Consider the following 239850-nt stretch of genomic DNA (forward strand, 5'->3'; position numbering starts at 1 on the left):
TGGTCTGACAAATCAACTCAGCTTTGGTCAGAGAAATCGACTCGATTATGCTTGGACAAACTGACTCAGCTATGTTCTCATGAGTCAACTCTGCCAAGATCTTATGAATCACTACAGCTACAGACTGAAAAATTGATTTGGCTATAGTCTCAAGAAACAACTCATCTACAGTCTGATGAACTGACTCGCCAAACGATACTTTGATAAATTGCCTGTGCTGTTGTTTAACAAATCATCTCGGCTTTTTTTCTGATGAATCAACTCAGCTGTCATCTCGTAAATCGACTCGGATATGGTCTGACAAATCAACTCAGTTTTGTCAGAGGGATCGAATCAGTTATGGTTGGACAAACTGACTCAGCTATGTTCTGATGAGTCGACTCTGCCAAGAACTTTTGAATCAACTCAGCTATGGACTGAGGAAACTGACTATGGTCTGACAAATCAACTCAATTTTGTTAAGAGGACTTGACTTGGTTATGCTTGCACAAACTGACTCAGCTATGTTCTCACTAATCGACTTTGCCAAGATCTTACGAATCAACTCCGGTATGGACTGAGCAAACTGACTCGGGTATGGTCTGACAAATCAACTCAGTTTTGTCAGAGGGATCGAATCAGTTATGGTTGGACAAACTGACTCAGCTATTTTCTGATGAGCCGACTCTGCCAAGATCTTATGAATCGACTCAGCTATGGACTGAGAAATTGTTTTGGCTATAGTCTCAAGAAACAACTCATCTACAGTTTGATGAATTGATTCACCAAATCTCATCTCATCTCATTATCTCTAGCTGCTTTATCCTGTTCTACAGGGTCACAGCCTGTAGAACAGGTCAGCCTATCCCAGCTGACTACGGGTGAAAGGCGGGGTACACCCTGGACAAGTCGCCAGGTCATCACAGGGCAACACATAGACACAAACAACCATTCACACTCACATTCACACCTACGGTCAATTTAGAGTCACCAGTTAACCTAACCTACATGTCTTCGGACTGTGGGGGAAACCGGAGCACCCGGAGGAAACCCACGCGGACACGGGGAGAACATGCAAACTCTGCACAGAAAGGCCCACGCCGGCCACGGGGCTCAAACCCGGACCTTCTTGCTGTGAGGCGACAGTGCTAACCACTACACCACCGTGCCGCCACTCACCAAATGATAGTTTGATAAATTGCTTGTGCTCCTGTTTAATGAATCATCTCAACTATTTTCTGACGAATCAACTCAGCTGTCATGTAACAAATCGACTCAGATATGGTCTACCAAATCAACTCAGCTTTGGTCAGAGGGATCGAATCAGTTATGGCTGGACAAACTGATTCAGCGCCAAGAACTTATGAATCGACTCAGCTGCAGACTGAGAAATTGATTTGGCTATTGTCTCAAGAAACAACTCGTCTACAGTCTGATGAATTGACTCACCAAATGATAGTTTAATAAATTGCCCGCGCTATTGTTTAACGAATCATCTCGGCTTTTTTTCTGAGGAATCAACTCGGATATGGTCTGCCAAATCAACTCAGCTTTGGTCAGAGGGATCGAATCAGTTATGGTTGGACAAACTGATTCAGCTATGTTCTCATGAATCGACTCAGCTACAGACTGAGAAACTGACTTAGCTTTGTCTCAGGAAACAACTCACCTATGGCCTACCTATAGAACATGTTTAATACTGAACTGACTCGGCTATTATTTCATGAATTGACTCTCGAGACGTCTGCTAATTTCTGACTAGATATAGTTAATAATTGATTCTACTTTGATTTTCCTTTTGTGAGCTAAAACACCAGCTCCAACACCTTTACACACACACACACTTGCTCTTTAAAAACCTTTGGACACAGTTTGTCTGGTTCACTGATTGACAGCAGCACAAGAGGATCATTATCAGGGCCCGGCCGTGTTCATTCGCTCTGGAGGGTTTGGGTGGCGGCCTACCGGGTTTGATCTGGCGATTACACACTCTGATTGGCAGGTGAATGGACTTTCTAATCGGATTGAACGCTTTGGGGAAGAGTATTGTGTGGAATGAAAAGAGGAACAGCTACATTTACAAACACAATACACACACGTCGGCTTACATGCCTTCGCACACGTATACACACCGATATCTCACACGTGGCGCATTATTTCATTTCATTTCATACAATAGTTACAGAGAATGGAGGCTGAGCATTGTTATTATTATTATTATTATTGAGCTAAAATGGAAATAATTTTGTTACATTTTGAAATATTCTGTTTCTTCATCTACATGCTGCGTAAAGAGAGCTGGAACCTCAGACAGCGTTCAAGGTGACTGTCAGTGCTGGTCAGTACAGAACGCTCCTGTCCCTGCCATCTCTGGCATTACATTACACACTGCCGCTGTGGCAGCTTGCCAAGCCAATATGGCTTTTTATTTTTCCTCTGTTCATGTGGCTTTGTGCCAGCAGTGGTGTGATTGGGCTTGAAGAGAAAACTGAAGTACATGAGATGACCTCCATGTGTCTCCTTTCCTCATTACACCTCTCTCTCTCTCTCTCTGGTAGTGTTCAAAAGGACTAAAATCAGGCTCTCTCACTTTTCCCCATGCCCCAAATCCCGGATAATTATCTTTCTTTTTCCAGATGCCTGGATATCCCATCCGTCATCACGCTGTCTGATATCACACGCTCGAAATTGCCAAATAAATAAAAATAATTCATAGCTAATCAAATCAGTCCGGTTCCAAAATCTGAATAAACCCCCAAAAATCACGACCATCACCAAATATACTGGAATATTTCCGACCTAATACCATTCAATACGTTTGTAGTGTAGCAGTCGAGCTTACATTTAAACGCCCTTGACTTACTTAGTAATATTACGCATATCATTATAGATAAAGAATAAAGCTAGGAGAAATGGAAATATTTTTGTTTCATTTCATTTCCTTTTATTCATGTGCATTTAGCTCAGCTACAATACCTTATTTATATTTTTACGCCGTTTTACCTGTTTATTCACTACTCTACCTAATTAGACTATTTACTGTTTGCGTAAAAATTACAATTTTTGATTGACAAATGAGTGTAATGTATGCAAAACATTATCGTAATAATATCTACACCTCAGCATTGATGAATTCTCTAGTTATGAAGTCGTTTCCATAGTAACGGCTCATGCACAGGTACTTATACTGCAGACACATAACACAATCGAAAACTAATAATAATAGCAATACTCCACGCTTAAGAGAACATGTTAATGCATCAATCTGATATTTGATGGCTTTTGCGACCGTTCGTACGAACGAACGAACAAACGAACAACGTCCGTGTACCACTACAGGGAACCCGATTGTAAATGCAAAGCAATGTATCTCAAACACTGGACGACCAAACAATGAAATTTGCATCTTTATTTCCATAAGATAGACAGGTTTTTATCCAGAGCTTATTTTTCATTTGCTTTTTAAAAAATAACTTGGGATTATTTACTAACACGTTTTACAGAAAATATTCATGATCGTTTCAGATAAAACGAGTTAAAAACATTTTATTAGTCCACTCGCTTGTTGGACAGTTGACAGTTTGTGTCATGTACAGGCGATAGACAGATGAGAGTGCAGGAAGAGTTTTATTGAAAACACGCTCACAAATCCAACAGATCCAAAACGGAGACAAAGGCAGAGTCGAGCAAGATCAACCGTGAGCTACTGCTCACTTGCGTATCCCCCCGCTCTCGCTTATATCAGAATGCAAGCGATTGAAGGAATAGGACAGTTATTATAAATGTTGACTTCAACAAAATAATGAACCCTGAAACAACTAAGTAAAGAGCCGTGTCTCTCCCCAGGGATTTCAAACAGCATCCTGGTAAACTGCCATTATGAAATACCATTTTGCTTCTTGAAATAGTGTCAAAATCCACACTGTGTGTTTCGTAAATACATTCAATCGGTAAACAGGAAGTCGATGTGCGACAGACTTGAAAACGGTACACACGGTATAGAACCCCAAGCTGAAGCTCAGTACCAAATATCAAGCAGTTGTGAGTTGTAGTTGCTGAGAAAAGTGTTACGAAATTTTGTAACTCCTGCTATATGTTTTGTAAATACATTAAGTCAGTAAACAGGAAGTCGATGTGCGACAGACCTGAAAATGGTACACACGGTATAGAACCCCAAGTTGAAGCTCAGTACCAAATATCAAGCAGTTGTGATTTGTAGTTGCTGAGAAAAATGTACGAAAATTTTGTAAATCCATGCTATATGTTTTGTAAATACATTAAGTCAGTAAACAGGAAGTCGATGTGGGACAGACCTGAAAATGGAGTACATGGTATAGAACCCCAAGCTAAAGCTCAGTACCAAATATCAAACAGGTGTGATTTGTAGTTGCTGAGAAAAGTGTTACGAAATTTTGTAACTCCTGCTATATGTTTTGTAAATACATTAAGTCAGTAAACAGGAAGTCGATGTGCGACAGACCTGAAAATGGTACACACGGTATAGAACCCCAAGCTGAAGCTCAGTACCAAATATGAAGCAGTTGTGATTTGTAGTTGCTGAGAAAAGTGTTACGATAATTTTGTAAATCCATGCTATATGTTTCATAAATACATTCAGTCGGTAAACAGGAAGTCGATGTGGGACAGACCTGAAAATGAAGTATATGGTATAGAACTCCAAGCTGAGGCTCGGTACCAAATATCAAGCAGTTGTGATTTGTAGTTGCTGAGAAAAATGTACGAAAATTTTGTAAATCCACGTTATATGTTTTGTAAATACATTAAGTCAGTAAACAGGAAGTCGATGTGGGACAGACCTGAAAATGGAGTACATGGTATAGAACCCCAAGCTAAAGCTCAGTACCAAATATCAAGCAGTTGTGATTTGTAGTTGCTGAGAAAAGTGTTACGAAATTTTGTAACTCCTGCTATATGTTTTGTAAATACATTAAGTCAATAAACAGGAAGTCGATGTGCGACAGACCTGAAAATGGTACACACGGTATAGAACCCCAAGCTGAAGCTCGGTACCAAATATCAAGCAGTTGTGATTTGTAGTTGCTGAGAAAAATGTACGAAAATTTTGTAAATCCACGCTATATGTTTCGTAAATACATTCAGTCGGTAAACAGAAGGTATAATAATAATAAAGTAATTAAAAGCAAACTGCTATGCTGTGGCATAAGAAGCAGAAAAGAAACAACTAAACCTGTAACTGTAACTGATTATTTTCCTATTACAGCACATCCTGAAATGTTTTCTTAACTGAAAATTGTATTTTTTTAATTGATAATTGGCGGCACGGTGGTGTAGTGGTTAGCACTGTCGCCTCATAGCAAGAAGGTTCTGGGTTCGGCGTAGTGCCTGACGAGGGCCTTTCTGTGTGGAGTTTGCATGTTCTCCCCGTGTCTGCATGGGTTTCCTCCGGTTTCCCTCACAGTCCAAAGACATGCAGGTTATAAAAGGACGTTTAATTTAATACGGAGCTTTGACATCACGCTGCATTCATTCATTTCACAATTCTGACTGTCCGGTGCAGACGGAGTCCTCAAGGATTCTTCATGAGGACACTTTTTTAGTCCTACGTAACTCTGTAAAATGATGGTACTTGTGTTATGGAACACACATGGAAAAGTGGAGCATGGGAAATCCAGCGAGAAGATGCTCCGCTGCCGAGATAACGAGACACAACAAATGGCAGAATTCCTCAACATACGGATCGAGGTTTAAGCCTGGGAGGTCTTCAAAGTGCTCCCTGTTTTTCTGCCATATGGTACCACTAATTGCTGTATTATTATTATTATTCCCCCCCTCCTAACAACCCGCCACTGTTTGGGTGGAAAACGGTGAAAAAGTGGGACATGGCCGTTTCCATCCTGGAGCTCATTTTGAATAGAAGAGGGAAAGAAAAAGAAAGAAAGAAAGAAAGAAAGAAAGAAAGAAAGAAAGAAAGAAAGAAAGAAAGAAAGAAAGAAATGTTTATTGAGATAAATGCAAATGAAATCATGAGGTCTTGTTCATTAAAATCGACCCAGAGACACATAATGCACACGCAGTGCCAAGTGTGTAAAGCTTAAAAAAATAATCATAAGTGAAAATAGACTGGTGGGAAATCATCACGGCCGAGGAAAATGAGTGTGCATACTGTATCTCAGACATAATGAGAAAAATGCAGACAGAATGATTAGAAATGTAGCAAATAAGCGTGTGTGTGTGGATGTGGGTGTGTGCTGGGGGTGGAGATGTGCACACGAGAGACAGGTGTTCATTAGCAAGAGTTTTCAGACGTACAACAGTGCATTTGAATGTATTTGGAAGGGACTGAATGTGGGCAGTGATCAGGCTTTATTGAGTATTTTTACGCACATTATTCACACACGCACACACAAATGCTAATCTGTCCAGATCAAAGAAGTGGCACAAAATCAGTCAGATTCACACGTCAAATCTTTCCACCTAAAAGAAGACAAAAAAATTAAATAAATGTTGATTTGTCGCAAGGGCGGCACGGTGGTGTAGTGGTTAGCGCTGTCGCCTCACAGCAAGAAGGTCCGGGTTCGAGCCCCGGGGCCGGCGAGGGCCTTTCTGTGTGGAGTTTGCATGTTCTCTCCGTGTCCGCGTGGGTTTCCTCCGGGTGCTCTGGTTTCCCCCACAGTCCAAAGACATGCAGGTTAGGTTAACTGGTGACTCTAAATTGACCGTAGGTGTGAATGTGAGTGTGAATGGTTGTCTGTGTCTATGTGTCAGCCCTGTGATGACCTGGCGACTTGTCCAGGGTGTACCCCGCCTTTCGCCCGTAGTCAGCTGGGATAGGCTCCAGCTTGCCTGCGACCCTGTAGAACAGGATAAAGCGGCTACAGATAATGAGATGAGATGAGACATTTAAATCACCAGTTCAGCAGCCTGAATACCACAGCATGGTACATTATCTATGTATGAATCCAAATCCGGGCCCGTTACATAATAGTTCTCTTGAAAGTAGGAGAAGATTCCTGGAAACTGAAAAGTAGGGACTCGAGATTAGTCCAACATTAGCATGTCATATTTTTTTCCACAAAAATATGATTTACATGACCTTAAAGCAGGCTTGTAGTACTTGAGTCCAGGACTCGGACTCGGGTCCGACTCGTGCCCTAATTTTAAGGACTCGTGACTCGACTTGGACTTGAGCGCTGATGATTCGAACTCATAAATTGGAGACGAGGACTCGGATTGTTCCTTTATTTTTTGTAACATGCCATAATAATTTCGCATCAGGCTTTCGTCTAAACAGGGGAACAGGGGCGCTGCGCCCTCTTACTCTCGGCGTGCGCCCCCTTACCGACTCCGTGAAAACATCCCAGCAACACTACGTGACAATGTGTCTGATCATCAAATACGTTATAATTGCTCCAAAAATATTCCAATCATAGTAGATACACCGCCAGATGGTGCAAAAACAATCCGAATTGGCGTTTTCCAGACTGAGGCGCCATGTTGTTTAGTTGTTTACTTGTCGCGGCTGCTCTCGCGAGATTTGACATGGGTTACATACAAGGTCAGCTGACTTGTAGAGCGAGATTTCTTGAGACTGAATGACCTTTCACCCACCGGCGCGGGAGCTTTTGACAGAAGTAGTTCGCGAGTTGTTTTTGTTGACAATTGGGCATTTAAAGATGTCATCCCGCGGCACGAAATGGAAGAAAGCCAAAGACTGTCCAGAGCAGAAGAAGATTACTTCTTTCTTTTTCAATGTTGACAGACAATTTGTTACAATTTCCCTCTCAGATAGCCTCAGAATGTCCCATTGGAGCATTTTTCAAAGGCTTTGCACGGCGGGGGGGGACAACCGGCACCATCCCCCCTCCACGCTTCGCTCCCTCACCATGGTGAGCGCCCTCATACTAAATTTTTCTAGAAAAAAACCTGCGCATGATATTTATATCTACCTTAATTTATGGACGAATTTCGTGCAAGCGTGTCACACATGTGCGCCTTGGCATGTGCATCAGATAGACTCTCGGGCTGCGCTTCAGACAGCGCACGCGCCAAGCAGACTCTCGCGCACGCCGTAAACGACTCGCACCTGCACAGGATTAAGTCGCAATCAGAGCGCTGAGATAAAAACTGTGAAAACACACTTACTTTGCGAAGTATTGAGTTGCGTTGCTGATACATTACCGAGCCTTAATTCCTTGTTTGGTTTCCTGATCCCTTATTTCCTGTTTCTCGTCTTTGATTCTGCTGAGTCTACGATAGCCTGTTTGTACCTCGCTCGACCTATCGCCTGTTTCACCGTTTTACGATTTTACCTGCCGTTCTGGATTGTTTACCGTCTTCACTTTTATTAATAAACACACCTTCTGCACTTACATCCGTCTCGCAACCATCTCTGACAGAATACTTCACGCTCCCTGATAAAGAGAAGCACATTCACCTGTTCAGGAACAAACTGATGTTAATGGCACTGAAACAAGCAGCCACCGTCAAATGGTGCGGGTGGAGTCTTGTTCTCGGACTTGACTCAAATTTTTTTTTTTAATGACTTGGACTTGAACACTGGGGACTCGAGACTGGATTCGGACTCGAGGTTTAGTGACTCGACTACAACACTGCCTTAAAGCGATTAAGCAGGAAATTTTGAAATTACGGGGTTATGAAATGCCATCATTATACATTAAGCGGACTTTAGCTTGAAAAAAAACCACATTAAAGTTGTAACATCAGTCTGTTGGGCCATTGAACCATTTCCCTGGGCGCGGCAGTACCGGATTAGCCAGATACATTGGATGGATGTATTAGGAGACGAAAACAAGGGTGATGTAGGATTCTGCACGCCTTCCTCATTCCGTCCTGGATCCGAGACGTTTGGTCAAGTAGCTTCATGAAGTAAAGCGAGAAAACTTTACTCCTGGAAAAAGAAGAAAATTGTGCAGAGAGCATTTTATAGAAGATTGTGGATTTTTGGAGGACTTGGATGAAAAAGAAATCACTAGGAAGAAGCAAGACACGAGGCAGAAATGACAAGTGAAACCAGATGCCATCCCTTTTTTGTTTCACCACCAAACACCGACAGCATACCGCTGCGTCACGCATCAAACAGATAGAAGATAAGCAGGTTAATATGTTTTTAAAAATAAACTAGCCACTACTTTACAACCCCGATTCCAAAAAAGTTGGGACAAAGTACAAATTGTAAATAAAAATGGAATGCAATAATTTATAAAACTCAAAAACTGATATTGTATTCACAATAGAACATAGACAACATATCAAATGTCGAAAGTGAGACATTTTGAAATTTCATGACAGCAACACATCTCAAAGTTGGGACAGGGGCAATAAGAGGCTGGAAAAGTTAAAGGTACAAAAAAGGAACAGCTGGAGGACCAAACTGCAACTCATTAGGTCAACTGGCAATAGGTCATTAACATGACTGGGTATAAAAAGAGCATCTTGGAGTGGCAGCGGCTCTCAGAAGTAAAGATGGGAAGAGGATCACCAATCCCCCTAATTCTGCGCCGATAAATAGTGGAGCAATATCAGAAAGGAGTTCGACAGAGTAAAATTGCAAAGAGTTTGAACATATCATCATCTACAGTGCATAATATCATCAAAAGATTCAGAGAATCTGGAAGAATCCCTGTGCGTAAGGGTCAAGGCCGGAAAACCATACTGGGTGCCCGTGATCTTCGGGCCCTTAGATGGCACTGCATCACATACAGGCATGCTTCTGTATTGGAAATCACAAAATGGGCTCAGGAATATTTCCAGAGAACATTATCTGTGAACACAATTCACCGTGCCATCCGCCGTTGCCAGCTAAAACTCTATAGTTCAAAGAAGAAGCCGTATCTAAACACGATCCAGAAGCGCAGACGTCTTCTCTGGGCCAAGGCTCATTTAAAATGGACTGTGGCAAAGTGGAAAACTGTTCTGTGGTCAGACGAATCAAAATGTGAAGTTCTTTATGGAAATCAGGGACGCCGTGTCATTCGGACTAAAGAGGAGAAGGACGACCCAAGTTGTTATCAGCGCTCAGTTCAGAAGCCTGCATCTCTGATGGTATGGGGTTGCATTAGTGCGTGTGGCATGGGCAGCTTACACATCTGGAAAGACACCATCAATGCTGAAAGGTCTATCCAGGTTCTAGAGCAACATATGCTCCCATCCAGACGACGTCTCTTTCAGGGAAGACCTTGCATTTTCCAACATGACAATGCCAAATCACATACTGCATCAATTACAGCATCATGGCTGCGTAGAAGAAGGGTCTGGGTACTGAACTGGCCAGCCTGCAGTCCAGATCTTTCACCCATAGAAAACATTTGGTGCATCATAAAATGGAAGATACGACAAAAAAGACCTAAGACAGTTGAGCAACTAGAATCCTACATCAGACAAGAATGGGTTAACATTCCTATCCCTAAACTTGAGCAACTTGTCTCCTCAGTCCCCAGACGTTTACAGACTGTTGTAAAGAGAAAAGGGGATGTCTCACAGTGGGAAACACGGCCTTGTCCCAACTTTTTTGAGATGTGTTGTTGTCATGAAATTTAAAAATCACCTAATTTTTCTCTTTAAATGATACATTTTCTCAGTTTAAACATTTGATATGTCATCTATGTTCTATTCTGAATAAAATATGGAATTTTGAAACTTCCACATCATTGCATTCCGTTTTTATTTACAATTTGTACTTTGTCCCAACTTTTTTGGAATCAGGGTTGTATTTTGATTCCTTTTCTCATCCTGCATTGCCACAATTTTTTGTACAGAAATGCAAACAAATTGACCGAGAAGTCACGCTAGACCATAATATTATACTGTAGTCTAGTATAGCATGCACTTGTACACCTCCGCTGTGCTTTCGGAAAATGACATCACGCACGATTGAGTTATGGTGGCCGACTTTTAGCTCAGTTTGTTTATTTGCGAGATATTTTCTTTAAAATGTGAACAGCTTAGGCTACGGTCACACTACAGCTCGCGATGGGTTATCGATGAAAATGAGGCGTTTTGGTGGTGATGTGTACTTCGTACGTAAAAGTTGTGGCAAACACTTGACAAAGACCAGGCGTTTTTCCTTGGAGGCATGTTTGAGGGTTTTTTACGTACCGGTGTCTGGGAGGAGAATGATCGTAGATGCCTCGCTCAATAGATTTCAACAATGCGTGACATCAGCACCAACCAATCAGCAACAATCTCAAATGCGTCATCTAACCGTCGTCAAACATCTGCTGAATATTCATGAACCCTTCGCCAAACCAGTTATGAACCTCGGTGAAGGATCGCCAAACGTAAATGCACTTTTCAGGTCTCGGTGAAGGGTAGGCTGCGCCTCGCCGCTCTGTCTCTGAGGCCCCCATGAGCATCGGGGAGATGAATTCAGGACAAATATATCTCAAGAACCTCGGTGAAGGTTCTCCGAGCTTTGGGAAGTATTCCCAAACCCATCTGCGAGAATTCACCGCTTAGTTTGCCGACGAAAACATCGCCACCAAATTTCAATACAAGCACTGTATTGAGACACACCAAAGAACAACTCGCGAAGCTTGGAGAACATTCGCCGTACATCGTATGCTATCAATTTTTCATCGCCAAGTATTCACAAATTAAACCCATCATGAGCTGCAGGGCCTTACAGGGAAAACTACTACTACTGATCACAAAACACTGCTGGACAGAATGTGTACAGCTTCAAGAATGGTGTCACACACCGTTAACAAAGCAGAAGGTGCCAATACTTTAATCTCAATGGAAATTATGTTTTATAGAGTACAGAACACAGTGCATACATTTTAGAAATCTATATAAGAAATAAGACACTTGTGGGCGATGTGGAGCGAAATCGCAGTCACGACCCTGAAGTCCTGTGTTTTTGCGTGTTTATAGTTACTTTTAATGTTAAATTAATATGACAAAAATGCAGCTTGTCAAAAAATAAAAAACAAAGCACACTACTATGAAGAGTTTCATTTTTTCCAGTTTAATGATTTATTAAAGGGCTACACACACACACACACACAGAGTATAAAGCAGTGGCGGCTGGTAGTCTTTCAAACAGGGGAGGCTGGTCGTTTACGATATTTCCAGATTTTAAAAGAAAAAACACATCAGTTTTGCCCATACTCTTGCCTCTGATCTGGCTGATTGTTGGCAGCGTCACAAACTGTGAAATAACAGGTTCTTTTGGCCCATTAGCCTACTGTCCAATATACATGATGGTGGTGTTGGGGGGGAGGTATTTTAACATTTCATATTTTAAAATTGTGGCATGTTGTTTAAAAATTGACCTCGGCTGTGTTTTTGTTTAAAAATGTTTTCCAAATTGTAGCTGTGTTTAATTCATATCCAGAAAAACATATGTTCCAATATAATATACTCAGCATAAACATTTTAAATAGATTCTATATTTTTGGTCCATCCATGACATGTTACTAAAGTAGCCTATTTACTGTTGTTGATGTGGGTCACTTGCTGTTAGCCAATTCACTTTCTCGTACCAGGAGAGCTGAAAGGAACGAGTATTATTCCCTACCTTTTTCACCAAGTCAATTTGAGGCGTTGGTCTACCCTGCTCTTTAATTTTAATTTTTTCCTTGAAAGGAAGACTGGCAAATGGCTTCGCCAAAAATTAAATCAGTAATGCTTGGCATCCGTGCGCAGCTTTCTTGCTAGCTGACTAGCCCCCTCAAGTTCAAGTTCAGTCACTCAAATAAACGACATTTCTGGAACTAAGATAGCAAATTTAACAACACTATATTTACACTTTATTTACAATGAAAATATATACAAACTAAAAAAGCTGGTAGAAACCATATGTAATGAATGAAATCGAAATGTAAGCTGATCTCTTACAATACACCACAGCACTTGCGAATCCGCATGGGACTGAACTGATGTTGCCAGATACTGCTGACGTTATCCAGCCCAAAATATGTTCAAAACCCCCCAAAATGCACTTAAAACCGCCCAATTGGGCGGGAAACCGCCCAATCTGGCAACACTGAACCGCTGCCTGTCTATAGTTGAAACGAGCTGTCAATCAAAGAAAATATCCGGCCGCTTTCACCAATCACCAGTCTCCTCGTGGAAACTGCCATGTCCCTCCCACTGTGAGGCTCGGAGTCCGTGGGCGGGCATTTTCGCAGTATTTGTCCAATAACCGTCTTGCATTTTGAGATTGAAAAGCGCATCGCTCCCAAATGCCATTGAAGTCCACTGAGGCTGGGAGTCCGGTGGGCGGGCGTTTTCGCAGTATTTGTCCAATAACCATCTTGCATTTTGAGATTGAAAAGCGCAGAGCTCCCAATCCACTGAGGCTGGGCTGCATCGCGCTGTCACGAGGGGGAAAAACTCACGCACACATTAGGCGAACTGGGGAAAGTTATAACGGAATGATTTCGCACTGTAGTTGGGTTGAGCACATATATTTCTATGATTCTGGATCTGAAATAGCAATGTTATAAGGTCGGCTATAACATAAGCCTAGCGCAATTCATCCTACACGATGTTCGTCATTTTTAGAGGAGGCTGAGCCTCCCTCGTTGTCTTAGAGCAATCGCCCGTGGTATAAAGCTTGTCCCAATTCAATCAAACCCACAAACACTGACACATACGAGGTTAATGATGTGTTTAACTGCAGGTCGTAACTCGGAATTTTCCAACCTCCAACTAGGAAAAATCAAAGATGGAGTTTTCTACTCAGGAAGGTAAGGAAAGGGGTTTCTCAACCTTGAGTGCAGCACACTACATTTCTCTCATGTTTCTCTTTCTCTCCCTCACTCATCTCTCTCTCACTCTCATGTTTCTCTCTTGTCTCTCTCATGTCTCTCTCTCATATCTCATGCCTCTCCCTCTCTCTCGCATCTCTCTCTCATCTCTCATGCCTCTCTCTCTCGTATCTTTCTCTCATTTCCATATCTCTCGTGTCTCTCTCTCTGTCATGTCTCTGTCTCTCTCTCTCTCTCATCTCTCTCCCTTGTGTGTCTCTCTCCGTCATGTCTCTCTCTCGTCTCCATATCCCTTGTCTCTCTCTCCTGTGTCTCTCTGTCATCTCTCTCTCGTGCATCTCTCTGTCATGTCTCTCTCGTCTCCATATCTTGTCTCTTTCTCTCTCTCTCGTCTCCCTCTCTCTCTCATGTCTCTCTCCCTTGTGTGTCTCTCTCAATCATGTCTCTCGCTCATCTCTCTCTCTCATATCTCATGCCTTTCCCCCTCTCTCGCATCTCTCTCATGCCTCTCTCTCTCTCTCGTGTCCTTTCTCTTGTGTGTCTCTCTCTATCATGTCTCTCTCTCGTCTCCATATCTCATGTCTCTCACTCATCGCTCTCTCTTGTCTCCCTCTCTGTCATCTCTCTCTCGTCTCTCTCTCGTGTGTCTCTCTCGTCTCTCTAACATGTCTCTCTCTCATCTCTCTCTCTCTCTCATGTCTCTCTCTCATCTCTATATCTCTTGTCTCTCTCTCATCTCTCTCCCTTGTGTGTCTCTCTCATCTCCATATCCCTTGTCTCTCTCTCCTGTGTCTCTCTCTCTCATATCTCTCTCGTGCGTCTCTCTGTCATGTCTCTCTCGTCTCCATATCTCTTGTGTCTCTATCTCTCTCTCATGTCTCGGTCATGTCTCTCTCGTCTCCATATCTCGTCTCTTTCTCTCTCTCACTCTCATGTCTCTCTCCCTTGTGCGTCTCCCTCTCATGTCTCTCTCTCCTGTGTGTGTGTCTCTCTCATCTCTCTTGTGTCTCTCTCTGTCATCTCTCTCTCTTGTGCGTCTCTCTGTCATGTCTCTCCCTCTCTCTACTCTCTCATATCTCTCTTTGGATTACACATTTATAATCATATTTGACCATTGAGTTTATTTTCATTAGCTAACTAATATTAGCTTCCTATCTTGTTGATAAAGTTTTAAAGTACATGTCCATGTTTTGTCCCATGTTGTTGCTGTAACATGTGACTGTTGCAAACAGTTGACAATTCTCAGAACGCAACATGAAGCCTTTTCCAGCCGTACCGATGTCCATTCGCCTCCGTCCCGCGCACGAGACGCCGTCAGTCTGTGAACATGCCACGCTGGTTTCCATGGGGACCGACGCTCACACCTTCAGTATGTTAATTACACACTAACACTTTTCATCAAGAAATGATGATAAGCCTTGATGGAGGAAGAATGCAAATTGGGTCAGGACCGCAACGAGAGCGGTTTAATGTTTATGTGGGGCAGAAGACATAAGAAAGCTTCATTTATTTAAAGAAAAAAAAACAAGGTGTAATCAAGGAAAAAGTGCTGTTTTTTTTTATTAAAAAATAGTCTTTGTGAAAGAAAAAGGAAGAAAGACAAGGAAGAGGTAGGTGGGGGCTGTGACTAACTATAACACACACAATCCATTATTTCCATCATTATTTATCCATTGTGGTGATAATTGCTGTTACATTGTTGCTGAGATGAATGAGAGCGTTCATATTCTCTGTAATTAAAATGAGTTCCTGCTCAGACACGATGAAGACAAAAGCAAAAATAATGGAGATGTTTTCAGGAGGGAGTGTAATGACAGCAGCTCCGTGATTAGCGATGATTTTCTGAATGTTCTTGCTGTAACGTGTGAAGGTTCATTTTTGTCATTGTTGTTGTCGCTATCATATAAAAATATAGTCGATGCCACACTGAATGCATCCATCCGGAAAAGTATTGGAAAAAGACAACGATACGGAATCACTTTATAGTGAAAACACGTTTATCTTATTTTTAAAGACAGAACTACTGCTAGTGAGATGCAGAATTCTCGATTCTGATTGGTGCTCATTAATTCACAGGTTTATATTAACGCATACATTCTAGCACGTTCCATTTCTATCATAACAAATTACACAGGGGCTTGTGTTTAAAAAAAAAAAAGAATAACTTACTATATAAATCATTGATATGGTGAAATTTTATGGAAGGAGTCGCCAGTGTCAACACTTTGTCAACAACAGTCAGAGGGAAAGCTGTAACTTTACGTTTTCCGCCACAGGAAAGTCTTCAAATTCTCTGTAACATGACAAGCCGAGTTTTTAATTTTATTAACTTCAAGAGAGAGAAAAAAGGAAGATCAACGACCGTCTATAGCTGCTGTAACGCTAAGTGAGAACAAGAACCAATGTGTTTTGCAGACTTTCAACAATAAATTAACTATAAACCAAAATAATAAATAGCTATGGCTAGCTAGAGGTCATTATATGTCCCTTAAGCTTAAGTTACATTACTTTGTCAATTTGCGATAATAATAACTATTTAGTGTTAGCTACCTATAAACCAAAATAATAAATAGCTATGGCTAGCTAGAGGTCAAGAAGTGTCATTTAACTCTTTACCCCTTAATGACGACCCCGTGTATATCCCATAATGACGACATATGACGCCTTGTCTAAAACCTTGTCTTTAGACTTTTTTTCTTGTAAATATGTTCTAAGGGTGAACAGTATATACATATACAAGGGTGGCTGTAGCAACTGCTTTAAGGGGTAAAGAGTTAAGCTTTCGCTAAAGTTATGTTACTTTGTCAATTTACAATAATAATAACTATTTAGTTTTAGCTAGCTATAAACCAAAATAATAAATAGCTATGGCTAGCTAGAGGTCAAGAAGTGTCATTTAAGCTTTAGCTAACATTATGTTACTTTGTCAATTTATGATAATAATAACTATTTAGTGTTAGCTAGCTATCAATCAAAATAATAAATAGCTATGGCTAGCTAGAGATCATTAGATGTCACTTAAACTTAAGTTACATTACTTTGTCAATTTACGATAATAATAACTATTTAGTGTTCGCTAGCTATAAACAAAAATAATAAACAGCTATGGTTAGCTAGAGGTCAACAAGTGTCATTTAAGCTTTAGCTAAAGGTATGTTATGTTGTCAATTTACGATAATAATAGCTATTTACTGTTAGCTAGCTATAAACCAAAATAATAAATAGCTATGGCTAACTGGAGGTCAATAAGTGTCATTGAAGCTTTAAATAAAGTATAACTAGGTATAAACCAAAATAATAAATAGCTACGAATAGCTAGAGGTCAATAAGTGTCACTTTAGTTCAAGTTATGTTACTGTGGCAGCAGGGGCGTGGCCAAGCATCGGTTTGTGAATGGAGGGCAGGGCCAGGGAAGGTGACTGGCAAAGTCAGTACGCCTGTTGTCAATTAATGTTGCATCTGTGTGTGTTTTGCAGTGAGGATGGAAGGTAGAAAAGGAGGGAAAGAGCGACGAGAGAAGATATCTCCCGACCTGAACACATGTCTGTGTGTTGTGTGCATGTGTGACTGATCAAGTCGAGCAAAAGCTGAAAAGCAAAAGTGAAGAGAATTACAATAAAGTCCGTGTTAACATCATTTCCCTTCAGTATTCCACCCACATCAGGGGCTTATTACAGTTACTTTGTCAATTTACGATAATAATAGCTATTTAGTGTTAGCTAGCTAAAACTGAAATAATAAATAGCTATGGCTAGCTAGAGGTCACGGTCACTTCAGCTTTAGCTAAAGTTACGTTACTTTGTCAGTTTGCAAGAATAATGACTATTTGGTTTTAGCTAGCTATAAACCAAAATAATAAATAGCTATGGCTAGCTAGAGGTCATTATGCGTCACTTAAGCTTTAGCTAAAGATATATTACTTTGTCAATTTACAATAATAATAGCTATTTACTGTTAGCTAGCTATAAACCAAAATAATAAATAGCTATGGCTAGCTAGAGGTCGCCAAGTTTCACTTAAGCTTTAGCTAAAGCTATGTTGATTTGTCAATTTACAATAATAGCTATTTAATGTTAGCTAGCTAAGCCAAAATAATAAATAGCTATGGCTAGCTAGAGGTCACTAAGTTTCACTTAAGCTTTAGCTAATGTTACTTTGTCAATTTACGATGATTATGTAAATATATTTAAATACATTTTTTTGCACAAATGTGAAACATTTTGCTTTTATGTAATTCTAGTTTAATATTATCCTCAGTCATTCCTGTAAATTAGAAGGAATAACACACTTAGAGGCATGCTGTTATAGGAAAACGATCAATGATGGGATGCTATAATGCAGAGTTACTGGTGTTATTTTTGTATAACAGAACATCCTGAAGTGTTTTATTCTCCTTGTACAACACTGATTTGAAAATATTTACAATTTTTTTTAATCAAAGAGCAAAATGTCACACATTTGATCCAGTTATAGATGTGTTTAACGTTGTGAATTATCCTTGAGGCAAGTTAGTTCCCGTTCTCACTTGCAGCGGACATAAAAGTGCAGCTTGACATTTACAGTTCAGCGATAATAAACCCCTCTGGTGTTTGTCAACAGAAAGAGACAAGCGTGCAACCTGGTTGCAAAATGACCCGAGTTGCCGAGCAACCTGATGCTACTTGGTTATAATCTGACTGAATAATTCATCAAGAATTTTATTTAGGAGTCGGATTGACGTAAGCTAAAAGTCATCCACTCATTATTATGGATTAGGATAAAAATACAGGGAGTGCTATTCAGCGGAAATAATTTCAGCTGATGTAACTCGAGAAGATCCTTACGTCCTGGCGTCCTGTTGGTGGATCAGTGATGCTAAGCTGCTAAGCGGTGGTCTATTCAGTTCAAGTTTATTTGTATAGTGCTTTTAACAATGGACATTGCCACAAATCAGCTTTACAGAAATATATAGATTTTAAACGTTAATTCATTCCTAGCCTCCAATGACCAAACATACTCTATATACGCATCTCATAGATAGGAGATTTATATTAGAGAGAAACCAAAGGTGCACAAGTCTCACGATGGTTAGAAGTTTCAATATGGGATGTTTCACGCTTATGTTTTACAACTACGCAGATGTTGTGGCCTTATTTAGCGAGCGAGTTATCTAGCTTTAAATGTCCATTATTATAGGCGACTCCTCAGTAAGAACATAGCGTTGATATTTAGTGTTAGCTAGCTAGTTTCTTGATGTAGATTTCAGGCGAGGTTTTTTTTTTTTTAAATAAAATATAAATTCGGCGTGTTAGCTAGCTATCAAAGTTAGCCTGTTGAACGTAGGCTAGGGAACAGGGTTGGAAATTAACCTTTTTGTCTGCCTACCACTGTAGCTGGTGGATTCCAAAATATAGCTAGCTAACACTAAATATAGCTAGCTAACAATAGCCATACCAGCCACTGTTTTTTTTTTTTTACCAGCCACTTTCTTGTTTTAACTAAAAGTGTGTAAATGTATGTGAAAAATTATATGGTAAGAGCTACAATATATAAGCACGATTATTTAGGTAAATAGGCTAAGTTAAATATTTACACTTTAAGAAAATATGGACATATTTTGCTCTCTCTCTCTCTCTCTCGTGTGCAAGCGCACCAGTGTTGTAGTCGAGTCACTAAACCTCGAGTCCGAGTCCCCAGTGTTCAAGTCCGAGAACAAGACTCCACCCGCACCATTTGACGGTGGCTGTTGCTGCCTTTATGTGAAAGCGTCTCTGTTACTGTGTCGGACTAACGTTCCTGCTCGACTGCCCCGTTTTAGTTAACATGCTACAGATAAAAAGCTGAGCGATGAACAAGCAAGCCCCGCCCACTATCAACAGCGCAAATAACATGAGAGAGGGTTAACACTAGCTAGTTCATCACTCAGCAAGCAAGCCCCACCCACTATCAACAGAGCAATGAACATAGCGTGTCACTTCCTTCTCTGGGTGGAGTCTCGCCAAATGACGATTGAAGTTCGAGGTTGCCCCCGTCGTCTCCTCGATAGTTCTTCTACATATGGAACACATCGCAGTGCATTTTTTCCCACTGCACAAGAAGTCTGTATAAGCAAAGCGGACAATCCTAGAGGCGTTCTCTCCAGGCATTTTAGCACCATTAATGTTCGTTTGTTCCTCAACAGGTGAATGTGCATTCTCTGGCACAAAATTAACGTAGATATAAATACCTTATGCTAAATGATTATGGCATGTTTACAAAAGATAAAGGAAAAAAAAATCAGAGTCCTTGTCTCCAATTTACGAGTCCGAATGCAGTTATCGTACGAGTCCGAGTCATCAGTGCTCAAGTCCAAGTCATGTCACGAGTCCTTGAAATTAGAGCACGAGTGGGACTCGAGTACGACAAGCCTGGCGCATGCACACACTAAACTGAGCACTGATGGAAGTTATGTTTGATGAGTTGGACAGATTAAAAAATAATAATAAAACATTCACGGGACTCCCCGTTGATGGCTTTTCATTCAAAAAAATGTTTTTTGACCTTCGGGTCTGTGGCCTGTGTCTCCAGGGAGGTTTTCTGTGCAGCCCTCCTAACCCCTACGATGTAACATTTTTTGTTGTTTGCTGTAATGCTAGCCTCAGCTGCTTGACCTGAGCTAATTCTCTTTAGCCGTCAATCAGTAATTAGCTTTCTATGCTCAAGTTAACACTAGTTAGTGCTCTATGCTCAAGTTTAGCGCTAGTTAGCGTTTTATGCTCAAATTTAGCGCTAGTTAGCGTTTTATGCTCAAGTTTAGCACTAGTTAGCGTTTTATGCTCAAGCTTAGCGCTAGTTAGCGTTTTATGCTCAAGCTTAGCGCTAGTTAGCGTTTTATGCTCAATTTGCCACATTGAATCCGAGTCTTCTTGTTTGACTCGGACACTTTAATGAGGAGATTGTGTTTAACGAGGACACAATCTCCTCATTAAAATGTGTCTGAGTGGAACAAGTAGACTCACGATTCAATCTGTGTTGTGGATTGTCACAAATAGTTCTGTTACAATTATTTCTTTTCATATGCTACTTTTGTTTACCCACCACTGTGGCTGGTAGATTGAGCAAATTCACCCACCACTATGCAAAATCACCTGCATTTGATGGGCCAAAGTCAAGTCAAAATCCTGCTCACGCCAGAATCTGGTCTTCCCAGGCAGTTTCCTGTCCCAGTACTAACCAGCTCTTTGAAGCATATGGGTGTGGCGCCAATCTCTGCTTCAATAGCCCTCGAGAACCTCTCACCAATACAGCTAGGGTTACAGTGGGGGGCTAGTTCTCTGGTAACTGCAAGAGTTTGGCTTCCCCATTCGCATCTGTATTGCAGCGTGCCTTGCCAGACGGTAGTACGGTAGGTACCATTTTTATGATGGTCCTTGGTATGACCCGACCATGAGTAGAACTCGTGATTTCCTGGTTGAGAAGCGGACACGCTAACCACTAGGCCAACTCATGGTGCATTTGGCGGGTAGTGGGTGCTAATTTCCACGACCTACCCTAGCTTTAAATTCATACTTAGTTCATTGATATAATAGTTAGCTATGTACCTGAGACTAAACGGGCGCTGCAAAGACGGAGCTCCTCGGACCAATTATCCCTCCCAATTTCCCACAAACATGACCGTGTTTTCTTGGCTTGGGAAGATGTTTGATTTGATAGTAGATGAGGTCAAAACAAATGTGTTTATGAAGAATTTTCTGATTCCGACACCCAGCAGCACAAGATAATATTTTAGAAAACAAATTCTTGCTTGCTGTTAAAAATCACTGTAGTCTTAAGCCACATTAGCTGCTCTCGCTAGCCGCTAGCTGTATCCGCCATTTTAGAAAGATGCAGATTCAGTTGTACATCAATGCAAGCCAATGGAGAAATAGAGGTATGGTTGGAATCCATTCCTTTCCCCAAGGTACAGTCTACACTAATGTACCCACTAGGGCTTATTATTGGACCTCAGGGTAACTATTGGCCCTTTTCCAGTACCCTTTTTCAGCCCGACACGGCTTGCGTTTCGACTACCTCAGAGCAGCACGACTCGGCTCGCTTCAGCCTTACTTAGCACCCAAAACTCGCACGGTTTTGGAGTAGGGCTGAAGCAAGCCAAACCGAGCCGAGTGGGGCTAGGGGCGTGAGGAGACACTCCCCTGTGCACTGATTGGTGAAGAGGAGTGTCCTCACATGCCCACACACACCCCGCGAGCACGCTGGGATCTGTAAACACCGTAAACCCAGAAGAAGAATTACGAATTACGAGAATTATGAAGCCTTATGCACCTCGCCTCATCTATACGCTCTTGCCAGTATCTGTTGGCGTTGTCGGTAACAACAAGCCACAGCACCAAGACCAGCAACACTAACGACTCCATGTTTATTGTTTACTATCCGGGTCGTGAGACTACCGCTTAAAAGGTCACTGATGTCACTGTTTGCACCGCCTAACGACATCACGTGACGTCCACCCACTTTCGCTAACTCCACCCAATGTGTCCACCCACTTCCAGCCAGCACGGTTCAGCACGGTTGTAGTCGAAATGCAACTCCAACAGCCCCAATCAGCTCGACTCAGCCCAACTCAGCACGGCACGGCTCAGCCCGACACAGCCACGTTGGTAGTGGAAAAGCGGCATATGTGTACCTTTGTAGGGCCAAAAAGGTACATACGGTTGTGGTCAGAAGTTTACATCCAGTGACATGAATGTCATCTTGGATATGAATGTGATGGCAATATTTGGGCTTTCAGTAATTTCTTTGAACTGTTCTTTTTCTGTGGCAGAATGGTTGTACAGCATACAGCTTTAAAAAAAAACCACTAGAATTTGGCGCACAAGTTTTAATTTTCTTTTGGTTTTCTGAAATCAACACAGGGTCAAAATTATACATACAGGGTCAAAAATATACACACAGCACACCTAATATTTGGGTAAAATGTCTCTTCGCAAGATTCACCATGACCAAACATTTTTCTTTACCATGAACAAGCTTCTGGCAGAATTCTGGTTGGATATTTCACGACTCTTCATGGTAGAATTGGTAGAGTTCAATTAAATTTGTTTTTTTTCTTGGCATGGCCTCAACTTATAAGCCCGGTCCATATATTTTCAATAGGGTTGAAGTCAGGACTTGTTTTAAGCTTAATGTTTGTCTGCTTTATCCTCCACAACCAGCTCTGATGCGTGTTTGGGTTTATTGTCCTGTTGTAACTCCCAAGTCGTGTTTAAGTTTCTGATGGTTTATGTTGAAGAATTCTGAGGTCGTCCTCCTTCTTCATTATTCCATCCACTTTGTGCAATGAACCAGTTCCACTGGCAGCAAAACAGCCCCAGAGCATGATGATCCTACCACCACCGCCAGCTGGTACAGTGCCCCTCTGTACATGGTGGTCATTGTGGCCAAACGACTCAATCTTTGTCTCATCTGACCACACAGCTTGCCTCCGGAAGGCTTTTTCTTTGTCCGTGTGGTCAGCTTCAAACTTTAGTTAAGCTTGAAGGTGTCAATTTTGGAGGAGGGGGTTATTTCTTGAATAGCAGCCTCTTGGTCCACGGTGATCTGAACTGTAGACAGTGATCCATCAGCTTCCAGTTCATGGCAGGGCTGTGCCATGGTGGTTCCCAGGTTGTTCCTGACTATTCAAACCAATTTCCTTTCAGCTGAGGGTGACAGTTTGGGTTTTCTTGAAGCAAAGTGGCTTGGCAAAGTAACTACACCTCACAATAACTTGCATACAATTGTTTGAACTGATCTTGAAATTTGCAGTTGTTTAGAAATGGCTCCAAGAGACATTCTGGGGTTGGGTACAGTACATCTGCGATCCTCTTTCTCAGATCTGCACTGAGCTCCTTGGACTTTCCCATTGGTCAATCCAATGAGTGCTGTAAACAAACCCTTTTTATGAAGGAACAGAGAAGCTACCAGCTGGAGTCAATCATGATCACTAACAGGAAGTTAAGAGACCTCGGCCTTGGCAAGATAAGAGGCATTTTGGAAGTTTCAGCTTCTCTGAATTAATAATCTAAGTGAGTATATGTAAAATTTTGACCCTGAAATTTTGATTTCAGAAAACCCCAAAAAAATTTAAACTTGTGCACTAAATTCTAGTGTTTTTTTTAATTAAAGCTGTATGCTGTACAATCATTCTGCCACAGAAAAAGAACAGTTCAAAGAAATTACTGAAAGCCCAAATATTGCCATGACGTTCATATCCAAGATGACATTCACGTCGCTGTATGTAAACTTCTGACCACAACTGTATATATATGTTTCCAAGTTGTATATAAAGGGTACAAATAACTACCTTCAAGGGTATTGATCCAGTGACAAGCCGTTGTACTGCTAAAGATACAATAATGCACTTTATTTTCTGAGTGTGTACCCGGATGCCAACGTAAATAGATGAGTTGTAGGTTCTCCATTTAGTTTCAGTTTTAAGCAACAGCTCAACGATGATGTACTGTATTTTAAAGATAACGCTGTAACTTTTACGATTTTTATCCTGATTTTTTTGTGTGTCTAGTTTGATGAATATATCTTTATACAGTGGTGCTTGAAAGTTTGTGAACCCTTTAGAATTTCCTATATTTCTGCATAAATATGACCTAAAACATCATCATATTTTCACACAAGTCCTAAAAGTAGATAAAGAGAACCCAGTTAAACAAATGGGACAAAATATTATACTTGGTCACTTATTTATTGAGGAAAATGATCCAATATTACATATCTGTGAGTGGCAAAAGTATGTGAACCTCTAGGATTAACAGTTAATTTGAAGGTAAAATTAGAGTCAGGTGTTTTCAATCAATGGGATGACAAGCAGGTGTGAGTGGGCACCCTGTTTTATTTAAAGAACAGAGATCTATCAAAGTCTGATCTTCATAACACATGTTTGTGGAAGTGTATCATGGCACGAACAAAGGAGATTTCTGAGGACCTCAGAAAAAGCGTTGTTGATGCTCATCAGGCTGGAAAAGGTTACAAAACCATCTCTAAAGAGTTTGGACTCCACCAATCCACAGTCAGACAGATTGTGTACAAATGGAGGATATTCAAGACCATTGTTGCCCTCCCCAGGAGTGGTCGACCAACAAAGATCACTCCATGAGCAAGGTGTGTAATAGTCGGCGAGGTCACAAAGGACCCCAAGGTAACTTCTAAGCAACTGAAGACCTCTCTCACATTAACATTAGCCAATGTTCATGAGTCCACCATCAGGAAAACACTGAACAACAATGGTGTGCATGGCAGGGTTGCAAGGAGAAAGCCACTGCTCTCCAAAAAGAACATTGCTGCTCATCTGCAGTTTGCTAAAGATCACGTGGACAAGCCAGAAGGCTATTGGAAAATGTTTTGTGGACAAATGAGATCAAAATAGAACTTTTTGGTTTCAATGAGAAGCGTTATGTTTGGAGAAAGGAAAGCACTGCATTCCAACATAAGAACCTTATCCCTTCTGTGAAACATGGTGGTGGTAGTATCATGGTTTGGGCCTGTTTTGCTGCATCTGGACCAGGACGGCTTGCCATCATTGATGGAACAATGAATTCTGAATTATACCAGCGAATTCTAAAGGAAAATATCAGGACATCTGTCCATGAACTGAATCTCAAGAGAAGGTGGGTCATGCAGCAAGACAGCAACCCTAAGCATACAAGTCGTTCTACCAAAGAATGGTTAAAAAAGAATAAAGTTAATGTTTTGGAATGACCAAGTCAAAGTCCTGACCTTAATCCAATGGAAATGTTGTGGAAGGACCTGAAGCGAGCAGTTCATGTGAGGAAACCCACCAACATCCCAGAGTTGAAGCTGTTCTGTACGGAGGAACGGGCTAAAATTCCTCCAAGCCGGTGTGCAGGACTGATCAACAGTTACCGCAAACGTTTAGTTGCAGTTATTGCTGCACAAGGGGGTCACACCAGATACTGAAAGCAAAGGTTCACATACTTTTGCCACTCACAGATATGTAATATTGGATCATTTTCCTCAATAAATAAATGACCAAGTATAATATTTTTGTCTCATTTGTTTAACTGGGTTCTCTTGATCTACTTTTAGGACTTGTGTGAAAATCCGATGATGTTTTAGGTCATATTTATGCAGAAATATAGAAAATTCTAAAGGGTTCACAAACTGTCAAGCACCACTGTATATATATATAAAAAAAAAGCACGATGATCATCATGTCCTTATTTGGCTCCTGCTCAAGGAGGCATTTCGTCTTCGCAGAGTCAGCTCTTCAGCAGATTAGACACACGTGACGCTTAACCCGTCCCTCTTCATCCCTCCTTCACTTTCGCTCTGCGATATTCCTGAACTCGGAATCCTCTCTCGTTCTCGTTTCAACCCTTATTATTCCTCAACCTTCAATGCCGCCTTTAATCATATCTCCTTTTTTTTTCGACAATCTCCGTGACCTTTCCTCCAATCGTCTTTGTCGATAAATCCGTTTTGGCGTATGGAAATGACTGAATGAAACGCTGACGAGTCTGAAATGATAAAGCGCTTACCAGTAGAATGCGCCGACCTTGTGATCTGTCCGTGTAAAATTTAAAAACACACACATCGTTGTCTTCCTATCCTTCCAAGGACGTTGTATTCACACAAACTGCAGTGCTACTCCTCAAATCTAACCCTAACCTCAATGGCTCTCAGATGTTTGTTTGTTTGGTTGGTTTTTTTTAAAATCTGAAGCTACACTTTAAATAATTCTTCCTTGTAGGGACCAGTAAACTGGCCCCGAATGGTCAAAACGATCAATTTTTCACAGTAATAAAGAAATAAGGAAAATCTTGAAGGACAAAAGTGCGGTGTGAAGCAGCACTGACCCAGAAAGAAATGCATCTCCATGCAACAGTGTCAAAAATAAATAAATAAATAAATTTAAAAAAAATTCCGTATAACGTGTGTGCAACGTGCATTTATTAATCTCCCATAAATAATCTCACCCTGGACTTCCCATGTTGCAAATCTGGGGAATAAAAATCTCTACTCGGAGATGAATATTGTGAGGTTCATTGAAAAGCCCTGCGCTAGGCGACGTCATGTTAATGCATCGTGTGAGGTCATGAGCGAATACGCTATCATCATTACAACATGACGGCCGCCTCGTGAACTGTATCGACGCGTCTGTGCGTTTTAATGTAACTCGTGTACAAAACGATATTCATGACAAACCTGGTGCACTTAATGGCTTATACATGGAACTTAAATCTGTGAGTGTGATCCTATTCATTCGTGCTGTGTCATGCTAGAGCGCGGTGCCGAGGTCACCTTAAGAGAACGCGTGCATCATCAGCACCTACCCTGCAGCCTCTGCATCACGCTGGCGATGTCCCTGGCTGAGCGTCCATACTGATGGGCAGATGCCATCCTGTGCCAGGCAGGGACTCCGTCTCTGTCTCCGTCTCTGATCAGCGATCACCTGAAGAGCGTGTTCGTAAGGAAGGACATTTGCTGGGACGAAATAACAAAAAACATTGACGCGCTCGGTTCTGTCTGTTCCGTCCTCTGAAGTTGTGCTTATAGCTTCAGCAGACTGCAGCCTCTCTGCACTCTCTCCACACACACACACACACACACACACACACACACACACACACACACACACACACACACACCCAGAAGGGTATTATTTGTAATCACTGCCACCTGGTGTCCAATCAGAGCACAGCTCAGCTCACACACACACTCTCGTGTAAATACATGCACAAAAACACGAGTATATTTTACAATTAAAGCTAGACGGCCTTTCGATTTCTGAAAATCCGTGAAATTTAGTTCCGTCTGAAATGTCGTCGTTGTGATATATGTTTATTTCGCAAACATCTCACAAAATATCAGGCCGTTCTGGTCTGTGGCTGGGAAGTTATTTAATTTGAGGGGATTCAAGCAAATAATGTGCATGAAATCGCTCGCTTTGCGCAGTCAAGCAGACAGAGGAAGTCCGTGTGTGTGTGTGTGTGTGTGTGTGTAGGTTTACCTTTACATCATTCTGTCACTAAACAAACAGCTGATCACACCAAGGTGCTCGCTAACCGCCGATATTTATTAGTTTGGTCCTGCGTTTCCTTTCTTTCATATAGAACATAACGTCTTTTCTTCTCGTTACTGTAGTCAGTCTTTTTCACGTTTCATTCGCACACTCACGTCCGCCATTTTTCTCTCCCGTTTCAAATTTATATCCCACAATGCCTTGTGCGAACAGGGAAAGCCCACCATGGTGATCATGGTGAAGCAGGAAAAAATAGCGGAGAATTTAAGGCCACATGGCCCTAAATTCATTAATGGCTCTATTTTAAAAAAACAATATAATTGGAAGTCTATGATTCGAATTCGGTACCTTTCGGTCCACTAAACAAAAATAATTCGGTGTCGGGGAAAATTTTTTTAATAACCTAAGCCGGTATAGCTTTAAGGAATAACACATTCCGTGTCATGCAGTTTTCGGAAACTCATCAATGATCTGACGAAGCAGAGTTACTGTTACAAATCCCGACGTTGATGATTTTCCCATAACAACACTCCCTGCAGTGTTCTTCCTTTTATAGAAGAGTAATCTATCGATACTATCGATTATTATTTATTCATTCGTTCAAGATTGACACGTCATACTTTTTATCCGTTTAGAGTTACTTTTAATATTGTGGCCTGACCATGAAACGAGGCTCACTTACATTATAGCAGCTATTATTATTAAAAAGTATTGCTGTTAATTATTGATTACTGACGGAATTTATTGAATAATGTATTAATTATTACATTTATATAAACTGTTTATTTAATATTAATTTTTTCTGGCATTTAAAGCTACACACTTCTTTTAAATCTGAACAAGGCACATTAAAACATTGCTGATTTAAGTTATAAATTTACTGTTAATTTATTATTAATTAATTACATTTATTTGCAGTAAACATTTTTTCTGGTTTTTTTTTTTAATTAATACAATTTTTTCTCTGTTTATTTAAAACAATCAGTTATAAAGTTAAAAAAGCAAGACAAATTTAAAAAAAAAAAAAAGACCCATCAGTAAATCAATATTATAAAATTATTAGCTTTTAGAAGAAGATTTTACGGCTTCTTTCTTTATTAGTGTCAAAATTTATTCTTAAAACAATTCTTGGTTTGTTTCCGGATTCATGATTAAACTTATAAAATTATTTGACACAAATGGGATGATTGATCACACCGCACGATCCCGACTTCCTCAGGAATTCTCACCGTGCAGCGTTTTGTAACATCGATACTGCAAAGGCCGTCCATTATGCCAATGAATAACTGATATGAATGGTTATAATGATTTATAAGTGATATCCAGTGCAACATTTCTTCAACCTTAAATTCAGCTAAAATGCATGCAGAATGACGTTTGCTTGAAGCCCAGAGGGAATTCAGTGTGATTTATCAGTAGCTCTGCGCTAACGCTCGCATCACGTTATGGCACACAGGCGCAAAAGGGAGGGACTACGGACAGTGTGAAAAGAAAAAAAAAAGGAAAGAGGAAAAAGAAAAACGCTCCACTGCACCTCCTTCGAGTCAGACTGCTGACTTCGCCGCTTTCTCTCAGCAATGTGACCTCTAACGTGAACGTTCGCTGTGGATGCAGGGTTTCTACTGCAGAGAGGCGAAAAGGCAGATACCGAGGGTACATCATCATCATCTGAATCTTATCTCCGCACGCACACAGAGTCCTATTCACTAAACCAAAGCACTGAGAAAGAACCATCATCAGCATAATGCTGAAAAGCTCATTAGACTCCTGACGTGCAGCACCACACACACGCATGCACGCACGCACTCCACAGCGAGTGTGTGTGCAATGCAGCATAACCACCCTTTCAGCTCACTTCATACCATTTCATTTGTATTCTGGTAGCTCAGCGTACAAAACGTATTGCTTGTGCACCTCATTTACGCAGACGGATCAGAACCTCGGTTCTCAGAGTGGGGGGTTTCGGCTCGCCGATTAGTTTTCTATGACGGCACCTCTGACACTAGTGCGGCTTCAAATCACAGCTTCAACGCCCTTGTCCTAATACCGTCGTTTCCATAGTAACAGAAATTACTGGTCAATGTCCGCTGGTCCGGTCTTATTTCCCACACTGGAGAGAGAGAGAGAGAGAGAGAGGCGGCTACAATTATCGACATCTTAACAATCTTTTGGCCGTTACAAAAGTAGAAAAGACTTTCAATACGTAAATTGTGCATGAATAATTACTCAAACTTCCACTGGGAGGACAAAAAAAAAAAAAGCTGATTCCCAATTACTTAGCGTATCAGATCACGTGACACCGTTCCACAATTATCGACACCTTTGGCCACAGTTATCGACACCGTTCCATAATTAGACACCCAGATGATTTGATTATTTAAAAAAATACTAATAAAAATAATCAGTATGTGGTATTAAGTTAACAAAACATAGTTTTTATTTAAATTTGTTTTCCATAGGCTGATATTTAGTCCAAAATATATTTTATATAAATATATGGATGTCGGGCCCTGTGATGACCTGGCGACTTGTCCAGGGTGTACCCCGCCTTTCGCCCGTAGTCAGCTGGGATAGGCTCCAGCTTGCCTGCGACCCTGTAGAACAGGATAAAGCGGCTAGAGATAATGAGATGAGCTGAGCCGAGATGAGATATGGATGTCGGTGTTTACGTACCGTAAATGAGGAAGTAATTTTAATGTTTGTAAACAAATGAACTGATAATGTTTAACCTGCGTCAGAAAATCTTTGTTCCGCTTTCTCAGTATTTTCGTAGATCACATTTTGTTCATCATTCGTTGTTGTTTGTATTAATTTCTAGTTTTGTCGTTTACCAATAAATGTCAACAGGAAATCGACACTGTAACCGCATGAACATCCAGGTCAAAGGTCGTATGTCATTCCTCGAACCCAAATATAAAATGTCTCCTGATATTGTAATATATGGTAGATATTTACCCAGCCTCAATACCAGGCATTGCCCGAATGCCTGATTTGCCCAACGAAGATGTTCAGGAAGAAATATTTTAGCGAGTTAGGCCTGTTCGGGCACACCTACTGTATGATCGGCTTCTTTAAGCGCAAAAATGATTTTCGAGCGAGTACGTTACAAAAAACAAGACGTATTAACCAGCATCCTCGCCTCCCCTGTGATCATCATTTTGATTTTTTCTTCCCGATTTGTAATGGCGATTCTGACTGGCTCGATTCAGGTGTGCGTGCACATTTGTGTGCGTGTTCTTAAAGTGGTGCATATAGTGTTTACCATCCCCCTATCAAGTAGCATCTGTCACTGAGGATTCTCAGCAGTCAAAAGAATCAAAAGTGACTGGAGATCACTCGCTCGCACACACACACGACACAGAGCGTGCGCGTACACAGAGAGAGAAAGAGAGGTTTGTGGGTAATTCTATGGACCTGCTGGAAGAGAAGAGCAGGGAGGATTGGGAATTGAGCGCCAGTCGTTTGCTTACACCCGATACCAAAACTTGTAGCGTCCAAGCAACTATCGCAAAGACGCGTACAAAAAGCCCAGAAACTCCTAATTACCCGGGCAAAAACGATCCAGGATTTATCTTGTAGTGTCCTGATCCCCAGATCTTTAACCCAGCCACTTATAAAAAGTCATACGCCTCCATGCTCTTCCAGGTTTTCATCTGTGTGTCCATGTAGAACGATGTCTGCAGCACCAGGTAGTCTGAGACATCGGGGAAAAAAATCGACGGATGGATAATTTTCCAACTCGTAATGAATGAATCACTTTAATTAAACATGATAAGTTGATCAGCAGGGCTGGTGGGGTCACGCATGTACAGATACAAATAATTACAACTACAGAAGACTAAAAACATACACAATCTTTTGAAAAAAAAATCCGTCGATTACTTGTTAATTATCTTCACATTAAGTTAATTAATAGTGTGCATAACAATTATCTTTGTAAGCAGTTACAGCGACAATAGGATCAAATTTTATTCTAATATCAGATTTAGGTGGTAAATTTTTATTTAATAGGAAAAATCCTTCTTTGTTAGCGTGTAAGGATCTAATCCCATTGAGTGGTTTCTAGATCCACTTCTTTTGCGTGTACTTCTTGGTTTTAATAACCTGCTTATTTGCTGAACACAAACATGGCAATAAGTTCTTGTGTTAATGGACCAGACTCCACTTTTGGATCATTAATCCCTTTTGACTTTTAATATTTTATTTCTACTATTGTTTAATTCTTATTATTTTCTTTTAATTCTTTTAATTCTTTTAATTATTTTAGAATAAAGATAAAATTATTTTATGTAATTTTATTTCTCTATTGTTTACTGTTTTTGTTTTTACTTCTGTAAAGCACATTGAACTGCCATTGTGTATGAAATGTGCTCTATAAATAAACTTGCCTTGCCTTGCCTTTGACTGAGAACATCCTGTGTACATGGTTTGGCTTTTGGCACATTAATACAGTTTTAAATATAATACCTACAGTCTAAAAATTAGTTTTTACTGCATTTATTTAAATTCCCGTCTGTAACAGGGAGTGATGTCGCATCCCATTAATACACTTTACAATAGATTACAGTGGGGCAAAAAAGTATTTAGTCAGTCACCAATTGTGCAAGTTCACTCACTTAAAAAAGATGAGAGAGGCCTGTAATTTTCATCATAGGTACACTTCAGCTATGAGAGACAAAATGAGAAAAAAAATCCAGAAAATCACATTGTCTGATTTTTAAAGAATTTATTTGCAAATTATGGTGGAAAATAAGTATTTGGTCAATAACAAAAGTTCATCTCAATACTTTGTTATATACCCTTTGTTGGCAATGACAGAGGTCAAACGTTTTCTGTAAGTCTTCACAAGGTTTTCACACACTGTTGCTGGTATTTTGGCCCATTCCTCCATGCAGATCTCCTCTAGAGCAGTGATGTTTTGGGGCTGTCACTGGGCAACACGGACTTTCAACTCCCTCCAAAGATTTTCTATGGGGTTGAGATCTGGAGACTGGCTAGGCCACTCCAGGACCTTGAAATGCTTCTTACGAAGCCACTCCGTTGCCCGGGCGGTGTGTTTGGGATCATTGTCATGCTGAAAGACCCAGCCACGTTTCATCTTCAATGCCCTTGCTGATGGAAGGAGGTTTTCACTCAAAATCTCACGATATATGGCCTCATTCATTCTTTCCTTTACACGGATCAGTCGTCCTGGTCCCTTTGCAGAAAAACAGCCCCAAAGCATGATGTTTCCACCCCCATGCTTCACAGTAGGTATGGTGTTCTTTGGATGCAACTCAGCATTCTTTCTCCTCCAAACACGACAAGATGAGTTTTTACCAAAAAGTTCTATTTTGGTTTCATCTGACCATATGACATTCTCCCAATCCTCTTCTGGATCATCCAAATGCTCTCTAGCAAACTTCAGACGGGCCTGGACACGTACTGGCTTAAGCAGGGGGACACGTCTGGCACTGCAGGATTTGAGTCCCTGGCGGCGTAGTGTGTTACTGATGGTAGCCTTTGTTACTTTGGTCCCAGCTCTCTGCAGGTCATTCACTAGGTCCCCCCGTGTGGTTCTGGGATTTTTGTTCACCCTTCTTGTGATCATTTTGACCCCACGGGGTGAGATCTTGCGTGGAGCCCCAGATCGAGGGAGATTATCAGTGGTCTTGTATGTCTTCCATTTTCTAATAATTGCTCCCACAGTTGATTTCTTCACACCAAGCTGCTTACCTATTGCAGATTCAGTCTTCCCAGCCTGGTGCAGGTCTACAATTTTGTTTCTGGTGTTCTTTGACAGCTCTTTGGTCTTGGCCATAGTGGAGTTTGGAGTGTGACTGTTTGAGGTTGTGGACAGGTGTCTTTTATACTGATAACGAGTTCAAACAGGTGCCATTAATACAGGTAACGAGTGGAGGACAGAGGAGCCTCTTAAAGAAGTTGTTACAGGTCTGTGAGAGCCAGAAATCTTGTTTGTTTGTAGGTGACCAAATACTTATTTTACCAAAGAATTTACCAATTAATTCATTAAAAATCCTACAATGTGATTTCCTGGATTCTTTCCCCTCATTCTGTCTCTCATAGTTGAAGTGTACCTATGATGAAAATTACAGGCCTCTCTCATCTTAAGTGGGAGAACTTGCACAATTGGTGGCTGACTAAATACTTTTTTGCCCCACTGTATTAAATTCTAATAGAACAGATGAGCCAAAATAATTAGGGATCTTTTTTAATGGACTTCGACTCGTTACAAGTATGAAAAGGTTGAGAAGCCCTGCTCTACAGGGCCTAGTGGACAGAGGGTCAGCGTGAACGGTGCCCACAATTTGCAGAGGCTGGACAGGAAGCTGATGTAGATGAAGAGGACAGGTTGTTTAATTTCCTCCTAAATGCAACGACAAACTGAATGATAAGACACTACTGCAGTACAGACTCCTGTTTTATAATGTTCTTAGTTTTATAATTCATCTTTGCAATATTACTGGTCATTCTTAGGCAAAACAAAGTGTTTTGTGTCCTAAACTTGATATAAAAAGACGTATTATGTACTCGTACCGTACGTAAGTCTTAAATATATGATATTGATTTATGTTTCATTTTTTCAGGGCTTGTATTGTTCTTCTGTTGCAGAAATAAATCTCATCTCATCTCATCTCATTATCTCTAGCCGCTTTATCCTTCTACAGGGTCGCAGGCAAGCTGGAGCCTATCCCAGCTGACTACGGGCGAAAGGCGGGGTACACCCTGGACAAGTCGCCAGGTCATCACAGGGCTGACACATAGACACAGACAACCATTCACACTCACATTCACACCTACGGTCAATTTAGAGTCACCAGTTAACCTAACCTGCATGTCTTTGGACTGTGGGGGAAACCGGAGCACCCGGAGGAAACCCACGCGGACACGGGGAGAACATGCAAACTCCGCACAGAAAGGCCCTCGCCGGCCACGGGGCTCGAACCCGGACCTTCTTGCTGTGAGGCGACAGCGCTAACCACTACACCACCGTGCCGCCCCACAGAAATAAATGTTTTTTTTAATTAAAAAAAAACATGTACTTTTGTCTAAATAACTCAAATACTGTACAACTGTAGAAAACATATCAGTATTACCTTCAACCATGTACTTGAAAACTTGCCAAAATACCGCAAAATTTTAGGGCAAAAGGAAATTCAAGGGGGGCAAAAAATTTTTGAGGCCAAAAAGGTGTCAAAAGTTAACGTTGAGGCCTGTTTACAACAAACTGGAAAAAAAAATTCTGAATGGAATCGAAAAATCTGAATATTTCAAGCGTGTAATTTTTTATATGCTCGGAATTTAATTCTGCTCTAATTCTATTTATTGCAATACTCTATAAACATTCCATTCTGTTATGAATCAGAAAAAAAATTATAATAAAATCACAGCACTTTTATTTTTCAAAGTACTTCATTGTTCTACTTCAACAATGTTACACAAAGATCGATCCATAACAGTTGTAAATGTCCCTTAATCCCACAGGGTGTCGATAATGGTGGACACCGTTAGTGGAAAGTGATCACTATCATCGACACCTCACGTGAGTGACTTCTCAAATGCGCGTTTAGATACAAAATGGCGGCTGTCGAATGAAAGAATGAGAAACAAAGTAGGTTTGGACGAGGAGATCATGAAATATCGGTGAATTTGATCAGTAAAAACATGTCCATGATCTTTCCACCATGCTCACCTGCGATGATAACGTCCGGGCTTTCCGAAAAATTGCTGATCGTGCTGAAAAAAATTCCATCTCAGGTAACGAGCTGTGTCATCAGACGACAAGATCAAAGGGCGAGGCGGGTCTTCCTGTTGATTAAATAACCAATAATAACTGTAGGAACTGAAACTCAAGTTCATAAAATTATTTTATTTGTAAATCTGAAAAGGTGTCGATAATTGTAGCCGCCGCTCTATATATAACTTGATTACATTTCAAAGTATCAGCCTTGCTTTCCTTTTACTTGTGTATGTTAATTTTTTTTACAGATTTTTACACATTATCTACACCTTCACTTGTCCAGACACTAGTACCCCAGGATACAAGTGATCAAAGTAGAGAAATTGATGATGATGATGATGATGATGTGAAAATGGATGGAGTTTGTGTTGATTTAATTTTTTCCAGACCATCACTTTAAAGCAAAAATCATAACAGCCCCAAAAGCAAATGTAAAACAGGCTTAGTGAAACATGCAGAGAGAGAATCCTCTCTATTACAGGATGATATGATTGTCATCGTCATTGTTGTTGCACTCATAAGAAAACAATCCGTGGTTAAATCCACTAAATTCGTCAAATCTGTCAGAGATGATATCAGTCCCGGTTATTTGTTCCACTTCTAGGACATGATGAATTATTCTGTAACAGTGCCATCTACTGTTCAGAACAAACATCAGGAGAAAAAGGACCTGGCATTCCATCCATCCATCCATCCATTATCTGTAACCGCTTATCCTGTACAGAGTCGAGGGCGAGCTGGAGCCTATCCCAGCTGACTACGGGCGAAAGGCGGGGTACACCCTGGACAAGTCACCAGGTCATCACAGGGCTGACACATAGACACAGACAACCATTCACACTCACATTCACACCTACGGTCAATTTAGAGTCACCAGTTAACCTAACCTGCATGTCTTTGGACTGTGGGGGAAACCGGAGCACCCGGAGGAAACCCACGCAGACACGGGGAGAACATGCAAACTCCACACAGAAAGGCCCTCGCCAGCCGCTGGGCTCAAACCCAGAACCTTCTTGCTGTGAGGCGACAGTGCTAACCACTACACCACCATGCCACCTGACGTGGCATTCAACAAGGGATATTCTTTAGGAGTTTGTTAATGAGACTGTCAATGACAGCGTCGCTCACTCCGGCCCCGTCCAGTCCAGAAGGAATGATCTAAAGTGGGCCACCTTGCACAATAAATGCTGCAAGCTATATACACAAATATACTTATTATATATATATATATATATATATATATATATATATATATAGCCGCTTTATCCTGTTCTACAGGGTCGCAGGCAAGCTGGAGCCTATCCCAGCTGACTACGGGCGAAAGGCAGGGTACACCCTAGACAAGTCGCCAGGTCATCACAGGGCTGACACATAGACACAGACAACCATTCACACTCACATTCACACCTACGGTCAATTTAGAGTCACCAGTTAACCTAACCTGCATGTCTTTGGACTGTGGGGGAAACCGGAGCACCCGGAGGAAACCCACGCGGACACGGGGAGAACATGCAAACTCTGCACAGAAAGGCCCTCGCCGGCCACGGGGCTCGAACCCGGACCTTCTTGCTGTGAGGCGACAGCGCTAACCACTACACCACCGTGCCACCCCCCTTTCGTATGAAACCCCTAAATAAGAGCTGGTCCAACCAATTCACTTCATAACTCACATAATTAGTTGATTAAGATTCACCTGTGTGGAATCAAAGTGTCACATGATCTGTCACATGATGTCTGTATAAATCAACCTGTTCTGGAAGGACCCTGACTCTGCAACACGACTAAGCAAGCAACATGAAAACCAAGGAGCCTCTAAACAGGTCAGAGACAAAGTTGTGGAGAAGTATAGATCAGGGTTGGGTTATAAAAAATATCTCAAATTTTGAATATCCCACGTAGCACCATTAAATCCATTATAGCAAAATGGAAAGAATATGGCACCACTACAAACCTGACAAGAGAAGACCCCACCCACCAAAACTCACAGACCGGGCAAGGAGGGCATTAATCAGAGATGCAACAAAGACACCAAAGATAACACTGAAGGAGCTGCAAAGATCCACAGCGGAGATGGGAGTATCTGTCCATAGCCATATACTCCACAGAGTGGGCGGGGCTTTATGGAAGAGTGGCCAGAAAAAATTAATTGCTTAAGAAACATGTTTGGAGTTTGCCCAACAGCATGTGGTAAACTCCCCAAACACATGGAAGAAGATTCTCTGGTCAAATGAAACAAAAATTGAACTTTTTGGCCATCATGGGAAACGCCATGTGTGGCGCTAACCTAACACCTTGAGAACACCATTCCTACAGTGAAGCATGGTGGTGGCAGTATCATGCTGTGGGGATATTTTTCATCTGCAGGGACAGGAAAGCTGGTCAAGACTGAAGGAAAGATGGATGGCACTAAATACAGGGCAATTCTGGAGGAAAACCTGTTTGAGTCAGCCAGAGGTTTGAGACTGGGACGAAGGTTCACGGTTCAGCAGGACAATGACCCTAAACATACTGCTAAAGCTACACTGGAGTGTTTTTTTTTAACATTCAAATGTCTTGGAATGGCCTAATCAAAGCCCAGACCTTAATCCAATTGAGAATCTGTGGCATAACTTGAAGATTGCTGTAGACCAACGCAACCCATCTAACTTGAAGGAGTTGGAGCAGTTTTGCCTTGAGGAACGGGCAAAAATCCCAGTGGCTAGATGTGCTAAGCTAATAGAGACAGACATATCCCAAGAGACTTACAGCTGGACTTGTAGCAAAAGGTGGCTCTATAAAGTATTGACTGGGGGGGATACTTATGCACACTCCAGATTTCTGGTTTTTCATCTTAACACCATGTTTGTGTCACAATAAAAAAAAAAAGTGCACCTTTAAAGTTGTCGGCATGTTGTGTAAATCAAATGGTGCTAACCCTCCAAAAATCCATTTTAATTCCAGCTTGTAATGCAACAAAACAGGACAAAAACCAAGGGGGATGAATACTTTTGCAAGGCACTGTATAGAAGCTATAGCCACCCTAGGAATACCGACCTATTTGCCAGAAAGAATCCAAAATGGTGAGGAATTGACCGAGAAGAAGCGATTTTTGTTGAACTGCTCATTAAGGCTTAATTAGTCCATAACTTCAATACTAATTGTAATTAAGCAAATCTGGGTAGAAGTTATATGCACTCTAGGTACCCCTACCTTCATGCCAGAGAGAATCAAAATTGGTGAAGAATTGGAGGGAGAAGAAGCGATTTGTGTGGAAACTGATCGTTAGGGATTGATTAATTCCATATCTTCATTATTAATTGCAATTATGCGAATTTGGGTAGAAGCTACAGTACATGCACTCCAGGCAGACCTAACTCCTGTTAACAATCTAGCGTCTAGATAGTTGGACCGACTAACTTCAAATTCTCAGGGTAGGTGGGCAATGGTCCGTAGATTACCTGATTAAATTTTGGGGGTAATCGGGTCAAGGTGAAGGTCAAGGTCACCTTAACCTTTTGGTCAAAATAACATTTTCCATTATAACTCAAAAACGGTTGCTGATAGACAGATGTTTACTATTATGAGCATATAGGAACTCCCATATGGCCTTTCATTTGGCACCATGATCTTTGACCTTGAGTGACCTTGAAAGGTCAAACCTCGAGGTCAGGAATTTTCAAAGGGCTGGAACTTGAAAGCGGTTGATGGTAGACATCTCATCTCATCTCATTATCTCTAGCCGCTTTATCCTTCTACAGGGTCGCAGGCAAGCTGGAGCCTATCCCAGCTGACTACGGGCGAAAGGCGGGGTACACCCTGGACAAGTCGCCAGGTCATCACAGGGCTGACACATAGACACAGACAACCATTCACACTCACATTCACACCTACGGTCAATTTAGAGTCACCAGTTAACCTAACCTGCATGTCTTTGGACTGTGGGGGAAACCGGAGCACCCGGAGGAAACCCACGCGGACACGGGGAGAACATGCAAACTCCGCACAGAAAGGCCCTCGCCGGCCCCGGGGCTCGAACCCAGGACCTTCTTGCTGTGAGGCGACAGCGCTAACCACTACACCACCGTGCCGCCCGATGGTAGACATATTTACCATTATCAACTTATAGGAAGTGCCATGTGGGCTTGCATTTGGCACCATGACCTTTGACCTTGAATGGTCTAACTGAAGGTCATGGGTTTTCAAAAGCCTATAACTTTAAAATGGTTCATGATAGCCAGATGTTTACCCTTATCAACATATAAGAAGTCCCATATGGGCTTTCAGTTGCCGCCATGACCTTTGACCTGGAATGACTCCAAAATGTCAAATTCAAGGTCATGGATTTTCATAGGACTATAACCTGAAAGATGACGAATGAGAAATATTACCATTATCAACATATAGGTATAAAATAAGTGCGCTGCCGGGTGAGGTTTGTTTTGCCTGGGGACACTTGTTCTAGCAGATTTTAGCAGCGAGAAACAGTCACTCTCTCACTAGCAGCTTCTCTTTTTTTCCCCCTCTCTTAAAATTAACAAGACAGGAAAAACGACTAAAATTTAAAGTTACAACTTTAAGCTGTACAGCTGACTGTTCCAAAGCTCTAACACTGGAGATTCCTTCCGTGAGCATTTTCTGATGAAAAAGTCCACGTTTTTGTGAGTAAAGTTTCATCAAAAAGATGAAAAACAAAATGCAGATTGTCATATAATTAGCGGGAGGTGGAAACGTTTTCCCAGGCTTACAAATTCACACAGATTAAACCAGCGCAATCCGATTAGGCCTTTCAAGAGATGAATATTATATGGTTTGTCCGTCCCTCTGGGTTACATGTCGATCCTGAGACTGAGGCCCTGTTTACATTATTTCGAATCAGCGGATCATCAGATTAACGTTTTTAAAACGATTCGCGTACACACACAAAATTTCTGTGCCCGCAACAAAACCGTTCCCCGTGCACACAGCAACGCCAATACATGGATACGCTAATCACATGACTAATTAGACGGCACGTCACATGATCCCGGTGCATATCGAGCATGCGCAAGTCACTCACCACTTGCAAGTGGAAGGATGTCGTTGTAAAAAATGAAGTATGCCAGTCTGTTATCGGCGGTACTGGTACTACAATGACGCCTTTTTTACACCGTGTATGGCCTTCGTGTTTATGCTAGAAGGATCTAACAGTGTTCGGTACACTCTTCACCTCGCAGAACGGCCATTTTTTGCGATTACAACAAGACTATTTAGTGCTACGGTAACCAACACACTTCGTGTATTGCTCATTCACTTAATGACTTCCTCAACACACTTCCTGTATTGCTCATTCACATGACCAACGTGGCATGACCAACGCCAGCGAATCAGGAAGGTGGATGTCACAGTGACGTTGTCCAATGACGACGTCAGCTAGAGCTCAGCACTGCGTATCCTCGTTCCTCAATGTTTACACAGCACCAGATCAGATACGTACTGGGTTGAATACGTGGGCCCTGGCGGATTCAAACTGTTCCACCTGTGGAGTCGTTTTCCGGCGTTTTAATGTGCACGGACAGTGTATCTGCAACGAAAACGGTACGGATACGGTCTAATGTAAACACCACCTGAGATCCTGACCTCTTCTGCTCCTCAGACCTGCCTGATCCATCCTGATGCCCTACTTCTGGCTGGAGTCTCATCACATCGCTCCTGTGAAGGACGGCCCCATATGGACAGCCGAAAGTCGCACTTGGAAGACGCTCTGGACTCTTACAGGAATGCTTTCATGTCTGAGGACTTCAGCTGACTTGCTAACTTTAGGACTGCAGTTGTCATGAACAGTTTTGCACTCAAGTTTCCATCAATGAACAGTTTATAACTTCAACAAAACAGACTTAATTTTCAAACTATTATGAATTTCCTGGTTACACAGTTATACTTTGTGACTACTGTATATAGGATACGGTTATAGAAGTGAGTTATTTATAAATCACGCTATCTGTCATCACCCAAATGAGGATGGGTTCCCCTTTGAGTCTGGTTCCTCTTGAGGTTTCTTCCTCATGTCGTCGGAGGGAGTTTTTCCTCGCCAGGTTTACTCATCAGGGCACGTTTAAAGCCTTTAATTTTCTGTAAAGCTGCTTTGCGACAATGTCTGGTGTTAAAAGCGCTATAGAAATAAACTAGACTTGATTTCTGTTATGTCATGACATTCCTTGACTCCCTTAAGAACCAACCAAATCCAAATTGTGTCTCCATTTGTTTACATGCAGCTACATGATCATGCTTTTTTCAGCGTCACACACAAAGCCCCAGCATGACTCCTTCACATCACCACACAAGACAACAATGAGAGGAAACATCAGCAGAGCTCACATTCATCCCCATCCACCCAATCCTGCACTCCGTCCCAAATCACCACGCTCTCCACTACACCAAGTCGCCCACTCTAAAGCTTCTAATCACACGACTCAACTGTAAAAGTAGGCACTCGGTTTGAGACAAAGCCTTCTGCTTTGTGCTGGATCTTATCACTGTTTGCACTGCGAGTTAGGCCGGTGTTTTCGGGATAACCCAGGATAGCTCTGGCGTCTTCTGTGGAAAAACTGAACCACAATGAGGGATCCTCTCTCGTATGTTGTTTCCAAAAACGTCTGCCTGTCCAGACTGTGGTCATACATGGAAAGTAGATTAAAAGCGGTCATCTTATTGTTTTTATTCATTTCTTTCCATCTTTCTCTTCTGAATGATGGGTTTTCCTTTCATATGGACGATTTATAAGACAATCTGACCTGATTTTGACCCTATTCGTGTTCCATCACACTGAAGGATATGATTATAGCGCATAGTTTCCTCTGTGAGGAAATAATCTTTTCATTAGTGATGAAGGAATGAAGCACAGGAAAACCGGACGACGTAAAAACTTCAGGGTTGACACCGTTTCTCCATGATTAAACCTCGGATGAGCAGGAAATGATCGCAATTACACAGCTCAGCTCAGCTCACGTGTTGGCTCGGCTCGAACCCTCCGCCCTACAGGAACCCTGGAGCGAGGAGATAAGGAGAGGGGCGATGCTAATTTTACACAGGAAAAGCAGGAAATGTGACAGTTTCCTTCAAACAGTGTGAGGCAGTCAGGCTGGCCTTGGAGGGGATCCTGTGGAATACAGGGAGGAGGAAAGAAAAAAAAGAGAGCGAGAGAGAAAGCAGTGAGTGGAGTGGAGTGAAGGAGGAATGTACTAGAGGCTAGAGGAGTGAAAGAGCTGAAGGACCAGAGTGAATGTGCATTTCAGCTCCCTTCTCCTCGCTCAGTCCGGACGGAGCGATGGCTGATAACAGCACTCATCCCATCCTGGAAATACTTCAGTCCTTCAGCACGAGTAAGACTCTCTTTCTGTATCTCAGCATATTTCTCTCTGTTTTTAAGTACGAAAGAGTTCCTGGGAACTGTTTTGAGTCGATACGGAAAATCAAAGCGCTGGGAATTTTACTCCATGACTGAGCTCAGGTATTTTTCCATTCACAGCTCCTTTATCTTGTGAGCAGAGTGAAACTGGTATTAGTCCTTTTCTAAACACGTAATAGATTTTTTTTTTAATGGAAATATTTTAGATTTTTCCATCAGTCAGGGCCTGGAGCCATTGTCGAACTGTTGAAGCAAAAGTTTGTGCACCCTCACTTCAAAATAAAGTCATTTTCATGCGTAGATGTTTCATCTACGTACCATTTTGTCATTATCCTCGACAAGCGAGACGCTTAGAAATACTACCGGTGTTATTAGCGAATTGATTAATTATTCTGAATAAAACTGAACTTTATTTGCCTCGAAGAACTTTTTCACGTTTCCTGTTTGGTTTGGACTTTTTTTTAAAAATCTTTTAAGCAGATTTATTTATTTATTTATAGATCGCAGGGTATAAATGAAGATAGAATGGAAAAGAAAAACAACAACAACAGAAAGTACTTTCAGATCATTTTTCCAAAACAGGAAAATAAGAAGAAAGTTCTGGCACCCAGTGTAGCTAAATGTAGCTCCAAGTCCAGAAAATTTCACATTAAAGACTTTTTAAAATCGTAGTTTAAACCCTGCATACTATGTTCTTCTATTCTATATCCTGGTGATTAATTAAATGCAATTAATTTAACAGAAATTGATAAGAAAAAAGAATAATTTGTAATCATATTGAAGTGTAATCTGCTATATCGTAGTGTTGTTTTTAGCAAATATTGGACTGTCTTCTTGGCCAGAGCTCGCTTGTACAAGAGATTTTTCTCTTAAGTGTGGCTACTCTGGTTAAATAAAAGCCAAATAACCAACCAACCAACCAGCCAAACAAACAAACCTTCACTTCAAAAACCAGAATAAATGACTTTTTTTTTAATGTTCTGCCATAAAATTTTCAACTCCGCTCCCTGCCAGTAGAAATAATGCTAAAATTCACAAAACTCCATGTAACACCATGACTCCTCATTTCAGGATCATTTATGTGCTCTGGCTTCCAACATAATGAGGAACAAAATTGCCTTGCCGCCACATAATCCTCATTAGCCATCTGAAAGCTGGGTTACTATATCTGCCTGAGCCAAACAGCTCTTCTGAACACTTCAGCAGAGCAGAACGGCACAGCATGACTCCTAACTGCTTGTACTGAAACATCGGAAAGGCAGTGAAAGAAAAAAATTAGAATCCTCAGAATTTTTCTTTCTTGTGTCGAGAGAAAAAAAAGTGTTTTCTTTTTTCACTGTCGCCTCTGGCTTGTTCATTAGGGATCACGTTGCGAGTCGGCCGAGTTGACTTGCTGTGAAATGGAATACGATAGTGTTGGTAATAAATATATTCCGAGATGAATAGTCCTAATTGTAATATCACGTTATTCCTAACAAAATAGCTTCCACACTTATTATAACTACAGCAGCTGATGAAACAGCACTTGATCCAGCACGTCCTCGTATTCTGCATTTCTGTCAGGTGTCGATGGTCATCCAAATTGTATTATTCTATCCACATTCACTGGATATGAGCAATCGTGTGCTCTGATAGACTAGTACTAGAGTAGCCAATCAACTCGTATATCATGAGTAGAGAAAAACAAAATGGCGGTGCGTGTCGCTGAACCAACCGAGGATGAAATAAAAACTCTACTCGAAAACAAAACCCCAACAAGTGTCCCCACGCAAAACAAACCTCGCCCGCCAGCACTTATTTTATACCTATATGCTGATAATAGTAATATTTCTCAATCGTCAGCTGTCAGGTTATAGTCCTATGAAAATCCATGACCTTGAGTTTGACATTTCAAAGTCATTCAAGGTCAAAGGTCATGGCGGCAACGGAAAGCCCGTATGGGACTTCTTATATGTTGATAAATGGTAAACATCCGGATATCATGAACCATTTTAAAGTTATAGCCCTTTGAAAACCCATGACCTTCAGTTTGACCTTTCAAGGTCACTCAAGGTCAAAGATCATGGTGCCAGATGAAAGCCCATATGGCACTTCCTATAAGTTGATAATGGTAAATATCTGTCTACCATCAACCGTTTAAGTTACAGCCCTCGGAAAATCTGTGACCTTGAGGTTTGACCTTTCAAGGTCACAGATCATGGTGCCAAATGAAAGGCCATATGGGAGTTCCTATACGCTCATAATAGTAAACATCTGTCTATCGGCAACCGTTTTTGAGTTATAATGGAAAATATGTTATTTTGACCGAAAGGTTGACCTTTCCGGTGACCTTGACCCGAACAAACAAACTGATTACAATACCTCACCCTGCTTACTCCATCATGGGCGAGGTAAAATTATGTATTTAAAAGAAACAGAAATAGCTGAAAGAATACAGTTTTTTGTTAATTTGCGTGAGCGCAAATTATTACTTTTTTTTCAAATCGCTTATAACTGTCAATTTTCATGATTTTTTCAAATCAGCTTTTTTTTTTTTTTGTTCAGGGCGGCAAGGCGCAACTTTTCCTCACTGAGTGTCATTCTCAATCTCTTACCGTTCCGGATCTATAGGGTACTGTCACACCTGCGTGCACTGGCTGACGCCGCGAACTGATTCACACGCGCGTGCGGCTAATGACTCACACCGGCACTGGATTAAGGCACAATCAGCGCGCGTATATAAGGACGCTAAAGGATTCCACTCAATCTCGTCGTACATAGCTTATAGCCAATCAGCTCATGTACGACTCAATTTCGTGGAATAACTGTTAAATGTCGATGTTGGTTATACATTATCTTATTATCTCTAGCCGCTTTATCCTGTTCTACAGGGTCGCAGGCAAGCTGGAGTCTATCCCAGCTGACTACGGGCGAAAGGCGGGGTACACCCTGGACAAGTCGCCAGGTCATCACAGGGCTGACACAGACACAGACAACCATTCACACTCACATTCACACCTACGGTCAATTTAGAGTCACCAGTTAACCTAACCTGCATGTCTTTGGACTGTGGTGGAAACCGGAGCACCCGGAGGAAACCCACGGGGACACGGGGAGAACATGCAAACTCCGCACAGAAAAGCCCTCGCCGGCCACGGGGCTCGAACCCGGACCTTCTTGCTGTGAGGCGACAGCGCTAACCACTACACCACTGTGCCGCCCGTTGGTTATACAGTGCTGTGCAAAACCTTATTACTTTTTTCATACAAGCTTTGTTCTAGATTTTTATTTCATGACTTCTACGTTATCGAGCCAACAACACAAACATTTTCAAGTTCCAAACGTTCGGGTTTTTTTCCAGCAAAAAATTAAATGTTAAAGGGGAAAGAAAAAAAAGTTTGTATCTAAGCAGTATATTCCATAAGAGGGCACTTTCTTTTCAGATTAAAAAAAGAAAACGTAATGAAGGCAGCTGGGTTTTGGTGCAAAACGAAGAAGTGAGTGTAACAGTCAAAGTGTCCAGAAGAACTGTGGCTGGTTCTGGAAGATGCTCAGTAAAACCTAAAGCTCATTTCCGCATTAATTGGACCTGAGACTTTTTTTTTTTTTTTTAAACCAAACGGTCGTCTCACACCAAATATTGACTTTGTTACCTCGCCCGTGACGGAGTAAGTGGGGCGAGGTATTGTAATCAGTGCGGTTTGTTCAGGGTAGGTGGGCAATGGTCCGTAGATTACCTGATTAAATTTGGGGGGTAATCGGGTCAAGATCACTGGAAGGGTCAACCTTTCAATCAAAATAATATATTTTCCATTATAACTCAAAAACGGTTGCCGATAGACAAATGTTTATTATTATTAGCACATAGGAACTTCCATATGGCCTTTCATTTGGCACCATGATCTTTGACCTTGAGTGATCCTGAAAGGTCAAACTCAAGGTCATGGATTTTCAAAGGGCTGTAACTTGAAAGCGTTTGATGGTAGACAGATATTTACCATTATCAACTTATAGGAAGTGCCATATGGGCTTTCATTTGGCACCGTGATCTTTGACTTTAAAGGTCAAACTGAAGGTCATGGGTTTTCAAAGGGCTATAACTTTAAAATGGCTCATGATATCCAGATGTTTACCCTTACCAACATCTAAGACGTCCCATATGGGCTTTCAGTTGCCGCCATGACCTTTGAAATGTCAAACTCAAGGTCATGGATTTTCATCAACGTAAAATAAGTGCTGCCGGGCGAGGTTTGTTTCATGTTTCATTTATTATGGCTTCCTTCTTACAGTATTTTTTTTAATGTTGAAACATTTCATTATGGCGGCGTGGTGGTGTAGTGGTTAGCGCTGTCGCCTCACAGCAAGAAGGTCCGGGTTTGAGCCCCGTGGCCGGCGAGGGCCTTTCTGTGCGGAGTTTGCATGTTTTCCCCATGTCCATGTGGGTTTCCTCCGGGTGCTCCGGTTTCCCCCACAGTCCAAAGACATGCAGGTTAGGTTAACTGGTGACTCTAAATTGACCGTAGGTGTGAATGTGAGTGTGAATGGTTGTCAGTGTCTATGTGTCAGCCCTGTGATGACCTGGCGACTTGTCCAGGGTGTACCCCGCCTTTCGCCTGTAGTCAGCTGGGATAGGCTCCAGCTTGCCTGCGACCCTGTAGAACAGGATAAAGCGGCTAGAGATAATGAGATGAGATGAGACATTTCATTATTTTTTTTATCATGCCAGCTTGAGACAAGTTAATAAAATAAGACCAGTGTATTTGGTAACATGATGCGCTTTGTCAAAAAAAAAACATGCTCATGGTTTGAAGGATAAGCTGACCAAGCACTCAACCACAACACTCATGGCTTACGTTACATCTTGGTCATCATTTTACCGTTACAGATCTGGTTCTTGTGATCTCTCATTTGATGTTCTCCACATGGAGAAAATTTTTTGCAGATTTTAAAAGGATGATACTGATCATATTGATTCATTAATTATTATTATGTTTAGTTATGGGGGCGGCACGGTGGTGTAGTGGTTAGCGCTGTCGCCTCACAGCAAGAAGGTCCGGGTTCGAGCCCCGTGGCCGGCGAGGGCCTTTCTGTGCGGAGTTTGCATGTTTTCCCCATGTCCGTGTGGGTTTCCTCCGGGTGCTCCGGTTTCCCCCACAGTCCAAAGACATGCAGGTTAGGTTAACTGGTGACTCTAAATTGACTGTACCGGTAGATGTGAATGTGAGTGTGAATGGTTGTCTGTGTCTATGTGTCAGCCCTGTGATGACCTGGCGACTTGTCCAGGGTGTACCCCGCCTTTCGCCCGTAGTCAGCTGGGATAGGCTCCAGCTTGCCTGCGACCCTGTAGAACAGGATAAAGCGGCTACAGATAATGAGATGAGATGTTTAGTTATTTAATATTGGCCTCAGATGACATGCTGTAGCTTTTTTTTGTGTATGTGTATACACATCACACTTTCAACTGCCAATATCGCACAAGAAAAGTCTGAACATCTGTATGAAAAGATACTCATTTTATTTTGCATTTCAGGAGACGTGATTCTTGCGTTCTGTCTGTCCATGGTGGTGGGACTCCTGCTGGGTGCTTTGGTGTACGTGGTGCTCACCTGGATGGCGCGTCGTCGTGCGTCTGCCACCATCACCCGCATGCCATCGTCGCGCTCTTCAGGCCGCCCGTCGTCCCCTCGCACTCGCCCTGTCTTCAGCCGCCAGAGCAGTGCCTATGACCGGCGCAGCAACAACAGCCTAGCCAGCGCCGCCTTCTCCTTCCATCGGCAGACCTCGTCTTCACCCATTGATCACACCGACCTGCTGGGTCGCAAGGACAGCTTCAGGGCCTCCACCTTCCACCCACTGATCCAGTGCAGTCAAATCGCCCGCGACGCCGAGGAAGGAAACCACGGCACCCTGACCAGCAGCCCTGGAGCCACTAACACCACAACCAATTCCATGGTCACGCCACCGAGGCCCAGATCCAGACCCAGACCGGACTCCTTCTGGGGCAACAACAGTCTGAGAGGGTTCAATGTCACACAGACGCCTCCACCGGCGTATGACAGCATCATACGGGCTTATCAGGAGACCTGCACTTGAGGGATGAGGATAAAATGCTCCCTTGTGGAGGAGGAAGTTCATAGACTCGATGATATGAATTGGGAGCAGCTTTACAAAGCACAGTCTGCAAAACAAAATTTAAATTTTTTGTTACTGTCTTTGAGATAGACATACAGAGAGAACTGTTGTATGAAATGATTACTGGCACTTAAACTGGACATGTCACTGTTCCAGAACGTCAATCACACTCACTAGCAGACTGTATCATGAGTGTCATGACTGAACGCTGAAGACTCAGCACGCATGGAGTCATCGTGATAATAAAACTGTCCTTTTACAGTACTGTTTGCATTATTAATAAAAAACTGATTTCGACATGACTGTGTATTTTGATTTCATGCTTAGCTATTGATAATTAAAGGAAATTTAATCCATGTTAAATGATTTGCATATTAATCTTTATAATTAACACATCAAAGATTTAAACATCTTTCACTGACACGCTAGTCTGTTTTCACTTCAAGTTAACCCTTTCCTACATTACCCACAATGCCATTCCACCTGCTCACAAAGGTCCAGTAGTTGCATTTAACTCTTGCTTCATCTTCACCAAAAGAAAGTGATGCAGCGGCACTTTAGTCCTTATTCGCTCCACCTTTCTCTCCTCATCATCTATACACTCTGCTCAAACAGATCAGCTTCCAAAGCTTCAATTTTAATGCTAATTCCACCATCAAGGCTATCACTCTCGTCATCTCGTACCTCTGCGGCACATTCTGGGACAGCACGTCCAGCGTTTGCACCAATGTCTGCGCTACATCCATGCTGGATTTCTCGTTAATATGAATTTTAATGAGCGTCATTAAAAATGGTGAGGAAGAAAATAAGCTCTGGGTCTTTTGATTTTTTGGAGCTAGCAGTGTATCCTGACTGTTGTTACTTATGTTTGAGATCGTTGGAATGTATTTTTCCCAATAAACATCACTGTAACTGCACTGATGAACAAATAGGCACCAAAATCACTAAACACATCGCATGTATTTCAATACTAGAAGGCACTCTGTAGAATAGAGTGCATTCTGCCACCAAGCCACATATCTTCAACATCAAAATCAAAATCACTTGAACCTAGGATAATACTAAAGCTGGAAACCAAACTTTATCCAAATCCGTTCACTACTTTTTGAGTTACGCTGGGAACAGATTAAAAAAAAATCATGGATCCACGTACATATCCGGATTTGCATCAAAATCTAATCAATTGTTCCTTCGCCCGTGGCTCACCTTTCCTCCAAATTTCTTCAAAATTTGTTCACTACTTTTTGAGTTACATTGGGAACAGACAGACAAACAAACAAACAAACGAAGGTGGAAACATGACCTCCGCCATGACAAAGTTGGCGGAGATAATAATAACTAGAAGGGCACTCCGTAGAGTGCATACCTCCACCAAGCCACATATTATTAACATCAAAATCAAATCATTTGAACCTAAGATAATCCTAAACCTGTCCACCAAATTCCATCCAAATCTGTTCACTACTTTTTGAGTTACACTGGGAACAGACAAACAAACAAAGGTGAAAACATAATCTCCAACAAATTTGGCGTTAATAATAACTAGAAGGGCGCTCAGTAGAGTAGAGTGCATGCCTCCGCTAAGCCACATATTATCAACATCAAAATCACTTGAACCTGGGATAATACTAAAGCTGGACACCAAATTTCATCCAAATCCATTCACTACTTTTTGAGTTACGCTGGAAACAGACAAACAAAAAAATCCTGGAAAAATCGACATACCTATCCAAATTTGCATCAAAATCTAAACGATTGTTCCTTGCCCCATGGCCCACCTTTCCTCCAAATTTCATCAGAATCTGTTCACTACTTTTTGAGTTATGTTGGGAACAAACAAATGAAGGCGAAAACATAACCTACTAGAACAAAGTTGGTGGAGATAATAATAACTAGAAGGGCACTCAGTAGAGTAGAGTGTGTACCTCCATCAAGCCACATATTATCAACATCAAAATCAAATCACTTGAACCTAGGATAATACTAAAGCTGGACACCAAATTTCATCCAAATCCATTCACTACTTTTTGAGTTATTTTGGAAACAAACAAAAAAAATCCTGGATCTGCATACATATCTGGATTTATGTCAAAATCTAACAACTTGTTTCTTGGCCCATGGCTCACCTTTCCTCAAAATTTTATCAAAATGCATTCACTACTTTTTGAGTTACATTGAGAACAAACAAACAAACAAACAAACGGAGGTGAAAACAACCACCTCTAACAAAGCTGACGAAGGTAAAAACAGCCTTAACATCACTGTTTACAAACCAACAGCTGGTTGTGCAGCAGATTTGCAAGAATGTTTTAAGATGAATGTATCACCTTTACGGTTTACTGTGTATCATGGTAGAAACGGGATTCACTATCCTTTCTCTAATACTTGATGCATTTTGTCCTGGTTTCTCATTTTTAACATAAATTTCATATCAAGGGTTTACAAGAGTTGTTTCCTGGTGAAAGCAGCCATTTGGGGCCTCCAGGCCACTAGGGGGCGACATAAGAATTCATGTTTAGTTTGATATTCTGGTGCAAAGAGATGATGAGCTCATGGGTGTTACTAAGCTGTTACAGGGTCTCCCTTGAGGTCTGTAGTTTGAGACGTATGACTTGCGTGGGTGAGGAGATACTGGGCGAGTCATTCAGCTTGTTGGTTCCTGGTTTTAGCCGATTTCTTAGTAGCTAGTATCAGAGAAACAAGCACAATGATGTGTCTCAACAGCTTGTCAATCAAATAAACCATTCCACTAGTCCGTGGTGAACCCAGCACATGATTGAAGTGTATTCATACTTGCAACATTTTTGGGAGGGACGATGTTAAAAGCGCACTGCTTCCATCCTGATACTGACCTGATGTTCCTCGCTGCACTGCCTGGATTTCCCTTTTCTCTGAGGAAGGCATTCTTTAATGCATCTGACCTCATGTATAGTGACCTGCAACAGCTGCAATGTGACATCATTACCAAATTTGTGATGAAGCACAAACGTCTTTCTATTTTGCACATTCGGCCTTTTTTTTATTACACAAAGAACTGAAACTTTCACTAGAAATATAGAAAAATAATCCACACAAGGGTGGTGCGATAGGGTCTGAAGTTTGTTATTCTTCTTGTACCACAGTGATTCACCAAGGATTGCAAGTTTTAATTGACCAAATGTCAGTTTTTGACCATTTACTGGTACATTTAACGTTGTGGAATATCCATGAGATAATTAATGACCTATGGTCATGAGCTTTGGGTAATGACAGAAAGAACAAGATCGCGGATACAAGCGGCTGAAATGAGTTTCCTTCGCAGGGTGGCTGGGCGCTCCCTTAGAGATAGGGTGAGAAGCACAGTCACTCGGGAGGAGCTCGGAGTAGAGCCGCTGCTCCTCCACATCGAGAGGAACCAGCTGAGGTGGCTCGGGCATCTTTTTCGGATGCCTCCTGGACGCCTCCCTGGGGAGGTGTTCCAGGCATGTCCCCCCGGGAGGAGGCCCCGGGGAAGACCCAGGACACGCTGGAGGGACTATGTCTCTCGGCTGGCCTGGGAACGCCTCGGTGTTCTTCCCGAGGAGCTGGCCGAGGTGTCTGGGGAAAGGGAAGTTTGGGCTTCCATGCTTAGACTGCTGCCTCCGCGACCCGGCCCCGGATAAGCGGAAGAAGACGAGACGAGATAATTAATGAAATGGTGACAGTGGAACACTTCCCTCAGATATGCCAGTTAGTTACGAAAAAAAAGGCCTCTTTATCAAGCTGGACAAAAGAAATGACACCGTTTAAATAGAGTACGGGTCGGTCTGTCACGTACAGCTGCAAGCCATAAACAAACATCTCAGCTGATGGAAGATTGAGCACTCGCTTATTACATCCCCAATTCCGAAAAAGTTGGAACACTGTGTCAAACAAATTTAAAAAAAAAAACAGAATGCTGTGATAGCAAGAAGGTCCTGGGTTCGAGCCCCGGGGCCAGCGAGGGCCTTTCTGTGTGGAGTTTGCATGTTCTCCCTGTGTCCGCGTGGGTTTCCTCCGGGTGCTCCGGTTTCCCCCACAGTCCAAAGACATGCAGGTTAGGTTAACTGGTGACTGTAAATTGAGCGTAGGTGTGAATGTGAGTGTGAATGGTTGTCTGTGTCTATGTGTCAGCCCTGTGATGACCTGGCGACTTGTCCAGGGTGTACCCCGCCTTTTGCCCGTAGTCAGCTGGGATAGGCTCCAGCTTGCCTGCGACCCTGTAGAAGGATAAAGCGGCTAGAGATAATGAGATGAGTGAGAATGATGTGATTTGCAAATCATGGAAAGCCTATATTTAATTGTAAATAGTACAAAGACAACATACTGTATCAAATGCTGAAACTGAGAAATTTTTTTGTTTTTTGAAAAAAATATATATGCTCATTTTGAATTTGATGTCAGGACCATATTTCAGAAAAGTTGGGACAGGGACAACAAAAGACTGAAAAAGTTGTGTCATGCTAAAAAAAAACCTAATTAGGTTAATTGGCAACAGGTCAGTAACATGATTGGGTATTTTAAAAAAAAACATCCCAGAGAGGCGGAGTCTCTCAGAAGTAAAGATGGGGAGGGGTTCACTGCTCTGTGAAAGACTGCGTGGGCAAACAGTGCAACAATTTAAGAATAGCGTTCCCCATGAGCGGCACGGTGGTGTAGTGGTTAGTGCTGTCGCCTCACAGCAAGAAGGTCCGGGTTCGAGCCCCGTGGCCGGCGAGGGCCTTTCTGTGTGGAGTTTGCATGTTCTCCCCGTGTCCGCGTGGGTGTGCTCCGGTTTCCACCACAGTCCAAAGACATGCAGGTTAGGTTAACTGGTGACTCTAAATTGACCGTAGGTGTGAATGTGAGTGTGAATGGTTGTCTGTGTCTATGTGTCAGCCCTGTGATGACCTGGCGACTTGTCCAGGGTGTACCCCGCCTTTTGCCTGTAGTCAGCTGGGATAGGCTCCAGCTTGCCTGCGACCCTGTAGAACAGGATAAAGCGGCTAGAGATAATGAGATGAGATGAGAGACGTTCCCCATTGTAAAACTGCAAAGAATTTGTGGATCACATCATCTATGGTCCATAATATCATTAAAAGATTCAGAGAATCTGGAGAAATCTCTGTATGCAAGTGACAAGGCTGAAAACTGACATTGGATGCCTGTGATCTTCAGGCCCTCAGGAGGCATTAAAAGCAGACAAGTGTCTGTAGTGGAAATCGCTGTAAGGGCTCAGGAACACTTCAGAAAACCATCGTCTGTGAAAACACCTCATTACTGCATCCACAAATGCAAGTTAAAACCAGATATAAACAATATCCAGAAACACCACCACCTTCTCTGGGCCCGAGCTCTTTTACAATGGATTGAGGCGAAGTGGAAAAGTATCCTGAGGTCTGACACTGACAGTCTTGTGTTTAAGTCTAGGCTGAAAACATATCTGTTTAGTCAAGCCTTTTGTTAATGGTGTTTATGAGATAAAGGAGTAGATCTGGAGGGTCCTCAGACATAGAGTGTTTTGGTAAACTGGGATGTATGGATGCTGTCAGTCCCCACTCGCTTGCTCACTCGAGTTTGTTGACAATGTAGTGGCTGGCTGCTTTATATTCTGAGGCTCCCTCATGCCTGTGTTACCTTCTGGCTCTCCCCTTTTAGTTATGCTGTCATAGTTAGTTGCCAGAGTCCCTGCTTGTACTCAGCGCAATATGTATACTGTTCCTACTTATTCAGGTGACACTGGGCATACCTAACAACCTGTGTTTTCTCCCCCCCCGATCTGTCCCTCTGAGTTACATGTCGGTCCTGGGATCAAGATGCTGACCTCTTCTGCTCCTCGGACCTGCCTGATCCATCCTGGTGCCCTGTGTCTGGTTGGAGTCTCATCGCATTGCTCCTGTGGAGGACGGCCCCATGTGGACAGTTGGGGGGCGCGCCTGGAGGACGCTCTGGACTCTTGCAGTGGTCCTTTTGTGGCTGGGGACTGCAGTTGACTTGCTGACTTTAGGACTGCAGTTGTCGTGAACAGTTTTGCGCTCGGGTTTCCGTCGGTGGAGGATTTATAGCATCAATGAAGCTGACTTTGTTAGGACTGTTAATGTTATAGTCATGTTGTCTGTTGTTGCCCGGATGGGGATGGGTTCCCTTTTGAGTCTGGCTCCTCTCAAGGTTTCTTCCTCATGTCGTCTGAGGGAGTTTTTCCTTGCCACCGTTGCCACAGGCGTGCTCGTTGGGGATAGATTAGGGATAAAATTAGCTCATATTTTAAGTTGTTCAAATTCTGTAAAGCTGCTTTGCAGCAATGTTTTTTGTTAAAAGCACTATACAAATAAACTTGACTTGACAAATCAAAATTAGAAATTCTTTTTAGAAATCATAGACACCACGTCCTCCAGGCTAAAGAGGAGAGGGACCCTCCGGCTTGTTATCAGTGCACAGTTCAAAAGCCAGCATCTGTGATGGTATGAGGGGGCATTAGTGCATGGGTACCTTGTACATCTGGGAAGGCATCATTTGCTGAATTATATATATATATATATATATATATATATATATATATATATATATATATATATATATATATATATATATATATATATATACACGTTTCAGAGCAATATGCTGCCATCCAGACATCTTTTTCAGAGAAGGCCTTCCTTCTTTCAGCAAGACAATACCAAACCACTTTCTGCACATATTAAAACTGCATGGCTCCATTGTAAATGAGTTGGGGTGCTAAACTGGCCTGCCTGCAGTCCAGACCTGTCTCCCATTTAAAATATTTGGCGCATTATGAAGCGCAAAATGTGACAAAGAAGACCTCAAACTGTTGAGCAACTGAAACTGTATATCAGGCAAGAATGAGACAACAGTTCTCTTTCAGAACTATAGCAATTGGTCTCGTCAGTTCCCAAACATTTACAGAGTTTTGTTAAAAATAGAGGTGATGCAACACAGTGGTAAACAACGCCCCTGTCACAACTTTTCTGAAACGTGTTGCTTAGATCAAATTCAAAATGAGCTTTTTTTTTTTCAAAAAACAATAAAATTTCTCAGCTTCAACATTTGATATGTTGTTGTTGTACTATTTTCAATGAAATATAGGGTTTCCATGATTTCCAACTCATTGCATTATGTTTTTTGTTTACTGTTTACACAGTGTCCCAACTTTTTTGGAATTGGGGTTGTAATAATAATAATAATAATAATAATAAGTTTGATTGTTCTTTTATTTCACGTTACTTTCTAATAATATAAGGTTTTTAATCTAAATTCATATACGCATATTTATTCTTGTTTTCAAATAATTTGTGCATGAAATAATGGATTAAACACAGAAAGCTACAGGGGCTTGAGTGACATATAGTGTAATGTTCACTTTTTGCACATATTTTTGCTGAAAACAAATCCAAAATAGGCGACAATATAACTATTCACATCTAGTAACTGGAGAATTAATAAAATATATCTACTGAAGACTGAATACTGGTCTCTTGCAGCTAAAGGTGTTGTTCATTGTTTCTCATTTGCACTATTCCGCACTACCTCATCTTAACAGCTGCTAGTTTGTTTATACTGCTTATTTCATGTTTACCTGCTATACCTCAAGTGCCCTTGACTGTTTGGTTATTTGAACCAATTTATGTGTTTAGTCAGCACGGTGGTGTAGTGGTTAGCGCTGTCGCCTCACAGCAAGAAGGTCCGGGTTCGAGCCCCGTGGCCGGCGAGGGCCTTTCTGTGTGGAGTTTGCATGTTCTCCCCGTGTCCGCGTGGGTTTCCTCCGGGTGCTCCGGTTTCCCCCACAGTCCAAAGACATGCAGGTTAGGTTAACTGGTGACTCTAAATTGACCGTAGGTGTGAGTGTGAATGGTTGTCTGTGTCTATGTGTCGGCCCTGTGATGACCTGGCGACTTGTCCAGGGTGTACCCCGCCTTTCGCCCGTAGTCAGCTGAGATAGGCTCCAGCTTGCCTGCGACTCTGTAGAACAGGATAAAGCGGCTAGAGATAATGAGATGAGATGAGTGTTTAGTCTACGTCTAGTTCATATCTAGAGTGTTTATACTGTTTATATTGTCTGTTTGAGTGTTTAGTCTGTGTAGTTCTTATCTAGTGTTTACACTGTTTATATTGTCTGAGTGTTTAGGCAAGGCAAGGCAAGTTTATTTGTATAGCGCATTTCATACACACAGGCAATTCAATGTGCTTCACAAAAAATAAAAGCATAAGAACAGTAACAAAGAATTAAAGTAAAAGTGAAATCATTAAAATCCAAAATTAAAAAGAAATTAAAATAAAGAATTAAAGTAAAATCTCATCTCATCTCATTATCTGTAGCCGCTTTATCCTGTTCTACAGGGTCGCAGGCAAGCTGGAGCCTATCCCAGCTGACTACGGGCGAAAGGCGGGGTACACCCTGGACAAGTCGCCAGGTCATCACAGGGCTGACACATAGACACAGACAACCATTCACACTCACATTCACACCTACGCTCAATTTAGAGTCACCAGTTAACCTAACCTGCATGTCTTTGGACTGTGGGGGAAACCGGAGCACCCAGAGGAAACCCACGCGGACACAGGGAGAACATGCAAACTCCACACAGAAAGGCCCTCGCCGGCCACGGGGCTCGAACCCGGACCTTCTTGCTGTGAGGCGACAGCGCTAACCACTACACCACCGTGCTGCCTAAAATAAATTATGTTAAAGGAAATTAATTACACTTTAGGTAAAAATTAATCAAGTGAAAGCATCTGAAAATAGCTTTGTCTTGAGCCTGGATTTAAAACTAACAACAGTAGGAGCATTTTTGATCTCATCTGGAAGTTGGTTCCAAAGCTTAGCAGCATAGCAACTAAAGGCTGCTTCACCACACTTCGTTTTGACAGCTGGTATTACTAGCAAGTTTTTCTCCTGTGATCTTAGAGACCTAGTTGGTGCATATAATTGAAACATATCCAGTAGGTAGCTGGGTCCCATCCCATTTAATGTTTTAAATAGAAGAAGTAATGCCTTAAAGTCAATTCTATAGCTCACTGGGAGCCAGTGCAGAGACCTTAGGATTGGAGTGATATGGACTACCCTTTTTGTTCTTGTAAGAACCCTTGCTGCTGCATTTTGGATTAGTTGAAGCTCTTTGATGGTCTTTTTTGGAAGACCTGTGAAAAGGCTATTGCAGTAATCAACCCTACTGGAGATGAAAGCATGAATAAGTTTTTCTAGATCATGCTTTGACATGAGACCCCTGAGTTTAGAAATGTTTTTTAGGTGATAGAATGCAGACTTTTTTTACCACTTTCATATGACTGTTGAAGTTAAGTTCGCTGTCAATAAGGACACCAAGGTTTTTGACAGTATCCTTTGCTTTAAGCCCCTTAGTTTCAAGAACAGTGGCAATCCTAAGCCTTTCCTCCTTTTTGCCAAATATAATTGCTTCAGTTTTATCTGCATTCAGATGAAGAAAATTGTGAGACATCCATTTGTTAATTTGGTCAATGCATCTATGAAGAGACTCAAGAGGGGCATAGTCATTAGGTGACATAGCTAAGTAAAGCTGAGTGTCATCTTCATAGCTATGGAAGTTTATTAAGTTATTCTTAATAATATGTCCAAGTGGGAGCATATAAAGGTTGAATAGTAATGGTCCCAGGATTGAGCCCTGGGGAACCCCACAGTTCAAGGACACGGGTGATGAACTGTGGCCTCCAATGGCCACATAAAAAAATCTTTGTTGTAGGTAAGATTTTAACCAGTTGATTACTATACCAGTAAATCCAACCCAATGCTCCAGTCGATGTAACAGTATGAAATGATCTACCGTGTCAAATGCAGCACTTAAGTCTAAAAGCACCAAGACTGATGTTTTACCAGCATCAGAATTAAGACGTAGGTCATTCATGACTTTAGTAAGAGCTGTTTCAGTGCTATGATCGGCACGAAAACCTGACTGAAACTTATCAAAACATCCGTTTGATGTCAGGAAGGCAGTTAATTGATTAAAAAAATTTTTTCAATTATTTTACCAACGAATGGCAAATTGGATATGGGCCTGTAGTTGTTGAGTACTGAGACATCCAGGTTATTCTTTTTCAGTAGGGGTTTTACAACCGCTTTTTTCAGAGATGAAGGAAACATGCCAGTTCGTAAGGAGGTGTTGATAATCTGAAGTACCTCGTCTGATATTAGGTGAAGAACAGATTTGAAAAAGACTGTAGGTAAAATGTCCAGTTCAGATGTAGAGGAGCTGAGACTTTGTACTGTTTTTCTCAGAGTCTCAACATCAATTAAACTAAATGTTGACATTATATTATTACGACCCCCTCTCTCTTTATCCAATGGTTCCAGATTTTGAAGTGTTTGCACCTGTGTGGCTATATTCATACGTATTTTATCAATCTTTCCTTTGAAAAAGATGCAAAGTCATTGCATGTATTAACTGAGAGAAATTCAGAAGGCATTTGTCTTGATGGGTTTGTTAGCTTTTCAACTGTAGAAAATAGCACACGGGCATTGTTGATATTCCTATTAATAATGTCAGCAAAAAAAGACTGTCTTGCTTTAGAAATTTCTAAGTTGTATAGTAGAGTGGGGGAAAAAGCCCCCGTGGGGTAATACGCCCCCGGCCTGTTTTACCCAAAATAACCACCAGATGGCGCAAAGTCACATTTCTATTGTTGATATGGACTGGCTTGACAATGGGGATATACAAATATCCACTGTGGATCGCATATCAGCAACGCAAATTTCATGGTAAGTGATATAATTTTCAGATATCAGTAACACTGTATTTAGATAGCTGCTATTTCGTCAGATATCACAGCTGTGTATGTGGTATGAGTAGACAAGTCAGTACGTTAAAAAAAATACATTAGGTATAAAAAGTTGAATCACATTTTGAAAGTAAGACCCTTTTTTGTAAAAGTGTAGTCTGTGGGGTAAAACGCCCCCTTAATGGCGGGGTAAATGGCCCCCAGGGGGCATCGTTTCCTTTTATCATAATTACTGTATTTCATACATTTCTGAATAGCAGATACATAGTTTTTAATAACATCTCGCTTACCTGGTTGAGTAAAGCAAGTAATTTGAACTTAATATTAAAAAAAATTCATATTAGCATTATTTATTGATGCACTTGTTCTTTGTTAATTCATGTTTAATCCACACAAAATTATATTGAAATTAAAATGCGAAATATAATAAAATAATGCATCTATTCATTAATTCAGGGATATTTTCTTGTTTCTTTCACATTATAGGCTTAAGTAAACACTTTTGCTATCCAAACAGCTTTTTTTGAGTGAGGGGGCCTATTGCCCCACCTCAGGGGGCCTTTTACCCCACTGGGGGGGTAAAAGGCCCCCTTGGCACAATGTTTGTTTTTGTTAAAAAAAAAAAATTAAGTATTAACTTTAGGCAAACTTTAGGTGGCATTATTGTTCATGTCACTGTTGTCAGAAACTACGATAAAACTAAACACATGGTTCATTTCAACTTGGAGAAAAACTGAATTTTCCTTAATGGGGGCTTTTCCCCCCACTCTACTCTATTTACATAACATCCCTTTGTAGATTTGATAATGAATCTGGAGTTTAGATTTATGCCATTTTCTTTCAGACTTTCTACATTCCCTCTTTAACATTTTAACTGCTGGATTTAATTTCCAGGGTGCTTTTCCTTTGTCTATGACTCTTTTGGTTTTTAACCTTCATCCTACCAAGTGGGGTCCATCTGGACCCCGCACCTATATGTTTGTTTGCCATTTTAAAAATATGTGACATACTGCCTCACCGTTTTATGAATTTGTCGGAATTTATGTCTTAATTAAAACACTAAAGCACCGGAAGATCAGCTTTTTGCATTGTGAAGGTACAATTAATTTGTTACTGGGGTCCAACCGGACCCCAGAGTAAAGTTTATCTGTCTTTCATTTTATAATTGAATAGCACACTGAAAGTTAACTTCTTTTATTTCTTTTATGTTCCATAATGAAACTACGGGGCGGCACGGTGGTGTAGTGGTTAGCGCTGTTGCCTCACAGCAAGAAGGTCCTGGGTTCGAGCCCCGGGGCCGGCGAGGGCCTTTCTGTGCGGAGTTTGCATGTTCTCCCCGTGTCCGCGTGGGTTTCCTCCGGGTGCTCCGGTTTCCCCCACAGTCCAAAGACATGCAGGTTAGGTTAACTGGTGACTCTAAATTGACCGTAGGTGTGAATGTGAGTGTGAATGGTTGTCTGTGTCTATGTGTCAGCCCTGTGATGACCTGGCGACTTGTCCAGGGTGTACCCCGCCTTTCGCCCGTAGTCAGCTGGGATAGGCTCCAGCTTGCCTGCGACCCTGTAGAAGGATAAAGCGGCTAGAGATAATGTGATGTGTGATGTGATGAAACTACCAAGGCATTCCTTCTTGGGGTCCGTGTGGACCCCACTGCTGCAATAAGCACAGGCTGCAAAACAAAAGCCCTAAATTATTTTACAATTACTTTTTTGTTTTAAATTCTGTAAGAAAAGACCTAAGTTGTAATCCAGAATGTTTTACAGCTGCATGAGCTGCAAAAATCGTGTATATAATGCCAATTTTTTTTGTGGCGCTATAATTTGCTACATGTATGCTAGTTATTGCAATATTATTGCAATGTTATTGCATTTATAATACATCATTGATATTCAGCCATAGTGGATTTTGTTCTTAATAAAGTTATGTCTGTTTGCTGCATTGAATTGGTTCTTACTGCATTGGTTTCAAGGTATTCCCTCCTGGGGCCCATACGGACCCCGCCTGGTAGTTTGTGTATGTAAAATTGGCTGGTAGGATGAAGGTTAAGTGTGTTCTTTATGCCTTGGGCCCTTTAGTGTATTGCTGTTATTAATACAAGATGTTCTGAACAAAACTTATCTGGTGATTTTGTCTTTATAAGCTTTAATTTTAAGGAAAAGTATTGGGGTCCAAACGGACCCCACATGGTAAGATTAAGGTGTAAAATAGCATGGTAGGATGAGGGTTAAAGGAGCAATAGCATCCATAATATGATTCATTCTTGAATTAAAAATTTCCATTAGATCATCTGCACAATCTAAAGATTGACATGGGAGTTCTGAGAGTTCCTGCTCAAAAAGAGCTGCTGTGCCATTGGTAATTACCCTCTTTTTTACAGTCACAGACTTGTTTTGAAAGTTGTTTAGTCTATGTTTTGTTCTTATCTAGTGTTTTTATACTGTTTATTTATCTCATCTCATCTCATCTCATTATCTCTAGCCGCTTTATCCTGTTCTACAGGGTCGCAGGCAAGCTGGAGCCTATCCCAGCTGACTACGGGCGAAAGGCGGGGTACACCCTGGACAAGTCGCCAGGTCATCACAGGGCTGACACATAGACACAGACAACCATTCACACTCACATTCACACCTACGCTCAATTTAGAGTCACCAGTTAACCTAACCTGCATGTCTTTAGACTGTGGGGGAAACCGGAGCACCCGGAGGAAACCCACGCGGACACGGGGAGAACATGCAAACTCCACACAGAAAGGCCCTCGCCGGCCCCAGGGCTCGAACCCAGGACCTTCTTGCTGTGAGGCGACAGCGCTAACTACTACACCACCGTGCCGCCCCTGTTTATTTATACTGTTTATATTGTTTGAGTGTTTAGTCTATGTCTAGTTCCTATCTAGAGTGTTTATACTGTTTATATATATATTTTTTCAATTATTCTATTTATTTATTGCATTGCCTGTTTGCACCGTGGCTCAGAGAGGACTGATATTTCATCTGTGCTGTATTGACTTGAAAAACATGGTGAAAACCACAAGATGGCGCCGGACTAGTGGAATATTCTCGAAAATACGTCAAACACTCGACTCCATTTCAAGGTCGCATCATACTCGAGGCTTTACGGTATTTGTGGAGTTCAAATGTCGGACGCTTCCTGTTTATTTTTTGGTTTTGTCTGCAACTGTCTTAAATGGGGGCTGGGAAGAGATTTCCCCATTTGCAATAAACTATTCCTAGTTTTCATAATTCTATAAAACAAGGTAAATTATGATTTTTTATTTTATATGGCGGTATTGTAGATAACTCTAACCCAGTGTTGCTAACGTTAACGCAGTAACAGTGATGTGACATGACTGGCTATAACTGTGAAGTTTTTGCAATATATATGCATAATATTTTATATAACTTTAGTGTTACTTGATAAACATATATTAACAGTTTTATCAGTCAGCTATTAAACAGGACACCGTCATGAGGTCATATTATTTCTTGCAAGCTTGAGGTCGAATATCAAAATCCTCCTTGTTTTATGTAAAGTGCACTTGAAGCCGTTACGTCATTCCGTATATTAGTGCCCTACATAGGGAGGAAGGCGCCATTTTGAATTTGTGTGAACAGAATGCATTGACAGGGTTAAAGGTCGGAGGTGAAACGTAGAATATCAACTTTATTGTCTAGAAGAACGACCCAAAAAGCGAATTCAGTCTTCCTGGTGTCTGATTTGCAGCCTAAAATTGAATAAAACGGTTAAAATATACTGTTTTGCCCAATTTCCGAAGATTCGTTTACATCTCACTTATGCGCACTTTCACCGCCAGGGGGCGTCGTCGTGACGTCATTTAAGCCAAACAGACTGGGAGCAGCTGTTTACCTGCGAACCACGTGTACGGACTTTGGTCGTGAGAGGTTGTGTAAAATGTCTGAAAGCGATAGTGATTTTGAAGTAGGAACTCTCCAAACTGAATATCGAGAGGTGAAACCGTATATGTATGACCCTATGGCCGTTGCGAAGCAATCGGTGAACGTGGCTCATTGGTTTAACCGTGCAGCCTCGGAATCGAACAGCGACTTGGCCGACTCTGATCGCGGTGACCCCGGACCTCAACAAGACTCACGCCCAAACGATTTATCCTGCTAGTTATGATAAATTCCTGCTTTCGTCGTAATACTAAATAAGAGCCCTTTTGAAGAATAATTAAACCGCCTCCCTAGTGGATATAGGGAACGATTACTGGACAGCGCGCCGGTAGGCCACATTAGCCTGCCATCCGCGGCATTATACTATTTATAGCCGACTCTAAGCGAGGAAATATCCCTTTGTCTCATTTCCACAGTGATTGTACAGGATCCGTCAGGATTCTTGACTTGTCAATTGCAAGCAAAAGTAAAAATGTTTCCCTCCAATCTTCTCCTTTTTGCTTGAGCATTGCTGCTCCGTTTCTTCTTTGCAGGGCTCGACATTAGCACTTGCCCGATGGCCCGGCGGTGTTTTTTACGTCTTTCGGGCCACTAAATTTGGCCAAACAGTGGCCCGGGCGGGCCAGTACGTTTTCGCTACAAATTTTATTACTCATATTTTACCCAGAATTGTGAAGAAATTGTTCGTAAAATGCACCTTTTCGATATGAGGTCCACCATCTTTGTTTTCGTCACGCTCCGCGGCAGGAGTGTGTCATCTTCGGAGATGTTCGGCGCTGTTCGGAAGAGTCATTTTGGCGGGAAAATAGCATCTTGTAGACGAAGACGGTTGCGGCAAGGAGACCATCAGAACGGTGAAATTCAAATAGAAATATGTTCAAACTCCACGCTCCCCAGCCTGGCCAAGGCCAGGTAAACAGTTTAAATACGATCGTGCATAAATTAACTATCGGGTGTTAACGAACGGCTTCATTTTGAACTCGGCAGCCAATCAGAGTGCGTGACGTCACGCTCAGTTTACAACTTGCCAAATCGTAAAACAGCATTTCAACACGCGTTTTAGCTTCAGATGGTGTAAAATCGTTCAGACTTTGTATATTAATATCAAAATTTCAGGATATACTACCAAGAAATATGAATACACGTGTATCAACTTTTAGTGATTAAAGAATGAAGTATAAATGTTGGTTGCTATGACTGAAATAAAAGAACAGATAAAATAATGTGGTAAATTAGATCTGATCCCATATATTATATTATTCAAATATCCAAAGATGATGATAATCTGTCAAAATAGCCAAACTCGGTCTACATTAGTTTATTACAACAAATAACAACTATTCTGACCCTCTCTGGTACAACCAGACCATGCTAAACCCAGTATACCCCCCCAGTTGCTAGGCTATCTGCTGTTGCCATGGCAACGGTTTATGCAAATGAGCTGAATTTGCAAAAATTTACTACTAGTTCCCCCAAGGACATATCCTGAAAATTTGGTGTTTATATCTTCTCTTATTAAAAAAATACAACATGGCTCACCTGAGCATACCTGTTAATTAGCTAATTAATAGGTAATTAGGGTTATAAATCACCCCCGAGCAGGTAAGGTTTTGCAAAAATCTCACTAGATTATTCCCCAAAGTCCACCCTTTCAGGAAATGTATGGTTTGTCAATGATTCTCATGATATTTTATTAATTAAGAAATAAAACTTCTTCATGGGCAATAAAAATGCCCATTTAAATCCAGCATGATAAGGGTTAGTGTGCCACCCTCACCTTTCATCCACACTTGGGACTGGCCTGTGTGTGCCTTGTGGCTATTATATAAAGGTGCATTTAAAAAGTTAATTGTACCTCTATTTCTATTAGAATATCTACCTTGGTGAGAATTCAATATCTACAATGTTGAGAATATATGAGCCAAAGTTGAAACCATGACAAAAAAGGAAAATATGTCTCCATCACACAGGGTGGGTTACAGGCAAAGCTTATTCTATAAACAAGTTAGTTGCATGGTGAGGCAAAACTTAGCTTATTCTAAAACTTATACAAACAAAAATGTAAAACAGTAATCAACAGCATGTGTTAAACGAACAGAGAACAAGAACAAAGGAAATTTTTAAATGTAACTAAGAAATTGATAGAACAAGAAATGCAAACAATAAAATATCAATGTGAACAAACAATAAAGATATAATAATGTTAGCAAAATATGAATAATCTTATTTTCATTAATTTCATCTTAAAATGCAGCAGAATGCACGAATATGAATTGAAAAATCAAAATTTTCTGGAGGAGGGCCCCCGGACCCCCCCTTTGTGCAAGCACCTGCGGTGCTTGCAGTGGCTGTGGTTCGGGTACTGCGCGCATTCGGGCCACCACATTTTCCATTTGGGCCAGTAACTTTTCAATTCCACTGGGCCACCAGTGGTAAATGCTTAATGTCTAGGCCTGCTTTGACTGCTTGATTTTGTTTCACGCGCACAATCCACTCTCTCCGCCTCGTCTCCTCTCCCGGAAAAAGCCAACCCTCTCACTCCGCCTCTTCTCCTCTTTCGGAAAAAGCTAACCCTCTCGCTCTGCCTCTTCTCCTCTTTCAGAAAAAGCCAACCCTCTCGCTCTGCCTCTTCTCCTCTTTCGGAAAAAGCTAACCCTCTCACTCTGCCTCTTCTCCTCTTTCGGAAAAAGCTAACCCTCTCGCTCCGCCTCTTCTCCTCTTTTGGAAAAAGCCAACCCTCTCTCTCTGCCTCTTCTCTTTTGGAAAAAGCCAACCCTCTCGCTCTGCCTCTTCTCCTCTTTCGGAAAAAGCTAACCCTCTCGCTCTGCCTCTTCTCCTCTTTTGGAAAAAGCCAACCCTCTCGCTCCGCCTGTTCTCCTCTTTCGGAAAAAGCCAACCCTCTCGCTCTGCCTCTTCTCCTCTTTTGGAAAAAGCCAACCCTCTTGCTCCGCCTCTTCTCCTTTTTCGGAAAAAGCCAACCCACTCGCTCTGCCTCTTCTCCTTTTTCGGAAAAAGCCAACCCACTCGCTCAGCCTCTTCTCCTTTTTCGGAAAAAGCCAACCCACTCGCTCTGCCTCTTCTCTTTCGGAAAAAGCCAACCCACTCGCTCCGCCTCTTCTCCTCTTTCGGAAAAAGCCAACCCACTCGCTCCGCCTCTTTTCCTCTTTCGGAAAAAGCCAACCCACTCGCTCCGCCTCTTCTCCTCTTTCGGAAAAAGCCAACCCACTCGCTCCGCCTCTTCTCCTCTTTCGGAAAAAGCCAACCCACTCGCTCCGCCTCTTCTCCTCTTTCGGAAAAAGCCAACCCACTCGCTCCGCCTCTTCTCCTCTTTCGGAAAAAGCCAACCCACTCGCTCCGCCTCTTCTCCTTTTTCGGAAAAAGCCAACCCTCTCGCTCCGCCTCTTCTCCTTTTTCGGAAAAAGCCAACCCACTCACTCCGCCTCTTCTCTTTCGGAAAAAGCCAACCCACTCGCTCCGCCTCTTCTCCTTTTTCGGAAAAAGCCAACCCACTCGCTCCGCCTCTTCTCCTTTTTTGGAAAAAGCCAACCCACTCGCTCTGCCTCTTCTCCTTTTTCGGAAAAAGGAGAAAACTTCTTCCTGACCCGGTCCCGTTGTTACAGTTCACTGCACAACAATAAGGCATGGGGTTTCTTTGGAAATTCCTGAACGCACGTCTGCACTCAAGCCGAACGGCAACGTAAGTAAACGGAAGTGGACTCAACTCAAGCGGTTTGTTTGTCTTAAATGACGTCATGTGCCGAGTGATCACAAAAATAGCCGAACAGAAATTTGCTGCGATCCGCGCTAACTTATTTTAATTATTACTTATTAACAATACTTCTTGGGACCAGAAGAAAATCACAGAGGGTTTTTTAACATATAAAGTTTCAAATGTGCATAAAATTAAAACTGTTGCCTATGAGCTTTAAATAGCTCTAGCTAGGTTATTCAGGAAATCTGTTTCTTTTAGATATTCTGTAAGCTTTTTATGATTAATCCAGAACTTTTAATTTCATAATATTGACATTAAAATAATAAATTAACTAGATTTGCATTTCCTGAAGGAAATACTAGTGCTTGCAAATCAATCAATCAATCAATCAATCAATCAATCAATCAATCAATCAATCAATCAATCAATCCGAAGTGAGGGATTAGAAAGTTTAAAAGATATGAATGCAGACACACAGAGGCAGAGAAAAAGAGTGAGACTTTACTTAGCAAAAGTACTTTCCTCGATATATAATGATCAGGACTGATAGATTTCTCAGACTGATTTATTGATTGACACAGTGGTGCTTGAAAGTTTGTGAACCCTTTAGAATTTTCTATATTTCTGCATAAATATGACCTAAAACATTGTCAGATTTTCACACAAGTCATAAAAGTAGATAAAGAGAACCCAGTTAAACAAATGAGACAAAAATATTATACTTGGTCATTTATTTATTGAGGAAAATGATCCAGTATTACATATCTGTGAGTGGCAAAAGTATGTGAACCTCTAGGATTAGCAGTTAATTTGAAGGTGAAATTAGAGTCAGGTGTTTTCAATCAATGGGATGACAATCAGGTGTGAGTGGGCACCCTGTTTTATTTAAAGAACAGGGATCTATCAAAGTCTGATCTTCACAACACGTTTGTGGAAGTGTATCATGGCACGAACAAAGGAGATTTCTGAGGACCTCAGGAAAAGCGTTGTTGATGCTCATCAGGCTGGAAAAGGTTTTAAAACCATCTCTAAAGAGTTTGGACTCCACCAATCCACAGTCAGACAGATGGTGTACAAATGGAGGAAATTCAAGACCATTGTTACCCTCCCCAGGAGTGGTCGACCAACAGAGATCACTCCAAGAGCAAGGCGTGTAATAGTCGGCGAGGTCACAAAGGACCCCAGGGTAACTTCTAAGCAACTGAAGGCCTCTCTCACATTGGCTAATGTTCATGAGTCCACCATCAGGAGAACACTGAACAACAATGGTGTGCATGGCAGGGTTGCAAGGAGAAAGCCACTGCTCTCCAAAAAGAACATTGCTGCTCATCTGCAGTTTGTTAAAGATCATGTGGACAAGCCAGAAGGCTATTGGAAAAATGTTTTGTGGACGGATGAGACCAAAATAGAACTTTTTCTGGCATGCCCTAGATGTACTATGGGAATTGTTCTTGTTCTATCACTTCTCCAGTATGGTACAGCCTTAAAATATGTAACACCTGTTTAAATACTGGGAGACAATAAAACATGCACTGGGTCATTTGTTGCCATTTTGAGTTCAAGTGCCACGTCCATAACGCTGGAATTGCTCTTTTGCTGCGTCTGGGCCAGGACGGCTTGCCATCATTGCTGGAACAATGAATTCTGAATTATACCAGCGAATTCTAAAGGAAAATGTCAGGACATCTGTCCATGAACTGAATCTCAAGAGAAGGTGGGTCATGCAGCAAGACAACGACCCTAAGCACACAAGTCGTTCTACCAAAGAATGGTTAAAGAAGAATAAAGTTAATGTTTTGGAATGGCCAAGTCAAAGTCCTGACCTTAATCCAATGGAAATGTTGTGGAAGGACCTGAAGCGAGCAGTTCATGTGAGGAAACCCACCAACATCCCAGAGTTGAAGCTGTTCTGTACGGAGGAACGGGCTAAAATTCCTCCAAGCCGGTGTGCAGGACTGATCAACAGTTACCGCAAACGTTTAGTTGCAGTTATTGCTGCACAAGGGGGTCACACCAGATACTGAAAGCAAAGGTTCACGTACTTTTGCCACTCACAGATATGTAATATTGGATCATTTTCCTCAATAAATAAATAAATGACCAAGTGTAATATTTTTGTCTCATTTGTTTAACTGGGTTCTCTTTATCTACTTTTAGGACTTGTGTGAAAATCTGATGATGTTTTAAGTCATATTTATGCAGAAATATAGAAAATTCTAAAGGGTTCACAAACTTTCAAGCACCACTGTAACCGAGGCTTACAAAAACAACTAGGTATGCAAATAGAGTAAAGTATTAATATGTTAAACATTAAGTGGTAATCCCAGCTTATTAAAGACAGAGAAATTAATAAAAATAGATAAGTAGTGTGAGAGAGAGAGAGAGAGAGAGGGATTATACACAGTTTAGACACCAAAAAGGTTCACGAAGTGATAGACGTTGAAGAAAGATGGATTAGATATTTAGATAGGCCGGGGGGGCATTAGGCCCCACGCTTTTTTTGTTTGTTTTAAAAGAAAATGACATAAAAAAGGCAACTTTATTCACAGTGTAACAGAACAAACTCATAATTACAAATTAACTGGCATCAAATCCAATGATAAAAGTGCAATTGTTCTCCAACAAGTCAATATTTTTATTTTTTTTAAACAGTCGAGCCGATTCCCCACAGGTGTGGTGCGATAAGCTGCCCGGAAGAGAGTCCAAAGCTGTGTCCGAAATCGCTCACTCATTCACTACTCGCTATCTAGGGAATTCTATATAGAACACTATATAGTGAGCTCATTGGTAAAATGGAAGGAAAAAAAAACATTTTTAGACACTACTCCACCACGCCGGTATTTACGTCGTTACTGTCGCGCAATTAAAACATGCCAGATCAGTCGGCTGGTGGATTTTCAAAATAATACACGCGTATTTTTGTAATAAATCCATATTATACTGAGCGCATTTCCCACATTAATCAATACAAAGTCCCTGCAGCTTTCAGTTCTTTTAGATCAAGGCTGAATCCTTTCTTTCTTCTTTGCCGCAAATTTGAGACTTTTGATTAATTCCTCGCTCTGCACTTTAACTCTTGTATTTTATCTGTTTTTTTCTATTTCAGCTTATTTTCTATTCTCTTACTATTTTTAATTGTACTTGAATGTGCGTTTATAATGTTTCTTCTTCCGTCTGTTCGCCCCAAAACACTACAGTATTATTGCCATTTTTGCACCACGACTTATAAATTTGTCTCGTGCCTGTTGTCGTAAGGAAAAACAAACCACTGCTATAGTCAATCTCCTTATGAAACAGCTTTTATAGATTTTTTTTCAGCATGACCGCAATGCATGATGGGATATATTGCTTGGTTAGTGACCATCGGTTGTACACTACTTTTCACGGTGCATTGTGGGATACTTTGAGTGCACCATGTAGGGTGTAATCCAGTGGCGGCTGGTAGTCTTTCAAACGGGGAGGCTGGTCGGTTACGATATTTCCAGATTTTAAAAGAAAAAACACATCAGTTTTGCTCATACTCTTGCCTCTGATCTGGCTGATTGTTGGCAGGGTCACAAACTGTGAAATAACAGGTTCTTTTGGCCCCTTAGCCTACTGTCCAATATACATGATGGTGGTGTTGGGGGTGTATATTTTAACATTTTATATTTTAAAATTGTGGCATGTTGTTTAAAAATTTATCACTATTGAAAGCAGCTCTTTGTCAGGAACCTCAGCAGTAACAGCAGAGTGTTCTGGAATAGGCACAAGCACTGACCTTGGGGAGCCAAACATAGAGCTGGGTGCCACAGATTTCATTCAATGACACTTTCCCTATATTTTACTTATTTTGACTAAGAAATGTTTTATTGACAATTTTGATAACCCTTCACTTTTAATCCAGGTCTGTAGTGTGAAATGTTCTCGGCTGTGTTTTTGTTTAAAAATGTTTTCCAAATTGTTGCTGTGTTTAATTCATATCCAGAAAAATATATATTCCAATATAATATACTCAGCATAAACATTTTAAATAGATTCTATATTTTTGGTCCATCCATGACATATTACTAAAGGGCAATTCCATGTAAATGTCAACCTCACCATGCAAAAATAAAGCAACATGTAATACATCAAAACCACTCCCAGAGATATCACCTAGGCCTGTATTTTACAGATGGGAATAAGTTGAACCAATTTGTAACCAACCTAATATGTCACTGTCAGTCTTTCTTTCTTATAATGTAAAACCCAAGCTAAAATCAACTTTGATCATGTACAATTCTATATTATTGCCACAAGCCACAGAAATGTATGCTAAAATCCACAAAACAGCAAAACAATAGCCATCCTAAATATTATTTAAGAACTTTGATAGTTTAGCTGATATTTAGAGTTTTTCAAAGGGTTATGGTGGTTAAATTGCTGATTTTCTAAACATATGCCATGTCTATTTCAGACGCGTCACATCCATAACGGAATTTCGTCACATCCATAACGCTGACTTTTCCTTCCGAAACTCTGCATGAAATACAAAATATTTTAAACAAAGATTTTTTTAATATTCACCTTGGACCCCTCTATCAAATGGATATCTCCATTTCGACATTAGGTTTACAATTTCACAGAGTTTGATAAAAATGTACAGTCACCCAAGAAAAGTGATACTTTTTCTGTCACATCCATAACGCATCTTTTATTGGCATTTTCTGGCATGCCCTAGATGTACTATGGGAATTGTTCTTGTTCTATCACTTCTCCAGTATGGTACAGCCTTAAAATATGCAACACCTGTTTAAATACTGGGAGACAATAAAACATGCACTGGGTCATTTGTTGCCATTTTGAGTTCAAGCATCACGTCCATAACGCTGGAATTGCTCTAAAGTAGCCTATTTACTGTTGTTGATGTGGGTCACTTGCTGTTAGCCAATTCACTTTCTCGTACCAGGAGAGCTGAAAGGAACGAGTATTATTCCCTACCTTTTTCACCAAGTCAATTTGAGGCGTTGGTCTACCCTGCTCTTTAATTTTAATTTTTTCCTCGAAAGGAAGACTGGCAAATGGCTTCGCCAAAAATTAAATCAGCAATGCTTGGCATCCGTGCGCAGCTTTCTTGCTAGCTGACTAGCACCCTCAAGTTCAAGTTCAGTCACTCAAATAAACAAAATTTCCGGAACTAAGATAGCAAACTTGACAACACTATATTTACACTTTATTTACAATGAAAATATATACAAACTAAAAAAGCTGGTAGAAACCGTATGTAATGAATGAAATCGAAATGTAAGCTGATCTCTTACAATACACCACAGCACTTGCGAATCCGCATGGGACTGAACTGAAATTCACCGCTGCCTGTCTATATTTGAAACAAGCTGTCAATCAAAGAAAATATCCGGCCGCTTTCACCAATCACCAGTCTCCTCGCGGAAAGCTTTGCCATGTCCCTCCCACTGTGAGGCTGGGAGTCCGTGGGCAGACGTTTTCGCACTATTTGTCCAATAACCGTCTTGCATTTTGAGATTGACAAGCGCATAGCTCCCAAATGCCATTGAAGTCCACTGAGGCTGGGCTGCATCGCGCTGTCACGAGGGGGAAAAACTCACGCACACATTAGGCGAACTGGGGAAAGTTATAACGGAATGATTTCGCACTGTAGTGGGTTGAGCACATATATTTCTATGATTCTGGATCTGAAATAGCAGTGTTATAACTTACAACATTGCTATTTCAGATCCAGAATTTTTAGAGGAGGCTGAGCCTCCCTCGTTGTCTTAGAGCAATCGCCCGTGGTGTAATCATTCTTACTATACATTCGAATAGCACTACAAAATGGTGACCTCGCTATATAGTCCACTATATAGTGAGTAGTGAGTGATTTCGGACATGGGACAAGTTTCAATTTCTGTTTCATGTTAATGTTTACAGTTATCACGCATTCCCATTGGATCCTGAGTAATCTGCAGTAACGTCTGATACGCTGGTGATAAATTCCATGCGTTTTCAGTGGAGTGGGGTCTAATACCCCATAGGGCCTAATATGCCCCCCCTTTGCCATAGATAGATAGATAGATAGATAGATAGATAGATAGATAGATAGATAGATAGATAGATAGATAGATAGATAGATAGATAGTGAAAGAGAGAGGGGTTATATACAGTTTGGACACAAGGAAGTTGAGAGAGATTGGGAAGTTGAAGATATTAAAAGAATAAAGATATGAAGAGAAACAAAAATGCAGAAAGAGAGAGAAATGAAATACATGAAGTTAATGTATTAACATGGATGGATGGATGAATGAGGAGAGAGAGAGAAATGAAATCGATGAAGTTAGATATTAACAGGGATGGATGGATGAATGAGGAGAGAGAAAAAGATCGATAAATGAAATAGATGAAGTTAGATATTAACATGGATGGATGGATGGATGGATAGATGGATGAATGAATAAGGAGAGAGAGAAATGAAACAGATGAAGTGAGATATTAACATGGATGGATGGATGAGTGAGGAGAGTGATAAATGAAATAGATGAAGTGAGATATTAACATAGATAGATGGATGGATGGATGAATGAGGAGAGAGAGAGACAGATAAATGAAACAGATGAAGTTAGATATTAACATGGATGGATGAATAAGGAGAGAGAGAGAAATGAAATAGATGAAGTGAGATATTTAGATGGATGGATGGATGAATGAAGAGAGAGAGAGACAGATAAATGAAACAGATGAAGTTAGATATTAACATGGATGGATGGATGGATGAATGAGGAGAGAGAGAGAAATGAAATAGATGAAGTGAGATATTAACATGGATGGATGGATAGATGGATGAATGAATAAGGAGAGAGAGAAATGAAACAGATGAAGTGAGATATTTACATGGATGGATGGATGAATGAGGAGAGAGAGAAATGAAATAGATGAAGTTAGATATTAACATGGATGGATGGATGAATGAGGAGAGAGAAATGAAATAGATGAAGTGAGATATTAACATGGATGGATAGATGGATGAATGAATGAGTAGAGAGAGAGAGAGAGAGAGAGAGAGAAATGAAACAGATGAAGTTAGAGATTAACATGGATGGATGAGGAGAGAGAGAGAGAAGAGCACAGCAGTAGCCAGATTTCCATTGCAGTATTGTTCAAAGTAGAAGTGATCCCCTCCCGTGATAACTCCTCCAGAACGCTCTTTTTCCAGAACGGCAGCGTTTCCGCTTGTTCTTCATGTCACGTGAAAATGTGGGAAAACGTGTTTGAAGACCCATTTTGTGAAATACTGCTTTATTGAATCGTCTGATAAAGCAAACTAGCTCACATGAGGATAAAAACTTTTTTGTGAGTTATTTGAGAGTTTTTTCTTTTTTAAATCCACGTTTTCCCATTACTCGTTTTTTTTAGTTTCAAATTTAATTTCAAATTGTTCAGTAAGCAGGTTAATGGAAACACAGATAGTGACCGCTGACTCGAAAATTGATTATTATAGAATGTTAGTCATGATCACACCATTCACTCATTTCAATGGGAATTGTTTTTTTTTTTTTTTAACTAGAGCGGCGGCTACAATTATTGACACCTGTTAGAACCTGTGTCTGTCTCAGTTCAGATGCGTTGACGTAAGAGCGCTCTGGAGCAGGGTTAAAACAAACCACACGAGTTAAATCAATCTGGTTTATTCAAGCACTGCTCAACGATACACAGAGAGAGCAGGGTTTATATACATCAGAAGCTTGCGTGACAAGATAAGTAAGGGGCTCGGGGGCACAAGGTCAACTCGCCAGATAAGGAGTCGTTTTTTATTATACATGAAAGAGCAGACCATACACCCCCTAGAACAGGAGGAACCAGGAATGTGGTTTCAGCGAAACTAGAAGGTACAGAGAAAATAAAAGAGTATGTTCTCGCGATTATGCACGTTTACCAGGGTGTGAAAGGGTCATAAAGCTCAGGACAGCTATGCACGAGAACACACACAATCTTACAATCCCCTCTTTTATACTTTGTTTACAGAGTATAACTACAGTTTAGACTCTAACGTATTGACAGACATAACAAGACTGATTAGTATGTTGTTTAGCAGTCCAATTGGCAAATCGCCAAAAAACGTTGTCCTCGTGGCTGGCTTGAGCGGGATTCCCTGAACCTGTTAAGCATCAACAATATAGATTTCTATTACATTGGAGCCTTCTTTATTCGACTGGCATGAATCCACTGTGGAAAAAGGTCAGTTAGTACAGCCGTTCGAGTTACAGCGAGCACATCCGTGGGTTCACTGTAGGGCGGTTCCTCCAAAGGAGCGCCTAATTTCGCAAATTTCTTTACCAACACTTTATCCCCTACCTCAAAGGGGTGAGTGGGTGCCTCAGGAATGGGAGGCTTTTTGGAATTTAGTCTCGTCCAGTACTCATCCAACACCCGCATGAGACCCACGGCGTACTCACTGAGATGTACATCAAGATCACTCGTTCCTATAGCCTGCATACCTCTGCGCCAGGGTGTAGGAAAAGGCCGGCCCATCACGAGCTCGTACGGAGACAGGTTGTCGAGGGCCACTTGAGCGGTCATTCGCATGTCAGCGAGGACTAAGGGTAAAATTTGTACCCAGTTTTTAGTGCCGGTTTCTTGCATTGCCTTGCGCAGCTTACCCTTGATTGTTCTATTTGCGCGCTCCACAATGCCGGAGGATTGTGGATGGTACGGGATGTGGAATCGCCAAAGGATTTTTAGGTCCTTACATAGTTCTTGGGTCACCTTAGAGGTGAACGGCGTCCCTTTGTCAGAGTCTATCCCTACCGGGAGGCCATAACGCGGAATGATTTCTTGCGTCAATTTGTTTACCGCCGTGCGAGCGTCTTCTTTCCCGCAAGGGAAAGCCTCCACCCATCGTGAAAATTTGTCGACCATGACCAAGAGATACTTAAAGGGGCCCTGTTTTGGCATGTGAGTAAAGTCAATCTGCCATTCCTGGAACGGCGTGTCAGGTATGGGAAGGTGCTGATGTACCGCGCCTGGTTTAGATGGATTATTCTGGGCGCACGTTAAACATCTGTCTAGAATGTGATGTACATCGGTGTGTATTTTGTCGATGCAAAATATTTTGGATAAATCCTCCACTACCCCCCTTCGTCCGCGGTGAGTGGGACCATGAAACTCGCGGACGAGAAATGGAGTGCAATGTCTAGGTAAACAAAGGCGGCCCTGAGCATCGATCCGAACGCCGTCAGACGGCTGCGCGCCGCATGAGTCCCAGAAATGGTTGTCTGAGGCCGAAGCGGAGGCCTGGAGGGAGATCAAGTCAATGTCCGGAAGAACGGCACTAATCATACGGCTGGATGAGACCAGGGAGAGAGTAAGCGAAGGCGGAAAAACACCGGAGGCAGCCGCGGCTTTGGCAATGCGATCGGCGAGAGAGTTTCCCCTGATCTCAAAAGAGTCCCCAATACAATGAGCACGAGTCTTAACAATGGCTAAAGAGCGCGGGAGAAGACAGGCGGTGATTAAATCAGTAACAAGCGAAGAATGAGAAATGGGCTTACCGTCTGCAGTGGTGAACCCACGCGAAGCCCAAATCCGACCAAAGTCGTGAGCAACGCCGAAAGCGTAACGTGAATCAGTGTAGATAGTGACGTCTGTGTCCTGGGCAATAACACATGCACGGGTTAGAGCGTATAGTTCGGCAGCCTGAGCCGAGGAGAAAGGAAGAGAAAAAGCTTCAACAGTTTCATCAGGAAGGCGGCACACAGAATAACCACACACGAAAACGCCGTCAGAGGGGCGTGAGCACGAGCCGTCCACAAACAGCGAATCACCTGAAAGTAACGGGGTGGAGCGTAAGTCGGGGCGGATACTTGTCTCAAAAAGAATGCTAGAAATGCAGTCGTGTGTTTCAGAAGGAAGAAAATCATCCTGTGAATTGAGGAGGCGCTGAAGCGCGTGCGCGAGAGAATCAAAGGAGGAGGAGGGCTTAACAGTAAGGTTTTCGGTGGCCAAAAGAATAGACTCGTATCCAGAGCGACGCTGCGCAGATAAATGCTGGGTACTGAGGTTCTTTAAAACGTGCACTACATCATGTGAGGTGTGGAGAACGAGCGGGTGAGACAAAACCAGCCGTTCAGCGTCCGTGACCATGACAGCACATGCAGCCACCGCCCTGAGGCAAGCAGGGAGACCCTGTGCCACAGAATCAAGAGTTTTAGAGAGGAACGCACAAGGCCGCATACCCCCCCCGTGCTCCTGCGCCAAAACCCCAGACGCAGTTCCCTGCTGGTTGCACACATATAAATGAAACGGCAAACGGTAATTCGGAAGTCCGAGAGCAGGGGCCGAGCATAAAGCCTGTTTCAAGGCCCTGAAGGCCGTCAGCATCTCATCAGACCACACCAGGGGCTGAGTCAAAGGGTCCGAGTGCAGAATTGCAGAGCGCAGACACTTGTCATAGGTGGAACAGTCAGGAATCCACTGGCGGCAGTAATTGATAAGTCCCAGAAAAGCCATGAGGGCGTGTTTGGTGGCAGGCACCTGAGTGTCTAGGATGACCTGCACACGCTCGGGGCTGAGCCTGCGGGAGCCCTGGGAGAGATCGTGACCCAGATATCGAACAGTGGGGAGGCAGAACTGAAGCTTAGTTCGTGAGACCTTGAAACCTTCTTGCGCCAGAAGAGAGAGGAGAGCGAGTGTGGCTTTAGCGCAAAGGTCCTCGTCCTCCGCCGTTACCAGAAGATCATCCGCGTATTGGAGCACGGAGGAGCCCGAGGGGAGGCACAAACCGGCCAAGGCGTCCCTCACTACGGCTGTAAAAACCGCGGGGGAATCGACATATCCTTGGGGTAACCTGGTCCATGTGTACTGCTTTCCCCTGTGCGTAAAAGCGAACAGGGGCTGCGTGTCGTGGCCCACAGGGACGCTGAAAAAGGCAGAACAGAGGTCAATCACAGAGAAAAACGCATGTTCACACGGAATCGAGGCCATAAGAGAGGGAACGTCTGGAACTAATGGGGCGACTGGGATAATTAACTCATTAATCTTACGCAAGTCCTGGGTGAAACGCCACGTGCCGTTGGGCTTCTGCACCGGATTCACTGGGGTGTTATAAGGGCTGACACAGGGAACAACCACACCTTGCTCTAGGAGAGAACACAGAACATCATCAATGCCAGACAGTTTAGCTGGGGAAAGGGGGTACTGTTTTACATATACTGGCGAAGAGTGTTTAATGACCGCCTCGTAAGGGGTACAGTTAACAAAGCCCACCTCGTCCTTATGTTCCGCCCAAAGAGAAGCTGGGAGATCAGAAAGAGAGGGTGTGAGGCAGGTAACGGCACAAGCAGCATTGAGAAGGTTATGGGGGAGAGAAAGAGAGGTGAGGGCAAGAGCAGCCGACGAGGTTTCGTCTGGTATGTCAACAACCATGTGTGAGCCACTAAAAGAAATAGAGAGCCCTAGGAGGCTCATGAGGTCCCGTCCAAGCAGGTTAAAAGGGCAATCAGGCATGCAAACAAAGGAGTGAGAAAACTTCAGTAAAGGATCAAGGGCACAAGTAACAGAAAGGGGGGGCGTGCAACTGGAATGGAAAGGAACCCCTTCTATTCCCACAGAGCTTACAGACCGTGTAGATAAAGGACCCGCATATTCCCTCCCCACTGAGGACATGGTAGCCCCGGTGTCGAGTAAAAAAGGATATTCAGTCCCTGCCAGGCATAAAACAATAGTGGGAAGATCTTCGTTAAGAGGGGAGCTGAATAAAAGATTTAACATAGCAACGGTCGGGGTTTCATCGCTCTGAGGGCAGCCCTATGGGCGGGCAGGATCTCTCTGCCCTGTGGGGCTTGAACCGGCGCGCATGACGGGTTTCTCGCGTTCCTGCTCATCTCGCTGTTTCGCATGACATTCTCTTATCCAGTGCCCCTCTTTTCCACAATAGTGGCACTTTCCATTTCTCCTCCCTCCCCCGCCGCGCGGTCCCGTTCGGCGACCCCTCTCCTGTCGTCCCTCCGCTCGTCCGCCCGGCACGACGGATAAACATGCTTTATTCGTTTTACAGTCTAAGAGACCATCGCTCTCCAACGTGCGCACCCGCTCCCCGGCCTGACGGAGGACCAGATTATTCCGGTCACTCCAGTGATGTTTTAATACGCTCTGTATTTCGGGGCGACAATTAGACAGAAAGGTGGACAAGAACATTGGGTTCGGGTTTGCCAAATCAAGTTCAAGACCTCCCAAATGTTGCCAAACTTCCCCAAAGCGCTTCCAAAAGCCGACGTCAGCTCAGAACGCTCCTGTTTGCAATTAGTGACCTGTGACAGGTCTCTATTTGCTTGTTTTAAGGCGAGCAGGTATCGCGTCAATTGCTCACGAAGCTGCTGCAGTGCGTTCGGCGTGTCCTTCCAAAAGAAGGTAGACACGGTGCGCCGACGCGGGCGACCGTCATCCCCTTCATACTCTTCCTTAATATTTTCAGCTTGATCATTGACGGGGGCGAGAACCTGAACGTTTTCTAACAGGGCTGTCTCATCATATGCGCCTCCTAATTTATTTTGCAGAATAAACCGGTAATCAGCTCCCGTAAGCTGACAGTTACGAGAAACATTAATTAACTGATCAACGAAGAGCAGAGGCTTGTCGGGTGACGGAAGAAGTGAGATGATGTCCTTAAGAGCCGACGGGGACGGAGGAGTTATATCAATACCACTGCGCTTTGCAACCCATACACAAGCAGCGTTTTGTGGCGGATAAGGACGCGAGCCGGCGTCTGGACCCACACCATCGGGATTATCCCAATCGTCATCATCAGTGTCATCATCGGTATCGTCACTACTTTCTTCGTCTTTGCCGTTCTTGGCTGATGCAGGCGCACCCTTTATCCCTCCGGGACGCTGCCCTCTGTCAACCGTGGGGGGGGGGGGGGGCACGCAGACACAGCAGCCAGGGACGGATAAATTTTAGGAATCGTTTTTGCAGCTGACGGCGATTTACCAGTAATTTTTCCAGCCTTACTATAAGGTGGAGGTTTACTATCTAACGAGGCTGGAGGAGCAGAATGAGATTTGGATTTTCCTAGCGCCGCCTCCTCCGTTTCCTTGGTGACGGGTGCAGCCCGAGGCTTCGGGATGGATTTCAGGACTGAACGGGGAGTATAAGCCTGTTTAAAATTATCCCAAATCTTCTTCATATCATACCATTTGGCATATCCTTCCCGCATATACGGGCGATCCCATCCGGGGTCCCCTAATCCCTCATAAATCATGCGATGGGCCGATGCAAGATAACCAGGATCGAATGTACCTCGGCGAGGATATGAAGGAATTTGAGGGTTGGCCTCGGTCCAACCTGCCAAATTATCGAGCCAAGGAGAAACATAATAAGCGAAACCGCACCTAGTCATCCATTCGGCCGGGGTTTCCCCTGGCGCAGGCTTAGGGAACGAGCTTCCCATCGTACAATGACAACAAACGGATCTGAAGAGGAACAGACAACAAATATAGTACAAATTTGTATAGCGCGCTCTTCCTGGACTCGAACCAGGGAAAACTGTCCTCCGTAGGACACTACGAAACTACTGCCAACCAGGTAGTCAATCAAACATGTCTTACCTGATTGAGAGTATCACGTCGGGGTCACCAAATTGTTAGAACCTGTGTCTGTCTCAGTTCAGATGCGTTGACGTAAGAGCGCTCTGGAGCAGGGTTAAAACAAACCACACGAGTTAAATCAATCTGGTTTATTCAAGCACTGCTCAACGATACACAGAGAGAGCAGGGTTTATATACATCAGAAGCTTGCGTGACAAGATAAGTAAGGGGCTCGGGGGCACAAGGTCAACTCGCCAGATAAGGAGTCGTTTTTTATTATACATGAAAGAGCAGACCATACACCCCCTAGAACAGGAGGAACCAGGAATGTGGTTTCAGCGAAACTAGAAGGTACAGAGAAAATAAAAGAGTATGTTCTCGCGATTATGCACGTTTACCAGGGTGTGAAAGGGTCATAAAGCTCAGGACAGCTATGCACGAGAACACACACAATCTTACAACACCTTATCGAGCTTTTATTTGTTGCAAAAGTAAAGACTTTCAGTACGTAAATTGTACAAGAATAATTACTCAAACTTCCACTGGAATTAAAAATGAATTGATTCCTGATTACTTAGCGTATCAGATCACGTGACACCGTTCCACAATTATCGACACCCAGATGATTATTTACTTAAAAAATAATCATCGGTATGTGGTATTAAGTTAACAAAACATAGTTTTTATTTGAAATTAGTTTTCTTTTATATAAATATCTGGATGTCGGTGTTTATGTAAATGAGGAAGTAATTCTAATGTTCGTAAACAAATGAACTGATAATGTTTAACCTGCGTCAGAAAATCTTTGTTCCGCTTTCTCAGTATTTTCGTAGATCACATTTTGTTCATCATTCGTCGTTGTTTGTATTAATTTCTAGTTTTGTCGTTTACCAATAAATGTCAACAGGAAATCGACACTGTAACCGCATGAACATCCAGGTCAAAGGTCGCATATCATTCCTCGAACCCAAATATAAAATGTCTCCTGATATTGTAATATGTGGTAGAGATTTACAACAAACTGTAGGAAAATTTTTTTTTTAATTTTCTGAATGGAATCGAAAAATCTGAATATTTCAAGCGTGTCATTTTTTTATATGCTTGGAATTTAATTCTGCTCTAATTCTATTTATTGCAGTCGGATTCCAAACACTCTATAAACATTCCATTCTGTTATGAATCAGAAAAAAAATATTATAAATCACATCACTTTTATGTTTTTAAAGGACTTCATTGTTCTACTTCAGCAATGTTACACAAAGATCGATCCATAACAGTTGTAAATGTCCCTTAATCCTACAGGGTGTCGATAATGGTGGACACCGTTAGTGGAAAGCGATCACTATTATCGACACCTCACGTGAGTGACTTCTCAAACGCACGTTTAGATACAAAATAGCGGCTGTCGAATGAAAAAATAAGAAACAAAGTAGGTTTGGACAAGGAGATCATGAAATATCGGTGAATTTGATCAGTAAAAACATGTCCGTGATCTTTCCACCATGCTCACCTGCGATGATAACGTCCGGGCTTTCCGAAAAATTGCTGATCGTGCTGAAAAAAAAATCCATCTTGGGTAACTTGCTGTATAATAACTGTTGGAACTGAAACTCACCTACTGTAAAAAAAAATTTCTTTAATATCTTACAAAAGAGTAAAGTGGGGAGAAAAAACCGGAACTGACGTAGCTTAAGTGGTATTTACGCAACAAAGTTTCTACGTTAAGCACTTTTTTCAGGAATTATTCACAGAAAATCAGTTAATAAGAAGAAGCCAAAGAAGAATGATACTGCACAGGGCTTTGTTTCACGAGCACTGTAATAAGCTACACAGGCTGACAAGGACATCCATGTACCTCCAGGGCAAATTTGTGTTTATCGCAGAGTGCACCTTTAACTGAAGAACCAAGACAGAGATGGTGGGTGATGTTTTCTTCTCCATCACTGTGCAGATGTCAGTCACTGCCTCGCGCCTGATCCTGTGTCGGAGGCTGAGCTCGACAGGTCCGGGACTGAAGAAGGTCATCCCATGGAAAGACTTTCGTATGTCTTCTTGTACTCTACTGAGGTTTATAATCATTCTTTATTGTTACAGCCGGAGGGAAAAAAAAAAAAAAGCATGAACTTATTTAAAATCTGCTCAGAGGATACGAAAGAGGTTGGGAGCGTAACCTCAGTAGAGCATTCTGTACCTCTGTGCAACTTTACTTCATTACAGTGCAGTATATATTTCTATTTACTATCCTATCCACATTCATTGGATATGAGCAATCGTGCGCTCTGATTGGCTCCTCTACTACTAGGATATCACCTCATATACTTATCGTGAGTAGAGAAAAACAAAATGGCGGGACGTGTTGCTGAACCAACCAAGGATGAAATAAAAAACTACTCGGTGGGGGAGCAACAAAATATGGAATGAAAGTATTTGATGGTAAGAATTAATCTTTTTTTTTAAGGAGAACTGAAGTCATTTTAAAACTTGCTTTATTTCTTAATTAGCGTGTTATTCAATGACGTTTTCGGTTTTAGTAACCTTATATCGTGACTCTTATTGGCAACTAATTGCAATTAAATATTATACTTATCGGCCTGTTTGGTTTTTAACCGTGTTGAATTTAGTTCGTTTGGTCCACGGCAGGCGTCGCTTATCCGCGCGATCTTCACGAGACTTGTGCGAGACTTCGAAACGTGAAGAAGTGTCAGCCAGGTGTCAGTGCCGCCATTTTGAAAACTGTTTTCCAAACGAAGTATTGCACAAAAACGAGTTTAAATGACGATTACTGCCTACTTTTTTCTAACTTTCCTGATCGCTATCAAAACAAACGAAACTTCCGGCTTGATTACGTCAGCGTTCGAAAGAGGGCACGCGCGTCTTTTGACAACGTCGGGAGATGTCGGTGATTTTGATTTCCGCTGTACGTTTTACTTCCGTCCTACGATGTCTCGCACAGGTCCCGACGAATCTCGTTTACGGCCGTTGCTTTGACATATGGATTGATATATTACAGAGCGTATTTCAAACACTCATAACTTGCTATAGCAGCGACAGAATGGCGATCAAAAATGCATTCCGATATTTAATAAAATGAGAAATAGAATTTTGATGATAAAAAAATTTGCCTTCAGTTCTCCTTTAAATTTATTTTTCAAGAATTATTATTATTATTGCATTTTTCACAAATTGCTCCTGTCATTTCGCCAGTTTGTTTACATTCTAAGCGGAAATGATTTTGTCGGACGTTTTGTATAAAGTTTTTACTTATCGAATTTGCAAGAAGTAAAAATAAAAATGCTGTTTCTCAAAATCCAGTGAATGTGGATAGAATAAAACAGTTATTCCACTCAATCTGGTCGTACATGGATTATAGCCGCGATCAGCTCATGTACGACTCGATTTTGTGTAATAATTGTTAGTTATACAGTGTATACATACATGCTAACCCCTACGGATTTCCCGTATTCCCTACGGATTTTGGCATTTTAAAAATGGTACGGGTGTAGTGGTATTCAACTACGGATTTTTCTACATTTTCACCTTAAAATTATTTTGATCTATTACCATCAAAAAAATCGTCATGAAATACGAAAATGCATGGGAGCCGCCATTTTCTACATTTAGAATTACTCAACCGGTACTTCCGCTAGTACCAACAAGCCATTCCGAATGTCTGAGCATGCGCAATTGTGATTTTCCTGCACACCGAGCGGGAAATAACAGCGCACGTAGCGTAACAATAGACAGGTCAAGATGTCGGCACCACCGAAGAAAAAACTCAAAACATCTAAAACTGGAGGTCGCTTTCTTCCTGAATGGACAGAAACATTCAGTGGAATAATTATCGCTTCCAAAATGGGTGCCGAGTATGTCAACTGCACAATTTGTTGTAGAGACGTGAAAGTGTTTGCCTCTGGAATTTACTCCTGCAGACCAAGATGAACAGTGACTTATGCTGCAAATTAGAGATAACCCATGAACATGTAAAGTTGGGTAGAAGTGCAACATGTTCATACAATCAGGAACATTGCTGAACAATGTGCCAAGTGAACCCCAAATTATTGGATTATGTGAGAAGAGACACTAAATTTTGTTGAACTGATACAGGGTTAAGAAAACACTGACTGTTGTTTAATTGAGTGTTAACAGTACATATGGATGTACAGAAATAAACCAGTGCATATATTAGGTAAGATCTGATACATTTTTATTATGCATGAAATATTATTATGGATTTGGTATGGAAATTATGGATTTCTTTACCAGGGAGTACAGGTGAGAGCCGTGAGGGGTTGACATGCATGTGTATATTGTGTATAGTGCAGAGATATTTAACAGTTATTCCACAAAATCGAGTCGTACAGGAGCTGATCGCGGCTATAATCCATGTACGGTACGACCAGATTGAGTGGAATAACTGTTTTATTCTATTCACATTCACTGGATTTTGAGAAACGGCGCGTTTTTATTTTTTGCAAATTCGATACATTAAAACTTTATACAAAATGTCCGCCAAAATAATTTCCGCTTAGAATGTAAACAAACTGGCGAAATGACAGGAGCAATTTGTGAAAAATGCAATAATAATAATTCTTGAAAAAAAAATACGTTCTTACTGTCAAATACTTTCATTCCATATTTTGTTGCTTTTTTTTTGTATATTTTTGGGGTTTTGTTTTTGAGTAGAGTTTTTATTTCGTCCTCGGTTGGTTCAGCAACACGTGCCACCATTTTGTTTTTCTTTACTCACGGTAGGTATATGAGCTGATATCCTCGTAGTAGAGTAGCCAATCAGAGCGCTCGATTGCTTGTATCCAGTGAATATGGATAGAAAAATATATTTATATATATTCTGTATGTTGTGTATATTCTGCAGAGCATTCTATCATGACTTTTTTCTTTATTCTTATTTTTTATTCTATTTATTACTTTTTTTTTTAACTACTCCCTCCTCCAAAATATCTTCATGACTACGGAGCTTTGCAATAAGCATTTCGTTGCGTGTCGTACTGTGTATGTGACAAAAAAATTTGAATTTGATGTTTCTTTGGTGTCTTTATTTTGTTCTAAGTGCATACAAGCTTTTGTATGCAACCGTAACTTCTGTGTGACTCATGTGGATCGTGTTATGTTATTCCTTCCTTTCTTTCTTTCTTTCTTTCTTTCTTTCTTTCTTGCTTGCTTGCAGGGAAAATGGCAAAAGTAACCGGTGCCATCGTACTGGGGTAGGTTACATCGTACTTTCTACTCTTTTTTTTTTTTTTTTTAAATTATTAATCTGATGTTTTAAATCTTATGGATCAAAGATGAGACGTGCCTTTTTTTTTTAAGTTTATTTTTATAGATATCCAAAGGCTGTTTGTGTATACAGGAAATGATTAGTATGCATGACAGTAAATATTACATGACCACATATATGACGCAAAGGTGTTTCAGGGAAAATGCACTAGTGCATCTCAAAAAATTAGAATACCATGAAAAAGTTCCTTTTTTCATAATTTAATTCAAAAAGGTAAACTTTCATATATTCTATATTCATGACATGTAAAGTGAAATATTTAAAGCCTTTTTTGTTTTAATTTTGATGATTATGGCTTATAGCTCATGAAAATCAGAAATCCAGTATCTCAAATTATTAGAATATTCCCTAAGATCAATCAAAAAAAGGATTTACAATACAGAAATGTCTAACTTCTGAAGAGTATATTCATTTATACACTCAGTGCTTGGTTGGGGCTCCTTTACCATGAATTACTGTATCAATGCGGTGTGGCATGGAGGTGATCAGTCTGTGGCACTGCTGAGGTGTTATTGAAGCCCAGGTTGCTTTGATAGTGGCCTTCAGCGTATCTGTATTTTTGGGTCGGTGTTTCTCATCTTCCTCTTGACAATACCCCATAGATTCTCTATGGGGTTCAGGTCAGGCAAGTTGGCTGGCCAATCAAACACAGTAATATCATGGTCAGCAAACCATTTGGTAGTAGTTTTGGCACTGTGGGTAGGTGCTAAGTCCTGCTGGAAAAGGAAATCAGCATCTCCAAAAAACCCGTCAGCAGATGGAAGCATGAAGTACTCTAAAATCTCCTGGTAGATGGCTGTGTTGACTTTGGACTTGATAAAATACAGTGGACCAACACCAGCAGATGACATGGCACCCCAAATCATCACAGACTGTGGAAACTTCACACTGGGCTTCAAACACCTTGGATTCTGTGCCTCTCCACTCTTCCTCCAGACTCTAGAACCGTGATTCCCAAATGAAATGCAAAATGTACTTTCATCTGAAAAGAGGACTTTGGACCACTGAGCAACAGTCCATTTCTTTCTCTCCTTAGCCCACATAAGACACTTCTGACATTGTCTCTGGCTCAGGAGTAGCTTGATATTAGGAATGCGAAAGTTGTATCCCCTTTCTTGAAGATGTCTGTTCGTGATGGGTCTTGATACACTGACACACCAGCCTCAGTCCACTCCTTGTGAAGCTCTCCCAAGTTCTTGAATCGACTTTTCTTGACAATCCTCTCAAGACTGCGGCCATCCCTGTTGCTTGTGCACCTTTTCCAGCCACCCTTTTCAGCAATGACCTTTTGTGGCTTACCCTCCTTGTGGAGGGCATCAGTGATCATCTTCTGGACAACAGTCAAGTCAGCAGTCTTCCCCATGATTGTGGTTGTGTGTACTGAACTAGACCGAGAGATACACTGTGTTCATACTGTTTTACTCAAACTCGAAATGAAATATTCTAATATTTTGAGATGGTTTTTTTATGTTTTTGTACTGTATGCCATACTGATTAAAATTAAAATAGAAAAATGCTTGAAACATTTTAGTTTGTGTAATGAGTCTGTAATATATAACATTTTCACTTTCTTTATTAACTGATGGAAAATATTGAACTTTTTCACAATATTCTAATTTTTTGAGATGCACTAGTATATTAAAGCTAGACGGCCTTTCGAGTTCAGAAAATCGGTGAAATTTAGTTCCGTGTGAAATGTGGTCATTGTGAAATCTGTTTATTTCTGTAATATCTCACAAAATATCAGGCCATTCTGTTCTGTGGCTGGGAAGTGATTTAATTTGAGGGGATTAAAGCAAATAATGTGCATGAAATCGCTCTTCATGCAGTCAAGCAGACAGAGGAAATCCGTGTGTGTGCGCATGCGCAGGTTTACCTTTGAGCATGCACTGACCGTTCCATCATTCTTTCGCTAACCGAACAGCTGATCACACTGAGGTGCTCGCTGAGCGCCAATATTTATTAGTTTGGTCCTGCGTTTTCTTTCCTTCGTATATAACGTAATGTCTTTTCTTCTCGCGTTCCGTTACTGTAGTCAGTCTTTCACGTTTCATTCGCATCCTCCATTTTTCTCTCCTGTTTCAAATTTGTATCCCACAATGCCTTGCGCGAACGGGGAAAGCCCACCATGTCATGCATGATGATGTATCTTGTATTGGGTCATGGTGAAGCAGGAAAAAATAGCGGAGAATTTAAGGCCACATGGCCCTAAATACATAAATTATTTTTAAATAGAACAGTTATTTAAATAAAATAAAATTGGAAGTCTGTGATTTGAATTCAGCTTTCGGTCCACTAAACAAAAATAACTAGGTGTCGGGGAAAATTCTTTTTATGACCTACACTTGAAAAATCTGAAAGGCAGTCTACCTTTAAGTGAGAATTTTTTTTTTAATTCTCTCTCTCTCTCTCTCGCTCTCTCTCTCCTCTCTTTCTCTCTCTCCCTCCCTCCCCCCCCCTCTCTCTTCCTCTCTCTCTCTTCCTCTCTCCCTCCCCAAGTTTGAAGACTGATGATGTAGTATCTTATATTGAGTCATGATGAAGCAGGAAAAAATAGCGGAGAGTTTAGGACCGCGTGGCCCTAAATTCATTAATTGTTCAATTTTAAAAAAAAAAATGTAAAAAATAAAATAAAATTGGAAGTCTCTGATTCGAATTCAGCTTTCGGTCCACGAAACAAAAATAACTGGGTGTCGGGGAAAATTCTTTTTATGACCTACACTTGAAAAATCTGAAAGGCAGTCTACCTTTAAGTGAGAATTTTTTTTTTTTAATTCTCTCTCTTTTTCTTTCTCTCTCCCCCTCTCTCTTTCTGTCTCTCTCTCTCTCCCTCTCTCTCTGTCTCTCTCTCTTCTTCCCTCTCTCTCTCTCTCTCTCTCTCTCTCTCTCTCTCTCTCTTCCTCTCTCCCTCCCTAAGTTTGAAGACTGATGATGTAGTATCTTATATTGAGTCATGATAAAGCAGGAAAAAATAGCGGAAGGTTTAGGACCACATGGCCCTAAATTCAGTAATTGTTCAATTTAAACAATTTTTTTAAAATAAAATAAAATTAGAAGTCTGTGATTTCGAATTCAGCTTTCGGTCCACTAAACAAAAATAACTGGGTGTCGGGGAAAATTCTTTTTATGACCTACACTTGAAAAATCTGAAAGGCAGTCTACCTTTAAGTGAGAATTTTTTTTTAATTCTCTCTCTCTTTTTCTTTCTCTCTCACTCCCTCCCTCCCTCCCTCTCTCTCCCTCCCTCTCTCTCTCTTCCTTCCTCTCTCCCTCCCTAAGTTTGAAGACTGATGATGTAGTATCTTATATTGGGTCATGATAAAGCAGGAAAAAATAGCGGAGAGTTTAGGACCACGTGGCCCTAAATTCATTAATTGTTCAATTTAAAAAAATGTTTAAAAATAAAATAAAATTGGAAGTCTGTGATTTCGAATTCAGCTTTCGGCCCACTAAACAAAAATAACTGGGTGTCGGGGAAAATTCTTTTTGTGACCTACACTTGAAAAATCTGAAAGGCAGTCTAGCTTTAAGTGAGAATTTGTTAAAAATGAATGAAATGAATACTAAACCTACATCAGGTGAAATATAATTGAAATGTTATGTTGTGGTAATACAGGGTTTGAGCACAGGTCTTAAAAATGGAATGGAAAAGAAATCATTTCTAGATCTGAATATTAAATATTTAAATAATATTGGCTGGCGTTGAGTGGTATATCAGAGATATTCCATTCAGCTAGCGTGATACTGAACGAATCGAAGACAAGTAGCTTAATGGAATATATCTGATAGGCCACGAGAAAAAGTCAGACGATATTATTATAATGCATACACATTTGATGGAACAATTATAGATTTTACAAAAAGTTCAGAACAGGGCGGTAACTTACCAATACTGAATGCTGATTCTGATCGAATGTAATTCAATGTTCTGTCGATCCAATGTACTGTACAAAGTCAAAGTTCTAACAATAAAAATGGTACAAGTCCAAAAAGCCTGAACAACAACCCAACTTGTATACACGCTATATCCAGGTTACAGTTCAAGTCCACAGTTACTTTTGATCGTAGTTAATTGTTCCACTGCAGTTGTTCAAAACAAAATGGCTTTGCTGAGTGAAGTCCACGAGTGAAGTCCTCCTTGTAAAAGTCTCCTTCACTTTTCCCCACCTCCAAGTAAAACGTTGACGACATTTCCACTATTGCTCTCTTTTCCAGTTTTTCGATGTCCGTTGGTCTGTTTTTCTCTTGTATATATGCGTGAAGAATATCCAGTGAAGGTTTGGTAGCCTTTCAGGTGTTCAGCACGTCTTACTCTTTAAATCTTTGGTTTTTAATGAAGCAAACGTCATGACCATGTTTGTGTACAAACTGTCAGTCACTCACTAGTGCAGAAGTTTTACATCTCCAGAGTGTCTCTTTTCCAGTTTTTCCATATGTGGAAGATTAAATGTGTGAAGAATAGCCAGTGAAGGTTTGGTAGCCTTTCAGGTGTTCAGCGCGTCTTTCTCTTTCAAAATTCTCTCAAAATCTTCCGCTTTTAATGACGCAAACATTGCGGCCATGTTTGTGTACAAACTGTCACTCACTAGTGCAGAATCTTTATATAATTTTACAGCTCCGATGTGTCTCTTTTCCAGTTTTTTGATGTCCGTTGGTTTGTTTTTCTCTTGTAAATATGCGTGAAGAATATATAACGAAGTTTTGGGAGCCTTTTGGGTGTTCAGCGCTTCTTTAGTTTCAGTTTTCAGTTTATTTATTCAGTGCTTAAACCGAGCACTGGATCATCTGTTCCCTGGCCGACAAAGAAATGATTGTGCGCGACGGAAAAGTTTTGTCATTGGATCTTCGCATGAGCTCCGATGTGTGACATCGTGCTGTCTTGACAACGTGCAATATTATAGCGATATTGCATGCTCATTCTCCATTGGGGAGAGCGGCGTAATACATGGAGGATAAGCGATATGATAACAATTTTGCATGCCATCAGTAAACCCGCTAGAAGGGAACAGAATACGTGTTTTTATTCCATGGGAAAAGTGGCTTGTATGTATAATAATTTCCATTATATAGACTCAAGATGCCATGTTTTGTTGTGTTTTTTTTTTTTTTTTAAATGTTAATGCAACCTCACTGATTCAATAACCTTTATATGTTATCGACAAAGTTCCGTTTGGTGTCTTTTCGCTTCATGTCACAGAGCAACACTGTGTCTTTTCACAGCGGCTGTGTTTTCATCACATACGAGGTGGCGACGCTGACCCAGGCGTTCACCGTTGACACTCGGGCGATTCTCCAAGAGAAACAGAAGTCTTATATCTACCTAACCCCCCTCACTAAGGTAGAACAGGAGAGCCTTAGCACCAGTACGTTCCTGCTTTTATCACCATCGTAACATGTTCACTGATAACCTTACTGTACATTTCACACTGACTCCTAAAGCAAAGGATCATGTCCCATCTGTTCATATTCTTTTATAGGTTCAGAAACGCATGCGTCAATGAGTAACGCTACAATTTTGTTGTTGCGTTTTTGTTTTTTTTTTGTACAGATCTTACCTATAAAGCCAGAAAGGAGCTTCATAAAGCAGCGAGAAAACTTATTGAAATTTCATCACGAGTGCTTCAAAGGCCCCTGGATGGTAAGGAGCTTATGTCATGTCATGTCATGTCATGTCAATGCCTGCAATGAAAATGAGTGAATATAATATCTAAAAAGAAAAACACAATAATATTTGTCTAGTTTTATGCTAAGGTCACACACAGCCGGTTGATCTGAGAGTACCGTGGCTGTTCCGGCAGATTTTGGAGGTTGTGTAAATTTGGGCGGAGTCAATATGCAAATGAAGCCACAGTAGCCGGCACGGTGGTGTAGTGGTTAGCGCTGTCGCCTCACAGCAAGAAGGGCCTGGGTTCGAGCCCCGGGGCCGGCGAGGGCCTTTCTGTGCGGAGTTTGCATGTTCTCCCCATGTCCGCGTGGGTTTCCTCCGGGTGCTCCGGTTTCCCCCACAGTCCAAAGACATGCAGGTTAGGTTAACTGGTGACTCTAAATTGACCGTAGGTGTGAATGGTTGTCTGTGTCTATGTGTCAGCCCTGTAATGACCTGGCAACTTGTCCAGGGTGTACCCCGCCTTTCGCCCATAGTCAGCTGGGATAGACTCCAGCTCGCCTGCGACCCTGTAGAAGGATAAAGCGGCTAGAGATAATGAGATGAGATGAGATGAGATGAGAAGCCACAGTAGCCATGACGGAAGACGCCGGTAAAACCAACAGTGGAGGCGATGTATAGTGATGTACGGCTGCACTGTGTACGGTTTTCACAGCTGCACTACAGCAAAAATACAAAATAAGCCACGCCCCCTAGGCAAACATTTCACTTTTTTCAGATTGTCGTTCCGTGAACATTTTGAGCTCGATGATTGCGACGGAATGCTACGGTAAGCCTCACGGATTAATTCATCTGGCATTCAACCCACGTCGATTTTCAACACGACAAAACTTTCCAGGGATGGAAGCCACGCCCTTGTGGTTGTCAAGGTAGCTCCGTGGCTCTCACATATTCCAATGGAAGGGCCCGGAACTTGTGTTGGTTGACCCCTGGACGGCTAAAAATCATCTACCTTGAAATGATTCCAGCTACGTGAGACCTTAGCTTTAGTAATATTTAAATCCACTGCAACTCCGCTATAACCAACTCCTTGTTGGACGTCCAAATAGTTCGTAATACTGAAATCGACCCACTTGTCACATCAAACACTCCCTCTTACGTTAAACAAGACCAACTGTATTTATTTAATTTATATTTACGTTTAATTCACTTGCATATTTACGAAGTAAAGAAAATAAGTCACTCCGAAGTAAAAGAAATAAGTCACACTCTCTGTCGTTTGCTTGCCGCATCGCATTTCTTTTCAGCCCGTCATCTTGATTGCAGTTATGGATGAAGTCTTAGGCCTCAGTCTCTTTCTCTTTTGCATTAAAAGTTGAAATTTAATTTTTCAGGATGCCGTATTCTTTCGACAAATTCATTGCTTTCTCACCATGCTTTAGACAGTCCAGGATATGAAGTTTGTCTTCAGCAGTGTTACGTCCATGTGCAGTAGCAGCATGCCTTGAACTGCTACTCACATGCACTTGCACAGCACCATTAGGACTAATTACCATGCACCTGTTCCAGATTCGAGCGCAATCACAGCGTGCGCTTATAAGGACTCTGACTACACACAGACTTGTACACGGCGTCTCACATTACCAAGCCTTTTGTTTTGTAGCATTGTATTGATGTTCTGGTTTCCGAATGTTTTGTATTTTGCCCTTTGATGCCACCGTTGATCTCCTGTCTGTGTCTCGCCTGACCACTGCCTGTTTCTCAACTCTGATTTTTGATCACTGGATGGGCGTGCCAGCCTATTTTTAAATAAAACTCTTCCAGCGATTACATCTGTAGCAGTGACAACAATGTTTACGGAGTAAAGACTTGAGTAAAACTGCTTTTAGCTCAGAAAATAAAGTCCTTTTAAGGGATTTTTTTGAAGTCCGTGATCACCATTCTCGATAATTGTTTGCGATCGACACCTAAGCGAGACTCGCTAAGCCTTTGTTTTATGGTGTTAAGATGTATCGTTAACTCGACTGTGGACTTGATGACTTATTGTTCGTCTCTGGGAAAGAGACGCGCATGGCTCAGTGATGTGTTTTTTTGGTTTTTTTGAAGACTTCGACTCATTGTCTGTCTTTAAAGTAGGGTTGCACCGAATCCAAGATTCGGTTTCGGATTCGGCCGAATCTTGGCCTTTTTAAAGGGGTTCGGTTTCGGCCGAACCCTAGAGCGCCAACCGAACCGAATCCTACGTGCGGTGCACGTGCATGCGATTACGTCGTCAATGTTCAGGAGAAGATGGCCTCCATTGTGCTTGCGACGAACTGTTCCTCAACAACACCGAGTGTGAGCCAGTCACACCAAGCGCTGAAACAGAGGTCAGCGCTTTTTGGTGGAAGGCCAATCATTAGCGGTTTCCACTGCTGTCAAAAACGGCAAAGGTTTACCTCTGTGCACCACCAACATCTGTGCCCAGTGAAAGACTGTTCAGCACCGCTGGAGAGATCCGTTCTCACACTCGCAACCGGCTGTCACCTATTAATGCTGAGCGTCTTGTGTTTCTAAAAGGAAACGTTCATTTTCTGTGAATGCTAGCTATAGAACTAGGTTGTTAATAAAATAGGCTACGTGGAGACATGTTGGAGTTTTTTGTGCTACACTTTGTTTAATGTATCTAATTAAGCCTACAGTTGTAAGTGCTTGAAATTGAAGTGAAATAGCCTATAGACCCCTTCGCATGTTTGTAAACAAACCGACCGTTGCCAGGATGCGCGCGCAGCCTGGACCCAGAAACAATGGCGCTGCCCATAGACCGGCATTATGAGCTGTCAGATTATGCCAAACAATTGTCGTTACAAGATCGAGAATGCTACATAAATAAGTTAACTCTAACAAGTGGACATCGCCTACCGGATCCGTATTTAATTTAAGAATGGACGGACGATGTTAGTAAGTTCCCTGGTATACAATGGCCAGATATATACTCGTACCTTATTGACCAGACTTCAGTGTACACCCACGAAAAACTTCGTGCCTACAAGTCTTTAGACGCATAGGATTGTTATGTGCGGGCATGTACAACCTGATTAACAATGGGACATTCATATTCATTTTGTTTTAATCAAATTATGCCAGTGATGTGACGGCAATGTGGCTTTAGCTACAACAGCAAATACCAACACTAAACAGCAATTTGCAGGAGGTGATGGCATGAAAGGAATGATAGTGTAAAGAGTGCAGCTAAGAGAAATCAGAGCTGCGTAAAAAGCGAGAGGCAGAGAGCAGAAATGAAACTGAACGGGGCGGGAGCTAGGTTAGAGCAGTCAACGTAAGTTGGCATTTAGAGTGAGGGCACACAATTTTACCTTTCCATCCTTGCTTTAAAATTGTGATTTTCGGCATACACAAATAATGATGGCACAAAATCTGGACTGCTTGAGTCAAGCGAGACCTCTCCGACAAACACAATTGCATGCAAAGCCAAGTTAACATGCTAACAATATTCATTACATTGTGCAACTATGACCCAGCTAATCAGACAAACGTTACCAAAGTATTTTGCTACATCAGTAAACGAAGACTAGAAAGAATAAAAAAGAAAGATTTAATAAATAGCCTGATCTTACCTGTGATGAAGTGGGCGCTGCAAACCCGCGCATTTTTGATGGTGCTTTCATCCCAGCCTACACGTTTGATGGCTTGTAGTCATAGACGTCGGCGATTTTTTTTGGAATGGGTGAGATCCTGCTGGAATTCTGTACATTTTAACCCCATCACTGCTACGATTCTGACACCCAACAACACAACAACTAGCACACATGCAAACTCCTCACCTTTCGGCGAAATTCACCGTTTTGGTCCCAAAATGGGTCACTTGTGTGAATCGTGTAGATCCAAAGAGTTGTTTTTTTTTTTTGGGGGGGGGTAGGCAGGCTACAACGTTATTGTTCCCAAACATTTCACTTACAAGGTTACAGCCAATCGAGATAAACAGTTACTTCCACAGATTCAGACCGCAAAGTCACCTTTTTATAGAGAGATCTGGCAACCTCATCTCGCGACTGGATCTGAATATACCAATGGAACAGTTTCCAGTGCGCTTGGGGGTGAATAACCATGGGCGGATCTACCGGGGTGGCATAGGGTGGCAAATGCCACCCTAAAAGCCTTGCCACCCCAGTTGGCAGCGACAAATTCAAAGAAAAATTACGGCCAATTTGACATTTACGTGCGCGAATTTCCAATGTCCGACTGCGGCGAATGCAGCATGAGATAACGCCAGAGATTGGTTGTTTTGGAAAATTGAGAGGCGCGAAGCGAGGGAGCCAGGAGTCACGAGGAAAGGAGACACGGGAGGAAAGAGGTAAAAGCTGATTAACTATCTATCAAGAAATGAAATTATAATGAATGAACAGTGCTAGCATAGTTGCGATGCTGATTTTGAGAGGATAAAAATCAGGTTGGAGAACGTTATTTAGCTAACTAATACATGTAAGGCCAAAAAAAAAAAGTTGTTCAGGTTGTGTAAAATGGCGGTTGTCTTGCCTGTGAGCAGTGCATCCTGTGAACGAAGTTTTTCATCTCTCAGGCTCATAAAGACTTATTAGCGGTCGACTATGACAGAAAAGAGACTATCAAGTTTGGCTGTACTCAGCATTGAATCAAAGCGCACAAAAGCATTAGATCTTGATAAATTTGTGAAGCGTTTTGCTGAGCAACATGGAAATCGCCGCATTCAGCTGTTGTAGGCATGACAAGTTCATGTTATGCTCACTGGTGAGCCTTTACAAAGCGTGAGGAAAAAAAACTATAAAATGTGACACTGGTGTAAATGGTTTAAATCATGCTGAACTTGAAGCAGTGTTGTTATTGTTTTTTAGTGTCTGTTCTTTTGCATATACAGTATAAAACTGTCCAGAAACGGTATAGACCTCATCTGAGAATGTGTGTTCTTCGTGAACAATAAAGGCATGAGATTAAGTTTGTCTGTATGAGTTTGTAAATGGCAGCCCGTGCCCTTTTGTAGTGTGTACATACTATTTGTCGTCAAACTGTGATAACTGTGATTAAATTCAGTATATCGTCTGTAATACGTTGCCACCCCTCAAAAATTCCTGCCCCCCTCTTGCCACCCCATAAATATTTTTCTAGATCCGCCCCTGACTGTGTTGTACACAGGGGTGAAAATTAACTTCACAAAATATCAAACTTTACCGGCCACTGACAAATAAATGGTACAATTTACCGGCCACTCAACAGTAACTTAAGACATGTTCATGGAAAGTTATTTTGTACTGTATTAAATTCAAGATGTCACTGGTTGCAATTTTTTTTGTAACGTCTTGTCTTCTTCCGCTTATCCGCTTATGCGGTCGCGGAGGCAGCAGTCTAAGGATGGAAGCCCAAACTTCCCTTTCCCCAGACACCTCGGCCAGCTCCTCAGGAAGAACACCGAGGTGTTCCCAGGCCAGCCGAGAGACATAGTCCCTCCAGCGTGTCCTGGGTCTTCCCCGGGGCCTCTTCCCGGGGGGACATGCCTGGAATACCTCCCCAGGGAGGCGTCCAGGAGGCATCCGAAAAAGATGCCCGAGCCACCTCAGCTGGTTCCTCTCGATGTGGAGGAGCAGCGGCTCTACTCCGAGCTCCTCCCGAGTGACTGTGCTTCTCACCCTATCTCTAAGGGAGCGCCCAGCCACCCTGCGAAGGAAACTCATTTCAGCCGCTTGTATCCGCGATCTTGTTCTTTCGATCATTACCCAAAGCTCATGACCATAGGTGAGAGTCGGAACGTAGATCGACCGGTAAATCGAGAGCTTCGCCTTTTGGCTCAGCTCCTTCTTCACCACGACGGACCGGTAAAGCGACCGCATCACTGCGGAGGCTGCACCGATCCGCCTGTCGATCTCGCGCTCCATCCTTCCCTCACTCGTGAACAAGATCCCGAGATACTTAAACTCCTCCACTTGAGGCAGGACTTCTCCACCAACCTGGAGAGGGCAAGCCACCCTTTTCCGGTCGAGAACCATGGCCTCGGACTTGGAGGTGCTGATTCTCATCCCAGCCGCTTCACACTCGACTGCAAACCGCCCCTGTACTTTTGCGCGCGTGCCGTGTGTCCGTGCACCCTTCTCACCTTTTTCACCCCGACCAGTTTGCACGCCTGAACTAGGCATCGCTGAGTCTTTTTTGAGTCCAGGCTGCGCGCGCAATTTCCTCTTGCGTATGAAAGACGTTTACTGCGAAGGGGTCTATAATTTATGTTCCATGAGTGTAAGCATTAAACATGATCAAGATCCCCAGTAAGTTTTTTTTTTTTTTTCTTTCCCCCTGAGGAAAACAGATTCAGCATTAAATATCACCTTTTTGTTTGAAAATTAAGTCGGCTTACATGTATGCAAGAGTTAAAATGTAAATGTGCTATGTTTTGCTGCATTCTATCTGCAGAGATTTTTTTTTTTTTTACTTTTTATTTTTTGTTCAACAAAGAGCACTTTAGCAATGGCTCACTCAGTGCGTTTACATGCACATAGAGAGAATCGAATTTCTGCCGTTGCTGGACTGAAATCGAAGTTCAAAATGCCATATATACACCTTAATTCGGCTGAAATTGAACCGAACTTGATTTCTCGGAATCGAGCTACACGACCTAGATTATGCGATTTCTGCCGAGCTACTTAGTGCATGTATACCCTATTGAGCTACGTATTCGAGCTACTTACTTCAGCACTGCCCCTTCCGGAAGTGACGAGTGACGAGACCACAAGGGAAACACAACAGCCTCGGTCGGCATGACAACGAATCATGACAACGGCATGAATCTTTTCTTTTTGTGGCATTGTTTGCACTGTTAAAATTTAGCTCACTTACTGTATCACCAAATACATCTGTACAGCTGTTGCATAGCTGTGAATTGTGTACATAAACAAGTCATTGTATTTGTGTGTGTGTGTGTATATATACACACACAAATATATGTCCAACATCTGAAGAATGTCAATAAAAACAAAACAATTGAACTTTTTGTGTGTTTATTAAGACATAAGTTAAATTGTAAGCAAAAAAAATATTTTTTTGTAAGCAAAAAATGGACTTTAGAAAAATATTATTGTGCAAAATAAGTTGTCTTACAAAACAGTGGTCTGCGCCGGATAGTTTGTAGCCATACAGTCTGTTAGAGCAAGCCTAACAGCTTGAACACGGAACTGCCAGTGTTGCCAGATTGGGGGGTTTTAAGTGCATTTTAGCGGATTTGAACATGTTTTGGGCTGGAATACGTCAGCAGTATCTAGCAACACTATAGCTCTTCTTCATGACGACAACCGGAAGTGTACCAACACGATGGGGCGTGTAGCGCCACGTGTGGCTCGGGTGCACAATGCACCTTGCACAATAGCCCGATTTCACTTGTGCATGTAGGATTGGATTTCTCTGGCACCCCTGCTGGGACCCTTTGCTCGATTACCGACAGTAGCTCGATTTGGACGTGCATGTAAACGTACTGACTGTTACTGACAGGCCTTATTCTTTTAGCAATAATGTCACTTTTTGCTCGTTTTCTTTGTTCTTTATAATGGACAGTATACTACAGCCTGTACACTGAATGACTTCAAGCTGAAAATGTCAGTGGTGTTCTCTAAGTGTGACTATTCAAATACAAAATAGTGGCAGAAGTTATTGCCTATGTTTTTACAGTTTAAAATAAAATAATAAAATATTCCTTCTGGATAAAGTATCTCTATCTTACTGTTAAGAAAAGGAAATGTGCAATGTTTTTCACTGCATTATAATGTACTAGCTGATGTTCGGAATAGGATTCGGTATTCGGTTTCAGCCGAATCTTAAGCAGTGGATTCGGTATTCGGCCGAACCTTAAAAATCAGGATTCGGTACATCCCTACTTTAAAAGCGGTGGACACAGACTTGGTTCGTTATAGCGCAGCGGCAGTGTAGTTGTTTTTCAAACACTAATTCCTTTTACATATTAACACCATACAATTACGTGACAGCATCCCTGGAGAGAAGAACAGCAGCACCGAGTCTCCTGTAATGTTTAACAAATTTGGAGACACTTGTAAAGGACACTCCATATTTTCTGTTCTTAGGTTTGTACTTGTGGACTTTGATGTGTGTTTTGATCCAGAAACTTGTTTTTTTTTAATCCTACTGAAAGCTTTATTTCTGTCTGAACCTCCTGACAGAGGCAACCTGGAGGATATGTTTGGCTGAAATATCTTGGTCCTTGGCATTCATACTTTGTAGAATAAGGCAGACTTTTTTTTTTTATTTTTGTTCCTGTGTGTGTGTGTGTGTGTGTGTGTGTGTGTGTGTGTGTTAGAACGCCTAAGCCATCTGGATGCAGATCCTCATGAGTTGGCCCTGTGGATGTTACTGAAGAGAACCCGCTCCGCCAGTCGGCCAGAGCGCCTGCAGGGCATCCAGGACTTGGCACACGGACGCTGGCAAGGTGGGAGAGAAAACAGAAACGTGTGATGAAATGTACCACAAGCTCTTAACTCACCATTCACTGCATGTGTAGCATATGTGACGACCACAGACAGTAAATCTCAACGTGTTTCCTGCACTGAACTCACTTAAAATGGATGTCTGGGGTATTTTATAAACATATTTATTATATAGACATGAGTGGTTTACTGGGAAATATATTTTTCATACGAAATATTAACACAGTGACATGCATTTAAATAATATTGGCTGGCATTGAGTGGTCCATCAGATACTGAACGAGTCGAAGATGAGTAGCTGAATGGAATATATCTGATAGACTATGAAAAAAGCCAGCCAATTATTATTATTATTATTATTATTGTTATAATACATTCCTTTCAGGTGTTCAACGCGTCTTTCTCTTTCAAAATTCTCCCAAAATCTTCCGTATTTAACGAAGCAAACCTGGCGGCCATGTTTGTTTACAAATTGTCACAGTCGCTCGCTAGCACAGACGTTTTACATCTCCGACATGTGACTTCATGCTGTCTTGACAACCTGTGCAGTATCGTAAACCATATTCAACGCTCATTCTCTATTGGGTAGAGTGACGTAATACACGTAGCATTGTTCTCCCCAGAGTGCTTTTGCGTGTCGGGGACTATATGCTTTAATTTCATGCCGACATGCTATTTTTTTGCTCTGACTCTCGCTGAAAAATCACCTTGCGATGTTTGGGGCATATTTTGAAGGAAAACAGTGGTTTGAGCCAGTTTACTGCCATGATGCACTCAGGCAGACCGGAAATATGATGCTGCACTAGTACCATGACGTTTCAGCGTGCGGGTGAGATCATGGTTTATGGTTTTTGCGTGGTGGGTATACAGCTCTATGTTTCAATCATGCCGAAAAGTGGTGCGAATGATGCTCAGCGCCCTATAGATTCATATTTTCGACAGCTAAATGAAAGTAGGACAGAAGAGCCAGAAAGAGAAGAGAAGAGGAAAGAAGTGAAACCGAAGTTTGAAGTATTAAGTAGGCCTAAGTATAAAGGTGCTATTCAAGATTGTCGAATGTACATTCACCACTCAAAGATAAACTTCATATCTTTGCACAACCGTGTAATATCCTCTATTTATTGTCACACACTTTCATAAAGATTCACTCACATTCAGTAAGTGCTTTATCCTGGTGCTTTATCCTGGTCAGGGTCCCAGTGGATCCGGAGTCTGTTCCTGGAACACTGGGCATGAGATGGGAATAGAGCCAGTTTCGGATGCTGGACAATCACACAGCACCATGTGATGGAGTTCTAAGCAAATAAACATGACTAACTAACTAACTAACTAACTAACTAACTAACTAACTAACTAACTAACTAACTAACAATCAATTAATAATCTTTATTTAAACATAAGTTCATTGCTCTTTGCTATTCATTCAGTACGTTTTTAAATAAAGTTATGTAACATTCTTGCATATTTTACAGTAATGCACTGTAAATAAATAAACAAACAAATAAAGCCACTTCTGCGACTTTAAAATGAATTCAGTGGTCAAGAAATCTTGAGAATGCTTTCATTGTGATCAGCTTTTATCATCAGGACATTTCAGAGCGTTTTTTTTTTCCCCTCAGTACAGAGAAACACATCAGTTTTTGTCTGTGGTAAAAAATTCTAAATAATTAAACAGAATTTCTCTCTCTCTCTCTCCTCCTCCTCCTCCTCCTCTTCCCTCTCTCTCACTCCCTCTCTCTCTTTCTCTCTCCCACTCCCTCCCTCTCCTCTCTCTCTCCTTTCCTGTCTCTCCCACTCCCTCCCTCTCCTCTCTCTCTCCTTCCCTCTCTCTCCCACTCCCTCCCTCCCTCTCTGTCTTTCTCTCTCTCTCCCCCCCTTCTCTCTCCCTCCCCTCCTCCTCTTCCCACTCCCTCCCTCTCCTCTCTCTCTCTTTCCCTCTCTCTCTCCCTCTCCTTCCCTCTCTCCCACTCTCTCTCTCCTACTCCCTCTCTCTCCTCCCCTCCCACTCCCTCCCTCTCTCTCTCTCCTTCCCCCTTCTCTCTCCCCTTCTCCCTCTCTCCCCCTCTCTCTCCCTCCCCCTCCCTCCCCTTCTCTCTCTCTCTCTCTCTCTCTCTCCCCGTCTCCTCCCCTCTCTCCTTCCCCCTTCCCCCTCCTCTCCCACTCCCTCTCTCTCCCTCCCTCTCCCTCTCCCTCTCCCTCCCTCTCTCGCTGTCCCTCCCTCTCTCTCTCTCCCCATCTCCTCCCCTCCCTCTACTTCTCTCTCCTTCCCCCTCCTCTCCCACTCCCTCTCTCTCCCTCCCTCTCCCTCTCCCTCTCTCTCCTTCCTCCTTCTCTCTCCCCCTCCCTCCTTCTCTTCTTCCCTCTCTCTCCTTCCTTTGCTCCCTCCCTCTCTCTCTTTTTAAAAATGGTATTTGGTTATTAGTGAATACAGTTAAAACAAAATATTCTCTTTGGTCCTAGATGTAGATTCCTGATGTACCTGTATGTAGCCTATATTAATTCTATAGTCTCTGTGGTTTCTGATTGGCCCGCTGACCTGTCAATCACAGATTACCAGTACCAGACAGCGGCTCAGTCTGTAGATCACCGCACGGCTATAGGTCTGGCTCGGATGCCGAACGTAGACCTGCGCTTCTTCCGTTCCCCGCCCGCGCTGCCTAAACTGGAGGATGTGAGTGTATATCTATGACATGTATGTGTTCATTGTTTGCATTGGCGTTAATTGTGCCTCATGTTATCAGGAGTTTCTAATCGAGGATGGTTTGAGGCAGCTGCTGGCTTCTTTGCCCCAGTCAGAGGTGGATCAGTGTGTGCAGTATTTCACCTCACTGGCACTGAGAGAGAGCACTCAGTCCCTCGCCACTCAACGGGTGAGCGATACACACTCATGCACACAAAATAGCATCATATCCACCATTTTATTCCACAGCACTGTTGAGTTCTGGATTCTGATTGGTCAGAAGGTGTTGATTAATTTCCTGTCGAACAGCAGCTCTGATGTTAGTACAGTTTTCTATTAATGCGCTTGTTCTAATACGTTATCGTTTCTATAGTAACAGATTAAAACATTTAATCGTCGATATGGTGAAGTTTTAATCTTAATCTTAAATAAGGATTATTGAACGTTTATGGAAGGAGTCTCCAGTATCACTCAGCGGTAAAGCTGTCACTTTGCACAACATAACTATAAATGGATCAAATGTGTGATAACGTGACATCAGTTAATAAATGAAAATATATAATCGTGGCCTTGTGTATGTTGTATGTGCAGTATGTTTTAGAAAGCTAAAATTTTACTTAGATAGCTATAGATAGTTATACAGTATATTACATAAACACGAGTGTTTTACTGGGAAATACACCACTTATATTTTTCATCCGAGCTCCAGCTGGGACACAGAGAACCAAAACCGTGACACATATAATCTCTATATGTCACTTGTGATGAAATCGATGATAAATTTTGTTTTGATAAATTTGGGGACTTTTTGTTTCTGAATGTGTCGATATAATAAAAAGAAAATCACACGTTGGCTTGAAGATATGAAGTTTATCTTCATTCACTTCTCTCACTCATGAATATATACATTCAGCACTCGAAGATATACTTCATATCTTTGCGCAGCCGTGTAATATCGTCTGTATATACAGCTCTGGAAAAAATTAAGAGACCACTTCAATTTTTTCTTAATTCAGCATCTGTATGCGTGGCAGCCGGTGTCTGTGCTGGAATTCCAACACAAGCACACCTCATTTCACTTCACGAGGTAGTGATGACCTGAACCAAATCTTATTTAACGAGGAAAAGTATAAAAACCGCTGCTGTGGTCATCACTATCCTCTTGCAGTAGGACCAGTTTGGATGGCAAAAACAGTTCTTAAATTTAATTGGAATACAAAAATATCTATTCATCATGCCATGTTAAAAAGAAAAGTTTTGAGTGAGAAAAAGTCTGGCTTTACTAGAAGGGGGATACAGTAAGCGTTAGGTTGCTTCTATCCTCAAAATATCAAAGATGGCAGTTCATAAGAACAAGGTCAAACAGCAGACATCGGGGACAACAAAGTTACAGACTGGCTGAGGACGAAAACGACTCTCCACCGACCAAGATGATTGTCAACTCCTTCAAATGTTACCCAACAACCGTAGGATGACATCAAGTAACCTACAAAAAGAATAGCAAATGGCAGCTGGGGTTAACTGCACGGCAAGGACAATTCGAACCAGGCTCCTTCGGGTCGGGTTCAAGTCATGCAGAGCTAGAAAAAAAAGCCGTTCATCAATGAGAAGCAAAGAAGAACCAGGCTGAGGTTTGCACAGGGTGGCACAGTGGTGTAGTGGTTTAGCCTGGGCCCGCCCATCCTAAGCGTGACGCAACATGAGGGCCTGTTGCGAGCTTAGTCTGGCCAGGCAAGCTATCTACAGCTCTTCCAAGCTCCCGAAAAATCGGGAGCCAATCAACTTTGAGCATCTCCAACGGCCCTGGGTAGAGGCGTGTTCAAGGCAGTGACGTAGCAGAACTGCGACCGGAAGCCATAGATTGTTTACAAAATCATGCTGTATTGAAAGCATTCAACGGGAAGTTCTCATTGAAAACGGAGCAAAGAGCAGCCCTGGAGGTATTTATTGAAAGGAAGGACGTTTTCGCCTTGCTCCCGACTGGCTTCGGTAAGAGTTGTAAGAGTACTAGCGGGGCTAACTGGTAAGAGTATCTACCAGTTAGCCCCGCTAGTAGCCAAATCAATGGGGCTCAGCGAGAATCCTATTGTCGCGTCACATGCGTCAGAGGAAAGAGTGATGTGATTGGTTTAAGCTTCGTCACAGCCTTTTCTGGCTTCGACCAGTAGCAAACTGAGGCATTTCAGGGAGGCGGGTCAACCACGGGCTCTGGGAAACGGTTGGGCTGAATATCTTGGCCAGACCAATAGCTCGTAGAGCTTTGAAGTCGCGTTAGCCAGACTAGTAGTGGTTAGCACTGTCGCCTCACAGCAAGAAGGTTCTGGATTCGAGCAGTCGACGGGGGCCTTTCTGTGTGGAGCTTGCATGTTCTCCCTGCATCTGTGTGGGGTTCCTCCAGGTGCTCCAGTTTCTCCCACAGTCCAAAGACATGCTCGCTCACTCACTCACTTCGGGGGCCTCGGACCGTGGTGATCCCTAGCCGCTCTGACCAGATGTCGCCAGCGCCGTCGATCTTGTGCCACTTCAATCCAGGCATCGGGTGGCACTCCATGCTGTGCCACGTCTTCTCTGATGTTATCGGCCCACCGTTTTCATGCCCGACCGATGGGCCATCGACCTCTGGGCTGACCGTTCAAGGCACTTCTTGGGAGCGCATCTTCGTCCATACGCGCGACGTGCCCAGCCTATCTAAGTCGATACGACCATGCTACGTCGACGATCGGCGGTATGCGAGCGCGATCCATGAGCTTCTGGTTATGCAAGATCCGCCATTCCCCGGTTTCTTCGTCTTGAATTGGGCCCCATATCCTGCGCAGTATGCTTCGTTCGAATACGTTCAGTCGTTCTTCAAGTGCTTTTGTAATTCTCCAAGTCTCGCACCCATATAACACTATGGCTCTTATGATAGTGGTATAAATCTGGAGTTTCGTTGCGTTTGATAATATTCGCGCTCTTAGAGTTTTGTTCAACGACCAAGCACATCAAGCTCCTGCTGCAATGCGCAGCTGGATTTCCTCCGATATGAGATCCGCTTGGTTGACGGTCGAACCGAGATATTTAAAGGAGTATACTGCCTCGTACCTGGAGCCTCCGAAGTCCATCTCACCAAGCAGAGGTACTCCTCTCGTGCCCTCCATAAGCTTCGTCTTCTTATCGTTGACAGATAGGCCTACTCTCTCTGCGACCTTGAAATATAGATACGTGTCTTCGAGATAGTATAAAACCTCTCCACAAAGATCGAAGTCGTCAGCGAAGGCGAGCTTGTCGAAGCTTGCGCTGCCCAGCTGTATCGGCTGACGAGTAGGCAGCGTTTGTCTTCCAATACCAGGTTGAACAGAAGGGTTGAAAGCGGACAGCCCTGCTTCAGTCCGCTTTCGATCGAGAAGGTGTCTGTGATTTCGCCACTGATCTTGATCCTGCATTGTGTGTTATTATAACACATCTTTGTGAGGGATATAATCTTATCAGGGATGTTAAATTCCCTGAGAATAGCCCACAGTGATGATCTATGAACGCTGTCATAGGCTTGTTGAAAGTCAATAAAGAGATGATAGGATGATTTATTGTACTCATGGTATTTTTCAAGGATTTGTCGCAGAATAAATATCTGATCGATAGTACTTTTCATAGGCCTAAAACCCGTCTGATAGTTTCCTATAAGTCTTTCTGTGTAAGGCTGCAATCTTTGGTATAAAATATTGACTAGAACTTTGTATCCGATGGATAGAATACAGATTCCTCTGTAGTTGCTACAATCCATTCGGTCGCCTTTCTTGTGCAGTGGAACAATCACTCCCATCTCCCATTCCATAGGCATAGTTTCCTCTTCCCATACTTTTCTAATTAAAGCTATCAATCTTTGGTGTAACCGTTCTCCTCCAAACTTAATCATCTCAGAGTACACGCCATCTATGCCTGCAGCTTTATTTTTAAGAAGAGGTCACCCCATCCATTATCCATCCGGACCAAACTGGTTTTATCAAGGGTAGAATCTCAACCTCCAATGCTCGCAGATTATTTAATATTATACACTACTCCTCAACCATACAAGAAAATACCATCATAGCAACTCTAGACGCAGAAAAAGCATTTGACAGGGTCAACTGGAATTTCCTGTTCTCCACATTAGGGAGGTTTGGTTTTGGGGAATCCTTCATTAATTGGATCAAAATTCTATACACATCACCTTCAGCCACAGTAATCACCAATGGACTAACATCACGTAGTTTCACTTTGCACCGGGGGACTAGACAAGGATGCCCACTCTCTCCTTCACTATTTACCATCTTCATTGAACCTTTAGCCGCCGCCATCCGACAGAACTCCCTCATCAAGGGAGTTCAAACTCCAAATTTACATCACAAAATTAGTCTCTATGCTGATGATATCTTACTTTTCTTACAAAATCCCCCAACATCTGTACACGAAACTATTGAACTGATCAACACATTCTCCAACATTTCTGAATATTCTATCAACTGGAACAAATCTGCAATCCTCCCATTACATTCCAACAGCTGGGATGTGTCGGCCCACTCATCACCTATTCCCCTATGCACCAATCATATCACATACCTGGGGATAAGGGTTTCCCCCAAGCTGTCAGACTTGTTTGGTCTAAATTTCACCCCCCTACTCAATTCAATAACTGATGACCTCCAGCGCTGGATGAACCTTCCACTATCCATCATGGGCAGGATATCAGTTATCAAAATGACAGTTTTACCCAAAATTAACTATTTACTTTCAATGATTCCTATTCAGCCTACCCAATCCTGGTTTAAATCACTAGACTCTACAATCATCAAATTCTATTGGAAAAACAAGACACCAAGAATCAAACTGACCACACTTCAAAAACCTAAAATACTAGGTGGTCTAGAGGCGCCACACTTCTATCATTATGCACTGGCCAACCAGCTTCAATACATTTACAAGTGGATACATCCCACTTCACTTGAATTCCCCTGGTTAGACCTAGAACAAACCATTTGCAAGGATATTCAGATCTCAGACTTACCTTTTTGCAGCCAGTCAGTCAAAAAGCATCCATCTTTCAAAGCTCCAACCATAGCATCAAGTCTGACAGCTTGGTGGAAGTTTTACGACCTTACTAATTCGCCTCTGACACTATCAAATCACACCCCTATCTGGAATAATCCTGATTTCACCATCAATAAAAAACCACTCAACTTTCTCACATGGATAGGCAAGGGTATCACTCATCTTCATCATATCATCCAAGACAATAGACTGGTCTCTTTTCCTTATTTGGTCCAGAAGCATGGCATTGAGGGTAAACACTTCTTACAGTATCTTCAAATTAAATCAACTATTCAAGCAAAATGGAATATTCAGATACCTAATTTAGACATCCCCCCACAAATCTTGGAACTGATTAACATACCCTCCCCCCCTGGGGGGGGGGGGGGGGGAGTCTATTTAATAGAATTTTAAAATGCTCGATCCATCTGTTTTAGATGACTTCTTTCCCGACAAGCGTTTTACCATAAGAGTTCTTAACTAGTTCGCACCTTGGTTGGTATCCTGATCTCTGATTCTTGATGCCTTGAAATTGCTTTCTTGTTCTTCCACTCCTTCTGTCTTCTTCGATCTCTCTCAACTGATTCTGTATGGCTTCTTTCTTCTTCCTCTTGTTTACACTGCACGCTTCTGTTCTCGCCGCACGGTAGTACTCTTTTCTCTCGTTGTTATTTCTGTCTTCCAGAGGTGGGGACTTGAGACTTGGGGACTTGGACTCGAGTCGACTCGGGTCACTGTTTTCATGACTTGTGACTTGACTTGACAAAACATGAAAATACTTGAGACTTGACTCGGACTTGAAAGTTTAAGACTCGGGACTTGACTTGACTTGACACACGATGACTTGAGTGACTTGAGTGTTATTTCCATCGTGTTTTTATTGTGAAAATAAAATGTAATATGCATATACTTCAGTAATTTTGATTGCACTGCCGTTGCGTTGTCACCGCCCTGTCTATCAGGCACGCTCTCTGCGTGGGCTATATACCGGCACGCCCCATGCCACGATGTGTTCACAGATTTCACATCATATCATCATGTCAGCCATCCCAAGAGTAATCACTTTCGGCTTCAAGGGCTACTGCCTAGAAGGTAAACGACGAACGGCGCAGTGCAAGATTTGCAACGTGACGATTTCTGACAGCCAGACCACGACCTCCAATTTCGTCCGGCATTTGAAGATCCATTCTGCCCAGTAAGTTTATTAATGTGTTGTTATTTGGTGATAGCAGCTAAACTCCTCGTTAGCCAATGTTAGCCACGAGAGTGAGCGGTAGGAGGATTTTAGCCGTTGCAGATGTAGCTAGGGATTCAGTTTATTATTGTGAAATTCTTATGTGAATGCTGGTAAGCAATGTAGTTACGTCAGGTTTAATGATATTGTATATCAGTAGTAGTAAGTTGATTGTGCACTTTGCAGTCGTGATGCTGAATAACATAAGCAGCTTCCTACCCTGTTGTTCTGTTTCAGGGTTAAGCTAATGGTCAGCTTGTGAACATGTACACGTTCATGAGCAGTACAAATTCGTGTAAGTGTGTTCGTGTACATTAGCCAGACTGTCCATAGGCCATAGAGGCAGGGGAGTTTATCATAGCCGTTTGAAATAGCAGTGCAGCAACCTGCACATTTTTTTTCGTCACACTACCCGATCAAAAAAGAAAAGAAAACTCCGTCCCACTGCCTATCACTTTTTTCACTACTGAAAAAAGCGCCACGATTTGGATTCCCCGGCATGCCACTCGCTGTTTGAATACAGGCTAGCAGCAATACTAAACTCTGCAAAATAGGCTGACTGTGCGCGGGAGTCTCGGTTCCCGCTGTAACACAGTGTTACGAAAATAAATTGTGCAGTCATCCAAACCATGAATTTACATTTAGTATATCAGGCTACCAGGCCGCCAAAACAATGGTTTGAATGACTGCAATTTAGAGAGCACAACTCTGTAACTGAACAGGTGCATTGGATATTTCCCAGTGAGGTAATTTAAAAAGTCTCTGGGTAATTGTTCAAGGAAAGATGAATCCCGCGCGCTGTCCTTTCCGTATTGTTCCCGAAACGTTGCACTTGTGGTAAGGAGGACAGTGCGTTAGCCACGACCGAAACGTTGTGAGCAAAGTTCCTGTGGAAAGGAATGCGCGGGATGCATATTTCATTTAACATTTAGTTTCGTAACAATCTATTATAGTCCAAAGACATGCAGGTTAGGTTAACTGGTGACTCTAAATTGACCGTAGGTGTGAATGTGAGTGTGAATGGTTGTCTGTGTCTATGTGTCAGCCCTGTGATGACCTGGCGACTTGTCCAGGGTGTACCCCACCTTTCGCCCGTAGTCAGCTGGGATAGGCTCCAGCTTGCCTGCGACCCTGTAGAAGGATAAAGCGGCTAGAGATAATGAGATGACAATCTATTATAGCGGGAACCAAGACTCCCGCGCCAAAGTCGTTCTATTTGTCCCCGCTCCGCACAGGCTGAGGCAGCCTCGGAGAGGGAGAGAGCGAGAGAGCACTTTTGCACACGCCTCTGGAGCTTGTCATATGGGGTAAGATGATGTCACTTTTGCACGGGCGAACAGGTCTTCTTTTTGAGACCTAAATTATGTCTGACACATTTCTCCATCCTTTGGGTTTTTTTTTTTTTTTACTGGCGCAAACATACATCGAAGTCACTTCAGGTTTCTCCACGTGTATCTTATTAATAATAATCATCTCATCTGACGTGATTAGAGATTGGAGGAGCTCATGCCCCTGTTAACCCAAGGTGTCGTCCTACCCTCTTTTAACTACGCACATAACAGAATGCCAATTCTCTGTTTATTTTTCTTGTTGGCTGATGACAATGTGAGAAACTTAGTTGGCTTTCAATCTTGCAATCAATTTTGCCATCAATAAATAACTTTGTGACATTATTACTGTTTTGTTTTTATGTATTTTACAGAACATGAGTATTTAAAATGCAAATATTTAACAGGTTGGGCACATGTGCCAGGGATGTTTACTGACATTTACTTATGTATTGCCTTTTCAATGTATTAAATTCATATTCTGCTGCTAAAATTACGCCAATACGCCTAAGGTGACTTGACTTGACTTATTATAGGACTTGATTTGACTTGACTTGACATAGCCTGTGACTTGACTTGACTTGACTTGACTTGCCCAAGACAAAAAGGACTTGGGACTTACTTGGGACTTGAAGGTTAAGACTTGAGACTTACTTGAGACTTGCACATGTGTGACTTGGTCCCATCTCTGCTGTCTTCTAACCACTGCTTTCTAGCTGATCATCATCTCTCTGCTGCATTCGCACATTCCTGATCGAACCACGCATTTCTGCTTCTCCTTCCTCCTTCCTCACCTAGAACATCTTGAGCTGCGTCCACCATTACTGTACTAAGGTTTTGCCAATCCAATAGGTCTGCGTCTTCATTCTCCAAGACATCGAAGCGGTTGCTTATTTCCATAGCATATCTTCCTCTGTATTCTTCATTCATTAGCTTCTCGATATTGATTTTCTGCGAGCGCTTGACTTCTATTCTTTTACTTTTTAGCTTTATTTTCACCTTTCCTATCACAAGCAAGTGGTCCGAATCACAGTCTGCATTCCTATAGACGCGTGTCGAGGAGTGATGACCTAAATTTCTTTCTGACCATGATATGGTCGATTTGATTAATTGTACGGCCCTCAGGTGATATCCACGAACCTTTATGTACTTGCTTGTGTGGAAAGATGGTGCCTCCGATCACAAGATTATTCTGTAGTGCGAACGTTGCGAGTCTTATCCTGTTGTCATTGGATTCTTCGTGCAGACTATGAAGTCCTATGGTCCCTTTAAAGGCGTGAACTTGCTTGCCAATCTTAGCATTAAGGTCGCCGAGAACGATCAGGAAGTCATGCCTAGGAATCCTATCTAGCATTGCTTGGACCTGTTCATACCACGTGTTCTTCACTTTATCTTCAGTCACTTCTGTATGGGCATGCAGACAGACTACAGTAATATTGAAGAACTTACCCTGTAGTCGAATCTTGGCGATTCTGCTTGACAGCGGGGTGAATTCCAATAAGGCTCTATAGGTTTTCTTGGTGAGGTAAAAACCGACCCCTTCTTCCCGTGCCCCTTCCTTCTTCCCGCTGTATAAAATATGTCCATGTTGCAGGTCCCTCTTACCCGACTCTAGCAATCTTATTTCCTGCAGAGCTGTTATCTCGATTTGGTTTCTCAGTACTTCCTTCTCCAGGACTTCCACTGCACCAGGCTTGTTTAGTGACCTGACATTCCAGGTCGCGATTCTTAAAGCGTTTTTCCGTGTGCATATCCTTAATCCGTTTCCAGTGTCTTCAACTTGAAGATCCGTCCGGCTAATTTGGTCATGAGTTTCAATCGCGGTGATTTTTTTGCGGCGAGGAGCTGTGAACACCAAGCCAACCCATCAGAGACGGGGGGGCAAGCCTGTGGTTAGTACCTTCCGGCGACCTATAGCTCCCCGAGGGTTATAAGAGACTCCTCCCGAGCAGGTCATCCAGTCGGGTCAAGCCACCACACCTTGACAAGGTTAAACAGGCTCTTACCCTGGTAGGGAAGGACCTCTAGGGTCCAAAGACATGCAGTTAGGTTAACGTGGGATGGCCTTGGGCTGAAGTGCCCAAGAGTGGCGGCGCACACGTACGCAGTGGCTTTGCTCTCCTATGATGAACTACATTTCATTGTACATTTCTGCAGTGACAATAAAGGCATTCTTCTTCTTCTTCTAAAGACCGTAAGGATTGGTAAGATCATCTTCGCCAATGAGTCAAATTTTCAGCTTTTCCCATCACCTCATCGTCTAATGGTTAGACGGAGACCTGAAGAGGCCTACAAGCCACAGTGTCTCGCACCCATTATGAAATTTGGTGGAGGATCGGTGGTGATCTGGGGGTGCTTCAGCAAGGCTGGAATGGGGCAGATTTTTGTTTGTGAAGGACACATGAAGCAAGCCATGTACAAGGTTATTATCCTGAAGAAAACTTACTTCCTTCTGCTCTGACCGTGCTCCCTAACTTTGAGGATTGGGTTTTCCAGCAGAATGATGCTCCATGCCACACAGCCAGGTCAATCAACAGGTGGATGGAGGACCAAGATCAAGACCCTGTCATGGCCAGCCAGTCTCCAGACCTGAACCCCATTGAAAACCTCTGGAATGTGATCAAGAGGAAGATGGATGGTCACAAGCCATCAAAAAAAGCTGAGCTACTTGATGATTTTTTTTTTGTGCCAGGAGAAGCTTAATCACCCAAGAGCAACGTGAAAGACTGATGTCGAGCAGGCCAAGATGCATGAAAGCTATGATTTAAATGTCAGCGTTATTCCACCAAATATTGATTTTCTGAACTCATCCTAAGTTCAAACATTAGCATTGTGTTGTTTAAAATTGAATATGATCTTGATTTTTATGCTTTATTCAAGGTCTGAAAAACACTTCATCTTTTTTGTTATTTTGACCAGTTGTCATTTTCTGCAATTAAATGCTCTAAGTGACAATGTGGAATTTGGGGGAGATGCTGTCAGTAGTTTATGGAATAAAACAATGTTCATGTTCCTCAAACACGTACCTATAAATAGTAAAACCAGAGGAACTGATAATTTTGTAGTGGTCTCTTAAATTTTCCAGAGCTGTACAGTTGTGGTCAGAAGTTTACATACAGTGACGTGAATGTCATCTTGGATATGAACGTCATGGCAATATTTGGGCTTTCAGTAATTTCTTTGAACTGTTCTTTTTCTGTGGCAGAATGATTGTACAGCATACAGCTTTAATTAAAAAAACACTAGAATTTGGTGCACAAGTTAATTTTCTTTGGGTTTTCTGAAAATCGACACAGCCTCAAAATTATACATACAGGGTCAAAAATATACATACAGCACACCTAATATTTGGGTAAAATGTCTCTTTGCAAGATTCACCTTGACCAAACATTTTTGTTTACCATGAACAAGCTTCTGGCAGAATTCTGGTTGGATATTTCATGACTCTTCATGGTAGAATTGATAGAGTTCAATTAATTTTTTTTTTTTTTCTTGGCATGGACTCGACTTATAAGCACGGTCCATATATTTTCAATAGGGTTGAAGTCAGGACTTGTTTTAAGCTTAATGTTCGCCTGCTTTATCCTCCACAACCAGCTCTGATGCGTGTTTGGGTTCATTGTCCTGTTGTAACTCCCAAGTCGTGTTCAAGTTTCTGATGGTTTATGCTGAAGAATTCTGAGGTCGTCCTCCTTCTTCATTATTCCATCCACTTTGTGCAATGAACCAGTTCCACTGGCAGCAAAACAGCCCCAGAGCATGATGATCCTACCACCACCGCCAGCTGGTACAGTGCCCCTCTGTACATGGTGGTCATTGTGGCCAAACAACTCAATCTTTGTCTCATCTGACCATACAGCTTTCCTCCAGAAGGCTTTTTCTTTGTCTGTGTGGTCAGCTTCAAACTTTAGTTCAGCTTGAAGGTGTCAATTTTGAAGCAGGGGGTTATTTCTTGGATAGCAGCCTCTTAGTCCATGGTGGTCTGAACTGTAGACAGTGATCCATCAGCTTCTAGTTCATGGCAGGGCTGTGCCATGGTGGTTCCCAGGTTGTTCCTGACCATCCAAACCAATTTCCTTTCAGCTGAGGGTGACAGTTTGGGTTTTCTTGAAGCAAAGCGGCTTGGCAAAGTAACTACACCTCACAATAACTTGCATACAATTGTTTGAACTCATCTTGGAATTTGCAGTTGTTTAGAAATGACTCCAAGAGACATTCCGGAGTTGTGTACATCTGCGATCCTCTTTCTCAGATCTGCACTGAGCTCCTTGGAATTTGCCATTTTACTGTGTGCTGGTCAGTCCAATGAGTGCTGTAAACAAACCCTTTTTATGAAAGCACAGAGAAGCTACCAGCTGTAGTCAATCATGATCACTAACAGGAAGTTAAGAGACCTCGGCCTTGGCAAGATAAGAGACATTTTGGAAGTTTCAGCACCTCTGAATCAATAATCTAAGTGAGCGTATGTATATTTTTGACCCAGTGTTGATTTCAGAAAACCCAAAGAAAATTAAAACTTGTGCACCAAGTTCTAATGCTTTTTTTTTTAAATTAAAGCTGTATGCTGTACAATCATTTTGCTACAGAAAAAGAACAGTTTAAAGAAATTACCGAAAGCCCAAATATTGCCATGATGTTCATATCCAAGATGACATTCACATCACTGGATGTAAACTTCTGACCACAACTATACCTTGTTTTGTAGTCTTTTCTATTTTTTCTATAAATGCACCATGGGGAAACAGTATTTCAGTGCACTGTATACTTGTATACGGACATATTGATGGTAAAGCTCTCTTGAATGTTGAATCTTAACACTTTTTGGTATTTGTTGTGATTGCAGGGAGGGTTGTGGTGTTTCGGGGGAAACGGATTACCCTATGCCCAGAGTCTCACCTCCATCCCTTCTGAGAAGGTGGAGTCTTTCTGCCTGCAGGCCCTCGTACAGCACTCAAAGGTAAAAACACACACACACACACACACACACACACGGACTCATCTAATGTGCTCTATTAACCTCTATAATCTCTCTCATACAGGTCCTGAGTCATTGTGATCACATTGTGGCCAATGGAGGACTCCACCTTTTACAGAGAGTCTACCAGCTTCGCCGGGATTCGCACAAGATTCAGCGCAACATCGTACGCATCATCGGGAACCTGGCACTGAACGAAAGCTTACACACCGACATCATGCAGTCAGGTTCGACTGATTCTTCACACACACAGACGGAGCACCAGCCGGGGGATGATTATTTTCCAGTAACTGCACATCCTGCAGTGGTTTATTCCTCTTACGTATATCACAACAACGTATTTAGTACTAAACAACACATCATACTTCTTATCCGTTTCTAGTTACCAGAGGTGGACAAAGTACCCAACCTCATTACTTAAGTCAAAGTACATATCCCACTGTTTAAATGTTACTCCGATACAAGTGAAAGTTGTCCAGTCAAATTTTTACTAAAGTTAAAATACTTGCTTTTAAAAATACTTAAGTATTAAAAGTACATTTTCTGTCAACGCATCGTTGTATTATTGCCACAACGCCTACAAAACCTAACGCCGTTACCAAAGACAGAAATGTGAATTCACAAAATCAGAGATGCCTACTAGTACGGATTGGCCGTATTTTGTACGGAAAAGTTACGTAAATACGATGTTACGGCAAACAGTGTTATTCTGTACGGAATTATTATAAAGTCTTAAAAAATTCCAGTGAGTTGTTTTTAAATGTCCAAGCGACTTTTTCAATCCATGCGCGATTCACGGCTAGGCTATTTATTTTTACGACAACCACATATGCTGTGTGTGACATGCGCAGATTCCGCACATTTGTTCGCGCTATTTTCGATACGGTAGAATGGCCGTGCATTACACCCAGTCAAAAGGGCAATGGATATGCGCACTGCAAACTGTGTAGAACTGACATTAACATCACTCATGGTGGTCGCGATGACTGCGCGCGGCATGTCAACTACAAAAACCATATGGAGTATGCTGAAATGGCGAGTCAGGCGGAAAGTAAATCTGGGGGTATCCAGCAGTTTTTTACGAAATCTGTGGATGAAAAGACACGGAACGTGACACGCGCTGAAGCGGTGATGGTTGACCTGTGCTTGGAGTTGAACTTGCCAATTAGTGCCATGAAATGTGAGTTAAACTTATTCAGTTTCTTTTTACATGTCTGATTTTTATTCACTGAAATATCAAACACTGGCTGGACTTCAATTCAAAGTCTTTTCAGTGTTGCAAGTGCAAATGTACATGTAGTATGATCAAAAACAGAATTTTATGATTAGTGCTGTTGGGATTGTGGCAAAAAATTGATCATTCCACTGTTTTAAATACAATTATAAATGCCATTTTATTCAGTGTCTCTTCTGAAGCATTATGCTGAAGTATTTATATATTGGGACATTAAGATAACAATGTCGGACTCTCTTTGGCATGAAATAAGAAATTTTTTTTAATTTTATTAGAATCCGTTAACAGGTAGAACATTTTGCCAGGCAATATAATATAATACTTTTGAGGAGTTACATTCAATACCAATGATTGGTAGTCAACCGTAATGTCTGCAAACAGGGAACACTATTGTATTTATAAAAATGTGATATATTGTATGCTCTAGAAATTCAGTTGAGATGGCTGCTCGCGTTTTGTTTATTCAATTCACACAAAACAGTTCTTTTTAATAATTTAAATGTTAAACATATTGGTATATACACCTCTTTATAATGGAAATGCGCATAAATTAATGTTACTGAAAGTCATTCCAAAATACTGAAAAATGTTTAAGAATACTGAAATTCAAAATTTGGGGTAGGCATCTCTGCAAAGTGAACTCATGCTGTGCATCATAGTGGTTTAACGTTAAGCTAGCTAGTCAGTGAAGCTCCACCTCTTTTCAAACTCAAAATCATATTGTGTAGCTAACGCTACTAGAAAAGAAAGATTTCTACATTCTGTTTATTTGGCAAGATTATGCTAAAACATATTTCTGAAAGGACTTCAGATAAGTTAACGTTATTCATGTTAGCGTAACTCTGTTTTTACATGCTAACTAACAGCGTCCAAGTTAACTAGCTATGTGTAAACGTCAGCCGTGGACAAGGCGACGGCAACTTGCCGGGCAAATCCATAGAAAGTCATTTGACTAGCCAGATTGTATAGCTATTGCAGCGTTATCGCTAGCTCTAAAAGCACAGACAACTTTGTTGCAGGCTTTCTCTTGGAATAAAACGTTTACAGACCTCAATATGCTTCCGCAGGTCGGACGGCGAGTTTTTGTAGGCCGTGATGCGGTTCGTTTTCGGCAAACATTTAAAACGAAACGAATCTTTAATCCTTTCAGAAAACTGAAACATGGGTTCATGGGCCATGAGTGCGTACGTTCTCCAGAAGAACCGCCTCCTTCCATTCTGCCATTAACTGATCGTGTTAAATAACGCTGCGGAGAAATCATTGATCTTGACGCAATATCAGACGCAAGACGTGGATAACGTCTTGCGTCTGATATTTACGCCGTAGGTTTTTTGCCTGTGCTGGCTGAGATGGCGCAATCTCCTCACATCATGCAGGCGTCCCACGCTGCCCGCACTTTAGCCAACCTGGACCGAGACGCAGAAGTGCATCCAGTCTATGGACGTGACGTGACCCTCGTGATTACTGATTGGTTTTTCCGCAGGTGACACTGAGAGCCAATCACATTTTAGAAAAGAAAAGAAAAAACATCCACTTTCAAAGCCGCTTCATAGTAACGAGTAACGAGGACCTTGATAGAAATGTCGTGGAGTGAAAAGTATATTTATCTTTCAAATATAGTGAAGTGAAAATAATACTCAAGTAAAGTACAGATACTCAAAAAGTGTACTTAAGTACACTATTCAAGTAAATGTACTTCGTTACAACCACGGTTGTAAAGAGTGATTATACGAGTTACTATATCCGTCCTGGCAATAAAGCTCAAACCAGTCTGGCCGTTTCCTCTCTTATCAACAAGGCGTTCGTTTCCACCCACAGAACTATCGCTCACTCAGCTCAGTGTTTTTTGTTTTTCGCGCCATTCTGTCTGTGTAAACTCTCGAGACTGTCGTGTGTGAAAACCCCAGGAGATCAGCCGTTTCTGAAATACTCAAACCAGACAGCTGCATTCACTGTGACGTGGATAACGTCTTGCGTCTGATATTTACGCCGTAGGTTTTTTGCCTGTGCTGGCTGAGATGGCGCAATCTCCTCACATCATGCAGGCGTCCCACGCCGCCCGCGCTTTAGCCAACCTGGACCGAGACGCAGAAGTGCACAAGTACCAGGACGGAGTTTATGTTTTACATCCACAGTGTCGCACCAGGTAATCGCTGTTATGATTTATTTCTCTGTCAGTCAGCATGTGATAACTGCTTGTAAAGAAGCTGATGAGCTTTCTCTGTCGGTCTGAACCCAGCCATCCTGTAAAAGCGGACATTCTGTTCGTGCACGGGCTTCTGGGAGCCGCTTTCAAAACCTGGCGACAGAAAGACTTGGATCTGACAGAAGTCGAAAAATCTGCAGGAATACAAGAGGATTACACCGAGTGCTGGCCTAAGGTGCGGTCTATATCTCAGAACGCTGGTATTCTGGGGCCGCTGATCAGATCAGTTTTGCTTTTCCTGTCTGTGTTCTTTAGCTCATCTGGTCATAAGGTTGATGAGCTGTTGCCATGGCGTGGCGTCCATCCGTCGTCCACAATTCGGTTAAATCGTATCTCCTCCTAAATTCAAAGAGTTTATTGTCCTCCTGCACAATGAAATTCTTAGTTTGCCGTCCACCATGAATGCCAAATTACAACAATAAATAGGTGGAAGAAATAATACAACGTAAAAGCAATATAGTACAAAATAAAGGTAATATAGTGCAAAATAGGCAGTATAATACAAAAATAAGGCAATGATGGAACGTAGCAGCGAAAAAGGGCAGTAGTCATACATGTCAACCTTTGGTCAATCAAACCTGTGTAACCAACCTCCAAAATCCGTATTTCCCTTATAAAATCCGTATAAGATGCAAATTAAAATAATTTACCTAAAATTTGAATGATAATTAACAATGATATATCCCAGTTACTTTTTATTCAATATTAATAACAATAAACCTTCAGAATGAATACAAAGCTCCGATGTTTGACAAAAACACAAAGTGTTATCAGCGTAGTTACGAAGGAAATACTTCGTTGCTTGGAGACAGGTTTCACCGAGCGGCTATTATGCGCGAGACTTCGTATTAGCCACAAAGTCAGGAAAATCTGTTCGTAAAATTACGTTATAATGACCAAATACAATGAAAAGTATTTTTCCAGTCTCACCTGTGACAGGTAATCCCATGTGATCTCGTTTGGACGGTAAACCTGTTGGTACAGTTAAACGCAGCACATGAATGAGGCATCTTTATTCTCGGGCGAGGATGACGTATGATTCTACGCAGAAGCCGGCGTCTATGACTTCCCGGTTGGCGGGATTCTCGCAATGCGGTGTGCGCATGATCAAAAGTGGAACGAAGTCTCGCTACCACAAGATAACGCGCGATTTCATAAGACTCTTTACTGGCTGTCTGTGGTGTACAGTACGTTTGTAAATGTTATGCGTTCTTTTATCATCGTGGGAATTGATTATAGCTCTAAATAAATATTGAAGGTTTTTTTTAAAGAATCCGTATAACTTTATTCATACGCCCGTATACTACGTTTATTGAATCAAATCCGTATAAAATACGGACATTCCGTATAGGTTGACATGTATGAGTAGTGTGCAAATTCGCATAATCAATGAGGGAGGAGATACGATTTAACTGAAAAGTAAACAAAGTTGTAAACAAAATCAACAAAAAAACGACCACATTTTTGTTCCTCGAGGGAAGATCGACCCAAAACATCACTCGGAACTGAAATCGGATGAAACCTCTGAGAGGAGATACAATTCTAGTGAGAGGCCTGGAAAATTCGTTAATTTGGCCTAATTAGTTTTTAATTATTATTACCTGGCCTAATAATTTTTAAATCAGTTCTCCACAGATTTCCGTTCCGATTGTTTTGTTTGAAAGAACTCCTCACGCCGCACCAAACTCGGTCGTTGTTTTGTCAGATTTTTTGCTAACTAGTTACTAATTAGGCCAAACTAACGAATTTTCCAGGCCTCTCAGTAGAATTGTATCTCCTCTCTGATTTCTCATCCGATTTCAGTTCTGATCGATGTTTTGGGTCGATCTTCTCTTGAGGAACAAAACTTGGTCATTTGTTTGTTGATTTTGTTTATTTTCAGTTAAATCGTATCTCCTCGCTCCCTCAGTTCTCAATGGATTTCAGTTCTGATTTGTTTTATTTGAAAGAACTCGACCTTCTGCACTAAACTTGGTCGTTTTTTTTTTTTGCTAACAAACTGCTAATTAGGTCACCTTAACGAGTTTTGGGACTTTTTTCAGTAGAATTGTATCTCCTCTCGCAGTTCTCGCCTGATTCCAGTTTGGGTCGATCTTCTCTTGAGGACCAAAACTTGGTCGTTTGTTTGTTGATTTTGTTTACAACTTTGTTTATTCTCCGTTAAGTCGTATCTCTTCCCTAAGTTCTCAATCTATTTCAGTTCTGATCGTTTTGTTTGAAAGACCTTCTATACAACATTTGGTCATTCTGTTGTCAAATTTTGGCGAACAAATTAGTAATCAGGTCAACTTAATACATTTTCTTCTGATTAGAATTGTATCTCCGCTCTCATTTATGATGCGAATTCAGTTCTGATCGATGTTTGTTTTGGGTCGATCTTTTCTCGAGGAACAAAATTTAGTCCTTTGCTGATTTTCCTGTTGTAAACAGTTTGTCGTCTCTCTCACATCGTCACATTTCAGTTCTGTTTGATGTTTCGGTCGTTATGGCTGTCTTGATGGCAGGCCAGATAAGCGACTATGGCTACATCCACATGACAACGGCAACGAGATTTTATTAAAAAAAAATATATCGCGTCCACATGGGCAACGGATCAGTAAAATATCAGGTACATATGGCAACGCAACGCTTGCTGAAAACGATGCAATACACATGCCACACCTCTACGTGCGCTGTAAGACGGTCCCATCGGAGACACCAGAACAATAGAAGAAGTAGGACGCATGCGCATAAACCCCTTCTTCTACCCGGTGTGAAGCACTCACAGGAACAAGCACACAACAACAAGAAGAAGATGGCTGCGACTACACGAGGAAATCGTGCCTTCTGTGTGTACAAATTAGTTTTATTAGTGTGCATAGTTTTATATAACTTAATTTTCTTATTGTGTGAACATTTTGAAAAGCATTTTTATATAATTTATATAACTTTTTATATTGTGTGTGAACATTTTGAAAAGCATTCTTATCCAATAAAAAAAGAAATTCAAGAAATGGTTCAGTTACTTGTTTATTTAAAAGAAAAGCTGTATACAAAAGTGAATGCAATGCAGTGGTTCATACAAAACAGCGAGAGTGCTGCTTGTTCTAGTCATGTGGTTGTGACGTCATCGTAAACAAATCCGTTCTACTCATCCAGACGACTTCGCAACGGCGCCATTGCCAGATTTTTCCACTCTGGAACCCGTTCTCAAAAAATATCGTTTTGGGGCACCCAAAACGCTGGTGCCGTGTGGACGCCAGGCCGAAACGATAAACAATTTTATCAGATTCACCTGAATCCGTTGCCGTGTGGACAGCCTCTGCGTCTCTGACGTTCTGGTATTGTTTTCTTTTGTTCGACCCACAGTCGTGGTTAGCAGCCGATTGTCCCCATCTCAGAATCCTGTCTGTGGAGTACGACACGCATCTGAGCGACTGGAGTGCCAAGTGTCCTGCTGAAAACCAGAGGTAAAGTAGGAAAAGCAGGGGTTTGGATCCATAAGTAGTGAGTTTAATCATTTCACTGTCTACGCAGGAAGTCTTTAGCGTATCGCAGCGGAGAGCTCCTGAAGAAGCTGAAAGCTGCAGGAGTCGGTGAGCGGCCTGTGGTTTGGGTGGCGCACAGCATGGGAGGTTAGTCATCGGTGGGTCAGAGATAAACCTGCATCCATCATAGTAGCTTCATTAAACATTTCACCTTCTGGAAAACCTGCATCGTTTTCGAGTTAAAAGAAAACTCCACCCTGAAACACAATGATTTGCTGTATTTCCGTTATTCCTGCGAGAAGTTACATGACATGACAGGCATTTAGCAGACGCTCTGCATCCAGAGCGACGTCCAACATACCCAGAGCAACCTGGAGAGCAGTCGGGGGTTCGGTGCCTTGCTCAAGGGCACTTCAGCCATTCCTGCTTGTCCAGGGAATCAAACCAGCAACCGTTTGGTCCCAAAGCTGCTTCTCTAACCATAGCAGAGGTTGTGCATCAACCGTGTCAATCATGTCATTGCGAGCCAATTTGCACTCGAGTTTAATCGGAGAAAAACATCTCAGGAGGTCAGCAAGACCTTCTCCTTCTAGAATCCCGACAAGAAGTTGTTGGTGCACCAACAACTCTGGACCCAACGTCCCAGAATGCACTGCAGCTATACACAGACTCTGCTCTGCAAGTTAGCGATCGACAGGATGACCGGGTGTGATGGTGGAATTAGCATGAAATTTGAAGCTTTGTGATTTGAAGTTAAAGAAGTATTAGCATCATATGACCCATACGGACCCGCGCACGCTTTTGGAGAACTGAAGGCAAATTTTTTTTTATCATCAAAATTCTATTTCTCTCATTTTATTAAATATCGGAATGCATTTTTGATCGCTATTTTTTGTCGCTGCTATAGGAAGTTCTGAGTATTTGAAATATGCTCTGTAATATATCAGTCCATACGTCAAAGCAATGGCCGTAAACGAGATTCGTCGAGACCTGTGCGAGACATCGTAGGACGGAAGTAAAACGTACAGCGGAAATCAAAGTGACCAAGATCTGCCAACGTTGTCAAAAGACGCGCGCGCTCTCTTTCGAATGCTGACGTAATCAAGCCGGAAGTTTTGTTTGTTTTGATAGCGATCAGGAAAGTTTGAAAAAAGTAAGCAGTAATCGTCATTTAAACTCGTTTTTGTACGATAAAGTTTTCAAAATGGCGGCACTGACACCTGGCTGACACTTCTTGACGTTTCGAAGTCTCGCACAAGTCTCGTGAAGATCGCGCAGATAAGCGACGCCTGCCGTGGACCAAACGAACTAAATTCAACACGGCTAAAAACCGAATAGGCCGATAATTGCAAATACAAGTCACGATATAAGGTTACTAAAACCGTAATTGAGTAATACGTTAATTAAGAAATAAAGCAAGTTTAAAAATGACTTCAGTTCTACTTTAATAAAACCATCGGCAAAAGTCACATGACTGGGCAGATACGGGTTTTTGAATCCGGTCTGGAAAAAGCCGTATGCTGCCCCGGGACCCGTTTCCCTCACATCCTTCCGCAGTTTTCATTTTGTTTATCTTGTTGTTATCAAGGTAGCGTGGAATACTTCGCCAAAAGGAAAACAGAGTGTCTGGTTCGTAGTCGAAAATTTTTTTCTTCACTCGTATGTATATAAAAACTACATAGCAAGCTGTCGAGCTTCTTCAAGGGGATGACTGTTATAGATCTCTTTCCTCCTTAACTTCAGCAGGAAATCTTTTGAAAACGTTCATGCTGTACTTAGTTTTTTTTACGGTGTTTTGCATCCTTGTATAAATAAACAAGTGAATTTCTTCAATTTCAGCATGTTTAATTCGGTCTGTCTGATAAATCATCTGGGTAATAAAATTCACTTTCACTGTGCTCAGTCGAGTCGTTTTTCGCATCGTTTTCCACTGTTCGTTAAAAAAGGTCATATGATAAAATGCTGATTGATAGGAAAATATTTAGCTCTTGGTCATTTATAGGGACCTCGCTGCACCCACTCACTCACTCGCTCGGTCCGTACGACACGCCCTCGAGCGAAATATTTTCCCATCCGACCCAATCACTCAGTTAATAAGTACATACTGATGTTAAATCTATTAAAGCATAGAGATGAAGCATGATCCTACTATCAGCACAGCATTTTGGGTAGAGTAGAGTGGGGTAATACGCCCCCGTGGGGTAATACGCCCCCGGCCTGTTTTACCCAAAATAACCACCAGATGGCGCAAAGTTACATTTCTATTGTTGCTATGGACTGGCTTGACAACGGGGATATACAAATATCCACTGTGGATCGCATATCAGCAACGCAGCGGAGAGAAATCAAATTTCATGGTAAGTGATATAATTTTCAGATATCAGTAAAACTGTATTTAGATAGCTGCTATTTCGTCAGATATCACAGCTGTGTATGTGGTATGAGTAGACAAGTCAGTACGTTAAAAAAAATACATTAGGTATAAAAAGTTGAACCACATTTTGAAAGTAAGACCCTTTTTTGTAAAAGTGTAGTCTGTGGGGTAAAACGCCCCCTTAATGGCGGGGTAAATGGCCCCCAGGGGGCATCGTTTCCTTTTATCATAATTACTGTATTTCATACATTTCTGAATAGCAGATACATAGTTTTTAATAACATCTCGCTTACCTGGTTGAATAAAGCAAGTAATTTGAACTTAATATTAAAAATAATTGAAATAAAAAAAAAATTGAAATTAAAATGCGAAATATAATAAAATAATGCAGCTGTTCATTAATTCAGGGATATTTTCTTGTTTCTTTCACATTATAGGCTTAAGTAAACACTTTTGCTATCCAAACAGCTTTTTTTGAGTGAGGGGGCCTATTGCCCCACCTCAGGGGGCCTTTTACCCCACTGGGGGGGTAAAAGGCCCCCTTGGCACAATGTTTGTTTTTGTTAAAAAAAAAAAATTAAGTATTAACTTTAGGCAAACTTTAGGTGGCATTATTGTTCATGTCACTGTTGTCAAAAACTGTGATTAAAACTAAACACATGGTTCATTTCAACTTGGAGAAAAACTGAATTTTCTTTAAGGGGGGCTTTTTGCCCCACTCTAATGTAATATGGAAACAGACTAACTTAATTTTATTACAAAAATAGATCTTGAAGATATTAATTATAAAGATTACTCTGCAAGCTGTTCAGGGTGGGTTTTTTTTTTTTACTTTTAAATATTTCACAATTACCCACCTCAGGTGGTGTTTACATTAGACCGTATCAGCGGATCATCAGATTAACGTTTTTAAAACAATTCGCGTGCACACAGCAACGCCAATACACGGATACGCTCGGCTCCGCAGGCATCCTGCGCTCCAAATCACTCCGCCCTGAACAGCGAGTGCTCTCTGGAGGGTGCGCAGTCCGGCCCTGTGCAGCTCACAGAGCGCGCGAGTGAAGCGCACGAGCAGTGATTGGGGACAAATAGCAGGAAGTGAAAGTCCGCGCCGTTTTTCAGCAGTTGCGTCACATGACCAACGTGGCATGACCAACGCCAGCGAATCAGGAAGGTGGATGTCACAGTGACGTTGTCCAATGACGACGTCAGCTAGAGCTCAGCACTGCGTTTCCTCGTTCCTCAATGTTTACACAGCACCGGATCAGATACGAACTGGATTGAATACGTGGGCCCTGGCGGATTCAAGTTGTTCCGCCTGTGGAGTCGTTTCCCGGCGTTTTAATGTGCACGGACAGTGCATCCGCGATGAAAACGAGACGGATACGGTCTAATGTAAACACCACCTCAGTCTCGGTTATTATTCACGGATAGTCACTGAGCCTGAGGCGGATAATTGTTTTAGTATTGCTGGGTTTCATGTGACGTCACATCCGCCTCATTAGTTATTCAAAACTTTAGCTGGTGGTCTACCAAAGCTCAGTTGACAAAATGTTTGTATGGAGACGGTTCATCGCTTGCATGAAAAATGCCGTACGCTTGCGTTGTTTGTAGCGAATCGATCAAACCGTGAAACTGATAAAAATTTCTTCAGGGTTCGATGTGAACTAATTAAAAAAGGCTGAACGAACACAGGATTTCACAAAAAGACGTGGAGAAAGGCGGCTTTTCAGTGAAATCGAAGGGAGCCGAGTCGAAGCGTGCTGGAGTTTGCGGCGATCACTTGGTGAAAGGTTTGCATTTCCCTCTCAGCTCTGTCCTTAGTGTTTTCCAAGTACTTTTCTTGCTGTGTGTCGTTATTTTACGCTACTTTTTTTAGTCCCGAAGCACTAAAGCTGATTCTCCAGCTGTTTCTTTGTTTACGCTTCACAAAGTCCATATGCATGAAGGTCGCGACATAATTCTTCCCCAGCCGTGCAGTTACAATGCGCCGTGATCACGTCTTCTCCATCTTATTTAACTAAGATCCAGGTCTTTAAAGGGGTTTCTGATGATCTTTGTGAATGATTTAGCGGAGAGATGAGAGCCAAGACGAGTGAGAATCAAGCCAGCGGTTTGTTTATGCTTTGTTGTAAAGATGTGGATGAAAAGCTTAAAAAAATACTTAGACGGGCAAAAACAATCCAGGATTCATTGGGCAGCGACTTGATAGCGAGGTCCTTTACCCAGCCACGTACAAAAAAAAAAAAAAATTGTAAGCCTCCGTACTCTTCCACGCTTTCATCTGTTCTGCGGTGTAGAAGGACGTCTGCAACACCAGATAGTTCGAGATGTCGGGGAACTCGACTGAAGGGTCGTTTTCCAGATCGTATGATAAATCCTTCTTTCCCAGACTGTCGGGGTCGATTCCATTGCACATAGCGATCTTCTGAATATATCTAAAGCCAGCAGTGGCTTCTAGATTACGAGCGTCCTCTGATAACTTATCGCTAGTCGTCAAGACCACCAGCTATTTCACTCCTGGTAAAACTGCTAAGAAAAGTCACATGACTGAAACCCAGCAATAAATACACAGGGGATTTTTTTTAATTTAAATATGTATTATGAAAATGTATTTCAAACTTCAAAAGCAGCATGGAAATGTAATAAAGACGCGCACAGACTTGTCACTTGTCCACACCGAGTCACGTAAAATCCTTCGTTTTGAAACCGATAAAATAAATCCCAACTCCGCCTTCCCTTTGAATAGTTTTAGACCACACTTTTTTGTAATTCTTCCTCACTTGCGGTGAAAGCGATCGGCCGCCGTTTTGCCGAGTCGCTCGAGGTGATTATCGAGAAATGGTCTGAATTTCTCGACCAGTCACCACGCACCATTTTCTATAATCACCTCCATATTTATTCCCTTCAACATTACCACTTGAGTTTGTTGTAAGCTCCAGGTGAACGATCGTCCTCAGACCTCTGTGTGGATTTCACTAGGCTTGCTGGTGAAAAAGATGCTCTTAGACGCCTCGAAAGATCCTGAGCTGAGCTCCTTGGTGAAGAACACGAAGGGCGTGTTGTTCTACAGCGTTCCTCACCACGGCACGTTCATGGCCGAGTACTCCGTAAACGTGCGCTATGTCCTGTTTCCGTCCATAGAAGTCAGAGAGCTATGCAAAGGTTGGATGGGTTTTTTACCATCAGTTTTTGTTCATTTTTCCTCCATTTCATTTCATTTTATTGTCTCACCCACTTTCTGCAGACTCTCCAGCCTTACAAGACCTGAACCAGAATTTCCTCAACATCGCAAAAGACAAAGAGTTCAAGATTCTGAGCTTTGCCGAAACTCTGCCCACGTCCGTCGGCCCGATGATGAACGTATTAGTGGTTCCCGCTGCGTCAGCAGGTACGTCAGCTTTACTCCCTTAAACATGAAGAAGCTGTTTGTTTGATGCTTTACGACCTATGAGTCGGAAGATGTGTTTGGACGTCCCTCCGTTGTGTAATTTGGCCATAATTGACAATTTTTTTGTTTTGTGTTATTTGTGTCCGTACTGTCAGATTTATAAGATTAGATCATTTGTTGCCTCGCCTGGGACAGAGTCCACCAGGGGGTGAGGTATTGTTTTCGGTGGCGTTTGTTTGTTTGTTAATGATATTACGGGAAAACGGCTGGACCAATCTTCATGAAACTTCCAGGATAGACAGGATGACATTTTGAGGGTCATCCGGTCAAGGTCACCAAAAAGGTCAAAATTGTTTTTTCGTGATATCTTCTTTCATATTCATTCAGGTGTGTTCTCATTGGCCGAGGGCATTATGGTGTGTTCTGACTGGCTGAGAGCGGTACGCTGTGTTCTGATTGACTGAGAGCGGTACGCTGTGTTCTGGTTGGCTGAGAGTGGTACGGCGTGTTCTGACTGGCTGAGAGCGGTACGGCGTGTTCTGACTGGCTGAGAGCGGTACGGCGTGTTCTGACTGGCTGAGAGCGGTACGGCGTGTTCTGACTGGCTGAGAGCGGTACGCCGTGTTCTGACTGGCTGAGAGCGGTACGCCGTGTTCTGACTGGCTGAGAGCGGTACGCCGTGTTCTGACTGGCTGAGAGCGGTACGCCGTGTTCTGACTGGCTGAGAGCGGTACGCCGTGTTCTGACTGGCTGAGAGCGGTACGCCGTGTTCTGACTGGCTGAGAGCGGTACGCCGTGTTCTGACTGGCTGAGAGCGGTACGCCGTGTTCTGACTGGCTGAGAGCGGTACGGCGTGTTCTGGTTGGCTGAGAGCGGTACGGCGTGTTCTGGTTGGCTGAGAGAGGTACGGCGTGTTCTGGTTGGCTGAGAGCGGTACGCTGTGTTCTGGTTGGCTGAGAGCGGTACGGCGTGTTCTGGTTGGCTGAGAGCGGTACGGCGTTTTCTGGTTGGCTGAGAGCGGTACGCTGTGTTCTGGTTGGCTGAGAGCGGTACGGCGTGTTCTGGTTGGCTGAGAGCGGTACGGCGTGTTCTGGTTGGCTGAGAGCGGTACGGCGTGTTCTGGTTGGCTGAGAGCGGTACGGCGTGTTCTGGTTGGCTGAGAGCGGTACGGCGTGTTCTGGTTGGCTGAGAGCGGTACGCCGTGTTCTGGTTGGCTGAGAGCGGTACGGCGTGTTCTGGTTGGCTGAGAGCGGTACGCCGTGTTCTGGTTGGCTGAGAGCGGTACGCCGTGTTCTGGTTGGCTGAGAGCGGTACGCCGTGTTCTGACTGGCTGAGAGCGGTACGGCGTGTTCTGGTTGGCTGAGAGCGGTACGCTGTGTTCTGGTTGGTTGAGAGCGGTACGGCGTGTTCTGATTGGCTGAGAGCGGTACGCTGTGTTGTGATTGGCTGAGAGCAGTACGGTGTTCGAATGAGAATCAGATTGGCCAAGTATGTTCACGCACAAAGTCAAGGTCAAAGTCATCAAAAGGTCAGAATCGTTTTCTCGTGATATCTTTTTAATTTTGACCCTCTGTTGATTTCAGAAAACCCAAAGAACATGAAAACTTGTGCACCAAGTTCTAGTTTTTTTTTTATTAAAGCTGTATGCTGTACAATCATTCTGCCACAGAAAAAGAACAGTTCAGAGAAATTACTGAAAGCCCAAATATTGCCACGACGTCCATGTCCAAGATGACATTCACGTCGCTGTATGTAAACTTCTGACCACAACTCGATGCATCTCCGTGGATTGTCATGGGTTGTTGATGGCATTAAAAAAAAAAAATTTAAATGGCATTAAATTAGATTTGCTGATCTCTGCAGAAACCCTTTTATTCACCCAAGTGGTTTATTCCTGACTCGACATAAAATTGCATTGTGTTTCAGCGCGGTTAATAGTGAACTATCATTACCTACATCTCTGTATTGATTTTTAAAATAAACGACAAAGCAAACAACATCTCTTGGGCGTTTTTATGTCTAAACAGATGCCAAACAAGCTGTCGCTCGCTACAAGCGTCCCTTTTTACTTGACGTCGACTCTCCGATATCATGACCTTTTTGTCAAAAATAAAAATATCACAAATTGTCAGGAATTCAGGATATTAAATTTATTCCTCAGTTCTCATCAATCCACAATCTCTTTGTACCTTTTGCAGATCTGGGGATCGGAGAGCTAATAGAGGTGGGCGTCGATCATCTAAACATCTGCAAACCCAAGAAGAAGGACACGTTTCTCTACAAACGGAGCTTGCAGTTTATACAGGATGCTCTTGGTGGGCAGATAATCAACTGAATCTTTGCATCTCGTGTCATCTTTAGGATTTTTCATCAACAGGGAGTCGTCTGGAAGATACCACAAAATGCAAGATGGAAAAAAAGAAAACAACTAATACATGTGTGAAACATACAGTAATATCTTTAAACATTTCTCCCGGCAAATGCAGGATTCATTTTGTGCGCTGATTTTTGTATGACCACTATGTATGTGTAATCATTTAAACTCGGTGTCTATTTTTATTGACGCTAGCACACTCTTGGAAAAACTAAGAATGAGATGGAGGAACGCCGAACTGCCGACTCGCCAGACTTCTTCATTGGTGCCACTACCTCAAACACAGCGATCGATTAGATTTTAATTATATCCACACTATTTTTGTGTACATCAACGTTACCTGTTTAAATTATTCGAGTATGAGTTCTTGAGGAGGATTTAAGCTTAAATCTGTGCCAAAATATATTTCCAGCACTTAAGCACAATAAATAAAGTGGCTGTGTCTCTCTGTGTCCTTTTGTCTGATGGGGAAAGAGTGAAGGATCGTGGAAATGATTATCTTTATGATGATGAGGATGGGGCGGCACGGTGGTGTAGTGATTAGCGCTGTCGCCTCACAGCAAGAAGGCCCTGGGTTCGAGCCCCGGGGCCGGCGAGGGCCTTTCTGTGCGGAGTTTGCATGTTCTCCCCGTGTCCGCGTGGGTTTCCTCCGGGTGCTCCGGTTTCCCCCACAGTCCAAAGACATGCAGGTTAGGTTAACTGGTGACTCTAAATTGAGCGTAGGTGTGAATGTGAGTGTGAATGGTTGTCTGTGTCTATGTGTCAGCCCTGTGATGACCTGGCGACTTGTCCAGGGTGTACCCCGCCTTTCGCCCGTAGTCAGCTGGGATAGGCTCCAGCTTGCCTGCGACCCTGTAGAAGGATAAAGCGGCTAGAGATAATGAGATGAGATGAGATGATGAGGATGTTCACCTGCGTGCAAAGGTTGACCAGGAATCCAACATGTAATCATCTGAGTTACTGTTACCACCATGAATTTTTTTTTTTTTTTTTTCTTGGAACAGCACATCCTGAATTTTTTTTTAAACACAGGCCTCTGTTCTGAAGACTTTCCCATGGTGGAGTTTTTTCAGAGCTTTCCATCTGGTGGTGTAGTGGTTAGCACTGTCACCTCACAGCAAGAAGGTTCCAGGTTCGAATCCTACAGCCAACAGGCCTTTCCGTGTGGAGTTCGCATGTTCTTCCTGTGTCTGTGTGGGTTTCCACCGACACGTAGATCTGGTCAAATACCCATCCACTGGGGTTACACAAGCCGGTGCATACTTGGCGCCGGTCCCAAGCCCGGATAGATTATGGAGGGCTGTGTTAGGAAGAGCATCCGGTGTAAAAAAGAAAAAATCTATGCCAGATCAAAGCAAGCGTAAGGATCTGAGCAACTTTGACAAATTGTGATGGCTAGATGACTGGGTCTGAGCATCTCCAAAATGACACATCCTGTGCCGAACAGGTGACAGGGTCATGGTCCAAGGGGTGTAGAATGAAACCCTACAACCCTTATAAACCCCTTTTGAACCCTATAACAACCAATAACCCTGGATATACTGAGACTGGCGGTCAACCCGAGGCAATGAAGTACGTTATTGGTTAGATAAGCTATCGATATTAGTGGAACTGTACATCTACATGCCACAAGGGTCATCGTACATGTGGAGAGCGAAGGACAGAATGATAGATACGGTGGTGCTTGAAAGTTTGTGAACCCTTTAGAATTTTCTATATTTCTGCATAAATATGACCTAAAACATTGTCAGATTTTCACACAAGTCCTAAAAGTAGATAAAGAGAAGCCAGTTAAACAAATGAGACAAAAATATTATACTTGGTCATTTATTTATTGAGGAAAATGATCCAATATTACATATCTGTGAGTGGCAAAAGTATGTGAACCTCTAGGATTAGCAGTTAATTTGAAGGTGAAATTAGAGTCAGGTGTTTTCAATCAATGGGATGACAATCAGGTGTGAGTGGGCACCCTGTTTTATTTAAAGAACAGGGATCTATCAAAGTCTGATGTTCAGAACACATGTTTGTGGAAGTGTATCATGGCATGAACAAAGGAGATTTCTGAGGACCTCAGGAAAAGCGTTGTTGATGCTCATCAGGCTGGAAAAGGTTACAAAACCATCTCTAAAGAGTTTGGACTCCACCAATCCACAGACAGACAGATTGTGTACAAATGGAGGAAATTTAAGACCATTGTTACCCTCCCCAGGAGTGGTCGACCAACAGAGATCACTCCAAGAGCAAGGCGTGTAATAGTCAGCGAGGTCACAAAGGACCCCAGGGTAACTTCTAAGCAACTGAAGGCCTCTCTCACATTGGCTAATGTTAATGTTCATGAGTCCACCATCAGGAGAACACTGAACAACAATGGTGTGCATGGCAGGGTTGCAAGGAGAAAGCCACTGCTCTCCAAAAAGAACATTGCTGCTCGTCTGCAGTTTACTAAAGATCACGTGGACAAGCCAGAAGGCTATTGGAAAAATGTTTTGTGGACGGATGAGACCAAAATAGAACTTTTTGGTTAAAATGAGAAGCATTATGTTTGGAGAAAGGAAAACACTGCATTCCAGCATAAGATCCCATCTGTGAAACATGGTGGTGGTAGCATCATGGTTTGGGCCTATTTTGCTGCATCTGGGCCAGGACGGCTTGCCAACATTGATGGAACAATGAATTCTGAATTATACCAGCGAATTCTAAAGGAAAATGTCAGGACATCTGTCCATGAACTGAATCTCAAGAGAAGGTGGGTCATGCAGCAAGACAACGACCCTAAGCACACAAGTCGTTCTACCAAAGAATGGTTAAAGAAGAATAAAGTTAATGTTTTGGAATGGCCAAGTCAAAGTCCTGACCTTAATCCAATGGAAATGTTGTGGAAGGACCTGAAGTGAGCAGTTCATGTGAGGAAACCCACCAACATCCCAGAGTTGAAGCTGTTCTGTACGGAGGAACGGGCTAAAATTCCTCCAAGCCGGTGTGCAGGACTGATCAACAGTTACCACAAACGTTTAGTTGCAGTTATTGCTGCACAAGGGGGTCACACCAGATACTGAAAGCAAAGGTTCACATACTTTTGCCACTCACAGATATGTAATATTGGATCATTTTCCTCAATAAATAAATAAATGACCAAGTATAACATCTTTGTCTCATTTGTTTAACTGGGTTCTCTTTATCTACTTTTAGGACTTGTGATGTTGTTTTAGGTCATCTTTATGCAGAAATATAGAAAATTCTAAAGGGTTCAGAAACTCAAGCACCACTGTAGAATGATAAATACATGCATAATTTATTGATCATGAGGGAAATTGCAGTAATTATAATGTAAAAGAAAACCTGTATTACGCATCGGTTGACTTCATTCGAATGATTTTGACATCTGATAAATAATTAACTGGGAACTATTTAAGAGGTTTAACAGTGACCGGGATGAATGCTCATACAATCACAATTTTGTAAATTTGTAAATAATTTTGCTTTGACTTCAGTATTATGTCAACTCATGTGATGCTGTATAATCCCAGTTACAATTAACTTCAGCTCCAGGTTGTAACACTACAACATGTAGAAAGGTTCAAGGGGGGTGAATACTTATGCAGAAGTCATATACTGCCTCATTCAAGTTCACCATGGACAAGAAAGTCATGATATATATCATTGTTCACAAATTTTATTTGTAAATTAATTATAAATTAGGTTTGAATTGCCCTGCTCCCCATGCAGAAAAACGTCGGGTGTACAAACTTTTGCACGCCAGTTAAAAAAATAAAAAAAAAAAGCTATAATGCTCTCCAGTACACTAGATGGCGCTGTTGTAGCTGTGTTACTTCAGTAATACGCGACGAAAACAGGAAAACAACAGGATCTCATTTTGTAGGTTAAGTATTTTTCTTTTATACGCACAAAAACAGATTTTTATATATATTATATAATATATATATTTGAATAAATGTACAGAGATGGTGATAAGGACGGAGTGGTGCTCAGTAGTGATCTAATAGCAAGCGAAGCTAACACGGCTGTGGTAGAAACTCTTAGACCCCATATATATCAGATATTACGGTAATCATAATCGCCATAACTGCTTTGTGCCGTTTTACACACTAGTGCATCTCAAAAAATTAGAATACCATGAAAAAGTTCCTTTTATTTCATAATTTAATTCAAAAAGGTAAACTTTCATATATTCTATATTCATTACATGTAAAGTGAAATATTTAAAGCCTTTTTTGTTTTAATTTTGATGATTATGGCTTATAGCTCATGAAAATCAGAAATCCAGTATCTCAAATTATTAGAATATTCCCTAAGATCAATCAAAAAAAAAGGATTTACAATACAGAAATGTCCAACTTCTGAAAAGTATATTCATTTATACACTCAATACTTGGTTGGGGCTCCTTTACCATGAATTACTGTATCAATGCGGTGTGGCATGGAGGTGATCAGTCTGTGGCACTGCTGAGGTGTTATTGAAGCCCAGGTTGCTTTGATCGTGGCCTTCAGCGTATCTGTATTTTTGGGTCGGGTGTTTCTCATCTTCCTCTTGACAATACCCCATAGATTCTCTATGGGGTTCAGGTCAGGCAAGTTGGCTGGCCAATCAAACACAGTAATTTCATGGTCAGCAAACCATTTGGTAGTAGTTTTGGCACTGTGGGTAGGTGCTAAGTCCTGCTGGAAAAGGAAATCAGCATCTCCAAAAAGCTCATCAGCAGATGGAAGCATGAAGTGCTCTAAAATCTCCTGGTAGATGGCTGTGTTGACTTTGGACTTGATAAAATACAGTGGACCAACACCAGCAGATGACATGGCACCCCAAATCATCACACACTGTGGAAACTTCACACTGGGCTTCAAACACCTTGGATTCTGTGCCTCTCCACTCTTCCTCCAGACTCTAGAACCATGATTTCTAAATTAAATGCAAAATGTACTTTCATCTGAAAAGAGGACTTTGGACCACTGAGCAACAGTCCATTTCTTTCTCTCCTTAACCCAGATAAGACACTTCTGACATTGTCTCTGGCTCAGGAGTAGCTTGATATTAGGAATGCGAAAGTTGTATCCCCTTTCTTGAAGATGTCTGTTCGTGATGGGTCTTGATACACTGACACCAGCCTCAGTCCACTCCTTGTGAAGCTCTCCCAAGTTCTTGAATCAACTTTTCTCAACAATCCTCTCAAGACTGCAGCCATCCCTGTTGCTTGTGCACCTTTTCCAGCCACCCTTTTCAGCAATGACCTTTTGTGGCTTACCCTCCTTGTGGAGGGCATCAGTGATCATCTTCTGGACAACAGTCAAGTCAGCAGTCTTCCCCATGATTGTGGTTGTGTGTACTGAACTAGACCGAGAGATACACTGTGTTCATACTGTTTTACTCAAACTCGAAATGAAATATTCTAATATTTTGAGATGGATTTTTTTTGTTTTTGTACTGTATGCCATACTGATTAAAATAGAAAAATGCTTGAAACATTTTAGTTTGTGTAATGAGTCTATAATATATAACATTTTCACTTTCTTAAATAACTGATGGAAAATATTGAACTTTTTCACAATATTCTAATTTTTTGAGATGCACTAGTATTTCTTGAAAATTATATTTACATTTAAAAATGGAGTGTTTTATTGTGAACAGTCTTGCACTTTTATATTTGAGGGATTTTGTATGAGATAATGAGATGAGATGAGTAAGCTGACAATTTAACCAATAAACGGATCATCAGTCCTTTTTTCCTCCAAAGGAAACGTACTGGTACTTACCGTAACACCAGGTATATATGCGCACTACACTGTTTTGTTTGTATTATATTATATACCTGAATAACATCTGTTTTTATTGCACACATTTCATCTTTGTAGTATTTTAAATCATTATTATAGTCTTCATTTATGCTCAAACGTTTTGATTTCTGCTATTTTTACAACTAATATTAACCATAACTTCATCTTGGCTAGTAAGTAACCTGATTAGTAAGATCATGTTGACTATTTTTAATCTCACTCTTTTTAACCTGTTTTTATTCCTCTCCATCTCCACAAGGTCACTCATTCAGAGGATTTGGCTGTGAGCTGACTTTGTTTTTTAGTTTTAAAGATGGTGAATGTGTTAAAAGGAGTTCTTGTGGAATGGTAAGCTTTATATTTATCCTCAATACACTGAAAAAATAAGATATCAAAGCAGTATAATCAAATTTATACCTGTTATGACAACAAACCACACATAAGAATCTTATTTTAAGCTTCAAATCATCTTGTTCCACTGCCAGGGCAGATAATTTTGCTTATTTTAAGCATCTGTGCCGAACAATTAGGTGGTGTTTACATTAGACTGTATCCGTCTCATTTTCGTCGCGGATGCACTGTCCGTGCACATTAAAACGCCGGGAAACGACTCCACAGGCGGAACAACTTGAATCCGCCAGGGCCCACGTATTCAACCCAGTTCGTATCTGATCCGGTGCTGTGTAAACATTGAGAAACGAGGATATGCTGTGCTGAGCTCTAGCTGACGTCGTCATTGGACAACGTCACTGTGACATCCACCTTCCTGATTCGCTGGCGTTGGTCATGCCACGTTGGTCATGTGACGTGACTGTTGAAAAACGGCGCGGACTTTCACTTCCTGCTATTTGTCCCAAATCACTGCTTGTGCGCTTCACTCGCGTGCTCTGTGAGCTGCGCAGGGCCGGAGTGCGCACCCTCCAGAGGGCACTCGCTGTTCAGGGCGCAGGATGCCTGCGGAGCCGAGCGTATCCGTGTATTGGCGTTGCTGTGTGCACACTAATCGTTTTAAAAACGTTAATCTGATGATCCGCTGATACGGTCTAATGTAAACACCACCTTAGCTGCCACGAGGGAATAAAGCCTAAACCAGGGGTTTTCAAAGTGTGGGAGAGTCAGCCCCCCCTCAGAGAGCAAATAAACAACAGCGCCCCCCCCTTACAATTTTTGTTGTTGCTATACTTAATGCTCCATTCATATTTTTAAAAAATGGTTGTTGTACACATTTTTATTTTTTTCTTTTACACATTTTAAACATCTGTGCTTTTTAAAACCATCTTTTTTTTTTTACACATTTTAAACATCTCATAGCATCGTTAGCTAGCACCTCTTGGCAGACAACACACTGTGGGAGTGGAGCATCTTCAGATCCAGTCCATGAAAATCCAAACTTTAAATAATCGTGGTCATACTTCCTTCTTTTTTCAGTCCCCCCAGGATTCCGCGGGCCTTTTTTTGTGATTGTTGCAGGCTAAAATGTCTGATGTTGCGGGGGTTTCCAAAAAAATTGCGATGAAAGTTGCGGTGTTTTTTAGGTTTTTGTTGCGATTACATTGCGGGAGGAAGTGAAAGTTGCGAGAAATTGTTGCGATTTTCTCTTTTTGTGATTAAAATTGAGTGATATGTTAAATATTAAGTTATTACTGAAAAACTATTGATTAAAAAAACAAAGACACTGAGAAATGGTCCTATAAACAACTTTACCAATATAAAAGATTACCAGGACTACAAAAATGCAGAAAAATAGGCTTTACTTATCCAAATGCACCTGTTGGTTCAAAAGTTAAAGTGCAGAGAACCTCACAGCACAACATGAAGTTACCTTAAAATATAATATAAATGCCTCAGCTTTCATGGAAGAAAAAACACTTAATACTAGTGCTGTGTGCAGGCAGTCTCTCCTGAAGACTAAATTAAACAATAATTATAAACTAATAAAATAAATGGCTCAGGCTTCATAGAAGAAAAAAAACAATTTGAACAGAATCTCACAGTATGATGCTGAAGCTGCCTAAACAATGGAAAATAAAATACCATTTTGGCAAAAATGTTGGCATCCATTAATTTCTTGTATTAAGTAAAAAAAAAATAAAGTGCACACAGTCCTTCACTGTAAACATAACACACTTTCAGTAACAGAATTTAAGCCTACAGAAACACTGACTCGCACATGCAGTGTTGCCAGATACTGCTGACGTTTTCCAGCCCAAAATATGTTCAAAACCCGCCAAAATGCACTTGAAACCACCCAATCTGGCAACACTGCACGCATGCTGCTTCTCTTGAACGTATACACGGATGTAAGGCGGAAGGTAGTTTGTCGACGTCACCTCAAGACGACGCCAACGATTGATCAAATTTGCGGGAAGGTTGCGGTGATTGGATATAATTGCAACACCGCCCTGAATTCGCGGGGATTGGTTGAATTTGCGTTGAAGTTGCAAATCGCAACATCGCGAAATCCTGGAGGCTCTGTTTTTTTGCTTGGCCCAGACTCTGTCTCCTCACTCACTGTAGCTTTAGGTACTAAAAATAGGTCCATTTTGTCTCTGGCAAAGGCTAGCTGAAGTTCGCTAAATGTCCGCAATAGTAACTTATTCTGGTTTATTTTTTCTCACGTTGCGCCCCCCCTGAAGAACTCTGGTGCCCCCTAGGGGAGGCGTGCCCCACACTTTGAAAAGCCCTGGCCTAAACCATTTAAAGCAGGGGTCACCAAACTTTTTTTCTCTGGGGGCCACATTGCCGTTCCTGACTGTGATGGGGGCCGGGGTCGGGTCAGCTATATAACAGAATTGTATGACCCAGACAAGTATGACCACCAGCAGGCCTCATTGTGTAGTAGAGATTACTAGCCTGGCATGGCCATCCCCACTACTATATCCACACTACTATATCAACACTTGATTCCTGGCACATATTTGTTTATCTTTACTAGTGGTTTGCAAAAGTAGTAATCGAGTCTTCACACTTTGTTTTAATTTGAAATACCACAGATATTCCATTTATTTATTTTCTAATAAAAATAACATCAAAGCTGTCAAGGTAAGAAACATCTGCCTATTTGAGGTGATTGACACTGGCAAAGGTGAGTGGAAAATTATAAATTGTAGGTAGGCCTGTTGATATTATTACTAATATTAATAATAATTGTGTGCAGCACTTAATAAAGGTCAAATAAATAGGCCTATAAAATAAATACATTTTAAAAAAACAGTGAAATTATAATAATATGAGCAATAGATCAATAGATCACAGCAGTTGTGCTGTGTCCTGCACGTCATTGCTCTCATCCATGGCCAAAGCAAAAAACTCGAATTCTGACGCTTTCTCATTCAGCTGGTCATACACGTTGTCCCCCAAATCTTCGGTTCGCCTGGTCATAGTATGTGCGGAGAGACTCACCACGTTGAGCGCATCCTTCTTGTCGGGACACACCTCCTCGGCCACAGCAAGCATGCATACTTTAACAAAGGCCCCATCAGTAAACGGCTTTCCATGGGTAGCTAGTAGGTGAGCTACCTTATAGCTAGCTCAGACAGCAGCCTGGTTGATCTGGGTTTGGTGAAGGAATACATCCTGTTGTGCAGCCAGTCCGCATTTCATCCTCCGAATCCTGTCTTCTCTTGTTTGCCCTCGCAAACTAGCATACTCTTTGTGACGGGTTTCGTAGTGACAACACAGATTATATTCTTTGAAAACCGACACACTTTCTTTACATACAAGACAAACTGCACGGTCCTTACACTGAACGAAAAAATAATCGGTGGTCCACTGTTCTTTAAAAACTCTGCACTCTCGGTCAGCTTTTCGCTTACCGCTAGCCATTTTGCTGCCCTGAACACTGACAGTTCTCTGCGCGTGCGCTGCCTGTCACTGCTTGATCGCGAGCATATGACGAAAATTCGGAAAATATGAATAGTTCATTTTATAACTAAATATCAATTTTAATTGATAAAATCAACAAAATACAAGATGCAGACATGTTATTATTTGCCAAAAAGCAATTTAAAAAAATAGGCCATGACCACTTTTGGGGATCGCCTCATAGGGCCGGTTCAAGTGGTGGGGGGCAGAGGGGCTGGGGGGCCGGTCAAAGGGGGGTGGCGGGCCGGAGTCGGCCCGTGGGCTGGAGTTTGATGACCCCTGATTTAAAGCTTAAAATAAATCAGTTAAAAAAAAAAAAGTCTAGAATTTGGTTCGATAATCTTGTATTTGGCTAATAATATATCAGTTTGAACTTGCTAACTGTGTTGTCACGATACCAAAAGTATGACCTCGTTACATTACACTGCAAAAAAAAAAAAGCCTGTTAAGAGAAAATATCTTTAATATGGGTAAATTTATCTAATTATCTAAAAGCATACTTTTCGACGCTGTTACTCATTTCAAGACTTAAATTTTCTTAAATTAATTTTTCTTCTTTCGAGAATTAAATGCTTAAAATGAGCAAAATTACCCACCTAAGAAAATGTAACGCTTGAAACGAGTAACAGCGTCGAAAAGTAAGCTAAATAATCTTAAATTTGAGTTCTTATAAGAAATGATCTCGTCTTAATTAATAAAATAGAATTTTTTTGCAATGTACCTGATTAAATATCTGTAAGGATACCATGATAAAAACCTAAACCTCAGGAAAAGTAATGGAATAATAGATCACAGAATACGGAGCTTAATTTTAAAATAAAGACTTTTTTTTAAAAATAATACTAATGAAATGGGGTATTGTACTGTTTTAATAGCAGGGTATCGCGATATCGTCCGAGTATCGGTATATACCGTGCAACATTACTTGTCTCAGATGACTTTTTTTTTTTTTTTGCAGTGTATTGTTTAATCGCTCATCCTTATTGCTTAAGGATAACATTGAGATATAAATACATTCCCTTCCTTGCTTTAATCCACAGCGATCCTGCGATGAAGCAGTTCCTCCTGTACTTGGATGAGACCTCGGCTCTGGGGAAGAAGTTCATCATTCAGGACCTGGACGACACGCACGTTTTTATCTTGGCTGAAGTTGTGCACATACTGCAGGAGAAAGTCGGCGAGCTCATGGACCAGAACTCATTCCCCATCACGCAGAAATAAACTGCATGCACTCCACATTTCTCTTGTCCCTCTTTGTTTTTGTTTATCTGGGCTGAAATGGAGGCGAGAAGTCCCACTGAATGTCAGTACGCTGATTAGAGTGTCTGTACAACATCTATAAATATCCATCCAGTAGCTTTTATTTATCATTATTTAATTAAATTCTTGACAGATCAGATGCTCGGTTGCTAAAGAATGTGCTGCATTTTAATTTTTTTTCCATATATTAAAACTCTGGTGTGTGGTAAATAAAAAATAAAAACAAAGCATCAGGAGTCTTGACTAATGCACCTAGAAGGTAATATTTACACCAGGCACATTATTGGCCCGCCGGTGGTGCATTTAATTCCAAACTAGTCATACTAAACAGGAACTTATTTCAGTTACGCAGGACATTATTAATGACACCGCTTCAGACAAACAGTCAAGAAACCTCTACACTTGATCAGAGACTCCTAACTAGTGAATTATTAAAATAACTCTTTAACTTACTCTTCAGCTGAAAGATAAAAACAAAAAACCCCATACAGTCAAGCAGCTTTTGTTCAGACGTGTTTGTCGTTAAACAGTGTTGTCAGGTTTCTGCAGAATTCACAGCTCTGCCACATCAGAGAATCAACACAACGAGCATCAAAAATGGGGGATGAATAAAGGGAGAGAGTTTTCTCAGCTTTTATGTTGGAAACGTCACTGTGGTGCATCACGCATTTCTCATACAAACATCCACTCCATAAGCCCTCTTTTCTCTTTCCCCATCCTTACGCTACTGTATGTTCCAGTAGAAATGCTTCTGTACGTCACAGAGGCACTGTCTGCACTTACACTGTGCCTTTGAGGAAATTTATTAGATTTAATTTAGATTATTTGCTACAAAATGAGATCTTGGCTTTGATCAACGCTCTGTTGTTGGTTTCTACAGAGAACCTTTAAAGATTCTGAAACGCTTTCAAGGCTTCAAGTTTCAACCTTTTTTTAAAAGTGTGGATGTCAGACTTATCTATTTATTTACAAGATTTATTTATTTGTCAGATTTGTTTACCAGATTTATAGATTTATTTACAAGATTGATCTGTTTATGTGCCAGATTTATTTACAAGATTTATTTATTTGCCAGATTTGTTTACCAGGTTTATAGATTTATTTACAAGATTTATTCACAATATTGATTTATTTACAAGATTTATTTAACAGATTTATCAATTTATTCACAAGCTTGATCTGTTTATTTACCAGATTTATTTATTTGACAGATTTGTTTGCCAGGTTTATAGAATTGTTTATAGGATTTATTTACAATACTGATTTGTTTATTTACCTGATTTATTTACCAGATTTATCTATTTATTTGCCATATTTATTTAACAGATTTATCTATTTATTTACAATATTTGTTTATTTGCCAGATTTGTTTGCCAGATTTATCTATTTATTTATTTACCAGACTTATTTACAATATTTATCTGTTTATTTACCAGATTTATTTGCAATATTTAGCTATTTGCCAGATTTATTTACAATCTTTATCTGTTTATTTGCTAGATTTATTTACAATATTTATTTGCCAGATTTGTTTACCAGATTTATCTATTTATTTACCAGATGTATTTACAATATTTATCTATTTGCCAGAGTTATTTACAATATTTCTGTTTATTTGTCAGATTAATTTACCAGATTTATTTATTTATTTACCAGATCTATTTATCAGAATCATCTGACTAGTTACCAGACTTATTTTTTTTTTTTAAATATATTTATTTACCAGCTTATCTACGGTATGTCTACACCAGACTTGTCGACTACATTTACTGGTTTATTGAAGATCTCTTTATCAGACTAATTATTTATTGACCAGATTAATCTGACAGAGTTATTTATCTGTTTACATCCCAGAATTTCCCAAAACCACAGAAACAACAGGTGACAGTTTGGGGGACATTTAGATTCTCTGGTGCCTGAAAAGGGCCAAAGTACAGTCATTACTGTGAGTTTCAGTGTGCTGGAGCCTACAGTGTCCGGGGGGGGGGAGTAACACGAGTCTACCTGTCCTTTTACTTGTCCCTTTACCTGTACCTGTCCCTTTACTTGTCTCTTTACCTGTCCCTGTACTTGTCTCTTTACCTGTCCCTGTCCCTTTACTTGTCTCTTTACCTGTCCCTGTCCTTTTACTTGTCCCTTTACCTGTCCCTTTACTTGTCTCTTTACCTGTCCTTTTACTTGTCCCTTTACCTGTCCCTGTACTTGTCCCTGTCCCTTTACTTGTCTCTTTACCTGTCCCTTTACTTGTCCCTGTCCCTTTACTTGTCTCTTTACCTGTCCCTGTCCTTTTACTTGTCCCTGTACTTGTCCCTGTCCCTTTACTTGTCTCTTTACTTGTCCCTGTCCCTTTACTTGTCTCTTTACCTGTCCCTGTCCTTTTACTTGTCCCTTTACCTGTCCCTGTCCTGGTTCTGTTATCTTTTACACCTTTAGTGTGCAGAGCCCCTGGAAATGTGTCTGTAGTTCCAGAGGTCGCTAACTGGCTGTACCTTTTACAGTAAGGTATTAAAATGGACTGCAGTGACAAGCAGAGGTAGAGTTTAATATCCACTTCCTGTGGGAGAAGATAAACAGTGTAGAAATATAATAAAGATACTACAATCACTGTTAACTGTTTGAGGGCTGACTACGGCTCTGTCCCAAACCGCACACTTCCCCTTGTCCTGCTGCTGAACAAGTAAACAGTGTGTGTGTGTGTGCGTGTGTGTGAGAGAGAGAAATAGAGAGGCTTTAGAGCGCCCCCTGTAGGTGAGGTTAGTGTTGGTGATGTGCTATTTACAGACACTCCTTAGTGCAGGACTGTGCGGTTTGGGATGGAACCGTGTAGCTGCACCTTTGTTGAGCAGCAGAGTGGAGTCTCTCTCTCTCACACACACACACACACACACAGCGTCTTCTCCTCAGGTTAAGGCATCAGTGTGACAGCTCTGTCTCCTCACACGGACACGCACAGAGCCAGAAGATGAAGAAACGCTGCCTGGATGTGGCCAAGCTCCGGAAAATGAAGAAGCTCAGACTGACGGAGAAGATCTCAGAAAGGTGGGTTCCAGCTGCAGCCTCCAGCTCCTCAAGGCTTTGTTCAGCATCTCCTGACTGTTGTGCTTCATATTTCACCACCATTTCCACCACCACCTTCTCAGACACACACATGAGAGAGTCAAACCAGGATCAGGCGCTTAATCATCATCACCACCATCATCATCATCACCATCATCATCATGCCTGATCAGTTACCTCACTGTTCAGCAAATCAATAACTAATAACCTAATAAAAACCTGAAACTCCTGACAGCACGCACTGCTTTCATCTTCCTGGAGCAAATCTGATCTTATATTATTATATTATATTAAATTTTGTTTATGTGATACAACACTGCAAGAATAATGTATACAGGTGATATATATAAATAAATATAAGATGATAGCCTTATATAAAAAATATAAAATAAATTATAATTATATAATAGCCTATGAATTATAAAATAATAAATAAAAACAATCATACAATCGCCTAACAATTAATTAACAAGCTGACATTTCCCCCATCAATTACATTTGCACAATCAAAAACGTGCACAATCATCTCAGTCAGCCTGTGTTTTGTTTTCCTCACAAATGTGTTTGTGCTGTGAAAAATCCACCATCCTGAAGCAGAGCTCATGACAATCCTTCAGTCTGTTTCCCAAATTATTTCTTTATGCTTTTTTTCTCTCACAAATCTTGTATTTAATCATCACAAACAGGTGATTTATGCCAGATTTCTTCCAGCTCCGTGTGTGTGTGTGTGTTCTTTCTGCCCATTCCTTAAATAGCCGCGTCAAAAAAACACTTCAGGTGATGAGATCAGAGGTTGCCATGGTAACTGAACACAAAAGGATGCTGAACAAAGGAAGTGAAAACAAAAGAGGCGCCAATGGCGCGCCATAACGCCTTATTCAGCCTTCTTCTTCACATCTAAAGCTCCATTTAGCGTTTCTCATCCATCATCTGGACGTCCTCACATTTTTATTTATTTATTTTTCCTAAGTTGAAACAAAGCAAAGCCAGAGTGCAGGAATCCGAGCTGCTTCTGTTGATGAACTGATTCAGATTGAGTCAGGAAACAAAACACACACTGCACTCTCATGATCGTTTCTCATTTCTCATCCACAAAACAGCAGTTCTGGAAAGGCAAGGCAAGAGGGTGTGCATGAAAATGTAATCATCATCACTTAATAACAGCAACAACAACAAGTGTAAAAAGGCAAACTAATGATGTGTTAGAATCTCTTCGGTCATAGATTTTGTGATTGTTTTTATGTAGACTTACATTTTTTCATGCATAAAAAAATCTAAAAATGACATAAAATAAAAGAAAGAAAGAATGATTATTTTAACAGTTTTTATTTGGTGGGTTGCTTTTTGGCACCCTTTTTTTTTTAAAATAAAATTTGTTTTATTTTGTGACTCCAGCATTATCGATTCAGAACAAAAACTTTTTAGATTTCCAAACATTAGTTTGTACATAACAGATTAAAAAAAAAAAAAAGAAAGAAAACATAACGAAGACCCCGTGTCCGCGTGGGTTTCCTCCGGGTGCTCCGGTTTCCCCCACAGTCCAAAGACATGCAGGTTAGGTTAACTGGTGACTAAATTGACCGTAGGTGTGAGTGTGAGTGTGAATGGTTGTCTGTGTCTATGTGTCAGCCCTGTGATGACCTGGCGACTTGTCCAGGGTGTACCCCGCCTTTCGCCCGTAGTCAGCTGGGATAGGCTCCAGCTCGCCTGCGACCCTGTAGAACAGGATAAAGCGGCTACAGATAATGAGATGAGATGAGATAACGAAGGCTACTGGAATACTTTTGGTGCAAAATTAAGAAGCAAGTGTGACAAAGTGTCCAGAAGAACTGTGGCTGGTTCTGTAAAACCTACAGCTCACTTCCTTTTAAACGCAAAAGGAATTTCGTCTCACATCAAATGCTGACTTTGTTTAATTTTTTATAGCTTACTGCTTACTCATCCCATCTCATCTCATTATCTCTAGCCGCTTTATCCTGTTCTACAAGGTCGCAGGCAAGCTGGAGCCTATCCCAGCTGACTACGGGCGAAACGCGGGGTACACCCTGGACAAGTCGCCAGGTCATCACAGGGCTGACACATAGACACAGACAACCATTCACACTCACATTCACACCTACGGTCAATTTAGAGTCACCAGTTAACCTAACCTGCATGTCTTTGGACTGTGGGGGAAACCGGAGCACCCGGAGGAAAGCCACGCGGACACGGGGAGAACATGCAAACTCCGCACAGAAAGGCCCTCGCCGGCCACGGGGCTCGAACCCGGACCTTCTTGCTGTGAGGCGACAGCCCAAATCACTACATCACCGTGCCGCCCACTTTTTTTTATAGTGCTGTATATTGTGATTTTATTGAAGATCCAAAAACATTAGCAATCAAATGTCAATTTATCCAAAAAAAGACAAACAATCTGGCTATTATACTGCACACCAGGAAGCGTAAAGGTGTTTTCACCTGTTCAGTGTTCAGCCATTAGACTCCAGTGCAGTCCGAGTACATCTGAGCAAAAGTTCTCTCGGTCCAAGTGAACTCTAGCGCTACTCGAGTGCAGTGAGAAAATGATTCGAGTCTGAATCGACTGAACTGTCTGCAGGAAGCGAGTCAAACACTGCATTTCGGATTGCTTTGATGCTAAACTGAGCCGCGAAGTGCAAGCTGAACCAAAGGACAGAGCTGTAGCGCTGTAGAAATGCCATGTGTTCTGTATAACTGGACAGACAATTTAAAAAAAACAGAAAATAAATGTTGGAGGATATACAGAAAATATTTTAAACTAGTTATTTATATAATCATTTTATCATTTGCTTAACGCCAGCTTCATGTCCTACATACTCAGGTTAATTTGCTCTAGCAGCGTTCAGGATCTTTCTACTTTATTATTATTATTATCGTAATTTTTTAGGATGCTATTTCTCCCTCAGTTTTCAATCAATCACCACCAAATTTCACATGAAGGAGAATACCTCAGGGCTGAATTACATTGCTATGACTTTTGGTGCTGATCTGGATCACTGATCCGGAATGATCCATGAAAAAAGGGATTTTTTTTCAGTCACTTTATTATTTTGTGTCCATAATGTATTATTCTTTTCTGAAAAAAATATTGTGTTATCTTTTAGTACGATCCTATGACTAATACCGATGAACATCAGTCTGAATCCTCTTATAAGTAACTTTTGTAATATGCGATGCACTTTTTCCTACACAGCAACACGTGTGTGTGTGTGTGTGAGAGAGAGATTAAATATTTTTAGATTATATACTGAACAACCCATGCAGTAAGTGCACTGTACTTCACTAATGATCATGGCTGTAGTAAATAATAAGCAGTTTCCAGAGAAACAGGACATTTCGGACATCATCAGCCATGCAAGTCTGAATCTGTAGGAGGTGGAAGGTTTTTTTTATTTTGTTTTTCTGTCCTGTTTCTCTGACATTTTGTGTACTATGCTCAATTTTTACTACATCCACTATACACTCCAGGATGCTGTAGTCACTTCCAGCATTCTTATATAAATTAATGATATAGACACAAGGGTTTTACTGGGAAACGCACCACTCGTATTTTTCATATGAGCTCCATCCGGAACATGGAGAACCGAAACCGTGACATAAATCTCTGTACGTCACTCATGAGGAAATCGATGAGTGAGTTGTTTTGATAAATTTGGGGACTTTTTGTTTGTGAATGTGTCGATATAATAAGAAAATCGCACATTGGCTTGAAGATATGAAGTTTATCTTCTTGTGTTCAAAAACTCTCATTTTTCATACGAAATACATCGTGGATCTGAGGGACATATTTAAATAATATTGGCTGGTGTTGAGTGGTCCATCAGATATATTCCATTCAGCTAGCATGATACCGAATGAGTCGAAGATGAGTAGCTGAATGGAATATACCTGATAGGCCATGAAAAAGCCAGCCAATATTATTATTATTATTATACATACACACTCTTTACATATCAGCAGTCAAAGGCCAACGCTAGCTTACCCGCAAATTAGCGTCATCAGTGCAGCAGTGAAGTCACCTTCCAGCCAGTGTATCATTCATCAGTAGTGTTAGCAAATGCTAATAAAGCGGTCGGTGCTATCGGGAGCAAGTAGCACAGGCTAACGACCAAGAAACTAAGATTTCTGTCTCCGGACTCTTCTTCCACATTGCATACTCGCTACAGTATTTTTCACTCAGATTTAAGTATTCATTCCCCTCTGTAATTTACTGAGTTACTTTTAAAATCAATATTGACAGCTACACACAACAGAGCGACAAGATACCCTGCCACTAATCCCTTGCAAAATCCCTTGCCCTGTTGCTTTTTTTGGTGTCTGGCTAAGTTTTGGCTGAACTCAAGTCCCAGCTCTAATAGTAACAGTTCGCCACTGCTTGTAAATATGTGTGAAGAATATCTAATGAAGTTTTGGTAGCCTTGTGTGCATGCGCAGCAGAAAACTCTCTCATTGGATGTTTGTATCAGCTCTGACGTGTGACGTCATGTTGTCCTGACAACCATGCAGTATCGTAAACCATATTCAACACGCATTCTCTATTGGGTAGAGTGACGTAATACATGTAGGATAAGTGATATGCTAACAATATTGCATGCTATCAAACCAAATGAATGAAACCTGCGAGAAGGAAATAGAATAAATGTTTTTATTCCATTAAAAAAAGTGTCCTGTTTGTACAATTAGAATTTTCTATATTTCTGCATAAATATGACCTAAAACATTGTCAGATTTTCACACAAGTCCTAAAAGTAGATCAAGAGAACCCAGTTAAACAAATGAGACAAAAATATTATACTTGGTCATTTATTTATTGAGGAAAATGATCCAGTATTACATATCTGTGAGTGGCAAAAGCATGTGAACCTCTAGGATTAGCAGTTCATTTGAAGGTGAAATTAGAGTCAGGTGTTTTCAATCAATGGGATGACAATCAGGTGTGAGTGGGCACCCTGTTTTATTTAAAGAACAGGGATCTATCAAAGTCTGATCTTCACAACACATGTTTGTGGAAGTGTATCATGGCACGAACAAAGGAGATTTCTGAGGACCTCAGAAAAAGTGTCATTGATGCCCATCAGGCTGGAAAAGGTTACAAAACCATCTCTAAAGAGTTTGGACTCCACCAATCCACAGTCAGACAGATTGTGTACAAATGGAGGAAATTCAAGACCATTGTTCCCCTCCCCAGGAGTGGCCGACCAACAAAGATCACTCCAAGAGCAAGGCGCGTAATAGTCGGCGAGGTCACAGAGAACTCCCGGAGTAACTTGTAAGCAACTGAAGGCCTCTCTCACATTGGCTAATGTTAATGTTCATGAGTCCACCATCAGGAGAACACTGAACAACAATGGTGTGCATGGCAGGGTTGCAAGGAGAAAGCCACTGCTCTCCAAAAAGAACATTGCTGCTCGTCTGCAGTTTGCTAAAGATCATGTGGACAAGCCAGAGGGCTATTGGAAAAATGTTTTGTGGACGGATGAGACCAAAATAGAACTTTTTGGTTTAAATGAGAAGCGTTATGTTTGGAGAAAGGAAAACACTGCATTCCAGCATAAGAACCTTATCCCATCTGTGAAACATGGTGGTGGTAGTATCATGGTTTGGGCCTGTTTTGCTGCATCTGGGCCAGGACGGCTTGCCATCGTTGATGGAACAATGAATTCTGAATTATACCAGCGAATTCTAAAGGAAAATGTCAGGACATCTGTCCATGAACTGAATCTCAAGAGAAGGTGGGTCATGCAGCAAGACAACGACCCTAAGCACACAAGTTGTTCTACCAAAGAATGGTTAAAGAAGAATAAAGTTAATGTTTTGGAATGGCCAAGTCAAAGTCCTGACCTTAATCCAATCAAAATGTTGTGGAAGGACCTGAAGTGAGCAGTTCATGTGAGGAAACCCACCAACATCCCAGAGTTGAAGCTGTTCTGTACGGAGGAATGGGCTAAAATTCCTCCAAGCCGGTGTGCAGGACTGATCAACAGTTACCGCAAACGTTTAGTTGCAGTTATTGCTGCACAAGGGGGTCACACCAGATACTGAAAGCAAAGGTTCACATACTTTTGCCACTCACAGATATGTAATATTGGATCATTTTCCTCAATAAATAAGTGACCAAGTATAATATTTTTGTCTCATTTGTTTAACTGGGTTCTCTTTATCTACTTTTAGGACTTGTGTGAAAATCTGATGATGTTTTAGGTCATATTTATGCAGAAATATAGAACATTCTGAAGGGTTCACAAACTTTCAAGCACCACTGTATAATAATCACTGATATTTCACTCTGATGACATCACTCCCAGTGTTTTCCCGCTGATTAGACGCACGTTGTTAAAATGGCGAACCGGTTCAAAATTAAAATTCTTTTGATTAACTTGCGTTTTTTTTTTTAAATGGATGTGTCCATATAATATAAAGAACTGATGTTTACACACACACACAATAACATCTCATGTTTATACACCCAGGACTGTTGCTGTGGAAGAAAAAAGTACATTACATATTAGTTATTTATTATACCCCCCAAAAAAGGCAAGGCAAGGCAAGTTTATTTATATAGCACATTTCATACACAGTGGCAGTTCAATGTGCTTTACAGAAGTAAAAGCAGAACAGTAAACAATAGAAAATAAAATTACATAAAATAATTGGGGAAGAAAAATAAGAATTAAACAATAGTAGAAATAAAATAATAAAATGAAATGAAGTTAATCAGCCTCGAGATTAATTATTATTATGGGTTTAACTCATAAAGCGCGCTCTTCCCGTGGCTCTTCCACGAGGATCACCAAAAATCGTCCCGCAGACACAATCTACGAGGATCACCAAATAAAATCGTCCCGCAGACAAAATCTACGAGGATCACCAAATAAAATCGTCCCGCAGACAAAATCTATGAGGATCACAGTAACAAAGAATTAAAGTAAAAGTAAAATAATTAAAATCCAAGATTAAAAAGAAATTAAAATAAAGTAAAATCATTAAAATCAAAATTAAAAGAAATTATATTAAAGGAAATTAATTACTTAGGTAAAAATTAATCAAGTGAAAGCATCTGAAAACAGCTTTGTCTTGAGCCTGGATTTAAAACTAACAACAGTAGGAGCATTTTTGATCTCATCTGGAAGTTGGTTCCAAAGCTTAGCAGCATAGCAACTAAAGGCTGCTTCACCACACTTCGTTTTGACAGCTGGTATTACTAGCAAGTTTTTCTCCTGTGATCTTAGAGACCTAGTTGGTGCATATAATTGAAACATATCCAGTAGGTAGCTGGGTCCCATCCCATTTAATGTTTTAAATAGAAGAAGTAATGCCTTAAAGTCAATTCTATAGCTCACTGGGAGCCAGTGCAGAGACCTTAGGATTGGAGTGATATGGACTACCCTTTTTGTTCTTGTAAGAACCCTTGCTGCTGCATTTTGGATTAGTTGAAGCTCTTTGATGGTCTTTTTTGGAAGACCTGTGAAAAGGCTATTGCAGTAATCAACCCTACTGGAGATGAAAGCATGAATAAGTTTTTCTAGATCATGTTTTGACATGAGACCCCTGAGTTTAGAAATGTTTTTTAGGTGATAGAATGCAGACTTTTTTACCACTTTCATATGACTGTTGAAGTTAAGTTCGCTGTCAATAAGGACACCAAGGTTTTTGACAGTATCCTTTGCTTTAAGCCCCTTAGTTTCAAGAACAGTGGCAATCCTAAGCCTTTCCTCCTTTTTGCCAAATATAATTGCTTCAGTTTTATCTGCGTTCAGATGAAGAAAATTGTGAGACATCCATTTGTTAATTTGGTCAATGCATCTATGAAGAGACTCAAGAGGTGCATAGTCATTAGGTGACACAGCTAAGTAAAGCTGAGTGTCATCTGCATAGCTATGGAAGTTTATTAAGTTATTCTTAATAATATGTCCAAGTGGGAGCATATAAAGGTTGAATAGTAATGGTCCCAGGATTGAGCCCTGGGGAACCCCACAGTTCAAGGACACAGGTGATGAACTGTGGCCTCCAATGGCCACATAAAAAAATCTTTGTTGTAGGTAAGATTTTAACCAGTTGATTACTATACCAGTAAATCCAACCCAATGCTCCAGTCGATGTAACAGTATGGAATGATCTACCGTGTCAAATGCAGCACTTAAGTCTAAAAGCACCAAGACTGATGTTTTACCAGCATCAGAATTAAGACGTAGGTCATTCATGACTTTAGTAAGAGCTGTTTCAGTGCTATGATTGGCACGAAAACCTGACTGAAACTTATCAAAACATCCGTTTAATGTCAGGAAGGCAGTTAATTGATTAAAAACTATTTTTCAATTATTTTACCAACGAATGGCAAATTGGATATGGGCCTGTAGTTGTTGAGTACTGAGACATCCAGGTTATTCTTTTTCAGTAGGGGTTTTACAACCGCTTTTTTTTTTCTTACAAAAGCTTTTTTTTTCCTGATTAGCTGTATTCCGGGCGGCACGGTGGTGTAGTGGTTAGCGCTGTCGCCTCACAGCAAGAAGGTCCTGCGTTCGAGCCCCGGGGCCAGCGAGGGCCTTTCTGTGTGGAGTTTGCATGTTCTCCCCGTGGGTTTCCTCCGGGTGCTCCGGTTTCCCCCACAGTCCAAAGACATGCAGGTTAGGTTAACTGATGACTCTAAATTGACCGTAGGTGTGAATGTGAGTGTGAATGGTTGTCTGTGTCTATGTGTCAGCCCTGTGATGACCTGGCGACTTGTCCAGGGTGTACCCCGCCTTTCGCCCATAGTCAGCTGGGATAGGCTCCAGCTTGCCTGCGACCCTGTAGAAGGATAAAGCGGCTACAGATAATGAGATGAGATGAGCTGTATTCCAAGTGATAGGAATCATGTTTGTCTTTAGTTTCAAAATTAAAGACACTATGGAGCACCAATTGGTCAAAATTTTTTGGGCTTTTTTTTTTTTTTTGATTGTTTCTATTCACTCTTAGTAACATTTCTTACAACATTTTCAGGATTCTTCAGTCGTCCCTTTTTGGGAACCCTCTCCAACACCTACACACTAGAACTGTTTTAACATGCTATAAGAAACTTTAAAGGTGCAATAGTTGATATTTTTTATACCTTACTTGTCAAAAGAACCTGGAAGATTTGTAGTCATGATTAAAAAAAAAAAAGTATTGCGCTGTGGTTTTAGTAAAAGTGGTGAGAAAACCTGTTGGAGAACTGACTCCCAGTCCAGAATGCTCGTTTCCGCTTGGACGCACCTCCTATCAGTCACTCTACTGGCCAATGGGCGTGGGTGGCACGGTTGGTGTAGTGGTTAGCACGGTCGCCTCACAGCAAGAAGGTTCCAGGTTTGAACCCAGCAGCCGGCGAGGGCCTTTCCGTGTGGAGTTTGCATGTTCTCCCCGTGTCTGCGTGGGTTTCCCCCACAGTCCAAAGACATGCAGTTAGGTTGACGTAGGGCGGCCTTGAGCAAGGTACCGAACCCCTGACTGCTCCCCGGGCACTCTGGTGTGGCTGCCCACTGCTCTGAGTGTGTGCGCATGTGTTCACTGCTTCAGATGGGTTAAACGCAGAGGATGAATTTCACTGCGCTTGAAGTGTGCATGTGACAAATAAAGGTTTCTTCTTCTTCAATGTAAATCCTGGGGGTGGAGCTTCACAAAGACAGTCAGATATTCAAATCTTGAAATAAAAATACTAATCTTATCGAATTCTTCACTCTGCTTTGTTTGATGAATGATATTCCCCGATTTTCCAGCTTCCCATTTGTTTGTTCTGTGTGTTATGATTTCCTTCCTTGGTTCTAGTGCGTACTCGTTCCTGAAGTTCATGACGGTGTGGATCGTAGTGCTGTTGGCCGACTTTATTCTGGAGTTCAGACTGGAATACTTGTGGCCTTGTTGGCTCTTCCTCGGCACCGTTTACACCACGTTCCACTGCCATGGCCTGGTACGCATCTCTCCCGTACATCACACTCATATTGGTGCAGCTTGTACTGTTATCTCACACAGACCTGCTTTTCAACATGAGTTGATGGAGATTTTTTTTTTAGTTTTATAATGAAACACTGAATAAATACTATTTTAAGAAACATGTTGATCCTAATACGTACAATATCCTTATAGGTATTTCATAGATCTGTAGATTGTTTCACGAATGCACTTCAAACCCCAGCGCTATTCAATTCTCCATTCTGATTGGTCAAAAGGTGTTGATTAATTTTCTGTAACAGCAGCTCTTCAGGAACAAATCACAAATCAGGTTTAGAACAGTGCGCGCTTTTAAATACGCAACAGCTCGGCTCATTCACAAGGACTTGCTCCACATCTACACAATGACCGATGATAAACTAATTATTTAGTTTGTTATTTAACAAAGAAACAGATCAGGGTGTCACCACTGATACGGTTTTCTGTCGTTTTCAGGACAGAAGAGTTTACATGTCATGGTTTCTCGATAGCATGACAAGCTGCATTCATTGATTTATTTATTTTTGTCTTAAGCTACAGTCACACTCCAGCTCGTGATGCTTTATTGATGAAAATGAGGGGTTTTGGTGACGATTCATGGTGATATACAGGTGAGCTGAAAGTTGTGGTGAACACACTCGCATACAGTCATTATGGGAAACACCTGATGCTGATTTGAGCGCAATCAGCATGCGCATATAAGGACACAGAGGCTTTACTGTTTTGTTTTTTGTTTGTGTAAATATCACGCCTGCTAATAAACATTTTTCCTGCACTTAGATCCATCTACCGCCACATACCCGACAGAATACTGTACTTCACAAAGTCTCTATGAAAACACCTCATATGCGTGTGCTGATTGCATTCAAATCAGCATCAGGTGTTTCCCATAATGCCTGGGTCCCTGCAAGTGCGTGCACAACATGCTCTGAAGGATCCCTGAATGTAAATACACTTATGTCCCAGCAAAGGTTAGGCTACGCTGAGCCACTGTGTTGCTGAAGTTCCCGTGAGCATCTGGGACATGGATTCGAGACAGATACTTCTCAAGAGTCTCGATGAAGGTTCCCCAAGCTTTGGGAAGTATTCCCAAACCCATCTGCGAGAATTCGCTACTTAGTTTGCCGATGAAAACATCGCCACCAAATTTCAGTGCATGCACTGAACGTTCGCCGTGTATTGCACAATTGGTGGTGATGCTCGCGATTTTTCATCGCCAAGTATTCACAAATTAAACCTATCGCAAGCTGCAGTGTGAGCAGGGCCTTACTACGTGATAACAGGAGCTGACTTGTTTCACAGATGTTCCACAACATTAAATGTAACTATAAATGGATAATAAAAAGTACTTGTACTGAGAAACTGTACTTTAATTTGCTTTCTTAACCCTCTAAACAAAGCATTTATTTGTATTTTTTTATTTAATTAACATTTTTAAGTTAGTAGCTAACAATCTTTACATGTTACTTGATGTTTTGGTATCTGATGTTCCTTTTGTTTCCTGTTTTAGGCCATCTGTATGGTGTTTGTGTGTGCTGCCTTTACGCTGGATATATTCTGTTTAATTTTTGTACCGCTCCACTGGCTGTTTTTCGCAGCCAGCACATACGTGTTACTCAACTACATATGGCACACAGGTAAGCAGGAGAACATCCTCACTGCAGAACCGTAACCGGAAACCTTACAAAAAGCCCTTTTCCTTTACACAGTGTTCACAGAGCAGAGCGATTGTGTAGTACTGGATTTCCTAAAACCATTTCTGTCTCCATTTTCTTTCTTTTTTTAAAAAATTTTTTAGAGAAAGGCATCTGCCTGTCAACTGTGACTTTATGGATTCTTCTCGTATACACAGAGACTTCGCTCAGGCTCAGAGACCTGAAGAATCCATACGCTAACCTCTCTCACCTCTTCGCTGCACACTGGTACGTCATGTGTTTTCAGAACCCAGCTTCGTTTACTTGAACAGCTACATTCGGGATCATTTTTAACATCATCAGATTAGTCGCTGTTAACGAATTGGATTTTTCTGGAATGGAGTCCAACAGCACCTCTAACGTTTATAAGAATAATACACAGAATGGCGTAAAGAAGCCAGAAGGCTTTTTCGAGGCTGGGGCTGATTTCTTTCTAGCCCAGACTGTAGATTCATGCAGCCGGTTGTGTCAGGTGATTACGCACCTCAGTGAGTGGCACGCCTACTACATTACAGGCATTTAGCAGACACTCTTAGCAGACCTAGAGCAGCCTGGGGAACAGTTGCGGGTTAGGTGCCTTGTTCAAGGGCACTTCAACCATTCCTGTTGGTCCAGGAAATTGAAACAGTGACCTTTTAGTTCCAAAGCTGCTTCTCTAGCCATTAAGCCCCTAACCATTAGGCCCTAGATCTGATTAATTTGCACTAGCAGCACTGGCACAAATTGTTACTCGCACTCAGGATCTTTCTACTTTCTTCTTATTATTATTATCATCATCCAGATGTTTTTTAGGATGCTATTTCTCCCTCAGTTTTCAACCAGTCATCACCAAATTTCACATGAAGAATACCTCTGGGCTGAATTACATTGCTATGACTTTTGGTGCTGATCTGGATCACTGACCCGAAATGATCTATGAAAAACAGGATTGTTTTTCAATCACTCATAACTCTGTCAATTTTCATGACTTTTTCAATCAGTTTTTTTTTTGTTCAGGGTGGCAGAGCGCAACTTTTCCTCACTAAGCATCATTCTCTATCTCTTACCATTCTGGATCTATAGGGTGCAATGACCAGACGTCCTGGTTTGTAACAGCTAGTGCAAATTACTGTGACTTTAGTCACAGTGTCTATCTAGTTTCCTTCTGCAGTGATATTTTCACACGCATCCACATTAGCAGCAATGACTGAGAAGGTGCACATGAAATACAGTCGAGCAAAGTAGATAATTTCCTCTGTTGTAGTAGTTTTTCGCTTAAAAATACACCTTTGGAGGTGAAACTCAAGGTTGCCAGACTAAACACATATTACAAATTAAACCACAGGATAGATAACAGAACCGTTTTTTGGGATTTGGAGGAAAACTGACTTGAACCCAATAAAAAAAGGTTATAAATCATTAATACAGCTGCTTATATGTCTTTAAGTACAGTATATATAGTGTCTTGCAAAAGTATTCATCCCCCTTGGTGTTTGTCCTGTTTTGTCGCATTACAAGCTGGAATTAATAGGGATTTTTGGAGGGTTAGCACCATTTGATTTACACAACATTCCTACAACTTCAAAGGTGCAAATTGTTTTTTTTTATTGTGACACAAACAATAAGATGAAAAAACAGAAATCTGGAGTGTGCATAGGTATTCACCCCCCCCAAAGTCAATACTTTGTAGAGCCACCTTTAGCTGCAAGTCTCTTGGGGTATGTCTCTATTAGCTTAGCACATCTAGCCACTGGGATTTTTGTCCGTTCCTCAAGGCAAAACTGCTCCAACTCCTTCAAGTTAGATGGGTTGTGTTGGTCTACAGCAATCTTCAAGTTATGCCACAGATTCCCAATTGGCTTGAGGTCTGGGCTTTGATTAGGCCATTGCAAGACATTTAAATGTTTCCCTTTAAACCACTCCAGTGTAGCTTTAGCAGTATGTTTAGGGTCATTATCCTGCTGGACTGTGAACCTTCGTCTCAGTCTCAAACCTCTGGCTGACTCAAACAGGTTTTCCTTCAGAATTGCCCTGTATTTAGTGCCATCCATCTTTCCTTCAATCCTGACCAGCTTTCCTGTCCCTGTAAATGAAAAATATCCCCACAGTATCATGCTGCCACCACCATGCTTCACTGTAGGAATGGTGTTCTCAGGGTGTTGGGTTTGCGCCACACATGGCGTTTCCCATGATGGGCAAAAAGATCAAATTTTGTCTCATTTGACCAGAGGATCTTCTTTCATGTGTTTGGGGAGTCTGCCACATGCTGTTGGGCAAACTCCAAACGTGATTTCTTAAGCAATGGCTTTTTTTCTGGCCACTCTTCCATAAAGCCCCGCCCACTCTGTGGAGTGTACGGCTTAAAGTGGTCCTATGGACAGATACTCCCATCCCCGCTGTAGATCTTTGCAGCTCCTTCAGTGTTATCTTTGGTGTCTTTGTTGCATATCTGATTAATGCCCTCCTTGCCCGGTCTGTGAGTTTTGGTGGGCGGGGCCTTCTCTTGTCAGGTTTGTAGTGGTGCCATATTCTTTCCATTTTGCTATAATGGATTTAATTATAAAAAATCCATTAAAAAATCCATTTTAATTCCAGCTTGTAATGATACAAAACAGGACAAACACCAAGGGGGATGAATACTTTTGCAAGACACTGTATATGTAATGATTTCCCTTATGTCATTCTTATTATTCCATCAGTGAGACGTCGTGATAAAAAGCATTCATTGCTCAACACTAATTGTTTGCTTGTCGAGCTGGTGATACAGTACGGTATTAATGTCCTCCTTTAACTGCGCAGCATTGGCTATCCACTGGTGTACATGGGATTTGATGCAACATGCTACTTCTCCGGCATCTTGAAATTTCGCACACAAAAAGCAGCTCAGAGTGAGAACGATTTGCACATGCATCTCCTTCAACATCCCCTACCTCCATACACACAGCTCTACCCAAAACCGGGGGTGGAAGGTAAGCAGAGCGTCCAGTTTATTCCTTATTTATTAACCAACATGGAGCCAAACTTTCATTACAATAATTTTATTCTTTATCCAGAATCCAAATGGAGGACCAAACCAGGGCCCATGCAATACCCGTGTCAAAACGACGCCATCATATCAGAGGACAAGCAAGACAACGAAGACTGTCTGCAGCTCCACAAACTGCAAGGGAGGACGGAAAGAGACGCAGGGGACGCCAGGATACGAGAGCCGAACCCTCAGCCTCCAGGATCTAAGCAGCACGGAGCCGAAACACGCTCAGGTTCAGCGCAGCTTTCCGACATTCATGAACACCTACCTCATGAGGAGCAAAGCGGGAAAGCTCCAAGAGTCTCGAGAGGTCCCCAGGCTAAAGTGCAGAGGAGCTCGGTGAACATCGTAACCAGCAAAGCAGATAAGAAACTCAAAAACACAAAAGCCATCAGCTCCAACGGAGACACCGGAGACCGGAGCGCAAATATCCAGGGGCTTCACAATCCTCATGCTGAGCAGATCTCGAAGTAATACACTCAGATATCTAGACATATTTGTTGTCGAAAAATAATCAATAATTAAGTTAATTATTTTTCTCTTACAGCATGTAACACCTGACGTGTTTTATCAGCTCAACTGTCCATAAAGCCGATGAGCTGTTGCCGTGGCGTGGCGTCCATCGTCTACAATTCAGTTAAATTGTATCTCCTCTGTCAGTTCTGCACGGATTTCCGTTCTGATTGTTTTGTTTGAAAGAACGCATCACTCCGCACAAAACTTGGTCGTTGTATTGTCAAATATTTGCTAACAAACTGCCAATTAGGTCACCTTAACGAATTTTCAGATTTTTCAGTAGAATTGTATCTCCTCTAGCAGTTCTCACCCAATTTCTGTTCTGGTCGGTGTTTTGGGTCGATCTTCCCTCAGGGAACAAAACTTGGTCATTTATTGTTTGATTTTCTTGTTGTTTACATCTTTATTTTCAGTTAAATCGTGTTTCCTCCCTCCTTCAGTTCTCAATGGATTTCAGTCCTGATTGTTTTATTTGAAAGAACTCGACCTTCTGGACAACATTTGGTCATCTCATCTCATCTCATCATCTCTAGCCGCTTTATCCTGTTCTACAGGGTCGCAGGCAAGCTGGAGCCTATCCCAGCTGACTACGGGCGAAAGGCGAACATTTGGTCATTGTATTGTCAACTTTTTTTTGTGAACAAATTAGTAATTAGGTCAGCTTAACACATTTTCTTCTGACTAGAATTGTATCTCCTCTCTCATTTATCATGCGAATTCAGTTCTGATTGATGTTTTAGGTTGATTTCCCTCAGGGAACTAAATTTAGCCCTTTGTTATCCTACGCTGGCCCAAAAGCCCGAAGGGGGATTATGTCATGGCGATGTTCATCCGTCCATCCATCCCAGGAAGGATGCTTACCTTCTGAAATCAACTCCTCTCACAATTTTTGGAGGAATTTCACGAAACTTGGCAGGATTCTTTGTTATATGTCGGTAGTACGCGTATTGTTGTTTTGTTCAATTCAGTCGCATTTTATCAGAGTTACAGCCCTTGATTAACAACCTTGTATTTTGACAATTTCATGAAGGTGTGCTCGCCTTCTGACATCAACTCCTCTCACAATTTTTGGACGAATTTCTCGAAGTTTGGCAAAAGGCCTTGTTATATGACGGTAATACATATATTGCTATTTAATTTCGTTTGTGAAAATTTCCCCAGAGTTTTGACCCTTGATTAAATAACTTTTACTTTGACAATTTCATGAGGATGTACATTCTTTTGAAATCAGCTCCTCCCACAATTTGTGGAGGAATTTCACCAAACTTGGCAAAAGGCTTTGTTATATGCATATTGAAATTTCGTTTAATTTGGGCAAATTTTACTAGAATTATGCCCTTGATTATTAACAAATTTGTACTTTGGCAATTTCATCAAGGTGTGCTTGCTTTCTGAAATCAACTTCCCTCACAATTCTTATCCCACGCTGGCTGAAAGGCCCAAAGGGGGATTATGCCGTAGCAATGTCCGTCTGTCCATCCGTCCCAGGAAGGGTACTTACCTTCTGAATGGAGGAATTTCATGAAACTTGGCAGGATTCTTTGTTATATGTTGATATATGACTAGAATTGTATCTCCTCTCTCATTTATCATGCATAGGGCCAAATTACATAGGGCCAAATTACTCAATTCTGATTGGTCAATCAAGGAGGGCTTTTTTCCTTAACACAGGGACGTATTTCTGAAATGCTACTGGCTAGTTCGTTGCTTGGTTACGGTTAAAAAATTAGCAAATTTTGCCAACAAAATGGCTGACTCTGCTGACTCAGCAATGCCGTGTTTCGCTATATTTGACAAAGAAATGATAAACCAGTTGAAAGCTGCAAGCGAAAATGAAAATACCCCAAAAAAGTACGAATTTTTGGCTTTCCGTGTTTAAGAAATGGGCCGCAGAAAGACAAATAAATGACTCTCTAGTGGCGTATGAATACTGTGAGTTAGACAAGGTGCGATCGCAGTTTTATGCAGAAGTGAGGAAAGAAAATGGGGAAAACTACGAACCAGACTCTCTTAAAGTAACGCAGGCAGCATTGGATCGGCATCTGAGACAAAAGAAGTATCCGGGACCAATCCTGAAAGATGTTACTTTTCAAGAATCATGAAAAGTCCTCGAGGGAAAAGCGAGAGATTTGCGAAAACAAGGAATGCTTTAGAAACTGATTCAAACGTGCAAGATAGTCTCGCGCCCTGATTAGTTCAGAAAACTTGAATGGCTTCTGAAGTATGAATTTGGCCCTATATATTATAAACAAGTAATCGTATGATTCCTTGTAAAATTAAGGATCAATTTCACTCGTGATTACAAAGTTTTTCAAAATTTTCAAAACTTCAAAATCACTCGTGAAATTAATCCTTAATTTTACTCGGCCCCATATGATTACCTATACCAATTCAGTTCTGATCAATGTTTGTTTTGGGCCGATCTTTTCTCTTGGAACAAAATTTAGTCCTTTGTTGATTTTCCTGTTGTAAACAGTTTGTCGTGGAGGTTGGTCCTCTCTCACATCGTCACATTTCAGTTCTGTTTGATGTTTTGGTCGTCATGGTTGTTTTGATGGCAGGCCAGATGAGCGACTACGTCCTTGACGTTCTGGTGCCTCTTATACCACAGCGATTACATTTTTTCCATGAATTAAAGTATGGCACATCCTATGTTTTATCTAGCCTGGGCCCGCCCATCCTAAGCGTGACGCAGCACGAGGGCCTGTTGCGAGCTTAGTCTGGCCAGGCAAGCTATCTACAGCTCTTCCAAGCTCCCGAAAAATTGGGAACCAATCAACTTTGAGCATCTCCAACGGCCCTGGGTAGAGGCGTGTTCAAGGCACTGACGTAGTAAAACTGCGACCAGAAGCCATAGATTGTTTACAGAATCTATGCCGGAAGCGCTTCATTCACGCTTCCGCATCTGTTACGCATAGATGCTGTATTGAAAGCATTCAACGGGAAGTTCTCATTGAAAACGGAGCAAAGAGCAGCCCTGGAGGTATTTATTGAAAGGAAGGACGTTTTCGCCTTGCTCCCGACCGGCTTCGGTAAGAGTTTAATCTACCAGTTAGCCCCGTCGCGTCGCATACGTCAGAGGAAAGAGTGATGTGATTGGTTTAAGCTTCGTCACAGCCTTTTCTGGCTTCGACCAGTAGCAAACTGAGGCATTTCAGGGAGGCGGGTCAACCACGGGCTCTGGGAAACGGTTGGGCTTAATGTCTTGGCCAGACCAATAGCTCGTAGAGCTTTGTCGTGTTAGCCAGACTATGTTTTATCAGTTTATTGCTACACAATGCTGTGGAACATTCACGAAACATGTTAGATCATGTTATCACTTATGTCGTAGTTATAATGTTAGAATAAAAATGGAAGCAAACCGAAGCTTCACTGTATACTCGTATCTGCCACAATTTCGTGATTATAGTTGCTTTTGTGCTACTTTAATTTTTGGACGTCCCGATGTCAGGAGGTGATACTTTAATACAAGCGCCAACCTGAGAAACGTAAACTGGCTTTAAGGCCAAATGGATATTTTATTTAAAAACCTATTTTTTTGCGCCAAATATGTTTTTGTTTCATCTATCTGAAATTGTACACGTGACCCTGTTATTCTGTTAACAAAACTCAATACTATAATAGATATAATATGATAATGCGTTATGATGATGAGAGCATGGTGCGTATCTGCAGGTTGGAGCAGGAGATGAGGAAGCTGAAGGTGGAGCTGCAGACGAGCAGACAGACCGAGCAGGAGTTACGCAGTCACATCTGTAACCTCACCAACAGTGAGAACAGCCTGCGGCCCGAAATCTCGCTGATCAGACACGCCAATGAACTTCTGCAGAACAAGTGAGCGCTTTCTTCCGAGTCTCATCATTAAATCAACCACTGAATTGTAAATGACCTCACAGGAGCTTGTAGTTTCCCCAAAGTATAGTAGTCATTGCAACAAGAAACATTAGAGGCAAACATTCTCCTGGAAAGCAGAATCATAACTAAAGAAGCTAATTCTAACAAGCATCCATTTCAGGTCTAACAGCTTTACATTACATTTGCTTCTGTTTTTACGTTACTGTACAAAGAAATCCTGGTGTAAATCGTTACTATAGAAACGATAGCATGTTAGAACGTTTGGGTTTTTTTGCCGTTGTCATGCAAAATTACTCAACACCTTCTGGGTTTGAGATCAAAAGACAGATCGGAATTTCAGCTTTCATTTCTGATATTTACATCTAGATGTCATAAACAACTAAATAACACTTCTTATTCTATCCACATTCACCGGATATGAGCAATCGCACGCTCTGATTGGCTACTCTACTACTAGGCCATCAGCTTATATACCTTGAGTAGAGAAAAACAAAATGGCGGCGCGTGTTGCTGAACCAACCGAGGACGAAATAAAAACTCTACTCGAAAACAAAATCCCAAAAAATACAACAACAAAAAAAAGGAACAAAATCTGGAATGAAAGTATTTGATGGTAAGAACGTATCTTTTTTATTTTTCAAGAATTATCATCATCACATTTCTAACAAATTGCTCCTGTCATTTCGCCGGTTTGCTTACATTCTTCATCTTTAAGTATTAAAATTTGTTGAATTTTTTTTAGTCTGGTTCAAAAGCTCAAAGAAGTTTGAAAATTACAGAACTGAAATGTCCAAAAAAGAATTAAATAAATGTCTAAAGCTATTCTATACCTTGGCACGACAGCACTTTCTACAAAAAAAACCACCACTAAAGTCAATTTGTGCAGCCATCGATAGGTTTTTAAGAAGTCCACCTAAGCGGAAATGATTTTGTCAGACAGTTTGTAGAAAGTTTTTATTTTATCGAATTTTCAAAAAATAAAAATGCTATTTCTCAAAATCCAGTGACTGTGGATAGAATAAAAACAGTTATTCCACTCAATCTTGTCGTACATGGCTTATAGGCAACTCGATACTACGCGCCTCGTCGGCTATCAGCTCATGTATGACTCGATTTCGTAGAATAACTTAAATATCCAGGCTTGTACCTCAGCCTCTTGTTTGTTTTGTAGGGTTTCTCCTTTCAGTCTCCTCTTCAGGAGGTGAACTGCTGCTCAATTGGGTTAAGGTCTGGCGACTGACTTGTCCAATGTAAAACCTTCCACTTTTCCCCCTGATGAAGTCCTTTGTTGTGTTGGTGTGTGTGTTTTGGGCCTTTGGCTTGCTGTATGATGAAGGTCCTCCCACTTTAACTTGGCCGACAATGTTTCTGTAGACTTCTGAATTCATTCTGCTGCGACCATCATGAGGTACATCATCAGCAAAGATTAGTGAGCCTGTTCCAGAAGCTGCTGTGCAAGCCCAACCCATGATACTACCTCCACCAGGCTTGACTGATGAGCTCATATGTTTTGGATCATGAGCAGATCCTTTCTTTCTCCACACTTTGACTTTTCCATCACTTTGGTACAGGTTCATCTTGGTTCCCGACCTTCCGTGGCTCGTCTCTGTATTTCTTTGTGAATTCCAATCTGGTCTTCTGAGTCTTACTGCTGGTGAGTGGTTTATATCTTGTGGTATGGCCTCTATATTTCTGCTCATCAAGTCTTCTTTGAATGGTGGATTCTGATACCTTCACACATGCCCTGTGGAGGTTGATGTTGATGAAACTGACTGTTGTTTTTGGGTTTTTCTTTACAGATCTCACAATTTTTGTCATCAACTGCTGTTGTTTTCCTTCACCAGCCTTTTCAATGTGTGGTTGTTAATACACCAGTGGTTTCTTTCCAGATTCTTGTTCTGGCTATGCCCAGTGCTTATACAATGGCTCTCTGACTGATTTTCTCTCTTTTCTCAGCATCAAAATGGCTTGTTTTTCTTCTATGGACAGCTCTCTGGTCTTTATGTTGGTTTATCCTTTTTAACAACAAATGCAGTCTTCACAGCTGAAAATGAACCATTATATAAATGATTTAAATAATCAACCTAACAGGGCTCACCTGGGCAACAAGAAACACCTGTCAGCCACATGTTCCAATATTTTTGATCACTTGAAAAGACAGATGGGTTAAAACAAAAGGTGACATGTTCTAAGGTTTTAACACAGCTAGATATAAAAGATCAGGAAACGAATTTCTGATCTATCGTATCATGTTCATTTTCTGATCTCAATCCCAAATGTCTTTAGTGCATAGCAAAAACAAAAGAATTTGCCTTGCTGTTCGAATACTTTTGGAGGGGACTGTGTATATAAAATATACTATAAACATATATTTTATATATATGTTTAAATACAGTGCCTTCAACAATTATTGCCCCAAATTCCCTCAACGTCAGCGTGGGAAAGATAAGCGAGAACACACAAACCAAATAAAGGAGAAGCGTGTTGAAGTTCATAAGTCATGGAACGGTTATAAAAATAGCCACTCACCTGAAAATGTCCATTTCTACAATAATAAAATGTGGACACCAACTATTATCGGCGAGTGGCCTAGTGGTTAGCGTGTCTGCCTCTCAATCGGGAGCTCGCAAGTTCTACTCATGGTCGGGTCATACCAAAGACCATCAGAAAAATGGTGCCTACTGCCATCTGGCAAGGTACGCTGCAATACAGATGTGAATGGGGAGTCAAACTCTCACGGTTACTAGAGATAGGCGAGAGGCCGAGGGCTACAAAATAAAGATCGGCGCTGCCAAACGTGCCATGAATGGTGCAGGAAGGACTTTGACCACCAACTGGAACTGGTACAAACTTGCCTGGAAGAGGACCCAAGTTTATTTTGTCCCCACATACAGTGAGAAGGAGGGTAAGAGAGGCAAAAAAAAAATCCCCAAGGATCATTGTTGGTGAATTACAAGAAAAAGTAAAATCTTGGGGTTTCCGAGTCTCCAAAACCACCATCAGACTCCACCTCCATGCCAATAGATTATCTGGAAGGTCTGTCAGAAAAAAAAAAAAAACAACAACTTTGTCAGTTAACCACAAACATAAGCACCCGAAGTTTGTGAAACGCTACGACAACTTTGGAACAAAAATGGAGCTTTTTTTCAATAAACACTCATGGTGGGTTTGGTGTAAAAACAAGGATGGCTATAATGAAAAGAACCCAATCCCAACTGTAAAATATGGTAGAAGTTCTGTGATGTTTGTTTTGGGGCTGTTTTTCCTCCAAAGGCCCTGGAAACCTTGTTAGGGTCCATAGCATCATGGACTCCATGAAATACTAGGACATTCTAAATCAGAATCTGGCTGCTTCTGAGAGGAAACTAAAACTGGCTCATCACTGGATCTTCCAGCAGGACAATGATCCGATGTCCAAGTCAACACAAAAATGGTTCAGGCTTCTGCCCAGGCCATCTCAGTCCTCTGACTTGAACGCCATTGAAAACCTGTGGACTGAGCTGAAGAGGAGAGAGCACAAGAGAGGGTCGAGGACCCTGGATGATCTGGAGAGATTGTGTAAAGAGGAATGAGCTCAGTCAGATGCCCTGCTCTGTATCTCCAACCTTATAAAATGTTATAGGAGAGACTCAGGGCTGTTTTACTAGCAAAGTGAGGATGAACAAAGTATTAAATGTAGGGGTGCCAATATTAGTGGCGCATGTGTTTTTGTTGAAAATTTTCTTGACGAGGGATTTATTTTTCTCTGAAAAAAATTTCAATTAAAGGTTGGATTTTTCTCAGTGTGAGATGAAGCGACATCACCAAAAGGTGGATTTTTTTCTACCCCTTTTAACGAAACTTTACAAGGGGTGGCAATAATTGTGGAAGGCCCTGTGTATCATATCAAAACTGAAGTGACTATTTCGCATTTTTGGAAAGACTCTTCAATGTTAGTGCTTTGTAACAATCAGAGGTAAGTATGCAACTTTAAATTTTCTGACACCATTTTGGGAATATGATAAGCTGCATTATTTTTGCGTTATTAACTTTAAGAGAGAAGCAGAACAAGTGTTTATAGCTGCTATAATGTAAGTGACAACAGGAACTAACTTGGTTTGTGGATGTTCTACAACATTAAAACGCATGCAGTGTGGGAAATAAGGCCGGACCGGTGGACATTGACCAGTAATTTTCGCATTTGTCCGTCTGTATTTCAGAAGCATCGGACCGGATGGCCCATGAAAAATTGTAAAGATATGGGTCTAATCTACTTCTAATTTTCTTCCAAATGTTACACTGGGGGCGGCACGGTGGTGGAGTGGTTAGCGCTGTCACCTCACAGCAAGAAGGTCCGGGTTCGAGCCTTGTGGCCGGCGAGGGCCTTTCTGTGCGGAGTTTGCATGTTCTCCCCGTGTCCACGTGGGTTTCCTCCGGGTGCTCCGGTTTCCCCCACAGTCCAAAGACATGCAGGTTAGGTTAACTGGTGACTCTAAATTGACCGTAGGTGTGAATGTGAGTGTGAATGGTTGTCTGTGTCTATGTGTCAGCCCTGTGATGACCTGGCGACTTGTCCAGGGTGTACCCCGCCTTTCGCCCGTAGTCAGCTGGGATAGGCTCCAGCTCGCCTGCGACCCTGTAGAACAGGATAAAGCGGCTAGAGATAATGAGATGAGATGTTACGCTGGGCGAATGCATTGTCGTAACATGGCCTGTGAACCAGAGCCCCAGTGGGCCCGACTTTAAAAATTCATAACTCTGCTACCGATGGTCCTAGCCCTGCCAAAATTTACAGGCACCTCCCACTCCCTGAGTGGCACACTAAATAAGACAATAATAATACACTCGGTATTCATTGTTGTTTTTATTGCGCGATGCAGCTGAACTAGTGTTTTAGGGTTGACAGAATCTGATTGATCCAGTCAGTTGATTAAGAGTTCAGTTTACATGAAACTTTGCAGTACAGTATTATGTTAAAGTACCAAACTGCCAATCAATTATTATGTTATGTGCATTTTTTTATTCATAATGACAGTCATAATCATATGCTTTGGGTGGCATGGTAGTGTAAGTGGTTAGCACGGTCGCCTCACGGTTCGAACCCAGCAGCCGGCGAGGGCCTTTCTGTGTGGTGTTTGCATGTTCTCCCCGTGTCTGCGTGGGTTTCCTCCGGTTTCCCCCACAGTTCAAAGACATGCAGTTAGGTTAATATGGGACGGCCTTGGGCTGAGGTGCCCTTGAGCGAGGCACCGAACTCCCAACTGCTCCCCGGGCGCTGTTAGCATGGCTGCCCACTGCTCTGGGTATGTGTGTGTGTTCACTCCTACAGATGGGTTAAATGCAGAGAGGAATTTCACAAGTGTGTTATGAATAAAGTTGTGCTTTCTTTCTTTCTGTAGGATGTAGATTTTAATCAAGTTTAATAGAATTCCTATTTTCTAAGTTCTAGTCCAGCAGATTTGAGTCTGAATGCCAAATGATATGACCATGTCTAGCTTTGAGTCATTTTAAAAATCATTTTGTTACAAAGTTATTTGAAATCTCGTCCTCAAAGTTTTAACTCTTACAGTTATGTTCAAAATAATAGCAGTCCCTCAACAGTAGCAAGATAAATCACTGTTTTTGTTAAAATTTCAACCTTTACACCGCAAGCAAGTTTCTGAAGGGTATAGTAAAGGTATAGAAAACCAACAGACCCAACAGGCCTGCCGTGCATGCTACTGATTCTGTGAAATTGAATGATTAGCTGAAAGGGGTGTGTTCAAAAAAATAGCAGTGGTGAGTTCAATTAGGGAGGGCATTGATTTTGTGAAAAAAAACAAGTAAAATGGGTCGTTCAAGACACTGTTCTGATGAAGAGCGGCTTTTAATCAAGAAATGGATAAAAGAGGGGAAAACCTACAAAGAAGTGCAGAAACTTATAGGCTGTTCAGTTAAAATATCATCAAATGCTTTAAAATGGCAGCCAAAACCAGAAAGACGAGGAAGAAAAAGAAAAACTTCTCGAATGGATCGGAGAATAACCAAACTGGCAAAGGCTCAGCCAATGATCAGCTCCAGGAGGATCAAAGAAGATCTAAACTTGCCTGTGAGTACTGGTACAATCAGACGACGTCTATGTGAAGCCAATCTACCAAAGTCCCATTGTTAAAGAAAAGACGTGCTGAAGCGGCTACAATTTGCCAAAGAACACATTGACTGGCCTGAAAAGAAATGGCGTAATATTTTGTGGACAGATGAAAGTAAGATTGTTCTTTTTGGGTCTAAGGGTCACAGTTAGTTTGTCAGACGTCCTGCAAACACAGAATTCAAGCCACAGTACACAGTGAAGACTATTAAGCATGGTGGTGCAAGCATCATGATATGGGGATGTTTTTCATACTACGGTGTTAGTCCTATTTACCGCATACCAGGGATCATGGATCAGTTTGAGTACATCAAGATACTGGAAGAAGTCATGTTGCCATATGCTGAAGAGGAAATGCCTTTGAAGTGGGTGTTTCAACAAGACAATGACCCCAAACACACCAGCAAGCAAGCAAAATCATGGTTCCAGACAAACAGCATCCAACTAATGGAGTGGCCAGCACAATCCCCGGACCTCAATCCCATAGAAAACTTGTGGGCTGACATAAAAAATGCTGTTCATGAGGCAAAAGCAAGAAATGCAGAGGAATTGTGGAACGTAGTACAATTGACCGTTGCCAGAAGTTGGTCGACTCCATGCAGCACAGATGCGAAGCAGTTATCAGAAACCATGGTTATGCAACAAAATATTAGTTTAGGATACTCAGCAAAGTTGAATTTTCAAGAATTTCTTAGTTTGTATGGTACATTTTTGAGTTTCCCAAGAAAGATGTCAACACTGCTATTTTTTTGAACATTACATTTCTTGACTTTGTGAAATATTATGAAATGTAATTACTTTTTCCAATTTTCTTGCTTTGAAATAGAATGTGCAGTATGCCCAATGCATGTGTTCATTAAAGTACAATTTATTTGAAGAATTTTGACATTTACTCGCCTTTTTAAAGACACTGCTATTATTTTGAGCACAACTGTATGTAAGAATAGTTGTATTGTTAATTACTACATTTCTTATAGACTTATTATAAACATATCATTATCTCTAGCCGCTTTATCCTGTTCTACAGGGTCACAGGCAAGCTGGAGCCTATCCCAGCTGACTACGGGCGAAAGGTGGGGTACACCCTGGACAAGTCGCCAGGTCATCACAGGGCTGACACACATTCACACCTACGGTCAATTTAGAGTCACCAGTTAACCTAACCTGCATGTCTTTGGACTGTGGGGGAAACCGGAGCACCTGGAGGAAACCCACGCGGACACGGGGAGAACATGCAAACTCCGCACTGAAAGGCCCTCGCCGGCCACGGGGCTCGAACCCGGACCTTCTTGCTGTGAGGCGACAGCGCTAACCACTACACCACCGTGCCGCCCTATTATAAACATAGTATAAAAAAAGTCATTGTTGACAATGTTTCATGAGTGTTATTACCGATATACGAGTTCCAGTAAGTTGTAACCAACTGGAACATCCTTGGCCCTCTCATTCTTTTTTCTAGACATGGAACTGACCTGGGTGCGCTACTGTTTTCTTGGGTAAAACTTTAAGCAGGTTTTTCTTGAATCTTCTGACCTTTTCTTGTAAATTATATTCAATTTGTAGTGTAATTAGCAACTAATGTCTAGTGTAATTTGGCCTTTGAAGATCATAAAAATGTGCCTGGAAATCGCTGAGAAGCATCTCTAGGCATCTAAAGCCCTTCAGCTTTTCAACAACCCCCGGCCGCATTGTTCCGGTCCTTCAGCCCATCATTCCGACAGGCTGAACATTGGACGGGCAGACATCATCTCAGACTTGTCTGTCCGGTGACAGTCTGCTTAAAATTTCTTATTTCCCCACACTGAGTATGATGCATCATTCATTATTTAATGAAAATTGTTAATGTTGGCAAACTGCTGTGGTGTACGAGGAATAAGACTTCAGTAACTCATCATGCAGTACTGCATTCTTTACTTAAATCATCACTACAACCAAGTCACGTGACACACAGAGTGTTAAAAGAGAACATACCTTGTTGTCCATGTTGCCTGTTTCATGGTTATTCTGCTGATACAATTGTAACTTGTTCATTTATTATTATTTTTTCATCAGGCTTCAGTATCTGAGCAAATCCAGGCAGAAGGACAAGCAGAGTTGCGTCATGTTGGAGAAGAAAGCCAGAGTGGAGACAGAGAGCAGATTAGTCTTAGAAAAACAATTCGCAGACGTTCGAGCCCAGAAATTTGACGAGGCAACTTTTTTACTACGTAACGCATCGAACAGGTATGAAATTAACATCTAACGTTCAATCAGCTTCACATTCTGGAGATATTCTGTACTGATGAGTGGTTTAAGATTCCTCAGACCAAAACTCAGTGCTGTCATGTTGGCAAATAGATGTTGCGGGGATGCCAAAAATTATGCCACTTGTTTTGTTTAAAAAAAAAAAAGGCCTTGGAATAAATTTACTTCAATTAAAGGTTGGATTCCTTTCATATTTTCAGTATGAGATAAACCCAGTACTCTACAAAGACATTTTTACCTCACCTTTTCCCACTCATTTTATTTAAGGGTGCCAATAATTTTGGAGCTCACTATACATATCCATGCACAATCTGATTTATTATACTGCAGTGCTGCTGCTTGCTCAATTGCACATCCATGATTGTTTTTCCTTTAAAATTTTTCTTGCAAATGATTAAAAAAAAAAAAAATCAGGCACGGCCTGATAACCCAGCGTTTACAGCGATGATTCGGAGCAGCTTGTGAAGCTGTGGTGCTGCCTGTCGGCTCACACTTGCTGTGTTTTCTCCTGTCCACCAGGCAGGAACACAGTGAGACGCAGCTGTTAAGGAAAAGAGCTAGAGATCTAGACACAGAGTACAAACAGCTACAGCTGGACTATCAGGGGAAAGACAATCGGGTGCTAGCGCTAGAAAAAGAAGTGGAGGTAACGTTTGTGTTTCACTACCATTCTTTGGATGACGCCTCTTGTGACGTTTCATTTGCGGTTTCGTGTCCACGTGGTTGTGTTTGACATCTGTGAATATCGGTGGTTTGATTTTAATTTGTTTCAGGAAGGAGTTTCATTCATTAAGCTTGCTCTGTGTTGGTTTGCTTCATGTTCATGTTGTCTTTTGTTTTTGTGGTGGTGACACATGGTTCAGCTGAGTGCAAAAGTTTGTATCCCTCATGGTTATTAGAGAATATTTATACCACACTGAGAGAAACAAATCTAAAACTACTGAACTGATGATTTTGCTTAGGGCCAACGGGTTGTGTTGTCGCCTCACAACTCTGGTTTGATCCTGAGCTCGGGTTACCGTCTTTGTGGAGTTTCACATGTCCGTTTGGGTGTCCTCCATGTTCTCCGGTTTCCTTCCACTTCATAACAACAAGAGTTCTCTGAGAGTACAATATCCCACGCTGGCAACTATGCCATAACTGGTAAAATGCGACCGAATTGAACGAGATTGCAATATGCATATTATTGACATATAACAAAGAATCCTGCCAAGTTTCGTGAAATTCCTCCAAAAATTGTTAGTGGAGTTGATTTAAGGTGAGTACCTTGACAATCCCCCTTCGGGCCTTTTGGCGAGCGGGGGATAAAAATTGAGGGAAGTTGATTTCAGAAAGCAAGCACACCTTGATGAAATTGCCAAAGTACAAGTTTGTTAATAATCAAGGGCATAACTCTGGTAAAATTTGCCCAAATTAAACGAAATTTCAATATGCGTATAACTGTCATATAACAAAGCCTTTTGCCAAGTTTGGTGAAATTCCTCCACAAATTGTGGAGAGTTGATTTCAGAAGAATGTACACCCTCATGAAATTGTCAAAGTACAAGTTATTTAACCAAGGGTCAAAACTCTGGGAAAATTTTCACAAACGAAATTAAAATCACAATATGCGTATTACCGTCATATAACAAGGCCTTCTGCCAAGCTTCAAGAAATTCGTCCAAAAATTGAGAGGGGAGTTGATTTCAGAAGTCAAGCACACCTTCATGAAATTGTGAAAGTACAAGGTTGTTAATCAAAGGCCACGACTCTGGTAAAATGCGACTGAATTGAAAATTTCAAAATGCGTACTCCTGACATAGAACAATGCCTTTTGCCAAGTTTTGTGAAATTCCTCCAAAAATTGTGAGGGAAGTTGATTTCAGAAAGCAAGCACACCTTGATGAAATTGCCAAAGTACAAGTTTGTTAATAATCAAGGGCATAACTCTGGTAAAATTTGCCCAAATTAAACGAAATTTCAATATGCGTATTTGTCATATAACAAAGCCTTTTGCCAAGTTTGGTGAAATTCCTCCACAAATTGAGAGAGTTGATTTCAGAAGAATGTACACCCTCATGAAATTGTCAAAGTACAAGTTATTTAACCAAGGATCAAAACTCTGGGAAAATTTTCACAAACGAAATTAAATCACAATATGCGTATTACCGTCATATAACAAGGCCTTCTGCCAAGCTTCAAGAAATTCGTCCAAAAATTGAGAGGGGAGTTGATTTCAGAAGTCAAGCACACCTTCATGAAATTGTGAAAGTACAAGGTTGTTAATCAAAGGCCACGACTCTGGTAAAATGTGACCGAATTGAAAATTTCAAAATGCGTACTCCTGACATACAACAATGCCTTTTGCCAAGTTTTGTGAAATTCCTCCAAAAATTGTGAGAGGAGTTGATTTCAGAAGGAAAACACTCTCATGAAATTGTCAAAGTATAATTTTGTTAATCAAGGGCTGTAACTCTGGTAAAATGTGACTGAATTAAACAAAATTGTAATATGCATACTACCAACATATAACAAAGAATCCTGCCAAGTTTCGTGAAATTCCTCCAAAAATTGTGAGAGGAGTTGATTTCAGAAGGTGAGCACCCTTCTTGGGACGGACAACGCTACGACATAATCCCCCTTCGGGCCTTTCGGCCAGTGGGGGATAACAAGGCATTAGGTGAACTGATGACTACATTCTGCTCTCAATTGCCCCTAGGTATAAATGAGTGCGTGAGGGGATGGTGCCCTACGTTGGGTGGACGTCCCAATCCTGTCTTGCGTCCAATGTATCCTGGGATACACTCGGATTCACTGGAACCCTGACCAGGATGAAACACCTCCTGAGGATGAATGAACTTGTGATGTCTTTGAAACAGGACACACTAAGTGTCTTGTTATAAAATCTATTTTTCAGTCTTGTGTCCAAACTATTGCACTTAGTAAGTACAGCATACCTTTCAAGACCTATGCCGTTCACAAAACAGTGCTGCTCAGGACTTTTTTTTTCCCCCTGTGATTTTAGAGTCATTTTTACTCTGACCACAAAATATCACAAATTTCAAATGATTACCATGACGTTAATGTTTAGTGTACCAACCGTACACATTTTTGCCATTTAATACAGAAAAGCAACTGTAGGTCCATTATGAAGCTCCACAGTCACCTCCTATTGGTTAGAACTGTACACTAAATAAAATTTTTCTGATTGGCTGTATTGGGATCTTCGCATGTCACAACATACGGTGTTACACTGATCTTAATGCTGAAGCTCAAACATTTTAATGAAAACTCTCTATAACAAATGTGTTTTGTATGACAGTATATTAGGGCCACTGTAGGTATTAAAAAAACTGAGCTGAAGGAGGGGATAATATTTTGAAGGGGGTGGGAGCCCTCAATCTCTAGGATTAAAGTAATAAATGTATGACTTTAATCTTGGAATTTCTGAGGTTTATTTCCCCCCTCAGAATATTACTCCTTCTCTCAGCTCTGCATTTCTTTTTTTCAATCTACAATGGTCCCAGTACCCCTTCGTAGAGTTACTATTACTGCCATGAAGTTAATTATTTTACAATAACAGAGCATCCTTGAAGTGTTTTATTCCTCTTATACCACAGAATGTCCTTTATAGTTATATCCATCTAAAGTTGTAGAATGTCCATGAAACAAGTTAGTTCCTGTTCTCACTTACTTTAGAGCAGATATAAACATCGCCAGCCTCTCTTTCTTCTCTCACTGGAAGACAAAAGCAGCAGCTCTTCATGTTTGTGAAGACTTTCCCGTGTCTGAAAATCTAAAGTTTCTACCACTTCATCTCTGACTGTTACAAAGCACTGACACGGCAGACTCCTTCCATAAACGATAAAAAACAAGCATCGCCTGGCAGAAAACATCACCATATAAAGATAACTAAATAATTTATTATTACATTTTTTCCAGATCTCAGTGTTTAGGGAGACCGTAAAAACTCAAAAAAATGGATGAAAACACAAAGACATGATCAAAGGGGAGAAGAAATACGGTAATTTCAAACCTGCCAGTGGAATTCTGAAAAATTGACATTTTCATGTTCTTGTGATAATGAAAGAATGACAGTAAAGCTGAACTCTCAATGTCATTCACGTGACTTTTGATAAAGGGTGTGCAAACTTTTGCACTTTAGCTGTATATTGTGTTGTGATTTGATATTTTCACCCTGAATGTCAATCAGTAAATGTTAAAGATGGTAAATCCTGACTGCTCATCCTGTATTGTTCTGTAGACAAGAATCTACAATTTATACTTTCCTTCTCTTCAACCCTCTTCCTTTCTCTTCTCTTTCCTTCAATCCTCCTCCTTTCTCTTTCCTTTCATCCTCCTTTCTTTCCTCCCTTTAATCCTCCTCCTCTCTTTTCCCTTCAGTCCTCCTCCTTTCTCTTCACTTCCCTTCAATCCTCCTTTCTCGTTCCTTCCCTTCAGTCCTCCTCCTTTCCTTCAATCCTCCTTTCTCTTTCCTTTCCTTCAGTCCTCATTCTTTCTCTTTCCTTCAATCCTCCTCCTTCCCTTCATTCCTCCTTTCTCTTCCCTTTCCTTCAATCCTCCTCCTTTCTCTTATTTACCCTTCAATCCTCCTTTCTCTTTTTTCCCTTCAATCCTCCTTTCTCTTCTTTTCCCTTCAGTCCTCGTCCTTTCTCTTCCCTTCAGTCCTCCTCCTTTCTCTTCTTTTCCCTTCAATCCTCCTTTCTCTTCTTTTCCCTTCAGTCCTCCTCCTTTCTCTTCCCTTCAGTCCTCCTCCTTTCTTTTCCCTTCAATCCTCCTCCTTTCTCTTCTTTTCCCTTCAGTCCTCCTCCTTTCTCTTCTTTTCCCTTCAGTCCTCCTCCTTTCTCTTCTTTTCCCTTCAATCCTCCTTCCTCTTCTTTTCCCTTCAGTCCTCCTCCTTTCTCTTCCCTTCAGTCCTCCTCCTTTCTCTTCTTTTCCCTTCAATCCTCCTTTCTCTTCTTTTCCCTTCAGTCCTCCTCCTTTCTCTTCCCTTCAGTCCTCCTCCTTTCTCTTCCCTTCAGTCCTCCTCCTTTCTCTTCCCTTCAGTCCTCCTCCTTTCTCTTCTTTTCCCTTCAATTCTCCTCTCTTCCATTATCTTCAATCCTCCTCCTTTTTCTTCCATTCCCTTCAACCCTCCTCATTTCTCTTCAATCCTCCTATAATTCTTCCCTTCAACACTCCTTTCTGTTCCTTTCCCTTTTTCAATCCTCATCCTTTCTCTCCCCTTTCCTTCAATCCTCTATCCTTTCTCTTCCCTTTCCTTCAATCCCCCTCCTCTCTTCTTTTCCCTTCAATCCTCTTTTCTCTCCTCTCCCCTTCAATCCTTCTCCTTTCTCTTCCCCTCTCTTTAATCCTCCTCCTTTCTCTTCCCTTATCTTCAATCCTCCTCCTTTTCTTCATCAACACTTCTTTCTGTTCCCTTCCCTTTTCTTCAATTCTCATTGTCTCTTCTCTCCCCTTCAATCCTTCTTTCTTTCCCCTCAATCATCCTCTTTTCCCTTCACTCCTGTTTTTCTTCCCTTCAACATTCCTCCTTTCTCTTCCCTTCCATCCTTGTCCTTTCCTCTTCCCTTTCCTTCAATCCTCCTCCTTTATCTTTCCTTCAGTCACCACCTTTCTCTTCCCTTCCTTTCAACTCTCCTTCTTTCTCTTCCCTTCAATCCTCATCTCTTCTAAATCTCTTCAGTCCTCCTCCTTTCCCTTCCCTTCAATTCTCTTTTCTCTCCCCTTCAATCCTCGTCTATTTTCTTCCTTTCAGTCTTCTTTCTCTTCCCTCCTCTCCTCTTCAACTGAAGATTCACTGAATTTGCAAAAACATTATATTGACAGCCAGACTTATGCCAGTTTCAGCTCATGAATGGAGTACAGAAATTAAATTCAGGATAAGTTTTCAGGCAGCTGTAAACAACAACACGAAACAAACCGCTTCATTCATGTTAAACCTCCGTACACTGATGTCTCATTCCCAATGTCTTCGTGCTTGTTTTCAGTCCTTGCAGAAGCTCAGGTGTACAGAGCAGGAGGCAGACGCCTTGCTTGGGGCTCTCTCATCTCTACAGGACAAAGCTCAGCATCTAGAGTACAACCTGAGTGCAGAGACACGACTCAAACTGGACCTGTTCTCAGCGCTGGGGGACGCTCGCAGACAGCTGGAGATAGCGCAGGGTTAGTGAACATCTCACACTGACTGAACGTTTTAAAGATTACCATCATATCTGCTTGTAACTGTGTTAAAGGATGAGTTCAAGGAATAAATAAATAAACACATTAGAAAAACATTTGGTTTCCATCACACAATAAATCAGAATAGGAACTGGCTTGATGGTTTCCATCACACTCCTGTAGGTTTTCATTAGGTTACTATTAAATACCACCAGAACTAGGGCTGCACGATTATGGAAAAAATGATAATCACGATTATCTTGATCAAAATTGTAATCACGATTATTCTTGATGTTAGGGAAATCACTTAAATTTTATTTCACTATATTCAAACAAACAATATGAACAGCTTTCAGTGCAGAATGAAATTTAAAAGAGAAATTCTGATTTCCAAATGACAAATAAATGAAATTCATCCAAGAAATTACCAAAGGATGAAGGAACTGAAAACTCAGTTGCAACAATTACATAGCATTATACTGAGGCCTACAAGTTTTTAGCTAGAAAGACCAGCCTATCAACATGCTCTGGCTTTAAACACGAGCGAAGGCAGGTCACAACATTGCCTCCAGTGCTAAATAGTCTGTTGTTCCGACATAGTTAGCTTTTCTCTCACCTCAATCTGTTACCTACTCTCACGCTATCACCCCTTGAAGATACCGCTGCACTGAAGCTCTGCGCACTTGGCTTGCTTGCTTATTTAGGTGGAGTAATGAAACCTTACATGCGTTGGTTCACCCCCTAATGGTTTGGCGGAGTACTGGTCAAAAAGTGCTTTATCAGATATGCAGCAGAGCTCGCATTTTAAATGGAAATAAATCGCGATTTTCATTTAATTTAATCGTGGCAGCCAAAATCGCGATTTTCGATTAAATTCGATTAATTGTGCAGCCCTAACCAGAACCCAAATGAGTAGATGATTACCATCTAGAAGAAAAATGAAACGAGTCAATCAAATATGGAATCATTAGGCTTAGGAACAACGCAATCCATTAAACTACCATTACAGACAATCAGAAACACATTAAGATCCATTAAAAAACAGTTCCCTCACCAGCTTAGCTTTATTTACCAAATGATGCAGCTCTCAGTCCTGAACATGACGAAAAAAACTATGAGATTCCTTCCACAAATGTTAAACACCTCCTTCCAGAAATATTCACCATATCAACAAGTACATGTTTTTAAAATATGTTTATGTGGAGCATCTTTTATTCACAAGTCCCTGTGAATGAACTGTTACTAAAGAAACGAAAATTATTAGGAACAAGAGCATTAATATAAACCTGGTGATTTCATTTGTTAAGACAACTTTTGCTATACATTTAATAATAAAAGCTAGCAATATCATAAACTAATGTTTCGATGTCACTGACATCATCATCGGAGTAAAATAAACAGTGTTTAAGGTGATTAAGAGTCAGTTCAAGTTTTAACAAGATCACCTGTGAGCTATTGCTCACTTACGTATCCCCCCGCTCTCGTTTATATCACAATGCAAGTGACTGAAGGAATAGGACACTTATTATGAATGTTGACTTCAACAAATAATTAACTCTGAAACAAGTAAGTAAAGAGCAGTGTCTCTCCCCAAGGATTTCAAATAGCATCCTGGTAAACTGCCATTTTGAAATCGCATTTTGCTTCTTGAAATAGCGCCAAAATCCACCCTATACATTTCATTCAGTCGGTAAACAGGAAGTCGATGTGCGACAGACCTGAAAACGGTACACACGGTATAGAACCCCAAACTGAAGCTCAGTACCAAATATCAAGCAGTTGTGATTTGTAGTTGCTGAGAAAAGTGTTCTGAAATTGTCAATCCACACTACATGTTTCGTAAATACATTCAGTCGGTAAACAGGAAGTTGATGTGCGACAGACCTGAAAATGGTATGCCAAACCACTGCTGGTTAGCCAACAGAACGTTGTTTATTTATTTAAGTGTGGTCTGTGTGATGCAGACTATATTGGCTACACTTGCAGGCATCTGCACCAACGAATTGAACATCGCTACTCAACTATCGGTAAACGCCTTAAAGGGCATATTCTGGACCAATTTCGTGGTTTTTTTTATATGAAAGTATGTCCCTTTACACACTCATCCAGAAGGGTAATTTTTCACAAGGCCATCTGTCTACAGCAGAAAAAAAATAACAAAACGCGTCTGGAAAAATCCCAAGGGAGTCTGGAGCCAGATTCGTGACGTCACCTGCGGAAGCGCCAGCAGGCTGCGAGAGCTTTGCACGGTTTCAGTGCACAGCCTGTGTAGACCAAGCGCTCCCATTTCTCTCTCATTGTCCGGTCTTTTGGAAAACGATGAGTACTAATCCCATCAAGATTGGTGTTGCTACTGTACACCCTCCTACGATACATCTGTTAACCATTTTAATAATTACGCGATAACGTTGAAGAAATTTGCAGAAAACCACCAGGTCGTTTTCTCATAAACAAACCAGCGCTGACGTAGGATTCAGAAGGAGGCATCCCACACGCGACGTCACGAAAATCAATGTTTGCCGGGAAATCCAAATGCCAAGTTTTTTCAGAGGCGGACCAATTCGCCTCAAATGGCTTGATTTCAACTGAATTTTTCTAGTATTGCGCAAGGTAAAAAAAAAATTGCAGAGAATGCAGAACGTTACAGATATTTGACCAAAGTTTCATATAAAATAGGAGAATTACATTGATCTTGCTCCTGAATTTACCCGTGATATGCACTTTAAGATGGAACATGGCCTCCTAGACGTTCCTGATTTGAGCAATCAATTTATTATTCGACGAAAGTGCACTGGGAAGCTTGACTGTTTGATTTATGAGATGTTGCTCATCTAAGCAGAAAAGTAAAAATTAAACATTCACGTGCGAAGGTTTTTACTTGATGCACTCTCTTGGGACTTTATAAAAACTTGAACTGACTCTTAATTGCCTTAAACACAGCTTATTTTACTCTGATGATGTCAGTGATGTCGAAACATCAGTTTATGATATTGCTAGCTTTTATTATTAAAGGATTTAATTTGTAGCCAAATTACGAAGTAATTAACACGTTCTGACCAATCAAACAGCTCATATTAACAATTATCGGTAAAATTTGTACCAAATTGGACTCAAAGTCGTTGAGTGAAATTTTGTGTGTGATTTTTAAGGGAATGCTACAAAGAAAGACTTGAACTTGTTTATATTGGAATTTTTAACATGGCTAGCTTTAGCTACCGTTGTCCAAAATCAAGTTATGTTTAACATTATAGATTGTAACTAAAAAGCTGTTACTCGCACTATTAACACATGAACTGATGACACCTGCTTGATATCTTTCATCAAAATTGATTAGAGTTTGTCATCTTTCCATCATCTCCACCACTCATTTTACCTGTATTGGTTGCTCTGTAGTTAAACTCCTGAAGCAGGACCAGGAGATCAAGGAAATGAAACAGAAGATCGCCGAAGTCATGGCCGTTTCTCCAGGCGTGTCCTACATGGCTCCGCGCTCAACCGTTCCACAGTACCTCAAGTTCCTCAACTCGGAGCGCTACGTCCTGAACCCACGAGGGCTCATGTACCAGTGTCTAAAGAAATAAATCACAATCACAGCGAAGGACACAAATGGAAAGCTTTTTTTTTTAATTAAAAAAAAAAAAAAAAGCTTCGGATCAGTTCGTCTTAATGATCTGAACTGAACAAAAGGGAACACGCTGTTGACGTTTCCTTGACTGGACCGACAGTCGGCGAGTTTACGACTCTGAGCCAGAGGTTCTCGAGGACACAAAGCTGATTGTATGTCTGATTTGTGGTGCTACAGAAATAAACAAAGCAACACAGTTGAAAAAAATATTTTCAAAACTCACGTCGGTAAATTATTTCTAAACTCCAGACAGCGTGGCATTCGGACAAATTTTTTCCGAGTTTCGGCTGGAGGCGGGGACTATTTTATTTAAGGAAATCAGGCTCAATGGCTCATGTTGTGCCTCAATACAATATTCACACAATAACAAGCCAATACCTAATGTCAGTAATGTGAATATAAAGTGCTTTGTACGGTTTTGTATTCCTTTTTACATTATACGCATTGTAAAGGAATTTGACTTCTCAATTTGTAAGTTTTCACGTCTTTGGACCTGTCGCCTTTTTATGTGTCAATGAGGTGTTTTTTATAAGATATTTATTTTTCTGCCTTGATGTACTTTTAACCCCTGAAACACGAGATACAGAATTGATGGTCTTGGTCTGCATGCTGATTTCTGAGTAACAAAATAACACTCAGTTTTGTTGTTTAATTGTGCATTTGTGCAAGGGCTAATGTTTTTTTTCCAAGATCTTTTGGAACAAGTAATTAAAACATAAAACAAAATACTTTTTTTTTGAAGAGTCTTTAATTGAGCCTATATTATTTCTTCTTTCTCTTTCAGATGATACTCATCTGAAAGGAAACAAGTGAAATGAATTGAGACAAATATATACACGTATATAAAGCCGTTATATCAATTGCAAGGAAGTGTGTATAAAAATAAGTTAATATGCCACCAAGGTCCATAAGTATTCAGACAGCAATGCCATTTTCGTGATTTTGCCTCTGTATACCAACACAGCGGATACATGGCTACTTACCAGAACGTCAGTGACGCAGTAAGTCACACGGCCGTGCCAATCACAAAACCAAGGACCAACTATATGTAGACTGATTAGCTCTTCCAAGCAAAATGGACGCCACATAATGGCAATAGCTCATTGGCCTATGGTCGGTGAGGTAAATAATAAGATCAACTGCAAGCTACTGCTCATTTACGTATACCCCCCCTCTCGCTTATATCAGAATGCAAGCAATCGGACACTTATTATGAATGTTGACTTCAACAAATAATTAAAGTGGAGTGTCCCCCCCCAAGTCAATACTTTGTAGAGCCACCTTTTGCTGTAATTACAGCTGCAAGTCTCTTGGGATATGTCTCTATTAGCTTAGCACATCTAGCCACTGGGATTTTTGCCCGTTCCTCAAGGCAAAACTGCTCCAACCCTTTCAAGTTAGATGGGTTGCGTTGGTGTACAGCAATCTTCAAGTTATGGCACAGATTCTAAATTGGCTTGAGGTCTGGGCTCATTCCAAGACATTTAAATGTTTCCCTTTAAACCACTCCAGTGTAGCTTTAGCAGTATGTTTAGGGTCATTGTCCTGCTGGAACATGAACCTTCGTCCCAGTCTCAAACCTCTGGCCGACTCAAACAGGTTTTCCTCCAGAATTGCCCTGTATTTAGTGCCGTCCATCTTTCCTTCAGTCCTGACCAGCTTTCCTGTTCCTGCAGATGAAAAACATCCCCACAGCATGATGCTGCCACCACCATGCTTCACTGTAGGAATGGTGTTCTCAGGGTGTTGGGTTTGCACCACACAAGGCGTTTCCCATGATGGCCAAAAAGATCAGTTTTAGTTTCATTTGACCAGAGAATCTTCTTCCGTGTGTTTGAGGAGTCTGCCACATGCTGTTGGGTAAACTCCAAACGTGTTTTTTTTTAAGCAATGGCTTTTTTCCTGGCCACTCTTCCATAAAGCCCCGCACACTCTGTGTCCTATGTACAGATACTCCCATCTCCTCTGTGGATCTTTGCAGCTCCTTCTTTGGTGTCTTTGTTGCATCTCTGATTAATGCCCTCCTTGCCTGGTCTATGAGTTTTGGTGGGCGGGGCCTTCTCTTGTCAGATTTATAGTGGTGCCATATTATTTCCATTTTGCTCTAATGGATTTAATGGAGCTCCGTGGGATATTCAAAGTTTAGGATATTTTTTGTAGCTCAACCCTGAACTATACTTCTCCACAACTTTTGGGCCTTTTCCACTACCCTTTTTCAGCTCACTTCAGCCCAACACGGCTCACGTTTCGACTACTTCAGAGCAGCACGACTGAGCTCACTTCAGCCTTACTCAGCACCCAAAACTCGCACGGTTTTGGAGTAGGGCTGAAGTGAGCCCAACCGAGCCGAGTGGGGCTAGGGGCGTGAGGAGACACTCCCCTGTGCACTGATTGGTGAGGAGGAGTGTCCTCACATGCCCACACACGCCCCACGAGCACGCTGGGATCTGTAAACACCGTAAACCCGGAAGAAGAATTACGACAAAGAAGATGATGATCAGAAAACTAGAAGATGGAAGACCAACCCAAGCGAGGAAAGGCCAGCCAGTTTATTGTTTACTATCCGGGTCGTGAGACTACTGCTTAAAAGGTCACTGATGTCACTGTTTGCGCCGCCTAACGACATCACGTGACGTCCACCCACTTTCGCTAACTCCACCCAATGTGTCCACCCACTTCCAGCCAGCACGGTTGTAGTCGAAATGCAACTCCAACAGCCCCACTCAGCTCGACTCAGCCGCGTTGGTAGTGGAAAAGCCCCATTTGTCTCTGACCTGTTTGGAGGCTCCTTGGTTTTCATGTTGCTTGCTTAATAGTGTTGCAGAGTCAGGATCCTTCCAGAACAGGTTGATTTACACAGGCATCATGTGACAGATCATGTGACACTTTGATTGCACACGGGTGGATCTTAATCAACTAATTATGTGACTTATGAAGTGAATTGGTTGGACCAGCTCTTATTTAGGGGTTTCATACAAAAGGGGGTGAATACTTATGCACACTCCAGATTTCTCATCTTATTGTTTGTGTCACATTAAAACAACAACGTGCACCTTTAAAGCTGTAGGCATGCTGTGTAAATCAAATGGTGCTAACCCTCCAAAAATCCATTTTAATTCCAGCTTGTAATGCGACAAAACAGGACAAACACCAAGGGGGATGAATATATAGAAGCAACCCACCATTTCTTCGTTTTCTTCGGCAACCCACATGATCAAGACGCAAGCTGTTAAAGTTTTGTATTTCCGGATGGATGTCAGAAGGAATTAGCCAGGTCTCTGCTTAACTGGTGATATGGCTCTGTTGGACAATTTCATCTTTCATCAGATAACAAAAATGAGGAATGAGTGAACTGATATTCAAGAAATTCACTTTCAAATATCCAGTAGCTGACTTCTCTAATGAGAGTGGAGCAAATGGTGAGAATTTAGCATCTTTTTTCATCCTTTGTATTTCTGGCAGGGATTTTTGATTTATTTTTGATTTCTCAATATCTTCTAAGACAAAGAGCCCTTTGAGTGTTTTTTTTTTCTACTGATGAATGTGTAAAACTGTCCAGCACGGAAACTGCCTTTCACCGACAACACTAGTGGTTTTTTTTTTCAGTTTTGCCTTGCTCTTTGTGGATCGCCAAGGCCCAGGCTAGAGTGAGTGGATACTGTGTTCTCTTTCAAGTAATTTTTGATGATTTTCCTATAGCAACAGGTACTTCAATCTGGACTTTGAAGTATTAGACTGGTACCAAAATTCAAAAAAGAAGTGCTTATTTAAGGAGTTAAAGGCATTTTTGAGACAAAGTCGGCAAACAGTCTTATTTTGTCAATTTGGGTGTGCCGAATTCAAATCTGCAATATGCCGAGCTCTATCTGACCTCTGTTGACCTCTAGAGGTCACTGAACTTTGGGCCTGTAAACGTCTCAGCTGAACCCAGTTTCTCAGCTTTCTAAGGAATGAAATGTACTAAAATGATTAATGAAGTTAGCAAATGGCCTTGTTTGTTAAATGTTTGGGTGCTGAATTCATTTTTCATTTGTAAAACGACATATGACCTCTGATAACCTCAAGGTCATTAAACTTGGCCTATAGGCCTATGCATTTAACGGCATTTTTAAACTGACTTTACTCCCCCAAAAAGAATATGAACAGGCAAAAAACAAATAGAAAGGAACAAATGCAACATTAAATGCCAGTCCATGTACATGTGACTTACTTTTCACAATGAGAATGCCTTGGCGATCACCTTACATAACATTGCATTACATTTAGCGGTTATTGTTTATACAAAGCTACTGAAAAAAGGACCGATTCAGCAGCATACAAAATGTGGGGGCGTACAGGGTATACAGGTTAATCAGGGTTAGTATATATATGAGAGTTTGTTTTCTTTGTTGTTTGTTTTTTGTAAAGGCTTTACCCCGTTTAAAACAAAACAAAAAACAAAGAAAAAAACTCATATATACTAACCCTGATTAACCTGTATACCCTGTATGCCCCCACATTTTGTATGCTGCTGAATCTGTCCTTTTTTCAGTAGCTTTGTATAAACAATAACCGCTAAATGTAATGCAATGTTATGTAAGGTGATCGCCGAGGCATTCTCATTGTGAAAAGTAAGTCACATGTACATGGACTGGCATTTAATGTTGTATTTGTTCCTTTCTATTTGTTTTTTGTCTGTTCATATTCTTTTTGGGGGAGTAAAGTCAGTTTAAAAATGCCGTTAAATGCATAGGCCTATAGGCCAAGTTTAATGACCTTGAGGTTATCAGAGGTCATATGTCGTTTTACAAATGAAAAATGAATTCAGCACCCAAACATTTAACAAACAAGGCCATTTGCTAACTTCATTAATCATTTTAGTACATTTCATTCCTTAGAAAGCTGAGAAACTGGGTTCAGCTGAGACGTTTACAGGCCCAAAGTTCAATGACCTCTAGAGGTCAACAGAGGTCAGATAGAGCTCAGCATATTGCAGATTTGAATTTGGCACACCCAAATTGACAAAATAAGACTGTTTGCCGACTTTGTCTCAAAAATGCCTTTGGGTGTCACAATTCTGGATTTTGTTACCAGTCTATAAGACCTTGGTTCGGGATTATTTTTCTTCATGCACAGTTTCAGGTGGTATTGAGGTATTTCACCTGACGTCACAGGGTCACGTGACGCCCCGGTGTCCGCCATTTTGGACGGCAAGCTAGCTAATGTCAACAACAGTAGCTAGTATGTTACTGTAGCAATGTTTACGTTCAGTCATTTGGATGACTGTTAAAACCTTTCAGTCTCAAGTTTTTCCTTTACTGGATTTACTAGTTTACTGAGCCAGCGAGCCCCGGAGCGCTAGCTAGCCGGCCAGCGAGCCCCGGAGCGCTAGCTAGCCGGCCAGCGAGCCCCGGAGCGCTAGCTAGCCGGCCAGCGAGCCCCGGAGCGCTAGCTAGCCGGCCAGCGAGCCCCGGAGCGCTAGCTAGCCGGCCAGCGAGCCCCGGAGCGCTAGCTAGCCGGCCAGCGAGCCCCGGAGCGCTAGCTAGCCGGCCAGCGAGCCCCGGAGCGCTAGCTAGCCGGCCAGCGAGCCCCGGAGCGCTAGCTAGCCGGCCAGCGAGCCCCGGAGCGCTAGCTAGCCGGCCAGCGAGCCCCGGAGCGCTAGCTAGCCGGCCAGCGAGCCCCGGAGCGCTAGCTAGCTAGCGCCAGCCAGCCAGCCCCGGAGCGCGCTCAGTAAACTAGTAAATACAGTAAAGGAAAAACTTATAACGGGCCGTGTCTCAACAGACTAAGAAGTTATTTCAATGACATTTAATAACATTTTGTTTATCTTGAGGACTGAAAGTAAATGAAAATGTGAACAAATCTTAACTGTCAGTGAACAATCCTGGTGGAAGCAGGTAAATGTCGTTCTCTAAGCCTGCTAACCTCAATTTTTGCAAATACCTCTCCCTCTGCTCGCCCTGTAAATGCCCTACGTCGCTGGATAGTGAAGGTGTTTTCTGCATCTCGCTCCTTTTTCTTTTATGTTTTTCGTTTGTCGCCTTCCTCGCATTCAAACTGATTCGAGCCGTGCCGTCCAAAATGGCAGCATCACATGACTTGGTCACGTGAGTGAAATACCTCAATACTGCAACTGTGTAGTTTCATCAAAATCCACCAAACCGTTTAGGAGGAATTGCGCTTACAAGACACATGGACACATGGCCAGGGTGATTTCTATATACCCCCCCCCCCCCCCAAACTTAGTTTGCAGGGGGTATAACAAAGCTATATTGGCTCATAGCAGTACAGTGGTATAGAATCACTGCCTTAAAAATCAAAAGTACAGAGGCAAGAAGTTTTAGACCCCTAATTACCATTAAAGTCCAATAAAAATCAGCGAGTATTCAATTCACTACTAATGCAGTACGATTCATTTCAGCACTGATATGATTCGAATCATGTCCGATCCCACATGGTTCAATTCAGTTAAATGGAAGTTTTCCACCATGGGAAAGTCTTCATTTTCCATTTTAAAATATTTTCCTTTTTCAATCCAAAGTCATCCTAGGCTTGCAAACTGAATGTTTAAGAACCATTTTTAAATTCACACCTTTTTAAGTGATCCAGTTCATTTCAAATGACTCACAAGAAAAGACTCAGAAGCTTGAAGAAGTGTGAGCTTTATAATCAAGAAATGATGCAACTTGTTTTTTTTGTTTTGGAAAAGATACAGAAAGAGAACTGGGTTGTAAAAGCAGTTACCGCTGTTTGTTTTTCCGTGTAAGAGATAAAATGATGACTGACTATTGTTCCGAGAAAGACAGAAGCTCAAAAGTCGACATTTTTTTTTTTAGATTTCTGGTCAGTGTGTACAGCACACAGGAATGTGATGTGCTTCTGAACAAAAGGTGCTCCTTTTTTCTGGGTGCTTTTTTATTTAATTTTCTGAAAAGATTCCTTGGGAGATTAGTACGCTGTAGAATAATAAAAAGCGAGACGTGTTATATTCCGGCTGATCAAAAACTCCGCAAGGTCACACCTCTGGTTTACGAGATTAATGATTAATGCCATAACAATCGCACTTGATCGACTGATTGACTGACCAATCGATCAAAGGTTGTGGAATTTGATAACACTAAAAAGCGAAAAAAGGATGTGACAATATGAAGAACAGCTTTTAAATCACATCCTTGTATTTGAACTGTGTTGACGTTTTTACTGCGAATGTTGTTCAGAAGCCCAACACAATCACAACCCAAGTGTTTTATTATACAGTGTGTGTGTGTGGGGTGGACACAGAGAGAAAAATGCTTTACAAGTGTGCAAACCAGCAGCAAGCTGGACCTCTCCTTTACCTCAACACCAGAAACCACAGAGAAACATTCCATGCACTTACATCTTCATACCAATCCCTTCAATCCTTCCTCGACTGATCGACACGCATGTCCAAAGCACGTAACTAGCAACGTATCGGCGACCAGAAAACGAGCGCTGCAGTGGAAAGGTGCTGAATGCCTGCCTTTTCAAACTGGAATCAACTTTTCATCTGTAGAAGGCACATTTTAACAAATCATAATTTGTAGATGAGTACAAATAGCGGGGAAAAACCTTTCAAAACTGAGTGCCTTTATCCCTTACCCCACACGTGCAAAACAAAACAACTCTCTGGCAAAAATACACAGCGAATGAAAAATTAATACATTCACAAACAGTTGCTAAAATGCTGAGCATGAAACATTTCTTAATTCCTTATGTATATAATGGAAATGATAAATAATCTGCTAGCCCCCCCCCCAAAAAAAAAATAAAAAACACTGACCTCCCCTCCTTTTCACAGTATTGGCTTCAGTGAATTTCGCATTTAACCACAGTTAATTATAATCATAGTAAAGATGCTCTAATTAAGATTTTTTCTTTCAAGCGCCTGGAATTGAGAACCACGTGTTAACGCACAAAGAGCCGCTTGTAACAGAATAAACACCTAATCGTACCTTTGGGATACATCTACCACAGGGTTACAAAGGAAAAAATAAAAAAAAATTTGAAATTTCTCCTCCGATGAATAGGAGGTGCTAAACGGTGGCTCAGTGATGCTTTTGCTTGATGACCTTTTTAAATAAAAAGATACAGTTAAAGAAAAAAACTTAAATCATTGCGCCTTTAAAAGCTCGGGGGGGGGGGGGATAACCTTCAGGTCACATGGTGTGTCATGAGAACTTGTTAAAGTGGTAAACGATGGGTTCATTCTTGCTTAAAGAGCGGGACGCAAGACCAAATCATATGCATGCATAACGTGCTTCTAAAAACACCATAGAGGGCTTGTTCTCATCATAAACCAACGAAAAAAAAAATTTTAATTAAAAAAGAAAAAAAAAACAACCCTAAACCATGACACTTCCCATATAGTTACTGTAAGTAATAATAATAATAATAAACAAAAAAATTAAAATAAAAAGAACACAGCTTGTAATACTGACTTGAACAATAACCGTTGTTTCTCAGAGAAGCAGATGGCTACACAGAAATAAATGTACACAGACGTTAGGCAACAGTTTCTGCCATCTAAAGCAGTGTGAAGAACAACAGAAACGCAGGAATCGTCGTGCGAGCGCCGGTTGAGGTCTCCTGATCCATTCCCTGTGGGGGAGAAAAAAACAAAAAAAACCTGCTTCCACCCAGTCCTTCACGTGATCAAGTGCTAGAGTCCTGTCCCGTGTGTGAGGATGAGGAATGGCGGAGAACAGAGGCCTCCGTCTCCGCCCCTCTGCTACGAGGAAACAGTAACAGGATTCAGAGACCCGTTACGGCTGTAGAACTTCGAGAAGGCCTCCTCCAGCACGGTGGTGAGACGCAGCTGATCACCCTGTGCAACACACACAATGGGCACGAGTGAGATGGAGTGGTGATTAGGGATGTTAACCGATGACCGTTTGACCGAATCAACGTCAACCGGTTAATTTTTTTTTTGGTTGTCGGTGAAAAAAAAAAATATATATATCAATCGTTTTGAAGCTGCCGATTTTGGAGCAGAGAACCTGGAATTCTGTGTTGTAAACGCTTGGGGCATGCCATGCGGTGTAAGGACGACAGCTGACAAATCAGAAACACCCATTCAGTCATGTCCCGCCCCAGTTGAACACAGCTGCCACTCGGCGAAAGAAAAAAAGTGTAGACACAGGCTTTTTAGCTTACAAATTACTATTCTGTTTTTTTTTGTTTTTTTTTAATTATCATCATTAGAAGGCACATCGAGTTTAGTCCTGCCTTGGCCAGTGCATTCTGAAAGTATGTTTTGGTCTGTCGCCAACAATGCATGTTATTGCAGATCATCTCTCTCCACACAAACTAAAGTAGCAGATGCCGACTTTTTCACGGCTTTTTCATGGACTGTAACGGCATTTGCTTATGTAGTAATTTTAATACAGAATTTACTCTGATTAAATTATTCAGACACTCCAACGCCCCTCCTAAAAAAAAAAAATCGGATCTGCACGAGCCGTGAAAAAGGTGGCATCCGCTAAAAGGCGCGCCGTTTGCACCCCTGTTTAAACTCATAGGTTAACCGACTTTAACCGGCTAATGAGGCTCGGTGGTCGGTCAAGATTTTTTTTTTAAGTTTTCGCCATCCCTAGTGGTGGTGGTGGTGATCATCATCATCATCTGCAGTATATACAGACAATACAGACACTATTACTGGACGTTTTGAAACACTACTACAGTTGTGGTCAGAAGTTTACATACAGCGACATGAATGTCATGGCAAGATTTGGGCTTTCAGTAAATTCTTTGAACTGTTCTTTTTCTGTGGCAGAATGACTGTACAGCATACAGCTTTAATAAAAACAAACAAAGCACTAGAATTTGATGCACAAGTTTTAATTTTCTTTTGGTTTTCTGAAATCAACACAGGTTCAAAATTATACATACAGGATCAAAAATTTACATGCGCTCACTTAGATTATTAATTCAGAGGTGCTGAAACTTCCAAAATGTCTCTTATCTTGCCAAGGCCGAGGTCTCTTAACTTCTTGTTAGTGATCATGATTGACTACAGCTGGTAGCTTCTCTGTTCCTTCATAAAAAGGGTTTGTTTACAGCACTCATTGGATTGACCAGCATACAGTAAAATGGGAAAATCCAAGGAGCTCAGTGCAGATCTGAGAAAGAGCATCACCGATATACACAACTCAACTCCGGAATGTCTCTTGGAGCCATTTCTAAACAACTGGCAAATTCCAAGATCAGTTCAAACAATTGTATGCAAGTTATCGTGAGGTGTAGTCACTTTGCCAAGCCACTCTGCTTCAAGAAAACCCAAAATGTCACCCTCAGCTGAAAGGAAATTGGTTTGGATGGTCAGGAACAACCTGGGAACCACCATGGCACAGCCCTGCCATAACTGGAAGCTGATGGATCACTGTCTACAGTTCAGCTCACCATGGACCAAGAGGCTGCTATCCAAGAAATAACCCCCTGCTTCAAAACTGACACCTTCAAGCTGAACTAAAGTTTGAAGCTGACCACACGGACAAAGAAAAAGCCTTCTGGAGGAAAGCTGTATGGTCAGATGAGACAAAGATTGAGTTGTTTGGCCACAATGACCACCATGTACAGAGGGGCACTGTACCAGCTGGCGGTGGTGGTAGGATCATCATGCTCTGGAGCTGTTTTGCTGCCAGTGGAACTGGTTCATTGCACAAAGTGGATGGAATAATGAAGAAGGAGGACGACCTCAGAATTCTTCAGCATAAACCATCAGAAACTTGAACACGACTTGGGAGTTACAACAGGACAATGAACCCAAACACGCATCAGAGCTGGTTGTGGAGGATAAAGCAGGCGAACATTAAGCTTAAAACAAGTCCTGACTTCAACCCTATTGAAAATATATGGACCGGGCTTATAAGTCGAGTCCATGCCAAGGGGGGGGGAAAAAAAAAAAAATTTAATTGAACTCTACCAATTCTACCATGAAGAGTCGTGAAATATCCAACCAGAATTCTGCCAGAAGCTTGTTCATGGTAAACACAAATGTTTGGTCAAGGTGAATCTTGCAAAGAGACATTTTACCCAAATATTAGGTGTGCTGTATGTATATTTTTGACCCAGTGTTGATTGATTTCAGAAAACCAAAAGAAAATTAAAACTTGTGCATCAAATTCTAGTGTTTTTTTTTTATTAAAGCTGTATGCTGTACAATCATTCTGCCACAGAAAAAGAACAGTTCAGAGAAATTACTGAAAGCCTAAATATTGCCATGACGTTCATATCCAAGATGACATTCACGTCGCTGGATGTAAACTTCTGACCACAACTGTACTTACGCTCTCACTTTCATAAAGATGGAAGTGTGACTTTCATAAAAAGCACAAGTTTTTGTTTGACATGTAGAGCTTTGTGGTAATGGAATACAACTACAAACCATGATTACAAACCCCACCACCTGCTCCTAGGCATGTAACGATATATCATAATACAAATTTGACAATTTGAATCAATGGAAAAAAAAAAACTGCAATTATCATCAGGCTGTGTAGTCTATTGGTGTTTCCTAGCTGTAATTGTGTTGTTTAGACAGCATAACGTACAGTAGTAGGAATACATGCGACTTCACCGCAGGTAGCAGTAACACAGCTCTAATGCTGAGAAAACGCACAAAAAGAGACCTAAAATGTGACAGAGCTGTCATGTGACTGACTGTACAAAGAGAACAAGAAATCAGAGCTCTCTTTACAGACTGCTGAAAGACAGAAAAGCAAAGCAAATGGAGGTAGAACAAATGTTCGTAAGTTTATTAAGAAAAGGCCAAGTTGTTATTAACTTTTCATTTTAAATCAAAGGAATATTTTAGTTAATAGGCTATTATAGTTTACGCCAACCTTTACAAATGTGGATAAATTATTGTTGGTTATTAAGAAAATAAAAGTTTTTTTTTTAATTTAACAAATTAAATATTTAAGTTGATAAACTACAGGAAAATAAATATTACTTTTTCTTAGTAATAACATTTTTCTTCATTTCCAAAAAGATCATGAATTGAATCAAACTGTGAATTGCGTAAATCGTTACATGCCTACCTGATGCGCTACATACATTGGTCAAAGAACTGATGTGTCTGTGCGTCAGCAGGTAAGCCGGCTGATCTGCACCAAACAATAGTAAGAAACCAGCGGGGACAAATCCCATGTGACGCTACTTGATAAATCACAATCTCCCTTTAAGACTCCACAGTCCTGCCTTCTTCCCCGTGTCTGAAAAATAGCTCCCTACTCACTATATACATGGATGCAAACGGCGCGCCTTTTGGCGGATGCCGCCTTTTTCACGGCTGTCTGGGGGACTTGTGTGAATCGTGCAGATCCGATGAGGTTTTTTTGGGGGGGTTGGAGTGTCTGATTATAATTTCATCAAAGTAAATTCTGTATTAAAATTACTAAATAAGCAAATGCCGTTACAGTCCATGAAACATAGGAAGTATAAGTATGAGAAGAAAACAGTAAATCAGAAAGCTGCGCACGTAAAGCCAATTGGCTGCGCGCCATTACCTGCTGCTGGCTGCACTTCACTGCACGCGCAAGGATTTCCATCAGTCCAGCGTAAGTTACGCAAGTTACGTAATTGGCTTTACATGCGCAGTTTTCTGATTTACTGTTTTCTTCTCATACTTATACTTCCTATGTTTCATGGATTGTAACGGCATTTGCTTATTTAGTAATTTTAATACAGAATTTACTTTGATGAAATTATAATCAGACACTCCAACGCTCCCCCCCCGCCAAAAAAAAAAAAAAAAAACCTCATCGGATCTGCACGATTCACACAAGCCCCCCAGACAGCTGTGAAAAAGGCGGCATCCGCCAAAAGGCGCGCCGTTTGCATCCATGTATATAGGGCACTATATAGTGAGGACGCCATTTTGTAGTGCTGTCCGAAACCTTAGTGAGAATTATTTACACCCTATATACAGTGGGGAAAATAAGTATTTGATACACTGCTGATTTTGCAAGTTTTCCCACTTACAAAGAATGGATCAGACTCCAACCTCTCCACCATGGGCAAGACCAAAGAGCTGTCTAAGGACACCAGGGACAAAATTGTAGACCTGCACAAGGCTGGGATGGGCTACAGGACAATAGGCAAGCAGCTTGGTGAGAAGGCAACAACTTTTGGCGCAGTTATTAGAAAATGGAAGAAACTCAAGATGACTGTCAATCTCCCTCGGTCTGGGGCTCCATGCAAGATCTCACCTCGTGGGGTATCAATGACCATGAGAGGTGAGGGATCAGCCCAGAACTACACGGGAGGACCTGGTCAATGACCTGAAGAGAGCTGGGACCACAGTCTCAAAGATTACCATTAGTAACACACTACGCCGTCATGGATTAAAATCCTGCAGCGCGCGCAAGGTCCCCCTGCTCAAGCCAGTACATGTCCAGGCCTGTCTGAAGTTTGCCAATGACCATATGGATGATCCAGAGGAGGCATGGGAGAAGGTCATGCGGTCAGATGAGACCAAAATAGAGCTTTTTGGTATAAACTCCACTCGCCGTGTTTGGAGGAAGAAGAAGGGTGAGTACAACCCCAAGAACACCATCCCACCCGTGAAGCATGGGGGTGGAAACAACATACTTTGGGGGTGTTTTTCTGCAAAGGGGACAGGATGACTCCACCGTATTGAGGGGAGGATGGATGGGGCCATGTATCACGAGATTTTGGGCAACAACCTCCTTCCCTCAGTAAAAGCATTGAAGATGGGTCGTGGCTGGGTCTTCCAGCATGACAATGACCCAAAACACACAGCCAGGGCAACTAAAGAGTGGCTCCGTAAGAAGCATTTCAAGGTCCTGGAGTAGCCTAGCCAGTCTCCAAACCTGAACCCAATAGAAAACCTTTGGAGGGAGCTGAAACTCCGTGTTGCCCAGCGACAGCCCCGAAACCTGAAAGATCTGGAGAAGGTCTGTATGAAGGAGTGGGCCAAAATCCTGCTGCAGTGTGTGCAAACCTGGTCAAGAACTACAGGAAACGTCTGACCTCTGTAATTGTAAAGAAAGGTTTCTGTACCAAATATTAAGTTCTGTTTTTCTATTGTATCAAATACTTTTCATGCAATAAAATGCAAATTAATTATTTAAAAATCATACAATGTGATTTTCTGGATTTTTTTTTTTAGATTCTGTCTCTCACAGTTGAAGTGTACCTACGATAAAAATTACAGACCTTTCCATTCTTTGTAAGTGGGAAAACCTGCAAAATCAGCAGTGTATCAAATACTTATTTTCCCCACTGTCGTGCACTCAAAGTAACCCACAACGCATCACGAAAAGTAGTGTACAATGATGGTCACCAACCAAAGCAATATATCCCATCGTGCATTGCGGTCGCGCTGAAAGAAATCAATTTAAAAGTCTCAAATGTGATTTAATAAAAGGCAGCGGCAAAGAAGAAAGAATTCAGCCTTGATTTAAAAGAACTGAAAGCTGCAGGGACTTTGTATTGATTAATGTGGGAAATGCGCTCAGTATAATATGGATTCATCACAAAAGCACATGCGCGTTTATTATTTTGAAAACACAGCAGCTGACTGATCTGGCACGTTTTAATTGTGCGACAGTAATGATGTAAATACCAGCGCAACGGATTATTATCCGAAAGTGTTTTTTCATTTTACCAATGAGCTCACTATATAGTCCTCTATATCGGGGGTTTTCAACCAGTGGTCCGTGGCGGTACTGCTGGTGGTCCATGACTTGCTCATTCATCTCATTATCTCGAGCCGCTTTATCCTGTCCTACAGGGTCGCAGGCAAGCTGGAGCCTATCCCAGCTGACTACGGGCGAAAGGCGGGGTACACCCTGGACAAGTCGCCAGGTCATCACAGGGCTGACACATAGACACAGACAACCATTCACACTCACATTCACACCTACGCTCAATTTAGAGTCACCAGTTAACCTAACCTGCATGTCTTTGGACTGTGGGGGAAACCGGAGCACCCGGAGGAAACCCACGCGGACACGGGGAGAACATGCAAACTCCGCACAGAAAGGCCCTCGCCGGCCCCGGGGCTCGAACCCGGACCTTCTTGCTGTGAGGCGACAGCACTAACCACTACACCACCGTGCCGCCCTGCAATGTGTTTATGTTGGGAAAAAAAAAAAAAAAACATGAGGTAAAGCATCAAAAAATGTCCTGTTGTATTGTTCCGAGTGCAATACATGCCAAAAATGACTTACAAATCATTGTTTTCCATTTTAATTTCAACATACCGTCCCAAATTTTTTTGATTTGGGGTTGTGGTACTGATGATTAAAATACAACCTCAGGACACATCCCAAACCACATACCAAATAGCAGTGTTGTATAGTAACGAAGCAAAAATACTTCACTACTGTACTTAAGTACATTTTGGGAGAGTTTGTACTTTACTTGAGTTTTCAAATTTTTGAGAACTTTCACTTCACTATATTTTTTAACTTAACTGCATACTTTTACTCCGATACATTTTCAAAGAGCCGTATACGCTACGTTCACACTGCAAGGCTTAATGCTCAATTCCGATTTTTTTGTGAAATCCGATTTTTTTGTGAGGTCGTTCACATTAACAAATATATGCGACTTGTATGTGATCCTCAGTATGAACGAAAAGCGACCTAAAAGTGTTCCGCATGCGCACTGCAGGATACGACGACGTCACACGCAGTGAGCATGGCCAGTGTTTACGGAAGTAAAACCGCCCGGTTGCGGTATGACCCATCCAATCTAGCTTGAATAGCTGCATCCCCCCAAATGGAAATCAGCTCCCTAACCTCTGCGTCCTTCCATTGAGAAGATTCAGAACCTTCACAGCCCGAAGCGTCCCTCGCATTGATGTCATGCGTAGGGGCGCAGATACGTTTTTTGAACTGGAGGGGACAAAAAACTGGGGGGGACAAAGCTGCCAGCAAACCAACCCCAACCCCGATATGCCTGTCAAACTTGTTGTTAGTAACCATAGCAACCAAGCTCGAGCTCGCAACCTGTGCAGTCTGCGCAGCTCAACCAACCGAATATCAGTCTTTGTTTTGTTTTATGTGAGTTGTTGCAACTATGTATACACTGCTGTGCACCTTAATAAACCGAATGGTAATTAGTCTTTTGATTTTTCCGTGAGGTTTGCCTTATGCAAAGAAAGACAGCATAGACGTTTTTTCCTCCCTATAAGTGGGGGGGACCGAACGAGGTGAATTTAAATATGACTCGTCCCACCCTCTATCTGCGCCCGTGATTATGCGCCATGTTGTTGTAACTTTTTTGAGAGACCCGCCGCCTACTTCAGCGCAGAATAGTGACGTTTGTGGCTTGTTGATGACGTGTAAGTCAGATGAATGCGACCTGGCGGTTCAGACTGAAGTCGCATATGAAAAGAGCGGATAGGAATCGGAATTAGCACCACATATCCAAACGGCCTGGGTTGGATTTGAAAAAAATCGGATCTGTGTCGTTCATATTGTCAATAAAAGATCGGATACAGGTCACATATGGGCGAAAAGATCGGATTTGAATCACTTCAGCCTGCAGTGTGAACGTAGCCTTAGTTACTCGTTACAAAAAAAGAAAGGAAAAGAAACGTGTTTTAACCCCACTGACTGCAACGAAGTCAGGACGTGCCTGGGCTTGTTCACCACTTGCGCAAGACAACCAATAGGCTACACCTGTTGGCTTCACGCAGTAAGCACTTTTTAGAATAATTTCATTTTATTTTATTTTTCTAATGGTTTCAGTTGATTTTGGGATCAGAATGAATAATAAATATCATACAAATATCGAAAAAAAAAAAACCAAGACGGGAGATTCAACCTTATCCTTGTTGCACCACTCAGGTCAATCAACTGTACTTCACCTATGGTAAGGTGAACGTCATATCAAAACTTGTCCTTCGCGCGCGAATGAACTAGCTTGCACAAGCAACTAGCAAGGCTATATAATTCTGTTTAGTTTGACAAATATTCACTTTTTTGTGAAGTTAAATTTTGAACGGTGTGCTGTAAAGCTGAGGTAGTGAAGCTAGGTAGTGAAGCTAGCTTGTCAGCATGGATCGCTATTTGGTGAGGAAAGGGAGCAATGCCACCACAGAGGACACCTCTAATGCTGCGAGCTGTTCGGGAAAAGATACAGATGAAACGGTGAAACGTAGGGAAAGACGAAAAAGGAGATACAATGAAGATTACATCAAATACGGATTTACAGTAACAGACAAAGCTGGAGAGGAGGTACCGCTGTGCTTTGTGTGCTCAACAGTACTTTCAAATGAAGCCATGAAGCCTTCAAAACTACTGCGGCATTTAGAGACGCATCACGGTTCACTGATTGGCAAGCCTATCGAGTTAATGCAGCAGATGTTGCATGATTTCAAAGGACAGCAGACTCTCATGAGAAAGAGTGCTAAAGTTAGTGAAAATGCACTGAAAGCATCATATCAGGTGGCCCTCAGAGTTGCACAATGCAAGAAACCCCATACCATTGCAGAGCAGCTAGTTTTGCCAGCAGCCATGGATATGTGTAAAATCATGATAAACGAAGAATCTGCAAACAAATTAAAAACTATTCCGTTGTCAGACAGCACAATTGGATGAAGAATCGAGGAAATGGCCACTAACGTGAAAGAGCAGCTAATAGAGAAACTTAGAACAGTGCAAGGATTTTCGATTCAAATAGACGAGACGACAGACATTACCAATGATGCGCAGCTACTGACATTTGTGCGATACGAGGATAATGGTGCTATGTGCGAAGAATTTCTTTTTTGCAAACCACTTCCAGGGTGAACTACAGGTGCAGAGATATTTAAAGCCCTTGACGATTTTTTCAAAGACCACAATATTTTGTGGCAGAAGTGTGTGGCATTATGTAGCGATGGGGCCAGAGCAATGAGTGGTAGCCAGACTGGATTGCTTGGGCACATAAGAAAAGTAGCACCGGGAATACTTTGGACTCACTGCATGATGCATAGAGAGTCTCTGGCCTCCAAAAATCTCAGCGCAGAGCTCAGTGGTGTCTTTGATGACGTTGTTGACACGGGTAAAACTGATTAAACGAAGTGCGTTAAATACATGCCTGTTTGCATCCCTATGTCAAGACTTAGGAAGTGAACATAGCATCCTTCTTTATCACTCTGAGGTCAGGTGGTTGTCTTGCGGCACGACCCTTGCCCGTGTGTTCGAGCTGCGCGAAGCTATTCATGATTTCTTATGCGAGAAGGACAGTGAACTGGCTTCTAAGGTTAACGACAGCCATGGAGCACTTGCATGTGACGTCACAGCCGATCCAGATAGTGACAGACGCCATCTTGTCGGTCAAACGCCATATTTCCGCCTTCTACTTCTACCTTTTCTTCTGGAAAACCCTACTATATACAATTCTACTACAACGGCTGCGGCTACAAGCTCTCCCTACCTGTGCACGTTTTGTGTGTGTATTTTTGCGTGTTGTTCGTCTGTACCAGACTTCAATATCCACTACAACCGTATGGACTTACTGGACATTGGTTTCCAGCAGAAAATGACGGTTTGTAGCGATTTCCATCGCATGCACAACATTCCGGACGAGATAGCGAGACCAGTGGGGTCTCCGTGGATTGTTATCGGAAGCAAAGCGAAGGAGGCGGCGTCGGGAGAGGAAGCAAAAGCGAGGCTGCAGAGCCGGCCTGTTGACTAAGCTCAGAAAACAGCCACTCAAACCTCCACTGCTAAGCCTCTACCTCTCCAACGCCAGATCCATGGTAAACAAGACAGACGATTTGGAATTACAGCTGGAATTACCTTATTCTATTCTATAATCGGCTGGTCGGTGCTATACTCAATACTTAAGTGACTTACCCGTCCAATGAGGATTATTTTCTTGTTTACAAGATGCCACATCTGAGTCGCTGACAAATCCTGAATTTCTGTAAAGATAACTGTCCAGAGATTTATAAGCACGCAGTGCTTCACCACTGAACAGCGGGGGAAAGTTAATGAGGTAATTATACACGTCTGGGTATTCCGCTGGCAGTTCAAAATCCACTGACACGGTCGTGAAAACTCCGTCTGGTAAGCCATAAGGGTCACTAATCTGTAGATCGTTTATTTTAGACATATATCTAGTTATCTGTTCATTAGAAAAATGAGCCGTGTAGTCCGTCGGTTGAAATTGATCCATTCTGTACACGAGTGCAGCAGTATTCAGCTGTGTTTTTTACCGACAAGATGGCGGCTGTGTACTTTCCGGTCACGTGACTGCAAGATCTCTATAGGCTAACTAAGCTGGCATATTTCAGACGTTTTTGCCGAGCTTAACAAGTTAAACAGCTCAATGCAATGGAGAGACTCTAACGTCCTGCAGCTCTACGAAAAGCTGGTGCGCTCGTTAAAAAAATGTCGAGGTGGATAGAAAGAGTCGAAAGTGGCAACTTGGCTATGTTTCATTCAGTTGAGGAATATAATGAGAGCACAGACATTAAAGGCATAGTCTGTGAACATTTGAGGAATGCAGTGCTACAATTCCAGAAGTACTTCAAAGATTCAGATCAGTGGCGCTGTGACAGCAAGTGGATAATGCTCCCATTTAGTAATGATGCAGCATCAGGGTCAAGCTTAACAGCAACAGAAGAGGATCAGCTAATTGAAATGTCAGACTCTGTCAGAAAGCACCTGTCTGATACACAACCCCTTGTGAAGTTCTGGACCAGTTGTCAGGCAGAATTTCCAGAGCTTGCAACAAAAGCAGTAAGATGTCTTCTACCATTCCCAACCACATACCTCTGTGAGAGTGGTTTTTCAACACTTGCATACATAAAGAACAAGTACAGGGCAAGGCTGGCACCTGAAAATGACATGAGACTGGCACTTTCTACAACAGCATCCCCCCAGATAGACGGACTGTGTGCAAATCATCATGCCCAGGTATCTCATTAGCAGGTACGAAACCCCCCGCCACCCGCACACACACAGGGGGCCGCAGGCTACTGCTTAGTCTGAATAGTGGTCCCTGGGGCAGAACCAGTTGAAAACCCCTGCTCTATATAGTAATTCCCTATATAGGGAGTAGTGAACGAGTGAGCAATTTCAGACACAGGACTTGTTTTCTACTGGCTCATGAGACCAAGGCACAGGTCAAGGTTAACCTAGATATAGTTGGCACGATACAAAAGTAAGCAGAAACAAGGATTTGTGTGATTTGGCTTTTCTGCGAAGATTTTTTTTTTTTTGAGTTTGGTCCATCTAGTACTTAAAGTGCCATTCCACCATTGGATGTATTTTTTTGGCATAAAATACAATATATTTTATGACAACATGACTAGACAGAGAAATCTTTTAGCTTCAAAATGATATATCAAACATAATTTTTTGACAACGACAAGTATATTAATTTTGCGACCAAAGTCACCTACCCTTTTAATTTCCGCGCAGTAGTGAAACGTGATGTCATTGGCAGGTTCCCCTTCTTAGATTATCAGCAATGGCGGATAGAACGCGATTGTCAGCTTCGGAAAAGAAGCGAAGGAAAATAGCAAGTGGTGCCCAAAGGAGACGGTCGATGGTGAATATCGGCACAGCAATCGACAAGTGGAAATCGCGTTCTATCCGCCATTGCTGATAATCTGTGCCACGTCACACGTGACGTGGTACACAAGAAGGGGAACCTGCCGATGACATCACGTTTCACTACCGCGCGGAAATTAAAAGGGTAGGTGACATTGGTCGCAAAATTAATATACTTGTCGTTGTCAAAAAATTATGTTTGATATATCATTTTGAAGCTAAAAGATTTCTCTGTCTAGTCATGTTGTCATAAAATATATTGTATTTTATGCCAAAGAATACATCCAATGGTGGAATGGCACTTTAACAAGAGTTCTCTGAGAGCACAATATCCCTTGCTGGCAACTACGCCATAACTCTGGTAAAACGCGACCAAATTGAACGAAACAGCAATCTGCGTATTACCGACATATAACAAAGAATCCTGCCAAGTTTTGTGAAATTCGTCCAAAAATTGTGAGAGGAGTTGATTTCAGAATGCAAGCACACTTTCATGAATTGTGAAAGTACAAGGTTGTTAATCAAGGGCCACAACTCTGGTAAAACGTGACCGTATTGAACAAAATGCGTATTACCGACATACAACAAAGAATCCTGCCAAGTTTCGTGAAATTCCTAGAAAAATTGACGGACGGATGGAAACTGCCATAACATAATCCCCCTTCAGGCCTTTCAGCCAGCGGGGGATTAAAAGAAGTGTCGTTTTCTGGTTTCTCCTGTACCACCATTGTGAGGCTATAATAATAATAATAATAATAATCATAAATTGAAGTAGCAAAATCATAAAATCTAGCACCTCTATATTTACAGTAGCTTCACTGAACAGTTTAATATTCTACAGTTTATTTTAAGCAGCAATAGAAATGATAATCTAAAAGATTGAAGAAACAGATGAGGAGAAGGCGATGGGATATGAAGCTAATAAACTAAAATAAGAGAAGGAGCAGCGCGAATGGGAGAGCCTGGCAGATGGTGTGGCATCGGTTTTCACGCGAGAGCCAAGTTGGACAGATGACTACGCTCAGCCAATTAGCGAGAATTATTTCATTAGCAATAATTCTCCGAAATACTGCACCAGGACGTCGGTTATTTTGCACATTTCTTTGATATAGCACGTATTTACTGCACTACTAACCACGCTGCTATCGTACTCTTTGTATTGACGCTAATATGGTCATATTATTTACCATCTCGAACATTATATTCTTACCATCACCCTGCTGGAATACTTTTAATAAAAATGTTTCTCTATTTCTACAGGTTTGGAGGAATTTCTCACAGAGAATCCACATTACTTAAAAATGAATGAAACTTGTGCTACATATAGTGTATCTGTCTAGCAGCCTGGAGAGATATCACAGCACTGCATTGCAAGTCGACACTGAATACACACTAAAGGACTAAAAATTTTACATTTCAAGCCTGATTTTATTTATTTTTTTATATAAATGCACTTGGTAGGATGTAATTACAAAACATTTTAACGAGGCTATAACTGGATCTGAAAGAAACACAATGTTTATATAAAAGATACAAAGCAAATATTTCAATGAAATCAGATCTTTGAGTTCCGTTGTCGTGTTTATCAGAGTTCAGGAAAAACCCAGGAGTGTTGAAGCGCTTACCTCGCTGATGAAGCCGAGCTGGACCAGCTCCACCGCCAGCTCCTGCACATTCTCATCTGCGCATGCACACACAAATGAAACACCATGAGCTTTAATGCAAGATATAAACCATAGCTCTGTTTAAAAACCTATAGAATTACAAATTAAGCATTTTGCAACTGGATTAAAAATAATTATTCACTACTAAACAAACCTCTTTATTGATAATGGAAGGAAACTACTGACATTTGTTTTCTGCAACCTCCATAATGCCAATATTTTCATTCAGAAAACCAACAAAAACTAAAAGGAGGCAGGGTTAATTACACTTTAAACAACAAGCACAAGCCTTGTGGAAAACTTTATTGCTCACCAGCTTGTTTTTTTAATCTGCATTTAAGAAAAATTTCTAAATTATTTAATACAACTACAACCCCGATTCCAAAAAAGTTGGGACAAAGTACAAATTGTAAATAAAAACAGAATGCAATGATGTGGAAGTTTCAAAATTCCATATTTTATTCAGAATAGAACATAGATGACACATCAAATGTTTAAACTGCAGGGATGTGAGTGACAAATTTAAAAAAAAGAGGAAAATTTTTAGGCTCAACAGACGACCCCGAAGGGGTCGTCACGACAACGAAGTTGTCGTGGGGAGGGTATGGGAGGGTGTGCCCTCCCATTGGTGGGGGTCTGGGGGGTCTCCCCCACGAAAATTTTTGTAAAAAGGACTTAAAATGGTGACATTTTAAGCACATAAAATGTAAAATTTCTAACATAATACACCTGCAGAAAGTCAAGTTTCAAGCTGGTGTTAGGTTTGGATGTATGCTCCACCAAAAAAATTTGGAATATTTTCAGACAATTTCATTAAAGTTCCTGCATTTGTGCAGTTAAATCCATCATATTTAAGTCTTTACAATTTTCTAACAGTAACTGGGTAGGACGGGCTTATTTTATTTTTATTTTATTTTGTTTTATTTTTCTGCTATGTGGGGGATAAAACAAGAAAAATTGGAATGGTTGGAGCAGACTCTGGTTTCAGAGGCATGACGCTAAATTACCAGTGTAAAAAAAAAAATGTTTATGGTGGGTCAATTTTTTTTGGTTCGGGCTGTAATGATTATGAGGAACAAGAATATAATTTTATGTGGCCTTACATAACTAGCAATAAAATTTAAACCCTGCCACCAGTTCATAGTACATGTACTTACTCTCTTCAATCAGACCTAACACCTGAAAAATTAATGGCTAAATAAAATTCCACACTTTCTGTGAAGTTTATACTTGCAATATAATTTCAGATTAAACCTAATCATTGTTCAAATGTATCTGTAAATATTAAATGTGCTAGTGATAAATTAGATTGGAATTATCACATTATTTTCAGAGAACTAAAAATTTCATTCAAAAAGTAACAGTGAAGGTAATGTTTTTAATACGTAGGATAAAACATTATTATTATTATTATTATTATTATTATTGATGCCTACCTGGCAATGCATAGTTAGTCTTCTGAATCTCAACTCGACTCCTGTGTTTTTCGCTTTTCACGTGTCCACTGAGAGTCACAAATCCACGCCGTCCGTAGTTCAGTTCACAGCAACACAATTTGCAACGTGCGATTCCTTTCTTGTTGAGTTTTTCAAAAACCAAACTAAAAACACTTCCATTGGGAGCTTTGCGCTCTAACCAGTCCCAACGCCACTTATTTTCAATGCCAGAATCTATTTTCGTGACATCGGACTTCACAGACAACGCCGCCATTTTCATTCATACTCGTAGCAGTGCATGTACAATAGCGACTCCTCTCCACACAGCGATAATGATCAGATCGCTGTGAGGAGCTTTCGTCACTTCCGCTTAGTAAAATCCGGAAAAGTTTCGCGCCAGACTTTACCGAATATTTTTTTTTTTTTAAATTTTAGAAAACGCGGAAAACGATTTTTTACGCGGAAAGGCAATTTGAAAAACGCGGATTTCCGCGGAAACGCGGAGATTTCACATCCGTGAAACTGAGAAAATGCATCATTTAAAGAGAAAAATTAGGTGATTTTAAATTTCATGACAACAACACATCTCAAAAAAGTTGGGACAAGGCCATGTTTCCCACTGTGAGACATCCCCTTTTCTCTTTACAAGTCTGTAAACGTCTGGGGACTGAGGAGACAAGTTGCTCAAGTTTAGGGATAGGAATGTTAACCCATTCTTGTCTAATGTAGGATTCTAGTTGCTCAACTGTCTTAGGTCTTTTTTGTCGCATCTTCTGTTTTATGATGCGCCAAATGTTTTCTATGGGTGAAAGATCTGGACTGCAGGCTGGCCAGTTCAGTACCCGGACCCTTCTTCTACGCAGCCATGATGCTGTAATTGATGCAGTATGTGGTTTGGCATTGTCATGTTGGAAAATGCAAGGTCTTCCCTGAAAGAGGAGACGTCTGGATGGGAGCATATGTTGCTCTAGAACCTGGATATACCTTTCAGCATTGATGGTGTCTTTCCAGATGCACTAATGCAACCCCATACCATCAGAGATGCAGGCTTCTGAACTGAGCGCTGATAACAACTTGGGTCGTCCTTCTCCTCTTTAGTCCAAATGACACGGCGTCCCTGATTTCCATAAAGAACTTCAAATTTTGATTCGTCTGACCACAGAACAGTTTTCCACTTTGCCACAGTCCATTTTAAATGAGCCTTGGCCCAGAGAAGACGTCTGCGTTTCTGGATCATGTTTAGATACGGTTTCTTCTTTGAACTATAGAGTTTTAGCTGGCAACGGCGGATGGCACGGTGAATTGTGTTCACAGATAATGTTCTCTGGAAATATTCCTGAGCCCATTTTGTGATTTCCAATACAGAAGCATGCCTGTATGTGATGCAGTGCCGTCTAAGGGCCCGAAGATCACGGGCACCCAGTATGGTTTTCCGGCCTTGACCCTTACGCACAGAGATTCTTCCAGATTCTCTGAATCTTTTGATGATATTATGCACTGTAGATGATGATATGTTCAAACTCTTTGCAGTTTTACACTGTCGAACTCCTTTCTGATATTGCTCCACTATTTGTCGGCGCAGAATTAGGGGGATTGGTGATCCTCTTCCCATCTTTACTTCTGAGAGCCGCTGCCACTCCAAGATGCTCTTTTTATACCCAGTCATGTTAATGACCTATTGCCAATTGACCTAATGAGTTGCAATTTGGTCCTCCAGCTGTTCCTTTTTTTTTTTTTTGTACCTTTAACTTTTTCAGCCTCTTATTGCCCCTGTCCCAACTTTTTTGAGATGTGTTGCTGTCATGAAATTTCAAATGAGCCAATATTTGGCATGAAATTTCAAAATGTCTCACTTTCGACATTTGATATGTTGTCTATGTTCTATTGTGAATACAATATCAGTTTTTGAGATTTGTAAATTATTGCATTCCGTTTTTATTTACAATTTGTACTTTGTCCCAACTTTTTTGGAATCGGGGTTGTATAAAAACAACTATCATAATATTTTTTAAAAATATGCGATGTGATTAAGCAGCGGTACTGTTACCAATTTGGACTGTTGAAGTGTCCTCTTATACCACGGCAATTTGCCAATTATTTCATTTTATAAATTAAAGAACCTTTTTAATCCATTTGTAGTTGCATTTAATGGTGTGGAACATCCGTGAACCAAGTTAGCACCTGTTCTCACTTACATTATAGCAGCTATAAAAACATTCATACTTCCACCAGTCTCCTTTTTTTCCCTCCTCTCTTCAAGTTAGTAAGACTTAAAGTGCGTATCACGGGTAAATTCAGGAGCAAGATCAATGTAATTCTCCTATTTTATATTAAACTTCTGTCACATTTTGCGCAATTTTTTTTACGTTGCGCAATACTAGAAAAATTCAGTTGAAATCGAGCCATTTGAGGCGAATTGGTCCGCCTCTGAAAAAACTCGGCATTTGGATTTCCCGGGAAACATTGATTTTCGTGACGTCGCGTGCGGGACGCCTCCTTCAGAATCCTACGTCAGCGCTGGTTTGTTTATGAGAAAACGACCTGGTGGTTTTCTGCAAATTTCTTCAACGTTATCGCGTAATTATTAAAATGGTTAACAGATGTATCGTAGGAGGGTGTACAGTAGCAACACCAATCATGATGGGATTAGTACTCATCGTTTCCCAAAAGACCGGACAATGAGAGAGAAATGGGACCGGACAATGGGAGAAATGGGGAAAAAAAAAAAAAAAACAGTGGAGAATTTAGGACCACACGGCCCCAAATACATTAATTGTTCTATTTTTAAAAAATAACAATAATAAAACTGGAAATCTGATTCAAATTCAGTAGCTTTCAGTCCACTAAACAAAAATAATTGGGTGTCGGAGAAAATTCTTTTTTATGACCTACACTTGAAAAATCTGAAAGGCAGTCTAACTTTAATGGAACCGGTTGAACATGCCGACACCGGAGACTCTTTCCATAAACGCCAAGTAATAATAATAATAATAATAATAATGCTTATTACCTATATAGTGCATTTTGTACGCGTGTATGATCATATGCACTTAAAATAGCGCACATAAGTAAAACAAAAGAACACAAATTAAATGAGATCCTAAAGATAATATAAAATCCATAAAATATTGCTAAGCTGTAAAATATATACAAATTTAAAATAAATTAAATCTTACAGTAAACTTCATATCAACAATTAAAAATCAACAATATAAAAAAAATCAACCAAATATCAAAAACATCAAATATCAGAATTATATTTAAAAAAAAAAAAACTACAGTTATCACTTCCATGTCAAACAAGTCACTGTGGATGTTGTTGCTATGGAAACGATAACTTATTGGTTTGAATTCTGTCTCAGGGACTTCATATCCAAGTCTCTCTCTCTCTCTCACACACACACACACACACACACACACACACATCAACCCCCTCTATGGGGCAGTGTATATGCAAAACCCGATGTACTTACTCGGTGCCAAATCACAACTCAAATGTCTATTCAGCTTATCTTCCAGCTTTAGCAGTAAAGTCAACTGTTTGGGGAAAAAGAAGAAACATATCAGGACTTTATCTGAACCATGATGACGCACGTTTTTTGTGTGTGTGTGTGTGTATAGAGGAGAAAGAAAGAAAAAAAGCCTCACGTGATGTTTTGCTCCTTCCTCCACAGGCTCAATATTGCAGTGCATCTGAAGCACCTTAAAGAAAAGACATCAGAACATGTGATGTTTAAACTGTTAAGACTCTGGATGAAGGCACTGCGGTCCTTTCTATCATGTATAAATATCAAATAAACACATTTTTTAAACCACATGTTTGCAGTTTCCAGTCTGGTGGGTCAACACGGTGAAAATATCACCACCAACGTGTCTCATAAGCGGCACAACTTTCTCACGTTACACATGACCGGGCGTAGGAACAAGGCGGGTGGAAACTGGATATTGGTTCAGCACTGAATCCAAGTTTCCATCTACTGTGTGTTCAGTAAATAAGGAAAGGAAGGGCACCCTGATACATCATTGTTTAACTTTACAAATCATTAATAATACAACCCAGTTCTGGGGTGTTAGTCACGATGATGATGACGACATCCATCCTTGTGTTGCTCACCTTCCTGGTCTCGAGTTCTGCAGGTTCTGGTGTGGGTGTTTTCACAGAGGGTGGGACAATGGGAGACTTCACTGTCTCTTGCTGGGGCTGTTGTGGCCAGGGCATGCCAAACGCCGTCAACGGATAGATCCCATTCCTACATGTGGGCAAGAGCAGCTGGAGTGTATATCACGGCACGTTCAGTGAAGGTGTTGATTAATTTCCTATAATGGCAGCTCTAACAGTGGCACAAATCACAGGTTCATATTAACACGCTCGTTCTAAAACACTGCCGTTTCTACAGTAACAGCTTCGGGACTTGTTGGTGCCTTGTTTAAATTTAACAAAAAAAAAAAGTCAGACGTAAATCTGCAGCCAAGTGTCTTAATCATCATCATCATCATCAGGACCAGAGGAGTTTACATTTTGCAGTTTCTCTGTAACGTGACAAGCTGAGGGTTTTTTGGGGGGGGGTCTTATTTTTACTTTCTAGAGAGATAAAGACAGTGGTGGGTTTCCCAAAAGCGCGTTCATGCTAAGAGCATCTTAACTAGGAGAGAGCACATTCATTGTGCTGTTCACTCTACCATTTAACAATGAGTTTTGTGCTGCGATGCTTTCGGGGAAACTCAGGCCAGGTTGATGAAGAAACAGCTGTTTACAAATGCTAAAAAGTGATAAAAGGATTATTAGAAAATAATCAACCTCAGGACATTAACAGTAACTCTGCCTCATCACAACCCCAATTCCATAAAAGTTGGGACACTGTGTAAAATGTACATAAAAACACAATGTGATAATTTGCAAATCATGGAAACCCTATATCTCATTGAAAACAGTACAAAGACAACATATCAAAGGCTGAAACTGAGAAAATTAATTGGTTTTTGAAAAACATATGCTCATTTTGAATTTGATGCCAGCACAACGTTTCAAAAAAGTTAGGACAGGGGCATGTTTACCACCGTATTGCATCACCTCTACTTTTAACATTTAGGAACTGAGGAGACCAGCTGCTGTAGTTCTGAAAGTGAAATGTTGTCCCATTCTTGCAGTCTGGGGTCTCTTTTGTTGCATGGTGCGCTTCATAATGCGCCAAATATTTTAAATGGGAGACAGGTCTGGAATGCAGGCAGGCCAGTTTAGCACCCGGACTCTTACCAAGCCATGCAGTTGTAATACATGCAGAATGCAGTTTGGCATCATCTTGCTGAAAGAAGGAAGGCCTTCCCTGAAAAATACGTCCTCTGGATGGCAGCATATTGCTCTGAAACGTGTCTATAGAGAGCGTGCACGTGACGTCACGAGATCACGTGATATTTGTTTATCCGCCATTTTAGACGGCAAGGTCGCGCATAGAACTTAGACGAACCCGTTCTAATTATCAAGTGTGTGGGAGTAGATCTTTCGAGAATGGTTATATCTTGTTCAGCATTTGGTTGTACCAATAGACAGGACCAAAAGGAGGGCCTGTCATTTTATAGATTCCCCGCAGACGAGGAGAGACGCGCAAAATGGGTGTCCGCTGTGCGAAGAGAAAACTGGTACCCCAGTTCTACCAGCCGAATTTGTAGTGAACACTGCATATCAGGTAGGTGTAATCTTCTAATTCAATACTCCTAGTACATCTGTTAAGTTGATTTTCGAATTGAATGATAACTGCATACTTAGAAACTAGACAGTCTCTAACGTTTAAAATGGCTATGCCTAGCCCTACTACCCTGGCCTAGTCTATGACAATGTTTTATCTTTTTGGCTCATATATGCCTTTGAAAGGCCAATCCATAGTAGGGATGGCGAAAACTAAAAAAAAATCTTGACTGACCACCGAGCCTCATTATGAGTTTAAACAGGGATGCAAACGGCAGATGCGCCTTTTTCACGGCTGAATCGCGCAGATCCGATTTTTTTTTGGGGGGGGGTTGAAGTGTCTGAATAATTTCATCAAAGTAAATTATGTATTAAAATTACTAAATGAGCAAATGCTGTTACAGTCCATGAAACATAGGAAGTATTAGTATGAGAAGGCAGTTGGTTAGAAAGCTGCGCACATTTGCACAGCTTCTGCGCAGGCGTGCGCGGCTTTCTGATTTTCTGTTTTTCAGACAAAAACATACATATTTACAACCCTGTCATTATCTGGAACTGAGTTTAGATTACGAACATTCTTAAGATAAAACGTCCTGCATAGTCTCTTTATGATAAACGTCTTAATGTCACTTACCCGTGAGGTTATCAAGTAGACATTCTTCTTCGGAACCTTCCAGAGGTAAAGTTGGGATACCCATCCCGCAACAAAATATTTATAAGCTTCCAGGCTCTTGTAAGCTTTGAGGGCTTTGCCAGTGTAACACGATTAACGAGAAAATTGTAAATGTCGTGGTAGGCCAGATCGGGCAAATCGCCGGCACCGCAGCTCCGAATTTCCCTGAACAAGGATTGCGGCAAGTTGTACGGATCTGCAATCCCCAACCTGGAACACTTTTCCACGTAACGCTGCCTCACGTCACCTTCAAGATGCTGAACAAACTTAGACAAGTAATCGCGCGATGTAGATGGGGTATTTTCCAAATTTTCTTGGGGATTACTGCCTGGATCCATTACGCTCGCGCAAGGTAAACCATCCTGATGCCGTCCAATGTGGCAGAGTGGGCGGAGTACACACGTGCGGGTCACGTGACTGCACATCCTCTAGATCATATCATTCAGCATTAATGATGCCTTCCCAGATGTACAAGCTACCTATGTCATGTGCACTAATGCACCCTCATACCATCACAGATGCTGGCTTTTGAGCTGTGCACTGATAAGCCGGATGGTCTCTCTCCTCTTTAGCCTGGAGGGCGTGGTGTCCATAATTTCGAAAAATAATTTCTAATTTTGATTCGTCAGATCTTAGGACAGTTTTCCACTTCGCCTCAGTCCATCGTAAAAGAGCTTGGGCCCAGAGAAGGTGGCGGTGTTTCTGGATATTGTTTATATCTGGTTTTAACTTGCATTTGTGGATGTAGTAATGAACTGTTTTCACAGATGTTGGTTTTCTGAAGTGTTCCTGAGCCCATACAGCGATTTCCACTACAGATACGCATCTGCTTTTAATGCCCGAGGGCCTGAAGATCACAGGCATCCAGTGTCAGCCTTGTCTCTTGCATACAGAGATTTCCCCAGATTCTCTGAATCTTTTACTGATACTACGTACCATAGATGATGTGATCCCCAAATTCTTTGAAATGTTGCACTGTTTGCCCATGCAGAGCTGTGAGCCCCACCCCATCTTGACTTCCGAGAGACTCTGCCTCTCTGGGATGATCTTTTTATACCCAATCATGTTGCTGACCTATTGCCAATTAAACTAATTAATTTTTTAATATTACACAACTTTCCCAGTCTCTGGCTGTCCCATCTGTCCCAACTTTTTTTGAAACGTGCTGTTGGCACTGAATTCAAAATGAACATATTTCAACATTTTATATGTTGGCTTTGTGAAATACAAGGTTTCCATGATTTGCAAATCACAGCATTCTGGTTTTAATTGACATTTTACACAAAGTCTGAGCTTTTTTAGGTTTGTAGTTGTAGTGTCCTGTAACACAATGTTGAGTGTTTATTTCTTACAAAAGTACAAAGTCACAGTTCTTACCTCACGTCTTCTAGGAACTTGTCAAGTTCCAGTGCTGGAAACTGGGACAACCTGCAGGAGCAGTGATATACATACATAAATAAAAATGTACTCAAAACATACACACAAAAACTGATCTAGAAAGCTTGTTGATGTGTTTAGTCTTTTGTCACAGAGTCACATCCTCATGCCATGCTCCCCGATCCCCTGATTAGAGGCGTGAGAGAGAGAGAGAGAGAGAGACTCACTTATACTGCACTTCCTTCCTCTCCATGATCACCCGATTGGGGTCCATGTTCTTAGTCATTTCCTCTAAAGCATTTTCAGGGATCATGTCTACAACACAAAGCAGATTCACTGCCATCATGTGTTGTGTTAAAGCCCACTGCAGAAACACCCCAGCGCCACCCCAGGACCGAGTATGAACTAAAACACCAGTTCCACAGGTCCCAATACTACAAAACAAAGCTGCAGCATTTCCTGTTCGGATCTATAAAAGCCTCGGCGAGTCTGTTAAGAAGCAGAAACTCACGCTGGTGGCTGACGATGCAGTGTGCTGCTAGGAGCTTCAGTTGAGGCACCTCAAACAGAGCCTGGTGGAAAAGCAGCTCTCTCGCAGTGGGCCTCTTACTGGGGTCCACCTCCAGACACTTCTGAATAAACTCCTGCAGATTCACACGCAATCAACAGCTTACATACACTGTAGACCTTATAAACTAGCATTCAATACTCCTATAATATAAAAACCTAGAAACTAATATCTAACACTAAAGATGTCCAAATGTGCGAGAGCTTGTGATCTTCCTTATGAAGGAAGATACCGATACTAGTGTCGGTATAGATAGTTTTCACATGACGTCACAGAGTCGGGGATTCCCTGGTGGCGGCCATCTTGTAGGGCTAGCTTACTGTACGGGTCACTGAGCACACATTGTAGCGCGCGAGTTACATTCATTTATATATTATTTACATTTATTTAAAGCTAGCAACGGTGCAAACTTGTTGTATTCACGGCTGTCGCAATAGGTCAGATGATGAAGTCAAGCGGAGCTTTTATGGAATTCCCACTGTACGGGAGCACGAAGGCGAGCAAACAAAAAAAACTCAGCATACAAAGGAGAAATCTATGGCTTGCGAGAATCAACCGCAAGGATTATCAGCCTTCCAAACACAGCAAAGTCTGCTCCGATCATTTTATAAGTGGTAAGTTGTTTAAATAAACAATCAATTGTGTTTAAGTTTGTTTTTGGAAACCAAAACATCATGTGAACAATCTCTGGAGAATGCCTAACTGGAACCGCTGAGTGTACGTTTACATTGTAATGTACACTTAATATCGCTCGTTTGTCACGTTTCTATTTGACACTTGTCACTTCACTCACACAAGGGTCATTTTTGAAAAACATTTTAGGTCTATTCTGTAGTCCTGAGCGGTGTGCAGGACTGCGCAAATGTGCGCAGCTTCCCGATTTAAACTGTTTTTTTCTCATCCTTATACTTCCTGTTTCATGGACTGTAACGGATTTGCTTATTTAGTAATTTTAATACAGAATTTACTTTGAAATTATAATCAGACACTCCAACGCCACCCCCCCAAAAAAAAAAAAAAAAATCGGATCTGCGCGATTCAGGTGGCATCTGCCAAAAGGCGCGCTGTGAATATATATAAAAGTTGTATATATCAGACAGCCTTTAAAGTTTGATGAAGTCAGTTTCAGGCTTTGGAGCAGGCTTTGGCAGTTTCAGGCTTTGGCAGTTTCAGGCTTTGGCAGCCCTGCATAGTCACTTGAAAATGCATCTTTGTCCACTTCGTAGGGGTCAATTCCCCCAATCAAGGCCAGTTTGGCTGCATACCGTGAGATGTGTATCTATATACATCTGTTTGCTTGATTTTGCCGACATTGATCTTTATTTTAGAAAACTGACTATATAACTTCATAAATTCGTCCGAGATAATGCAGACAGTAGTGGCGATGGTCCGTTTTGTTTGCCCTCCAAGATGGCGGCTGGGGGGCGTTCCCCGGAATGCCGTGACGTCAGTGAAAACTATCTATTGGGTATCAGCTGAGAAACTGTCATTTGTAATGAAGAGCACTTCAGTTCTGCAAGAACTGAGTTTTTTTTTTTTTTAAGCACTAATCCCAGACTCACTCTCTGCAGGGGGTCCTCCAAACTCTGGATGGCATTGTTAATGGCTTCAGGTGACACATATGACGACTCTCCGTTACTAATCTCCAGCACAGCCATCTATGAACAGAAAGATTGAAGTGAAACGACTGACTGGAGGGAGATTTTCCATCTCGTGGTGTGAAGAACACACACCACGGGCTCATCACTCACCTCTAAGGCGCACATCCCAAAGGAATAAATGTCCACGGCTGTGGTGACGTTAGCGACAGCTGGATATCGGGAAGAGAAACGTAGAAAATATGACTTGCTATTTTTCACAGGACATTCTCCAACCAACAAACAAATAAGTGGGGAAAAGATCATTACCTCCATATTCTGGTGCAAAGAAATGCAAACACTTCTGTTCCTCACGACACGTTTTAACGTGATTATTTATGGTGTCTGGAGCAACTGAGAAGATTCACAGAAAATCATAATATTAGGCGAATAAGACAATACAACATCTCAGACACGCAACACTTCGTATTTACAAGATCAGTCGTTATAAACTAGTTAATTATTCCATGGAATTTAGTCGTACCTGAGCTGATACCCGACGAGGTGCGTAGCACAGAGTTTGCTATAAGCTGTGTATGACAAGACTGAGTGGAATAATTGTTTTATTATATCCATATTCACTGGATTTTGAGAAACAGCATTTTTTTTTCAAATTTGATAAATAAAAACTGTACACAAACATCTGACAAAATCATTTCCGCTTAAGCGGACTTCTTAAAAACCCATCGATGGCTGCACAAATTGACTATAGTGGGTTTTTTTTTTGTAGAAAGTGCCGTCTTGCTGTCATACCGAGGGACAGAATAGCTTTCGATATTATCCGCCATTTAATTCTTCCTTGGGTATTTCAGTTATGTAATTTTCAAAACTTCTTTGAGCTTTTGAACCAGGTCAATTTAAAAAAAAATTAAATTTTAATGCTTAAAAGATGAAGAAAGTAAATAAACCGGCGAAATGACAGGAACATTTTGTGAAAAATGTTATGATAATTCTCAGGGGGAAAAATAAAAATTTGTTCTTACCATGAACTTTCATTCCATATTTTGTTGCTTTTTTGTAATTTTTGGGGTTTTGTTTTCGGGTAGAGCTTTTATTTCATCCTCGGTTGGTTCAGCAACACGCGCCGCCATTTTGTTTTTCTCTACTCATGGTATATGAGCTGATAGCCTACTAGTACAGTAGCCAATCAGAGCACGCGATTGCTCACATCCAGTGAATGTGGACAGAATAATTTCCGTTATCATTATACAGTATTACTGTTGTATTCTTCAGCCTGATTCATCAGAAAGTGTTGATTAATTTAATTTTCTACAACAGCAGCTCAGACAGGAGCGCTGGCTGTAATTCAAATCGCAGGTTTATATCAATGCAGCGATTTGTCATCGTTTCTATAGTAACAACTTACACGAGGACATGTATAGCAAACAACAGATTTACTTACAAAAAAAAAAAAATCACCAATATGGCAAAATTTTTTTTTTTTAACAATTATGGAAGGAGTCTTGAGTGTCAGTGCCTTTGTAACAGGAAGTAAAGCTGTGATATGTTGATGAGGGAACTATGTTTATGGCTGCTATAACATTAGTGATAAGAGGCACTAACATGTCTCCGGGACATTCTGCACTGAATGAAACTTCAACCCATTCTTTAATATTTTTTTTATTTGTTTTATTCTTGATTTTTTTTCCTGCATTTTGAAACTTCACTGGGACCACAGTGGAAATAAGTGTTTTTATACTTTGTGTTATCCTTAGTTTAGTTTCATGTTTATCAGCTGTGTTGTATTTGTTTACTCTATTTCTGATTTGCATGGGATTTTTACCTGAATAAAATCTCTCTAATAAATTCGTAACACAGGCTCTGTAGATATTTTAAAGAAATTACTTAAGACTTATCTTTTTAAAGAGGATTTTCATCATTAATGCTTATATTTAGATGGCTTTATTAATTGATTTTATCATCATGTTTTTTAATTATTTTTGGTTATGTTTTAGGTTTTCCTTTTAAGCAAGTTTGGGGTTAAATTTTGTGAAATGTTATTTTACACACACACACACACACACACACACACACACACACAATTACTGTAATGCGCATGTAAACATTTGTACAAATGAAAACTGGAATTAAACTTTGCAATCACTGGAAAGTTGCTTTGGTATCAGAGGAATAAAATATTTTAGGACATGCTGTTATAGGAGGGGGGAAAAATAATCAACTTCAGGGTGGAAATAGTAACTTTGCTTTAGCACATGGCACTGTCTCTGATTATTTCCCTAAACCAGCATGACACACAGAGTCTTCTATACAAGCCGTATTTGTGGTTGGTTTCAGTCATTTCGGTAGTTATCTGGGCTCTGAATAACGCAACCAAACCACTTTTTCACATCTACAGTTCTGTGCAAAAGTCTTAGTCCCCCTATTCCCCCCCACCCATTAAAAACTTTGTTACAGATTTCTATTTTGACTTCTACATTATAGAGTCAACAACACAATCATTTTAGAGTTCCAAACGTTCGTTATTTTCCAGCACAAAATTAAATGTTACAGAAAAAAAAAAAAGTTGTATCTGAGCAGTATATTCCATAAGCGAGCTCTTTTCAGATTAAAAAAGAAAACATAATGAAGGCTACTGGAAAATTTTTGGTGCAAAATGAAGAAGTGAGTGTGACAGTCAAAGTGTCCAGAAGAACTCTGGCTGGTTCTGTAAGATGCTCAGTAAAACCTACAGCTCATTTCCGCATAAAACTGCACTAATTGTACCAGAGACGACTATTTTTTTTTTTTTAAAGCAAAGGGTCGTCTCACACCAAATACTGACTTTGTTTATAGTATATTTTTCATGTTGAAACATTTCATCATTTTTAAGCCCTTTTTGGTTGACAGCATTTCTTTACATGTGCCTAAGACTTTTGCACATTACTGTATAGAAACGTGATTTTTATTTATTTATAATTTAATATTTTGCCCACATGCCTCAGTCAGTAGCTTAATACAGGTCCTTCTCAAAAAATTAGCATATTGTGATAAAGTTCATTATTTTCCATAATGTAATGATAAAAATTAAACTTTCATATATTTTAGATTCATTGCACACCAACTGAAATATTTCAGGTCTTTTATTGTTTTAATACTGATTATTTTGGCATACAGCTCATGAAAACCCAAAATTCCTATCTCAAAAAATGAGCATATCATGAAAAGGTACTCTAAACGAGCTATTAACCTAATCATCTGAATCAACGACTTAACTCTAAACACCTGCAAAAGATTCCTGAGGCTTTTAAAAACTCCCAGTCTGGTTCATTACTCAAAACCGCAATCATGGGTAAGACTGCCGACCTGACTGCTGTCCAGAAGGTCATCACTGACACCCTCAAGCAAGAGGGTAAGACACAAAGAAATCTCTGAGCGAATAGGCTGTTCCCAGAGTGCTGCATCAAGGCACCTCAGTGGGACGGAAAAAGTGTGGCAGAAAACGCTGCACAACCAGAAGAGGTGACCGGACCCTGAGGAAGATTGTGGAGAATGGCCGATTCCAGACCTTGGGGGACCTGTGGAAGCAGTGGACTGAGTCTGGAGTAGAAACATCCAGAGCCACCGTGCACAGGCGTGTGCAGGAAATGGGCTACAGAGAAGCAGCACTGGACTGTTGCTCAGTGGTCCAAAGTACTTTTTTCGGATGAAAGCAAATTTTGCATGTCATTCGGAAATCAAGGTGCCAGAGTCTGGAGGAAGACTGGGGAGAAGGAAATGCCAAAATGCCTGAAGTCCAATGTCAAGTACCCACAGTCAGTGATGGTCTGGGGTGCCATGTCAGCTGCTGGTGTTGGTTCACTGTGTTTTATCAAAGGCAGGGTCAATGCAGCTAGCTATCAGGAGATTTTGGAGAACTTCATGCTTCCATATGCTGAAAAGCTTTATGGAGATGAAGATTTCATTTTTCAGCACGACCTGGCACCTGCTCACAGTGCCAAAACCACTGGTAAATGGTTTACTGACCATGGTATTACTGTGCTCAATTGGCCTGCCAACTCTCCTGACCTCAACCCCATAGAGAATCTGTGGGGTATTGTGAAGAGGAAGTTGAGAGACACCAGACCCAACACTGTGGATGAGCTTAAGGCCGCTATCGAAGCATCCTGGGCCTCCATAACACCTCAGCAGTGCCACAGGCTGATCGCCTCCATGCCACGTCGCATTGAAGCAGTCATTTCTGCCAAAGGATTCCCGACCAAGTATTGAGTGCATAACTGAACATAATTATTTGAAGGTTGACTTTTTTTGTATTAAAAACACTTTTTTTTATTGGTCAGATGAAATATGCTAATTTTTTGAGATAGGGATTTTTGGTTTTCCTTTACTTTTTTGCCAAAATCATCAATATTAAAACAATAAAAGGCTTGAACTACTTCAGTTGTGTGTAATGAATCTAAAATATATTAAAGTCTAATGTTTATGAGTACATTACAGAAAATAATGAACTTTATCACAATATGCTAATTTTTTGAGAAGGACCTGTAAATCTGACATTTGTCAAAGATGTAAGCAGGAAACACAATGAATCCTGAAAGCTCTAAATTTGACCGAAACTGAACCTTTATTTAAAAACAAACAAACAAACTCTTTTGGACTTCAAGCTAAGAACCGCTGCTGCGTGAGCGGCGTCCCACCTGAGCCGATCTTGATGAGGCCGTTGTGCTGTATGAAGATGGTGTCACACGTCAGGTTCCCATGGATGATGGGGGATTCACATGAATGCAGATAACTGAAGGGACAAGAAGGAAAAAGTTAAGAAGAAAGCCATACAAGAAAACAACATCACATGGAGAAACAAATCCTGTGTGATATTTGGTTCTCTGCTCCATCAAAAAAAACAAAAAAAACAACTAATTTTATTATAATTTATAACAGAGTAGATTTGACTAACTAGATATTCTTTTTTTTTTTTAAAGATTTTTTTGGGCTTTTTTCACTAGTGAAAATGAAGCACAGGAGTTAAGAGAGTAAAGGGTTAATAACGAACCTTAAAGCAGATAATATCTGCGTACACCACCGTTTCCATGCCTACCAGAAAGAGCATAAAGTTAAAAATAAATAAATAAATAAATAAATAACTCAAAAAATAAAAAAGACATGTAGATATCCAGACACCGCTATTCACCTTCACGAAGCAAAGCCATCATTTAAATTTCTGAAACATTCATTCATACCTTTTCATTCATAGTCTTGTGATTTTTCTTTGTCTTCTTCAGAAACTGCTTCAGACTCCCTGAGGACATGTACTCTGTTATAAAAATAACCTGATCCGGGGGGGGAGAGAAACCAACAACAAGATGTCACTTCAGGTTCAACTGCAACAAAATACAGCCACATGAATCTCTTAGAAAACATACAGAACATTTTCCACTCTACACACACACACCAGCCATAACATTAAAACCACTGACAGGTGAAGAAGTGAATCGCATTGATTCTCTCATTACAGTGGCATCTGTCAAGGGGTGGGATATATTCGGCAGCAAGAAAGAGAACGGTCAGTTCTTGAAGTTGAAGTGTTGGAAGCAGGAAAAATGGGCAAACGTAAGGAGCGACTTTGCCAAGGGCCAAATTGTGATGGTTAGATGATGGGGTCTGAGCATCTCCAAAATGCCACATCTTGTGGGGTGTTCCTGGTATGCAGTGGTTAGTACCGAACAAAAGTGGTCCAAGGATCTGAAGGACAACGGTGAACCAGCAACAGGGTCAATGATTGGCATGGGGCATGAAGGCTAGCCCACATGGTCCAGTCCCACAGAAGAGCTACTGTAGCACAAACTGCTGAAAAAAGTTAATGCTGGCTAAAACAGAAAGGTGTCAGAATTAACTTTTTGTGCTAAAGTAGCTCTTCTGTGGGATTGGACCATATGGGCGAGCCTTCATGCCCTACACCAATCAATGACCCTGCCGCCGGTTCACCAGTTGTCCTTCCTTGGACCACTTTTGTTCAGTACCAACCACTGCATACCAGGAACACCTCACAAGATGTGCCATTTTGAAGATGCTCAGACCCAGTCATCTAACCATCACAATTTGGCCCTTGGGGTCCGTCTCAGAAACTGCTCTCTCATTTGGGACAGTATGGTCAAAAAAATATATTTTCTAATTTTACTTTTTTTTTTTTTTGCATTTACCTAACACTCAATGTTTCTTGTCATGTTTAATAAGAATAAAGATAGCATCTTGCTTTATCTGGCCTCCACTGTGGAAATTTTTTTGATTACAATTCAAATGCTTTTGTAAAATTGATTTCCATATAAAATAACTCCATCATGAAGAATTAAAGCCCCTCCTTCACAGATGAGTGAAAATATTGAATAAATTTCCTCTTTTTGATTGCTTGGTTTAAAAATGCCAAGTTATGATGACTGAATTGATTATTCACTTAAATATGAATAATATGATACATTTTGGGTATTTGATATGGCGAAATAGGACACAATGGAAAAATCAAGGACACACCGGAAAGATGAGAATAACGGCGGTGGTAAAAGAGCAGTGACTGTACCGGCTGAAGGTCGCGCAGGTCTCTGCTGCGGCGTGCGAGCAATGAGACATCACTACCGCACAGGACGGAGCGTGAGGCGGGGGCGGGGCAAAATGACTTGATAGAATCTACGGCCAAAGTTTGATCTAAATTGACCATGGTTGCAAAATGTTGGCCAAAAATACGCAAACGCTACGAAATATGAAAGTAAGATGAAAAAGAAACATTCTATTGCCTTATACTGCAAGACTAAAACAAAATAAAACTGTCAAAACTCACCTTTTCAGTGATAACGTCCGAACAGATCACCCGCGTAACAGAGAGACCGCAAATGGAAGCACGATCAACTTCTAACTGTTGGAGTGGAAAATTCCATTCTACACATGCAAACTGTTAATGCGTGTCCTTCCCCGCACACAAATAACACGCTACGGTAAAAAAAATAGACCACGACTCATTTTATAGCTCAGAAATTCATACAAGACCAGCTACCATCGTAACATATTCTGTAAGAAACATATTCTATACCTAACGTTCAGCTTTCGTTTTAAAAAACAAAATTGCAGATTTATAGCTAAATTTTTATATGGCGTAGTGATTTTAAGTTCCTACTTTTGGTGAGGTCGTTACCTTGACCCTGAGGCTTTCCGTTTAGATCAAAACACACGATTGTATTGGTTTTGGGTCTGCGGAAAACGGAGTTACGACGGTGATCAAATATTTTGCATGATGTTTTATTACGGTTATGATTATTCTGTGAGCGCACCAATCCTTAGGTGGATAAAGTTACAACTTAAAATACAATTAGTGATAACTGTAGACTTTTCAGTGGACTACAACCTTTTTAAGGGAATGCGATGTAGTCGACCATTTATCATGTTCCAGATCAAGCCGCCATTTTTCAACAAATTTGCAGAATTTTTGCCAAATTCTGAATAGAGTATTCACATCAAAGATTTAGTTTTATCTGTATTATTTCTTTCATCATTTTATTTCAAATTAAAACCAATATCACCATTCAAAACCGTATAGTTTATTGATTGAGTATATTTAGTGGGCTACCCCCACAGTACCCAGTTTCTGAGACACACCCTTTGGCAAAGTCGCTCCTTACATTTGCCCATTTTTCCTGCTTCCAACACATCAACTTCAAGAACTGTTCTCTTTCTTGCTGCTGAATATATCCCTCCCTTTGGCAGGTGCCACTGTAATGAGATAATCAACGTAATTTACTTCTTCACCTGTCGGTGGGTTTAATGTTATGGCTGATTGGTGAATATGCATTTTATACCACAGCGCTGCTGAATTCTCAGATCCGACTGAAAGGTTTCTATAACAGCACCTTCACAGGTTTATATTAATGTACTTGTTCTTTTAAGTGCAACTATAAACGGATAAAAAAACATCCATTAATACACTTTTCACATGTAACCATTTTCAGACTGAGAATTAAAGCCCTTCAGGACACACTGTTAATGGAAAATAATCAACTTCAGGGTGATGAGTGTAACTCCATGTCGTCACAGCACCTTGCTGTTGATTACTGTTCTAGAACGATGTCAGTGACATCAATTTAATTAAAATGAAGGCTGAGAAAACACGCAATGTGTGAAGGTGAACATGTAAAGCATACAGTATGTTGGAAATAATAAATGCTAAATTTTACTCTCATAGGTGCCTGATTTGTCTCAAACATTTGCACACTTAGTATTTAAGCTAAAATGTTCTATTTATAAGCACTTCGAGCTAAAATTGGGCTCAGAACTCGGATCACACCTCCATACAAGTTAAAGCACATAAATAACTAATAACCTGTTTTTAAGCAAACCGAGGCAAATCCGGCTCTGTGTCACACGTCACGCTTGGCCAAAGCACTTACCCTGGCTCTGTTCTCCTTCACGTCAGCCCAGTACTTGTGAAACTTCACGATATTCAAATGCTCCAGCTGAATCAGGTTATCGAAAACCGCCTTCACTTTCTCCTGGAATAAAAGAAAGCTTTTCATGACTGAAAGAAAAGGATCTACATCTGGAATATTATAAAAGGTTTCCTTTGGTTTCCTGAAAAATACAGCTTTACAAAGGACAAGCAAAAGTAGAAATGCGGCTGATGTATTTGATTTGACTGTAAAATTAGGGCTTACAACCCTTTAAGGAGGAGACACAAATTAAGAGGGGGGAAAAAAAAAATTTCAAGGACCTTATATTTATGTTCAGCATTTAATTAAAGCCCCACTTAAAATATAAAACAGACGATGCAGTGTGTTGAGAAATAACAAGCAGAGGGGGGGAAAAAAGGCAATAAAAGTTCTCTGACTTTGCCTTGTTTCCCTGCAGATCCATCCCTTGTTAGTACATGACCTAGTAGTCACGGTGTATCTGTTCCTGAAGGTTAAACCTAGAGGCAAAACCAAAATGTTGGTGCAGTTTGCGTGCTCTCATTGTGTCACAAAAAAAAAAAAGGAACTTCAGAGAGGCGTGCACGAACAGGAACACAGTCATACTGTCAAGGTTGCATGTGTGCATAACCGAGGGCAAAGAGGGGGAAAAACAAAACAAACATCTTTTTCACATTCCAGCCAGATTTACTCACAATGCTTATCGCTTATCAGGCAGCGGTACAGCATTTCTCACATTCCAGTTCAACATCTAATCCATAACCGAGTCACTTTACTGTGTTTAACTGAAACGAAGGATGCAGGATGTGCTTCTGCTAACAGGAGAGGAGAGGAGTGTGTGCACAGAACGTGCACAGATGGCTGAACAAATTAAGTGAATTTAATTGGAGGTTTATTAAAGGGAGTAAACTGTACCGAAAACAAAACGATCTGCTCAGAGAAACGGCTGTCATTTAGGACGGGTCCAGAGGGAATGGGAAGGAACGTTTTTGGGGAGTTGAAAAAAAACAAACAAAAAAAACCCCAAACTCATATAATAAACAGATGAGAATGCATTTTAATATGTATTTTGGGATGTAGAAGCACTGAGAGAGACAGGAAAAGGCTGAATAAGCTGGTGAAAAGGGCCAGCTCTGTCCTGGACTGCACTCTGAATTCCAGTGAGGTGGTGAGAGAGAGGAGGGCATTAGCTTAGCTAACGTCAATCATGGGCAACACCTCTCACCCCGACTGTTGGCGCTCTGAGCAGCAGACTGCTGCACCCACGGTGCAAGAAGGAACGCTACTGCAGGTCGTTCATCCCAACTGTTGCTAGACTTTTCAGTGACAGTCTGGCGTAACGTAGCACTGTTTCTCAGTGTCACCATCACCTTTTGTCACTTTGTTCGCATCTCATCGCCATCATCGACTTATGCTGTGCAACCATGCTGCTATTTGGTACAATATCCTTTTCGTTTACAAGTACAATATTTTCATTTGCAGGTATTTTTCTTGTTCATGTCTCACTCTCATAATTGTTCTGTACCGTTGTGTTCATACCCTGTGCTTTTTTTGGTCATTCGTTGGTTACTTTACACACATCTGGTTACCTCACCTGGGACAGAGTCCACCAGGGGGCGAGGTATTGTTTTCAGTGGGGTTTGTTTATTTCTTTGTTAAATGATATTAAGGGAAAACAGCTGGACTAATCTTCATGAAACCTTCAGGATAGATGGGCATTAGTCTCAAATAGAACCTCCAATATTTTGAGGGTCACCCGGTCAAGGTCACCAAAAAGGTCAAAATCGTTTTTTTGGTGATATCTTCCTTCATATTCATTCAGATGTGTTCTGATTGGCTGGGAGCAGTATGGTGTGTTCTGATTGGCTGAGAGCAGTACAGTGTGTTCCGATTGGCTGAGAGCAGTATGGTGTGTTCCGATTGGCTGAGAGCCAATACAGCACAGTGTGCGAATGAGAATCATGTTTATTGGCCAAGTACGTTCACACACAAGGTCAAAATTGTTTTTTCGTGGGGGCGTCGTGGCTCAGGTGGATAGGGCGCCATACCATGGGTTCGGGGACCCAGGTTCAATTCCGGCCCGAGGTCATTTCCTGATCCCTCCCCGTCTCTCTCTCCCGCTCATTTCCTGTCTCTACACTGTCCTATCCAATAGAGGTGCAAAAAGCCCCAAAAAAAAAATTTTCGCGATGTCTTCCTTCATATTCATTCAGATGTGTTCTGATTGGCTGGGAGAAGTATGGTGTCTTCTGATTGGCTGAGAGCAGTACGGTGTGTTCCGACTGGCTGAGAGCGAGCAGTATGGTGTGTTCTGATTGGCTGAGAGCAGTACGGTGTGTTCCGATTGGCTGAGAGCAGTATGGTGTGTTCCGATTGGCTGAGAGCCAATACAGCACAGTCTGCGAATGAGAATCATGTTTATTGGCCAAGTACGTTCACACACAAGGTCAAAATTGTTTTTTCGCGATGTCTTTCCTTCATATTCATTCAGATGTGTTCTGATTGGCTGAGAGCAGTATGGTGTGTTCCGACTGGCTGAGAGCCAATACGGCACAGTATGTGAATGAGAATCATAATCATGTTTATTGGCCAAGTACGTTCACACAAGGTCAAAATCGTTTTTTCGTGATATCTTCCTTCATATTCATTCAGATGTGTTCTGATTGGCTGGGAGCAGTATGGTGTCTTCTGATTGGCTGAGAGCAGTATGGCGTGTGAATGAGAATCAGAACCATGTTTATTGGCCAAGTATGATCACACGCAAGGTCAAAATCGTTTTTTCGTGATATCTTCCTTCATATTCATTCAGATGTGTTCTGATTGGCTGGGAGCAGTATGGTGTCTTCTGATTGGCTGAGAGCAGTATGGTGTGTGAATGAGAATCAGACAGAACCATGTTTATTGGCCAAGTATGTTCACACGCAAGGTCAATCGTTTTTTCGCGATATCTTCCTTCATATTCATCATAAGTGCTACCGGGCGGGGTTTGTTTTGCCTGGCAACACTTGTTAATTATGTTATGCTGTGCAATAACATTCACTAGCTAGTGCAATATTTCTATTTCAGTTGTCAGTATTTTATTAGAGCAATATTGCTTCTTCAGGTAAAGTACTACTCTTACTTAAATTCCGTTCTTATCGTGCACATTACATACATGGCCCGTGTTTTTACTTTATTACTATTTTTTAATACTTTTGTTGCACTCCATTTTTTTTTTGGTTGCTGTTTATTCCTGACTCTTTCTCTCTGTGAGCTGCTGGAACATGTAAATTTCCCCATCGAGGGATGAATAAAGTTCGTCTTATCTCTTGAAAAAGTCAATGGCGCAGTAAGGGTCTGATCATGAAACCGTTACAAGGCAAACAGCCTACAGTTAATGATGTACTAAATAAGCAATATTTTTAATTCCTTAGTCAACGTTATGTAGAAATGATGAAAAAAAATATCACTTTAAGCCATTGTCTTATAACAAGTGTATTACTTAACCAGTAAAGAAACCTGCTTGTTTGGATGCATGCATGTCTTGTCAGTCATTTTATAGACATGCCCCCCCACACCCTTCACCTTTTCATCAAATCATCACGAGGAACAAGTTACATTACAGGCATTTGGCAGATGCTCTTATCCAGAGTGACGTACAACATACCCTGGGGAGCAGCTGGGGGTTTGGTGCCTTGCTCAAGGGCACTTCTGTCATTTCTTCTGGTCCAGGGACTCAAACCAGAGATCTTTTGGTTCCAAAGCTGCGTCTCTCACCATTAGGCCATGGAGTCCCCCGTTACATGTTTATAAAGTTGTAACTTGGCTTTCAAGCAGTTAAATGTCCGAGTGCACCCGAAAGTGACATCATGGCAGTTCTTGTTCATGTAACTCGAGCTGCACCACTGTAAATTTTGGAGTCGGAGCTTTGTGTGCATGGGTGGAAACCTGGGAGGGCTCAATGAGTTTTAAAAAAAAAATCTTTTACAACTCCACCCATTTAACATTGAGAGATCCTTTTTTCCCCCTCTACAAATCTTTCCAAACACACCTTTAGGAGTAAATACTCTTATATTCACACACCCTGTATTTGAGTTCTGTAATTAATCTTATTTTTCTCTCTCACACACGTGTGCTTTCCTGAAGATTTAGTCATACCTCCTGCAGTTTGAAGTTCTTCCTTTCGGAGAACATGACCTCATTCCACACCACCTCCACACCCTCCTCTGTGTCCATGGCCAGGTAGGCGTTGTCAATGCCTGGAACATTTCGTTGGTTGACCTGTGGGAAAAAAAAAAAATATCCTGTTTATCCACTGTTAGAAAATATTCTATTGTTACACTATTTATTAGGCTACAAATTATTTAAAAATAAAATAAATAAGCAGTCACGCTGCAGTACCTCCTCTCTGCGTTTCTGCCAGCGTCCACACGGGCTCTCTTCCAGGATCTCCGACTCGTCCTCGCTCTCTTCTTCTTCATCTTCGGTCGCTGTTGTAGGTGCTGGTGGAGGCTGCGTTACCGTGGACACCGGGGGAGACACCGACGAGACGCCTTGACCGGCGGCCGCAGTGGCGACCGCCTCGGACTTCGTCTCCATGGTGGAGGTCGGAGCAGGAGCTTGTTTTGCTTCTCCTTCAGACATCACTGACGGATAAGCAGCAGCTCTGTGCACGAGCTCGGCTTGAAAAACGAGGTCGAGATTGCTCGCACCACGAGGGTGGGAGACAAATAACTGCAGAGCAAAAGGAATCAGAGACAAATGTGTCAGACTGTATAAAAGCACGTCATGGAATGCAATTAAATGAACACGCCTGCAGTTTTTCAATTTAATCTCTATCAATCAGTAGAGATTCAAAACAACTGAGTTTAATGATACGAGAGCGGAAAACCTGTTTATATCCTAAAAACATTGTAGGAGGCTTTTATAACTCTCTCAGTCAAGAGTATTTGTAAAGAGCTCTAAAACTGTATAATTCATCATCTTTGACGACAATCAGTGGTCATTATAACATTAGCATTTCTGTAACAACTCATTCATTAATTTATATGTTGTGGTGGCTGTTTGTATTATTAAAGCCTAATGAACTAAGAAAAACCTATAAATATTGCTGTGGTTGAGTTTTCAATAGGGAAGGAAAGAAGAAAGACGACGTCGATCAGTGTCAACACACTGAGTTAAAGAATTTCCTTTCAGCTTTCCACAACAGGAGAGTTTTAATATTATTTGCAACTCTAAATGGATAAGAAAAATGAAGTTGTTTAATCTCTGAAATTATAATGATTCGTTCCTCTCTCGTTCAGCGGATCAGTGTTCGATTCACTGAATCGTTCTGGTTACGATGGAGATTCACCCCATCTTGTTCAGTGAATTATTTCAAATGTAACAGATTCACTCCTCACTTATTCAATGAATCAGTGAATCATTTTGGTTGGAACAGATCCACTCCTCTCTTGTATAAGGAATCAATGAATCATTTCAGTTGGAAGAGATTCGCTCCTCTCTTGTATAAGGAATCAATGAATCATTTCAGTTGGAAGAGATTCGCTCCTCTCTTGTTGAATGAATCAGTGAATCATTTCAGATGTAGCAGATTTGTCCCTCTCTTGTTTATTGATTCAGTGAAACATTTTTGTTGTAACAGATTTGCTCCTCTCTCGTTCAATGAATCAGTCAGACCCTCCAGGATTTCGCGATGTTGCGATTTGCAACTTCAACGCAAATTCAACCAATCCCCACGAATTCAGGGTGGTGTTGCAATTATATCCAATCAGCACAACTTTCCCGCAAATTTGACCAATCGTTGGCGTCGTCTTGAGGTGACGTCGACAAACTACCTTCCGCCTTACTTCCAGTGTTGCCAGGTTGGGCGGTTTCCCGCCCAGTTGGGGGGTTTCAAGTGCATTTTGGGGGGTTTTGAACATACTTTGGGCTGTTACTGAAAGTGTGTTATGTTTACAGTGAAGGACTGTGTGCACTTTACATTATTTTTTTATTTAATACAAGAAATTGATGGATGCCAACATTTTTACCAAAATAGTATTTTATTTCCCATTGTTTAGGCAGCTTCAGCATGTGAGATTCTGTTCAAATTGTTTTTTTTCTTCTATGAAGCCTGAGCCATTTATTTTATTAGTTTATAATTATTGTTTAATTTAGTCTTCAGGAGAGACTGCCTGCACACAGTACTAGTATTAATAGTTTTTTTTCTTACATGAAAGCTGAGGCAATTATATTTTAAGGTAACTTCATGTTGTGAGGTTCTATGCACTTTAACCTTTGAACCAACAGGTGCATTTGGATAAGTAAAGCCTATTTTTCTGCATTTTTGTAGTCCTGGTAATCTTTTATATTGGTAAAGTTGTTTATAGGACCATTTCTCAGTGTCTGTGTTTTTTAATCAATAGTTTTTCAGTAATAACTTAATATTTAACATATCACTCAATTTTAATCACAAAAAGAGAAAATCGCAATAATTTCTCGCAACTTTCACTTCCTCCCGCAATGTAATCACAACAAAAACCTAAAAAACCCCGCAACATCAGACATTTTAGCCCGCAACAATCACAAAAAGGCCCGCGAAATCCTGGGGGGACTGATCAGTGAATCATTTCAGATGTAACATTCACTCCTCTCCTGATCAATCAGTGACTCATTTGAGATGTAACATCTGCCCATCTCTTGTTCAATGAATCATTTCAGATGCAACAGATTCGTTCCTCTCTTGTTCAACAAATCAGTGAAACATTTCAGCTGTAACAGATTCATTCCTCTCTTGTTCAATGAATCAGTGAATCATTTTAAACTGTAACAGATTTGCTCATCTCTTGTTCAACAAATCAGTGAATCATTTCAGCTGTAACAGATTCACTGCACTCTTATGAAATGAAAGTGAATCATTTTAAATTGTAACAGATTAATTCCTCTCTTGTTCAATGAATCATTTCAGTTGTAACAAATCCATTCCTCTCTTGTTGAATGAACCAGTGAATAATTTCCAATGTAGCAGATTTGTCCCTCTCTTGTTTATTGATTCAGTGAAACATTTTTGTTGCAACAGATTTGCTCCTTTCTTGTTCAATGAATCAGTGAATCATTTCAGATGTAACAGATTTGCTCCTCTCTTATTCAGCGGATCAGCTTTTAATTCACTGAATCTTTTTGGTTACGACTGAGCATCTTCTTGTTCACGTTCAATGTCTGAGTCAGTGACTTAAAGGAGTCAGTGATCTGAACCGGGGATTTTCAGTGCCGGTAACAGGACCTTTTGTTGGGCTGGGTGTGGGGAAAAAAAAGTTTTCTAAACATAAACTTGCAAGCACGTTATAAAATAATGACTATTGTCCGTTTTTATATGGTTCAGGAGGTGGTGTGATCGGCCTGGACAAACTGTACACTGAACAAAACAAATGTGTAAAAGGATCGTTCAACTCAACAGACTCGAACATCAACGAGGTCACTTTCACATCGTCGTGTCCTTGAGGTCAATAAAGTGGTCTTAAAACGTGGACTGTAAGGTTTAGAGCACCATTTGGCACAATCAAAGTGAATCATCTCCTTAAGCTCAACACTTATTTTTCAGGTGTAGAAGAGTACTTTCAGCACTAAGTACGTCAGAACGAGCCGATGGTATGAACGCTGAATCACAGAAAGGATGAGATTCTTCTGCGTGCGTGTGTCTCAGCAAATCGAATCGCTGTTTATCTTCCTGAGAAACGCAGAAGGTTTAAACTCATGGCTGCACAAGTTGAGCTGTTTCACCCATCGAACTCGTTCCTCCTGCCTGCGTGAACTGTTCCAGTCCTGTGGAGCCGTTCCACTTCATATCTTTGTGCTCTCCCTGCTCTAACACACCTCGCTGACGCTGCAGCTCATGACCAGTGTGATGATTACATGATGACCTCATTTCAGCGTGTTAAAGGTGCTACTAACTCGACTGGGCAACTTTTCAAACCTCTTTTACACTTCAAAAATGAGCCTAATGACAAATCTAGGTTTATAATAATAATAATAATAATAATAATAATAAAAGTGCTTGCTCCAATATCGCTGTTGATCGTTTCTATAGTAACAGCTTGCACACACTGGGATTTGTACACTGAACAACAATAATAAGATTTATTTTAAAAATAAATGTCCCTCCCTCCTCTCCGGGCTCAAGAAGACAACAAAAGGGCAATAATATAACAACAACCAATCAGAATTCAGATACATTCTGTTGCCAAGTAAAAATTGTAACCTTTCAACGTGTCAAAAAAGTTCTAGAGCCCTCGTCGTGTTTTATCGTTAGATCAATCAGCTTAAACTAGCATTCCAAAACTAGTTAAAGATCCCACAGAAGAGAGCCGACTCCCCCTGCCAGCCTCATGGAACGCAGTGTTTAAGGCTCCGTATGTGTTTTACTTCCATTTATGAGGGGGAAAAGAACATACACCATCCCGACAGTCAATGATTTATTCGCTTGTAAAACATATTTGCAAATTGGTAGAATGAGTTAATCATCACATGCAAGATTTGCAATTAATCAAATGAATTGCATATTATTAGTATCATCATTATTCATGAATTACTACAGTTCTGAACTTCAAATTTTAAAAGTCTGGACTTTGGAGACTTTTGGTGGAACATAACGGGGCAAAATATTGTGACCCTCTAATGCTGACCTGAAGTTGGCACCACTGGGGGTTGGCATTGGGTTTATGTCCCCACCAATGTTAATAGACCCCTTTCACTGACGTCACCCGAAACCGGAAGTAAACAGACCCTGCGCCATTTTGGAAGACCAACAAACTCGTGATAACGGCAGCGGTATGTGAACCCACGAAAATAAAGTGGAGTGGCAAACGACTTAAACAAACAAATCTGAGCTGTTTTATTTATGATTTATTGGCCCAACAGTAGACTTGAAAGAAACCTGTGTGAGACTTGGCAAAAAACTGTGGATATAATGGATAAGTCTGTGCATGATCTGCGGACACTTTGAGGTAAGCAAACGCAAGAAATTCAGATTTAAAACATGCTAAATTGGCCCCAAGTTGATAACTGTATGAGGAGCAAGCCTCCCAGACTTCTACAATTTAATAATAATAACTATGTATAGGTTATTCTTAATAACAGCTGTAATATCACGAACCAAGCCACTAACAACATAATTGTAAGCCTGTAGCCCTTTGTAGGCTTTCAAGTCATCAGCAGTGTAGGCACTGGGTGTAAACAACAAATAGTTTACAATGTATGGGTAGCAAACAGATGGCAGAATTGGTGTCCGGTCCTCCTTATGTATCTCATCTCATCTCATTATCTCTAGCCGCTTTATCCTTCTACAGGGTCGCAGGCGAGCTGGAGCCTATCCCAGCTGACTACGGGCGAAAGGCGGGGTACACCCTGGACAAGTCGCCAGGTCATCACAGGGCTGACACATAGACACAGACAACCATTCACACTCACATTCACACCTACGCTCAATTTAGAGTCACCAGTTAACCTAACCTGCATGTCTTTGGACTGTGGGGGAAACCGGAGCACCCGGAGGAAACCCACGCGGACACGGGGAGAACATGCAAACTCCACACAGAAAGGCCCTCGCCGGCCCTGGGGCTCGAACCCAGGACCTTCTTGCTGTGAGGCGACAGCGCTAACCACTACACCACCGTGCCGCCCCTTATGTATCTGACACGGAGAAATAATATAAATCGTGCTGCCTACCAGATTACAGTCGTCTGTTTTATTGCATCAGTACTAGTATCACTTACTATACTCATCAGTCATAGATTAGTCCAGTACAACATGACCAGCTTGCTTTTTTTCCATTTGACTGTCGCAAGTTTTTTCAGGCTGGTACAGTCAAAAATTGAAAAAAGTTTTGGCCTACTAAACTAGTCGTCGATTCTACTAGTGTATTAATTGGAGTCGACATGAAAACGTTAGGTAAAAACTTTAAACCAGTACAATCTCTTCTTCAAAGTTTCACCAAATGGTTTTATTTATGCAATTTAAAGCTCATAATACTGTATAACTTTGGTCGAGTAAAAGCACGGAGCAAAAACATGGCTGAATCCTGAATGACTCCTATTTGTTTAAATAGGGGACTACATAGGCGGCAGAATGTAGTTTCTTTTTCCCTGCCATGGAAGCGCACTTGTATACTGAGGAGGAAAGCAATTTGCATTACAGCCGTGAGGCGGCTCGGCTCGGTTTTCCCTTTAGGGCACTCTCGTTTTCTGTTAGAATTTGGTAAAGAAAAAAAAAATATTATTTACCAGCTTACCGGGTCCATTAACATAAATCTGACAGCTGACAAGGTCGGGATATAAACGAACTTTTGCGTTAAACTGTGTGCTTGGATTCACATAATTTTTTCTGAGTCTTATCATATGGGTCAAACCCATCAATCACAGCCAGTTTCTCCACATACCGTGCCCTTTCTGCAGCTGGTAATGTACTCACATAACCCGAATTATCATCCATCATGTCACTTTACTCTCGCTCGTACTTTGTTTTATATTGTGAGTGCATGTACTTGGTCTTCCAATATGGCGCCTAACAAAATCTCGTGGCGCGGTGACGTCATGTGAAAGGGGTCTATACCAAACCTACGCCCTTGCCTACATGTTCTCATTCTAATTGTTGTTACTTTTATCCAAATGACAGCTGGCAATACGTTGTTATTTTGCACTTTTTGTTTATCTGGGTACTAACCTTTGAGAAACTGGACTGGCAGAATGTTGCCTATGAAGAAAAGAATGTCTTTTTATTACCCTGTGCCAAGTTAATATTTACTTAAGTGCAATTTTTAAGAGCCATAGGTTGTATTTTATTTATTGTTTTTGTTGTGAGTGGTTTTGTTTTATTTCTTTAGGTTATTTATTTATATATTTTTTACGGTCCACTGTTGAATTGAATAAGTTGACTTAATTAAAAAGTTTACTGTTCTTTGAAAGGGTGTATTTGCATGATCATTATTATTTTACTAGTGGCATAAAATTGTCTTGAAAAGACATCAACAATATCGTTTATCGCAATAATTTCTGAGACAATATCTCGCCCAACAAAATTCATCATCGTGGCAGGCCTAGTCTCAGGTCCAACAAGTGCAGTTTGATAAGGAAATGAGCTGTAGGTATTACTGAGCATCTTGCAGAACCAGCCACAGTTCTTCTGGACACTTTGTCACACTCGCTTCTTCATTTTACACCAAAAAATTCCAGTAGCCTGCATTATGTTTTCTTTGTAAATCTGAATTATGGAATATGCCGCTCAGATACAAGCTTTATTTTCTGTAACATTTAATTTTGTGCTGGAAAAAAACAATGAACGTATTGGAACTCTAAAATGTTTTGACTCGATAATGTAGAAATCATAAAATAGAAACCTGTAACAAAGTTTGTATGGGGCAGGCGGGCAGCGAACAGCCTGGATAGCAACTGAAACCATCCACAAATACGGCTTATATAGAAGACTCTGCGTCATGCTGGTTTAGAGAAATAATCAGCGACAGGATGACGTGCTAAACCAAAGTTGGAAATTGTTTCCACCGGGAAGTCCATTTTATTCCCCCATGTTGTTATTCCTATAATAACGTGTCCTAAAATGTTTTATTCCTCTTGTATCAAAGCAATTTTCCAATGATTGCAAAGTTCAAATTTATTAATGAACAAAATGACTACTTCATCCTCACAAGTGATCAGTTACAGTACACGGCTCGAAATTCGTGGTGGTCTGGTTGCCCGAGGCGACTTAATTTGTCATTTGGCGGGTAATTCCTGTCACTAGTCAACCCGGCTGACTAGTTGAAAATAAAAAATATATATGAAGCGAAGATTCAGACACACCGTCAATTAAAGCCGCCACATATTAAGCGCGTGCCGTGTCTGTGTTCATTGATGCGTTTATCGGCAGGACGGAAAATACCAAAGAATTCCGAATCATATCATGTACGAGTCAGGCTGTCGTTTTTTTCACTACTGCGCATGCATATAACGCATCTCGTTGAATATCGCGGTAATCACATTATCAAATTCAATAGATGTGGCCACATTATCGCCCATTTAAACAAGTGGTTTTGTTGTTGTTTACATCTACATCTGCCAAAGCTACGTTGCGATGTGGAATTGTCTGAAAGGTATACAGAAACCGCCAGAGACGGGGACAAAGCGACCTCGGTCTGAAGAGGAGAAAAAGGCCGCCGATAAAGCGTACGAGAAGGAGAAACGACAAAGGACTTATAAGCAAACGTGGGAGCAGGGTAGACCTTGGCTGCGATACGATTTTTATGGAATAATTAATTTTTTTCAAGTTAATTCCTAGTCAATATGAAGCTCCGAATGCTTTCTCTCTCAAAAATGGTTAAATACAGAAAGCATGTTGGACATATTTTGGATGCTATAGTCATGATAGTAAGTATATTTGTTTTCAATACTCATATGCCAAGTTTTCCAATATATTATTATTTGTTGATATTATATTATGGTGCTCTGTGTTGTTCTCATTTATGTATTTAACAACAGTATCAAAATACTCGGGTCTTGAAATAAATGCACATTAGTCATGAACAATGGTAACTACTCTCTTTTGCGTTATTTTTGACAGAAGTAAAATTCATACATGAACAAATTTTGGCTAGTTGATTTTCTGTTTGGCGAGTTACTTTGGATGGTAACTAGTCCGGCTGGCTGGTGAAAAAATATATGAATTTCTAGACCTGCAGTATTTTCTTTTTGTTGTATACGTCAGAGAATCATTCAAATTAGATCATGAATATGCAAATAAGGATAATGAGGATTGTGACGTCACTGGAAGCCTTTTCCAGGGATTAGATGTTGAAAAGAGTTGTAGGAAAACTTAAAAAGGAATCTAGACCAGGGATTTGAATCTAGGTTTTGGAAGACATGATGATGATGATTAATAAAAACGCGCATATATAAAAAAAAAATCAGACTCTGAAGCAGGTACAATAGTATTGGATGTGTTTAAAATAAAAGACTTTACTCACTTTGCTCAGTCGGAGATGTGCAGTGTCGCCAGCTTCACAGCCAAATCAGTGTCCAAATGTTATCCTCAATAAAAACAAAAAAGCAACATAAAATGGACGAGTCTTTGTGGAAAAGCAGAATGTTTGGTGTCTGTGCAGAGCTGAAGGGGCGTGTTGGAGAAGGCTAGTTATGCTAGCAACACTGACTCTGTTCCTCAGCTCAACAAAAATTCAGAAAACTGAACTCTGAAAATCTTCTTACTCAAAATATACACGATAATTAGTTAAACTAGTCACCACAAGTGGAGCTTTCTTCAAACCTAAGCTGCAGCTAGCTAAAAATGCTAATGGGCTAAGTTAATGCTAACCGTAATGCTAGCTATTTATACCGACAGCTTTGTTTGTTTGTTAGTTTTCACCACAAGACTGACAATTCGACAAGATGTACAGCGTCTTAAAAAACTATCAAACTATCGACGATACGCCTCTTATTTTAAATAGTCGAGATAAACATTTCGCAGAACGCTACATATAAATGGCGACAGTCATACAAGCGACACCTTCCGCCGTACTGCTGTGTCCGTGTGTGCATCGCCCCGCCGCTGTTTTCCCACTCGCATTCCGTACCAACCCGCCCCCCCGAGTTCTCTGCTATGATTGGTTATTGAGTTGAAATTATGAATGAGCAGCCAATCCTAGAGTAGAAGAAGAACACGATTTGGTAGAACTAACCAATCATAACAAAGAAGGAGGGATTTCATTCGAATATAGGTAGGGGATAAAATAAGCAATTGGTGTGATGGAGACGTTGTTTTTCTTCTTCGTGGGTTAGGGATTCAGGGTTTGTGTACACAGCGCCATCTTGTGGTCGTATACAATCAGATGTATTAGAAAAAATAAATGCATAAAAAAAATACTGATTATTTTCTCATTTTCACTTGCATGTTATAACCTCGCATGTTAAGTACACCAAACAACATTAAATGTATCTTTTTAAAATGTTTAAAAAGATAAATAAATAAATAATGCTTTATTAAATTAAGCTTAAAAAAATGTAAATTAAATTTAAAAAATACTTTTTGCATTTTGTATAGAATTCAAAATAGTTTTAATAAGTTTCCTTTTTTACAACTGTATCTGTTTTCATAGAAAGTAATTCTTTTGTTAAAAAAAGAGCATGCCCCTGTGGTTTAGAATTAGCTTCAGAATACTTATTGGCGGCGGCACGGTGGTGTAGTGGTTAGCGCTGTCGCCTCACAGCAAGAAGGTCCTGGGTTCGAGCCCCGGGGCCGGCAAGGGCCCTTCTGTGTGGAGTTTGCATGTTCTCCCCGTGTCTGCGTGGGTTTCCTCCGGGTGCTCCGGTTTCCCCCACAGTCCAAAGACATGCAGGTTAGGTTAACTGGTGACTCTAAATTGACCGTAGGTGTGAATGTGTGTGTGAATGGTTGTCTGTGTCTATGTGTCAGCCCTGTGATGACCTGGTGACTTGTCCAGGGCGTACCCCGCCTTTCGCCCGTAGTCAGCTGGGATAGGCTCCAGCTTGCCTGCGACCCTGTAGAACAGGATAAAGCGGCTAATGAGAATATAATGATCCTGATACTTCAGACAGCCTGTGTACTAATGCATCTCAAAATATTGGAATATCATGAAAAATTTAAATTATTTTTATAATTTAATTCAAAAAGGTAAACTTTCATGTATTCTACATTCATTACACATGAAGTGAAATATTTAAAGTCTTTTTTTTGTTTTAATTTTGCTAATTACAGCTTATATAAAAACTGTTTACAACACTGTTTACACTTTATACATCTTTTATCTTTAATAGACTTCACTGCTACACTGTTTATACTGTCATATCTGCCATATTTATACTCACACTGTAAATTCTGCTCCTCATACTGCCATATTTATTTATATTTATACTGATAATTCTGTTTATATCGTGCTATATTGCCCTACTATACTGTCAGACTGCTGTTCCCGTTTACATTGTTCATTCTGTTTATATCATCATTCGTCACATTTAAATTTATATGGTTAATTCTGTTCACACTGCCACATTTGCCATATTTATACTTTCTGGATTGCCACTGTCTTTTCTTAGATAGCTTTAGCTTGTGTGTGTATATATACCTTTTTTTTTTAAAGTTTATATCTTTTACCTATATTTTATATTTCATGTTTATTACTGTTTGCACCGTGGATAAGAGGGAAACACAATTTCAATTCTCTGTATGTCCTGCACATATGGCATTATTGATAATAAAGTTGACTTGAATTTGAACTTATAGCTTATGAAAATCAGAAATCCAGTGTCTCAAAATATTAGAATATTTCATTTTGAATTTGAGTAAAATAGTATAAATACTGTGTAACTCTCGGTCTAGTTCAGTACACGCAACCACAACCATGGGGAAGACTGCTGACTTGACAGTTGTTCAGAAGACGATCATCGACACCCTCCACAAGGAGGGTAAGGGTAAGCCACAGAAGGTCATTGCTGAGAAGGCTAGCTGGAAAAGATGCACAAGCAACAGGGATGACCGTAGCCTTGAGAGGATCATCAAGAAAAGTTGATTCAAGAACTTGGAAGAGCTTCACAAGGAGTGGACTAAGGCTGGAGTCAGTGCATCAAGAGCCACCATGCACAGATGTCTTCAGGAAAAGGGCTACAACTGTCACATTCCTAATATCAAGCCCTCCTGAACCAGAGACAACATCAGAAGCGTCTTACCTGGGCTAAGGAGAGAAAGAATTTGACTGTTGCTCAGTGGTCCAATGTCCTCTTTTCAGATGAAAGTAAATTTTGCATTTCATTTGGAAATCAAGGTCTTAGAGTCTGGAGGAAGAGTGGAGAGGCACAGAATCCAAAGTGTTTGAACTCCAGCGTGAAGTTTCTACAGTCTGTGATAATTCAGGGTGCGATGTCATCTGCTGGTGTTGGTCCACTGTGTTTTATCAAGTCCAATATCAACACGGTGTCTACCAGGAGATTTTAGAGCACTTCATGTTTCCATCTGCTGACAAGCTTTATGGAGATGCTGATTTCCTTTTCCAGCAGGACTTAACACCTGCTCACAGTGCCAAAACTACTACCAAAAGGTTTGCTGACCATTATATTACTCTGTGATATCTATTACATGATATTACAGCCCGCCTGACCTGAACCCCAGAGAGAATCAAGAGGAAGATGAGAAACACCCGGCCCAAAAATACAGATGAGCTGAAGGCCGTTATCAAAGCAACCTGGGCTTTGATAACACCTCAGCAGTGCCACAGGCTGATTGGCTCCATGCCACGCCACATTGATGTAGTAATTCATAGTAA

General features: G+C 41.3%; 5 protein-coding genes across 7 annotated transcripts; 4 read left to right on the forward strand and 1 right to left on the reverse strand.

Moving 5' to 3' along the window:
• Positions 1 to 42372: 42372 nt before the first annotated feature.
• On the forward strand, positions 42373 to 49204 carry myct1a (myc target 1a). Its single transcript, XM_060915790.1, has 2 exons — positions 42373 to 42768; positions 48304 to 49204. The coding sequence occupies exons 1-2, from the start codon at positions 42669 to 42671 to the stop codon at positions 48864 to 48866; spliced, it is 663 nt and encodes a 220-aa protein (XP_060771773.1). The 5' UTR covers positions 42373 to 42668; the 3' UTR covers positions 48867 to 49204.
• A 13563-nt stretch (positions 49205 to 62767) lies between these two features.
• On the forward strand, positions 62768 to 130931 carry serac1 (serine active site containing 1). Its single transcript, XM_060916354.1, has 17 exons — positions 62768 to 62901; positions 82711 to 82869; positions 86013 to 86049; positions 91344 to 91486; positions 91672 to 91761; positions 100055 to 100183; positions 102731 to 102852; positions 102923 to 103051; positions 115310 to 115423; positions 115506 to 115668; positions 118671 to 118821; positions 118915 to 119056; positions 122230 to 122330; positions 122398 to 122495; positions 127705 to 127887; positions 127970 to 128113; positions 130312 to 130931. The coding sequence occupies exons 2-17, from the start codon at positions 82743 to 82745 to the stop codon at positions 130446 to 130448; spliced, it is 2010 nt and encodes a 669-aa protein (XP_060772337.1). The 5' UTR covers positions 62768 to 62901; positions 82711 to 82742; the 3' UTR covers positions 130449 to 130931.
• A 3359-nt stretch (positions 130932 to 134290) lies between these two features.
• gtf2h5 (general transcription factor IIH, polypeptide 5) lies at positions 134291 to 141380 on the forward strand. 3 transcript variants are annotated; one of them, XM_060916355.1, is made up of 4 exons: positions 134291 to 134366; positions 136241 to 136270; positions 136540 to 136628; positions 141185 to 141380. In XM_060916355.1, the coding sequence occupies exons 3-4, from the start codon at positions 136594 to 136596 to the stop codon at positions 141363 to 141365; spliced, it is 216 nt and encodes a 71-aa protein (XP_060772338.1). In that variant the 5' UTR covers positions 134291 to 134366; positions 136241 to 136270; positions 136540 to 136593; the 3' UTR covers positions 141366 to 141380. The 3 variants fall into 3 exon arrangements, with proteins under 3 accessions (XP_060772338.1, XP_060772339.1, XP_060772340.1); XM_060916356.1 differs by having other exon boundaries at positions 134307 to 134366; positions 136188 to 136270; XM_060916357.1 differs by lacking the exon at positions 136241 to 136270 and having other exon boundaries at positions 134318 to 134366.
• A 2986-nt stretch (positions 141381 to 144366) lies between these two features.
• si:dkey-12h9.6 (macoilin-1) lies at positions 144367 to 181586 on the forward strand. Its single transcript, XM_060915792.1, has 11 exons — positions 144367 to 144443; positions 154260 to 154401; positions 155932 to 156058; positions 156220 to 156343; positions 158894 to 159063; positions 159148 to 159592; positions 163314 to 163472; positions 171652 to 171822; positions 172363 to 172489; positions 177834 to 178008; positions 181399 to 181586. Exons 1-11 carry the CDS (start codon positions 144367 to 144369, stop codon positions 181584 to 181586), a joined length of 1905 nt encoding a protein of 634 aa, XP_060771775.1.
• Positions 181587 to 188255: 6669 nt separating this feature from the next.
• nrbp1 (nuclear receptor binding protein 1) lies at positions 188256 to 237104 on the reverse strand. The gene is made up of 18 exons (XM_060916358.1): positions 236542 to 237104; positions 227952 to 228284; positions 227709 to 227831; positions 223554 to 223655; positions 220362 to 220451; positions 220175 to 220215; positions 219822 to 219916; positions 215458 to 215541; positions 215302 to 215360; positions 215113 to 215208; positions 213494 to 213626; positions 213210 to 213297; positions 212983 to 213033; positions 209364 to 209499; positions 208898 to 208951; positions 208723 to 208786; positions 203775 to 203830; positions 188256 to 190454 (listed from the first exon to the last, which is right to left on the reverse strand). Exons 2-18 carry the CDS (start codon positions 228192 to 228194, stop codon positions 190359 to 190361), a joined length of 1611 nt encoding a protein of 536 aa, XP_060772341.1. The 5' UTR covers positions 228195 to 228284; positions 236542 to 237104; the 3' UTR covers positions 188256 to 190358.
• Between the last annotated feature and the right edge of the window lie 2746 nt (positions 237105 to 239850).

This window comes from Neoarius graeffei, chromosome 3 (assembly GCF_027579695.1).
Source record: "Neoarius graeffei isolate fNeoGra1 chromosome 3, fNeoGra1.pri, whole genome shotgun sequence".
Taxonomy (NCBI): Eukaryota; Metazoa; Chordata; class Actinopteri; order Siluriformes; family Ariidae; genus Neoarius; species Neoarius graeffei.

Excerpts from the sequence above, each read along its gene's own strand:
- myct1a (XM_060915790.1), top strand. The coding sequence starts at position 42,669 with ATGTGCATTTCAGCTCCCTTCTCCTCGCTCAGTCCGGACGGAGCGATG. Across the intron at positions 42,769-48,303 it reads ACTTCAGTCCTTCAGCACGA|GAGACGTGATTCTTGCGTTC; the intron begins GTAAGACTCTCT and ends TTTGCATTTCAG.
- serac1 (XM_060916354.1), top strand. The coding sequence starts at position 82,743 with ATGGTGGGTGATGTTTTCTTCTCCATCACTGTGCAGATGTCAGTCACT. Across the intron at positions 122,331-122,397 it reads TGTCCTGCTGAAAACCAGAG|GAAGTCTTTAGCGTATCGCA; the intron begins GTAAAGTAGGAA and ends CTGTCTACGCAG. Across the intron at positions 127,888-127,969 it reads AGTCAGAGAGCTATGCAAAG|ACTCTCCAGCCTTACAAGAC; the intron begins GTTGGATGGGTT and ends CACTTTCTGCAG.
- gtf2h5 (XM_060916355.1), top strand. The coding sequence starts at position 136,594 with ATGGTGAATGTGTTAAAAGGAGTTCTTGTGGAATG. Across the intron at positions 136,629-141,184 it reads AAAGGAGTTCTTGTGGAATG|CGATCCTGCGATGAAGCAGT; the intron begins GTAAGCTTTATA and ends TTTAATCCACAG.
- si:dkey-12h9.6 (XM_060915792.1), top strand. The coding sequence starts at position 144,367 with ATGAAGAAACGCTGCCTGGATGTGGCCAAGCTCCGGAAAATGAAGAAG. Across the intron at positions 144,444-154,259 it reads ACGGAGAAGATCTCAGAAAG|TGCGTACTCGTTCCTGAAGT; the intron begins GTGGGTTCCAGC and ends CCTTGGTTCTAG. Across the intron at positions 159,593-163,313 it reads CATGCTGAGCAGATCTCGAA|GTTGGAGCAGGAGATGAGGA; the intron begins GTAATACACTCA and ends GCGTATCTGCAG.
- nrbp1 (XM_060916358.1), bottom strand. The coding sequence starts at position 228,194 with ATGTCTGAAGGAGAAGCAAAACAAGCTCCTGCTCCGACCTCCACCATG. Across the intron at positions 219,917-220,174 it reads CAGATATTATCTGCTTTAAG|TTATCTGCATTCATGTGAAT; the intron begins GTTCGTTATTAA and ends TTGTCCCTTCAG. Across the intron at positions 213,627-215,112 it reads TGGAGGACCCCCTGCAGAGA|GAGTTTATTCAGAAGTGTCT; the intron begins GTGAGTCTGGGA and ends GTGAATCTGCAG.